The following is a 251,680-nucleotide window of genomic DNA, read 5'->3' as shown; positions in this document are numbered from 1 at the left end:
TGACTGAATGTCACAGTATCATTGAGCTTTAAAACCAATATCGTCATGCGGCATCACCGAAGCGAGTAGTCTTAATTGTGTAGTATCCATGTTTAGACAAAGGAAAGTTAGTCTCAATGGGTGACTTGTTTCTCACCTGTAGATGAGCTATTTAGCCAGTGCAGTACAACCGCTAGCCTGGGGTCTTTAACGTGCACACGCAGTAGAGATACACGACCGCACGCCGGTACGGTGCTCATCCAGATCGGAACGGGCTGGGGTGGACACTGAACTGATTGAACCCAGAACCCTGGTTCTATAGCGCGAGCTTTCCATGCGCTCCGAGGCTACGGAAGCTATCCCGCGGTCATATGTGTCTACAAACTTAAATCAATTCTGAGAACATCCAACGTTTTTGTGTTTCGATTTATACTCAAGGAAAAACAAACACGTTTGAAAGTGAAAAACGACATCTTCGTTTCGCCGAGATTTCGCGGTCGTGGAGCTTTCTACATGGTCGCCTACGGAAGCCATCGCAGAACGGTGCAGACGAGGTAAAACACAACGTTGACAACATGCGATTACTTGCACTAAAAGCTACTCCAAAAAACAGAAATACACATTTAGGTCGCCAGAATCACGGACTGCATGCACCGGGCATGCAAGCAGCTAATGAAGGGGGGGGAGACTCCTAGGCGATTCGTTTTTCAAGCCACTATGCCGGCAGCCGGCCAAATATCAACTAGCATTCTATTATAAACCAACTCATATTTGGATGGATGGATGGATGAATACGGCTGATCCCTTTGGATCGGGCGGTAGCTTACGCCACCTAGCCACATTACAAACAAACCGGAGCGCCCCTAGCGGACGCCACCGGCGCCGCGCATGCGCGGTGGATGGTGGGCAAGAAGCCCGCCGTCGCCCATAAACAAACCATTGAATTGCGTTGTTGTCGGCGTCGGTGGGAGTCCCCGTGCTCTTTTTCGCGTTGGAATTGTTGATTCTACGTCCTCCTAACAATGTCTGACTACTTGAGCGGCTTCAGCAAAACTAACGAGGCAAAACTTTGCGTGAATAATGTGACGTGCGGCGATTCATTTCACGTGGACGCCGCAGAATGGGCGCTAAAGCCTGACTCCCACGATGAGAATCTGCTCGCTCTTTTCAGACGCGACGTTGTTCGGACTGCAAAAGCGTGGACCGTAGCTCAGATGGTGGACGTCGATACTGAAAACCGCAAGTATAATCGGGCATTACAAGTCGGTGATGGCCACTGGTAACAATAATGATCAACATCTTTTGTATCTGTTTACACTTAGCCTACTTACCCCAACCAACCTTCAAAAGTGTTTTGAGGCCTGCACTTAGTTCTTATCGCAATTACCGGGTCAACCTTTGGTTTACGGGCCGCTGTCATTTGAACGAGCTGACGACAAAAAGCAACCAAGTTTGAAAGAGCAGACGACAGTTCGAACGCATGCGTAATGGGGTACGGGCAAGAAGCACCGCGTCCCGCGTCAACAAACCACTCGAATGTCACGTTGTCGGCGTCTGTGTGAGTCTGCATACTCTTTTTCGCATTGGAATTGTAGATTCTACGTCGTCATCGCAATGTCTTACCACTTTAATCGCCTAAGCGAAATTATCAAGGCTCGTTACGCCGCTAAACTTTCCGTAAATAATTTGACGTGTGGCGATTCATTCGCATGAACGCCGCAGAATGGACGCCAAAAACCATGATGAGATTCTTCCAGCTATTTTCGGTAGCGACGTCGCTCGTGTTGCAAAAGTGTAGAAGGTAGCGGCGATGATCGACGTCGATACTGAAAATCGGAAGCGGGAACAGACCAAGCGTAACCAGTCGGTGATGGCCATTGGTACCAATGATCAGCATTTTGTATCTACTGTTTACACCGAGCCTACTTAAGTCTTTTGAGGCCTGCAATTACTTCTTATTGCAATCACCGGGTCAAAGTTCGGTCTACGGGCCGCTTTTGTTTGAACGAACAGACGACAAAAAGCAGACGTTTGAAAGAGCAGACGAAAGTTCGAACGATCAGGCGGCCGTGTGAATTTGAAGACGCAGTGAACCCGTGGGTGGTTCGGACAACTTGGCGGTTTTCTCTCGTTTATGTTGAAACAAAGCAAATACATCTGGCGACCACAAAGTGTTGCCCGCACACGCAATCGTAGTTCGACAGCGTCTGGTTTGCGCTTTTCACGGCTACTATCCACGTTCTTGGACGAACGGAGGGGGCAAAAACACATGAAAACTGATCTTCAAACCTTTCCAGACTCTCTTGGTACAACCCCCGTCGCAGCATTTTGACGAGAAGGCAGGTTTTTTGTCTCGTTTCTTCCAAAGGAACACAAGAATGCATGTCTGGCACGGCGACTTCTGCCCACCACTCCAGACCGGAAGTGCGTCCGGCGCGCCACCACCGCGGCGTGACGTAGGAGAGTTGAGTTCGTGTATAGCCTTTGATACGTGTATAATGGCTAGCGAAATGAGCTGGAATGCGGGAGCGACGCCCGAGCGGTACAGCGCACGCAGTCTAGCGGGTAGCGAGCGAAGCAGCGAAGCGGCAGCGGCGGTCTTTAGATTCGTGGACGCACCCCCCGCGCGCGATATCTCCATCCTCCTCTGCCGCCGCCGCGCGCAAGATAGTGACAATCACTTTTGATGACTATGCACCCGTCCTCGCGGCCGCGGTGCATAGGAGAACGTTACTGCGGCGAGCGCGCATCTGCAGCGCGGCGATGGGGTTGGGGGGGGGGGGGGGGGGGGGGGGGGGGGGGTATATTGCTCGCGAAATGTGCGTCCACAAATAGGAAGACCGCCGCTGTCGCTTCGTTACTTGGCTCGCTGCCCGCTAGACAGCGTGGACTGTCCTAGCTGCTTGGTCGCCGCTCGCGCATTCGAGTATATCTCAAGGTATATCTCGCCAGTGTGCCTGGCTTTCAGCGGCTGTTGAATACGCCAAAAGGCGCTTTTATTGATTGAAAGGCACGTAGCCCAACGCTTAAACCCCCCCCCCCCCCCCCCTCCCCCTTTTCCCATAAACAGTAAACAAACGAAACACGGACAGTGGCGAGCAGAAAGAATACTTGGTTTGGTCGACGAACGAAAAGACACACTACAGGCTTCGTGCGAACATAGCAGGGATAGTTACAAGAAGGCAGCGGGATTCCCACACGACACGAAAATGTGCGCAACGAACTCAGAAGCTTACAGCAACTAGAGATCACGCACCAAACACGAGCCCGTGCACACACACCAATGGCACGTGTGGTCCGCAGCACCACACGTGCCATTGGTGTGTGTGTGCACGGTGTGTGTGGTGTGTGTGTGTGAAACGCTCGAATTTCAGTTCTGCGTGCCTTTGGCTGCACCACACGCACCAAAGGCACGTGTGGTGACGTGTGGTGCAGCCACAGCACCACACGTGCCTTTGGTGCGTGTGGTGCTGCCAAAGGCACGCAGAACTGAAATTCGGGCGTTTCAATGGCATGAGCGATTGTTACTCAGAGTGTAAACCTGGAATCCCAAAGTCAAATAACGTGACAATATAAATTTACCGTGTGAAATATTCCCACAAGCTGTAATATCTGAAAATAACGAATTGTGTGCGATAACAAGGAAATTATATAAAAACTACACGACCTCAACGTTTCGACCGACTTCTCTAACCAAGTCACAAAATGTTACACCAGTTCCAGAAACTGACCAGAGCTACGCTGATCAGCGCCACCATTGGTTTGTTAGTTTGTTTATTTCTGGGGTGGCGGGAAAGGTGGAAGATTTGTGGGCCTCCGTTGATGGGGCGAGTCACTACCTCGTGGATCAGGGAAGGGGATGAAAAGGGGAATAGGAGAGAATAAAAATAATGAGAAAAAGGGATGGTCTTTGAATACTGTGAGTACTATGCAGAGTGGCTCAAGAAAAGACATGAAGTGGCACAGCGCCATCGAGATAACGTCACTGTTCCCGCCACGCCGGGAGCAGACCCCGAACCGACCGCGAGGAAACGCTCCAGTCAGCCGCCGTGAACCACTGCCCGGGAAATTTTGTCCCAGCACGGTAACCACATGACGGTACGGCCCCTGCCCAGCCCCGGCGCTGCGGCAACAGAAACGGCACCGCGGCACCTCTAGCTAAAACTCTCTAGTCACTGTTTCGCCGGGAGCATAATCAATTACCAGCATCTGGCCGACTCCCTAATAGAAGTCAGTCTGTATTCAAGGCCTGTTTCTCAAAGGTATCGAAGTGCACGAGAGGCTCTTTCTGCCCCCCCCCCCCCCCCCCCCACCGGTGATTGTCAGGATTCAAGATGTCTCTGATAGTGGCATTATAATTCCTGCTTGGGCGTAACTCTGAAGAAGCACTCTTCTGGGTTGTTCATTAGCAGGGCACAACAGGAGCGCTTGCTAGGACTCTTCTGGATCCCCGCAGTCTGGACGGTTGGGGTCTTGTTTGTGGCCCATCTTGTGGCACCCCTTTCCCGTATGCACACCAGCCCGAAGTCTATGTAGCAGTGAAGCGTCGGTACGTGGAAGGTTTCGAGGAATCGTTGGAGGGGGCTTGCCACTCGCCGCTCCTGGATGTGGACGAAATTGCTGAAGCTCATCGTGAATTAATCGGTGCGCCTCGTTCACCTGATTGTCACGGGCCCTTGCAGTCAGTATGTCTGCTCGCTCGTTGCCGGTAATTCCAACATGAGACGGGAGCCAGTGCATGGCAAGGGTCCACCTTAAGTCCTCTACCATTTCGGCCTCTAATGCCACTCTAGGCAGTAGTGGCGTACGGATATCAGTTCGTTCGAGCAGTTGGAGTGCACTTTAGAGTCGGTTAAAATGGCAGCCTTGGTGGGCAACGTAATGCTCTTGATAGACTCAAGCGCTCCCGAAATTGCCACCAGCTCTGCCGTTATTGATGACGTCACGAAGTTAAGTCGTCCAGCAAGGTCAATGTTCATGTCAAGAATTGTGATTGCAACCGTTGTTGTATTCTCGGCCCTGTTAATCGACGACTCTGTAAATACCTGAATTCAATCTTCGTAGCCGTCATCTAGGCGCTTTATGGCAGCCGACCTCGCAACAGTTGTGGGCACATTTGCTTTTCGCTGTGGAAGAGGCAGATTCTTGCATATCACCAGTGGTGGACGTGTCGAATGCGGAGGCAAAGAAGGAAGGAACTTTCCAGGGCCTCCAATCTCTTGATCAAATCGCGATATCAAATGCCCCAGGTGAACATTTCGTTTTGCCCGAAAATGAGATTGGATGCTATACTCCAAAAGCACACCAGTCATGCGACTAATGTTGCGCATGACTCTCTCCTCCAGTCTTAGGAAACGCGGCAGTTCCTTGGAAGGCACAAGAGTCCCAACATTTTCCGACAAAGAGCTAGGGGAGTTCCAAGCAGCTGAGAAGAGCATTTCGGTGGAATGTATCATGGTATCTAATTTGGGCTCTTCCAATGGCTAAAAGAGGGACCAAGTACAGGAGCCTGGACATTATGAGACTGATAAAGTTAAGAAGATCACGTCGTGGAGCGCTCCAAGAGCATCCTCCACGTTGTCGTCTAACTCGCAAGAGCCGTCGACATCGACCAAGTGTCCTATGAACTTGTGGTCTCCAAGTCACGCGGTCATTCATGACGACTCCGAGATAGGTGTGCTGTCTAACCCTCCTTAGTGGCATTCCAGCAATTTCCAGCTGCAGTGCGTTTTGTGATGCTCGACCTGCTGGCCGGTATAAAGGGGAAGCTGTTTTTTTTTCATTTCATTTATTTCTCCTTAAGGGCCCTGTGGGGCATTACATAAGGGGGGGGGGGGGGAAGCTTGTGGGGTAATACAAAACATATAAACACAAAAATAGAACAAACAAAAAATTTATGTAAAATCAATAGTCACAGTAATACAGGTTAAAATGGTTAAAATTTATTGGATATGTGCAGTCACTGATTGGCGAAAAGCGGATTGGTCAGTAATAAGGATGATTTTTTCAGGACGAGAGTTCCAGATAGTTATGGCATGAGGAAAGAATGTATTAAATGCTAACATTTTGCCTGTTATGCGTTTGATGCGACGGCTGTGATTGAGGCGTGACGAAATTCTGTCAAGAGGTGATATCAGGGAGTTAGGTAAGTTGGTGCTAGTGTGGTAAAATTTAAGTAAGAGACATAATCGCGAGATTATTCTGCGGTCAGAGAGCAGTGGAAGCTCGAGAGTAAGTTTAAGCTGTGTCACGCTGGTGTCGCGGGAGTATGCTGATGAAATGAATCGGGCTGCACGATTTTGAATTCCTTCCAGACTGTTGCTGAGGTAAGCTTGTGACGGATGCCAAATGGACGAGGCGTACTCGAGTTTGGGGCGGACGAATGAATTTTTCAGCTGAAAGGGCGATTCCCAATTTAGATATCATTGTGACCGTGGCATCAACGGCCACTTGAAGTCGATTGCGAATTGCGATCGCGTTTTTCCAGGGTCCGACGCAACAAATTGCAACATCATCGCCGTGTATGGTCATTCTTGCACTGAGATTGGAGTGTCCTGTTGGTAAGCAACCAGGGAGAATAGCCATCGCAATATTGAAAAGTATGGGGCTCAACACGCTGTATTGAGTAATTCCTCGGTTAGTCGGGTGACAGCTTCAGATAACTTGACGCGCATGGTTCGTCCGGAAAGGAACGTCTTGATAAAGAGAAGAATACGTCCACCGATTCCGAGTTGCTTCAGCCGGTGGATGACGGTGAAGTGAGGGAGAGTGTCGAATGCAGGACTGATGTTTAACTAAAAGGACACCGTCCACCGTCTTCTGTGTAGCTTTTGCTTTTTCGAGGGTTGACGCGATATCTCCAATGACATCGCCGGAGCACCTTTTTTCTCGAAAGTGTGCTAGTTCTGGTGGAAACGCTTTTATCCTATTCAATAGCCACGTCACGTAGAAGGACTATCCGTTCAAGTAGTTTGCCTACACAACTTGTAAGTGAGACAGGTCTGTAAGACGACGGCAGCGCGGCAGGTTTTCCTTGTTTGAGTATTGGGATGATAGTTGACTCCTTCCACGCGTCAGGAATGATGCCAGTTGTCCATACGAGGTTCAATTTTCAAGAACATCAATGTGGTATAGGCGGGATCAACATTTCTGAGCGCTTGGTAGGTTATATTATCCGGTCCTGGAGCACTTTTTTTTTACACTTGTGAAGGCTTCAGTGAGCTCCGCAAGAGTGAAATCGCATTGGCTCGCCAACATTACATTGTTATTTTGACCTTCAATGAGTGGAACTTCAGGTAGTCGTCATAACTGTTCCCGGTACTGTAACGGAGTGGATCACTGCTGAGAAAAATGGTCCGCTAATATCTTCGCCACCACTGTCATGGCCCAACCGGACTCAATTGCAAGACCTACAATGGGATGACGCGGTACTTTATCGCCGGCGAAGGCTCGAGCTAGTCTCCAAGCGCGAATACCACCACCACCACCGCCGAAAAATGCGCATCGTTGTCTCCATTGCCACCTTTGAAGTTTTTTCGGGTGTCTTCTAAATTTTGCATCGATCCGGTTGTAGCGCGTCCTGTCCCATGCGGCGTCAGTGCTAAGTGCCCTTCGCTGTGCCTGTCTTCGGGCTGTTCGGAGATTTAGCCATTCCAAGTCAGGAGCAGGACATGTAACAGACACCGTGACGGAGCGTGTGGCAAGTCGCAGGAACTGCGCAATTCAAGATGTCAGGTCTTCATATTTGCCACCCTCCATGGCGGAAGCAACAGGCTGACGAAATAAATCCCAGTTCATCACCTTACAGGTGTTTAGGTTTCTGGGGTTTGTAGTTGGGGCGTGTCAAACTAATAGGGACGTGATCACTTCCCTCTGTGTCAGGTCGAGCCGTCCATAACCCAAAATATTTTTGATGATACCAATGTCAGGTCGATGGTAGTGGGGCTAAGCTTTTGCCTACGAAATGTGGAGGATCCATCGTTTTGAGCTCGGAGTTGAATCTCGGCCATGGTACCCTTTAGCTGTCGTCCTCCGGCATCCCTTATTCTACCGCCCCAAGCCTCGTTGTGCACATTAAAATCTCTGCAGATGATGAACTGACCCCGACTTCTCTTTTTAATATTTTCCAGCACTTTCGTTTTCCAGACTTTGTGTTGGGTAATGTAGGCTGAGGCAATCATTGATTCGCATCCTCTTAATCTACCAATCACGCCGGAATACTCCTCCATGGCCGAATTCAAATCCGTAAGGTCTAGAGAGTTATTATATACACCATAACGAACAAGTATCGCCACTCGTGACCTATTATTTCAATTTATGGTGGCACTGTGGTAGAATGTAGAACACATATGGAGACAAGCGCTCTTCTCCAGGTGCGACATCCTTTTGTTGAAGAGCCGGGACATCAACACGCTCAGTTTTCAGATTCACTCATCTCTAGTAGGCGCGTGCGCAGCCCATTTACGTTCCACTAAAAATGGAAGGAACACTGAACGGCGCCTTTTCCGACGAGTTCTATTCTCTTGGCGAGATGTTCGAGCTGTTTGTCTGATCAACGTCTTCTGTCCACGGCGTCACGTATTTGGGTTACTTGGTTCCACTAGCATGCCCCCAGAGGGGGGAGCATTGCCTGCAAGATTGTAGGAATTGCTCGAGCCAGCGAGGCTTCAAATTTAGATAATATTGCCAGGAATATGTTTTGAACCATCCTGATTACAGAAGCCGCCAGGTGGATGCCGTTGCGATGGATAAGCCTGAAGTCTCGTCGCTTTCTTTCCTTTCAGTGCTTCGTTTTGTTGTCTGATGCCTTGAAAGCGCCTGCGAGGAGGGCTGCCGTGTCGACGACATTGGCCTTTCGTCGCTTGGGACATAATTTGGTGGCATTTTGTTGATAACGACTTTCTTCTGACGGTCCTCAGCGACTACTAAGACGTAGCTATTGGCGACTGCATTAGAAATTGTTGGCTCTGATTCGTCTTGCATTATGTCCTCAGCGGTGCTAGACCTTTGCTTCTTTTGGGGATCCAAGGCTGACTTTGCTTCACGGAATCCCACTGAATTCTTCTTAGAGTAGACTATAGAGTCCTGCTCTTTAATTCATTTTTAACAGTCACATGATGTAGCTTGATGCTTTCCACTGCAGTAGGCGGATTTTACTGCTGTGGACTGACATTCAGCACACGTCCCGTCATGGTGTTGCCTACAACGGCCGCAGGCTTTGGACGTTGGCAGGCGACTTTCTTGTAGCCAAATCCATTACAATTGTGACATTGTAACGGTCTGTCTGTGAACGATGAGACTGGATAACGGACGTGCTCTAGAAGCAAGTAGCTTGGCAGCGTAGCACTGGTAAAAGCGATCTTCCCGACGCGAGACCGTCCAAGTCTCTGAACGTTGGCAATCTCGCAGCATGTGTCTTCAGCGCAAAGATTTTTTGCAATCTCGTCTTCGGTAATTTAAGCATCGACGCCTTTGATGATACCATACAAAATGCGGCCTGACAGTGGTGAGTAGGTTCTGACTAAAACAGCGCAGAGCATTGTAGTGCTCTGTAGAGTTTTCGCTGCCTGCCCGTTGCGAACATCAACAGCTATCAGGTTCAGTCGGCCGTTGGGGCGCATTTGGATGTTGCACTCTTGGCAGAGCTTCTCAAGGGCTTCGGAAACTTTGAGGCTGTTCACCGCTGTAAGCCTGCGTCTCCTCTTTTAGAGGATCGAAGATGTCGGTGGGGCTAGTGTTATCTTGCTTCTTTGGTTGCTGCGGAACGTTCGAAGACGAGTCACTGTTCTTTGGACGACAGCATTTCCTAACAGATCTGCGCCATTCGCCTCCCGAATCTTCACTCTCCATGTTGGCGACCTCTGACCAGACAGATCGACTGCAATCCTGGGATTCATCGAGTGTCCTGCTGGCCTGGAGGGCTATGTTCGACAAATGTTTCGTTTCTCCTAGAAAAAAACGGAAGTGACGGAAATGACGATATCGCATCTGATTGACTAGAGGCTCAAATGACGAAAGAGGGAACTTTTGTCATTTGAGCCTCTAACCAATCAGATGCAATATCGTCTCTTTCGTCACTTCCGTTTCTTTTTAGGAGAAACGAAACATTTGTCGAACATAGCCCCCCTGGTGTTGTGCTGCCGTGATGGATATGTCGTTTTCGGCAAGAGACATACCCGCATAAATCCCTTCTCGTGCAGTGGAGGGAGCTTCCCTAGCTTCTGTCGTCCAAGTAGACCCCAAAGTTCAAAGGACTGACGAAGCCGCGTAGAATACCAAATTCCAGAGATAGAAGATTTAGCGTTCCGGCTCAGATCAGTGATCATGATGATGATAATGATCTTGCAGCTGTTCGCTTTGTATCAGGCGGTTCCGAACCACGTTTGTACCTAGCCAATATATATATATATATATATATATATATATATATATATATAGTATATATATATATATATATACAACGGGCATGGTGGCGGAGGGGCCGAAGGCGTGGGTACAAAAGACGAAAAGAACCCTTGGTGAAAACAGCAACAACGGACGATTTAATCTTCGACGTTTCGGCCGGAGTCCGGCCGAAACGTCGAAGATTAAATCGTCCGTTGTTGCTGTCTTCACCAAGGGTTCTTTTCGTCTTCTATATATATATATATATATATATATATATATATATATATATATGTATATATATTAAACGAAAAAACACTTATTTCTTTCACTTTCTCCTTTTCCTTCGCGTTCACTTTGCTTTTCTCCTTCGCCAACAGTACTCCAGTCTGTTACTTCCCAGCTCCGTCCAAACGGCTTCGTGGATGCTGCGACGCGCGTTTCAACCTCGCTCTGAGGGATAGCAGCAGCATCTCTGTCTAGAAACGCGTTCAGCACTGACCCCGTCGCAGGTGATTGGAATCCGAGTGCTTTCGCCGGCAATTGAACCAGCAATTAGGCGGGCGAAAGACGACTTCGTCGTCTTTTCCCCGCCACCCTTGATAACTTCGTGAACTTCGTGGGGCTTGCGTTTGAACAGCGAATAAGAGATGGCGCCACTAGACGAATAAAACCGTTTTTGTTTGTTATTTTAATAATTAGCTGCACTCATGGAATGGGGGGGGGGGTAATAATCGGGTCCTAGGATAGTAAGCGTAATCTCACAATAAAAAGATATCCCTAAATTCTTCAAAAAATGGTCGAAATTATCGTCTTTTTCCTATGAATTCAAAGGTTTTACTATATTCAAATTTTTGTAATGGACAACTAAAGCTAAAATAAAAAAGGCTGCGTCACGCAAAACAGAATAGATATTTATCTGCGTGCGTAATATTTCGATCAGCCGTGCGAAACCACTACTGTGATCCCAGTGTACTAGTCTTGTGCAAATAGTGGATTTTGAGTCCGAAGCGAATTCGAAACGAATAGTGGTTTTGGCCAAATATTTTTGATTGGAATATCGAATAGTTTTTCCACGCCTTTCACTACCATTGCATAATTCTTGGACGAAAACCTAGCTAAACCTGTAAAGGTTATTCCACTTTTTTACTCATAAGCTAAGCTTACTCTATCTATATTTATGAACTGTGACCTCAGAAGGTCTGGTGTCTTGGGATGGCAAGTAAACGACAAATTTGACATGAAATGAATCCTATAGAGATGGCCAACTACACCAATTGAGTGAATTTACAAATCTTGATATATAAAATATTCTTTCTTTAATCTCAAGATAAAAAAGAATGAGTCGCACATGATGAACACAGGTTGTAAAAGCATCTCTGCCTAACATAGTATACTCTTCCATAAAAGTTTAATTTTGGAACTTTTACTACAATGTAGATATAGGCATTCACAATGTTTCCATTTATTTTCAAATACAGTCGGCACAGGTGCACCATCCCGCTTTGTATGTATGCTTTTCTTGAGCACGCAATTACGATATTGTTTATCGCGGCGGGTTACCTTGTTAAGTGCGCTTCTTAGCGAGCACCGATGTAATGCGGAGAAGCAACACCCACAAAGCTCACTTCCGCGGGTTTTGCTTCTCCGCAGCGCACCGGTGCTTGGTAAGAAGCGCACTCAACGGGGCTAACCCGCCATAATTGACACTTCGAAAAACGCGAATAGTGCAGTTATTTTTGAAGCGAATATCAAATAGTGTATTATTCGGAACTACTATTCGAAATTTTGAATATTCGCACAACCCTACAATGTACTACAAATCAATGTTTTCCAAAATGTTTCCAAAAAATTTGAACGTAAGCGTTCAGAAGAAAGTAGAAATCAAATTCTGCTCAAATTTAGCGCAGCTCTTTAGACACCAAGTACAAAAAGCTGTAAAAAGTTGGAAATGAAATGTCGAAAATAAATTTCTAGGAAATTTCGAGTGAATGTACTTTCGCGAAGTCAGTTATTGTAAGTCAAATATCTGACATAATAAAAATAAAATCGGAAAAAGGGCCTCGTCACTTCCAAGACACACTCTTCTTCTACAATAATGTACAATTTGTAACATATTTCTCCAATAGTAGACTCTTCCCCGATGCACCACGAAACCATGTTCTGCCGAAAACGTCCATATTCACAGGTATTCACCAAGTTAGCTTCAAGGATTAGAGAAAAGTATCTTACATCGAAAGGAAAAGAAGCTCCTACTGTACAAGATAATATATCTCCCACAAAAGTTTAGGGAGTGCGAACGCGCCACAGTCGCTTTTCAGAGGTGTACAAAAAGCGTCATATTTCATAGCCCCCCTGGTACCGCATCTTTAAGCTCGATCACCGATGCCACACCAAAGCGAGCTTGAAGAGCAAGTTCATGTATGGTAAGGTCACTTGATCCTGGGAAAGTAGCGACGTTCCATTCCCTGCCGTCTAGTCGGACACAAACAGATACTAACATACACGTGACCAATCCTCGAAAGGTGATTGACTGATTGATTTTAGTTGCCATGTCAATCGCCATTTAGGCTCATTCCAATCTTCAAAGTTTCGAAAGGGTCGTCCTGAACCAGTCGCACCGCGATCGCTATGGAGCACCATCGTACAGAAATCGTTCCTCGCCAATATACTTACCTTTGCAACAGTCCGTGCAATTAACTTACCATATACATAGATATGTTTTTTCTTGCGTATCTCAATATAGGGCAAAATGCCATCAAGCACCCACGCCGAATGTGGCGGCGATGTGAAAATTTGCGCTTGTTTCGCCGGTGTGTCAATAACAAAATCGCAATAATCAAGAAATGTCTTTATAAAACAACCTGTCCCTGGGAATTATGATCGGCTCACCATGAATGGAGAGGTCATAGAGAAACCGCTGATTCCCTTAACCAAAATAGTGACCACAAACCGAATTGTTTTATGAAGCTCTTGAGAAGTCTTACCTCCGTTGAAGTGTCAATTTCTTGTCTAGGGCTTCGCTGTACGTTCAGTTTTCAGAATTTTTTTTTACGAGGTTCTACTGCATCCACACTTTGTACGAACTTCAGTATAGTTGGGTGGCCTGAATACTCCATTTATTAAATGATAGACATTTTATACATACAAATTACAAGGTAAATTGGTGTGTGTATGTTTATACAGCCGGTACTTAGTCTGCCTCAGCGGGCGACATGTCTCTCAGGTGTAGATGAGCAATTGAGCCAGTGCGGTACAACCGCTAGCCTGGGATCTTTAAAGGTGCCATGAAATAGATTTAGAGCAGGGAAAAATTATTTTAGATTGAGATTTTACAAATCGCATATCGCTCAATGGGCCAAAAGAAGGATAGTAGAAAGTCAAAAGCCTGTTTTTTGCTACGAAAACTTAAAACTATAGCGCACTATTTCCCACCTCCTTTTTTTTCGATAGCTTTCCGCGTTTTCACTGTGATACATCCGCGGTGCCCAAAGCCCCACAGCACGTCAGCCGGCCTCCGCTCACGCAATGGACACGAGCGACACGTCACGCGGACCTATGCGCTCGTCAATCAATCCGTCGACGAGCATTAGGATACGCGTTCGTCGCCAATGAGTGCCGTGACGGCACTTATCATAACCTGCGAATGACAACTTCCATGGTGTTCTTGAAAAGCACGGTGGAAACTTGTGGAACACAAGCATGTCACGACCATGTGATTTCTCATTTCGCTTTTGAGTTGAGGATGAAAGCTAAGAAGAAAGAAGATGAAGAAGCCTTTCATGGCCCGTTAAACGTGCACCACGCAGTAGCGATACACGACCGCACGCCGGTACTATGCTCCTCCAGATCGAAACGGGCAGAGGTGGGAATTGAGCCAAGCCCAGGATACCCGGGGTCCCTGAGTTCTGCAGCGCAAGCTTTCGCTCCACGTGCACCGAGATTGTGTGTGCTATACTCCGTTTCACTTTATGTTGTACCGCAGAGAAGGCTAGAAGAGCGAGCTCATAGCGTTGACAGCTGCTCTTAACCCTTTAACCCGCAGATAAACAATATTGTAGACCTAAGTAAAAAGGACACTAAAATAAGGCGGAATTCAAATACAAACACACGCCGCTAAATTTAGCGTTTCTGAGACACATTTTCTCATTACAGTTGATAAAACTATTAACAAAGGGCGCATGCTGCTGCATCAATGGCCAAAAGCGCGGGTTTTGTCGTTATCTGGCGTTTATGTTTTGGCCGCATTCTGACCGCTGTGCGAAGCGTTTATCTCAAGTGAGCGAATTCATATTTTACACCTTCGAAAGAGCAAACATCAGGAGCACGGTATAGAAATATTGTTATGTTTAGGTGCTTGAAAGACTCGCAGGCGGTCCGCGATCATAGTCGACTAAATTGTTGAGCTGCCAGTTCAGGGCAAAGAGGTGCACCTCACGCTGGTACAGCGAAAGTGTTGCAGGCACGCGGCTACGGCTTTGGTATTGAAATTATTTATTGACAATAGCGCTCGTATTAAAACTAAAGTGGTGGGTAACATTTAGGTGTACATTTTATGTCCTAAGCACAAAAAGGAAAACACTTACAAAGCGCTCTGTAAGTGCTTCTTTTGCGTGTGTGTTTGCTTGCGACTTTAGAGTATCTGTTTCTCTAGTGCGCTGTTGCTTTATGTCCTTGTTCCCGCGTGGTTTCTTAGAGATGATTTTGTGCAGCAGGTAACATTTATTCATTTAGAAATAAGACTTTGCTCATTGATCTGGTTGCAATTCAGGAGTAAACTTTTTTTTTTTGTAGCCATAGACAAGGCTACGTTCTACGGGAAACCCAGAGCAGAGCGAGGTGTAGCACTTGTTTCGCTGCACCCGAGTGACTTTGGGTTTGACTCAAGCGATGACGACGTACCTCGTGAAACAGAAGGTGAGGACACACCAGAAAGGTCACCAAGCAAAGACGAATGCGCGACCACAATCTTTGATTCCAATGCGGGAACCGGTTCAGCGTGTCGTAAACGCTCGCTCACAGCTGCTAACACCTGCCCTCCAAAAAAAGAAAAAGAGCCGTAGCCCTGCGCTCGTTCCCATTCCCGTTCCTGTCGACGAGGAGGATGAGCTACCACAGAGATCGAGTAAGGTACGTGCCACATCAGGAAAATAGAACAGAGCTGACATCCCCAACCTGCAAGTTCCAGAAAGGTCCATGAACCACCTCATGAGGTGGTGACATTGTACGCCTACTTCACGTCCATGTTCACAGCCGAGTAGATTGACCTGAGAACCTTCCAGACAAACATATACAGCACATAACAGCAAGGAACTTCTATAGCAAGAACGCCCGAGGAAATCCGAAGCTTGTTGGGTATACTCGTGCTTATGGGCGTCTACAATTTTCCTTCACTGGAAGACTGCTGATTACGGGAAAGACGATTTCCCCCAGTCGCTGACAACATGCCGTTGAAAAGGTTTCAGGAACTGAGATGTTACGTGCACTTAGCAGATAATCTTGCTCAACCTGCGAGTGGTGAGCGGTTCTTCAAGGTGCGGCCTTTGTTTGAAAACCTGAGAACACAATTTTTGAGAATTCCAGCAAAAAGCAAACACAGCATTGACGAGGTGATGGTAGCCTACAAGGGAACACGTGCAGAAAACCTGGGAAAGTATGTCCGAAACAAGCCACAGAAATGGGGTTTCAAAATATGTTGCAGACCCAGCTCCACAGGAATCATTCATGACTTCCTCCTGCACCAAAGATGCATTCTTCAACATACCCCTTTTGCCTAATAATGAAGGTCTCCTGGTTGGCGCAAAGGTCATCCAGCGGTAAAATTGTTTGTGACTGCCACTGGGAGGCCCAGGTTTTATGTTAACATCACTGCACTCCCGCTGATTTCGATCCGTATCTTTACCACTAACTGGCAGATCAACAAAATTGTCGACCTTTTGTATCTCGAATAGTATTCGATGAAACAGTTTCATATTTATTCTGGTATCTATTAGCGTGTTGCAGAGAGGAAATAAAGGTCCGAAAAAATTCTAGTCTCACTCTTTCTTATCTTGCCAGTTAAGGGGTTAATTCATGAGAGCCTATGCCGCCGAGATCTGCCCCTGAGCAACGAGCTCGCGCTTGTAGCCTTTCCTGCGGTACATCTTAAGGTGAAACAGAGTATAGACCACTCGGCTACCGATCCCCCCTTTTATGCATAGAAAGCGAACGGTTTATGTCAGGTCGTGTTGGTCTAACATGCATAAAACGCGAACGTAAACATTAAGGCACGGGCAAATGCAATCAGGCATTGACAAAATCTCTGCATACTGTAAGCGACTTATTTTTTGCGGGCTCAATATTTTGCGATTTAGGCGAAAGCTGAAGCTTTGGAATAATTCGCGGATTGTAATTTTTGCGACGCGGTGGGGTCTTAAGATAGATCCTAATGTGTTTCCAGTTTTCCGGGATTGTTCGGGCGGGACCCATTTTTCGCAAATTGTAGCCGATTCGCGAAAAATTAAGTCGTTTACAGTATATATTAGCTCTGTCATGTTTTTTTTTTTTTTTTTTTTTTTTTGTCGACACCCGCTTCTAACATCGTTCCTATAAATAAGCACTTTTAGAGCGCAGCTCTTAGGCGCTCGTTTCCGGCTTGAGCGGCGTCGCCGTCGGCATAACCGCGCGCGTTGCATTATGGCAATAATGAAAGCGTGCGTAACCGCGCGTTCAGTATGGGAAAATTTCCCCCTAAAATTAGCGGAAAATTTCCCCGCTGAATTTAGCAGAAATATTTCCCCGCTAAATTTAGCGGAAAAATTCACCCGCAAAATTTAGCAGGGAAGTGTTATCACTAAATTTAGCGAGAAATTTCCCCGCTTAATCTAATGGAAAAATATCCCCCGCGTCGGCGTCGGCGTAACCGAGCGCGTGGCATTATGGGAATAATGAAAGCGGGCATAACCGCGCGTTCAATTTGGGAAAATTTCCCCGCAATATTTAGCGGAAAAATTTCCCCGCTAAATTTAGCAGGGAAATGTTACCACTAAATCTAGCGGTAAATTTCCCCGCTAAATTTAGTGGAAAAAAATCCCGGCTAAATTTAGCCATAAATTTTCCCGCTAAAATTATCGGATAAAATTTTCCGCTAAATTTAGCGGGAAAATTTCGCCGCTAAATTTAGTGGAGAAATTCCCTGCTACATTTAGCGGAAAAATTTATCCGCTAAGTTTAGCAGGGAAACGTTACCGCTAAATTTAGCGGCAACGTTTCCCGCTAAATTTAGCAGAAGAAATTCCTTGCTAAATTTAATGAAAAAATTTCCCCGGTAAATTTAGCAGAAAAATTTTTGCTAAATTTAGCGGGAAATTCAGCGGAAATGCTGGAGTGGAGCAGGAGAGGCCGAGGGGAGGGTTCCGAGGAGGAGGGGGCAGACTAACGCGAGCTATCACTCTAAATTCAACTCCAATTGAGATTCTGAGTCATTTCAGGGCACTGGGCGTAATTTTTTCTGAAAATATGTCCTGGGAGAATCACATTAATTTTATAATCCCTATACTGTCACTAATACCTGGATTGATATACCGCAATCCATAAATTTTGTCAAAGAATGTGAAGTTACGAATCTATAATTGACTGTTTTATTCCCACTTAAATTAGTGCCATATCGTCTGGGGCTCAGCTACATTATTTTATCTCGAGAAAATACTTTTATTACAAAAACTTTAGAAAAGGGTTTTGAGGTCTATCGGTGGTGTCCCGTTTGACTCTCATACAGCTGGTCTGTTTACGGCTCTCTGCGTTATTAATATATAGTTTATACAATTATTTATACTTATAAAATACTTATATAATATATACTTTATACAATTATTAATAATACTTCATACAACTATGGACTTAGCAATACTTTCAAATTGGAAAGCTACAGAAACACGCGTTTTCTTACGAATTTGGGACATCTACCTGTAAAGGAACAGGTTTATCCCACTCGTCACGCAGAACAATGGGAAATGGTAGCGCGGACGACGAATTGCGGTTCTCAGATGATTAGATATACGCTGCCTAAATTGCTCAACCAGTTTGATGCTAGTAAGTTGGATCTGATTAGGATGTCATTTAAGCAACTTAGATGATATTTTGTAAACCTAGACAGGTAAAATACCAATGATATGGCTGGTTGTTTAATATTTCCGGGATTATGCAATATTGTTTTAGTTGTTTGTTGTGTGCGTATATTATCCACCCATTTTGTACTTTCGCATAAAGTATCATTTTCTTTCCTGTACTTCTGCTGTTGTGCCTATGTAAGGGGTCGAGGGCCTTGTCAAGCTGTATTTCACAGCTTTATCCCTCGAGCTCCACCATCAATGTAGATGGAAATAAACAAATTATTAACCCTCCCCTCCGTACTCTTCCCTCCTCCCCAAGAGCTGCGCTTAAATTCGGCATTACAGAGAATCGTAAGTCTAATTTTTTTAATAAGTAACATTACAGACCTGTAGAACCAACAGAGGGCCAGAAGCAGAGAAGAAACAACGAAGAGGTGTAGCATGGCGGTGGGAGTTTTGGCCAATCTCGCGCACAGAGCAGCTGCAAAGTGAATTTCTGAACCTATTCTCTCCAGCTCCAGTTCGCTTAAAAAAAGTGACGCAGTTTTTATTACTTTGTTAGTTTATGGATCCATTTATGTTTTCAACTATATCCTCGAAAATAAATCCCGTTTCGTAGAAAATGCTAACCTGTCGAATGAAAAAAAAAAATTGTGCGCTTGTTAATACAACCGGATATCAGTCAGGCTCCATAAGCGTCTGGTATCTCAACTGTAAATAAGAAAGGTAAGAAATACCAAAAAAAAAAACAGGAAACATAAAAATTGCCGAATAAGCAACAAGTGGAGGAGGCAACTATAGCAGCTGCATGCTCCACGTGTGGGCCAGTTTATCCAGGTTCATTTGATAAAGTGCAACATAATCTGCCATTTGTTTGTATTCGCTGATTCATTTTGTTATTTATTTTTCTTTAACGTGCCTATTAGCAGCTGGTCAGATGTTCGTGTACTTAAAAAAAGCTGCACCATAAAAAAGGTAAATAAAGAAAAAGGATATACAACGCACGTGACGCGACGTAGACTACATGAAACATGGACAAAAATACGGCAGGAAGATGGTCGAGTTGGTTCATCATCTCACAAAATAAAACAGAGCAAAAAAAAAAACTAAAAAAGGCACACAAGAAACGAGGAAAACACAGACACAATAGAGCTGACTTTCAACCAAAGGTTTATTCTAGCGAACTATAAAAAACACTAATGTTTTTTTTATCTTTCGTATTTTTTCCTCCTTTGTGTTCCTTTCTAGTTCGCTAGAGTAAACCTTCAGTTTAAAGGGGTAATGCAACGATATTCGATTGGAATGTTTTTCACTTTGCACGAGCTTACTGGCGCTAGTGGGACTCAAGGCATAGCTTCCTCTATTGCCGACGTGCGCGATCAAAAGCGTCGCGGTGGTCGGTCTTCCACAATTGACGGAATGCTGACTATGACGTCAGCAAAGGATTTCTCATGGACGGAAATAAGAGGAACGTGAGGAGTTCAATTTTGACGGTGTTGACTGTGTTGGTTCAAGAACGCTATGATTTTAAGCTTCCGCCATGCTCACTCAAACACCATCGAACTTGTTGTTCGCAAGGTAATGACGTCACAAAAGGTAACCATACGATGGCGCCACCGAAACATCTCGCCACTAATACTGACAAAGACTGGCAGATCGCCACGAGATGTGGTCGTCGAACGTGAAAATTACAGTGTTCTAGAGAGTTCTAGTGGCAAGAGTGGTGGCCACCGCGTAAAGATTTTGCGCGTAGACGACACCGTAGCGCTGCTGTTCTGAGCCCTAGGAACTGTGGCAAGAGGCTTGAATAAAGAAGAACGAAGCGCCGGCGACACACGCACTTAGCCCAGCGGACATGGCCTCGTTACAGTGTACTAGCCTCGTCTCGTCTTTCCTATACTTCGTTTCAGCTTCGGTCCAGACGCAGCCAAAGCTACAAGCGCGAGCTCAGGGCTTTCAGCATCCCTGCCAAGCACGCGCTCTCGTGCAGTGCAACCACTGGTCTGGGCCACATGCTCGCGCTTGTAGCATCGGCTGCGTTTAGACCGAAGCTGAAACGAAGTATAGATATTGCTACGGGAACGTGCCCCCGTCAGCCTCGTCGTCGGCGCTGCTCGGTGTGTACTACTGTAGTTTGACTGGAGCTTTTCGCGACGCAGAACAAGTGCTAATGTGACGAATTGTAGGTTTTCTTTTGCACTAATGCCTCTAGAGTGTGTGCTATCCTCTACTTTTATTATTCGCGTGTTTTTGATGGATATAATTTGATTAATATCGACCCCCCCCCCCCTTCCAAGTACTGACAGGTCGTACAGCAACGCTATCACTTGGGCTGCACGCTTAATAGCTGCGAAAGAAACCACGCGATACTGATAGACAAGGAAAAATAGACAAATAAATCTCAATAAATCTCTCACTTTTTTAATGGTGAGAGGAACAATAAACTCGTGTGTTGTTTTTTGTCATCGTGTTGCTGATGTGGGGACCAGCGTTGTGTAAGGTGCAAGCCGGAGCGTGTTTGGGAACGGCCAAGGTGCCACTGCAACTGGCGAACATATAACAAATTGTTTTTTTGTGGAAGGCAGTCTATTAAGAAAAAAATACCTCGATTGGGAGTACATAAAGCATTAAAATACAATATGAGCACAAACTTCTACAACCCCAAATATGGAGAAAAAAAATTATTCTCAACGCACGTGTTTTATGACTTCTGAAAAGTGGTAATACACTTCACCGACATGCACAGCAAGCACATGACAGATATCCAGCAACATAGTACGCAAAAAGACTACAAACTAGTCATAATATATTGCGGCGTAGAATCCTAAGCACATAGTACCGAAGGATAAGGTGCGGTTCAAAATGTCTCTCGCACAGCGCTGATGTCTCGGCGAGGCGTTTATCTTCTCAATTAAGATTTTTTTTTCCTGTAGTCTGCGCGACTCCTCCTCTGGCGCACGAAACAGCGACGGCTTACGATCGCTGGTGGCTGCCCTTGTTGACCGGGTAGCCCGACTTGCATCCCGGCGCGAAGCAGTGTGTGCGTCCGTCTTTTTCCTTGCATTTATGACCGAGACGGCAACGGAACGGGGAAGACTCCCCACCACTACACCACAAAGAAAAGTGCTACGGTGCTACGTTCGCAAGAACGTAGCACCGTAGAAAAACAATACTCGACTTTACCTCCAGCACTTCTGTTGCAACTTAAGAACAGGAGGAGACGGACCCCTTCTGCGTGGAGGAACTTTAAATGATAAATAATTCGTACACTCTCGTGAAATGTAAGCAGGCCCAATCTATCTATTGCCGTGGTCTGCATCATCATTTCATAGGCCGCTCATGAAGTCGGTCAGCTTCTCTAGACGAAAGTGTAGTAGCCAGCACAATTTTCGCACAGTGCATATTACAGCTTAAAGTGCATCCTCAAGAGCTTGTGCACATATCCAGCTGATTTTTCGTTTCCGTCCGTGACCGTCTTTGCATGGTTAAACAGAAGTATTCGGAGGAACTTGTTGCAAATTAAACCAGTCAAGCGCTTTGAGTGACTGTTGCCAATGCCCTCTGGGTAACTTAGGATTGGCGCGTCTTCAAGATAGGGTGCAATGAGTAGTTCCAGAACCTCGTGCACATTTGTACGCAGAAAAAAAAAAAAAACAACAATGTTGTTTAGAAGTATGAGGAACCACTCGAAGGGACACTCCGAGTGGGGTGAGGTGGTTGCACCCCCTTGCGGCAAGCAAGTGAACTTCTGACGTAGAAAGAATGCCATTGACTCCCGGGCGATTGCAAAGGCCGTAAGAAGAGAAAGAGAGCGCGCGCTTCCAGTCCGGCCGTGGTTGGAAAACCATGTTTTGGGTCCTCGCCGCTGCAAAAACTGTGCGCTGAATACCAGACCCCCAAAAATGCACTGTGCTACCAGATCCTCGCACTCCAAATCTGCGATCGGGGACTCTATGGCTCCGTCATCGGACTGTCAGGCTTTGTGAGTATAGAGGGTGCTATGCTCAAGGCTACTCGCACGCAACGCCACTGGCCAATAAACTCCTTTGTTGCTGTGTAATTTCAAGGACAAAAGCGATCGTTTTTGTCCTTGAAACTTCGCAAAACTTGAAGATAGCTGGGCGGTCGCACTACCGCCCAGTGACGATATTGAATGCGGCTCATAGATTGGACCCGAGCATTGCGTGGGCACTCGATTGGGGCTCGTGATAATCGATAGCTTCGGAAGCATCCGGGTAGTGGCCCGTGTCCAATCGCTGCAATGACGACAATAACCGAGCCATAAGAATGTCTGGGACTCAGCGCGTGTCCTGTGGCTTGCCAACCCCAGCGCGTGGCTATGATCAACATTGGCGGCATATAATCGGCTCCAGATCACGTGGCCGCTTGTTCCGGCTGCGAGTTGAGGAGTGAACGCTGCTCGTATTTCTTTAATTTTTTGCTGCGACTTCGATTGCGTCTGGTGAAGAACGACCGGATGTTTCACTGGTCATTAACGTCAGGAATCCGTTCTAAGCGGTTTTTGCGCAAAGTACTAAAATCGTTGCATCCATTTTATAGCCGATTCATACCACGGACCGAATCGCGATTTTTGGCCGCGGACCGTGTACCACGTGACCGGCACGTCACCGATTCCTGCGATCCGCTCTATAAAGTCCGCGCGTCCGCGGACTTTATCAGTCCGGGGACGCGCGGACTGATAAAGTCGAGCGCCTTTTTCACACGCGGATTTTTGGCGGGAGATTGATTTGAAAAGCGTTTAGTCTGGCAACAGTAGATGGTTTTCTTGGTTTTTGTTTCTCGACGATTAAAAAGAAGCGGCGCATCGTTGTGTTTTGTGCCTTCGCTGGTTCATTTTGTCGCGGTATTTTTGGTTCCATGCGTGAAAGAAACTACAGAAACTTTGTCACGACGTAGGTTCCGGTACTCCTCCGGGTCCGTGTCAAGAAGCTCCCGTCCAATCTCGTCTAGCACACCGCGATAATTCTTGCACGTCCAATCAAGATTTCACCAATCAAGACCTATCTTGTGGCTGTGGTGTACTTGAGTGTTGTGCACGAGCGCGGAGTGCGTAAAGGCATCTCCAAACGACCCTCCGCGAGCCGAGAACTTCGTCGTTTCTACGCCGAACCCCTCTCGTGCAGGACCATGCCCGTGTCACTGTCATGCTTCGGGTTAGTAAAACTAGTGGCGCTTCGCGCGAAGCCTATCACGGTGTTCTGTCTCAATCTATACATAATAGCGGCGTACGATTCTTTATCGCGGTAGCGAACGTCGATTTCTCTCTACGAGAACGGTGCCACGGTACGATGTTGGAGTTTCGCGGCACTGTGGGGTGGCGAACAGGTTCAGTCCGCCCTCGTTGGCGACTGCTCGTCGTCTCCCTCGTGTGGATGCGCTTGGGAGATGGACGAACCGCGGACATGTTGTCACGTGGTCAATCCGTCCGCGGATTGATCACGTGAACCGGCCTTTAAGCGCTCTGCCTGTGGCTTCCTCGTTTCTTGTGTCTCGTTTTTTTTGTTTCGGCTGTTTTACTTTGTAAAGTAATAAACACGTTTATTTGCACAACTCCTGTGACTCCGCCATCGAAACATGTGATAAGGCGAAAAAAGAGAGTGGCTTAGAGCAACCATTTTCTGATAAACCTGTAGTGCTGAATTTTTAGCGTCGCCTAAAGAAGGCTAACGTCTTGCGCTGGTTAAACACGAGTGCCGAGTCAGCGTTTGACCGGGGATTGTGTTCAATCACGAAATAAAACGACACACCCCGCCGTTCTCAATCCGTTAGTAACTAGCGCGTTACCTTGGATGCCTTGATGACCGTGGTTCCTCTTGATGGCGACGGTCCGGCTTGCCTGGCGAAAGGACATGGCCAGCTCCCTAATTTTCTTGAATGTGACACTTCTGGAGCTGACTGACAGACACCCCTGGACTACGGGTCAAAAGAAATATCACTGCAGGAGGAGTTTATCAAGTTTCATATAAAGGGATTGTGAAATCAGAAATGAGCAACCGCTGACCTTGCGTGGGACTGTGCAGAAGTGTATGCACTTGGGCGAGTGGATGGCGCATGGTAGATAATTAAGAGCGCTAAAAACACAGAGGACTAGAAGAAAGACGTACAATGAGGGAACTAAAAGCTCCCTCGTGTACGTCCTCCTACTAGTCTTTCGTGTTTTTGGCGCTTTTAATTTTGTACGGTGGGATTGCGCAATTTATGGGCCGTTGTACACTAGGTAACTTGTTTACGTCCGCACCAGATAGAGGACACTGTCCCATTTTTCAATCCACGTGATTTATTTTCTTAAAAAGTCGCATTCAGAGTTTATGGTTGAAATACAAGTAGCCAATAGTAGTAATTCAACCTATTAATACGGCAAAACACAATCCCAACAATACCCCCCCCCCCATTTAGTTACTAGATTATTCAAATTTTACTTACGTGGGATTTGATCATCAGAGTCAGCAATGCTAGTAACTAGAACCAAATATTTGCACTCTACTAACCTCTGGTGTATATAAATGCCGAAAAAAAATGATTAAGTGGGGTATAGTAGATTACGGGAATAGTGTACGAGGCAAAGCCCGAAAAGTAATGACCCCACAATGTTTTAATGCAAAGGCATTCTGCCCCGTTACGCGAAAATCCGGTATCGTTGGCGGCGTGACCGAGCGATTGTACCAAAAATGGCCGACGCCGCAAAGATTAAAACCACGTCAAAGATGCTCGGATTAACGAGATTTCTCAGGGAGGTTCCTGTAAACAAGGCAAAATAATGGCTTTGAAAAGGAAAATTCGTACACTTCGGTCTGGGTTAGAATCGAACCCGCGCCTCCAAGGTGCGAGACGATCACACTTCCCCGACACTACAGCGGCTTTTTTTTTTCTTCTTTATTGACACCACAGCGGCTTCACGTTTCTGGCTCATTAAAAGTGTGACTACTGCGTGCGTCATTGCACACGTAACGTTGCAGCCATCTGACAGACTAAATGTATGGCCTAGTGCGTGCGTCATTGGGCATGTGACGGTGCAGCCAAAGGGTTTAGGTGGCGCCACGTCAAAAGGACTAAATCATTTTTCGGATTCCCACAGGTAATCAGTCGTGAAGGGATGCTGAACCGAAATTTGGAGCTCACAAAACAAGGCTGGAGCTATTGGCCTCGAGATCGACCTAGAGGTGGCGCTACGGTCGCGCTATCATCATCATCAAAGCGGGGATAGGAGAACGGCCGCCCCATAGGATCTCCACGGTCGCGCGCGAGACGGCGTAGATTCTTGCGTTTATTTTGTCGCATACTATCGGTGGAAAAACAATTCTAGCGGAAAAGGATGCAGTACTGTTCGGTGCTTCAGTGAAGATCGAATCGTGTTACCAGCGTGCGGCCCAAATTTATATAATCGCTTCTCTTGGTGCGTCGTCTGCTCTAGGCAGATGTTGGAAAGCATGGATCACATCGACTGATGCCTGTTGAACTGGAATATTTATGTTAAATATTTGTTTCTTTTAAAATGAATGTATCGGTTCATCAACGTAGAAATTTAAAAAAAATCCAACCCAGATAACATAATACTGGTACTGTGGGCTGTGAAATCGCAGTTTTTTATGCTTTTTTGAACGTCTAGCTTTTTCAGTAATATAAATATTGAGAATGAAGATAAGTTAGCGCTGTATTGGAAATTACCATGCTATTGAGTTCCTCTGCCCTTTTACTGTGCCGTAGTGTTGGTAACATTCCTGGAGTCTGAACAAATCTACTGCGTTGCGATGAGGAGAGAGTGTCTCTTCTTGGTAAAATCTGCAAACTGCACGGTCGGCAGGACAACTGAAACAAGTGAAACAAACTGTTCTAATATATCTGCCGTGACCGTAATAAACGAGTGTAACCAAGCAACGCAGTAGATTATTAAATGCTTTTATTATCCTATTATTCCTATTATTAAATGCTTTTCTCGCTAGTGTGGGTTCACCCGCTTCAATTTTCTTGGTGAGGGCCGCGGATGTCAAGAGGCTATAACACTATAAATTTCCGGCTAAATAATATTTTATTCAAACACAGTAGACTTTGCAACCCAAACAAACGACGCGCACCACGACACAGGCAGCATCGGCCGCAGTGATACTCATTTACTGATGAGGGCTAGCGACCTTCACGAGACTTTCCGATCACCCTACACCCTCACCTAACGTATGCACGAACTCATCTCTGTTACGTCACGGCGCGGTGGTGGCGCGTCGGTCGCACTTCCGGTCTGGAGCTGTGGGCAGAAGTCCCCATGCCAGAAATGTATTCCTGCGTTGTTTTGAAGGGAACGAGACAAAAACTTGCCTTCTCGTCAAAACGCTGCGACTGGGGCCGTACCAAAAGTGTCGAAAAAGGTTTGAAGGTCAGTTTTCACGCGCTCGGTTCGTCCGAGAATATGGATATGTGCCGTGAAAAGAGAAAAGCAGACGCCGTCGGACAACGATTGCTTGGGCGGGAAGCACTTTGGGTTGAATTCACGGATACTTGTGGTCATCAGATTTATTTGTTTTGTTCCAACATGAACGCCACAAAGCCGTCAAGGGTTGCGGACCACCTGCGGACTACGTTCAGTGCGTCTTCAAGTTCAAACGGCCACATGGTCGTTCGAATTGTCGTCTGCTCTTTCAAACGAGACGACGCCGGCCCGCAGATCAAATCTTGGCCCGGTACTTGCGATAAGAAGTAAGTGCACGCCTCAAAAGGCTTAAATTTGAAGGTTGGTAAGCAGGCTCGATGTAAACAGCAGATACAAGATGTTGATCATTGTTACCAGTGACCATCACCGACTTGCTAGGCCTGATTCGCATGGTCCGATTCTGCTATAGCTTTTCAATATCGACGTCGACCATCTCAGCTACGGTTCACGCTTTTGCAGCCCGAGCGACGCTGCGACTGAAAATTGCGAGCGAAATCTCATCATGCGAATCAGGCTTTAGCGTGCATTCTGCGGCGCCCACGCGGAATGAATCGCCACATGTCACATTATTTACGCAAAGTTTTGCGGTGTAACGAGCCTCGTTAATTTCGCTGAGGCCGCTCAAGTAGTCAGACATTGCCAGGAAGACGTAGAATCAACAATTCGAACGCGAAAAAGGGCAGCGAGACTCACACCGACGCCGACAACATCGCATTTCAATGGTTTGTTTATGGGCGACGGCGAACTTCTTGCCCACACCCCCATCGCGCATGCGCGGCGCCGGTGACGTCCGCTAGGGGCGCTCCGGTTTGTTTGTAAACATGAGTTGGTCTATATCGGGACTGGGCGTTCATCGATTAACTTTCAGATTATTTAAGTAATGCTTTAATTGAAAAAATGTTTTGCCGGTTAATTGGAGTCTTGTGCTGGAGAAAGTCAGCAAGAAGTAAAATATGCCTGCTTTAATATTTTTGACGTCTTTACTTCTTTTGTGACACCGGCTTGCACGGTTAACCACTTCAGCGTGGTTTACCATTTATCATTTCGATAAGGGTGATTATACTGTTTAAATGATAACTTAAAAAATACTTCATTGTAAAAGGCTTTTAAAACACTTTTAAAAGGTGTTCATATTTATGAAGAACTCACAACGTGAAGTTTATAATGGGAATGCAATATGCCATTTATGGCATAGTAAAACCAGTAAAAAAATGTGTAGTTTTAACGTCTTTCACGCAATATGACCGGGGAAAAATCAACATACGGATTTATTGATTGAATAGTCTATTGAAGGATAGCCATCAGTCGGGTTAATTTTCTAATAAAACCACAGACCCACTAAACATTCAATGCTTTATGAAAGCCGCGGTTTGTGCGAATACGTGGGACCTGCGATTGTATAAAAAACAACACACAAAGATTATGGAAGCCTCCGACTTAATATTAATCGCTTTGCTGGCATGGAAAACGCTACAACAAAACCTTTAGTAAGAAGAAACGGCAAGAAAAACATAAAACATTTCATAAGGAATGTCAAGCTCAGCCTGAAACGGGCTTGCGTCGTCGAGATCCATGCTTCTGAGCGTGCGCCCGTAGCGTGCGCCCGTAGCGCGAAAGCGGTGTCCCCGCTTTCGCGCGTTTCCAATTTCGGCCGCACGGTGGCGGCACGGTTCGATCTCGAGGCGAATACGCGGGACGCTGAAAAACATCACCCGTACAGCTGTATTTCTGTAACAAAGTAGAGAGCTCGGCTAGTTAGTGGAAGTTTAACATGGTGCAGATGTAGCAGAGCGTAACAACGAAGACTAAGGGCAGGAACACACAACACAGGAAGGGCGCTGACTCGCAACTAAATGTTTAATATAGAAAACAGAAACAAGAAAAACATAAAAAGCACATCCAGCCACGCATGCCCCACCCAAACTGTTTCGTTTTCTAAAAAACGTGGAAAATCGTAAAATTTTCCACGTGTTCACGACGGCAAGTCTCAACGATACGCAGAGTCTTAAAAAACTTTTTCGGCGAATATGACGACGAACGAGAAGAAGACGTGTTTACAGCACGCTGGAAAACCGCAGCAAAACGCTGGCAAAACCGCAAATCGTATCCCAGCAAGGTTGCGTCCGGTGGCTTCACTTGCGGGAGCGGGAAGCGCGATCCAGCAATTGTCATTCAAATAAGTGCATACACCTGTATTCGCAAAAGGGTAATTTCAAAAATTGGCTATATTGCGAGGTTTTCTTTTTTTTTTTTTTTTTTTTTGTCCTATAAATGCTAAGGGCAGCCAGGCCGAGGTGTTTGGGAGATGAAGGTGCAACAGAAAGTGGTGGTGGAGATTAGGGAGGGGGGAGAAAGGATAGACGTGCCCCTATTAGGAAAAGTATCCTGCCCCTACCCCTCGGCAATTTTAAACACCGCCAAGTTTGGCATTTTTTTAACTTCTTTTTTTTTTTTGAGGGGGAGAGGAAAGGGTGAGGAGGTTTTAGTTAGTACCCTTGAATCGGGCAGCGTATTTATGTTGATATCAGTTTGCATGTAACATGATTTCTTTTTCTTCTCGTTTTCTCTGTATTTCTCTTGTGTTCAAAACCATAAGACGAAATCTGCAAGTGGCAGGCAAGCCACCATCTATTTTTTTTTTGTTTCTCTTTGTGTCTCTCTCTACTGGTATTACGACCTGTACACTGTGATGTTACTACTTTTATTTTTGAATGATAAGAAAATGCGGGGTATTACTTCCTGCGCGGCAATCGTATCCAAACACACATAGCAATACGAGATATGGTTTATAGCTACTAAATCCCCCCCCCCCCCCTTGCTAAACGTAATCACTAGTGGATCCACGCGTCTGCCGTTTTCCGGCGTATAGGCCCGTAGTCCTCAAGTTTTGAGCAGCGCACCTCGCGAGCAAAATCGAATATTTTTAGGTCGCGTTTCGATTGCGCGTTCTTACGCTCCCTCACGTTGCCGAAAGTCGCTACATGAAAGAAAACATGAACAAACCAGCTGAAAGGACTGTATTCGTGGCATTTCGATAGGACGCTAATGCAAGAAGCTGTCAATGTATTGCTGATATTTTTTTTTTTGTGAGTGTGTTATCAACAGACGTTGACAAACACTAGCGTGAGAACGTGGATCGTGCATAATCGAAAGCTGCAACGCTGCCTTTATTGCCACGTCTTGCAGACGCCGATGCTAACATTACATGGTCGCTATTTGTGCTGGTATTGGGGATGCGCTTTCGACCCCTAGCAGAGTGCAACAGGCCTATATTCTTGTCGAGCTTCGTCGCGTTTACCGCTTGAAAGCGGTTCCAGGATTTACTAACGATGACGTAATGCTCAAACTTTGTCTTCTAGAAAAAAGAAAAAACGACTTGCTCATTATGCACGTGCTGCACGAAGGACAGTACTTACAATATTAGGTTGGCGAATAAAGAAAGTGTGCTTCCGGCGTGTCAAACGTGTACGTCTATGATAGAATAAGATACAAGCTAATATAAAATTCCCCCTCGTATATCCTAATTCACCGTATAAAGGAGTAAATCAGTATTGCTCCGCGAGATGCCGGACTTTTTTTTTTTTACTACGGTTCTTCAGGTGGAAGGTTATGCGGCGAGCAAGTCGTCTGCTTCTTGCGCAAGTGTTGCGGCGATGTCAAAACGGCGCAGAGCTTTGATTGGCTTTGATTGGAAGGATAGTGGGTATACCTCAATGCTAGATGCCTTGAGGTGTACCCACTATTTTTTTTTTTCAATCAGCCAATAAGAGCTTGACGTCCTGAGATCGTCGCAACCCCTCTGCAAGAAGCAGACGAACTGGCTCTCCGCATAAGTGCACAGCCTTGCTTGCGTATACCCAGACGTCACCTGGGCAACCGTTGCCCAACTGCCTAAAGCCGCGATCACGTTGAACGTACATCATTCAGAAGACAGTCAGCAGACACTGTCTTGAGGCGTGTTGCTTCCTTGTATGGACGCAAAGTTGAATTGGTCATACAAAACCTGTTGCTCACTCTCAGAAAAAAAGGTGTATTATTACACCCCATGTCCCATATAATACACCCCAAAACTTCAATTCGACGTACAGCGCCCCATAATCGAACAGGCGTCCTCAAAGTTTACGAGGGGCTTGATAGCCGTGTGGTACAACTTATTAAGATAGCTGATGTACGTATTATTGACTACAAAAAAGATTATCGGAGTTTTCTTGGCCGTACTGCAAAAGCTTTGTGTTTTCTTTCTTTGGGCTTTGATACGTACTTTAGCAATTTATTAAGTTATATCGCACCGTTATCAAGCCCCTGGTAAAATTTCGTGCCGTCTGTTCGACTATAGGGCGCTGTACGTCGAAATGAAGTTTTGGGGTGTATTATATGGGACAAAAGGGTGTATGGTGATACCCTTTTTTTTTAGAGTGTGGACATGTTTCAGAGGGTACATATGTTTGAAGCAAGCATGCTTCGGCCATGATTAAAGTGTGTCCACAGGTAGTTTAGTTATCATGTGTGTAGCGAACAAAGTGTCTTTTGTATGCTGTATAATCAGTGGGACTGCGGTGTTACGCTTGCCATAAAACGATGAAAGTCCGTTACACAATAAAGACGGCGAAATCATGCATGGAGTCCCATCCTTTTTGTTTGTAGCCTGATTTAGATCAGCAAATTGCTTGAAATTCATTTATTCAAATACACGCTCAAAACCTCATTTTAACATAACTGTAATTGCTATAACGTTTTCCTCTTCCTAAATTATAATGAAATTGTTGCTATAGCTGGAAACGTCTCATTCTCAATGCTTGGTGCTGATGCATCAGTACCGCCATTTCCGACTCTGACAGGCGCAGGTATTCGCAAGTATTGCCGTCCATCAGCCGACCTTGTACTTTAGGCACCTTATAGCTGCTACATGCCTCCATGATGACGTGTCTTGCTTGTTCGAGATGTTCCCAGTCACTCTTCAACTGAGCGCTTCCCACCTCTTCGAGGCGGGCGTCGAGAACACGGGAAAAATGACTGTAAAGCGACTCGTCGAAACCGTTGAGGGAAGTCAAATTCGACGCCGCTTCTGGGGACAATGGCAGAGTCGGCGAGACAGTCGGCTCGTCGACATGAAACGCCGCGATGTCCGCCACATCCCAACAAAGAAGGCGCTTCAGGAGCAGCAGAGATGAGTCCAGTTTCTCCGCGGTCATCACAAGGTGAAAGTCCGTTTCAAGGCCCTTGAGGGTTTCTTGAACATTCGACATCTTGGAGCTGAAACCAGGATTTAACCCTAGATTAAAACTCATCTGGTTGAAGCCAACTCGACCTGCAAGTACACGTCTGTTGATCAACGAAGACGTCGACTGTGTGTCTTGAAGGAACTGCTCGAGAGGCATCTTGAACACCTCTTGAAGCCGGCACCGTCGATACATGCTTTCGAAGAGAACCGATGGTTTTCTGAGGATTGTGACGTAGATGGTATCGTTGGGCATGTGCTTGGCGATCTCTTTTCGATCGTAGATGACGTGGTGGACTAGCATGTTGTACACTAGGTCGGGACGTGCCAGAGGCTGCACCATGGTCCAGCGGAAGGGCATTGGATTCCCAATGTGGAGGCTTGGTTCTCCAGTGGGAAGGACGAAGTTGAGGCCGTGCGTCAGGCCAAACCGCTGGAACATTATTGTAACCGACGAGTTGAGACATTCGTGCGTGTTGATGAACACTACGTTGCTCTTGGACGAGCAACCAGACGGTGAACTCGTCCTTACGCTTGAAGAACTTGAGGAACTATCCAAGTTGGGTTTCCTGTAGGGCGTTGAATACCGTGGTGTTAAAGACATTAATGTCCCTCCCCTACCTCCGCCATCTCATTTTAGAACGCAGCTCTTAGGCGCCCGTTCCCGGCTTGAGCGGCGTCGCCGTCGCCGTCGCCGTCGGCGTCGGCGTAACCGCGAGTAACCCTCGTAACCCTCGTGAGGGTTACGAGGGTTACAAGGGTTACTCTCACGAGGGTTACCCTCGTAGCCCTCGTAACCCTCACGAGGGTTACGAGGATTAGTTACCCTAAAAAGGGTTACCCTCACGAGGGTCACGAGAGTAATGAGAGTTACCCTCACGAGGCTTATGAGAGTTACCCTCACGAGGGTCACGAGAGTTACCCTCACGAGGGTTACTAGGGTTACCCTCACGAGAGTCACGATGGTTACCCAGGTCACGTGACTCCCCTCCCAAGGTCACGTGACCCCCGAGGTCACGTGACCCCCCTTGACGTCATCGCCACTGATGACGTCATCAGTGACGTCACGGATGACGTCACTGGCATCCGCATCGTCATCGTCATCATCACTGATGACGTCATTAGTGACGTCACCGGCATCCGCATCGTCATCGTCATCATCACTGATGACGTCACCAGTGACGTCATCAGTGACGTCACTGATGGCGTCATCAGCATTGTCACGTGACCCCCCAAGGTCACGTGACAATGCCCCCCACCCGAGGTCACTTGACGTCCCTCCGCCACCCGCCACCCGAGGTCACTTGACCCACCCCCCTAGTGCCCTTCCCTCCTCCTCAAGAGCTGCGCTCTAATTCTGCGTTACAGGGAGTTGTAAACGGCTTTCATTTTTTCTTTTAGATTTAGGAGGTTGAAAGGGCCCATGCAATTATAATATGTTAGAATGTTTTCCGCTTTACACAGGCTTACTGACACCAATGTGACCGAGGTATGCTCACACGCAACACAATTATTAAAGAGGCGTCTTTGTCGGGGCGTAGTTCCAGGATAAGAGACAACTTTTGCCTTCAGTTTCAGCGTCGCGAAATACGATGGTGTAGTAACTGAGGTTGCATTACTGTTGTAATCACGCGGATTGCCCTATGTCATTTCATTTATTTTTCCGCCAAGGCCCGGGGGCGTTACAGAAGAGAAGAACCAGAGTAAAAAATTTAGACAACACAAAAATTACAATAGAAGGGTATGCACTGGGCTAGTTGATGATCCATATTTTTTAGGGTAAAATCGCTAAAAATAGCGGACAAGTAAAAGAAACGAACAACACAGAGCGCTAAGCACATGCCCAACGCGTTCTGTGTTGTTCGTTTCTTTCACTTGTCCGTAGTTTTTAGAGCTTTTACCCTCAAAAATTACAAATTAGACTTAATATAAACAGGCGATATTCAAATGTAGCTCATAATCTGGACACGAGCACTGCGTGAACTTGAGTTCTTGACAACCAATGCCTCGACGAGCGCCTCCAGGTAGTGTCGTGTCAAATTGCTGCAGTGACGGGAACAGCCGAATCCTAACAATGCCTGGAGCTCAACACCTGTCATAGGTTTTACCAACCCAAAAGCGTGGATACGGTGACCGTTTGCGGCAGATAATCGGCAACTGATCGCGTGGCTGCTAATTCTATCCGCGAGCTGAGGAGGTGAATGATGCTCAGTCGTTTTTTTTTTTTATTCTTTATAAACTACCATTGCGTAGAGAGATAAGCTGGCCTACATTTCTTGGTTTGTGAACGTCAAGGATCAATGTTTATGCAGTGTTTGATAAAAGTACGAAATATTGTTGCACTTTGGAGATTGTTCACTTTCATGCTCATATTGTCACGTCCCGCGACTTTTTTTTTAATGCACATTTCGTACAGTATAACTTCTGTGGTGATTGAAATGGCGGGCTTCCGTTGATGAGAATGTCCATGCATTATTACCTTCTGGAGATTGGCTCGAGTGTCCACTTGTTCGCGTTGTACAGTAGCACGTTCAGGGAACATAGGAGCAACGCCACAGCGATGAGTGTGCTCTTGCGTTTCTTCAGCATTCTCATACCGAAGAACGGTTGGCGTCTGGAGACGATGCAGCTCTCTTCCGCTGAAAACATAACGACCATAGGTAATTCGGGTTAACTGAAATCAGTTGCTAGTTGTACCGCATTAAAAGTCGCTATGGTCATTGACAGGACAAGAATGGCAGGGCGTCTCTTTGGGACAGCCGACCTCCATGCACGCGCTCTTTGCCTTCCGCCGTGCTTTGAGTGCGCGTGCATTCTCGAGGCTCACGAGACGCCAAAGCATCATCGAAGGTGGGCAGCCCGCGCTGGTGCGGGACAACAGAAAGGCCTTCCTGCCGTTCTCATCCTTTCATTGGCTATAGTTTTCCTTTTGGGGCAGAACACGCCGACGCGGATGTTGGACGAAGTGTCCCCTCCACTACCTCTACGTCAAGCCATACGTCACTCACATGGCACCCAAGTTTCGTAGTTGCGTTCGTCGCTTATGCACAATGGAGGCTAAAAAAATGATAATTAAAAAGCGATAAATAAATGTGTCTGCGTAACAAAAAATAATAATTGGCAGCGAGATTCAGTTTTCATGTCTTATAATGCATGAAATGCAGTATTTGAGGAGCGATCGTTAAGAAACTACTTAGAACACATTAAACCGTCGTTTAGGAGAGTGAATAACATTTATTTTTATCGGATTCACGTGAGTGCAAACTTCCGGCTTAATTTAGCGGAGAAAGTGCATTGGTGTATAGGTCACGTGACATCAATTTTCTCGCTAAATTTAGCGGGAAAACTGAGTTGGTCTATACGTGACGTCAGGTCACGCGACATCACTTTTTCCGCTATGTTTAGCGGGGAAATTGAGCTGGTGTTCAGGTCACGGCACTTCAGGTTACGTGACGTCGATTTCCCCGCTCATTTAGCGAGAAAACTGGGTTGGTGTTTAGGCATCAATTTTCCCGCAAAATTTAGTGGGGAACCAAAATAGGAGTCTAGGCGACGTGACGTCCGGTCACGTGACCACCTCAATCTTCCCGCTAAATTTAGCGGAAAAAACTGAATTTGTGTCACGTGAGATAGCGTGACATCAACCGACGTCGTGTGAACTAAACACCAATTCAGTTTCCCCGCTAAATTTAGCGGGAAACCCACGAACGAACGGAACGGCGAAAGTTTGAGATTGGGCGCATACGTTAAAAAGCATCTCACGCTTTATAACAGTGGTATCCAAACTTTTTGGCGAAGGGGCCGGAGTAGGGATCTGTCACAGTTTCGAGAGCCGGAAAGAAGAGGAGTAATTAAAAACGACAGAAAAACTAAATAAATGAACATAAATAAGCATTTAAACAAACAATATTAATGTCAGAGCAAAGCCCGGTTCACACAGCACCATCTGCTCACGTTACCTTATGTCACGGGAGCTTAGGTCTGCTTATGTCGAGAGTCATTGGAGCATCTGTGCTTTTGAAGGAAACGTGGCAATCAGCTCAAAGAGTTAACTTGCATGTGACAAGGGCACGGATGTTACGATGACTTATAAAGTAAGAAAACGCTCCTGTATGAATGGCCATTCAGTACTAATTAAGGTGGATGAATGCATATGCTTCTATTTGAAATTTAATATCTGTCTAATTATGACATTTCCCAACAGTTGCGACTAGAGCCACTAAATAAGCTGCGCTTAGAGTATCGGCACTCCGTTCCCCGACATTGTTGTGGGCGCCGCCATTTTGGCTCGCATGCATAACAGACGCAACGTCCGATCGTCATGAGTCAAAAGTGCGACTTCCTCAGCATTAGATTCGGTGTTAGGAAGGTAATGTAATATTGCTTTGCTCTGTCGCGAACGGTTTAAACATTTGTGGAGGGCGGAAAAGCATTTCCTGTGATTTCAGATAAAGCTTCAGATAACTGGCAACCATGATTTTAAGCCACAATATGGCCAAGTGTCGTTACTCTGAAGCGTAGCTTATTTAGTGGCACTAGTTGCGACCAGCAAAACTCACCAGGCCTAAATCAAAGGGCATGAGAACTTTGCCACATTCGCACAGCGAAAAAGAAAATGATAAAACTCATGCTAACAATAGGCAATAGTTGTAACGGAGTACACTAAGCAGTAAGCACAATGTTTATCAGAACGCAAAAGAAAAATATTAACATATAGTTAAACAAACATAACACTAAGGGACTAAGAATGGCGGCTGGTGATGACAAAACTTCAATGAAGAGTATGGCGAGAGGACCCGTGTTATGATGCAGTTTTTCCTCATTCTCCAAAGACTTCCGCAGGCCGAATCTGGTCCACAGGCCGTGGTTTGGAGTCTTCTACTTCAAAGCAACATACCCATCTCACCAAGGATACAATGGCCGCTGATGTGACGTCAATGTAAGTTGTCTCTAGTTCCTCTCACTTTGTTTCCGAGCGTAGCTGAAACTGCAACCACGAGCACGTTTCCCCTGAATGAAGATTGCATTGCACGAGCATGCGTGCTTGGCAGGGACGCCGAAAGCACGGAGCTCGCTCTTACAGCTTCTCCTACTCGCACTCAAAGCTCTAGATAGTGTTTAGCACCATCGTTCCTGGAACGCGTCTCTGACTGGTGTGTTTAATTAGCTTCCTATTCCGCCAATTCGTCGAAAGTGGTCTCGAAGAAGCAACGTACAACGCCACAAAAGCTGCAGTGTCATGGTGTCCGATGTCGCTATCCTGGTTGGCCGTAAAAGTTCCGGAAAAAAGCGCCAGAAAACACGAGTACAGTCACTGTCGTCGCAGCGTCCCAACTCCTAAGCTTCGGTGGACCGTCAAGCTGGAGACAAACCTGCAGCAGCGCGGCTGTCTGTCACATTCAGCATCGCTGCTTTGACGCCGCCAGGGTTGCGGCCGCGGCGACAGCATAACACTTCCATGACGCGCCTTCAGGCGGTAATCGAGAGACCGTTTTATTGGAACGCGCCGTGAACACACCAATCGGAGGCTCCAGACGCCGTACCAGTACTAATTACTACAATCACGTGCAGCTGAAAATCTCCAAGGATAACCGACGAGGCGCCGTCACTGCACGTTTTTGTGTCGATAATTACAGTCGCCGACAGGTTAAGAGTTCAGGGGGAGCTCCTCCCAGCTCTTTCCACTTTAGCAGAGCGAACGCTGGAGAGCATGCGATTTTCTCTCCAGGGTTCGTTCTGCTAAACTGCCCCCCCCCGCCCCCCCCCCCCCCCTGGCCTACGCCACTAATGGCGTAGGCCAGGGGGGGGGGGGGCAGTTTTAACTGTGGAGAGTGGGAAAACAAAGCAGAACATGTGTCTAAAAAAAGACAAAAAAAAAAAAAGGCTGCTGTGATTGAGGATAAGTTGGGAAAGCCACAGACCAGGATGCTTCATCCGTACCATAGCATTCTACATGTATGAGTTACACCGTGAATCGCAATCTTTTCTGCTGCCGGATTGTTCTTTTTTATAACCTTTATCTGCGCAGGTTAGAATACGGTGCCGCTGTAAATTGCGAACTGGTCCCGAGCTTCACGTTGACGGTGATGCTACAGGGCCACACCAAGGAGTCTTCTACAAAGCAGATAGTTGACTTCACCGCACAACAGGTTTGCCGAACGCTACTTGCTGAACAAAAGACCTTCGAAGTGTTTGGGTTTGTTTTACGAGTAGCGTCAAATAAGCCAATACACAAGGTCTGTCACCTGTGCGGCACTTCGAAGCAAATGGTGGCGAAACAGTAAAATGAACAACCCACGGAACGACCCTTGGAAGCAAATGGCGGCTCCCCACCCGCTGGTGACATGTGCATTCCGCGCACAGAAGAAACACGAAGCGTAAATTCAATTAAGGGGCTTTATGCTAAACGCTAAGTTGGTTTCACAACACGGACACCACACGCACTATTGGCCCTCCCCCTGTTCATCGTAGATACACGAGCCGACGGACATCGTGCAACCATAATGGAGGCGTTGTCAGTACATCCTTTGTTTACCTTCACATGAAAAGCCTGGAGAAAAGCCCGTTTCTTCACTGGTGCTCTCGGTGCTGTAACTATTTCGTATTCCAGAAAGGATATTGAGCAGTGATCAGAAGGACTGCGCAAGAACCCAACTTACCCTCGTCTTCCACGTCTTCTTCTATTGCCGTGCGAGCCACGATCGGGCTGAACACGCGCGTGCTTGACTGAGAAAAATTCCACCTGTTTAGAAATCATGGTTCCAAAGTTTATGGTATGACACGGCCGGACTGGAAGCGCGCGCTCTCTTTCTCTTCTTACGGCCTTTGCAATCGCCGGGAGTCAACGGCATTTTTTCTCCGTATGTAGTTCACTTGCTTGCCGCCAGGGGCGCAACCACGGCTGCAGTGGTTGCAGTGGTTGCAGTGGTTGCACGGCTGCAGAAGAAAGTGAACGTGCCTATCTCGGTTGCACTGTGGTCGCGAAAGACTGATTTGCGGGCATTTTAAACGCAGTAAGCGGTTGAGATAGACAAACTCTTGTGAGCGGACATCTGGTGGCGGGGACTATCAAACCTGCGACACCGGAAGGGGCTCAGAGAAACAAGGATCGCATGCGGTACGAGAGTAGGCTTAGCAAAGGCTTAGTAAGCTAAGGGTGAGCCAGCCTGATCTTTCCTCACAACTGACGTTGCTCCCTTTGTGCTCTCCTGATCACCTTTCCGCTCGATGGCAGCGATGAAGGTGCAAGACCTGAAAAAGGAGCTGAAATCGAGGGGCCTTTCTACCACCGGAAATAAGAGCGAGCTTATGGAACGGCTGCAAGCCATCTCGGAAGCTCCCAGCAATTTACTGACAGGTGTACAGGATGATATTGCTGTAGTGGAGCACCAGGGCGACAACGCGGTGGTGAATGAAGACCAGGTGTTCTGCGCGAGCAATGTGACGAGCCTGGCGGCTTGGAAGGACGACACGAAAGAGTTAATGAATTGCGCTGATGTGCACTTCACCTTACGACTTCCGTCTTCGTCCCGAGTTCTCCAGGACCATGGAGCTGTGACCGACCACATGCTGTCCGCACAGACTCAGAGTAGGCCGGAACACCAGGCCACTGGGCTTTTGTTGGAAACCACCCCTCTCCTGAACGCTACACAGCAGGACAAGACAAAGTCGACCATGCGCCAGGACAGCGGCTCGAATGAAGTTTGTTTGGCCACATCCAAAACATCTGTTAGGGATCTGCCCGTGAATGAAGTGACCCAGGATAATAACAATCGCAACATGTCGTTTCCAGCCAGCACGCCAGGGGAGGTGCCGCATGCGAACATGGTTGAGCTGGAGGAGAGCGCTGGCTGTAACTGTCCCATATGTTCCTCAGTAGACTGTGCGCAAAGATCCCAACAAAATTTTATTCAAGAGTTGGAAAATCAAATAAGCACACTCACAGAACGACTGCACCAAGTTGACATAGATAGGAAACATATTGCCAAATTATCAAGGAGACTAGACAGGTTTGAAACGAAGGAGCGAGAGAGGTTGGAAGGTCAGGAAGCCCTGCTGGGTCTGATGGCCCGCTGTGAAGGCCTAGAGACGAGACTTAACAGGCTCCTGGATATGCAGTTCACGAACTTGCGCGTGCCGCCCCCGGAAACTTCCCAAGGTCACCAGGAGGCTTTATCTCGAGTACCGTGCGAGGAGCCCATACCTCTTGAGAATTTATTGGAGGAAAAGGGCATGACAATTGCAGAGCCATTAGAGCATGTGAAAAAACCGGACATGGGAAAAAGATGTCAAGAAAATAGGTCTGCTTCCAAAAATCGCCCTCACACACTGCCCAAGAGAACGCCGAGCCAGGTCGCCTCAGCCAGGAAGGCGTCCGCTGAAACCCAAACAGATGAAGAGAACGAAGCTGGGCTTAATCACTCTCCTCAGTCGGCTGAAAGTTTAACGTGTCGCATGACACAGACTTCGAGTAGCGTTACAGAGCAGGGTATCCCAGACGAATCATTTCGACCTCCAACGAGGGTGCACCGAGAAGTTATTGTTGCCGGAGACAGCAATGTGGCCCTTTTTGCGCGAGCTTTCTCTGAGGAAGTCGGTGATCGAAAGAGCCTGGAGATAGTATTGAACAAAAAAGCCACAGTAGAACAGATTCACGACCTGATTGACACATACGAGGAGAGAGCAAGACCGGTTCCACGAATGTATATTATTCATGTTGGTGTGAACAATATTTTACAGGGTGATGAACCGGATGCTATAGTAGAATGCTTACGGATGAGGTGGGCGAAGCGAAAGGCCGCCTTAGCCATCTGCTCAGTTCCGGAGATTCGAAGCAGAGGAAAAGCGCTTCAGGCTCTGACCTTGATGCTAAATGCCAAACTAAAGAACCTCTGCAAGAACACCAAAGCACGCTTTCTAGACTTTACCCGAGACTTCGAAGACACGAGTGCATTCGAGAAGGATGGTCTTCACTATTCTTCACAAGCGGTGCATGTAGTGAAAAACCGGCTGGGGATTGTGGCAAATCGTTTTTTTAGGGTTCCGGCTACAAAGGAACCAACAAATAAGACCGTCAGTGAACAGCAGGCAACACAGAAGGCAAGCACCAGCCCATCGCGCGCAATATGTGAAACAAGACAGCCCAGGCCTGGTTTCTGGGGCACCCCGCGTCCCTTGGCACACCATGAGACCACATACGCAGCCCGGGGACCCTGGCCACAAGCAAGCACCGCATTTGTTCGGCCCAGGATCGGCATCAGAGTACCAGAGGGAATACCCACCATTGGCGGGACTCGAAATGCGGAGTTCTCCTGCGTGCACGGTATGCCCTGGACATCCGCAAAGACAAGCCTCTGCAATGACGCCAATCAGGGACACTCATTATTGGGACAGACCACCCCCTGTGTCGGAAAGCTCGCCGAACAGTTTGTTCCGCGGAGACTTCCACCGCCTCCTAGCTCCTCCGTCCTTCCCAGCTCCGAGTGCAACTGCTCAGATCAACAGACCTTCGACAGTGCCGGGTCTCCGGCCAAGCTTCTCAATCAACGAGAACTTTCTTCGACCCCCTCCTGCTCCCCCATCACTGGAGTTGCTACACTTCGTGCAACAAGTGGTCCAGCAGCAGGTCGAAGCTATGCAAAATCAGAATTGATAGAAAGGTCGCGAGCGGGAGCACAAGACGCAGTTGATCCTGCTTACGTTCCGAAAAGAAGATCAACAACCAAGAAGCGAAAACAAGGAAGTGTTGTGGTAGGTTTTTTGAATATGAATGGTGCGCGCCGTCAACGAAAGTGGCCTGAATTGTACACGACTCTCCTTACGAAGTCCGTTTCTATATTCGGTGTAGCGGAAACCCACTTGAGGGACATGGAAGAACCACCTATAGATCCAGCCTGGTGCTGGACTGGGTGCAATCGAGTTGAAGGAGAGAGGCGAGGGGGAGGCGTAGGACTGCTTTGGTCAAGTCACGGACCAGCGTGGATTCGGACATGTGAGAACTGCAGGGAGCACCTATGGGTACACGGAAAGATAGGTAACGTGCTGACAGCCGTCTGCATCATTTATCTTTCCGTGGAAAACAACCGCCAAGAAGAGAATAACAATATCATCGAGTGTGTTCGTCGAGATATACACAACCTGCCCACAGGTCTCTCTGTGCTGATAATGGGAGATTTTAATGGCCACCTGGTCGAATTGGATGGACGGGAAGATAATAACGGAACCATGATGAGACACTTGGCGGAGGACGTCGAACTGGAGATCTTGAACTTAAGAGAAGATTGTGAGGGACAGCACACTTGGATGGTGCGAGACCGCCGGACGTGCATAGACTATGCGCTCGCGCCAAAAAGACTTGGGAGCAATCTTAAAAAGGTGGTTGTAGACGAAGAAGGTGCGTGGAGCGTCAGCAGCGATCACAACAGCATTTTCCTGCACTTCGGCACTGTTCGAGGAACTCCGAGCCGCTCACAGCGCAAAGCTGTAACTCACCTACGCGAAGACAACATATCCACTGTCGTCCAAACTTTTGACGAGAGCACCCGACGTATGCACGCACTAAGCTACGACGACTTTGCAATAGAGCTCAGGACCATCATCGCTAATCACTCCACCGTCAAGAGCGCACGAGGAAAACGAAAACTTGTCCCATGGTGGGATGTCGAAATTAAGAGGTCCATCCAAGTACGACAAGAAGCTAATTGGCGACATAGGCAAGCACTGAGGACTTTTGGAAAACATCCCGTGACCTTGCAACTATGGGAGGAATACCGCAAGTGCAAGATACAAACGCAGGACACTGTGGAAGCAAAAATACAAGCCCATGACTGCAAGGTGATGGCGGACATCAAAGATGCAGGAAAAAAGGCCGTCGAAAAGTTCTGGAGATATTTGGGATCTTTGGCTGGCAAAGACAGTACTCCAGAACTGCTAGATTACGAAAGTGGGTATCCAGTTCAGAATATCGGACAACTTCTTGAGACACAGCTCTACACTCTGTTCGGAGTTGCGGATGTAGAAATTTCCTCAGAAAACTGGAAAACTCAAAGCCGAATCATAGAGGACGTTCCATTGTCAGCATCTAATGATGAATTTGTATCACTAGTGGGGCGAGTGCATGTAGACCGTGCACTCGCGCGGTTGAATTGCCACACTTCTCAGGGCTTAGACGGAATCTCGGCTAAGGTGCTGAAGAATTTGAGACCCGATTCCCGCACCCAAATGGCGCACCTGTTTAGCCGTATAGTTTGCGGCGATGAACCCATCCCAAGGGACTGGAAGCGTGGCCGAGTCACATTCATCCCTAAGAAAGGCGGCAACAAACAACATCTGCGTGACTACCGCCCACTCACTGTAACAGCTGTAGCCTACAGGGTGTTTGCAACCATCCTTAATTGGCGCATCTCATATTGGGCCGAGTGTGCTGGTGCTCTCACCGAGCTACAAAATGGATTCCGCAGAGATCGTCGACTGGATGACAACTTGTTTACCCTGACCCAATGCATTGAGATCGCTCGGTTGGAAAAGCGGAACCTTATCTGTTGCTTTTTGGACGTTGCTAAGGCTTACGACAGTGTTCCCCATTCCTTGCTGATCAAGCGGCTCCAGCAGCTCGACATGCCGGAACCTTGGGTGGAGCTAATAAAGCGGCTTTATGATGGAAATCAAGTTATGGCAACGTTCAACGGAGCCTTTTCTGGTGACGTTCCGGTGCGTAGGGGACTGCGTCAGGGTTGTCCGTTATCCCCCGTTCTGTACATGCTCTATACATCCGGCATGGAGAAGGAGCTAGAACACACAGGTATTGGTTTTACTTTGCGACACATGCAACACGGAGACATGGTTGAATGGCGGCTCCCCGGGCTCGCTTTCGCGGATGATCTAGTACTGATGGCCGACAACGTCTCAGATATGAAGAAACTGCTGATCGCCTGCGAAGCGGAAGCGGCTCGGCTTCGACTGCAATTCAATGCCAAACAAGTCGGCCGTGGTGCTTTTCTCCGGGCAGGGCGAGGGCCTTGAATGATGAATCTCTCACCATCCAGAACACTGCGCTTCCTGTTAGTAGCCGCTACAGATACCTTGGAGTGACCCTGACCAGTGCAGAAGACTACCCAGCAGAGCACCATAAAATTCTCAAGGCGTCAGCGCTGAGGAAGCGAAATGTGCTACGTCGAAAGAGCCTTGGGTGCTGCGATCGGTATGTATTAACCCGCGAACTTTGGAAAGCTGTCGCTGTGCCAGGCTTGACTTTCGCCAATGCCGTTACATGTGCCCCCAGCGAGATCCGAGAATACCTTGAGCGGCGCCAAAGGGAAATCGGACGTCAGGCACTCGGATGCCATGGAAGAGTCGCAAACGAACTGGTCCAAGGAGACCTTGGTTGGTCCTCCTTTGAGGCACGGGAGGCCAGCAGCAAGTTGGAATACTACGCCCGATTCCGACACATAAATGTAGATCGCTGGGCACGGCGGATTTTCGTGTACATTCACCTAAGAGGCACGCACACAACATGGAGACGCCGTACCATCCGACTGGGCACGAAATACGGGGCTTTCTCAATGCCCGACGAGCCTCCGACAAAGAAAGAGTGGGTTGCCAAGGTGAGAGAGAAAATTAAGACCGTCGAGGCGAACCGGTGGAGAGCAGACATGCAAGAACACTCAAGTATGCACCTTTACGCGTCTTTCAAGACCACCATTGCTCCAATCCTCTGGTGTGGTAATACGCTGGGCAGCAGGCTCCTCGCTGAGGCCCGAGGGTGCGCCTTGCGTACACGCCTCTACCGACGAAAATACGACAGTAACGTGAACGACACCCTATGCAGTGCTTGTGGGGAAGTGGAAGAAACTATACACCACTTGGTACTTGAGTGTCCGGCACTCGCACCGGCAGCAGACGTCAGCGCTCACATCGAGCAAGCCCTCGGGTTTACCGAGGAGAACACGTATGTGCAGTGCTCGAAGCGGAGACTCGAGGCATAATGGGCAGTACATTGTTGAAACCAGTGGATACACTCCGCTTTCTAACCTTTTTTTTACTTTTTTATTAATTTTTTGGCGTGTCTATTTAGTAGACGCCCGATTCAAAGGGAATCGCCACATAAATACAATACAATACAATGGCATTTTTTTTTGGCTAGGTACGAACGTTGTTCGGGACCGCCCGATACAAAGGGAACAGCTGCAAGATCATCATCATCATCATCATCATCATCATCATCATCATCATCATCATCATGGCACTGCAGCCCAGCTGGAAGTGCAGCGACGCAGTCGAGAGGACTAAAAGGAGGCTGGAGGACTGGTGGCGAAGAATGCAACAGTAGTGCAATTTTTTTTCTCTCCGTTTTTATTCGGCTAGGTCTGATTTCTATTCAAACCGCCCGCTTCAAAGGGAACAGCCATAAAATCATCATCATCATCATCATCAACTTCACCCTGCTCGGAGAGTCCCTTCGAGCTGCTTTGCGCTGGTGTTCGAGCTTCGTAGATTGTTGTTTTGGCGACTTTGGTCTGGTGTACGTCGGTGGCTATCTGTTCAAACTCATTAGTGAGTTTGGGAGCGACGCCTGTGTTATGCTGTTGACTACAAGACGAGTTGATCCTCTGTTCGTCTTATTGCAAGGCCAGGATAAAAGCGGACTTGATAATTCCAATCATAGGTTCTTTTCACTTCCGGACAACAGTGTTGCTTTTTCTTTTCTTTTAAATCTGTTAAGCACCTTCCGCGTACAAATGTGCACGAAGTTCTGCCAACTCATTGCACCCTATTTTGAAGACGCACCAATCCCAAGTTGCCCAGTGGGAATTTACAACAGTCACTCAAAGCGCTTGGCTGGTTTAATTTGCAACAAGTTCCTCAGAATACTTCTGATTAACCATGCAAAGACGGTCACGGTCAGAAACGAAAAATCAGCTGGATATGTGTACCAGCCCTCGAGGAAGCACTTTAGGCTGTATTATGCGCTGTGCGAAAATTCTACACACTACTACACCCTCGTCTATATAGATCAGCTGACCGATTTCATGTGCGACCTATGAAATGATGATGCAGACCATGGCAATAGATAGATCGGGCCTGCTTACATTTCACGAAAGTGTACGAATTATTTATCATTTAAGGATTCTCCACGTAGAAGGGGTCCGTCTCCTCCTGTTCTTGAGTTGCAAAAGAAGTCCTGGAGGTAAAGACGAGTATAGTTTTTTCCGCAATCGCATTCGCTGTCTCTATTTACTACTTTTTACTCCCGAATCTCTCGGAGATGTGCATCAAATATTTACCGCTTTGGGCTCATCAGAAGCGCATTAGATAGTGGCTCAGGGTCTAAACATAAGGATCAGGTGTCAAAGGCTATAAAAATCTCGGCCGCAAGTTGCGACAGCGCTGAAATACACTGTCTGACGCGTTCTGTGCAAACGGCAAAGGGTATCCCAGGGGTTAACAAGGGGTGAGATGACAGCGCCCCCCCCCCCCCCCGAATTGCAGTGGGAGGTGGCGATTGCCCCTATTGCCCCAATTGCAAAGGCCGTAAAAAGAGAAAGAGAGCGCGCGCTTCCAGTCCGGCCGCGGGTATGAAAACACATGTTCGCGTTCAACCATGGCATGCTTTCAAGCGAGATCTCGAGAGAGCGCTCGCAGTGTGCACTCTGCAATCTCGAACCAGTGATTTCCTAAGAAGGTGGATTAAAGGATTTTAGCGAAGGACTGGGTGCTGAACATCAACAAGGTAATGCATTTCGGTCGCGCACCGGTCACCTAGCTGCGTTTGGAGATTTGTGTTTGTCCTTTGTCCCTCTTGTTCCGCTGTCTGATTTCTCCCATCAGCTCGTGGCGTCGCCTGCGTCTGAACGTATTGTGAAATGAAGTATAGTTTGCTAAAGAGTATGGTAGTTCGACTACGTAATACCTGTAAGTTATAAGGAGATTAAAGCATCGTGTGCTGCATGCGAAGTTCGTCCTTGGAATAAACCGATCTCACTATGGCCACCACATAATGCGGTTTGCCTGACATGTCGCGCCATCTAGCGGCGAGCTTTCGAAACCATGGCCAGTCCGTTCCGTTGAGGTTCCGCCGCAGCTCAGCAATCCCTGCCTCGAGGTGGACAGGTACCCGACACCACGTATTGATGATCTGTTGGCGGCCTTAGCTGATGGACAAGAATTCTCAAAGACCGACCTCAGCAGGGCTTACCAACAGGTGGTTATGGCGGAACACTCAAAGTTGCTAGCGCTGAACACGCACAAAGGGCTGTACGGAATAAACCACCTTGGTTTTGGAAACTCATCAATACCAGGTATCTTCCAGAAAATAATGGACAATATGCTGAAGGGCCTGAAGGGTGTCAGCTGCTATCTTGATGACATGCTGATCACAGGAAAGTCGAAGCAAGAGCACCACAGCAATTTTGAGGCTGTCTTGTCGAGATTACAAGAACATGGTGTGCGAATGCGGCGTGACAAGTGCTCGTTTTTTCAGCACGAACTACGTTATCTAGGCCACGTCGTCAACGCCGAAGGTGTTTGCGTATCCTCTGAGAAAGTGTCTGCACTACTGAATGCTCCTGCTCCGAAAAACAAGCAGCAACTGCAGTCGTTTCTTGGGATGGTGAACTACTACGGAAAGTTCGTTCCGCAACTTTCCTCGCTGGCACACCCCTTGCACATGCTGCTAAGACAAGGAGAAGAATGGACGTGGGACGAAGTTCGCAGTCCGCATTTCAGAAAATCAAAGCTGCGATGACTACCCACCAATCTTAATCCATTACAACCCAAAGAGGCCCCTGCAACTCGCCTGCGACGCATCGCAATACGGCATAGGCGCCGTTTTTTCTCAAGTTTCTCCGGACGGAAAGGTTCAACCTGTGGCTTACGCGTCTCGTACTTTATCGGAGTCTGAAAAAAACTACAGTCAAATCGAGAAAGAAGCGCTGGCCCTGGTCTTTGGAGTTAAAAAGTTCCACGTGAATATTTAAGGCCGTTTTTTCACCTTGATTACAGACCATAAGCCTTTGCAAACCATATTCGGTCAGAAAACAGGCATTCCGGCTATGGCTGCTGCACGGATGCAGCTCTGGGCAGTGATGCCGTCTACGTACAGCTACTCGGTCCAGTTCAAGAAATCAAGTGACAACGCTGAAGCAGACTGCTTGTCAAGATTGCCACTTGACGTTGTGGAAGATGAATCTACCAAAGTAAACGAAGCTTTCTATTCACTGCGTCTAGATACACTACGTGTCACCAGCTGTGGCATTGCTCGTGCCACACGCCACGGCCCTTTGTTGAGCAAAGTACTCGACTTGACAAGCGTGGGCTGGCTATCGTCCATAAATGACAAGAAAATGAACCCTTCCCTTTGACACACCTCTGGAGCTCACTGTGCATCAAGGGTGTCTGATGTATGGTATCAGGGTAGTCGTACCACAAAAACTGCGTACTATCTTGCTTGAGGAGATACATCATGGTCATCCAGGTATTGTCAAAAGCAAAGAACTAACCAGGAGCTATATCTGGTGGCCATCAATTAACAATGACCAGGATGAGCAAGTGAAGACATGTCAAGAATGCTATCAACAGGGGAACGAGCCAGTCCCCGGACCCCTCCACACTTGGGCGTGGCCGACATCGCCCTGGCAAAGGGTGCACTTGGATTTTGCGGGTCCAATCAAGGGGAAGATGTCTTTGGTCGCCGTAGAAGCACACTCAAAGTGGCCCGAGGTCTATGTGATGGACAAGACGACATCACAACATACGATCCTACGTCTTCAAAACTTGTTTCGCCGTTTTGGCGTGCCTGAGACCATTGTTAGAGACAACGGTCCCCAGTTCGTCTCCACAGTATTGAAGACTTTTATCAAGAATCTAGGAGGTCGTCACATCTTGAGCGCGGCCTATCATCCAAGTACTAATGGCCTCGCGGAGAGGTTTGTCCAGGCATTGAAGTATGCTCTCCGAAAGGGACGACCACAGGACTCGCTAGATTTGACAGTACAAACGTTTCTTCTGAACTACTGCAATATCCCTCACACGAGAAAAGAAACACCCGCCAGTTTCTTCTTAGACAGTCGAATTCGCACACGACTCGATGCCATCAAGCCTTCCGTTAGGGGAAGAGTAGGACATCAACAGTCAGTTCGTCCAGACCTCGCGGTGAAAGGCACGAACAAGGATTTGTAGTGTGAACGACGATGTTCTCGTGAGGAACTATGGAGGCTCCGAAAAATGGGCTCCCGGAACTATTCTGAAGCAATTTGGGCCAGTGTCGTTCCAAGTTCGAGTCACAACGGCTCGGGGCACATATATCTGGCGCCATCACCATGACCAGATGCTTCACCATCGCGATGCAAGGCACAACAGACAAATTCCTGCCCGACCTGAGGGATCCAGAAAACTGCGTTGACGAGCCTGGGGTCAGTGAGTTTGCAACCACCCCACAGACGGCAACCGACAATAACGCTGCGCAACAGCGCTACCCCACAATACATCGTCGTCCTCCAGACAGATACGACGCACAACGTTTCGACAGTGTGATCAGGGCTGTTTTGCCTTTGGTTTCTTTAATTACGCCAGAAGAAATGTTATTTGTGTTGCAGTAGCTCGTGCCATGATGTGCAGCGTGCGCGCGAGACTGTCGCGTGGAGTGCTTGACCCGAGCGATAGCATGCAGCCGTGTTCCAGCCGGGCTGATTTCTGTAACCCGTTTTTCTTGTAAAAACACCCCAAAATCCATGTTTCGGGTCCTCGCCACCGCAAAAGCTGTGCGCTGACGTCCAGGTTCCCCGAGAAATACTTTGTGCTACCAGATCTTCGCGCTCCAAATCTGCGACCGGGCACTCTATGGCTCCGTCGTCGCACTGCCAGGTTTTGCGAGTATAAAGGAGGCTATACTCCGCGACAACTTTTCTTGGTAATGCAGTGGAAGGTACAGGCCCGCGTTCCTTCTCCCATTTTGAGTGTACGCAGGCTCTCCTCCTCTCCCCATTTCCAGGGAAAGGAGGAGAGCCCGCGCACACTCAAAATGGGAGAGGGGACGCGGGCCTGTACCTTCCACTGCATTGCCAAGAAAATATGTCGCGGAGTATAGGGTGCCTCAATGTCCTTCTGTTTAGGGTGATGCCATCCTTTGTAGCACCCGATGTCGACAGCAGGCACTCACGGAAAAAATACAAACAAATCGGCGAAAACAAAATGTCGCCATAGCACAGTTAGCGCCACAAACACGTGCAGGGACACGCTCTCTCACGTGCATCTGAACAAAAAAATAAAAACAAGCGTGTGGGACAAAATGGCAAGATGCCACCACCCTAAGCAAGGCGCACATGAAGGCACGCTAAAGGAGGCTATGGTTTGGTTCACAGGAGGCAGGCAGGTGTGCTTGTGCCGTCTCGTGCCCTGCACGCGCAAAGCTGCAGCGAGGTTGTCGCACGTGCAGAAAGACGAAAGTTTCCTCGATGCATGTGTCATTTGTGGCGTTTCTAAACTGACTAGTGAAAGTTCTTACTGAGATCGGCACGCGCCGTCTTGTGCACTGCACGCCCACGGTGCTGCCGCCTGCCTCCTGTGAACCAAAGTTTTGACGGCGTCACGCCTGCGCCGAACCCGTGGTCAGATTAGGTGTATTGCGTTGTCCATTCATTTAGCCAACGGAAAGTAATACCCGTGCCACACGGGCAACTCGAATGCCATTTACAACGGATGACATTTGAGCGGACGGCCAATCAGCGCGCGACACTCCGGGCGTGGCGGACTCTACGCGCGACAGATTGCGAGCTGATTCGCCGATCACACAAATGTCATTCATTGTGAATGGCATTCGAGTTTTAGTCCCCCGTTCTGCAATGGTGTTTTAGCAAAAATAAATAGCATATCAATAAAAAAAAACGGTCTTCCACAAGATGAAACTTCCATTTGCCGAGGAATTTTATGCGAAAGTGCTACGTACACGTTCGCCAAAGGCACTTTATTTTGGGAGAGACAATAGAACGAAGGTTAATTTACAGCATCGTCCCCGGCAACGTGGGCCTGACCAAAATGAATAGTACACAACCACCTAAAACCGTCTAGTCAAATCGGCATTTCATACTGTTGTAGACTGTGCAGGATCTCAGCACATATTGCAGTCATGTGCGAAAAGTGCTTTCACTAGTGTTGCACCATGCTTAAACGAAAACCCAGTTTAACTCAAGAAGTTTATTCCTAAGCTCCCACTTGTCCATTTGTTAACTAATGGTAATCTAACTATACTCATTTACCGTGGCCACAGAAAGTATGATGGCTTCGGAGATGGGAAAAAAGCGACGAATTTAATATAAAATTATACCTATAGAGATGCCCAGCTATATTTACATGAGTGAATCTACAAATCTTGCTATATGCTTAAATACTTTCTTACATATAAAATTAAAAAAAAAAAAAAATCCCGAATGATGAAGGCAGGTTGTCAAGGCACCTCAGCCTTATACCCTTGCAGAACAGCTTGTTTCATTTTAGAAATTTTACTCCAATGTAGATATCAACATTCACAAAGTTTTCGTTAATTTTTAAATACACCAGGGGCCCTAAACTCGTCAAACACAAAGTTGGGGCCGAAGTTTGCGGTGCGCCCCGCTTGGTCTCGCGTGACGATGACACAGCGCTCTCTTTCGCCGGTGGTTGTTGTGCCACAGAGACGACGAAGAGGTCGGCAAGCGCAAGCGCTGAGCTCGAGACACGCGCGACAGATGTTTTTCGAGACCCTAACGGAACGGCTCGGTGGCGGCATCGGGCGATGAGAACTCCAGTCTCTTTCCGCTTGTAAATACTTGTAAATATATTTATGTGTGAAACCTTAGTTCTGGTTCCCACACGCCCAAGTCCAATCGGCGTGCTTCGCGAACTATCGCCTCCAAATCTGTTTGACGACCTTAGGGTTCCAGGTGCACGCGGAAACCATCCTGCTTGGGTGTGGTTTTCTCACAAGCACTATATTTCAATATTCAATCCTTTTGAAGTGTTGATCTATCATCACCATCGCAAAACTTGCTCTCGAAACCCTTCATGACCTTCAAGCCCACCAAGGGCGGTTGTGCTCACTGATTCCAGAGCGGCAATGCAAATTCTCAGCAATCTGAAAGACGCACCTCACATCATCGCTTTCAAAGTCGAATCCTTAGAGAATAAAGGCTGGATTGTAGCATTCCAGTGCCTGCCATCTTTTTGTGGAATCGACGGCAATGAAAAAGCTGACCGAATAGCAGCTCAGGCACATGAACTCACCAACAGCACTCTCCACGTGCCGAAGATCAATGAGGCCAGGCTTCTCATTGTACACGAGACGCAAAAAAAAGACACCCGCACCAAGGCGTAGCCGGAGGAACCCCACCACCACCGGTTCTCACCAATCTCGGTCGCCCAGAAGCAGCCCTTCTTCGCCGACTCAGGACCTGCTCAGCTTTTAAAGCCTCTTGGCTTTACGGCATCATATGCATGGACAGCCCACACTCTCAGATATGCAAAGTTCCCGACGATATAGAACATTTGTGACTGCCCTACTTTAGACGCTCAGCGTTCTAGACTCCACCTTGAACTTCGTCAAATAGGCGCAGCAAGACAGAGTCTTTCACACCTGCTTTTCCCGCCAGGTCTCAGGGGCATTGCTACAAAAATATTAGCGCTGCTCCTGACATTCCTAGAAGACACCGATCTGGCTGGTGGCTTACCTTCGTAGTACACGATTTTCCTAAAAGTTTGCTGAACACTCAAACAAACATCACTGAAATAGGAACCCAAATATTGGGCCAAAATGAATTTTTTTGTGAAGTTTTTGAATTTTCAACTTTTTTCTCACCGTGTTTTTTTTTTTTTTTTTTTTTAAGTGAAACTCTCTACGGCAACAATAAAAAAGGGAAGGCAGAGTTTACTCTTTAGAGTGTAGACGTCGCTCCTAACTGATTACAAGCAGTTTAACGGTTAGAGATATTATAGTAAGGGTACAGGCGAGCTGGTGAATGTTAGCCATGTTGAATAAACCTGAGACTGGGGCAGAAATGAAGACATAAGTCGAAGGGACAGAAGAGGGCAGGATGACGTCTCAAACTCAGCTACCAGGTTGAACGCTATGAAAACTCGCTCCAGCACCTGCGTAGCAGCGCGAAACAAATGCTCGGCGTAGCCCATTTTAAACTGCTCACTCGACCTGCTAGCCTGCTTTCCCTTGACGTCAAAGCACTAAAAAGAGCGGGTATATTCGAATGTTGGTTTTGTCATCATTTTCACTTGCCTATTTTACAATCAATATTTTTAATTTCGCGATACTAAATACTATGCCGGAAAGAGTAAAGGCCAGTGATTCCGAAAATGTAGTTAGTGGGGGTAGCTCAGAAAATCGGCAGAGTACCCTTCTAATGCTTGATATTCTTTCCAGTTTCCAGTACGGCGTGCGCAACTTGGCGCAAAGACTGTGACAGGTAGCATGGCTTGCTGCCATTGAGGCAGCAGACATGACAGTGCTGGACTAGGTGTCGCTGACTATCTTTTTGATTTGTAGATCTCTTAATTGATCAAACCTTTTCCTCTTCCTTTTTTTTTCATTTTGCTTAGATTAAAACTGGCACGCCCCCATTAGAACGAGTGGCCACAGTGTTCCGGTTTTCATTCTCTTCCTTTTTTCCTTGGTTTTAAATGTATTTTAACGCTTACAATACGATACAATACCAAGTGTTTATTGCTGCGGGTTACCCCGTTAAGTGAGCTTTTAACCCAGCACCGATGCACTGCGGAAAAGCAACACCAGCAGATCCCGCGTCTCCGGCTGTTGCTTCTTTGCAGTGCACCTGTGTTCGGAAAGAAGCGCCCTCAACGGGACCTAACTTGCCGCGGTCAAAACTTTGACAAACATGAATATCACATTTCTTCTTGAAGCGAATATCTAAAAGTGTATTATTTGATGGTATTCGAAATTTTGAATATTCGCGCAACACTAACATTCCGTAACGACGTGGTGATGCACCACAAAAAGCAGATCATTCAGAAAATGATTTTCTTTTTTCATCATTTGAAAATACCAGGTCCAGTATTGAACGTGCTGAGATAGAGTTGTAAATTGCTCTAAAATAGTGACGTAGTTCCGTCACTGGCGTTTTAACACAACCAGCACTCAATCTTGCTATCTATGGTGTGCCCGAAGCCGGAACCTTCAACAATAGTTCGTTTACCTATACAAATACATTCGCCTTTTCTTTTTTGTAAGACTCTGGGTGCAGTTGTGAGCAGGATACAGAAACTGAACTAAATATAAAAACTAAAAACTGCTTCTAAATTAACTGTACACACATTCGCTCCTCCATTCACTTTGCCCCCGTCCTTGGGCTTAATAACTTAAAGAGTGGTCCTTTCGCTGTGGTACTCTCGACGAGCTGGCACTTCAACAGTTTTCTGAAAGTCCCTACCGAGATATTCGGGAATGTAGAACCTGACTAATTCTAGCATTCTGTTTCTCTTTCACCAGCTCATGGAAGTCGAGTTCACTCATGGTTAGGTGAAGACATTCCTCACTCTTGTTTTTCAACTTGAACGCTATAACATCTTTCCGCTTGAGCTGAGCCGACATGGCTTCCATGGAACCTTCCGCCTCGACGCATTTGGCGTAGTACGCCTTCCGCGCCAGCTGCAGCTCTTGCACCTCCGTGGCCATCCGATCCACACCGAACTCCCGCACTTTTCGTTCAAACACATTCTCAAAATGACGATAGAGCAACAGGTCGGCGTGGTTCAGCTCCTTCAGCTTCTGTTTGACCTCTGGCGAAAGGGCCTCCTTGTATTCGGCGTACCGAGCGTTGATCTTGAAAGCCACGACGTCCGACGTGTTCCAACAGAGCAGATGCTTCAGGAGGATGAGTGACTCGTCCAGCCGTTCAGTCATCATCACCAGATCAAACGCTTTATCGATTGTGTTGACAAAGTTTACTATTAGTTTAGGATTGGACTTCAACAGGCCGGTATAGCCGAGATCGAAACACATCTGGTTGAAGCCCACACGTCCCTCTACAGCTCGCTTTCTCGTAAGGGCACGCGTTAGCTTCTTGTCCTCCACAAACGCGCTGAGATTTTTCTTGTACAAGTTCGCCAGGTGGCAGTAAGAGTACAGGGACTCGAAGAGGCTGTCGGGTCTCCTGAGGATCGTCACGTACACGGTGTCGCGCGGCATGACTTTCCGCATTTCGTTGCCGTCGTAACGAGTATGGTGCGTGAGTATGTTGAAAGACATGTTGTACTTGGTGATGTCATCGATGAAGGATCGACGAAAAGGGGTTGGATGCCCGATGTAGTGAGTGAAGGTGCTCTTGGGCAAGACGAAGTTGAGGTCGTGCTTCATGCCGTAACGGAGAAAGATGTTCATCAGCGTGGAGCTGGCGCACTTGTGGGTCTTGAGGAACACGATGTCTGTCTTTGGTCTGCATGCCGCCAGAGATTCAGGATGTTGTAAACTGGAACCCTGCATAGGATACCTGTAGAAATAGAAAACGTAGAGAACAATTCTGATTACTCGCTAGGGTAACAAAATGCAATAGATATTTGTAGTGTTGCGTATGGGAGCAAACGCAAGCGCTGTTCGCTTGCGTTAGCGTTGCGCGCGCCGCGCTGCGCATGCGTACGTGCTGTGAGGAACAAAGAACGCTAACGGAAACGGCTTCACAGGCTGACATGGTATTATGACTTGGCTGCCTGAGGCTCTAGACTCGTCGAACACAAAGTTGGGGCCAAAGTTAAGTGGGGCGCCGACTGCACTCTCGCGCACGACGCCGGCGCACTTTTGATGCCGAAGTATACAATCGGCGCGCTCCGGGAGCCTGTGGCTCCAACTTTGTGTTTGATCGCGTGTCTAGAGCTTCTGCAGTCCTACCCGTTTAAACGCGTACAAGAATGCTATACTCAGGATGATTTTGCAGACTTGCTAACTGCAGTATAGTGCTTTGGAATCAAGCTCATTCACCTCACTTTTACTTTCCCCACAGTCATGGACAAAGTAAGCTGAAACGACTGAGCGACGGCCGAATGATACCGGTGGCACCTCCTCGACCCCGGACGCAATCGCTCGCGATGTGATGTCACACGTCCGACGGCGCCCTCTGGCTGTGCCCTCTGGTTTTTGCGCTGTATCGTTAATAATGTGCGCGTCGGGATCTTTGCTCCCGTTTTAATAGGAAAATTGAACGCATAAATAGTCTAATCTTGTGTTTTTTATGTATGCTTAGAGGCTGTAGATTAAAATAAGTTAGGACGATACATAGACGATCTCAGAAACCACTTTTAGTGTCCCTTTTCTATAAGTTATGCAGCTCTGCCTCGCAGGTTCTGTGTTCGTTCACCTGTAACGGTAGGCGACTCCCATCATGGAAATGAAGAGGAACGCAACGATGGTGGCCAGCACCCTGTGGAGATCGCGCAGCATGGCTGTCCCGCGCACCTGCAAGATTGAAAAAGGAGAAAAAAAAGGAAGAAAGACATTTATATCAGAAGTATGTTATACGCGTAATTCGAGAAGTGGTGAGTTTCTTTATAATATAAACTCTCGCTGATGCGCATCAAAGGAAGAAAGTTATCTACTAGCCGGACTCACAGAAACACGTTAGTTTCTGTGAGTCCGGGCGACACTATACCTGGACGAGGCGTGCAACATAGAAAACGCAAGTCGTTGCTTATTTTTGACCACGCTTCGGCTTGGAATGTTTAATATCACGCTTATATCTACAAACAGAATAACGTCATCTGAAAATTTCCGGGATACATATGAGGCAATCGTGAGGCAGCTATAAATCATAATCATAGTGTATTTAAGGTGTGCCCATAAGCAACCAGTACATGTCTGTACTGTGGCATATTAAAAAGTAATACATATAAAAAACATGCTCGAATACAAGTGACGAATATACTAGAGACAGTGCACTTATATGCGGCAAGAAGTAAAAATGCACAACTAAAGGTAAAGAACCATATCGTGCAAGCTTCTTTTCAAACTCACGGATTTGTCAGAAATGTCTCGGACCCCATGACTAAAACTATTCACAGTTGTCTGCATTATTGATCGTGAAGGTAAAAAGTAAGAGCAGTCCTATTAGAACGAGCGGGTACTTTTGAATTCACAGTGCACACAAGCTTAGAGTCAATGTCGCTGCGAAGTATTTTGTGCAAAAATAATGTGTCGCGATACAGCCTTCTGGCCGACAGACCTTGCAGACCGAATTTAGCAAAAAGAACTTCATAACTATAGAAAAGCCTTCTGCCCAAGTATCTGTCCCAAAATATACGGACAAGGCGCCGCTGACCATATTCGAGTTTCGCTGAATCGCATGCACTAAGTGAATTCGAAACAATTGAGCCAAACTCTAATCTTGAGCTGATAAAAGAGAAAAAAAACGAAGTAAGCAAGCATGACTCGCTAAATTTCTAGTTAAACGATTAATCATTCCTGACATTCGAACTGCAGAATCGACCATATCAGTGACATGAGAACTAAACGAAAAAGAACTATCAAAGCACACTTTGAGTTCACAGAGCATTGAACCTCGTGCAATGCACTTGCCATCAAGATAATATGTATAAGGTGTAAGCGGGCCGCCAGTCGGGTGATGAATAATGTTTATTGTTACGAAGTGCGCCTTTATCAAGGCGAGGAACGGTGTGACGTAGGACGTTCTACGGTACATGATTGGGTGAGCTCTTTCACTAGCATGACACAGCTTGTGCCCTGCTACATCTCCCCTCTTTAAAGGAAGCAGCGGTGCCCAGTCGAGATGTCGAAACCGTCAACGCCGCCGATGCCCCTATTGCCGTCAACGCTGCTGCCGCCACCGAAGCCCCTGGACACCTCAGGCGACGCATGGCTCGGATGGAAAAATTGGAAACGTGAGTTCGCCTTGTTTCCCACCGCTGCCACCATGTAAGCGGGCCGCCAGTCGGGTGATGAATAATGTTTATTGTTACGAAGTGCGCCTTTATCAAGGCGAGGAACGGTGTGACGTAGGACGTTCTACGGTACATGATTGGGTGAGCTCTTTCACTAGCATGACACAGCTTGTGCCCTGCTACATAAGGCACAATTTCGCGTTTTTAACTGAAAGACAAGACCTTCGTTTTACAAGGATAAATCACCAAGCAATTTTCCGAGCACCAGGTTAGAATACGTAAGGCATCGCTTTGTAGAAGTTAGCAATTATCAATAGAGCTGTTACTGATAAAGCGCTTGATATGATCAGCGGATAACAACCCCCTTGAATTGACGGCACAAGTGGCTGTATCATCGACAAAACCCAAAAAGAGTTGTGGCTCCAGATTAGAGCCTTGTGGTACTCCTGACCACGGAAAAAAAGACCAGATGTCGAGTGTAAAATACGCACCATACGGCGACGATCGGTCAAGTAGCTTTCAAACCACCTTAAGAAAATATGGGAAATCCGTATTTGTGACAACTTAATCAATAGCAAGGTATAATTCACCTTATCGAACGCTTTCGAAAGGTCAAGATAAAGAGCATCAACTTGACCTGGATTGCAAACATAAGGTACCAAATAGTCAAGAAAGTTACAAAGATTGGTCTCAGCTGAACGTCCCTTAATAACCCAAGCTGACCGACAGTAATCCATTGTTCTAAGTAAAAATAAGCACGTTTATGCACAAGTATTAAAAAAAACGTTAGAGAAACAAGGATACGGGGCGGTAGTTACCAACGTTTCAAGCATCTCCCGCCTTATAAATAGAAACAAAAACGGACTCTTTCCACATCGATGAAAATATACCCTTAGATAATGAAATATCATATATATACTCAAGGATGGGTGCGAATACATTTGAGCAACCCTTGACGATAAAGTGAAGAACAACATGTTTCCCGATGTCGATTTCAGCTTTAACTTATTTAGAGCCTCCCTGATTTCGCTAACAGTGACTCTTGTGGGGACCCTCTCCCTGGCTCCTCCGCGCTCCGTGACCTCGCCGGTCCCTGCCGCCGTGCTGCCGGGCGCTCCTTCGTTCCCCGTGACCTTCCCGTTTTCCGTCGCCGTCCTGTCGCGGAACGTCCGAGCTCTCCGGGAGGAATGGGGCAAGCGCCCTCTCACCCAGCGCTGACGTCGGAGGGTCGGTCGCAGCAAGGTTCCCGATTGGACGGTCGGCGGGACAAGGACTTGGGAAGGTCTTAAAAGGAGAACGGAGACAAAGGAAGGGGTCTTGGGCTGCCGACTTCGAAAGGGACCGGTCAGGGAGGTCATTGGGACGACAGCGACGAGCGGCTCGCAGACGACGTGAGTTTGAGTAAACTCTTTTGAACACGCACTGCGTGGGTGACTTCTTGGGGAGTGAGCGAGGCACGTCCCGATCGGGCGTCGATCAGGTAGCGACCCACACTCTATATAATGTAAAGATGTCAGGTGCGACAGAATCATCACCAAATTTAATATATTTAGGCGTGGCTGAAGAATAACAGCCACGAAAGTGGCCTCTGAAGACAAGTTTGCCACATCCTTCCGGTTAGAAAAATATTCCGAGTCATTTCTTAAGCAGATACCCGGTACACTATCTCTTTTGTGCAGTCCAGCTAATTTCCAAAATTTATCTGGTTATTACAAGGTACCGTCCACTGCTTCTTAATGTACACGCTCATCATGTTTAAACAACGTTTTCACAAGAGCAGGATAGATATATACTTAGCGTACCCGAATTGCGATCCCATTCGTTTATACAGTTTGTGACAGTGCGCTTTTTTGTGCATATAGTAAATCATATCTTTAGAATACCATGAAGGATACTTTCCGGCTTTCTTATCCTCGCTTTTGAATAATTCTGTAGGTTCCTTGTTTTACTACTGCAGTAAACGATTTCGCCGCTCTATCTACAGACGAATCCATTAAAATGGGCGATTGGTAATAATCTTGATCAAACTTAGAGGCCGAAATAATCACCGTTGCTAAAGGAGAAATAGATATGCATATGACAAGCTGTAGCTTTCAACAAACCGCATAAAGTAACGATAAAAGGTGGATGATAAACATCAGCCGTTATCATGGAGACTTTAAGCGGGGAACTGCATAAGGGAATGGACCATTTGAAGAAATGCAATATATCGTTATAAAGATCACAAACACTGAAATAATCAACAAAAAAAAACGCAAAGTTGAATATTCCTACAAGTATCATCGCGCTGCCTTAAAATTACGGGGAACGGCATAAAACGTCTGTCGCGATCAGCATGCTTAGAATTTAGCAAAGTTCTGTGTCTTGCACACACAGGGACACACACACATATATATATATATATACGGGATATTTTTTCTTTCAGATTTGTTTAAAAATTTATACAATCTCTTTAATTAAAACGTTCAGCCCATAGAGTTATTATAATAAACGCTAGAGGCTCAGCTGGCGCTAGTGTCTACAGGACTTCCGATTGCAAATTGAAGCAGACAGCATGCAGTCTACTTTTCCAGTCTTCCGGTGTATTCCTATGGGAAAACGCGCGTGAATATTGTCTTGTCGCCGGAAAATAACATGAATAACTTTTGTTATTTCGGTTGTACCGGGTAGTATGTACCTTTATTAATATTGTGAAAGTGTAATTTCTTTAGTTACAGCATTTTCCCTTTACCACTGAACGATGTTAAACTTCGCTATATTTCAGGCCCAAACCTCCGTTTGATGGCAGGTATGTAGAAACGAGCGACGATTCCAAGCAAAATAACAATCGAAAGGAATGTAGAGTGTGTTCAAAGTTCGCCAGCATTCCGTTGGTGCTTACATATTGCTAATATGCCTGTCCTCTCACTATATGAAAAATGCCCCCGTCGTGCGTCTTTACGAGTGGTTAAAAAAAACTTTGGAAACGTAAAGAATAAAGTACGTGGGCTACGAAAGGGGCATTTTCTGATTATTTCCTATGTTGGGTAGTTTTTATCGCGCACCTGTTCTCTGGCTTCCCCCTATTTACAAAGATTTGGAGCGTGCAGGTGATGATTTGAACACAGCTAACATGAGCAGAAAGAATAAAGTAGTACTTATTTATTGCAAATCGGAGTATATTACGCGACTTTCAATTTATTTTGATCGTCTGCAAGCACAAGGAGTTACTGATCCAGTGTTATACTGCGTAGTTCTTGCCGTCTCTCTTGGTTTTCCACATGTCCTTCGCTCGTTTGGCACGTATACCCCCATGCTGGAAAGCGCCGACGCCGTGTTCGCGCTAACAGTGTCCGATAGTGCACATAAATACACGTACGAAGCGGTTTTAGCACTGTTTTTCATGCCACGAATTTGAAATAAAAACGCCGTAACTGACCAATTATTTCATCTGCGTGTCTGGGAAATGCTCCAATGTGCCTAGTAGGTACGAATAATTCGTGATATTTGCTCTTATAACCGAGCGCAGGGAGGAAATGCACTCGCTTTTTTTCGTAGAAATGCATTACCGGAAGTCAATTTTGGACTGCTTGCTGTCTGCTTTAATTTGCAACAGCACACTAGCGCCAGTTGAACTTCTAGCGTACATTATAATAACTCTATGGTTCAGCCTTTCCACTCTCGTGAAGAAGGAAGACCAGCGGAGCTGTGCTCGATACACTGTGTGCTTCTTCGTCGTCGTCTGTTTTTCGCGCTGTTTCCTACGATGAATTCCCACCAACGCGCCGAACTATCCATTTTTCTATTATAGCTGGAAAGATTGCCGCCATCTACGAGCGACGGCGGAAACTATACTGGTTGTGTGCTTGCCGCCGTCGCTCATAGGTGGCGGTAGCTGTCCACGTTAGATTTGTGTCGACATACCGGACACAATCCTGGGGAACCTAGCCGTTAACAGCTCCGCTGTAAAAAAGCCTTAAAAGCTACACTTACGCGGTTTGCGCAGGTGAGTTATACGGCCAGGGGGACATAGTATAGGGAGATAGTCGTATCTATCAGTCAGCTAATTAAGTAAAATTTGTTAATGGACTTTTTAATTAGTTCAAAGAGATATATGCATGATGTCACAAAAAAATGTACAGGATTTTTTTGTTTTACCGCAAAATTAAACTGGGCATCGCTGAACCCTCATTCTCCGCCCAAAGGTAGCGCTAGAGGTCCCAACCAGGTACCAAAGTCTCAGCCTGATCCGATACCTTATTCAAAAGTTATAATTGATTTTCTGAAAATGTCAATGGGAAAATGGAGCCATTTTTGCCCGTTTTCGGTTTCTGGTGCCATAGAGCCCCACCTATTTGAAAACTCCGTCGGCCGCCATTTTCCCATTGAAATTTCCAGAAAATCATAACTTTTGAATAAGATATCTGATCGGGCTGAAACTTTGGCATCGGGTTGTGACCTCTAGCGCTACCTTTGGGCGGAGAATGAGCGTTCGGCGAGCCTAGTTTATTCTTTACGCTAAAAAAAGAAAAAAAATATTTTTTTTTTGTGACACCCTGTAGTACCAGTTAGAAACTTGCTGAGCATCATTGAAAACTACTACATCAACTATTTTTAGAAGGTTATAACGCCAAGGCAGCATTTTAGGGCGTTCTGTAAAAACACTCCATTTGGATGCGTTTCTAGATTTCGGTTTCTTATGGGAGTGCATCTCTGCCCCCGCTGTCCTGCTCCACAGTGACTGAGACGCGCAACCCACGTGCGGCCTACTTCCCTCCATTCCACGGGGGAGGCGAGGAGGTGACTTCGCGCCGCGACCACCGGGGAGCAGGACGGCGGGCGCAAAGATGCGTTCCGATAAAAAACCGAATTCTAGAAACGCGTCCAAATGAAGAGGTTTTACAGAACGCCGTAAGATGCAGCCCCGGCGTTATATCCTTCTAAAAAGAGTTCATTTAGTGGTTTTCGATGATGCTCAGCAAGTTTTTAATTGGAACTATACGTCTATTTGTACTACTTAAAAAGTTAATTAACAAATTTTACTTAATTAGTGGACCGATAGTTGCGACTATCTTCCTATACTATGTTCCCCTGGCCGTATAACTCACCTGCACAAACCACATAACTGCAACTTTCATGGTTTTTTTAAACAAATCTGAAAGAATAAAAAAAACCTGTATGTATGTATGTATGTATGTATGTATATATATATATATACACACATATATATATATATATATATATATAGAGAGAGAGAGAGAGAGAGAGATATGTAGATATATATATATACATTTATTTATTTATATATTTATTTTTTAATATTGGACTATTTTGAGAGGGCGCGACACCTAGTAGCTGCTTCACCAACCAATGATCTGAGCCCGCCATTACTTGGGCACGCACTCCGAGCATGCATTGGACAGGTTCGAGAAATGCCGACTGCCAATGTTGCTCGATGGGACTACGTGTTCTTTTTTTCTTCCGACGTTTCACGCACGGAAAGACTATGTATTCGTATTACAAGCAGATTCGTCATCAAGTAATAGCCCTTTTTCCGGCGCAAAACGAGCCGCGCTCTGACCTCGCGCAAAAGTACTCGACACTCTTGATATGCCATCCCCGTTGCTTATACCTGATGCGTCCAGTGATTGCCGTTGGCTAAAGGGCAAGAGTCGGTTACCCACTGGCACAGTATACAGTATATACACTATCCAAACTCAATGCATCTTATTTCTTTTTCTGGCTGAGTGAGACGCATGGAATCTTGTCGCAGTCACGCTACCCAACCCCCCCCCCCCCCCCCCCCCATTAAAAAAAAAAAGTGTTAGCTGCAGACACGATGACAGAACTATTTGCGAACAGGTATCAAGTGTTGAAGCATGTCTGCTTCACAAAGACGTCTGCTTCGAACATGTCTGCCAACAGTGTTTGTGTGGCCAATGTGACAAGACCGTCAAACAGAAGAAACCACGCCCGAGACAGTGTCTACAGAGTGTCTTTTGTACGCTGTATCAGCGGTTTGACCGCGACTATACGGAGAGCAAGTCGTCTGCTTCCTGCGCAGGAGTTCCGGTGACGTCAGAACGACGAGCTCTCATTGGCTGATTGAAAAAGAAAGAGTGGGTAGACTTCGAGGCATCTATCATTGAGGTCTACCCACCATCTTTTCAATCAAAGCCAATCAGAGCTCGGCATCGTTCTGACGTCAATTCAACTCCTGCGCAAGAAGCAGACGACTTGCTCTCTGTATAGTTTTAAACGAATTCTTGCGGGTGTGTTGCCAACGATAAGTTGAAAACATCGTATCATGCAGCGTCCGCAGAAACACCAAGAACGATGATGTCGCTGAACGGAGAAAGCCGCGATATTAACCGACGTTTCTTTCTGCAGTGTGCACCGCACGTAATCTGGGAAAGGACGTCCCTTTCGCGAGTCAAGCGTTACAGTCACGGTAGCGTAGCCGCATACCGAGCAGTTGCAACAGCTATTAGAATCCTGCCAGATGTATCTTCTTTTTTTTTTGTATTTCCATTCTCTTATTATTATTGTTCGCACGTTGCTTGGCGACAGGACAAAGTCGACGCAACCTTTTCGGTGAAAACAAAGTCGGACTGTAAAAATGCTTCTTGTGCAATCTACACGGTCCATGCATCCTCTATTGTTCATTTTTATCCCGTTTCGATGTACATAAGCATTGTACCAGAGTGCGGGATCGTGTATCACTACTGCGTGATGCACGTAAATTCGCGGTCACGCTGTCAATATATCGGTAAAAATAAGAGTCTGTGAACACTGAGGTGTTTTTCTGTCTGCCCACAAGTTCAACACATGTTCACGTTCATGTGCAACTGTCTGCACACAGTTGAAAGTATACATGCCCCACGACGACACCACGGATGTGCAAAGGCGTCAGCAGAGTATCGGGTATCGTTATCAGAATCCTCGGAACGATCTACTAAAACTCACCGATAACGGCCGTCACGATAAAAGAACGGAACCACTATTTCCGCCAATTCCAGGCCTCTTTTTTTTTTTTTTTTTATTTTAGTTTCTATTCATTCAAAATGTGGACGCATGTCGATATCTTCGCGTTACGCATTCTGAAGTTTAACTATAATTATTCCATGATTGAGCATTCTAGTTTTAACAAAGTGAACTTGAACAAAATAAATTGTGCATTGCAAATATGTCCACGGCTGTCCGTATGCTTCTGTAAACTAAATTGCACTATTGGTAATTAGATTACCGTATTTTCCGGGCTCTAGTCCGCGGACTATATACATGTTTAAAAGTGGAAATTTTTGGCTCTGCGGACTATCTACGCGGGCGGACTATATGGGAATTTTGTTTTTCAAGATCCTTCATCGTGACGAGAAGTGACGGAATTTGTGAATGAAAGAGTATGTTAATGATGCTTTATGTATAACAGAAGCTTCTTTGTGTACTAAGAAAGCAGACATGTGTCAGGGTGTGCCGTGTGTGAGAAGGTGTTCCTGTCGACTCCCCGGTGCATTCTCAGGAGCGGACTATCGAAGCAATAACTTTTGTTTTCGACCTGGATTGGCCCCTGCGGACTTTACACCCGGTGCGGACTATAGCCCGGAAAATACGGTACTTCGATCACGGATGCCTGAGGTAGGGGCTTAAAATATGTCAGAGAAGTTAAACGTCATTAGAAAGTTTTAATGAACCGTTTTTGCACCCCCGATACGGTACGATAGGCAATCCGATACGAACTGCCCATGCGCAACCGCAGGAGGCTCTCCCATGGGCAGTTTGTACCGTATCGGATGAGCAAAAACGGTTCCCTGAAACTTCCTATTATCTAAAAAAAAACGGTCGTTCAAGTTGACATTTTCCAGTGTCGCTATGGGGAAGGTAACAATGGCGGTCTTATATTCCTCCAAAAGCAACGCTTTCCAGGTAGTGATACGTACAACCATAGTCTCCTGTATACTCACAAGGCCTGGCAGTTCGACGACGGAGCCATAGAGTGCCCGGTCGCAGATTTGGAGCGCGGGGATCTGGTACCAGAGAGCATTTCTCGGGGAACCAGGTATTCAGCGCACAGGCTTTGCAGTGGCGAGGACCCGAAACATGGTTGTCAAACCCGACGAGAAAAGAAGCGGTAGTGCGAGAAACGCGAGGAACCATGAGCGGACATTCCATCGCTCGGAAGAAGTGTGTTTCAGCGTCTCGCCGCAGCGGGGCGCCCATTACATGGCTCTCCTCTCATCTGTTGTCTGCCGCTCTACCATTTCACTTTCGGCGGCCGCGTCTCGTGGCGATCTGCCAGGCTTTGTCAGTATAAAGGAGGCTATGGTACAACACTGACCCATAGAGTAACACAGTAAACGAAAAGAGGGGACACTCGAGCCGATTCGCGGCCCACGAGCTAGGGACTACGACGACCGTTCAGTGGCACTGCAGTCACACACCTAATTTAGACATTTATCATATTTTCACCCTTGATAAATAACTCCACTCTATAACCTAACATTTCAAAATTAATAGCAGTTCCAAATACTTTTAAAAACAATTTGGACAGCTGCGGCTTTGGCTGCGGCTCAGTGGATGGCTTTGGGGCCGTCGGCTCGGCGGACGGTAGCTTTCCGGTCACGTCGCTCGAAAGGTCGGTTGGGCTGCACTTGAGTGGCTCGTGCGGGCTTCTCGACATTCTTTCGTTGTTAGAAAGGTGAGTCGTTTTACTGACACCGTATTTTGCTTGCTTTTGGCTATAGTTGGATGCACGGGCTAAAGCGCGAGCTAATTGCTCTGGATGAAGCCTCGGCAGTTGCACGTGCACGAGTGCGCTCGTGCAGCGAGAGCGCCAGTTAAGGCACTCAAGGCATACTCAATTTCATACCTCATGTGCATCGCTGTCAATGCTGGTAACGCGAGCTCGTGGCTTTTGCGCCAGCAGCTATGACAGCGTTGTACCTGGCGCCATGTATGAAGCAGGGTAGGTACCGCAGGGGGTACAGGTAGCCTTCATGCGCGCTTTGCTTAGGTTGAGGCCATCCTAGGCAAAGCGCGCTCACGAGGAAAATACAAAGAAATGGAAGGTGACAATACCGTGAAGGCTTTTCTTTATCACCACTCTTTGTTGTCGCTTTAACAATTTTGGTTCCCGAATTGCTATGAAATGAAGGCACCAAATTCGCGTAATCTCAAATTGACTTGTGCTATTTTCGTTTCCCAGCTGATGCCGCCAGGATGTTTGGCTACGGCAGCTACTGTTGCGTAGCCTGGTGCGGAAACAATGGGAGAACGCGCAAGAAGCCAGGAACAAAGTTCTTCCGAGTTCCACGAGACGACAGGTTGTCCTTTGTTTTAACAACGTACTGGACGCATAGTTCTAATGAAAACCGGAGAGAAAGCTGAATGTTTAATTAAAACTTACTTAATCAAAACTTTACTTCTGTTAGTACTAAATTTAGTTTAAAAAACATTCCGTTCCATGATAACCGGATTGTGGTGGACTAGCTTCCCAGCTCTGCAAGGCAGACTGCATTACAAATTCGTTGCTACGTGCTGAATTAACATGACATGCAAGGAAAGCACAACTCGTTTTTTTTTATTTGTTTTTTATTGAGATTAACTTTTTTAATGTTTCTATAAATGAGCAAGGCACTAAAACTAGCTGATGCCCATTGTCAGCACTGGTATAAAACTACCAAACTCCCAAAAAAGTTGCACTTCTTTTTATAGCAAATAGCATTGCGCACCTTTTAACCAGTCAGCAAAATTGTGTATCTGTGCAGTCAATAAATAACTACAACCTTCTGAAGCACTATTAGTTTGCTTATGACCTCCATGTGAAACCACAATATCTAAACCATTAAGCGCCGTTCACACTCTTGCAACCGAGTACGACCGAGAGAGACAAGACCGGTTTTTAATCCTCTTACGACTTCTTAGGACCAGCTCCGCAGCAGCGCGCCTGGTACTAAGAAGTTTCTCTCGGTCGTACTCGGTTGCAAGAGTGTGAACGGGCCTTTATGGTCAAATATTTTATTTTTAACAAAACTAAAGAATAATGAAGTTCACTACATCTTCCAGGTCAAAGGCATGGCTGAGGTATGCCAAAAGAGACGACCTTCTGCAAAAATCGTCCAGTGAGCTGCATGCGAAGTATTTCGTCTGCAGCAGTCACTTCACAGCGCGTGACTTCATGGACCCTGGGCGAACAAAGCTAATGAAAACCGCTGTGCCTTCAGTTCGCCCATCGACATATTCAGATGCTGAGAGAGCTAAAGGTAAAGATTTATTTAACTATCCATATGCGAAAAGTATATTACTTGTGTAAAACTTTATTTAAACACAATATTGCTTCTACGGCTTTACAACCTAACTTCTAATAGACGAAACTCTTCCAGACTTTATGGAAGCGACAACCCCACCGTGCGGCGCAGACCCCATGGAGGCTACAGCCTCCAGCTTCCGGCCCGAAGAACCCTCAACCGCTGCCCATGGTGAGGAAGGACTTGTGTTGGAAACAACAGCCTGGGTCTAATAGACAAATTTTTCCAGACTCCATGGAAGCGACACCCCCACCGTGCGGCGTAGACCCCATAGAGGCTTCAGCCCCATCATGCGGTGCAGCCTCCAGCTTCCGGCCCAAAGAACCCTCAACCGCTGCCCATGGTGAGGAAGGACTTGTTTTGGAAACAACAGCCTGCCTCTAATAGGCAAATATTTCCAGACTCCATGGGACCGACAACCCCACCGTGCGGCGCAGACCCCATGGAGGCTACAGCCTCCAGCTTCCGGCCCGAAGAACCTTCAACCGCTGCCCATGGTGAGGAAGGACTTGTGTTGGAAACAACAGCCTGGGTCTAATAGACACATTTTTCCAGACTCCATGGAAGCGACAGCCTCACCGTGCGGCGCGGACTCCACGGAGGCTACAGCCCCATCATGCAGCTGGCCCTTGGATTTCCGACCGGTGACACCGTCCACATGGTCCTCCTCTGAACCAGTTGGAGCTTGTAAGTGTCCCATTTCTTTTGTTCACCTGTGCCCATATGCTACTACTCATATAACTAAAATTCATGCATGTTAAGGTGGGTATTAGTTTGTCTACTTTTCCGGTGATGGGCTTTTCATGCAAAACCTGTAATATACCTTACGTACTGTATTGTCAAGGCATACAGTGGAAATATGTAAATTTAGCAAACATAGCTTCAAAAGCCCAGTTTCCCACGATTTCTAATTGTCTGTAGTTTAGGGGCATATTATCTACTTGCAGATTATGTCACTGTAAGGTAATGTTGGCTATGCTGGTTATAAGGAGAACTGCTTACCTGCTCTGATTTCGTTATTTTTATTTTTTACCCGTTTCAGGTACTTCTACGCCTCCTCTGCGCAGTTCTGCGCCGAGACCTAAGGACATCATAAGGCGTCTCCAGGCCAAGGTTTCAAAGTACCGGAAGACCATCGCAAGGCTGCGCAAGCAAGAGAAGAATATGCCTCGATCGGCTGCGGAAGCTCTCAACATCATTCGCCCTCACGTGACAGACGAGGTATTTCACCTACTGTCAAGCCATGTTAAATTGAAATCCAAGGGCAAGGGAAAACGATTCCCGTTATGGTTGAAAAAGTTTTCTCTTCATCTCAACTTCCGTGGGCCGCGGGTATACCGTTTTTTGTCTCGTTATCTCACTCTTCCTACTCAGCGCACACTAAGAAGATGGCTGTCGGATGTCAAAATGGCACCTGGAATTATACCAGGCATTATGTCATCCATTTTTACAAAAACACAATCATGGAGTAAGCGCGATCGCGTCTGCACTCTCATCTTCGATGAGATAGTGTTAAAAAAAAACTTGTCATATGACGTGTCACAAGATGTTGTTCATGGATTTACGGATGATGGCTACGAACGAACCTCAACGATTGCCGACAGAGCCCTGGTTATCCTCCTTTCCGGAGTTTCCCGGAGATGGGTTCAACCAGTCGCTTATACAATTGGGCACACGTCTACGCCATCTACCGTAATCCGGAACTTGTTGATCTCGCTCACTGAGCAGTTGCATGACATTGGAATTACAGTTAAAGCTGTAATTTGTGACCAAGGGGCTTCCAATGTAAGCTTAGCAAACCAGCTTGGTGTCTCTGTGGCGCAGCCCTTTTTTTTCGTAAAACGTGAACGCGTTTACTTCATTTACGACGTTCCCCATTTAGTGAAAACAACTCGGAACAACCAGCAGGCCCACAGGCTTCATATCGAAAATGAGATTGTAGACTGGGCAGATATTGTGAAACTGTACCACTCCACACATGAGATGCGACTGCGGTTGGCGCCAAAGTTGACTGAAAGACATATCTACCAGAAACCTTTCAGTAATATGAAGGTTAAGCGGGCGACCCAGGTATTGAGTGCTTCAGTGTGCGTCGCGCTTTTAGCTCTTGTCGATGCGAAACAGCTGCCTGAAGCAGCCATGTCAACTGCTTATTTTTGTGACCGCATGGACAAGCTGTTTGATTGCTTGAATAGCTACAGTCCAAAGAAAACGGAGCAAAAGTTGCGCCATGCTATTCGAAAAGGGCAGCCGGATTTAGTTGAATTTCTCGGAAAACAGCTTCCAGGATTGCGTCTTGGAAGTTCGAAGGCAAACGTCAGCCACACACTATCATCGGGTGGCAAATTACGATCAAAGCCGTCTTGCTGCTGTGGGAAGATGTTTCCCAGAATTACGACTTTGAGTTTCTCCTCACGCGTCAACTTCAACAAGACCCACTTGAACAGATGTTTGGACACATAAGACAAAAGCAGGGATGCAACTCGAATCCCAATGTGCCTCAGTTCATATCTGGCCTGAAACACATTGAGATTCAGAAGCTCCTCACACTGTCACCGAAGGGAAATGTCGAGGAGGATGAGACGGACCTCCTCCAGGAGTTGTCTCCATTTTCACTTAGTAGCGAGTCACTCGTGGATGTTGTGCAGCATGTCCCACAGGACGACTTTCCATCTTTGGAAAACATCACCGAGTTGGCAGCCCATGAGGAGTCCCATGTTATTGACAACTCTGCTACTTATTATGTTGCTGGCTTCATTGCTAAAATGTTTACTGAGAAGGCTGCAGAAGGTTGTTGTTGTCCTGACTTGCTTAGAGATGAGCACAGTAACCTTGATGAGCCACATCAGTTTTTTATGATGCTGAAAGCGTACCACGTCCCAGGCAAGCTCTTCGGCAACTTGACTGTGCCATCAAGCGCAGCTTTCACACTTGTTCAGCAGCTCGACTCAATCTTTCTTTCTGTTATCGAAAGTGTAGCGCACCTCCGAAGTGTTTGTGAAACATTGTACAGAACTCTCTCGCGTGTTGGTGATTTTAATTTTTGCACTCCAGAGTGTCGTGCACGGTTTTTAAAAATGTTTTGCCGAATTCGATTGTGCTGGCATGTCCGTTTTGTAAATAGAAACTTGGATAAAGTTCGCTTCCATTCTCGCGTCTCTGGTGTACAGCCTGAAAAGTTCAGTGGGTAGAAGATGATGTTTCAGCCCTTATGTTGCATCTCATAAGATATCTGCAACAGTAAAATTAATTTTATTGGGATTTTACTGGGCCGTGCAGACTGCACACTAGCCATTTGTTGAGATTATTTGCAGTCAGTAGGTTGCACTCTACTGGTCTATTGTAATGACTGCTTTTTTAGATGGTCATGTCTGTTTTTTTCCTATTGTGGTCATGTGGAATGTGTAAGTTCCCATATTGATCTTTGTTAATACTCTCTTAGGTCACTCATCTCGGATGCAACTTTCTTTTCTTTTGGACACTGTTTCTGCTTTACACATATGTGGAGCGTGAAGGAGATTGAGATCAGGGGTGTCCACCAACCTGGCAAGCCTGAAATGCTCAGGGAATTTTGGATCACCTGGAAAAGTCATGGAATTATCAGGGAAACTGTCAAAAGGTTGGCTAAATCAGGGAAAGTGACGAGTAAAAGTGGCACGGTGGTGCGGAACGAAGCCCGGCGATCAGGTGTCGTCACGGTTCTGCTGAATAACATTGCCCGAAATGTCATCCTTCGAAGGAAGGAACAGCCAGGAAATTTTATCAAAATAGTCAAGGGAAACCTGGAAAAATCATGGACTTTGGAAAAGTCATTGGGTAGACACCTTGTAAGATGTACCTAATTAGGCAGTGCAGATTGCATGCCAAGCCTTGGTGGAATCATTTGTGATGAGTGGGTCGCAGGTACACCGGGCACCAGTCTGATTTAGCAGTCTTTTGTCAGCCATTTCATGTGCGCTTGTTATGGTAGTGGTCATGGTAAACCTTACATGTTAAATGTGACATCTTAAACGTGACATGAACGTAAAACCTGTATTAGACCGTCGGTTGGCTTTCAGTTCTTGTTATTTTGGTCATTATTGTTACTTAAATCAGCAGGTGCAAGGTATTTTTAATTCTGTAGTTCAGGCTGTGTTAGGGTTATTTAATGACTATGTCACAGACTAAGAAGGTCTATACTAGTGGCAATCTTGTTTAGGCATTTACTTGTCTGTTTTTCTCATTGTGGTCATCGTGTATTTCAGATTTCTTCTGCTGAGCGTTTTATTTGCATACAAATTGCATTGGATCAACGAGCTTTGATACTGCATGGCCAGTTTTTTTTTAGTATGTGTTGCTGATGCTGCATGTGTTATGTGTGTGGTGCACCTTCCATGGAACATGCTTGAGAACACAAAACAGGCTTGCAATCCAATTGTAGTTGTAACATTGTAATTCCAGTTGTTTGATAAGATTTTCATGCATGCCATAATATGCTTGTCATTTTTTTGTAGGATGTATTGTTTGTGAATCCTTGATGCACGGTGCTTATGTTTTGTAGTTTTGGTAATTATATACGAGGCACAAACTGCCCACCATATTTTTGTTGCGAAAATAAACTGTGTTGATTACTCCCTGGTGGTGTTCTTCTGGACAGCACAAACCTACATGGGTTTCCTGGCTTGTAAAGTCAGTGTTAACTGTATATAGTATTGTCCATTAGTTGTCCGCATTAGGAATCGTACATACGTGTGAAGTAATTACAGCTGAAATTTACCATGCGGGAATAGTAGGAAAAACATAACTCGCGGCAAACCAGATGGCGCAGGCTACCGCCCAATACACTACGCCAAACTATATATCTATCCATCCGGTAAGTATTTTTATTGTGACTCCATTCATTCAGTTGGGGACTACGACGGCCGCTGGGTGCGCTCCCTGCCAGCTAAATGGGCCGCTGGGGCCTATGGGAGTGTCCGCTCTTTACCTGTAGATTACTCTATGACTGACCTGGGATTCCGCTGATCCCTTCAAACTCCTTCGGTCGTGATTCCGAGTGACATTCTTATACAATAGACCCTTTCCGAAATGGTGAAATCATGGGTGGATTATGCGCAGCCGCCATTATAGTTGGTCTCATCGCTTCCGGCGTGAAGCCCGTGATTGGTTCCGAGTTCGCGCCGAACACTGACGTAGCACTCGTGTGAAATGAGTTTCGACCCGACTAGACTTCGAATGCTGCCAAAGCGCTCGTGTCCAATGTGGGCTCACAGTGCATGACTAAATAATGGCGGCCACACATAATTTATGCCTTCCAAATTTCGAAAACGGTCTACTGTGATGAACGAAATGTCAGTGCAACCTTCACTTTTAAGATATTTTTGTTCTTTCCGAATTCTCCGATCTGCCACCTCTGACGTTGTCACCTTTGGCGGTTCGTCGGCTTTTCTTGAAGAACGTTTCCAGACCCGGCTACAATCTTTTTTTTTTCTTCTTTTTTCCTTTAGGAAATCAATGGCTTCCGACACACGCGGCTCCCTCCGCATAGAGGTTTTGAGTCTCCGTCAAAATCGCACGTCCCACTGCCGTCACGTCTCGTTAAAGAGCTCTCTTTCAAGATGTCGGGGTGACCGAACAATAAACAAGTTTCTCGCATACTGGACTTGTACCATGCCGCTTGCGACGATAGAACACACAAGAGCCACGACATAGTCGGAGGGCACGCACACACACGCCGACGGTCAAAATAACGAGGCGCTTAGCGTATACCTGGACAGAGCAGCAACTCACGCTTGCTCCCGGATTAGTGTGCCTAGACTTGAGAGTGTTTTCAACTGCTTGACCGGGGTCACGGACCATGGTTCTGCAGCGCGAACTTTCGCTCCACTTGCTTCGAGATGGTGTGCGCTAGATCACTCGGCCACCGATCCCCGAGAAAGGGTGCAACTTAAAGGGACCCTGCAATCATATTTAAGCGTCTACCTTTCTTGGTTCGGGCAAGCCAACGGGCACGGAAAGAGTAACTAAATATCAATGCGTCATGTTTTAACCGGACGACGCGGAAACCTCCTCCACCTATGGGGGCGACCCGCGGTGCCGAAAGCACGCGATATGTGAAGCCTTTGGTCATGGGCTTACTACTGGTCAGAACCGCTAATAGCTTTTGTTTAGTCGAAATACAAAATATATATGGCGCGAACCGTTTCAATTTTTTATGAAAGTGTTTGTTCAGTATTTTAGGTCAGAAAAAAAACAAAAAAACAAAAAACAAATGCAGTTTATAAAGTACGGAAACAAGAAATGGCCAGTCGACATACCCGCCACCAAGCGGTGGAAAAGGCGCCGCATACCAGGAAGAGGTTGTGGGATCAGGCACCGACGAGCGGCGATAGTAGAAAGGTCCCGGATGCACACGGCAGAGGTGCGGTCGTATTGCGGACGAGGACAGACCGTAACACCCCAAGCGGTTAACTTTAGAACTACATGGATGGGGACAACAAATACAATGACTCAACGCTCGTCCGACATAACCGAACGCGGCGTCAGTGTTCGGCTTGAGTTCGTGTTCTCCGGTGAGGGGGAGGAGGGTCTCTTTTGTTACCACTCTAGCCTGCATGAACAATGAAAGCATGCACGGTGCCCGGCTCAGCAAAAAGCCGAAGTGGGTCAAGCTCGCATTCTCTGACGACTGCTTCCGGGATAGGTCCGGCACATAACGTCACTTCGTTGATTGTTAGTATTTTTTTACATTACACTGTGCCCCTTGTTCTATTGTAGAACATGACATGGACATGCCACAAGGCCTGTAGGCATGTGCACAGCCCTTGTGTTGAGTAAACACCGAGGTGTGGGGACAACAAACGGGTCAGAGCGCCCCCTATATTTCGATCTCCTGCCCAATACGGGCTCGAGGATCCGAGCGTTCCGTAGGCCTTCGGCGAACAGGTTTGGCTTGCGGTTTGGCCGTTTGGCGGTATGGCAGCGCGAAGTGGCTCCCGTTCTGAACTGATTTTTACCCCGTGATTGCTGTCATTTGTGGCCAATCAAGTGTCATGCCGAATTAGTACTTAATCGCGCAAAAAAAAATGCAATGCGCGCCGCCCTGGCTGCCCGCTTTATGCAACCTATCCAGAACATGCTTTAGTGGCGCCCTCTCGAGCCGTCGACACGGAGTGCGGCAGCCGTGAGCGCTCGCTGAGCTCACTACCCTTCCTCTAGTTCATGGCCACTCAAGCGAAGAAGGACGTCATGAAGGAGGTTATTTTTTGCTTGCTTTTGTAATTTTAATTTGCCTATAACTTTTAAAATAAAGCGAAATTCGAGAAAAACAAGTTTCAATAAGTTACTACGTTCAGTGCGCTCAGGTTCGGTGCAAATTAAAAACCAGTAAAAAAAAGTCCTTTAAACCATGAAGTGCGTTTTCTATTTTTTTTTTCTTTTTACATTACATCATGTTTGCGGCACCAAGACAAAAGACCGGGAAGTCTGACGAGGTCTCGGTGCCGCTTAGTAAATTGCCTAAAACAATATTTTATTTAAACTCTATCGACAGGCCAGCCGAACAACATACATATAAAAATGCTTCAACCACAAAGCAAAACTAATATCTAAACATGTAAGAATAATCACAGCAATAGCGTCAAGCACTGTTAAGAGCAATAATACAAAATTTTCTATTTCAGCGTTTATCCGTAGCTCCCATGAGTTTTTTTCTTCAATATTAACTTGTTATTAACGAGATTCCTGATGTAATGAGTGTATGGAGATGACTGTATGTATTAATAAAGCTTGGAACTTGATTTCTAGTGTTTGTGAACCCATTTTAGTCCTAATTTTTTTAAGCACATACTTTGTATTACGAGTGTTATAATGGTAATCGAGTCTAGTACAGAGTGATGGATAAGTTGGCTCTTGAAGTCTATGGTCCTGGAAAATGTAGAGTCCAAGTCTATAAATGTATTGTTTATCGAATTTCAATATTCAATGCTTTGCGAAAAGCGGAGTGGTGTGTGTGTCACATTCAGAGTTATCTATTAGGCAAACAGCTTTTTTTTTTTTTTTTTTTTTTTTGCAGAATATATTTTGTTAAGTACACTCTAAAAAAACGTATGTGCGTCTACTTTCCCGCACAACACTCGGAGAGCCAATCACCGCAACTTAGTGAGGCAGCTTAGAGAATGACGATGCCGAAACATATGTTTAGACCAAAAAACGCAGTCTGAGTTGTGACATTAAGCAATGCAAAACGTCACACTTGTATTGCTTAATGTCACAACTCAGTCTGCGTTTTTTGGTCTAAACCGATGTTTCGGCATCGTCATTCGCTGAGCTGCCAACGTAAGTTGCGCTGATTGGTTCTCCGAGTGTTGTGCGTGAAAGTAAACGCACAGACTTTTTTTTAGAATGTATTAATCCATAATAGAGCTGGTACTTGAGCCCTTCCGGTAGAAGATATTTCGCGGAGGAAATCAAGTCAACTAATTTTGAGATTTCTTTTATTTCGTGTATGTGCTTAGTCCAATTCAAATGTTTGTTAAACCAGACTGCAATAAATTTCTGATCATCTACGCGTTCAATTTCAGTATTTTTGAATTGCAGTTTAATATTTTTTTCGAGGGCCCGGTTAACCGAGAAAAGGTTATATATTTTGTCTTTTTTTTGTATTTGGCAATAAACCATTTGCAATTAGCCAGGATGAAAGTTCAAACTAATATTTGTTGACTGTAAACTTTAGCTCGCTAAGATTGGCTCCAGAAAAAAAAATTCATTTCTATTATATGCGTATATTATTAAGTCTTCGGTAAGTGGCACATTAGGTATATCATTATTATAAATCAGACACAGCAAGGGCCCCAATATCTAGCCTTGTGGCACGTCATATTTGATTAATCCTAGAGGTGATTTTGCGTTATTATCAACCGCATACTGTGTAAGAGATTTAAGGTAATTGGCGATAAGTTTTTGCGCTGTTTCTCGTAAACTATTTTTCTCAAGCTTTGAAAGAAGAATATTCTGTTTTATAGAGTCAAAATCTTTATGGAAATTGATAAATAAACCAAATGTGAAGAGTTGAGTTTCTTTATTATGTATTATTTTATCTTTTCTGTGCAAAAGTGCTCATTCTGTTGTTTTACCCTTCTGAAAGCCATATTGTTGTTTAATTATGACTTCGTATTTGCAAAAACATTTCTGAAACCGGTCGTTAATGCTTTTTTTTTCCAATTATTTTCGAGAAAAGAGGCGACACTCATATGGGCCTGTAGTTACCCAAGTCATGATTGAAGCCGCCCTTACTGATTGTTGAAACTTTCGCTATTTTTACTTTTTCAGGAAATATACCACTTTCAAGGATACAATTGCATATATGGGTAAAGCGGAGTGAAAAGAAATTACAAAAGGACACTCGCGACTGCTTACGTAGGAAGGCGAAAGCATTATAGTCCCGTGTGAGAAATGTTTTCGAGTAATGTTTCTACGCTTATTAAAGTTTAGGACGACGTCCTAGAGATTGACACCAAGTACGGCGTCTAGGACGACCTCTAGAATGACGTTTACGACGACGTGAAGAACAGCGTGTAGGACGTCATCGAGGATGACGTCCTAGAGAACGTCTTAGAGGTCTACGTGAAGAACAATGTCTAGGACAACTTCTCGGTCGACCTCTAGGGCGACCTTTAGGACGACCTCAAGGGCGACGTCAAGGGCGACGTCGAGAACGACGCCTAGAGGACGACACTTAGGGAGTCTGTGGCGTTTTTGAGTGGGCGGCCACGTTGCCTGCGGAAGCCGCCGTAGATTTAGACGCTGCTGCCGATGTCGAGACCGTAGATGTAGACGCGGTCACCTCACAGTCCGTCGCACGAAGCAAATAGCGAGCACGAATGAAGTCCGAAGTGCACCTTTTGCACACGGCACTCCGCCGGTGACATCGCGGTCCCGCACTGGAGCGTGAGCGGCGCTTGCTTGATTACGTGATGATTAAAAAGCGCGACAGGACAACGGACACAGGAGGAGACAAGACACAGCGCTACTTACAACTGAACTTTATTTCCGCTGCAGCTCGGTATATATTACCGGCAACAACACTTATGAACCAAGGGGAAACAAGCCAATCCTGCCATTCGCGTCGGCGCACTCAAAGCTCGTGAAAAGGGGGATAATCAATCTCTGCTTCGGTAGCGCTCTAAAGTAGTCGTGCACTCACAAGATCAGCGAAAGTGTTAAAAATTAGGTGTCAAGACTCAAGATCGGGGGGTATCCAGTCTCCCTTAGATCAGCAGAGTACACTCTCAAGACGTTAAAGAATAAAAATAGGCAGGGAACGGAAGTACAAAAAAAGAAAAAAGAGAAACCAGTGGTCATACCATACCTACATAAAGTGTCCCATAACCTGAAAAAAGTGGGCTTGCACGCAGGGGTTAACGTTGTTTTTTCAGCAGCTGTCAAGTTGGAAAGCAGACCCGGCTGCACGAAAAAGCAAAAAAACTTGCTTTGTTGAGTGTACAGAAGAGATTCTGTACTCCGTGCCATTATCGTGCGGGCGTCATTATGTGGGGCAGACTGGTCACTGCCTCAATGAAAGATTGAGAGAAACCCGGTGCAACGTTGATACCGTCATATTAGGACACCTCGGTGTGCATTGCCGGGATTGTGGTTGTACTTCGATTTTCGCGGGTTGTAGAGTACTAAACAAAAACAGAAGCAAACCCACAAGGGAAACACTCGAGGCTCGAGAAATTGCTAGATGAGGGCTGCAATGTGTCAGCGCACCCTCTTTATCTTTATCCGAAAAAGAATTGCAGTTTCACGACCAAGGATGACTAGTTTTGGGAGGGTGCCGATGAGTGATGCACTTTTAGCCTTTTTTATTTTTTTTTAATGATTTTTACAATGTGTATCTTATATCTTCTTAACTTGTTTGTGTTGTTGCCGGTAATATATACCGAACTGCAGCGGAAATAAAGTTCAGTTGTAAGTAGCGCTGTGTCTTGTCTCCTCCTGTGTCCGTTTCCTGTCGCGCTTTTTAATCATTAGGAATCACCAACTTGCCCAACTTTCTACCCTAGTTGATTACGTGATTTACAGCCCTCTTTCGGGCACAACGACGCCGCTTTTTCGCCTAATAGGACAAGTAAGATCGTCCTACACTCTAAGAAAAAATGGAGGAAAAAAGTAGCAACGGCGCGCCTTCCTCCCTTCTACCGACGCGCCCCCAAGCGGACACGAGAAAAGGGGAGGAACGAAATGTTTTTCTCCTTCTCCAGCCAGACGGGAGAAAGCTTTCGCCCTCCCGACTCACCTTCTTTCGGTTTCGTTTTTCGAGCAGGTCGCGCGCGTTGTTTAATAAATAGCTGTTGAGTTGATTGAGCTCCAGCAGCAGCGAAGGCCGCCTGTAATTCCATCTTCTAGTTTAAACGTCCAGAACATTTCGGTTGCATTGACGTTTTTATCACTAATTTTATCAAACGAGCAAGCGAAGCCGCTAGAAACAGCGAAGTTCGGAGCAGTGCCAGCAGCGCCACGTACACTGGGGGATGGCCGCCTCCGGATTGCGTGACTCGCGCGGCACGGAACGACGGAACTACAGCCACTGCAGGCTGCAGCACTACAGACTACAGTAGCGAAAGCACGCGGAACTGTGTCGACGTTTTCGACGTTATGGAAACTGCAGGAACTGCGTCCAAGACAGGCAGGCTTTGCTGCCGGCTGCCTGGGTGCCTTCCCCCCTGAGTTCGGTTCTGTTTTCCGATGCCGAGTGCAACCGGCGTTCAACGTGGTTCTGTATTTGTGCGTGTCAGCAACATAGCTGCAACATCGTGATGACAGTGTTGGGTTGTGAACAGAAGACTGGAATTATCGCCGATGTGACCATGTGTTCGTGTATCAGTGGTGTAACAAGAAGATGAGATCGTAAACTGTTGGGCATTGATGCCGCTGGTCGGGTTGTGATCGGAGGGGGCGGGGTGTCGCAGGTTGACATTCCGCTTTACATTAAAATTTTAATACCACTTGAGGGATTACGTGCAATCGATCAACGTGCGGATAGTCATGTTGGAACGCTGGTCTGAACAGTAGAAGCTCTTATCGTACAGTGGCTATTGTGACTGTCGGAATTGTCTCGTCCCCGACAGCGATTGCGCTCAGGGGCAAGGACTGAACAGTACGAAATCGTGACGTAAAGTGCGTATATTTACAGTATGGAATTTCGGCATTAAAAACAATAGTAGGTAAAATCGAAAAAAAGCTACCCTTTATTTTGCTCTTAATTATACTACGGTTGCTGGAGAAACTGCCCTCCGTGGCGCGCTGGGATGAGCGCTAGAAGTTTTCGGGCTCGCCACGGCGTAGTTCCGTACACTTAACACCTGCCGCAAGTCGCGGCTTTGACTGCATTCAAGTTGATCGAAAAGCAATTTCTCAGTCCGTAAAGCATCACTTCCAGCTGACTGAATATCCGCTCTTCAGAAATTATTTCAAACGGCAATTGCAGCTTCGCGCGAACAGCACAAATAGAAAAACAAATAGAAATACAAGCTACGACTTGCCGTGTGGGGAAACAAACTCGTGGCTTCGAACAGCATTGGAGCGGCTTGATTTATTGGCTTTCAAATAATTATGGCATGATTGAGCGTTTACTTTTTAATAAGAGATTCAACCCCTTAGCCATTCAAAATACTCTCAGAGGTATGACATTGCAGGGAAAAAATCAGAATGCTGGGAATATTTTTTATTGCTTAGGGAGTCACCGAAAAGTTCCGCACGTTCAAAACGACCAGTATAAAAGACGGAAACGCAGAGCACGGGTGTAGTGTTCGGGTTAGTGTGGTGTTCCGTTGTATTGATATTTGTGTGTGCAGTGCATGTGCTTAATGTATGTTCACCTGATGCTTGTAATAAGTGTATGGGTGTCGTGTGTATAGTAGGTGATCCTCAAGCACAGTAGTGGCCTGAGAGAAGAAAATTATTTTTTGTGGAACATGAATTGGGCGGTACCTAGCGCCACCTAGCCTAGCTACTTGCAATTACTCTGCTTGACCCCGCCATCTGGTGGCTAGCGATTTAACCTTCTATCACGCTACGCTATAAACAGCGGCTTCGAGTTCGTTCTTTCGAGAGCGGCTTTTGGTTTCGCGGAGTGAGTTTGCCCTTCCCCGTGATGTGCGGTTGACAAAGGAATTGTGACTCGGGGAACACCAAAGGTAAGACGCAAAGTGCGCGAAGTAACTAGGTATCGGTTGTCTCCGTTTAACATCGCAGTGCTGTCGACGAGAAGACTGAGTAACTGCTTTCGAAACGCAGGTTTCTGTACCTGTGGGGGGAGTCTGGCTTCGGAAATAAACACAGTTTGCGGAAAGCTCGTGTTACGCTTTCATTTGCTGCTGCTCTCGTCTCGTACAAGAGACGTAGCGTCCTCGTTAAGCCTTATTGGGCTCGATTTGCTCGATTCGGGGCCGCCATATTGAGATGCAAGCGACGGTGGAACTTTGCTCCCCTGCTTCAGGGACGAAGGTTTCTCCCTTTCTAAAGGAACATAGGTTACAAGACCGTTCCTCCCGTAAGGGAGGACTATCCGTACCCTTTTTTCTAAGAGTGTAGAGGCCGACTTTACGAAAATACGATAGAGCGGCGCGTGCCGCTCAATCGTATCTTTATGGCCATATACTTCTCTTTTTCGCTCAATGGTACAAGTAAGGCTTTCGCACTAATAATGCAAGATAAAAATTTAATGGGTACTACTTTAAAGTCATCGACACCACAGGCTGTATTATTTTTAGAGAGACTATAACCATTATTATTTCCTGTTCAGTTCCAAGACACAGAACAACCGAACTTGAAAGGGTATTTATTTTTATATTTTCCATGATCACCAGGTTGACTTGAAGACGGGAATTCATCAGCCGCAAGAAAATATGAATTAAATATTGTCGTTAGTTGAGGACCTGATGAAGTTTCACCATCCATGGGAGGTTGTTATGCCAAAGTACACAGCAGATAATCAGGGAGGTTGTTATGCCGAGGCTTAACTGTAGTAATTCCGTTAACCAACTAACATATCATTTTTGGGTGATTCTGTACGTCTGTAAACTTCCGCTGAAGAAACCTCTCTTAATTTTCGATAATATGAGCTCACGCAATTTCTATATTTTATAAGTTCCAATAAAATTGTGGTGTCTCAATTTCAAACAAATCGAGAATAATAATTTTTTTTAGCTTTCCTATGGAAAATTTTTTGCGTGATCCACGGCTTTGTAATTTTTTTGTTTACTCTCTTCAATCGCAGGGAAATGAAGCCTCACAATAGATTTTAGGGTTTCGTAAAATACGTTATGCGTATTTTACGAAACCCTAAATACGTTTCTTTTTCCGTTTTGTGTTGTTGCGTGATAATAAACCGTTCTGGTAACCCAGATTTGCGCAGATGTATATCTGTCGCTGTCACTGACGTCGATACAAACTACGAAATGCGGAAGTATCTTCAAAAGTAATTGAATTATATTTCTATGTGTTTGTACCCTACTCAAGATACTTTGCAGTGAAAGTGACTTGAGTATTTTAAATACTTTATGAAGCAGGTATTTAGTAATTTAACTTAAAAAACTTTTATCGAGTATTTTGTCCAACACTGCACCAGATACAGTATAACGTCCAACTGTTTGTTACGCATGTATTTAATAAAGTGGATGAAGTGGATGTTACACAAGTGGGAGTATGAACTCTATTGTAGCATATAAAAAAACTGGATAAGAGTTAGAAACTCTATCTTTTGTGTATTTTCTACGAGTAGGTTAGTGTATGTCCACAAGAAAGATAATGTTTAGTTTAAGGGTGTTGCATATTATAAAATAGAGCCAACTAATTTTAAAAATGTGCATCTAATTCCATACCAGAAAGGCGACATGAAGCAACAACAAGAATTTCTGAAGAGTTTTATAGTGATGCATTCATAATCAGGAATTGATACAGATAACTTTGTGATCAAATAAAAATCAATATCTTGTATTATAATGTAACACCATCACCAGTTTTCTCAGTTCGATTAACGCATTCACAGCGACACCCATCCAAATAAACATCGCTGTTACGAAACCAAGTTACGGTAAATGCTAAACCATAAAATTTCATTTCTAAGGTATTAACAAAACACTCAACTTCATTAGCCATCTGTTGCGCAAACTTCTAGCATTCAAATGGAGAATGGTAAATTCGTTAGTCATTTTGCGACTAAACGTATTAAACACTGCTACATCGAATAACTGGGACACATCAGCCATCCCTCCCCCTCCTGCACCATCATCACCTATTACAGCTTGGCTTATCTTTGAGATATCTTGTTTGCAGGAAATAAACGAAACCTCCGATTCATCCGTCTGCCTTGCGAATACCTCGTCAATCTTTGTCAAAGCGTGCTTCGAGCTTTTTTTTTTTTTTCGCGATAACTGCGTTCAGCAGTTGTTTTTCCGCTTGCGATAAGCACTCCTTTACGTAGATCGGCCTGATTTCAGGGTTTGATAGCCTAATCGTACTGGTAGTTGACTTTGTCTTGCGGGAAGCCGCATGACAAGGCGTAATAATGGCAAGCGCCTCCTGCGCCATTAATATGCAAACTGCTGTACATGGCTTGAGTTGCACCCTCTCTTAAATCTAGGCTCTCAACGTCGGACATATGGTTTTGCGCGCCTCCAGATGACCCGCGTCGGAAACTGCTGTGGTCCCGTATTTCTGTCGTCTGGCTGAGGTGTTTATGGTAGCCGTTCTTGCTTGGCGAAATTTCTTTGAGGTGCTAGTGTGAGCTCCCAACTGTTCACGAAGTCCATAAGTTCGGGGGAGGGCTGTCCGCGGTTCCAGAGAAGTTATGACCAGCATGTTCGCGTCCGCGAAATCTGCAAGTGTTTGCAACGCGCACCTGCATCGGACGGTCGAAATGCGTTACGGGCAGCGTACTTACCGGTTCTGAATCTGCTTTTATCCGCCTTCGTGGAACAGACGTTCCTATCAATCTTTGCTGCTGTTTGGGGAACACACACTCAATGACCGCAATACCTTTCCGTATGGAAAGCCCGCACACACATCACTTGAGCACGTGTTAAGGCCTGACCACACTGGCGTGGGCTGCGGTGCCGCCCGGCGTCCAAACTTGTGATGCAAAACTATCGATAAATTGACTATCGATAGTGTCTCAGAACTATCGATAGTCGACTATCGATAGTCGACTATCGATAGTTTTTTTTATATCCGACTACATATATCGATAGTACTATCGATAGTTTTTCGATAGTTTTTTTATAGTCGACTATAGATAGTACTATCAATAGTTTTTCGATAGTTAACTATTGATAGTTTTTTTTTATAGTTTTCCGATAGTCGACTATCGACAGTTTTTTTACTATCGATAGTCAGATTTCTGGCGACTATGGATACTGTCAATAGTGTTATCGATATAAAGAAGGTAGGGCGAGGGTAAGACGGGCCGGGGAGGAGGAAGCAGACGGAACGCTAAAGAGAGAAGGAGGTTTCCCCATCTCTTCTCCAGCATTCCGTCTGCCTCCACCTCCCCTGCCCGTCTTAAGGCCGGTTCAGACACTTGCGTTTGAGTGCGTTTGACTGCGTTGCGTCGAGTGCGGAAAGCTAGGCACCGGCACATCTGTGCTTCGTATGAAGCGTGGAATCCAATCCAAGGAATCATCTTGGCACGTGATATAAGCAGCAGGGATGTCCTGGTTTCTCGCTGCCGCAACGCAGTCAAACGCAGTCAAACGCAACTGTCTGAACCAGGCTTTACCCTTGCCCTATACATTCTTGAGTTGCAACGGACTATAGACCTTTTCTGCTTACTATACTTCGTTTCACCTTATGTTGTACCGCAGCGAAGGCTAGAAGCGCGAGCTCATAGAGTTGGCAGCTGCCCTTGGTGCACGAGAGCTTGCGCCGCCGAGATCTGCCCTAGAGCAAGGAGCTCGCGCTTGTAGCCTTTCCTGCGGTACAACACAAGGTGAAACAGAGTATAGCTCTCGTTCCCAGCCACCTGGTAAGCATATCCGGTATGGGCGACGAAAAAATAATAAAACCTTTCATTCTGCAAATAGTAAAAAAATAGAGGGAAGACAAAATGAGAATGAGTGATGGTTACGCTCGTATCCTAAATGCCTTCTGTTGGCGTGGCGACGGAAAAGCAACGTTTTCGCCCATACTGGAGTGATGCTATTTCAAGATGGCGGCGCCCTTGTGAAGAAGGTCTATAGCGAACACAGTTGCCGCACCGCCGCTCGCCTACCCTCTCTTCTCTTTTCGCCCAAACTCCCGTCTTCGTCATTACTGAAAGTTGAACCAAAATTGGGATGGTAAGTGCCTGCGCTAGTTGGTGTCCCATTTGAAAAAATAAAGCAAGAAAAGAAGAGGGAGCGACGCAAACTACTAGTCTCGAAAAACTGTCGATAGGAAATCGTCGACAGTACCATCGATATGTGTACAATAGTCGACTATCGATAGTTTTTCGATAGTCGATTAACGATAGTTTTTCGATAGTCGACTGTCGATAGTACTATCCATAGCTTTTCGACAGTCGACGATCGATAGTACTACTGATAGTTTTTGATAGTCGACTATTGATAGTACTATCGAAAGTTTTTCGATAGTCGACTATCGATAGTACTATCGGTAGTTTTTCGATAGTCGACGCGTTACTTTTTCGCCAGAACTGGAGATTGATAACGAAAGCACGCTGAGATTTCATTTCCCATGTATTTTGTCAATAAAGACAACGTGGGCGTTATTTTGTTTACATGCCACTACTACAAGCTCGTTACATGGCACGTAAGCATCGTCTCGGTAAGGATCATGGCCTGGGCCCGGGAAGGCTCTGCCCCCTCCCCCCCCCCCCCTCCCCTCCCCCCCCCCCTCCCCTCCCCTCCCCTCCCCCTCCCCCCCCCCCCCCCCCAAAAGTCTACGCCTCTGATCTGAAAAGAAGGAGGCGCAGGTTTCGGGTCCGGCCGATTGGTTCTACCGAAACACCAAAGGACAGGTCAGCGCTTTGCTGCCCCGGCGGCGCGCCAGAGATGAAGGCGACTTTCGAAAGTGCCACCAAGTCAACACGACATCCGTCACAACACAGACGACATGTAACAAGTGCCACGGAGAAAGTCACTTGTAATTCCGAATTCCTCTCCTATAATTTCCCAGCGGTTGTTCTTAGCGTCATTATCTATGTAGTCTGGCTGGGTCTTGTTATATAAAAAGGGAAACAGTCGCACAGTTTCAAGAAACCGCTCCGTTGCGGAAGGTATCGGGGGGGAAATAGGGATAGCAGACGACACGAAGCACATCCTTCGGAACTTGAAAGACGCGCGGAGGACCGGTTTTAACGTTGCCATGGCATCGCGACGTCACTGTCTACGCCACCTCCCATTGGGCGCGTTCAGTAGCGCGTCCCTTGCCTCCGAACGGAGTGACTCGAGTCAGAGCTCTTTGGATTTTTTCGCCGGAAATCGTCACCATTCAGGAAATGACGTCATCTTTATTTCCTTTGACTCTACGTGCACCGCCTCCGGACTCGGTGCTTCGAAACTTGACTCCGAAAGGCTTAGCTCCTATGTAAAACGCAGCGGAGCCACCTTCAAACCATAGCGCACTCAGGTTTGAAGACCGGTTGCTGCGCTGCGTTCTCCATAGAAGCTAAGCCTTTTTCTTTTTTAGAGCGCAGCTCTTAGGGGCCCGTTCCCGGCATGAGCGGCGTCGCCGTCGGCGTAACCAAGGTCATCCCAAGGTCACGTGACCCCCAAGGTCACGTGACCCCTCCAGGTCACGTGACCCCTCCCAAGGTCATCTCAGGGTCACGTGACCCCACGTCTCCCAAGGTCACGTGACCCCTCGAGGTCACGTGACCCCTCCCAAGGTCATCTCAAGGTCACGTGACCCCAAGACCCCACGTGACCCTTTGAAGGTCACGTGACCCCCAAGTCACGTGACCCCTCTGAGGTCACGTGACCCCCGAGGTCACGTGGTCTCCTCCCCAAGGTCACGTGACCCCTCCCAAGGTCATCTCAAGGTCACGTGACCCCAAGGTGACCCCCACGTGACCCCCAGGTCACGTGACCCCTCTGAGGTCACGTGACCCCCCGAGGTCACGTGACCCCCCCTCCCCGAAGTCACGTGACACCCCCCCCCCCCCCCGAGGTCACGTGACCGCCCCCCCGGAGCATATTAAAGAATGAGGGGAGGAGGAGGGGTCTACCCTCCCCTCAGTACCCTTCACTCCTCCTCCTCAAGAGCTGCGCTCCAATTCGGCGTTACAGGGATTTGTAAACGGCTTTCACTTTTTTACTTTTTCCTCAGGTAAACTCGCTCTTTGCGAATTTAATAAAAAAAAATGCACCACCTGTGGCCAACGCTGTACAAAATCTGAACGCGGCAGGTTAAGAAACCGAATTTAGCAGTCGATTTAAAGAGCCTGGCCGCTCCTTGATACACCCAGTAGGACAACGTAAGGAGGTAACTGAATTCACCTTCAGCGTTTCTTTTGTATGCAAACTTTTACCATAATGCCCAGCTTTCTCTGGCGAGAATTATCGTGCTGTATGTAAGTCCAAACCGCAGAAAACTTGATAGTTAACCTTAACCACTTCGGGAAGTTTTCTTTCCAACATCATACACAGACGCGTGCTATAAAATCAACATGAAGGAGTTCGTGGTGGTGGCTGTCGTCAGGTCATTCACTGGCTGTTGAGCTATCAGCGACTTTCGGGAATGGTTATCGAACGATTTATTTTCTAATTTTCCTCATCCTATCTGTAGAACACAAACAGATCACTGCTTATAAGCCTCATTGAGGAGTAGCCTGGACAGAAACGGCACACATAATTAGAGGGGTGTAAATGACCATCATAAAAGAACAGTGGTGTTAAACAAGCAGACGAAAACCCAGACTCTTATGCAAACGACGACTAGACGATAAAACACAAAAAGGAGATGTATTGTGTGAAGTGAAACCTAAGACGCTGATACGACTCTTTGCATGTAGGTGGTCTTTTAGGAAGAGGTAATGCAACAGTTACATTGATCAACCAACTTATTCGGAACACGGGAACGGCGTCTTATCCCATGGGAGCGCTATCCTGGTCGCAGCCGAAGAACTGCTTCATGGCGTAGCGCTCAATAAAATAGTCCAAGGAGGGGAGGGCCGCTCACTCAAGGCAGTAATCGCTGCTGGACCAGAGAAAATACACACGCTGCAATTTTGCTTGCGGGGCCGATCTACGCATTTTACCTTATTTAGTAGAAACATCAAATGCTTACTGATTGGGGCATCCAATCACTGACCGTTGCAACAGACACCTACCCACCTTCGTGCAAAAAGACGGCGATGAGTATAGATCGGCCGACCGGTGTAAAATTGCTGAGAAGTCCACGGTCCAGTGAGCGGCCTCCCCTCATGGTTCAGCTCAGCTCTTCGGCTGTCAACAGGGTAGGGCTCCCATGAGACCTGACACCGTTCACGTGTTCTGGGTAAGTTTGGTGACCGCTCTACTCGTAAAGTCCTTCGCTCTGTCGAAAGGATGCGTGTCACTGGCCCGTTACGTCGATGAAGGGTTTAAACACCCATGGACAGACATCACATGGTCGTTATACAGCCTTCGATCTGCAAGCCAAAACTAACATTATATAGACCGTCCAAAAACCCCTCAAGCAAAATTTGCGGTCGCCATGTTTCGGGCATCGCTTGCAATGCAAAGCGAGTGGTTGGACCCCAGTCCACGCGCAACACTGTCGCTGCCGCCCTTGTGTCCAAAAACATCGTTCAGTGTGCACGCACCAAAATGTGGCGATCTCGGATAACTGGCGCAGCGGTTATTGGATGGCGCGTGCTGTCGACTCGGAATGAAGCGCCAATGCCAGAAGGCGTCGCCCTCGATACATAATGCGCTACCTGGACGCTTGGTGACAAAGTCGGCGAGGAATTATGCGGCCGTGATTGGCCGGCGCCAAGCTCAATCGCGCGGCGCCGGCCAATCACGTAAGCCGAATTTCCCGCCGATGTTTTCACAAAGTGTTCGGATTAAAGCCCCCGAGGGCTGATGGAGAGGAGAGAGAGAGGAACTGAGACGGTGTGCACATCGGAGTGTGCCAATAAGAATGCACAATCTTGCAGCGCCCGCTCCACTTCGCAGTTTTATGAGCCTCCAGGGAGCGCAGCAGGTATCGAAGGCCACGGGTTCCGGCGCACCCGTTTCCTTCCATGCCGATAGTACACGTTTTGTAAAGGGTCTATTGTTCCGCCGTAGTGGGAAGCACACGTCAACGATTGAACTCATGTTTGACAAGTGTTCTATTGGGACACGTCATGCGGAAGATGTGACCATGGTCAAATGCAACGAAGCGTGTTACCGCGAGCGACATTCGCGCAGACAGCGCCGAGATGTTTCGGTGACGCCCTCTTTCGGTTTTCGTTCGTGACGTCACGACCCGAATTTGCCTCGCCTTGACGTCATGAGTTGTATAATCTTCAACACGTTTCGTCACTTGCAAACTGCAAGTTCGACGGTGTGTGCAAAAATAACAATGAAAGTTTGAAGGAATCGCATTCTTAAACCAACATCGGCACGGTTGGCACCCTGACATTGCGCTTATTTCCATCGATGAAAGAAAAAAAAAGTAACACAAACATCTCACAGTGAGCGTTTGGCCTATCGCAAGTTTCGACCACAGCGACGCTTTTGGTCGCGCACTTTGTTGAAAGGATTAAAACGGCAAGAAGGCAGTCGTTCTCATTCTGTGTGTGACTATGGCGGCCATCACAATACGGTTGCTTGACCTTCGCAATCTGCCAAGGATAGGGCGTCTTTCTGGATATTATCCGAGGGCGGATGCGCGATGACAGTTTTACCAGCTAAGCTTTCATCATGTTTCTCCGTTTAAACGATGTTTAGTTTTGCCATAGCTATTCCGCAGGTTTATGCACAAGGTGATACGCAATTTAAATGTGTCATTTCTATCAAGGACGAGTAGGTCAAGCAATAGGACGTCCGAGACCGGAAAGACCACCGCTGTGAGCCTGTGATGTAGAAGTCAAATGATTGTTGCGAAACATTCTTCCGACACCATGGATGGATGGATGGATGAATGAATACGGCTGAGCCCTTTGGATCGGGCGGTAGCTTACGCCACCTAGCCATTTTGTTTTACCATTTAAGAGCGTACGAATCTGCCTTCTGGAACATACAGCCGGGAATCTCGTTCCAAAATCTACATTATCGTGCCTTTGCGTTTGTTAGAGTTGCGTCGAAAATGTCTGCTTACTTTGCCTTCACAGTTAAAAATCTTGTCTTGAGGTAGTTTTTATTAGCTAAAATTTTTAAGTCGGATCGCCATTGGTACACTATGGTCATACACTTCTTTGATCTATTTAATCAATTTTGACATTACGATGCCCTTTTGACCACGAAATCCTGTCAGCGCGACTCTGGAAACGTACAGTTTGCGAAGTTTTATTGTTTTCTAAATGAGAACTGATAAATCAGTCTTTTAGGTTCGTCAGAAAAGAAAAAAAAAAAAAAAACAATGAGTGTGATTCAGTTAGCCATCAGGTCTGCAACTAATGAAACAGAGGACAACATAACAAATTAAATTAGAGACCAAATTTTAGTGGCATAAGAATGGGTCAACGTGTTCACTCACTTGCAATTAAATTCACGCTGTTTACTTCGGCACGAAGAAAACCACGTGGAAAAAGCACATATGTGCCGGCGTACCGATCGCTACAACGCCGATCTACTGAAGCATGCTCTTCAACCTTAGCCAAGTCACCCGAGTGACCCGTATAACGTTGGTTTAGGGTGCCCTGTAGTTTTGCCAAACTAACCACCCAACGGAAGAGCCAAAAGAAAAGACCAAACCCAGGAAACTTCGTAAGAAACCATACCGGTTATCTGTCGCACCAAGTCGAAGACCCTCTCGGCGGCTTGTAATCCAAGGGAAGTCGCGGAAATATCCGGTGAGTGGGCCAAACCGCGACACATCCGCAGCTTGCTCGGGGGACTCGAAATCCGACTCTACTTAGCTCAACAAAGGAGCAGTGGTCGAAGCACAAACGAAGTAACGAACGAAACAGAGCGACACCAAAAATCAAAAACTTAAGACTGGGAAACACTGCACAGCTCGTATAGGAGACAGACACACGGTTGTGGGACTCTAAAATTAGAGCCGAGTCCCCAGGGCGGCCGGGGCTCGGGCTGAGAAGGGGTTGGGTTTGTCTGACGCGGCTATCGTGGCCGCGGCAGCTTCCGGCGAAGCGCCGAAAAGCAGAAATTGAAGCGTGACGGCGCAAGCACCAGGCCCCGTCAAAACGCCCGCCGCCGGTTGTCTCTCGCCAAGGCGCCTTATCTCGTCAGTCAAGGTGATTACAGGCAGGCGCCTTCGTCGGCGCACTTCCTTTTCGCAGAGAGATTACAACGCGTTTTTCGGTCGCGGTTGTCGTAAAGACAGATTTGGGCTGTAAAAATAAAACAAAAGAAAGGTAGCAAAAACTATAATAAAAGGCCGCAAAAAAAAAAAAAAGTCTCTTATCTCTCCACATGCGAACATCTGTCGAGCGGTTTGGATTGTGCTTGTTGTAAATTATAGAATGAGGACGATTCGTCACATGCGCACTCGTCACAGGACGATTCGTCACATAGGAACATTCGTCACAGATGACTCGTCATGCGGGCAACTGGTCACATCAATCGGTCTGGACCGATAGTAAATTGTAAATTTCAACTGCCCACATTCCCCGATGAGGAGTTTGTATTGTAAGATTAGTTTTTCTAACCATTGGTTTATGTCACAGTGGGAAGTCGTGAAGACTTCCCACTGTGACATAAACCAATGGTTAGAAAAACTAATCTTACAATACTCATCCGCTTTTCCTCTTATCATATTACGACTCTTCAGCAGGTTGATCTAAGTTGCTGGCTTGAACAAGCAATAATCCGACTGGCAGCCAAATCAGTTTTTACTTTGCCTTGCATACACCTCTTCGAGAAAACCCATAAGTTTCGGAATTCTTTCTGCTGCATGTGTACGAGTACCCCTCGTGCAGCTGCATGGCTACACCTCTCTCTGTTGCGATCACCTCCATCCTTTTGAATGTAGTCCGAGTTCAAAATTAGTCGCTTTTATATGGCCGCCGCATTCACCGTTCGGGACGGACCCAGAAGCTAAAACGTCTGTTACAAATTATTCTACCTTGACAAGCGAAAGATATGCTAAGATAAGAGGTGACCCACTTTGTCAGGCCGAACCCACATTCAATGTTCGGGACCGAACCAGAAGCTAAAACGTTTGTTACAAATTCTTCGCCTTTCAGAAGCCAAAGACATGCTAAGATATGAGGTGAGCCACTTTGTCCGGCCGAACCACATTGAACAATATATTTTTGGAGGGACGAACTATTATAGGACCGGTTGGCCGCGTGACGAGTCATCCTATGACGAATGTTCATGTGTGACGAAACGCCCTGTGATTAATCGTCCTGGGACGAGTGCGCATGTGACGAATGGCCCTTATCCCGTAAATTATTACGGCCCGTCATGAAATCGCCTGGTCGTGCAGGTTTCGTTATAACATAGCGACCTCTACACTCATAAAGCCTGACAGTTCGACGACGGAGCAGTAGAGTGCCCGGTCGCAGGTTTGGAGCGCGAGGATCTGGTAGCACAGAGCATCAAAGAGCCATTTCTCGGGGAGCCTGGACGTCAGCGCACAGTTTTTGCAGCGGCGAAGACCCGAAACACACTTGTTCGCTCGGGAGAAGTGTGTTTCGGCGTCTCGCCGCAGCGGGGCGCCAGTCACGTGGCTGTCTTTTAAAGGCTGGTACAGACATGTACAACGAGCGCGATGTGTCTGTTGCTACCAGAGCGACCGGAACGACCGCTCTGCGCCGTGCGTGCACACACCTGCAACCGCTGCAACAAGCGCAGCGGGTCGGCAGCACGGCGACCGCTTCTACGCCGCCGTCAACTGTTTCAGCGGTCCGCCTAAAAAGGGGGCGCACTGCCACTCAATACCGTAACAGAATATAGATAGACAGATTTCTATAGCCTAAAGCTTTATTAATATTTTTTTTTTCGTAATAGACTTGCAGGGTACGGTGGATAAAAAAAAAGAAAAAGATGCAGTACGCCGTCTTAGACGATCACGACTCTAATACACGGCTTCGCCAATAGACAAATCTCGCCGCACGCCTTTTCTACGATTATAAAAGACGATGTAACCTTATGAGCGATATAGCAAGGTAGAAATATGATTTCGTGATCAGATAGACATTGCGAGCGTTCAGGATAGCTAACACTAATCACCTTTCTCCGGTGATGAAAACGCGTAAAAAGTCGCATCCTTTATACGTTACGCGCCAGTAATACCTTGAACGTGAGCACACGCATGAAATGCGCCAAATAAGAAATTCGGGCGATGTTCGAAGACACAAATGCTTAGAAAGCACTACTGTAGTCGAAGTAAACATACACGACGGCACGGGCGTTTCTGCTGTCTTGAGAGTGCCGCCACGACATCGCCGCACGAGTAGGTGGATCTTCCCTTCTAGTACGTGCTGGATTATCATAGCGACACAAGACGAAAATTCACAGTCAAGGATAGCGCCATTACGCGGAACGATGAGCTTTCACTACGCCGTCCACGTCGACGATCACCACCGACGCCATGTTCGCAGACAGAAGGAGCCGGCCCGCGACCGGCATGCAACGCGCGCGACCCATTCTCCTCGACATGATTGTTCTGTCGTTGCGGTTGTTTCGGTTGTTTCGAACGCAGCGGGGGAAAGTTGGGCTCGCTCCAACTGTTTGCGTCGGGAACGACACGCGCGTGCGTCCCTCCGTCGCTATGGCAACTGACGGTTGCAGACCCTTGCAACGGTCGTTTCGGTTGTTTCGGTTGTTCCGGTCGTTCCGGTCGTTACGGACGCATGTGTGTGAACGGGCCTTAATTCGTTTGTCTGCCGCTCTATTTTTTCAATTCGGCGGTTGCTTCTCGTGGCGATCGGCCAGGCTTTTCAGTATATAGGAGACCATGATTATAGTACACCGTAACTTCTAAAAAAAAAAAAAGAAAAAGATTGCAACATAGAATGAAGGAGAGAAAGTTGGGCTTATTGTATGTGTTCAACAGACGCTTTGATTCGATAGAGCCAATCAAAAAGTGTCGAAAATGAACTGTCACGGCGCCCATTGTTTTTGTCCGTTTTCTATCATATCAGCTAAACCAAGCACGCACAGACAAAAAAAAAACGCGCAGGATCACGGAGCATTTCTTGAGCGTGATTTGTTTTAGCCAGGGATAGTAAGCATACGAGGACGACGCAGGCACCGTAAAAAGGCTAAACTTTTTTTCTCTTTTTTTTACGTTTAAGGTTTGTTGACACACTTGCGTTCAGACCGATCGCTACGGCTAACTAGAAACGAACGCAACCGGTTTGGAACGAAGCGTGGCCGTGGCAACGAAGCGCCAAACGGCCTAATCGTTTCCAACGCGGACCACTCACAGGTCGAGGAGAGCTCGGCCGCGCGCGTTGCATGCCGGTCGTGGTAAATTAGGAAAATCGGCCCCTAGTTATGAAATATATTCTCTACAGTTGGGGCCCTATAACTCATCAAACATAGAGTTGGGGCTGAAGTTGACGGAGCGCACCAATCAGACAATCACGACGATGACTTCGCGTTTTTGTCGCCGATGTTCAATCGGCGCGCTTCACGAACTTTTGGCTCCAACTTTGTGTTCGACCAGTTTCTGTCCCCTGGACAACGAAACAAGAGTTGTGATTTATTCCGGTTAATACGACAGCATCCTGCATTAACACTTCAGCACACACATCGTGCGCGGCAACAGGTCCGAGTTGGTAGCCATAAAGCTCGCCTGAAAAATGCCCGAAACGGGACAATAAAAAGAAAAAAAAAAGTCGAATACTTAGCTTCTGGATCGAAATTGCGCACAGATTCTTTCAATAAAATTACCGAAAGCTTCGCGGCAAATATTTTTTATAAAGTGTTTGATAATTCTGAAAACCGACCAAATCTGAAATTTAAACGACATCAGACGTTTTATTTGTCGTCATATAGAAGTGTGGAACTAACTGAACGTCACCTAGACAGCACGAGAATAGATATATGAGTTCCGCCTGAAGCCGTATTTACCGTATCGATAAATATGTTTAGGAACAAACATTACCAACCTACAAAGTCAATCTGAATTCATAGCATTTTATTCTTAAAGATTTAGCATTTGTCTGTTTATTTTGTCATTTAGTTAGATCAAAATAACAATTATTAATGAACGCGAGATAAATAATCCCCCGATGGACCGAAATAGAGAGAGAAAGCTAAGCAGTTTAACCATTTTTCCCGAAATGAAACATATATTCCACGTTTGGCTACTTCTGATAGCCAACAATGACCCAACAATCCCTCGTTATGGTATTGGCGCCTCATTATTATATCTTGCAGTGGGCTTGCATACATATGTGTTAGGATATAAACTTTGCCTTCATTGAATGCATGTCGAATTGGTGTTTGGTTTCGTCGAAGTAGGCTCCTATATTGAAATATTATGAACTGTACCGGCGTTTTAAAATAAAAGCCGTAAAACATAAAAGCCGTAAAACATTGCCGTTTTTTTAAGTTCCTTTACATGCGCAGTGACGTAGACAGTGATTACAGAAAATAAAAGCACATTCGAGTCAATGAGGCGTTAACTAGTGTCAGTCGTTCCATAAAACACAGCCAAGCCAAAGCGAAATGAACGAACGCTAAAAAATGGTCAGTAGAAAAAAAAAAAACAAAAAAAAAAACGGTTTCTGCAGTTTATTGTTCCGAGAGCATCTTGGCACGATTGTTTCCTTCATAGTTAGCTGATTCCGCGGAACTGGCATGAACCTCGCCGGACCAGAAAAAAGTGACAGTTGAACGGGTTTAAAATTCCGATAACCGTGGTATGACAGGTTCGCGGACCTCTTTCATGAGGTGTGCTCACGTGATACAGAACATTCCAGATAGAACCCGTTCGGGGACAAGTCCGCGAACACGTTCTTCGCGTTTCTTTGTTTTTTCGCCTGGAACATGGCGGATTTCAAACCGCAGTATATACAGAGTTTTTTTTTTTTTTTTAAGCTTTACAAATTTGTTTTTAAAAGTTCCGTGGAAGTTACACTTATGCGGTTTGTGCAGGTGAGTCGTACGGCCAGGGGTGACGTTATGCGGGTGTAAAATGTTTGCGATAAGTCGGCTAATTAGTTAAAATTCGTTTAATTTTTTTTTCTATCGAATCGAATATTTCTGGCTCTATCGAATCAAATAATTTACAGTAACCTCGTCAACATCTGGGTATAAACAACTTCCTCAATCCTAATCAGCATAAATTCAGAGGTTGGTTCGTCTGCGATACTCAGCTAGCTGAATTTTACCCTGACATAGCGTATTGTTTTGATTAAAAAGAGCAGTTGAACTGTATCTTTTTAGATTCCCAAAAAGCATTCAACATGGTCCCAAATAAGTTATTGCTCCAAAAAGTAAAGTCTCTGAACGTTCCTGATAGTCTTTCTAGCTGGATTACAGACTATTTAAAAGATAGAAAACAGCCAGTTCTGGTCAACGGTAAAACTTCAACTAACGTAGACGTAACGTCGGGTGTCTCCCAGAGGCCTGTGCTGGTGTCTCTTCTGTTCTAAATATTTGTAAATGATATTTCTGTTGGAATTACATCAAGGATTCACCTCTACGCGGATGACTGTGTATTAGGCAATGGTATGAGGACTGAATCGGAGTGCCTGGCTTTGCAAGAGGGCATTGATAGGTTTTCACGGTGGCGCGAAAAGTGGGGAACGAAGCTTAGCATTCATAAATGCTCTCAGGTGACGTTCACTAGAGAAAGCGCCAGCCAGTATCTTTTCCGTACTCGATCAGCGGTGTCAAATTGAAGAAGAAGGAAGTAGTAAAGTATCTAGGTGTTCAATTCGGTCATAATCTGTCATGGAGCGCCCACATTGACTTCATCATGGCCAAAGCCAACCGCATGTTAAACTTTTAAAGCAAAGCTGTTATTTGCTATGGGATCTGAAATGAAATGCGTCCATGAATGTTAACAAAAAAAAAATCCCGTTTAATCGGCGCTCCTTCTTTCCGAATGGTCGTGGCAATTATAAATAAAAAGAGGGGGCAACCCGCGTGAGTCAGCCTTCCTTGGCATTATTAGATTGCGAGGTCCTGTTCCCTTGTTATCATCTACGATAACCGACTTATCTCAGCTAAGAGTGCGCTGTGACGAGGCTGAGAGCAGAACGCGTCGATCTAACCTTCTTCTTTTTTTTTTCGCTTCCGCGATGCTGATAAGGGGTATTCACACGAGGGAGAAATCCCTGGGATTTCTCCCCGGCACGCGCGCATCACGAGATGAAAACGCGAGGCTTCTGCACATCGCAAAGCCTGTCGTTTTCGTCGTGGGATGCGCGTGCCGGGGAGAAATCCCTGGGATTTCTCCCTCGTGTGAATACCCCTTAGGAGTATTCCCACGAGGGAGAAATCCCAGAGATTTCTCCACGGCGCGCGCATCACGAGACGAAAACGCCAGGCTTTTGCACATCGCTGGATGCGCGCGCCGTGCACAAATCCCCGGAATTTCTCCCTCGTGCGAGCTTGGGCTCAATCGGAAAAAAACTCTCCTCGAGATGTGCCCCGAAAAATTGAGTTTAGAACTTCCCATAAGTGACCATAAGTCAATGATCACTTTAGTCACTAAGAAATAAATAAATAAAACTAAACAACGAAGTCGTGTACGTGTCTTCATTGCAATCACATGTAAATCGTATAGATGCCGTATCGTTGCCGTAAAGTTGTCGTAAAGTTGTCGTAAAGTTGTCGTAGAGTTGCTGTAAAGATAACAGCTTCGCTGGCCCGCTTCGCCCACCCACTTCGCAGCTTCGCAGCGTGAAGTGAATAGGCTTTACAATGTTTTAACAAAATTTCAGGGACTGTCCTTATACTGCGAAAGCGACCCTGTTTAAGACTAAAGGCCCGTTCACACTCTTGCGACCTCTTAAATCTTTGTGCCTTCTGTTGGGTAGCAGTGTAAACTTGGCCGGTCCGGCATATTTTCTATTTCTCTCGCGCATTATCCTCTCTTCCTTGGCTCGAAAAATCTTTGTAAAGGTTATAAACGAGCCTTTCTTATATGTATTACGCACATTTGACCACGGAAATCCCGCAAAACCTTCGCTCTTGTAAAATGGAGTTCCAGGGTCACCGCATAAATGGCGCCAGCGTGCCAGCGTGTCGTCTCTCTCGGTCGTACTCGGTTGCAAAAGTGTGAACGGGCCTTAACATTAAGGCCCGTTCACACTCTTGCGACCGACTACGACCGAGAGAGACCAGACCGGTTTTTAAGCCTTTTGCGACTTCTTAGGACCGGATGCGGTGCAGCGGAGCTGGTCCTAAGAGATCGCAAGAGGCTTAAAAACCGGTCTGGTCTCTCTCGGTCGTAGTCGGTCGCAAGAGTGTGAACGGGCCTTTAGGCCGAGACTGGAAGTACGCCGGTGTTTTGTGGGACCCAAAAGAGAGCTATTCGGGGAGAAAAAAAAATAGAGCAAGTACAGAGTAGGGTTGCGAGGTTTGTCAGAAGAAACTACAATTATAGTGAAAGTGCTACCGCTCCTACACTCTCAGAAAAAAAAAAGGTGTAATATTACACCCTTTGTCCCATATAACACACCCCAAAACTTCAGTTGGACGTACAGTGCACTGACGTCGATCTGATGGTACTAACTTTCACGAGAGGCTTGATAGCCGTGTGGTATAACTTATTAAAAGAGCTAATGTACGTTTTACTAACTAAAAAAAATAATAATAATAATAATCGGGGTCTGTTTGGTTCTACTGAAAAACCTCATTGTTTTCTTTCTGTTGTCTTTGATACGTGCTTTAGCTCTTTGATAAGTTGTATCACACCGTTATTGAGCCTCTCGTAAAAATTGGGGCCGTCTGTTCGACTATACAGTGCGCTCCACGTCGAACTGAAATTTCGGGGTGCATTATATAGGACAAAGGCTGTAAGAATACACCATTTTTTTAGAGTGTAAAAAGCAATTAGACCGAGCCACTTTCCCCCAGAAGAAGACATCTTCGCTTGAAGTTTCTATGTGCAATTTGCCATGGGTCAAACCGAGATTAGTAAAGCAAAGTTTATTCAAAAACCCAACTTTGCATCTACGAGATTAGACCACTCAGAAAAAAATTAGTGAATCGAAGCCCCGAACCAACGTTCCAAAATATTATATTTTTACAAACACTATTAAAGAGTAGAATGACCTGCAAAATGACACCGTTTCTGTCTTGTCAAATTCACTTTTCTTTGGGAGACTGTCATGTGACAGCTGGGCAGACTGACATGAATAGGAAAATGTTTTGATCCTTGAGATGAGAATTCGAGTGATTACTGGGCGCGATGCTGCTGTATGTTTAATTGTTCCTACTTTGATTATTTTATTACTCTTTTAACGTTTGTGATAGAACTACATCTGTGTTTTTTCCCTCATGTGTCACGCGGCAAGCGAGAGTAGATTGTTTTTGCGGTTAGCGCATGTTTTGCTTATCTGATGTAATCATCTGGCAGGTACCTGGAGTGCGAGCAAACAATGCAGCTTTTATCATATTCCGGGCTCGCTTTTGTTTATGCGTGTGTTTTCCTGTGTGTTCGCGTTTCCTTGCTTTTTCCGTACATATGCACGAGTATATTTCTACATTCATGACTATGTACCCCTCCCCCCCCCCCCCCCTACACACACACCCTGCAATAATGCCTATGGGCGCTGCGGGCTAACCCGAGATAACCATATATATATATATATATATATATATATACCATTTTCGGGACAACCGGGAAAAATATATGCATTTTTGTCTCGTTATTACGGACAACTCACATTAGGAAGTTTTAGTAGACCGTGTTTCCCCCTCCGCTGACCCTCCGCTACGAAGAAACCGCCACTGCGCCTGCGCGCCGATGGCCTTGGCTGTAGAGTTCCGGGTAGCGGAGGGGCTTAGCGGAGGGGGAATCATGGTCTACTAAAACTTGCTGTTGTGGACGATTTTTTTACGGGAACGGAGGTGTCCATATTAACGAGACATCACAGTATATATATAGCCTCCCAAATGTTACAAGCGTGCGGTTCACGCAACAAGGTAGGGGGGCTTAAAGCGATGAACCGGGGTTCCGTTCCGCACACGGAAGTGACCCCCCCTTCCCCCCCCACGCGCCCCAAGGCCGCTGTCATTGTACGCAAATGTGACTACTTGTTACGTTACTAAACCAAATACGTTACGTCTCAGGGAGCATGGCAGCGCCCGGATAGCGGCTTGCCCAAGCTGGGCCGGAGCATTGGCTGAAGCTTGTCGGACGCGTTGTTCGTTGTTGATCGTCTCGGCGAGTTGATTTCAGACGCGGAAGCCGTCATATGAGGTTGTATGAGGCCGGTCGAAAGCGACTTCAGAGTTCAGCGTGGTATCTCACCTAGGTATAACGCGGAAATATGGAGCAACGGTGGTCATTTGGCTGGCAATCGACGGGGATGTTGCCACGAAAAAGACAATCGGTCCTGCGTTGCTCGGACCTCGGATTGACTCGGATATCGCTAGGATAGATTTAATGCGACGTTTATGTGTTCTCGTTCGCCATCGGAATCTTTGAGGTCTGCAGTGAGGCGTATGCAATACATTTTGATACGCAGATTAGCTGCGGAAATGGCGTGAGTCGTGCTCGGCCATAGGCGATCCTGGTGCCGCTTCGTTGAAATGACCGAAAGCTCACTTTGGTTGCGCGGCGCACCGAAGGGCTGCCTTGAAGCTGGTAGTTCCCGTGTGGTGCTAGACGATGCTGGGCTACTTCCTAAATCGTTCTGGCGTAGACGTGCACCTTCACGGAGCAGGAGTGTGCGGCGCAACGAAGCTGGTATATAGTTCCCGAGCCGTGCCAGATGATGCTCTGCTGCTTCCTAAATTGTTCTGGTGTAGACGTACACTTTCACTGAGCACAGGTGTTGCAGCTGGTTTCAATCCGCTGGTCTGCCGTCCTTTTTATCGACACAGACAGTTCATTAACACTCGGTACGGGAATCGCAAGCTGTATGGCCATTTCACTGAGCCTGTATCACTGGGGTGCGTGTTACCTACCCAGCCCACACGTTCATGCCGCATTGCGGCGACAGTCTGCGGCAGCTTATTACCAGAAAAGTGGTCCCACATCCATTTCAGCTCCGTTCGTCCACGGCAGTCGTCAAAATACCGAAGGAGAGGACTGATTGTGACCGCCACTAAAGCATTTTCTTTACTGGTCAGGATAAACTCTCTTCTGTCAGTTTTATTATATTGTCACGGATGCTTGATCCAGTCCTTTCTTTTATCAATCTTTACTAAACTGGAAAGTTCCAGGCCGTGCTCCGCTGTTATCGTATGTTCTAGTGGAGGTGCTGGGCACTTTACACTTAGCCCTTCACTCTGTGTGCACCCTGGCAGCTCCTCAGCCGAGTTGGCTGACAACGGGACACGGGTGATGGACTGTCCCGCGCCTTACCCCACTGGGCAGCCATGGACCAAGTCCAATCCCGAACACGGCAGGAAAAACCAGAAGACGAGCGAGTTCCACAAAAACGAACCCGGCGGATACACCAATCCAGAACACGGCAAGTCCAATCCCGAACACGGCAGAAAAACCATAAGACGAGCGAGTTCCACAAAAACGAACCCGGCGGATACACCAATCCAGAACACGGCAAGTCCAATCCCGAACACGGGAGAAAAACCAGAAGACGAGCGAGTTCCACAAAAACGAACCCGGCGGATACACCAATCCAGAACACGGCAAGTCCAATCCCGAACACGGCAGAAAAACCAGAAGACGAGCGAGTTCCACAAAAACGAACCCGGCGGATACACCAATCCAGAACACGGCAAGTCCAATCCCGAACACGGCAGAAAAACCAGAAGACGAGCGAGTTCCACAAAAACGAACCCGGCGGATACACCAATCCAGAACACGGCAAGTCCAATCCCGAACACGGCAGAAAAACCAGAAGACGAGCGAGTTCCACAAAAACGAACCCGGCGGATACACCAATCCAGAACACGGCAAGTCCAATCCCGAACACGGCAGAAAAACCAGAAGACGAGCGAGTTCCACAAAAACGAACCCGGCGGATACACCAATCCAGAACACGGCAAGTCCAATCCCGAACACGGCAGAAAAACCAGAAGACGAGCGAGTTCCACAAAAACGAACCCGGCGGATACACCAATCCAGAACACGGCAAGTCCAATCCCGAACACGGCAGAAAAACCAGAAGACGAGCGAGTTCCACAAAAACGAACCCGGCGGATACACCAATCCAGAACACGGCAAGTCCAATCCCGAACACGGCAGAAAAACCAGAAGACGAGCGAGTTCCACAAAAACGAACCCGGCGGATACACCAATCCAGAACACGGCAAGTCCAATCCCGAACACGGCAGAAAAACCAGAAGACGAGCGAGTTCCACAAAAACGAACCCGGCGGATACACCAATCCAGAACACGGCAAGTCCAATCCCGAACACGGCAGAAAAACCAGAAGACGAGCGAGTTCCACAAAAACGAACCCGGCGGATACACCAATCCAGAACACGGCAAGTCCAATCCCGAACACGGCAGAAAAACCAGAAGACGAGCGAGTTCCACAAAAACGAACCCGGCGGATACACCAATCCAGAACACGGCAAGTCCAATCCCGAACACGGCAGAAAAACCAGAAGACGAGCGAGTTCCACAAAAACGAACCCGGCGGATACACCAATCCAGAACACGGCAAGTCCAATCCCGAACACGGCAGAAAAACCAGAAGACGAGCGAGTTCCACAAAAACGAACCCGGCGGATACACCAATCCAGAACACGGCAAGTCCAATCCCGAACACGGCAGAAAAACCAGAAGACGAGCGAGTTCCACAAAAACGAACCCGGCGGATACACCAATCCAGAACACGGCAAGTCCAATCCCGAACACGGCAGAAAAACCAGAAGACGAGCGAGTTCCACAAAAACGAACCCGGCGGATACACCAATCCAGAACACGGCAAGTCCAATCCCGAACACGGCAGAAAAACCAGAAGACGAGCGAGTTCCACAAAAACGAACCCGGCGGATACACCAATCCAGAACACGGCAATTCCAATCCCGAACACGGCAGAAAAACCAGAAGACGAGCGAGTTCCACAAAAACGAACCCGGCGGATACACCAATCCAGAACACGGCAAGTCCAATCCCGAACACGGCAGAAAAACCAGAAGACGAGCGAGTTCCACAAAAACGAACCCGGCGGATACACCAATCCAGAACACGGCAAGTCCAATCCCGAACACGGCAGAAAAACCAGAAGACGAGCGAGTTCCACAAAAACGAACCCGGCGGATACACCAATCCAGAACACGGCAAGTCCAATCCCGAACACGGCAGAAAAACCAGAAGACGAGCGAGTTCCACAAAAACGAACCCGGCGGATACACCAATCCAGAACACGGCAAGTCCAATCCCGAACACGGCAGAAAAACCAGAAGACGAGCGAGTTCCACAAAAACGAACCCGGCGGATACACCAATCCAGAACACGGCAAGTCCAATCCCGAACACGGCAGAAAAACCAGAAGACGAGCGAGTTCCACAAAAACGAACCCGGCGGATACACCAATCCAGAACACGGCAAGTCCAATCCCGAACACGGCAGAAAAACCAGAAGACGAGCGAGTTCCACAAAAACGAACCCGGCGGATACACCAATCCAGAACACGGCAAGTCCAATCCCGAACACGGCAGAAAAACCAGAAGACGAGCGAGTTCCACAAAAACGAACCCGGCGGATACACCAATCCAGAACACGGCAAGTCCAATCCCGAACACGGCAGAAAAACCAGAAGACGAGCGAGTTCCACAAAAACGAACCCGGCGGATACACCAATCCAGAACACGGCAAGTCCAATCCCGAACACGGCAGAAAAACCAGAAGACGAGCGAGTTCCACAAAAACGAACCCGGCGGATACACCAATCCAGAACACGGCAAGTCCAATCCCGAACACGGCAGAAAAACCAGAAGACGAGCGAGTTCCACAAAAACGAACCCGGCGGATACACCAATCCAGAACACGGCAAGTCCAATCCCGAACACGGCAGAAAAACCAGAAGACGAGCGAGTTCCACAAAAACGAACCCGGCGGATACACCAATCCAGAACACGGCAAGTCCAATCCCGAACGCGGCAGAAAAACCAGAAGACGAGCGAGTTCCACAAAAACGAACCCGGCGGATACACCATGAAGAACCTGAAATCCGAGCCAATCGCTACTACCAGGAAGAACCACCGAAATTCGATCTCCTGTCAGAAAATACCGAAGCGGACTAAGCCAGCAATAACAAACCCGTAGCAGCAGACCGCGTCCGCACCCACCGTTGTTTGCATGCTTGTCGCACTTCGCCCTTTGATGCCCTTTCACGGCGAGGTGTATGAAGACGTCGGAGACTAGCTTGACAAACATGACCGTGTCGCCCACCACAACCGGTTGCAGGCGACCAGCACCTCAGGATCCTATACTTGTCGTGGAAGAAACTGCGAGGCACCGGTTTGAGAACCACGAATCTTTCTTGACGTCGTGGAAAGTTTGCATCATCGAGCTGAAGGATAGTGGGTAGACCTCAAGGATGCTTGCCCTTGAGGTTTCCACTAGTCTTCAATCAGAACCAATCAGTGCTCGGCGTTCTGACGTCACCACAACCTCTGCAAGAGAAGCAGACAGTGAAACACGCATAGCGCGTGTTTCACTCAGGTGTGTTTATTCGTGCCTCGATCGGGCCCACTTCCTCGCTCTCTCTCTCTCTCTCTCTCTCTATTTCCGGTAAACCAGGCGAGACGCAGAGAAGAGACTCTCATAGCGAAAACATGCAGCAGGGTTGTAACGCGCATGAAAACTTCTCAACGGTGTATACCCACAAACGTTTTCGAATACGCTGGCCGCCCAAGTCCACAACTGACTCGCTGGCTGGCTCGGCTTAGCCGCGTCAACCGATGGGAAACTGTCAAACAAGCCGACGTTGTAATGATTGTCCCGAATTAGGTGCACACTCTGAAAAAAAGGGGAGCGGTGTTTAGTCCCTCCGGGGACCAAATGCTCTGTCACCAACATTAGTTCCTCGAAGATGAACCCCCAGGACTAATCTCTGCATCCTTGCATTTAGGCTACTAGGACTAAATGCTGAGCCTTTACATTTTGACCCCTGGGACTAAATATTGTGTCCTCCTGGACTAAAAGTTGTATCCCACAGATCGCGCCCCACGGAAGAAATGTGCCTCGCACAGATATACTGGATGTCCAATGTGCTTCAATCTCAAAAACTAGACATTGCAGTTCAAATAAAATGTACACTCTTAAAAAAAATGTTAGCATTATTAACATAGGTAAGGGCTAGTAACCGCTTGTTACGTATGTTACTCGGCTCCTAGTAACCGCAGGTACTAACGGTGCATAACCAACCTAGAATTTTCACTGCCTTTAGATAGGAACTCGCATCAACTCTCACAAGACCCAGGTGGCGCTATAGTCAACGTCAAATTCAAGCTTGGCAAAAAAATATTATCGCTGGGATACACTTTTTTCCGTCGATCAAATACCCATTTTCACATCCCTTATTTCACATTTGCACACGTATTATATATACATTTGACATAGACAAGGAATTAGAACGCAGATGACACACGCACAACAAACACGCGACGACACGCTAATCAAACGCCGCGCCCAAAGGCCTTTTACACTGATCATTTGTGAGAAGTTGTTTGGTCAGTGACCACCTTCGTGAACGATGCTACAAATAAGGTGCTGCTTTCGTATCACTATTGTTGCTGAACATTCCAAGGAATGTTTATCTTACTAAGAAGTAACGGTACACACAGTAATTATTTGTGACAGTCTATAAAAGCAGCGTCCCAATAGGCTCCCAGCTGCCATGCTTTCGGTTTCCCGGATAGATTGCTCCACGTTGTGCATGCGCGTCTCTGTGGCAAAGGCATCGTCTTAGACTGGTGGCAACTGATAAAACCCGTTTGCTCATCTGGCGCCTAACTCCTAGTTAGCTCAGTTGGTAGAGTTGGTTTGAGCGCTCTACTAGAAATAGAGAGGTCCATGGTTCGATACCAGGACCAGGCGGATTTTTTCGGTCGCGCACCAGTCAGCTAGCTATGTTTGGAGATTTGTGTTTGTCCTTTGCCTCCATGTTCCCCTTCTCTAGAGATTATTTTAGTAATTCTTGTCCAGCTCGCTTTCACCTTTAGCTGTAATTGCATTATCATCAGAAACATCTATTTAAAGAATGCAAAAATAAAAAAAAATGAACCTTTCTCGTCTTTGAAAACGTTTTTAGCTCGTGTTACTTGGTTATTTTTATCCCAGTTAAAAACAAAAATATAACGCTTCCAAAGGATGCAACGGGAAGGACGTCAGGACAGCGGTCAAAATCCGCATGGCCAGTGCATCAACGATGGCTGCGCTGGCGTCAGCGCTGGCTTTCACGACGTGCTGGGACAGAGGCTGCGATCGTTTTAAAGTCAGCCCCAACCCCCCTTTCTGCAATATTTGGATACCTACCCCCGCGTTCCGAAACGGTAAGTGGGTCCCGCTCGTTTTTCTGGCAAACGTCGTGAGATGCCCAACATGACAAGGGGCTCGAGGAACTGTCCTCGTTCATTCACGCACATGCATCCAAGGACGTGCGACGCGCGACCACGCTTACGCAAAGGCCCCTAAACTGACAGTGCACGCCTTCCAGGAGACGCGCGAATTCGAGCGAAATTTTGGCCCCCTTTCCGGCCTTGTTCGGGCTCCTCTCACTGCTTGCGTCATGGTTAGGATCACGACCCCTAGCTCTACCAATAAAATAACTTGCGCGTCTAATTTGAAAAGCTATAATTTTCTAGAGGAGTATATGCTTCGGGCGAGTTCTCTGAGAAGGCTCTTATACGAACGTATTTGCTGCAAAGGTTTTTCGGGTCGCCAATAGTCTAAATGGCGAGAAGAGAAGTTTTGCGCAGCTCTGTTTTCTTCAGAACTAGTAGTCTAGCAGGCATTTGTTTCGGACAGCTTCCAAGGGTTTACACTCCCTGTTTACGAGAATTCCTGAAGATATATCTGGTGCACGACTGCATATCGCGTTTGCGTCAAACCAAGTCACACGCCAATACTTTAAAAATCAGTGTTTCACAAACTGTGGGTCGCGATCTCAAGGGGATTCGCGACAGATTCAGTGGGGAATCACAAAGCGGCTCGGGAACTTGAAAAAAAAAAACAAAAAAAAACATTAATCAGAATTTGTCTTTTTTGCGGTGGCGTCCATGAAAACAAAATATAAGTCGTAGCTCAACATGCGAGTCTGGGCTAAGAGTTGCGGTGTCAAACTAAGTCCTCGTTTCTAGACACTGTGCTGTAACGAACGAGCTCTTTTTAGTATGTTAGTGATTAAAAACAGCCATTGCTACCTTCATGCTTTTTTTTTTCCTTTTCTTTCTTTTGCAGTAATTTCCAGCTTAGTTGATTCAGTTTTACTATTTGACCTAACCAATAAAATGTATGCGTTAATTTCGCGTATTCCTGTTCATGTACTGATATTGTCAAGCTTGTGACATCGAGAAAGATCCGGGAAATCGCAACGCGATATCTCGTAATTTTGGTGTGTCGCAGGGTATTTGGAAGGCACAGCTTTAAGTTGTACTCCTGGAATGGCGGCGTCCTTCGAATGCAAGGGATACCTGACTTTCAAAGGTCAACAGTGTCCATATTGACTGCAACGTAAATGAAGTCCTTTCGAAGTTCTCCTCATCGTCGACTCTACATTTGAATATAAAGAGACGCGACGCCTTCTCCCTTTTGTTTTCTACTCACTAAGGTATGAGAAGAATGGTCAAGACACTGACAAGGACACGGATAAGAGTTTCGTATTGCGGTTTACTGCCTCGGCTTAACAGACACCAACATTATTAGGCTAGCCTTCACCAACTGGCTACAGCATCTTTGCTGCAATCCATTCTGTTCGCTATTTATATTATGAGACAAACATACAATGCCAGATAGCAGCTGAAGTCTGTACACAACGTGTCCTCGTAAAAAAAAAAAATCGTGTTTTTGTTTTACCGCAAAAAAAAAAAAATTACACTTTGCCAAACGTTCAGTCTCTGCCGGAAGGTAGCGCTAGCTGTGCGAGTCAGATGCCAAAGTCTGAGAGCTAACCGTTTTCTTATTAAAAAGTAATGCGTTTTTTTTTTTCCTTTCACTGAAAAGACAAGGCCCGTTTAAGGTAGTTTTCGCCATGCAGCCCATGTATTCATGGACTCCGTCGGCCAGCATTTTTCCACGGAAAATTTCCGAAAATCGTTTATAACTTCTGAGCAACATAACGGTTCGTTCTGAAACTTTGATATTCGGTCCGGACCGCTGGCGCTATAGATTTGGGGTGAGACTGGGCGTACGACGATAAGTAGCTTGTTTTGGAGATTAAAAAAAACAAAAAAACACTAGAATTATTTTTTCTGGACACCCTATACTACCGGCGCAAAGACAGCTCAATATTGCCTCTCTGTGAACTGTTTAAGTACACGCAAAAAAGCAGCCCTTGCCCGGCAACTCAACTGCGGTGTACATGTGTAAAAATTCGCAAGGCCGTACTAGTAGGTTTTTCAGATATGAGTTTGTCTGCGAACGACTACCTCTCGTATGCGGTTAAGACGAGAAAACAAGCTGACGCCACCTATAGGGTAGCTTTGGTACACTTCCGATGTGCTATATTTCCTAATTTTTTACGCACCATTCTATAACCCCGGGCTTTAAAGGGGTTAGGACACGCAAAGAAACAAAAATATGAGATAACTATACTGATATAGGACCTATTGTATGTTTGTTTCCATATTCCTACTAACTTTGTTTTGAAAATGGTGCGACAGTTTCGCGGATAAATTGATTTGTATGCGGGAAGCTCGGATTCAGCCCAATCAGGAAGGCCGCCATGTTTGTTGTGCAGGTGACGTCATTAGCCCAACGTGCGGCGTCCCCTTGCACGCACTCGCAGCCTTATCTCTCTTGGCGTCTAGGGCTTCTGCTTTCTCGTTTACCTTCCGCGTTTCGAGCATGCGGTTAGCAACGATTACGTCTACGGCATCGCTCGCTTCGCCCGAATCTTCAACACTGATCGCAGCAGCGATGAGAGTGATTGTTGTCAATAAATATTGGAAGCTGGTCATTTTGACTGCGACCCGCTGGCGACCGGCTCAAGCAACGGTTCCCGGACATTTTACCGAACGCTGTTTCGTCCCACGCCGTTTATCGAAAAAATGGACGTTTCATCGAACGCCGTTTCATCGAATCACTGACGGCCGTTTCATCGAATGTCTTTTATATGAAAAGTGTGAAAGATGCTCTTTTATGCATAGGTTGAGTGCATTTTCGTGTCATTCACCCATTTCATCGTCAGGTTCTTTAATGTCGAAACTTCTAGCTGTTACAATTTATTTTGATGCAAGTAACCCATGAGGATGTTTGTACCGATTTTTATGTTTGTTTCGCATATTGGGCTTATCTGTTCACCCCCGTCTGTATTATCCGATGGGTCTTGAGGGTATTGTAAGAAATATATAAAAAGTCGCACTCCCGGTAAGAGCGCACTCCAAGTCATGAAGGCCAGAAGGCGACTTAGGTTTTGCGCAGGCGTAACAACTTTAGCCATGTGAGCCTCCTAGTCTCTCATGTCTTTCTATTGTTTCTTTTTTACTGTCCGAAGCTTGCAGTAGCTAAAGCTGAGGTGTATTTATGAAACTACAACGAAACATTGTTTTTTTTTTTGTTTTCTTTTAGTTATAAGACTTAATGAAGTCATAAGTAAGTACGTCACTTCACATTTTGTTTAAATTTTTGGGGGGTTCGTGTGTTCGTGCGGCAGCCATTCACCGTTTCAAATAATGCGCAATTGTCTCAAAAAGTCTCTCACAGCCATGCTCCATCGGTTCTCATAAAAAATGGCAAACCTTCTCATTTCTTGCCGCTATGGCCTTCTTCCGGCCAGGAGGCTCTTGGGAACTCAGCATCGCTTCCAGCTTGTCTTCCGTCAGCTCATGTTCTGCGGCAATGCAAGTCAAAAATTTCCAGAACCCGGGATGGGCACCTCCGACCAGCTTCATGAAGCGGGAATTCCACCCTTGCGTTCGATAAGACGGCGTTCGATAAAACGGCGTTCGATGAAACGGCTTCGATAAAACGGTTTTCGATGAAACGGCGTTCGATGAAACGGCATTCGATGAAACGGCGTTCGACGAAACGGCTTTCGATGAAATGTCCGGTCCTATCAAGCAACAACGTCACGGACGAACTCGCCGTGGTCCCCGTCGTTCACGACGATCTCTCACGTGCATACAGGGTGCAAGGTCCTAAGTCATGTTATAAGAGCTGATTTCTCATAGGGTGTGCGTTGATTCAATCTTGCAAATACCGCAAAAACATTCCGTCTGTAGTTCAGAACCGGAACCGTTCACGTGCTACGTGTACACTGGCGCCACCTGGTTCGAGCTTCGAGCAACGCGTCGCGGTGAATCGCAAGGAGCCGTAGTACGGTCGGTCGCAGTCAAACGCGAATTAGTGTGAATCGGCCTTCACGATATATCGCGGAGGAAGTATACCAGTCAACGAAGCCAATAGACCCTCTGTAAAAGTGCGCGCCATTGCCTGTCCGCACCTCTGTTTGATGAGCGGATACTCTGAGCCAGACTTGTGCGTAATCCGTTACAAGTAACTAAATTACTTGTAATCCCTTACATTACATATTTTCTAGAGTAATTTCAAAGTAATTCCTACACAGTTTTCACGTAACGGATTTTTTGTAATCCGTTACATTTTTTTTTTTCAAGACCAACCCCCCCCCCCCCCCCCCTTTCTAAAGAAAGGTTGGTTTTTATTTCGGTAAAGTCGAGCGCAGTGACGCTGTCACGCGAATTGACCAGCGCAAAGGGAGGCTTGGCACTCTTTAGTTCCGCAAAGCCTTTTTCTTGCAATACCAAGCCCCCGAAAAGTTTTTTTTTTTTTCTTAGACCCTAACAACAATGTCAAAAAAGCATTTCTACAAAAAACAAAAAGGGGGGGGAAAGACCCCCCCCCCCCCCCCCCCCCCCTTTTAGTCCCTTTGTTTTTTCTTTGCGATCGAAGACGGGGAGAGGAGGGCACCAAGTGATTGTGTGCCTCTTCGAGAAGCTCGAGGCGTCAAGTGCGCAGACAAGAATTAACAATGTGCTTCTCAGTTTACAGTGACTACGACCAATTTCATGTCACAACACGAGACAATATTAGCCCCGAGAGCGAACACAAGCGTCGCTGCGGTCGCCGCGCCCTGATTGGGTGAGGTGTATCATGACGTCAGGGAGGGGACTCCGCTCCGCGATCTCGCATCGGCTCGCTTCCCAGCACCGGTTTCCTGGTTTGGCGTTGTGTGCCGCAAGCTCTTCGAGGAGCTGGACTTCGTTTACCCGGTGTACAAGACGTTGAGTTAGGCCGATATTGACGTGCTTCCGTACATTTTGTCCCCTTTACCTTTAAAATTGGGTTACAAATCCCAAAAGCTATCGGCGGAGGCAATTTCGCCGATGAACCTCCCCGTCCGTTTACACGACAAAAGGCAATTTTGCGAGGGATCGGTGAAGCGGTGGCGCAAGTGTTTCAGACGCTGGAATTCGGTTTTTTGCATGTTCATGATTTAGGACGATATTACATCCCGCTTCCAAGGAATTTGAAGTGGCATTTATATCATGAACCTTTGGGTGGTCGGCAAGTGAGCTCGCGACCCCGACTTTGCGCTGCCGCTTTGCATGAGCTGGTTTGCAGATGTTTTAAAGGCTCTATGTTTGATTATTTTTGAAGTGCTCGTGGAACAGGGTTGTTTTACATAAATGTAGCTTCTTCGTGAATTAATTCTATAGTTTATATACGTATGCAGGCATATTTCTTAGAATATGCACAATTACTGGAAATTAGTTTGTATGGTAGCAGCAAAGACGGCCGAATTGCCCCCTGTTGCCTGTATGATATGTATTGAACTGCCCAAAATATGCACAGCAATAGTGCCGTCTTGGAATGTTTATAATTTTTACTGACATTGTTATTCCAGCCTTGGGTATTCGGAAAATACACCGTTTAGTCTGAATTGTCATTTCCAATTAAAAGAGACACTGCCGCAGGTCCCCAAAAGCTTCCTCAGCCTCCAAACTCCCTACAGCTGAACTCTCTGACATCACAGGAAAACAGGAGTAAAAGCAAGCATTCGAACGTCTGTCCAGAGGTAGATGCAGCACTAGTAGCAGAAAATGTGGAACCTGTGAAGGGCGACAGTCTGCGTGAGAAATGCTTCTGGTATTTTAGCTTCAGGACAATTCGATTTAAGTAAAATCGCAATTTTAGGCCTTAAGGGACCAATAACGAGTTGGACACCTTCGCTTACGTTTGTTATACATTACTTGAGGGTTGATACCACAGATACCAGCCGTGTAGTCCATTGAAATACTATTTGAATCCAGCAAAGGTCAAATGCGAGCAATGTATATATTAAATCATGGATGAAGAAAGAATAAACAATTAAAACAGGGACAACACAACTACATCTTTCATGTACAACTACATGAAAGATGTAGTTGTGTTGTCCCTGCTTTAATTGTTTATTCCTTCATCCATGACTTAAACCAACACGCTCTTCTACTAAGCATATATTAAATGTTCCTTGTTTTTTTTTTTACTTTGCCCCTGCACTTGGGCTGTCTTACTTGTGATTTTCTCCCCATGGACCAGACTGTATTTAGCATGCTGCTCGAGCAGCACGCAGCTTTTCTGTTTCGGCGATCTTGTTTAAAAACAGATACAAAAAAAAAGTATACATAACCTGCCAATTCATTCAGACCATCAGCAGCATTTATTGTGCGAGATGTAAATCTATGGTGATGCTCCTGCAATTGTGGCCATATTTCTTTATTTTCATATACCAGCTCCGATTCATGCGTTGCCTGCCCTGTCAACCATGCTTAAAATGTTGGTTGAAGTTTCGCCTGTAGCTACAGGCCATACCTAAATAAAGACACATGTAAAAATTTACACTTCCTACGAAAAACGCGCCAAAAAAATATTGAATAGAAACGAGCGCGCCGACAGCTAGCGTCGTCACGGCCTTTACAGGGCGAGTGGGGCGAGTCGGGGAAAAATTCTCTCCTCGCCGTGACGTCACTCCGGTTTGCCGTAAGGGGGTGCCACGCGAACTTCTCGGGGCTAATACCAGGGGTGGCCAAACCGCGGCTCGCGAGGCTCTTTGCTGGTCCAAGTGCGGCTCGCGGATCCCTCGTAAGGGGACCCCCCCCCCCCCCCCCCCCCTTCCCCGCCCCTTTCTGCGTTTCCCCAGGAAAAAAAGAAAGGATTTCAGAATAAAGCACGGCTCGCGGTTTGGCAGCCTTGTACCCCCATACGTACAGTCGTGCAGCCTGTGCCCCCATACGTACAGTGAGACTCTGAACAAAGTTTAAGTTTGACCCCCCCCCCCCTCTTTTCTGCGGCTCTTAGAAGTTTCGTGATTTCGTTTGCGGTTCTTAGGTCGGGTCAGCCTGGCCACCCCTGGTTTATACCCTAAAATCCACCAAAAAGATATGTGATTATATGTGAAGGTGTTATTGCACAAGCATCCTCGTTCGTTGCTGCACACTTATCATCTCTTAGAAAACAGGATGTTATTTTTTTTTCTGTTTCTTTCACTTATTCGAAACTGTTTTAAAAGCTACTTGCTTTTTTGTAGTCCAACTTCTAGGGTTGGCCCACTTTATTTATAAATTCGAGCCAGGTAATCTGCCTCTGTCACCTCTTTTGTGAGTCAGCTTTTTGCGAGCACTTCGAAAATGGTAATAGTGTTCCTTTTTGTTATTCGTGTTTTTACCCCAGCAGGACGCTCTCAAGCAGATAGTTTTACAAATAAAACATAATGGTGGCTGACATAAGCTTGATATTCTGGGCTTGAGGAGAGAGTGAAACGGCTTAGCTCTCTGCCGTTCGCTGCCCGTAGCATCAGCAGACGTCTATCTGGAGAACACTGGAGTAAAACTGCAGTCGGTTCGTGCTCCGTGCGTTTTTGAACGGCACCAAGAAAAGTACACACGGCAAACGTGTTTTTAAATTTTCTTGTTTTAACCGATGTTGTAATTATTGTTGTTATGCGTGTCCTGTTTTTCTTTTCTTTTCTTTTCTTTGTCTTTTTTTTATTATTTATATTTATAAAAAAAATTAAAGCTTCCTTTTATTCACCAACGTCTCACCCGAGGCTCGACCTGTTCAGAACCAAAATAAGAAGGATATCGAGCCAAACCTTATAATTATTATCTAATTATCACATTACTGTTACAACTGTTCTGCTATTGTCTGGCAATATGTGCTGGTATAGTAAGATGGACATAAATTAATAATTATTCTAGTTTTGGCTAGATGTAGGATGACTTCTACAGCTTCGTGATTTCGACAATGGAGAATTTTAGTAGGATCGTTCCGATGAATCCGATAACGATATCCGATACTCCGCCGCCGCCTTTGGGCATGCATCGTATTATTAGAGAGTTTTAGTAGATCGTTCCGATACCTCCGATATCCCCGATAACGATACTATGCATGCGCAAGGGAGGCGGTGGCGGAGTATCGGGTATCGTTATCGGAGTCATGGGAACGATCTACTAAAACTCTCAATTATTCAGGGGTATCGGAGGTATCGGAACGATCTACTAAAAATCTCGAATATCAGGCAGCGGCTGCAACGAGGAAGCTTTGTTCTATCTTGGAGGTAAATAGTACTTGCACTGTTTCGCTGAAGAGGCTCAAAGCAGAGTATAAAACATTCGTGAGGAACAATAGGGCACACCCATCCAGTGCCTCAGTTCAAAACGTGCTCAGCGTAGCAGTCGACATCTTCAGTAAAAAATAACGCAAACTGTCTGACGAGACTTTGGAGAGTCAGCTGTTGCTCAAAATACTCAAGGTCATTAAATGGAACAGGTTGCAACAATAAGAACTTGAATAGCCCTCTTCCCTTTGCTTCTTAATTGAAGACAATATAATTATTGAAAGTAACGCCACGAAAGTAACTGATTACTCTTCGGGGTAACGGTCACTTACCTTTATGGGAGGGTAATTGTAATTGTAATAAATTACAATATAGCCTTGAGTAATTGTAAATGTAATTCCTTACTATTTTTCAGTAACGTGTACAAGTGTGCTCTGAGCACGCATTGGACGCGAGGGCTCCGTCAACCTTCGGCGTGAACCCGGCTCAGCTCGTATGGAAAACGAGTGTGACGTCAGCGTTCGATGACGACTCGGATCCAATCGCACACTTCGTGTCCCAAAAATGGCGACCGCCAACGTTGCCCGATGCGACTTTTGAAAAAGGTCTATTCGACGCTTCGTGAGTGGCGCAGCTACGGGCGGGCCATTCAGTCACGGGATTTGTTCCTGAATCGACTGGAACGGTTCATTGTAAGATTAAACGGGGTGTCAAGGCCCTGCTTACCACCGAGCGCGTCACGATCGCTCGTGATATCTTACGGCGAGATAACTCGCGATTCCTAGAGTTCCTGTATATAGCTGATATGCTCCCCCTTCGAGGAACTCTAGCGATTCCTTACGACCGGCACCATCTATGAGCTGGCCCTGGAATTGCATTTCACAGAACGATTTCACCAGATCGAATGTACGTAACATTAACAAGAAATGGTTGTTTATAGTATTGCTAAAAAGTAAAATAATAATCTGGTGCGCAAAACAAAAGAACGAAAAAAAGAAGTGATAGTACGCGTAAATCGCAAGTGTTTCATGGCTACCCTACTGAAAACAATTATATGAATCGATATAAGAACTGATAAGAAATATCCGAAAACAGATATGCGACATATGAAACTGATATGAAATATCCAGAAACTGATATACAATATTTGAAACTGATATGAAATACCCAGAAACTGATATGCGACATAAAAGAACTGATATGCAACATATGCCAACTGATATAAATGCGTCCAATAAACATATCAGAAATAAATTCATGTAATTTTTTTTTTTTTTTCAGTATACGACGTGCCGCGCGCGAAAGCAAACACGTGGCTTGGAACCGCAGTGGAGCGGCTTGATTTGCTGGCTTTCAAATAATTACTGCATGAGCGTTTACTTTTTATTAAAAGATTCATCCCCTGCAGCCGTTCAATATACTCTCAGAGGTATGACGTTATTGAATAATAATCCAACATGCTGATAATATTAATTACTGCTTAGGTGGTCACCGAAAAACTCCGTACTTACAAAACCACCTGTATGAAAGGGGGAATTAAGCGCAGAGCTTAGAAGTAGTTATTGGGTGTGCTGAATTGTATTCATGTTTGTTGTGCTGTGTATGTCTATGCGCTCAATGTATATGTTCAGCTGATGCTAGTGGTATGCGTAATATAGTAATGTATCTACATGTGGCGTGAGTAAATAAAATATTTTTGTAGCACATTGGGGGGGGGGGGGGGGGGGGGGAATTTGGTGGTACCTAGCGCCACCTAGACGAGTGAAACTGATATGCGGCATATGAAACTGAAATGAAAAAATAAGCTCTGATATGAAAAAGGTGTCCAATAAAAATATCAGAAATAAATTCATATAATTTTTTTCACTAGGGTAGCCGATAGATGGCACCAGTATGTTCTCCCGTCGTAGGAGACCACAAGACAATATTTACGACTCCTACGGAATAATTAGTGAGTAATCCTCCCCCCTTTACAAACACACACACACACAAGAACTACAACAAAGAAAGCTAATCATGGACTCGCTCCTTGACTACGTCAGGTCAGCGAACTTGACAGAACGCATACAATCTCCATGTCACCACCCGATCCAACCTCCCATCTCCCATCCCCGCCAGATAAGGTGACTCCAGTCAGGCTATCTTGTTTTTTCTTTAGAAAACGCAGTCTACTACTACTATACTACACAAGAGGTCGCAAAGCATGCAGTCGTACGCAGTCGCAAGTGTGTGAACGAGCCTCAATGCTGGTGCAAGCGCGTCACTTACCTTCCTCCGTGAACGTCGAATGTGGAGGTTTTTCCCCAAGCTGCGCGAATGGCAACCCTACGGGATATAGTACACGCCCACTTTCCAGCTTGTGTTTAATATTTAAAAAGGCTAGCGCGTGATACCACCTGTATTGATTGCAATTTCTGAAACTAACGGGGCGTCGATTGAACGGGACGCGATGATGAAAGTCGATACGCGGACCCTGGTTATTAATTTAGCCCAGTCCTGACTTCGTAAAACTTAAAAATAATTCATTAAATAAATAAGTAAATAAAAGATTTCAAAAGGATTTTGAGTATTGGCGTTAAACGTTTTTGGGAAAGTTCGAACGCCGCCACGAAGGTAGCGGAAGCTAGTAGACAATAGTGATAAAGCATTATTTATTTACATCGCGAGTCCGAACGGCGCCAATATTATAAAAAAAAAAAACAGTTACGGCGCAGGCGAGCTGCGGGTTGAGGATGTATAAAAGGAGGGAGAACTGAACAAAGTGGTTAGCTGTGTTTGAGACGTCGTCGTGTTTCTTCCACCCAGTCTCAGGTGGTCTAAAAATGGTGGCCAATATTATGTTACCTTAGCTCAGCGTCGGCTGACTTTTCAAGGAGATTTTAGGGTTCGATTAATTTTCGTGTAGGAATAATGTTTGCAAACAGCTGAATCTGTCTAAAGGGGTCATAAAATGAATTTTAGGACTGGGATAAAAAAGTTTTAGAATCATTGTCTTACTGTTCGCATATAGTCTGGTGGGACACAAGAAAGGGGGCAGAAAGTCTTTTTGGTGCAAAATTCCTTCCTTTCCTTCGAAAGCTTTCCGCCTTTTCACGGTGATACATCCGCGGTACCCAAAGCACGTCAGCCTATTCCAAATCACGCATTGGACACGAACACTACGTCACTCGGACGCACGCGCACGTCACCAATCGATCCGTCGACGAATATTTGGACTCGCGTTCGTGGCCAATGAGTGGTGTGACGGCCCTTATCGTCACTTGCAAATGACAAGTTCCATGGTGCGCTAAACACGGACGGTGAAAGCTTGGAGTCATCGTACCGGAGTCCAAGAAAGTCATGCCGCGTGATTTCTCATTTCGCTTTTGAGTTGAGGAGGATAGGTAAGGACGAAGAAGTTGAAAAATCATTTCATGGTGCCTTTAAAGATCTGTCACATCGTTTACCAAACGTTTTTTTTTTTTCAGCAAGCTTTTTTTTTTTACGTACAATAAACTCATTTTGAAGCGCGAAATACACACTTCGCATCATGTGCATAACTGTCGATTCACACATACAGTGCTGCGCTAAGGTAGCACCAAAAGCAGCGCTTATGCGAAACTGACTTGAGCCTAACGTAGCACTGATGCAGCGCCATATAAGCACCGTACCAAAATTATGCTGTAAAGTCAGCGCTATTTCCAGCGCTGGCTAATAGCGCTGATGTCTCCACTGCACGTTTCACGTTCACCGCGTGCTCTTGCCCGCGTCACGCAGTGCCAGTAAAGTCCCTCGATCAAATTCGCGCTGTCATGTACCGCCAACTATTGGGGTCCCTATCAAAACGCCGAAATCCAAGAGGTCGAATTATGAAAAGGCCGAACGTCAGTACGCCGAAAAATTTAAATGTCGAAAAATTTAAATACCGAAAAATCAAAATGCCGAATAATCAAAATGCCAAAAAGATATAACGCCGAAAACCACGTGAAAAAGAAATGACGCGCTTTATGACTGCTACTTGTTTGTTTTCCGCCAGATCATTTTCCACTGACACGAGACTGTTTAACTCGTTCTGCAAAGATTAAACTGATGTAAAATTTTGTATTTTTTTATCTGTCTTAAAGCTAGGCACATCAGTCGGACAAAACAGCTCTTATTGGTCAGCAGAAAAAAAAAATGCGCTGCCCAGTGTTCAGATAACAAGAGCAGCAGCAATGAGCGACAGTAGGCAGTAAACATTTAATTGATTCGTAGGGAAATGGACGAAGAAGCGGTTGTGTTGTGCTCCCAGAAGGGAAAAGCAAAACTCAGCTGTAAATGTGGTTATGTTTACATGCTTGACAAGAAAGTAGGTTCTAGACACTATTGGAGGTGCGAGAAGCGAGACAAGTGCAACGGGAGAGTGACTCCGACCTTTCTGTAGAAGGTTTCACAGGATCATGTCGAAGACAGTGACCCACGCAAGCCATGCTCCGGATATCTGCAGAGTTACAGCTCTTCGTACTCAACAACGGATCAAATTCTCTGGCGGCGGCCTCGGGCGAGGCACCCGTGAAGATTGTGCAGCAGGTCACGGCAGGTGTAGCAGGGTATTCAAGGCAGCGCCTTCCAAGCAATGAAGCGTTGCGTTAGATTGTGAGAAGGAAGGTCACAAAGCAAGAAGCAAATGTTGCGCAAAAATTGTTTGGCAGCTGTTGTGGGCAACCGGGACAATGTCGACGTTCTAAGCTTTCTTCGAGAAATTGCACACAACTTATCTGTCTGAAATGCAAGAAACAAAGAACCACCCTGCTATGCGACGAGATATGCAGAAATATATTTTTCCCCTTTTGAAGGCGTGAACCATGCGAAGGGAAGCTTTACTCGGGGACGTCCTGTCATGGCTATTAGAAAAGAGGTCGAAAGCCCATGCACATCGGCCGTCGGAACCTCTCCCCTAACTTTGATTACATGGCCAAGAAAATATATATCTTGCCGAGAAACTTTATCTTCCACGATAACTAGGTGACGTTTCGGCATTTTGATGTTTCAATGTTTTGACTTTTCAGCATTTTGAATTTTTGGCTTTTTGTGTTTTCGGCTTTTTGAATTTTCGGTGTTTTAAATTTCGGCATTCATATACTTCGGCATTTTGATTTTCGGCGTTTTGAATGCCACCCTAACCACTGTTGTGGAAACGCGCAAGACACGTGCCGCGAGCGGGTGCTCCGCCGCCATTCGCTTCCAAGGGCCGCTCATATCAGTGCTGGATTGCCATTTGCTTCCAACTTCCAAGGGCTCCTCGAAACACGGGCCTCGTGCACTGCTGCATTCGACGCTACTTGCAAGACAAACGCAAACACATCGAGCGGCTTTAGGTGCCAGCGCTGCCCAGTTTATTCGGCTGCAAAGGAAGACAAGATAGCCCAGTCAGCTCACCTATCGGAGAATGCCAAGCCGGGTGAAATTTATTCTCTGATATGGGTTTCTGATCCGCGGTGCTATAATTTCTACGTGCTTTTGCCCAAGACATCACAAAGTGAGAAGAAATCTTGCGGCTTTAAATTTTAATATTTCATGAATTAAAAAAAAATGTTATTGCTCAGTATAAACGTTCAGCAGTTGTCCTTTCTTTCAAGACTCAGTTTGACAAGGACGTCTGCTAGGAAGGTAGCGGCGCTTGGCGATTGATTTATCCTATCATTACGACGACAACTGAAAAGTGACAGGATGTTACAGACTACTGTTTCAACGAACAAAAAGTTAGGGCTCGAAATAGATGGTGACGGTTGAACATATTTTAAGACAAAACACCGAGACTGGAAAACGTGCTGTGTCGTCCTTCGTTTTTTTTTTTTTTTTTTTTTTTTTTTTTCCAGTACCGTTGTTTTGTCTTAAAATACTCTTTCGCAGGAAGGCGGTACATACTGGTTAAATCAATGTGTTTAGACAAAACTGTGCCTACAACGCTATTTCTTAAGGTGCCGAACAAGTTAGGTCGTTTGAGTAGATCGTTGTGATAACTTCAATAACAATACTCGATACTTCGCCGCACCGTCGCGCATGCGTAACATACTAAAATCATGGTGTAATAAGTACTTTGGTATTTTCACTACAATCTTGCACGGTTTTAGGATTGATATGGCGAAACGTTTATATGTTTTTCTTTTTTATTATTATTATTCAAGCGGCCGAGGCCAGAACCGACGTGTCTCCCACCTAGAGGGGATCGCACGTTTGACCGCTCGCTATGTTTTCACTTCTGAAGCAATTGCAATATGATCCTGGCACTATAATAAATACTTTAAAATAAAACTTTTTTTTTTTAGCAAGCCGGCTTTTTGAAGTATGGGTGGTTCTGCCGTTTTCACCGATTCGTTTATTTTTCGCATTTGGGAACCCGCTCCTCGCCGGGAAACCTTTTGAGGACTACTCAGTTTCCAACGGAAGGCGGATTATAAATGCAAAGCCCGGGAGCACGCCATTATGGCAAGTACTTCAAAATGAGTCCTTTTTTGTTGAGAAAACCAGTCTCGCTGGAGATGGTTTGGCCGTTTTTACGCACTCGTTTATCTTTTAAAATTTGGTCACCCGCGCCTCATCCAGAACCTTTCTGAGACCGGCCAAGTTCGTAAATGGTGACAAAATACAAGCTTAGGGCCCTCGACTGCAGGCCGCTGCTATGGCAAATCCTCTAAAACGAGCCATCTTTGAAAAAAGTTGTCTCGAAGTGAACACGGTTCGATTGTTTTCAGGAATTCATTCATCGTTTCAAACTTCGGCACCCGCGCCTTGTCAAGTGATGTCTCAAGATTGACCGAGTTTAACTGGAGACGAAATATAAAATCTGACGCAGCCGACTACAATCCGGTGCTATTGAAAAATCTTGAACTGCAGCCCTCTTCGACATATGATCACGTCGGGTATTTCAATGCGCTCTTCTCCCGATTTTTTTTCTTCTGTTTCTGTGCAGGGCAATCGGAATGATTAATTTAATGTAATTAGTACTCGCCTAAATGGTAATTTGGCCATCTGAAAGTTAAGTTCACAAGCTTTAGGCATTTTAGGCAGCGGGAATTTCAACTTCCTCAAAAGGCACCTGGCGTCTCCGACGGCGGCGAGAAATAGAGCACACCGGATACGATGCTCATGCAGATCGAAATAGGCGGCGACGAGGTTCGAGTGATGATTCCTGGGTTCTGCGGCGCAAGTTTTTCCTCCGCGTTATTCTCCTGATGTGTTTAGGTTTAAAGTCAAGTGTGGTAATGAACAAGTGCTTGCCTCGTTCAACACTCGGAACAACATGGCCTAGGCGCGTTCTCTTACGGCCTTCGCATTCTTCCCTGCGGCCTCAGCTCGAAGGGGTCGCTGCAACCCCACCCTTCCTACGAAGGTTTAATTCCACCTGATAGGCACCACCGCCTCGCCGTGTGGACCTCTTTGCTCCGAGGTTGAGTTGCAAAAAGTGCCCAGAGTAATTAGACCCACAGGTCATAAGGCCGCCTGCCTCCAGGGGTTTACGCGGAACAGCTGTTCCTTAAGAACCTTAACGATCGACAGTCTGGCCGGACCCCCAGGCTACCATTGGACGGCGGACATCATATGACTCCGAAGGATTTTAAAGTAATTGACTGACATCTCTCCGAGGGCAAGGAGATCAGAGCCCTCAGAAGCCCGAGCGAAAGTGAGAGGTACGAAATGTCGTCTGCGATCTTGCCCGCGTAACGGGTCGCTCAATTTCCCCTACTTTTTACATCGTGTGTGCACCTTCCTTGCGGCAAACGTTTCCGTGTATCATAGTGTAAATAAACAGTTTAAACTGTGGTGTCACGAAGCCTCCGTCGCACTCCTACCACTCAGGGCCCAAGAAAAGCATCATCGACCATCGATCCGCACAACACCCCGGGCCTGAGAAACACTATCCGCTTTAACAACCTTTACTCGCCCGCATCGTCACTCGTTACGCGGTGGGAGCTTGACCTTGACGACAAAGGTCGACAGCAAGGAATTTACTACGTCCTCGCGCATAAGCGGGAAGCACACATCGTTAGCGGCACTCTGCCGCGTTAGCTCGAATCTTCCGTCACATCCGGCCACAGGAAACGCGGAGAGGAAAAAATATGAAAGTGTGAGTCAAGTGTAAAAGCAAACCGCCGGATGAAAGCGCGACGAAATAAAAAAAAGCTCGTCGGCCTCTTCCAAAAACAGGCTTCGCCTCTTGACATCCGGCAAGCAGGGACGAGAGCAATTCTGTGCCTTCGATATCACAGGCTCAACCAATCACGTACGTTGAATGCGGCGTGATCCTGATGCTGTATCTCTGCGTGATTGGTTTAGCTGGTAATGGAAAGGGCACAAAGACAACGAGCGCCATGACGATGCACTTTCGGTGCTGATTGGGCGGCGACCGGATGACATAGACCTTTTCCAAAAATCGACTTCTGCGCGCTGCCATCTTTGTCTGCTGGTCTGCAGAACGTCTTCTGAGCATGCGCTGTAGCTTTGTTGTGCGCTATATCAGACGTTGCGCATGCGTTCACAGGTCAGTGACTCAGCATTTTTCGCCCGGGTGATAAGCGCTGGAAAGGTTTATAACGCGAAGTGTACAAACTTATGACACGCGCCCCTAAGTCCTACTTCCGTTCAGCATAAGTCTAGACGCAGACGACGCTACGAGCTAATGTTACCAATCGAGCATCGTGAAAAGCTCAAGCCACTAGGTATTTTCTGCTTACGATTTATTCAGCGATGATGGAACATACAAACAAACATGACGCTGTCTATTTGTTCCCTTCAGCTCGTAGAGTCGGTTGCGCCTGGACTTAGTCCTTTCAAACGCTATGTGGACCAACTTGTACATCTAAGACCCTCACCTTTTTTCGGGATTATATTGTATATTGAGTCGTTTAAACAATTTTAGCAGAATTCTATACTCTGTCTGGCAACCAAAGGTGGTGAAGGAAATTTTTGTAAAATTTTTACACGATAAATCGTGAGTGGGGTTTGGAAGGGTTAAAGTGAAACGAATTCGTATAGAAAATTTTTTTAACACCCCCCCCCCCCCCTTTCTCCTCATCAGGTTGACGATCCATGATAAACCTGCGTGGCCAAAATTCGTGCTTTATTGTTTTGCAACTTATATACTACACACAATAAGTAAAGGGCTACAATCAACAAGAGAGTGCTCACGTATAGGAGCAAATTAAAGGGTGGACTAAATGTTAAAGTGGTGCATGTTTTGGTAGCAGAAACTCGCAGAAACACCTATAGGGAACGTAAAAAATTAGAGATAGTGCGGGAGGACACAGCAAAAAACTTCACACTCACCAACCATACCCCCCCCCCCCCCCACACCCACCCTCAAGAAAACAGTATTTAAAAAGGGTATTTTTCATTACTGCCATGGCATTCCTTTACATGCTCTCTATTTTCCATCGTTGCACATTTTGTTTTTGTTTCTTGTAAATAACGTGACAGTTCCAGGCTTTCTGGCCTACATAGTCCATAGTCGCCCCTGAAGAAGAAGCCGAACCGGCTTCGAAACGTTGGGCCCCTGATTTAGGGATTGGTTGGTCGTCGTATTTTAATAATCATTCCCCAACCAGACAGACTTCTGTCTAATGTTTACTTTTAAATACATTTCAGAGTACGCCTGTGATCACCTGTTAGCTTAATACATCTATAACTATTTCTAAGGCACCTCTTTTATCACGAATGAAAGAAGCCGTAAAAAAGATAATCATCCGTTTATGAATATCTTAATTCAAGTATTTCGGGCTTCAAATAGAGTGACAGATGCATGAATAGACTTTTTGCTAAATTACTAAGCTCAGGGAGCGTGAGCGGGTGTAGTTACACGAGCTGTACGTACTGCCTTCTGCAACAGTCACTGTTCTAAATTAAAAGCACAATACAAATGACACGCTGCACGCGCATTTATCAACGTCTTAATTTTGACTGTTTACTTTATTTATTCATTTATTTATTTCAAATACCCTCAAGGTAATACATTGAAGATGGGTGTGGACATGAAAAGAATAATTACAATCTGCACCATGCTAGTTGGAACCCTTTAAAACAAAACAATGTAAGTAATGTTAGCTATTGAGGCGGGAAGGTTGTTCCAATCCAATGATGTTTGGGGAATAAAAGAATATTGAAACAACGAAGTTTTAAAATTTGGCATACTGACTTTATGACTATGATCAATGCGAGCAGAGATGTCGAATTGTGGGATTATTAGTTTACGACGAAGGTCGGCATTTTGATGAAATATTTTATGGAAAAGATACAAACGGAAAGATTTTACGGCGATGCGTTTGTGATGGCAGGCCTAAAATGTTTTCATGGTAGAAACGCTGGCAGTGCGGTGATAGTTCGACATGATAAAACGGACTGAACGGTTTTGGACAGATTCAATAAGGGTAATTAGTGAAGAGTGTGAGAGGTCCCACACAGCGGCAGCATATTCAAATTTCGGGCGTATTAGAGCTTTGTACATGGTTAGTTTTCAGGAAGGACGGAGCGCGAAAGAAATTTCTTTTAAGGTATCCTAACATAGATTAGCATTGTTAATCACGTATTCGACATGAAGTTTCCAAGAATGGTTAGACGTTATATGAACACCAAGGTAGTTGTAACTTGACACTTATGCGAGGCTTACTGTTAAGGTGATAAGTGTGAGACAGAGATGAATCACATGATATTCTCATATATTTACACTTGTCAGTATTTAGTCTCATTAGCCACTGGTCACGCCATAATGATATCTGGTTAAGGTCTGATTGTAGAAGTAATGTGTCAGATATGTCAGTTATTTTTCTATATATTACGCAATCGTCAGCAAACAGGCAGATGGAAGAAGAGATGTTCAGTATCAGGTCATTAATGTAAATAAGAAACAGTAGCGGCCAAGCACGGAGCCCTGTGGAACACATGAATTGACCGGAACAGTGCGAGAATTGGTATTATTAGCAGTGACGAATTGTAGGCGGTTAGTTAAAAAGGCGTGGATCATGTTAAGTATGTGTGAGTCGATGTTAAGTGATTGCAATTTATGAAGTAGTAGCTTCTGGGAAACCTTACCAAATGCTTTTGCAAAATCTAAAAAAACACAATCAGTTTCAGAATGGTCATTAAGTGAGTGATGAAGATCATATGTGAAGGATATTAGTTGCGTCTCACATGTGGCATTTTTTCTAAAGCCATGTCGTGAAGTAGTAAAAAAAGTCATGGGATTCCAGAAAGTTAACCAACTGCGAGTAGATGACGTGTTCAAAAAATTTTCAAGGCACACTGGTTAAAGTAATCGGGCGATAATTGAGTGGACGATATTTAATGCAGATAAGGCAAACCCGTGCAGCGCTTGTACATACGTTCCCAGCATTCTTTTTTTATGCTTGGGTAATTTAGCATAAAACATATTGTCAAATCATACGACTATAATAAAAATAAGTTATATCCGGTTCGGGGTCTGTGAGCTCTTTGCTCTCCTCCCAAGTTTAGGCAGCCGGATGTTAGTCGGCTTCAATAAGCGCCTGGTGTCTCAGCAGTAGATGAGAAATGTATCCACTGCAGTGCCACAACTAGCCTGGGGTTTTTAACGTGCATCACGCACGAGTGAAGGTCGACCACACGCCGGTGTACGATGCTCATTCAGATCGAGATGGGTAGTATAGGAGAGAACCCAAGATCCCTGAATTCTGCAGCACGGGCTTTCGTTCTACGTGCTCCGAGTTGCGAGCCGCTAACGCACTCGGTCACCGATCCCCCCTTTTAGATATAAGAACACAAGAGAGTGTTGGCCTAGGAAAGAATGAAAATACTTCGCTCTACTATAGAGGACATTCTTCGATTGGGCTTGTAAATTTGAAGAGCTGGATATACTGAGGATAATCACTTTAGGAGAAGCGCACGAGTGACACTGTATAGTAGATAAAACTATTCGCGATTTCAGGCTCGCCTATCGCCCTCTCGCGGTCGAAAGAAGAGCTAGAGGAGGGGTGAGGGCGGCAGGGGCTGTCAGGTTGGAGGCTGCCGTTACCCCATCCGTCTTGCTGGCCTGTTCGTGCATGATGGGGTTGGAACAGAAAACGCCGGTACATCAAAATGAAAATTGTTGCGTTCCGTTCCGCGACAGCGTTGCACAAAAGGACCGGGACGGCTAATTTTATAGGGGACATTCTGTGTATCGTAAAGCCGGGGTCACACTGCTCATGCATCCCATCATACAAAATACAATCTGCAAACACGACTCACCGCAAGGTCCGTGGTTCGAATGCCGCGTGCCAAGTTTTGTCCCCGAACTCATTGCCATGCAGCATTCGAAGCACGAATCTCGCGGCGACTGGTTTTCGAATCTGTATGCAGACTGTCCTTTGGTAAGATGTCTAACCAGTGTGAACCGGGCTTTAAGGCCACGGTCCCACTGAATGTGGCAGTTTAGGTACTTTTTGGCAGGTCATTACTCATCTCCTTTTAAATACTGTTTTGTGGGATTGATGTCATTCGAAAGGCAATGCAATCCTCTTTTATTTGATATTATGTGTGTGTTGGTGTTTACTGTTCATGCGCGTTTGTAGCGTTGCGAATATGATGACGCGGACCCTCACTTGCTCCGCTAGTTCATGTTTTATGAACGATCCATTGAAGATAGCACGGTTCCAATATAGCAGTTTTGTTAAGATGATGTCGGAGCAGAATGTAACGATACACTTTTTTGGTATTTGCACTACTTTGTTTTTTTCATCCCTCCAAATATTGCCCTAAAATTGACATTTTTCAGCAGAAATATTTTTTTAATGACCAGAGCTAGGACAATGAAATTAACTACAGATGTAGTGCTTGTAATTGGTAATATGCAGAAAAACATTTAATGTTGTATAAAATTTTTTTGTTTAGATATTTTATATCAAACGTAGCACTTTTTTGTGCTTCGAGTCATGGTACTTCAAATGCCGCTGAGGAAATAATTGAACTATGATAAAATCTTTTATCACATTTAGAGCTACAATGGTTGCCCAAGAGGTGGACGATGGCTTTTTTCATTTTCGAAGTCATAACACTCCAGGAGCCCTTCAAACTTACCTGTTTTTGACGCATATCTTTTTTGGACATCAAACAGATTTATTGGTATCTAATAACATTTATTGTTTGGAATAGATATACATTGCGATGTATTAGATTCTCAGAATGATAATGCTTTGGTTTTTTAATAGGTGTAGTGCTTAGCTAATTTTTAAAACAATTAATAACTGTTTGGGCGTTTTGTTGCGCTACCTGGCGGATGGCAGACAAACTGCTGATTTCTAATGTTCAAAAAATTTCCGAGGGCGGCGTTGGCGTCTGTATCATCATCAATCTCCGTGTCTTTTTACCTTCACATTTAAAAAATATATTCGAAGATTTACTATCGATAAATGAATGGTTTAAGTAGTGGGTCAGGTTAATAAATCTAAGACAAATAATTACACAAGCCTAGCGTGATATAATGTGTTCATTATTCCATATGATTTAAATCAATAAACAATAAAGACGAAGAGGAAAAGAATACACCCGAGATCACTTCATGCCTAGAGTCACTAAATGAGCTCTAAGGTGTCGGCACTCCGTTCCCCGAAATTGTTTTGGGCGCCGCCATTTTGGGTCTTGTTCAGAGCAAACGCTACTGCCGATCGTCATGATCCAAAAGTACGACTTCCTCAGCGTTAGATGCGGTGCAAGGAAGCTGATGCAATATGCAATGCTCTGTCGCGGGTTGTCTAAACATTTGTGGGGGACGAAAAGCGTTTCCTGTGATTTTAGATAAAGCTTCAGATAACTGGCAACCATGATTTTAGGCCACAATATGGCCAAGTGTCGTTACTCTGAACCGTAGCTAATTTACTGGCACAAGCGGGAACAATGAGGAAGAGGCAGGTGTCAAAAGGTAGTGGCTTGTAGAATCCGCGGGGCTTACGTCACAGCCCCTCCAGGCAGTGGCGTACCAACTTGTTTTTGAGTGGGGGGGCAAACCAGACCCTCTCTCTCTCCCCCCCCCCCTCCCCCAATCGAAAATTCGGCGCAACTTTTGTCGAACTTTTCTAAAGATTTGGCAATGATTCGGCAAAATTACAACGTTACCAGACTAAACATTGATATTTTGTTTTCTCTCACAAAAAACGTTTTGCTTCTTCTTGAAATAAATACAACTTGTAGTGCCTATTGAAACAGTCATGACTAAATAAGGTGATATTCTAGAAGATAATTGTATCGATGTCGCTTTTGTGTGTTTACTGGCAATTTTAGTGTTTGCTTGCAGAAAGTGGCGTGACAACGAGGTTGGGTAGTAGCCGGCACAGTCACGAATCACTCTACGAGAGCTTTGATTTTGAGGCTTCATCAGCGCACGCCTGCAAGTGTGTTTACATTGTTAAAATAAAGGCAATCACTTGCGTTCTTACTTTCTCTGGGAGTCACCGTTTCGTGCGCGAAAACGGATGCAACGGTTGCTGAGCCTTAACCAGAAGAGATAACAATATTGTAGATATGCATGTTCTTCGATTTGAGTCACTTGACGTCAGCTTTGCATGAAAGTGCGCGTTCCATATTTGCAACGTGCCGTTTTTAACCTTTAAAATTCCGGTTTCTGGTGTTAGGACACACACGGACGTTTGGAAAATGGGGAGAGTTAGGAATGTCGGGTGTGCAACGTCGAGCATTATAGCTCTGTGTTTAACGAATACTTTTCATCAGTGTTTACTAACGAGTGCTTGGACTCCGTCCCCACTCCCCTGGAGAGCTTTACGAGCGCATGCATCTTATTAACGTTAACTCCGCCGGTATTAAAACATTGATTGATAAACTAAAACTTACTTCGTCCGCTGGAACGCCACTGTTATTTCTAGTGAGTATTTGAAACTCGTCTTTATTCAGTCCTTATCTCAAAGCTGCCTTCCATCTGACCAAAAGGTGGGGAGGGTAATTCCTAGTCTTTAAACAGGGCAGCCGCTCTTCCGCATCTAATTATCTCCCTATTTCTTTGACTTCAATTTCTTGCAAACTACTTGAGCATATCCTCTACTCCAATATCATGAGGCACCTATCATCCCATTTCATTTCTTTAAACAGCAGCACGGTTTTCAAAAGGTACTTTCCCGCGGAACACAGCTCTGCGACTTCATCCATGACTTGCACACTAACCTTGAATGTCACGTCCAGACTGACAAAGATTTTTTTTTTCTTCCAAAGCGTTCGGCCGTGTCCTTCATCAACGCCTCATTTCTAAGCTATCATCTGTTTGTCTCGACCAATAACCGTTTGCATGGATTCGTGACTTTCTTTTTTCCCGTGTACAGGTCACGTCCATAATGATCATGAATCTTCCTTAATAAATGTATCTTCTGGTGTTCCCCAGGGGTTCGTACTTGGGCCCTTACTCTTTTTAATATTTATTAATGACATTCCTATTGGGCTTTCTTCAAAAATACGCTTTTTCGCCGACGACTGCGTCATCCCTAACAAAGCAACTTGTGTGCAAAATAATAACCAGCTTCAGGAAGATCTAGATAAAATTAACAATTGGTGCAAAGAGTGGATTATGTCATTAAACAAGTCTAAAGGCAAACTAATCCACTTCACCAAGAAAAAAAACACTCTGCCATTTAATTACTTCTTGGACTCCGATCTGATTGAGACCGCTACTGTGTATAAATACCTTGGTGTAAGACTAACATCTGACCTTCCCTGGAATAACCACATTGAAGTCATTACTGCCGATTCATCTGGAACTCTTGGACTAAGCAGACGTAACTTAAAAAACGCTCCAACCTTTGTCCGTAAGCTAACCTTTGACACGTACGTCAGGCAAAAATAGAATATGCTTCAACCATCTGGAATACCCATCGACTGTACCTCATCAATACCCTATAGAGGCACTTCAGAACAGAGCTGCTCGCTTCATTTCATCCACTTATAACTTTTTTTTTTCAGTGTCTCAGCGCTAAAAACTGAACTAACCATGTCCTCTTTGCAGCTTCGCAGAAAAGTCTCTCAGCTGTGCTTTATTCACAAAATCTACTACCACATTCCCGACCTCAAAACCACTTTGTTATTACCCCCCGACCGAACATCTTCTCGCCTCAACAACGTCTGCACCATCAAGCACATTTCTGACTCTACTAACGCTTTCAATTGGTCATTCCTTTCTCAAGCCATCAGCCACTGGAACAGTCCCCCATCCTCCATTGTCACCATCTTGGACCCTGCTGATTTCTCCTCTGCAGTAAAACTACACCTTTCTTGGCCCATTTGATGGTGTGCGGGGCTAGGCAGATAGGTGAAAACCCTTACGCAGAGCGCCTGCCGGGCCAGACTTGTACGTAGTTCAACTACTTTACTCAAGTTACTGTAGTTTAACTACTTTTCTGGGTAGTTTAGTAACTTTTAATTACATTTATATTCTAGTAATTCGTAGTTTACGTTAACTACTTTTCCGAGTGACTTCCACTCAAATTACAAATTACTTTCTAATTTTAGTGGTTGTTTGGCCAATCAACACAGAAAAGATGTCGGAAGGTCAGCTGATATTTGCAGAGGGGGAAGCATGCGGAGTAGAAAAGGGGTGTATGGGAAGGAAGAAAGTGATTTAGATAGTCCAAAAAAACCCAAAATTTTAAAGAGCCCCCCCACTGCAACAACACTGCTACGAGGCGCGGGGAGCGAACAGACACGACGCAAGAGAGGTCGAGTAACTGTGGGATTAGCTCCGAATAGTGGCGTTTCTTTGTATTCCGAAGCTCAAGGAGACTTGACGCATTTGAAGAAAGGGCTTGTCCCCGCTTCTCTCCAATGTAGGAATTCTTGCCCACTACAGGAGGTGCACACACTGCTCCTTTTACGGTGCAGGCGATAGAACCCCTAACAACGACGCTCACGCCGCATGGGCTGCTCGTGTATCACTCGAAGCGCGTTAACCCACCCCCGCGCCTGCGTTCACGCCGCTTTGCGGTGGCGGTGTGCGGCTGCTAATTACAAATCTATTAACCCACCTAGCCCCCCCACCCCCCGTACACGCCGCTTTGCGGCGTCCGGTCGGCAACCCAAGCCCCGCTGCCCCCCATGCACTTCCGTAAATAGAGTCGATACGATTTAGTTTAGCGATGTTTCGTCAACAACATTCGTTTTTTTAGTGTTAATGGTAAAAAAGAAATGTAAATATCGCCAAATGCCTCGACAAAACAAAATGTTCGAGAAAAAAAATAAAAAGAAGTAAGCCGGCCCACACCATAAATAGAACCCGGGTCTGACACGTATGAGGCAGACATCTCACCACTAAGTTACGCTACCTCTTCGGAAACTCGCATTGCATCCGCTGCCTATGTTGACGGCGGCAGCGCCTATCTCGAAGCAAGCAAGCAAAACTTTATTTTGTGTAAGGGCCTACGTCCTGGTCTGGACGGCCCGTCCGGCCCATGTCTCGCGGATGGATTCCGTTAGGTTACCGTGTAGCCTTGTTCGTGGGGCAAGGCTCCACAAACCAGCCAATCCGGCGTGCGTGAGCACCGTTGCTAGGGTTTGTATCGCCTGCGCGTTAAAAATATGCCCGCGCGGGTCGGGGGGCAGTGCCCTTGGTATTCCTTGGGCGCCGCCGGCCTGTGTCTGCTCTGCCCAGTGGCGGCCGTTTCAGGGGGGGCAAAACGCACGCCTTGCCCCCCCACTATGAGAACTGGGGGGGCAAGTGCCCCCCTTGCCCCCCCGGTTGGTACGCCCATGCCTCCAGGTATTACAAGCCTCTTGAACAAGATCATGAATAGTGTCATTAAATAAGCTACGCTTCAGAGTAGCGATACTTGGCCATATTGTGGCTTAAAATCATTGTTGCCAGTTATTTGAAGCTTTATCTGAAATCACAAGAAACGCTTTTCCGTCCTCCACTTTAAACAGTTTGCGACAAAGCAAAGCAACATTACATGAGCTTCCTAACACCGAATATAATACTGAGGATGTCGCACTTTTGAATCATGACGATCGGCAGTTGTGCCTGCTCTGCTCAAGCACGAAAATGGCGGCGTTCACAACACTGTCGGGGAAGAGACTGCCGATACTCTAAGCGCAGCTCATTCATTGGCTCTTCTTCCCTCAAATCTCCTTTCCCCTGACTGAAACTGAAACTAAATATGAATAATACACTAATATTATACCTTATGTAGTTATAACCAACTACACATAATGAGAGGAGGAAGCGGCCGGGTAGGAAAAACACGGGTTTTATGTGCAACCGCTCTTGCCGTCTCAAAAGAAAGAACGCGCGAGCTTGCGCTGGTTTAAAAAAATACGATCCAAAGAAAAGAGGCGGCATGCTGTGTTCTTTGTGATTGTGCGTCGAATTGCAAATTGTTGCGGGTATGTTTATACAGCTGGAAGTTAGTCTGCCTTAGTGGGCGTCTGGTGTCTCAGCTGTAGATGAACAATTTAGCCAGTGCGGTACAACCGCAAACCTGGGGTCTTTAACGTGCACCACGCAGTAGTGATACACGACCGCACGCCGGTACGATGCTCTTCCAGATCAAAACGGGCAGGGGCGGGGTGGGTTCTGCAGTGCGAGCTTTCGCTTCACGTGCTCCGAGCTGGCGTGCGCTATACTCCGTTTCACTTTATGTTGTACCTCAGAGAAGGCTAGAAGTGCGAGCTCATAGCGTTGGTAGCTGCTCTACGAGAGCTTGTGTCGCAGAGATGTGCCCTAGAGCAAGGAGCTCGCGCTTGTACCTTTTACTGCGGTACATCATAAAGTGAAACAGAGTAGAGACCATGCACTCGGCCACCGATCCCCCCCCCCCCCCCCCCACCCCCTTTGTGCGTCTAATTTATATACAGGTAGAAGTATTCGAAGATCGACGATGGGCGTCGATCGTCTCGAGGTAGTGTAACGTAATAACATTACATAAACGATAAACATATTGAATACTGAACGACTCAATTTTGTAATTCTTGGATTGTAATAAAGCGGTAGCCTATTGTACTTACTGTTGATGAAGAGCAATATGAGGTGACGAGGTAATGATTAAATGATGAGGCTCTATAAGGACAATGACATTAGTGGGTGTCGAACCACAACGTACATTGCTAGACTTGTTTCAGGTATCGTGTACCCAAACACCTTTCTTCACCCGCAATAGAAATGGTAGAATCAATGACGATGCTGCTTTACAACTGTATCTAGAACAGGAAAACTGCACTGTGTAAAAGTGTGCCTTATTGGTTAATATGAGAGACGGATTTCTAGCAGCACTCCCTGATTGACTGCTTGGAACAAATGGCTTCGTTGACGTAAAGTGTCCCCGTTCCAAAATATTCTTGAAGCCTGCTGAAACCGCAAAGGAGTATGAGGCGAAAAATAAGAAAAATGAGCCTGGTGTGAAAGGTCCAAATCACCACTATAGCTTTTACTACCAAATACAAGGCAGTTACACAATACACAAAGACAGTTTTGTGATTTCTTTATATTTACACTGAAGGGGATTGATATCCAACGTATTCAGAGGAATGACACCTTCTGGTCAACCAACAAAGAGCCTTTTCCACTCAGCCTACTTCCGCTGAAATTCCTCAGGTAGACGAGTTGTCCGACCGAATAAACTGCCATTACTCCCGATGTGGGAATCTCTCGATCTTCGTTCGTAGGCCATAGTATCATGAGATCGAGGGGTGTGGCTCTTCGTCCGCCGAACATTGCTTCGGCGGGTGTTTTTACCGTGTAAGATGAGACCGTCGCGTGTTGCTGGAACAAAAACCTGGCGATTCTTCACTGAACTGCTTCTTCCGTAAGCTTTATTGAGGGCTTTCTTCGTTTCGCACACCATCTGTTCTGCTTGCGCGTTAGTTGGATGATAGTATGGTGCACTAAAGGTGATGCCTGATGCCGGTTTTCTTTTTTTTTCAAAAACTTGTTTCTTTTATTTGAAGCAAGATTTGGAGCGTTATCAGAAAAAAGTATTTTCGGTAGGATAAAAGTAGGAAAAGCAGAGCGTAGAACGTCAATGACGCGTTTGGACGTCGTGGCGGGCATCGTGTAAAGGTACGTTTATACTTCAGCGTAACGTCGACGGGCGCAGCGTAGCGCAGAGTAGCGCAGCGTAGGGCAGCGTAGCGCTGAGTAGCGCAGCGCACACTGATACTCATTGGTCGCAGATATCAAGTTCCTGGTCGCCGGCCTATGAAAGGCGCGCGTTCTGCGCTACGCTGCGTTCACTGCGCTCAACGTCGGAGTATAAACAGGGATACTTCAACGAAATTTGAAATATTCCCGTCGTGTTCAAAAATAGGTTGGATATGATCCACAATATCCGTAAACGACAATCGCACGTTTGTATTTTGAGTCTGGTGGCTTTATTTCTTGTTATAAACGGCCCCCTCTAGCAAGCGTTCGGAGAAGGCCCAGTGGAGACCACGTGACATCCAACGCAATCGTGACGTAGGTCGTCTCAGGACGAGCAAAGCTACGGCGAGGCTGACGTCGAGAGGATGGCCTAGTCGTTCCAGCCACCGAAGCAGCTGCTTTTGTACGAATTTTGAGTGCTACACACAAAAGGCCTTCTCGGGAAGAGGGGAGTTCCTCCTGCCCCTCTTCTCTCGTCGTGGCCGGAGGCGAGACAACCTCCGTCACTAGCTGTCAAGGTTCCTAGACGGGCATTACAAGCGAGGCGTTAGCGACATCCACCAGGTGCTTTTTGCTAATCGTTTAATTCGTTTTAAAATTCCTTTTTGTGACTTTTTTAACAAAATATTGGTATGTTCCATGTGATACTGCTCTTTTGAACACATATAGACCAAGAAATGAGCGCCGAAATTTCGTTGTAGTATCCCTTTAAACTTCCAACCACTTAGAGTACGCATCGACAATGACTCCGCAGTTGCGGATACGTTTCGCCACCCACTGACCGAATAATGGATCGTTTTCAATTACTGTTTATGATGGCGCTGGACTCGAGGAAGACTTCGAGTCTTTCCACAAAGTTAGTCCAGGTGCAAGCACTTTTGTTAAAAGCTGTAAGTGTTCGAAAAGTCGAAAACGTCGGTAGCCAAGTGCTGTGCTTGATACTGGACGCTTACCATTCGCTGAGAAGAAACTTGCTTGTTCGTCTGCCACGAGTCGTCCGATATCAGGTCATCACCGCTACTCCATCTCCCGACAAAACAGGTCTTCATTGTCCGCATGTCCATAGTTAGCAATCACGTGAGCTGATAAATTCCCGAACGCTCATAACTTGCCGTCGCTAATAGCCGATTCACACGACGGACCAAATCGCGATTTTCGTCCGCGGACCGTGTACCACGTGACCGGCACGTCACCGATTCCTGCGATCCGCGCCTCCTCCGCGGAGGCGCGGACTGATAAAGTCGAGCGCCTTTTTCACTCGCGGACGTTTGGCGGCAGACTGACTTGGAAAGCATTTAGTCTGGCAACGGTACATGGTTTTCTTGGTATTTTGCTTCTGTGTGTTCAAAACAAAAATGGCGCGTCGTTGCGTTTTGTGCTTTTGTTGGTTCATTTACGTTTGTACGATTCTTGGTTCCACGCGTGAGAGAAACTCCAGAAACTTTGTCTGGCTGACGCGACGCAGGTTCCGGTGCTCCTCCGGGTCCGTGTCAAGAAGCTCCCGTCAAAACTAGTCTAGCACGCCGCGATAATTCTTGCACGTCCAATCAAGATTTCACCGAGCAAGCCCTCTCTTGTGGATGTGGTGTGCTTGAGTGTTGTGCACGAGCGCGGAGTGCGTGAAGGCATCTCCAAACGCCCCTCCGCGAGCCCAGAAGTTCGTCGCGTCTACGCCGAAGCTTCCTCGGGCAGGATCATGCCTGTGTCACTGTCATGCTTTGGGTTAGTAAAGTTAGTGGCGCTTCGCGCGAAGCCTGTCCCGGTGTTTTGTTCTCGATCTGTACGTAGCAGCGGCGTACCATTCTTTATCGCAGTAGCAACCGCCGATTTCTCTCTTCGACAACGGTGCTACGGTGCGATGTTGGAGTTTCGCGGCACTGTGGGGTGCGAACAGGTTCGGTCCGTCCTCACTGGCGTCTGCTCGTCGTCTCCCTCGTGTGGATGCGCTTGGGAGACGACGAACCGCGGATATGTCGTCACGTGATCAATCCGTCCGCGGATCAGTCCGTCGTGTGAATCGGCTATAATAGCCGATTAACACGACGGACCGAATCGCGATTTTCGTCCGCGGACCGTGTACCACGTGACCGGCACGTCACCGATTCCTGCGATCCGCTCCTCCTCCGCGGAGGCGCGGACTGTTAAAGTCGAGCGCCTTTTTCACTCGCGGACGTTTGGCGGCAGATTGACTTGGAAAGCATTTAGTCTGGCAACGGTACACTGTTTTCTTGGTTTTTTGCTTCTGGGCGTTCAAAACAAAATGGCGCATCGTTGTGTTTTGTGCGTTGTTGGTTCATTTTGACGCGCGATTCTTGGTTCCACGAGTGAAAGAAACTCCAGAAACTTGTCTGGCTGACGCGACGCAGGTTTCGGTACTCTTCCGGGTCCGTGTCAAGAAGCTCCCGTCAAAATTTGTCTAGCACGCCGCGGTAATTCTTGCACGTCCGATCAGGATTTCACCGAGCAAGACCTCTCTTGTAAGTTGTTAATGTGGTGTGCTTGAGTGTTGTGCACGAGCGCGGAGTGCGTGAAGGCATCTCCAAACGCCCCTCCGCGAGCCCAGAACTTCGTCGCGTCTACGCCGAGGCTTTCTCGAGCAGGACCATGCCTGTCACTGTCATGCTTTGGGTTAGTAAAGTTAGTGGCGCTTGGTGCGAAGCCTGCCCCGGTGTTTTGTCTCGATCTGTGCGTAACAGTAGCGTACGATTCTCAATCGCGGTAGCAAACGTCGATTTCTCTCTTGGGCAACGGTGCCACGGTGCGATGTTGGAGTTTCGCGGCACTGTGCGGTGGCGAGCTGGATCGGTCCGTCCTCGCTGGCGTCTGCTCGTCGTCTCCCTCGTGTGGATGCGCTTGGGAGACGGGTGAACCGCGGATATGTCATCACGCGACCAATCCGTCCGCGGATCAGTCCGTCGTGTGAATCGGCTATAAACGCCGTTCATTCATAGCCTCTTCATTGCAAATAAACGTCTTCCTATTTATTCTGACGGTTTTCCTCATATTTCTCCTAAGCTGTACTTACAACATTATGTGTCTCGGTACTTCCGAAAATATTGGAACGGCGTTTGTTTTCTGGGAACTATAATGTAACAACCTTTACAACATCTTACGGATCCCGTGAAACACAATATTTTGTGACGTCACTTTTCAGTCGTCATTATAATGGTGAGGTAACTACTGTAAATCGCGAAGCAGTTTACTTAACGTCCGCTTCCACTGGTATATTGGAAGGATTGAGTCTACTGAGCGTGGATTCCTGCAGAAGAAGTTTTCAATGATATAATATTGATACGTCAATCAACAAGTGATTCCTTCTTGGTAAGATTTATTGCGAAAACCAGTGACAACCGCCGAACCGCATTTATACCCAGCCTGACATTCTCGCATACATCCGTTTGCTGGGCCACGCTACTTGAGCTAGCTGAGCACAGCTGGCAGCGGCGCGAGCAAGGCCACGAGGGGAACGTGATGGTGCTCGAGCCATTTCACTGTGAACCAATCTTTCGGCCACCCCACGGGTGCGTGTCGCCATCTATTGGTTGAACTAACGCCTTGTTCAAGATGGCTGCCGTGGGACCGCAGCCTTAAGTACGAATTGCGAGTGCGAGCTCAATCTGTGCTTATCGTGAACGCCGGCGTTTGCCGTTTGGTTTTCGAAATATATAGAGTTATTTTAATGTGCGCTAAAGGGTCAGCTGACACTATTGTGCCGTTGCAAATTAAAGCAGACAGCAACCAGTTTAAAATTAACTTCCGTTAATAAATTTCTACGCGGAAAAGCGGGTGCATTTTGTCCCTGCGCATTATAAAAGCAAATAATACAGATAATTAAAACTCAGTAAATAGTTTGGAACATTTCTCAATAACGTAAACGAAAATATTGGTGAGTTACAGTTTTCTTTTTTTGTCAAATTTATGTCATTAAACACAGGGCTAAAACAGCTTGATAGAGGCATTTATGTGCACTGTCGGGCACTATTAGCGCGAACACGGCGTCGGCGCTCTTCTGCGTGGGTGATTTACGCCCCAACCGAACGAAGGACATGTGGAAAACTAAGAGAGGCGGCAAGAACTACGCAGTAACAATGCATCAGTAATTCCCTGTGCATGTAGACGATCAGAATAAAATGAAGGCCAAGTCCCCCCCCCCCCCCCCCCCCCCCATATAGTCTTATCTGCAATAAATACGAGGGGGCACCCGATAGTAATCAGAATGGATTTCTGGAGAGCGGGCCGATCGTAGTACCAGCTTCCGCCGCTAGCTGCGCTTAGCGGCACCCCTTCCTAAGCCCCTTCCGAGTCAGTTCGCCGACCGGGGTCGTCTGCTCAAGTTCTTGCCAAGCGGGCTAGCCCACACCAGCTCGGAGCACGTGGAGCGAAAGCTCGCGCAGCAGAACCCAGGAATCCTGGGTTTAATTCCCAGCCCTGCCCGTTTCGATCTAGATGAGCATCGTACCGGCGTGCGGTCCTATATCACTACTGCGTGGTGCACGTTAAAGACCCTAGACTAGTGGTTGTACTGCACTGGCCAAATTTCTCATCTACAGCTGCGAGACTCGTCGCCCATTGAGGCAGACCAAGTTCTAGGCTCTCTAATCATACACAGAACCCAATTTCGTAATCACGAAAGCAAAAATAAATGCTCGCTGCGTTTTTAAGTGCGTCTGCGTTACCGAGTCATTCGTAAAAAGTCCTTAATACAAGCATTTCTTCTTAGGCGGATAGCGACGCCGCGAATAACACGACTCACAGATGTAATATACTCGCGCGAAAAGTCAACCAATCCAAGCTAAAAACACGCCAATGGCGTTATTAGTAACTATGACGCAGATGGCTCACTTGCTGCAATGCAGCAAAACCGCGAGCCTCTGACACAGAAATCAAAACTGAGAACGTTGCTCTTCGTGAGCTTGGCAGTCACCCCATGCGGTTCACCCTCTAGAGCACTGGCGACGAGGCACAGCGTAAACGCCACGATTCACGTTTAATGCCTTCTAAACATCTTTTTTTTTTTTTTTTTTTGCCACGCGCATTGAATCGGTTGGTGCCCAATATACGCTTGCTCTCCACAAGGCTTCAGAAGTCCTGTAAAGTTTCCACCACCTAACAAAACAAGGCGGAAATCTACATGCTCGCCTTCCGAACACATGTCAACATCTGCGTCGCGACTGTGAACTGTACACTGTAATTGATCCCTAGCCGCTTCATTTTTCAAGCTAAATTAATGCGCGTCCGTTTGCAGACCAAAGTCCGCGAACGGGAGCAAAGAGAATCCATCCCCGTCTCACCCGCCAACTTTGATCTATCGCCCGCAATCTATATGGCGTTGAAGTTATTGGCGCGGCGAATATCCCGTGCAAATAGTATTGAGCGACAAAAAAAAACATTTTTTTATCGAACATCTTTCGGAGAAGAGTATAGCGTATTACGACACAAAAGGCGGATTTCCGCGGCCCTGTCTCGGCGCGATATCGGCAAATCGTCTGTTGAATTTCCTGCTTCACATCGGGTATCGCTCAAATAAAGGAACCAAAAAAAAAAAAAAAAAGATGACGAAATCGTTGCTGTCGCTATACTGATTCTCGATGTAATGGCTGTAAGGCTGCAGAGGCCTTGTCAAGTCAAACTTTTGACTTTTTGCCCCTGCAGCCTACATCAGTTTCTGATGTGAAATAAAGGATTGATTGATTGATTGATTCGTTATAATTTAGCGCAGGAGTTCCGACTCAGCGAAGGATGGAAGTTCCAACATCGCAGCGGTTCGCATACTGTTGTGATCGGACAGCCAGTCTGACGCCATTCAGACCACTATAGTAGAGATCAGTGGAACCGATTTGCCCAATTATTCATTCTGTTGAGCAGTCTGTTGTCGCGTCTAGGGATCCAAGTCAGATCTTCTGGTGGAGGTACAGACAGTGCGAGAAGTTCGCCTGCTCCTTGAAATGACGCCTGGTCATTTTAAGCAAGTCAACAGGAACTTTTCCTAGTGTACCACGACAGCTAAACTGTCGCGCTGCACTGGAAATAAAACACTGACACACACAAAAAAACTTTTTTTAGGCTATTGGATGTGGTGTTTAGAGACAATCAATATTTCGCTGCAAAATCGCCTTAATTCTAAAAAAAAAAGATCAACTGCTTTAAAACTGAAACATGAGCACAGAGACTCATGGCCGACTAGTCCACCGAGGAGGAGGGGGAATGTGGAGGAGGAGAGAGTTGGCCATAAGCCACGTGGTATCGCTCCCTGCCCGACCACAAATTCGTCTTTGCTTTCGTCGGAATCATTGGCCTGGCACTCGGGGTCGTGTTTGCATTTTTTGGAAGCCGCAAAAAATGGGGTTCATGTGTTTTCCTCTTTCTAATTTTGAATGTGTGCCTTAGATGACCCACGACTTCGAATATATATGGTACGCTAGATCGAACTGCATGTAACCATAAAACAGAGAGTGAGCGCACCTCATACAGGCCAATTCTCAGCCGGTGGTTTTCGGTCAAAAAGAAAAGAAACGAACAACAACAACAAACAAGCAACAAGTTTCGAGCCGCCAATTGTGTTCTGGGTACTAGGATTCTCATAAGCCATGTTCAAATAAAAACCTCGCCGAACATAAATACCCTGTCAGTGCCCCTTTAATACCATGCAGTAGCGATTAAATAACCGCACGCCGCGGTACCCCATGGTTTTAGGGAAAGTATATATTTCCTTTGATATCATCACGAAACTAATTCACCATCTAACGGCATATCTTTCTCGTAAATTGTGCAATACACTGCACACAAAGTGAGGTATCGGAGGGCGATTCTCCACTTTGTGTTAACGCACCGCAGCAAATGTAGCACTTGAAGCGGAAGTTAGCGTTGCAAAACCCAGGAATCCGGACGGCGATCCCCACCAAAATTTCGATTGTGTACGAGCAACGTAGTGTATCACTACTGCGTGGTGCACATACGTTACACTGGCTTAATGTTTCGTCTACACTCTCAGAAAAAAAGGTGTATTCTTACACCCTTTGTCCCATATAAGACACCCCAAAACTTCAGTTAGGCGTACAGCGCACTGACGTCTAACTGACGGTACCAACTTTTACATAAGACTTGGTAGCCGTGTGGTACAACTTATTAAAATAGCTAATGTCTAACTGAAGTTTTGAGGTGCATTATATGGGACAAAAAGGCTGTAAGGCGACACCTTTTTTTTTTTTAGAGTGTATATAGAAGACACCAGACGTGCGTTATGGCTGGCCAGTTGCCGGCCGTCTAAACATTCACGCGATAGTGTTTTCCGCATAAAGCGAGTTCGATCATTTGGACCCAGAGTTTGTAATGTCTTTCCTTCGTTATTAATGAAACAAAAAATAGGTAGGCATAGATGCCAAATGCGTAAACGAATTCCGTAGGTGCCAAAAGTAATTGTACGCATGCAGTGAGCTTCGCTCTTCCTCGGAAGATAATCGCAAGCTGTGCAAAGGATAACTGCGGTGAATTCCAATGCGCGCAATATCTGAGGCGACGAAACAAAATGCTTTCAGAAAGTTTTGTTAAAAATTTGGGCTACTTAAAAACGTCGACATATTAATGTGAACTATAATCATACATGTTCTAAACTCAACCGGAAAATCACTAAACACAAAACTCCTACCATGTAATAAAAAAAAAACAAAAAAAAACACAAACACTTCTAAATATTATGTGTGTGTGTGCGTATGTGCGCGTGAGCGCGTATGCGAGTATGTGTATTTGTGTGTCTGTGTGTACGAACAACAAACGGAATACTCTGAATGAACTGTTTTGAATCTTTTTTTTTTTTAAGTTGATGTAACCTTTCCCCCTGCTTGGACGGTTAAAGGCCATCTGCAGTATTTCTTATTATAAAATAAAATAAGCGGGTGTAATAAGAAAATTGAATCCATGTAGCTATTCATTGATACCGATAAAGAGGTGCCCCCCCCCCCCCCCCCCCCAAAAAAAAAAAAAGGAAATACAAACGAAACTCCTGGAGTTTTTCACGCATCTATGTTCGATACTTATTACGGGTAGTCAGATTAATTGTATTTAATTACTTTTTGAAATGATGTTGTAATCATTTTATTACGAAGTAACCAAAAGAGCGATTTAATTACTTTTGCGGGTGAGGCAATTACTTATAATTATTATTAGGGGCGAAACTTTTTAGGGTCTAGCCTTGTCCGTGCATCCGTCCGTCCGGTCGGCCGTCCGTCCGTCCGGCGTCCGTGCTCACATAAAAAGAAAAAGATGTTTGCGCAGTCGGCAGGATTCGAACCTGTGCGGGGAGACCTTAATGGATTTCTAGTCCATCGCCTTAACCACTCGGCCACGACTGCGGGACGAGTAGGGGGCTCTGAGATGTGGAAGTAACTCAAGGGCTGGGGTTTCTGTCATGGATGAAACGTTGCGTGTAGCCGCTCAACGTCTATGCAGGAGAGGGCGCTGCGGTCAAATTCGTATATAATCGCCTTAAACTTTGCATGCATTAGCACAACGTTTATAGACGAGAGGGCGCTGCGGTCAAATGCTCAAATGCGTATATAACCACGTTTCATACCACACATTCTCTTTCTGACATGGACCGTTGACTTAAGCGGTGGAGAATTCCCACGGCTTCTAGCGGATTTAAGCTGATCCGCTAGAAGGGCCACTGGCTCTGCATTTCACCGACTATAAAGCAGTAATAATGAAGTCTAAACGCAACCCGGAACTCAGCACTACCTTTGAGCAATAAAAAAAATCTGCACCATCAGCACTACCTATGAACAATAAAATCAGTATCATCAGCATCACCATGAGCTTCGCCCCAATCAACATCATTCACCACGTGGAGATGCGGTCATTCTTATTTAATCCCCCCCCCACACACACACACACACACACCCACACAATCTCTCTTTTCTGCCTTACATATCCTGGTTCACGACTTCTTGGGCAGCACATTTCGAGCTGAAAAAGCTGCGATGTATCCACTTGATTTTTTTTTTAAATGTCACGAACCACAAAACATGAAACGATTGTTACCAACCAATACGGATGAATGTCAGTCAGTCTTTTTGTCAGAACTGTTTGTATAGTGGATTGTTGTTTATCGAGCTGGGGCTGCGAAGATCGAGTTCTCTTCAAAAGCATTTCATTGCGAAGTTTGATGACGTAATGCCTGCGTTAACCGTTCAAGCAATGAACCTGTCTCCTTTAAAAAAAAAAAAAAAAATAAATCTAAATCCGGTGTAAAGCGGATTTAGATTTGAACCACAAGAATTGACAAGGCGAGTAGCTTATTTGCAACAAGTTTCACGGCCTAAAAAGGTCGCGCCGGCGCCCATTAAAATGGCTGTCATGTGAGTGATCTACGTGGAACAGCAGAAAGCGGCGAGGTTCGGGATGCCCAAGTGATCTAAACTTTGTCAGATATGAGCGTCATTAAACCTTAGCAATATTATTTCATCTAAGAGAAACGTTTGCGACAATCTTTATGCTAAAGTCTCACCCCATAACACAGGGAACGTGACTGCCACACCATGGTACCACCATAGCTGGAGCTTGCGAAGAGTCAGGTGATTCTAATCCACAAATGGATAACACAAAAAAAAATTTTTTTTTTCAAACCGTCAGAAAAAAATTGTGAATAACACTTTGCTTCCATTGATGCAACCTTTGTTTAAGCTTTGTTTATCAATTAAGCGATAACGACACGGCCGCCTTCGAGTAATCGGAAAAGTAACGGCATACTTTTCTTACAAGTGACGTTCAATCACTTTTAATTTAAGTAATAAAGTGATTCAATTTAACACCATTAATAAAGAGTAATTTAAGAGAGTAAGAGCTGCAATAAATTACTCTTTTGAGTAAAGTGTACAACGCTCCCGTGTCTTGACGACCGTACAACGAAAGGCGAACTCAACCTGTTGTAATTTTAACGTCGTCCGTGTCTGTTGTGCTCTGTGCAGTGTTGTGCCAAACGATCCAACAAGTGTATCTGAGATAAAATACTAAATACCCATTTTAAAACGTATTCAGAGTAGTATTCAAGTTATTTTTCGTACTAACTATCTTGAGTAGAGTACAATACTTTGTTAAAGTAATTGTAGTACATTTGAAGACACTTGGCAAGTTTAGTTGCAAGCTGGTAATATAAGAATAAAAAAGTCAAAAAGGGGTGCTCTACTTGTGATAGCTTCGCTGGAAATCACACTTTGCTGTGATGTTCATAACTTTCATGAAGCGCTTTAGCTGCTGCAATCGAAGTTTACTTAGAAATAATTTAATCTATGCAGCATAAAGGGTGCTAACATAATATAGGAAAAAACGGGACTCACGCACTGTGGACATGGTACATTCCGTGCTTTCGTTTGCAGGCAGGCTCGGCTCATGAAACCTTCCGCAATAACTTCGTAATACGCCTTGCCGCGATTCAGGGGACTTCACATATAGCCCGGCATTGCGTATCCCTAACAACCGAACTAGAAGTTAATCAGGCAGCCAGACTTGTTGATGAGTACGAGTGTGAACGAAAACGTGCACGCTCAGGAGGAACATTGACTCGAGTAAAGCAGCCTCTGTCGCTGATCAACAACCAGAAGCCGGTACTTCGTACGTTCCCGCCCCCCCCCCCCCCCCCCTGCCCCAATCAGTCAAAAGCGAGAAGGAGCACCTGTACCTTCAAATTATATAAAAAAATATATCAAGAGGGAAACCCCTTCTGCATTATAGCTCGAACCATTCTTGACGCATTGAGATCAAGCTTATCAAGGTGGTCAAGATTCCAGAATCAAAATCCACCTGTTTAGAAATACCTGACTTCCCTGGCGGAAAACTGGTATTGAGGATTCAGAGGATGAAACAATGAGCGCATTCGGAAGGATATGAAAGAAACGCTTTTGAACGAGCCTGGGAGCAGACGTGAAGTCACAAATGGCACCCAAAGAGCTTTGATTGAAGGAGTTCACTCTAGGTCACTGCAGCTCAATAAATCCAGCAGGATCCAGCTTCTTTGGCCGAGAGAGTGTCTCTGCTCACGTGAAAACGCGTTCGAGCATTTCCACGCCAGAACCTCCTGAACAGGCAATTTTATAAAATGGTCCATTGTAATCGTACCGAGCGTTGGCATAACAATCCTCCGCTGACGGAACCACTCTAGCTTCAAACAGAAGATGTGGTCTGAGTGCAAAATCCGGATGACGTCACCAGCCCTTTGCTAGCTCCAAGCGTAACGTGTCATTTAAAGACAACTTGAAAAGAAAAGAAAAAGCGGACAAGCGGACAAGAGGAGTCATAGAGGCTGGCGTACTTAGGGCTATCCTTTTGGTCTTTTATTGCCATCTGGAAGGGAGATCGGTGGCCGTGTGGGCTCGCATCTCAGCCCTGAGCGTGGAGCCAAAGCTTGCGCTGCAGAACCTCCTGGATTCGATTACCAACCCCTGCCCGTTTCATCGGGATGAGCTTCCTACCGGCACCCGTTCGTGTAATCACTACTGCATGGTGCAAGTTAAAGACACCTGGGCCCGTTTGCTCGAAGCGCAAACCGCGGCTAAAGTTAGCCGCAGTACCTAGGAGAGGGATTTTTAAGTCACGTGACTGGCTCGGTAGGGATGCGGGGAAACATGGCGGTGCCCCGGTGAGTGAGCGCCGCTCGCTTTGGAACTAATATGTCGTTGTAGCTGCAATATCGGGCGCGTTCGTCAGCAACGAATGGTGCAGGAGGCTTTCGCTTTGCCTTGCCTCCCTTAAATTGCAAAGCATGAGCAATGACCTCGCCGAATTTTTTAGATAGTCTTTCGATTCTGGTCATTCCTAAGCCTAAATGAACGGGATAATTGTCGGCATGGCAACGTCTTTGGAAAGCGGATTGCCTTAACTCAATCGGCCGGGTATTGATAGCACACAAAAGCAGACAGCGTCTCAATAAACCTTTTTCTAAATTACCCAAGCATCGAAGAGAACGCTGGAAGTGTATTTCTACGGTTCGCGGGCGCTGGCCTTCCTCTTATAAAAAATTTGAAGTGAATAATCATAATAAGGCTTTGACGAACGCGCGAGCAAGGCAAATTTTGTTTTAGACGTTTTGCATTAGAACAGTGCAGACGCCAGCACGTGCGACGCGTGTAACTACATTCGGTACGTGCACCTCGGTGCTTGGGAAATTGAGAAGAAGGTCTATTTGGGGACGCTGTCTGCTTTTGTGTGCCATCAATACCTGGCCGATCGAGTCAAGGCAATCCACATTCCAAACACGTTGCCATGCCGACAATTATCGCGCTCATTTAGGCTTAGGAATGGCCAGAATCGAAAGGCTATCTAAAAAAATGCGGCAAAGTCATTACTCATGCTTTGCAATTTAAGTGAGGTACGGCAAAGCGAAAGCCTCCTGCACCATTCATGGCTGACTAACGCGCTCGGTATTGCAGCTACAACGACATAACTATTAGTTCGAAAGCGAGCGGCGCTCACTCACCGGGGCACCGCCATGTTTCCCCGCAGCCTTACCGAGCCCCCAGTCATGTAATTTAAAAATCCCTCTCCTAGGTACTGCGGCTAACTTCAGCCGCGGTTAGCGCTTCGAGCAAACGGGCCCAGGTTAGCGGTTGTACTGTATGCACTGACTAAATGTCTCATCTACTGCTGAGAGACAGGTCCCTCGTTGAGGCGTACCAACTTCAAAACTGTCTAAATATACAACTAAAAAAAATGATTTCGGAAACTGCGTTTTGTTTGTGCCTTGTCTCCTGTTCTGTGTTCGGTCGCTTTGCTCCAAGTTTGCAATCGGTTCAGCTTTGCCCCGGTGTCTGACGATCCCTAGTTCCATAGATTGTTCCGGCGACACAATTTTTCCAAGGTTGAAAAATGCGTTTTAAATAATGAGCAGTTTGCAATCGGTTCAGCTTTGCCCCGGTGTCTGACGATCCCTAGTTCCATAGATTGTTCCGGCGACACAATTTTTCCAAGGTTGAAAAATGCGTTTTAAATAATGAGCAGTGAGAAATTTACTTAATATAAAGAAGCAAATACTCTAGACAAAATGTAGTCGCAAAATACCAAAATGCTACTAAAAGTATTTCAAATACAGTACATTGAGTAGAGTAATTAAGATAGGCACACGTCTGGGCTCTATGTTTGCCTCCGTCGGTGTACACTGGCGTTCCCAACCTCCACACAGACGTTAAAACCAAACACGCTCTCCTGCTTCGTTTTATAAACGATCTAGAGATCTAGAGAAAGGACATGTGTCTTTTTTTTTTCCGATGCCTAGCCTTATAGCACGTGCTCCTCGCCTTCTGCCGTGCTTCGGCTGCGCGCGCACGCCTAAGGCTTCGAAGCATTATCGAAGGCAGGAAGCTCGCCCTGGAGGTGGCACCACCGAAAGTCCTCCGTTCCGTTCTCATCCCTCTAATGAGACCGCATGACAAAACGGTAACCCGGACGTAAAAAACAATTACTTACGGCATCTGAGACGACCAACTTCTCATTCAACAGTCGTCGCGCGCTCCTCCGGGTCAATCGCAATCCCTTTCATTTATGAAATTCGTGGCGATAATTTTGACGACCGTTGCACGGACGTTAATCCCACAGCGCGGTTCAGGACGTGCACGACGTTCGCGCACAAAGTCCGTGTATCCCGACGTCTCGATCTTCAGGCCCCCGAATGGACGGGGAGAAAAAGTTCAGCCGGGGTTGCGAGCGAGCCGCTCGCATGGCTGGGACGACGGAGTACTTTCATGTTCGCTCTGTCTACACGCCTCGACAAGCTCCACTCACGCACGCACATACATCCAGGGGCTGACGTCGGGTTTCCTCCTCTCTTTCCTTCCTTTCCGTCGAACCACCCTTTCCACGCGGACTGTTGCGCCTTTCTGTGGCACTCCGCTTATAGTGAAGGCGGCCGCCTCCGCGTGCGCCCGCGTGATCGACTGCCTCCGTCCCCGGTGATTCCGTCTTGGCGGTGACGTTACTTTTACAACGGGCTGTCGTTTGTTGTCGAGGTCTCGGTTTGTCCGAGTCGCTCGTCGTGTACTCTCAAATGTATTACGTAAGGATCTCGACTGGGCTTAGCTTGTCTCGCTCAGTTCGTCTGGTTTGACAGGACTCCCAAACACGAGTCCTCTTGGCACAAAGCCTCTGGTAACGGCCTGCTATGTACGCACGGTTTATGGCGACAGCCGCTATTGTAGAGAGGTTTCGCAGACTATCTCGAACTGTGTTTGTGTGTGTAGACCTTCTAATTGCACCAGGAAAATGTAACGGAAATGTTTCCGTGGACTGTCAGCTTCGGTAGTCAGTAGTTCGCAAAGACGACATCGACACTCGAGTTCGCTCGTGATACTCGCAGCTTCCCGTTTGCATTTCTGCGACCAACCGCCAGGTTTGCGGCATGCAACAGCATGAGACACCGGCTGCTGTGACGTCATTTGTAGCCACTTCTTCGAGTCCACTTTTGATGTGTGGACGGGATGGGACGCTAAACACACCATTTGGAGACGCGTTTCAGGAGCCTTAGTCACAGTGCCACCTGACGGCGCAGTGTCAATACCCCAATCCTGGAGAAAAGCTCACCGAAAAAAAGCTTACCGCAAAACGGGCGGATGCGGAAAAAAACTCATCAATCTTTTTCTTTTTCTTTTTTTGTAATGAAGTTGTTGGATGACGCGTAACATACATAAATTTATTATCATAAAAATTCACCAGATTCTTAAAAAATAAAATGTCCTTTTTTATAATATTTTTGCAGCTTATTGGGTACACAGCTCCCAAGAGAATAATGGCGGGCGAGTACGTTTTTTGTGGCTTACTCTTTGGGCAACGAAAGCCTAACTGAAAACTTAAGCTTGAAAAACAGGAAAAAGTTCTAAAACTTAATAATGTCTGCCTAAAACCTAAAAAGCAAAACTGTAAATGCCGAAAATCCGAAGGTGCACGCGCAACAACAACGCGGTGGCTGAAATTCTCTTCGAGATCCTTTAAAAAGAGGATAGAACGGTCAGTAGGATATTGCGATCTCTTCCTTCCATGGACATTCACGTTTTCCAGCCGTTCGTGCTGGTTTTTCCACACGTTGTCTTCGTGTGATACTGCCCCTCTACGGCGAACCACCCCCGACCTTCAGAGCTGCATATTGTCACCGTTGTTACTTGTGACCCATATAAGAACTAGTCTTCAGTAAGGTAGCGAATTGGGCGAGTTGATACACGGTGAAAACAGCTCAAACGTCAAAGACGGAGTGAAGACAACAAACACGACAGGACGAAGCTGTTCTCAACGTTACTCTATCAACTCAGCTGGCAAACTCCCACGGAGAGCGTGATCCCTTCTCGTACCCCTCAGCATGGGCTAACGCTGTTCAAAGCGACAACTTTCACGCTCGCTGCGGCGCGTCTAAACACGGTTGCAGCGGGCAAGAAGGATGACGCTTCAAACAGCATTTTCGAATCTAGGGGTTATCAGCGGGAACTGACGTGTGTCAGCGCGTGTGTTAGATGGGATCACGCTCTCCGTGGGAGTTTTTCAACTGAGGTGATCGAGTAACTTTGGCTGTTCTCGAATCTAAAGTTTTATTATCGAAAAAGAAAAGAAAGCAGCGTAGTTTGCACTGATTACACCAACAAGCGCCTACTCATCTATCAGGCACGACACAATCTTTGGAGCTGAAACGGTTCACACACCTCTATTCATAATTAGCTACAAAAAAAAAAAAAAGAAGTCTTTATCTCAAAGGGATACCGACAACGCACTGTGGAGCTGTCAATAAATCGTTGTCTTTTTTTACGGGTGTCCGATGTTCTGAATTTTTACTTGCTGCGCCATTAATATACAGAACGTGTGATTACTAGTTTCTGAGTAATTAGTAAATACGCCCAATGAACTTCAGGAGTATTACAAACAGTACGACAATTATTTTTAAAAAAGTGACGAATTCTAATTGCGTTATATTGCCACGTGTGACCCACAATTTGTTAAGCTAAGAAAAAAGAAAAATTTCTGTGAAGTTATTATTATTATTATTATTTTTCTTTTCTTGCATCCGCTTAAGGGCCGGTGAACTTTCCTCCGCATCTGCCGATTTCACGGTGAGCTATTCTCCGGCCAGCTTTTCTCCGCCACCCCAACACCCATCTGCGACGTAAGTCCGCAAAACTTAGGCATGCAGCGTAAGAGTGTGCTGCAGACTTCTATCATCATCATCGCTGTTCATTTGCAGAGCACGTCAAGGAACCTCCAATTTTTTCATCCATTTTGTCTGAAGTTTTTGCAAGTTTCTCCAAACTCAGCATAAAGCTTTTTGTTGTTGTTGCTGTTATTGTTGTTGCTTTTGTCTTTTTTTTGTTGTTGTTGTTTCGTCTGCATGACTGAGAAATGTTCCAATGTGCCTAGTGCGTACGAATTATTCGTGATATTTGCTCTTATAATCGAACGCAGAGAGAAAATGCATTCGCTTTTTCCCATAGAAATGCATTACCGGAAGTCAATTTCGGACTGGTTGCTGTCTGCCTCAATTTGCATCAGCACACTAGCGCCAGTTGAACGTCTAGCGTACATTATAATAACTCTATGAGGGGTGCATCCGTATTCCTCACCGCTCCCGAAGAGCCCCTCCCTGCTTCGCTCTGTTTCCCTCTCACACACGCCCACGCGCACATCGAAGACTGACTGTGAGGCGCATCTCACAGTTTCGGAGAGAATTCGCATTGTTCATTAGACGGGGAACGTCACATGGATATCATCCACATACATACTGCATATGTATTATTTAAGTTCATACCTCGGAATCGCTAACGGGATCCAAACATATTGAATTTAAGTTTCTATATTTAATATACACGCAAGCCACATGATCGTAAGCTCGAGAAACTAGATTTACGAAGTTATCATTAAATACATTAGCTAAAGCAGTATCTTTAACTTCTCCGTTAATATGCAATCTATTTATGCTGCGATGGTTCACATTTTGTCTAATCGAATTAACTTTTTTTTTTCAAACAACATCAATACGTTCAGCTGAAGATCTAAAACTGTTGCGATAATACCGTTCCCTAGCAGTTCTCAGTTTCTTCCTTAACTGGCTGCGATAAGATTTAAACTTTGTCAGATCATCTTGATTTCGTGATTTCTTAAATCTTTAAAATAACTTGTCTTTTCATTGATTTTTGATAAAAAGATTCAGGGTAATCCACGATTTTCAAATCTTACATGATTTTTTTTTTGTATCGGAAATTTTTTATATACAGGTGTTCAAAATTTTCTAGGAACGCATCGTAAGCTACATCAGGGTCTGTTGCGGCAAGAACACTGTTCCAGTGGGCATTTTCAATATCATTGCGAAATATATGTCTAGAATTCTAGATTATATAGGGTGATATGCTGAAAGTGTCTAAATGACGGCATTTTTTTGTGACAAAGAGCATCTTTTACGCCTAGGAATATAGGAACACGGTCTCTGATATGGGTATACCCCTTTTAGACATGTGTGATTAATGTTTGTAATAAAAACAAAATCTATAAGAGTTTCCGTGAGGACTGTTTTCTTGCTGGTCCAGTAATTATTTTTTGGTTTCCATACGTTGTAACCAATATTTCAAATTCAGTTCTAGGCGTATTATCAAGTAGCATATTGATATTAAAATCTCCTCCAATGATTACGTTCAAGTTATTATCACTACCAAATTTCAAAAGCCCCTCAAAGTATGCAAGGAAATTGTTAATATTGCCATCCGGTTGGGCGGTAAACCACTGATCTAAGCATTTTTTGCCACCAGAGATTAATATTCATAACCATTTGTCATAGTACAAAAGGTAGATAAAAAGACTGTCGCATGAAGTGCTTGACTGGCTGCCTACCCGAGCGATAGCATGCAGCCGTGTTCTAGCTGGGCTGATTTATGTAACTCGTTTTGCTTGTAAAAAAAGGGAAGCCGTTAACAACTCCCTGTAACACCGAATTAGAGCGCAGCTCTTGAGGAGGAGGAGGGAAGGGTACTGGGGGGGTGAAGTGACCTTGGGAGGTCACGTGACCTTGGGGGGTCACGTGACGATGCCGATGATGTCATCAGTGACGATGACGACCGATGACGTCATCAGCGATGATAACGATGACAATGCGGATGTCGGTGACGTCATCAGTGACGTCACTGACGACGTCATCCGTGACGATGACGATGACGATCCCGTGACGTCATCAGTGACATCACTGATGACGTCATCAGTGATGACGATGACGATGCGGATGCCGGTGAGGTCATCAGTGACGTCACTGATGGCGTCATCAGTGATGATGACGATGCGAATGCCGGTGACGTCATCAGCGGTGATGACGTCATCGGGGAGGTCACGTGACCCTGGGGGTGGTCACGTGACCTCGGGGTGTGTCACGTGACTTCGGGGGGGGGGTCACGTGACCCTGGGGGAGGGGTCACGTGACCTCTGGGGGTCACGTGACCTTGGGGTGACCTTGGGAGGACCTTGGGGGGTCGCGTGACCTTGGGGTGACCTTGGTTACGCCGACGCTGACGCCGCTTAAACCGGGAACGGGCCCCTAAGAGCTGCGCTCTAAAATACCACAAACTCCATGTTTCGGGTCCTCGCCGCTGCAAAAACTGTGCGCTGACGTCCAGGTTCTCCGAGAAATTCTTTGTGCTACCAGATCTTCGCTCTCCAAATCTTCGACCGGGCACTCTATGGCTCCGTCGTCGCACTGCCCGGTTTTGTGAGTATAGAGGAGGTTAGGGTGCCTCAATATCCTTCTGTTTAGGGTGATGTCACCCTTTGTAGCACCCGATGTCGACAGCACGCGCTCATGGATGAAATACAAAGAAATCGACGAAAACAGACTGTCGCCATCGCACAGTTAGCGCCACAAACGCGAGCAGGGACACGCTGTTGCACGCGCTTCTGAACAAAAAATAAATAACAAAAGTGTGGGACAAAATAGCGAGATGCCACCACCCTAAGCAAAGCGCATATGAAGGCACCCTAGAGGTTCACAGGAGGCAGGCAGCAGTGCTCTTGCCGTCCCGTGCCCTGCACGAGCAAAGCTGCAGCGAGGTTGTCGCACGCCCAGAGAGACAAAAGTTTCCTCGATGCACGTGTCAACGGTGGCGTGTCTAAACTGACTGGTGACAGCTCTTAGTGAGATCGGCACGTGCCGTCTTGTGCACTACACGGCCACGGTGCAGCCGCCTGCCTCCTGTGAACCAAAGTTTTGATGGCGTCACGCCTGCGCCGAACCCGTGGTGAGATTAGGTGTATTGCGTTGTCTGCTCATTTAGCCAACGGGAAGTAATACCCGTGCCACACGGGCAACTCGAATGCCATTTACAACGAATGACATTTGAGCGGACGGCCAATCAGCGCGCGACACTCCGGGCGTGGCGCATTCCACGCGCGAATGATTGCGAGCTGATTGGCCGGTCACAGAATTTGGAAGAGACAATAGAACGAGGGTTAATTTACAGCATAAAGCGAATATCTAAAAGTGTATCATTTGACGCTATTCGAAATTTCGAATATTCACGCAACACTAACATTCCGTAACGACGTGGTGATGCACTACAAAAAGGAGATCGTTCAGAAAATGATTGTCTTTGTTCATCAATTGAAAATACCTGGTGCAGTATTTAACGTGCTGAGAAAGAGTTGTAAATAGCTTTAGAATACTGACTTATTTCCGTCATTGGCTGTTTTAACACAACCAACACTCAATCTTGCTATGCCCGAAGCCGGAACCCTTCAACAACAGTTCGTTTACCTATACAAATACATTCGCCTTTTCTTTTTTGTAAGACTCTGGGTGCAGTCGTGAGCAAGATAAAGAAACTGAACTAAAAATAAAGGCTGAAAACTGCTTCTAAATTAACTGTACACAGATTCGCTCTTCCATACACTTTGCCCCAGTTGGTCCTTGACTTGGTCCTTTCGCTGTGTACTCTCGACGAGCTTTCACTTCTACACTTTTCTGAGGTTCCCTACCGAGATATTCGGGAATGTAGAACCTGACTAATTCTAGCATTCTGTTTCTCTTTCACCAGCTCATGGAAGTCGAGTTCACTCATGGTGAGGTGAAGACATTCCTCACTCTTGTTTTTCAACTTGAACGCTATAACATCTTTGCGCTTTAGCTGAGCCGACACGGCTTTCATGGAAACTTCCGTCTCGACGCACTTGGCGTAGTACGTCTTCCGCGCCAGCTGCAGCTCTTGCACCTCTGTGGCCATCCGATCCACACCGAACTCTCGCACTTTTCGTTCAAACACATTCTCAAAATGACGATAGAGCAACAGGTCGGCGTGGTTCAGCTCCTTCAGCTTCTGTTTGACCTCTGGCGAAATGGCCTCCTTGTATTCGGCGTACCGAGCGTTGATCTTGAAAGCCACGACGTCCGACGTGTTCCAACAGAGCAGATGCTTCAGGAGGATGAGTGACTCGTCCAGCCGTTCCGTCATCATCACCAGATCAAACGCTTTATCGATTCTGTTGACAAAGTTTACTATTAGTTTAGGATTGGACTTCAACAGGCCGGTATAGCCGAGATCGAAACACATCTGGTTGAAGCCCACACGTCCCTCTACAGCTCGCTTTCTCGTAAGGGCACGCGTTAGCTTCTTGTCCTCCACAAACGCGCTGAGATTTTTCTTGTAGGAGTTCGCTAGGCGCCAGTAAGAGTACAGGGACTCGAAGAGGCTGTCTGGTCTCCTGAGGATAGTCACGTACATGGTGTCGCGCGGCATGACTTTGCGCATTTCGTTGCCGTCGTAACGACTATGGTGCGTGAGCATGTTGAAAGACATGTTGTACTTGGTGATGTCATCGATGAAGGATCGACGAAAAGGGGTTGGATGCCCGATGTAGTGGGTGAAGGTGCTCTTGGGCAGGACGAAGTTGAGGTCGTGCTTCATGCCGTAGCGGAGGAAGATGTTCATCAGCGTGGAGCTGGCGCACTTGTGGGTCTTGAGGAACACGATGTTTGTTTTTGGTCTGCATGCCGCCAGAGATTCAGAATGCTGTAAACTGGAAGCCTGCATAGGATACCTGTAGAAATAGAAAATGTTGAGAACAATTCCGATTTCTCGCTAGGGTAACTAAATGCAATAGATATTTGTAGTGTTACGTATGGAAGCAAACGCAAGCGCTGTTCGCTTGCGTTAGCGTTGCGCGCGCCGCGCTGCGCATACGTACGCTCTGTGAGGAACCAAGAACGCTAACGGAAACCCCAAAGTTAAGGGGGGCGTCGACTGCACTGTCGCGCTCGACGCCGGCGTACTTTTGACGCCGAAGTACAATCCGCGCGCTCCGGGAGCTCCAACCCGTTTAAGCGTGCACAAGAATGCTTTACTCAGGATGATTTTTCAGACTTGCTAACTGCAGTATTTCGCTCTCGAATCAAGCTCATTCACATTACTTATACTTTGTCAACAACTCCGGTCTTTTTTTTTTTTTTTCTTTTTCACAGTCATGGACGCTGTAAGCTGAAACGATTGAGCGACGGCCGGAAGATACCGGTGGCACTCCCTCGACCCCGAATGCGCTCGCTCGCGATTGGATGTCACACGTCCGACGGCGCCCCCTGGCTGTGCCCTCTGGTTTTCGCGCTCTATCGTTAAAAATGTCCGCGTCGCGATCTTCGCTTCCGTTTTAATAGGAAAATTGAACGCATTAATAGTTTAATCTTGTGTTTTTATGTATGCTTACAGGCTGTAGGTTAAAATAAGTTAGGACGATACATAGACGATCTCAGAAACCACTTTTAGTGTCCCTTTTCTGTAAGAATGCAGCTCTGCCTCGCAGGTTCTGCCTTCGCTCACCTGTAACGGTAGGCGACTCCCATCATGGAAATGAAGAGGAACGCAACGATGATGGCCAGCACCCTGTGGAGATTGCGCAGCATGGCTCTCCCGTGCCCCTGCAAGATTGAAAAAGAAGGAAAAAGAAAAAAGTGAAAGCCGTTTACAACTCCCTGTAACGCCGAATTGGAGCGCAGCTCTTGAGGAGGAGGAGGGAAGGGTACTGAAGGGAGGGTAAACCCCTCCTCCCCCCCTCATTCTTTAATATGCTCCGGGGGGGTCACCTGACCTCGGGGGGAGGGGGTCACGTGACCTCGGGGGGCGGGGGTGTCGCGTGAGTTCGGGGGGAGAGGGGTCACGTGACCTCGGGGAGGGGGGCCACGTGATCTCAAGGGGTCACGTGACCTTGAATGACCTTGGAAGGGGTCACGATACCTGGGGGTCACGGGACATTGGGAGGGTTCATGTGACCTGGGGGCCACGTGACCTTGGGGTGACCTGGGGGTCACGTGACCTTAGGGTGACCTTGGGAGGGGTCACGTGACCTTGGGGGTCTCGTGGGGGCAACCTTGGGGTCACAGACCTTGAGGTGACCTTGGAAGGGGTCACGTGACCTTCGGGGTTATCTGACCTTGGGAGGGGTCACGTGACCTTGGATGACCTTGGGAGCGGACACGGGACCTTGGGGTGACCTTGGGGGTCAGGTGACCTAGGGGTGACCTTGGTTACGCCAACGGCGACGGCGACGCCGCTCAAGCCGGAAACGGGCGCCTAAAGCGGGAGACACATGTACGACGAAAACCTTCCGATCCGACGTGCGGACTGCCGGAATGACCTTGGGGGGAAAGGGTGTTCATAGCATCGGAGAGCGTTGAAAACCCTCGCCTCCGACCGTCGTATTGCGCGGTCGGACGTCGGATCGGACGGTTTCGTCGTACATGTGTTTCGCGCTTAAGAGCTGCGCTCTAAAAAGCAAGAAAGACACTTATATCAGAAAGATGTTATATGCGTAATTCGAGAAGTGGTGCGTTTCTTTATAATATAAACTCTCGCTGATGCACATCGAGGGAAGAAGGTTATCGACTAGCCGGACTCACAGAAAAACGTTATTTTCTGTGAGTTCGGGCGACACTATACGGTCGCTGACATTAAGACGGCGAGTTGGGCTAGTTGTTTGTTCCTCCTTAAAGTTGATGCCAAAAAGAGCCAGGACAAGCGAAGAGATTCAGACTGGACGATTAACGAATTTTAACTAATTAGCAAACTAATCGTTACGATTAGCTCCCTATACTATGTCCCCCTGGCCGTGTAACTCACCTGCGCAGACCGCATTAACCTAGCGTTCATGTTTCTCTTATTCTTTTTCTTTATTTTTTAAGGTTTAAAAGCACCATCTCTCTCTCTCTCTATATATATATATATATATATATAGAAAACCCAAGTCGTTGCTTATTTTTGTCCAGGCTTCATGCTTGGAATGTTTAATACCACGCTTATATGTATACAAACAGAATAACGTTATCTGAATATTTCCGGGATACATATCAGGCAATTGTGAGGCAGCTATAATCTTAATCGTAGTGTATTTATTCTGTGCCCATAAACAACCCGTAGAGATCTGTATTGAGGCGTAATAAAATGTAATACATATAAAAAACATGCTTGAATACAATTGACGAATATACTAGAGACACTGAACTTATATGCGGCAAGAAATGAAAATGCACAACTAAAGGTGAAGAATCATATTGTGCAGGCTTCTTTTGGAATTCACGGCGTTGTCAAAAGTGTCTCCGACCCCATGACTAAAACTATTCACAGTTGTCTGCATTATTGATCGTGAAGGTAAAAAGTAAGAGCAGTCCTGTTAGAACGAGCGGGTACTTTTAAATTCACAGTGCACACAAGTTGAGAGTCAATGTCGCTGCGAAGTATTTTGTGCAAAAATAATATGTCGGGATACAGCCTTCTGGCGGACAGACCTTGCGGACCGAATTTAGCAAAAAGAAGTTCATAACTGCAGAAATGCACCACGGTGACGTTTCGGCATCTTGCCGAAACGTCGCCGTGGCGCTTTAGGGGATGTTTCACCATAATGCACCGCGCGGTGCATTATGGTAAACGTCCCATAATGCACCGCGGTGACGCGGGCGTTGCTTTATGGGACGTTTCCCATAACGCACCGCGCGGGAAGGAGGAGTGGGGAAAGGAGGATGGATGGGGGAGGAGTGATGAGGAGGGAGAGGGGGAGGGACGAGGAGGAAGAGGGGGAGGACGCGAGGAGCAGAAAGGTGTAGATGAGGAGGGGGGAGGGGAGGGTACGTACGAAAAGGAGGGGCATACCGTCCCTTCCGTACCCTCCCCTCCACCTCTTCAAGAGCTGCGCTGTAAGTCGGCATAACAGGGAGTTTAAACGACTTTAATTTTTTTCAGTTGTTTAATTTCTTCCATCTGATTTTGACACTTTTTAACACTTTGTCATATTTTGTCGACATTATGCGAATGGATGCTTCGATGCCACCAATAGCTTCTTTGAGATCTAAGAGTTCGTCTATTTGCTGTTCATGGACGCTAACATGGTCGATACGTCGACATTCAATTTTGGTTTGTTGGTCGCGCCCTCCATAATATTTGAGGTTCGACAAGTGGGGCATTTCCACGCGTTACGGTAGGTCTCGCCCTTTGTTTTTAATGTTGCTTCAGGGACTCCCGAACAACGACCGCAATGATACGAATAGCCGCATTCACTACACGTAACGAACTACACGTCATCGAGGATTTCTTTTTGGCATTTCAAGCACAACGTATCGGTATCCTTTGATAGTGTACATAGACCAAATAACGGGCACAGCATGCATCAGCAGCGACAAGGATATAATTGCCTAGGAATGATAGTAAAAGCAACCAACTTGGAATGACGTACGAGATTATCGCTTGTGCAGTCGCTCGTCGCTGCTGCCGCCTTGCAAACGTGTGTAGACAATAATTTCAGCCCTTGCAGCATGACTGCAAGCCTGCAACCCTTAACTTGCAACGCGCAGCTGTCAGGTACACGACCGCACAAAGACCTGTATGACGTTCATACCGATAAGAAAGGGCAGGGGTAGGGATTGAACTATACGACGCACGAGTTGACAATGCACTACATAACAACGGTTAGTCGTGCGGGTAAATGTTGCGGATTAAATACGTCAGCGTAAAGAAGAAGCGCTCTCAAATACACCTACATGCATATAGGTTGTTTTTGCAGTTATTTCGACACCCTGTGCCACGTCGAAGCTGAAAGTCTTTTTTGAACCTTTCATGAGCTTCAATGCTGAGGCCTTGAAGCTCATAGAGGACGGAAAAGCGTTTCTCGTGATTCAAAATAAAACTTCAGATAACTGGCAACTATAATTTTAAGCCCAAAGATGGATAAGTGTAGTTACTCTGAAGCCCAGCTTATTTATTGACACTAGCTCAGCCCAGTCAGCTCATCAATCGGAGAGAGAGAGAGAGAGAGAGAGAGAGATTTAGTAAAGCTCTTTAGAGAACTTTTAAGTTCAAAGAACTTTCAAGTTCAAAGACAACTGTGTCAGCGCGCTTTCGAGAGATCTTTATGATTGTGAGTTGGCATTTTGAGGGGCTTTAACTTGTGAAGATCATGTGACGGTCATGGGTCATGATGGAATTTTCGTTCGGTGTGATCACGCCGTTGGGCGTTTCTTCAAAAATAAACAGTTGACAGTCGCGGCGCTCCGTCTGTGTACATCTTCCCTGTCCTGTGTCGTTGTTCGCGCTGTTTTACCCGTAAACATGCTTCACCGACTAGCCCAAATTTCAACAGTATGGAGAGGAAAGCCGAAGTTTGTTCTCTGGCTGGCTATTCTGTAGGGAAGGTTAGAAGGGAATACAGATGTTTAAAGTCAGAGTAATGTCACGCATACGCAAGCACATCATGCGCACACACAAACACTCAGATGAACTTAAAGGTGATCTGGAAGGATCTTCGACATATTTTTAGAGCTCTTTAAAAACAGTACGTTGTTGCCGCTAATTGTTCCATGGGCCCAGGTTTTTTGACACAGTACATGGTCGTTGGTCCAGCTGTTGAAGCGTATTTTTTATGTCTTCTCGTTGAGTTTCGTATCTAATGCAATCGCATGACAAATGCTCAATATCTTTCTTGCAATTGCATATATCGCAGTTTGTGTTATCAGTGCGGCCAAGAAGGAAATTGTAACTTCTCGTTAGGATACCCCTAGTCGCAGTCTATGGTACGAGGTTTCTAGCTTTCTGGGTATGTCATCTGGTAAATGCGTAGCTAATTTTGTATGTACTATATATTTTTTGCTATTTCGATGTCTACGTGGTGGAACCTCCATTGCCATAGTTTTTACTACTTCTTTTATGATGCATTTTATGTCATTTTTGGTAAACGGAACCTTTGTGGGCTTTCGCAGCTTATATTGCCGCGCGCGCAGCTGCCAAGTAGGCAGCGCGGCCGTGGCCTAACAGTTATCGTGTTTGCTTCCCACGAGACGCGATGAGCCAGGGTTCGATTCCTGGGAGGAAAGTGTCTTTTATTTATTCTTTCTACTTGTCATTCTCGCAAGTTCAAGAACTTTCTCGCTTCACCCAGTTAAGAATGTTCTACGCCCCGAACGTTCTAGGCCGGATTTTCCAGAAACCCACGCCGGTACAAAAGGCGCTCCGCGTGGCGAGCCGGGATCAGTTTCGCTCCAGCGCTCGACTCCGCTGTCTCACCGACTTCGACGCTCGCGACGCTTTGTTATTATTTTCTATTCCCTTTTTGTTTTGGGCACAAGTTCGCCACATTAAACGTTTATTTCTTTCTGTTTATTTATTGTTATTCTGGTCACCACCCGTGACATTCTGGTGGAGGTGCGGGGTACCGCATGTCCGTGCAGCGCACCCCTCCGAGTTCCCGCAGCACGAGTCCGAACCCAAGCTCCCGAAGACCCAACGAAGACACCACCGAGACCCGAGTAAGTCGCCGCATCCAGGGCCTAGACCCAGATTACAGACTGCTGCCAACCAAGACCAAGGAAACAAGGAGGAGGACGACGATGCCCAACCAGTCGGAGACCCCGGCCGCTCCTGCCGTCGTTTACCTGCCTGTCGTACCACGGACGACTGTTCCATTCCACGGCGAGCAGTACGAAGACGTCCAAGACTGGATTGACCAGTATGAACGCGTTGCCCACCACAATTGCTGGACCGACGAGCAGCGCCTGCACAATGTCTATTTTTCGCTTGAGTCGACCGCCAAGCACTGGTACGAGAATCATGAGTCCTCCCTGACGTCATGGGACATTTTCAACACCGATCTCAAGGCTACATTCATCAACCACCAGGGCCCCAACGAGAGTGTCACCGGCTTCGTAGAGGACGTCCTGCGCCTGAGCGCCCGCGCCGACCCTCGAGCTACAGAAGAGAAGAAACTACGAATCCTCATGAGAAAACATCTTTGGTGGCCTTGACCGCAGCCCTCCGACAACTGTCGAAGATTTTGTCGCCGAGGCAATGAACATCGAGCGTGCCCTGCAAGCCCGAGCCAGCCACTATAACTGACTCGCCGACATGCCTATTGCTTCGACGCTGGCATCTTCCCGAATCGACGAGGGCCGCATCCGCGCTGACAACCTTCGTGAAATTGTCCGGGATATCGTCCGGGAAGAGCTCCAGAAAATTCTACCCGAAACTGATCGCCCCGCCTCGATCTCCATCGCCGAGGTCGTGCGGAAAGAAGTGCAGAGAGCCACCCAACCAGAGGCTCCCATCGGCGTGGCAGTCCCCGAAGAACCCACGCTAATTTACGCCGCAGTGGCCCGACGGCCACCGCCTCGTACTCGCGCCTATGTCGCGCCGCCCCGACGTCAGTCTCCTGCGCCGCAGCACGACCGACGCCACGACGACCAAGTCCAGTACGCCTGCACGGAGCCCCGCGTACCCCGGAAGACCGAAGTGTGGCGAACAACGACCGACGTCCTCTGTGCTTCCACTGCGGGGAAGCAGACCACACCTACCGCCGATGCCCATACCGACGACTCGGGCTGCGCGGGTTCCACCCGAACGACCCGCGCCCTCGTTATTGTGAACGACCTCGGGAGATCGACGAGTACCTGCGACGACCTCAGTCCCCCGAGCCCGCCTCCCGCCGAGAGTTCCGGTCGCCGTCGCCACGACGTCCAGCTTCGCCGATCCACCGACCCCGACGTGAAAGCCTGTCAGCCCTCGCTCCTCGCCGGAAAAACTAGGCGCGGCGACCCCTGGAGGTGGAGTTGCCGAAGACGACCGACGCCAAGATCCTCAACGAACGTCGGAGGGCCCCCACTCGAGCGCTACCAGAGACCAAAACGACGCCCCTGCAACGGTGTCCAATAACCTAAACGTCGTCATCGACGGCCACGACGCATCAGCACTCGTGGACACCGGAGCAGACTACTCAATCTTGAGTGGGAGGCTCTCCCGCCGCCTTCGCAAAGTCATGACGCCGTGGGATGGACCCGAAATACGAACCGCAGGAGGACATCTCATAACGCCCGTCGGAAGGTGCACTGCTCGCGTTGAGATTCACGGCAAGACGTGTCCGGTAAAGTTCGTCGTTCTACAAGACTGCGGTAAAGTTCGTCGTTTTCAAGATTCCTCAGCGATGTCATTCTTGGCATGGACTTTCTGTGTGAATACGGCGCCGTCATCGACCTGGGTGAGAACAGACTGACGGTGCGGAAGCCCGTTCCGCCTTCAAGGGGCACTGACACCCCCAAGGTCGTATTTATTTTTATTGTCTAAAACGATGCAAGTTGCAGTCATAGACACGCAAAAAAACCGCATCACGAAAAAAAATTTTCCCGCGCGCGCGCGCGCCTTTTTATTTTTGGCGTTTGATTTTCCCGCCTCTCGCCTCCTCGCTTCTTTTGATCGGTGACGTCAAAAATCAGGAAATTTAGAAGCTTTGTAGGCGACATCTCTATAACATTTAATAACGGCAATCGTAAAACATGTTTTTTAACGCAATTGCGAACGCACTACGGCCCTTCTTTTTGAAATACCAAAAATCGGGAGTTCGTTGTGGTGCCGTCTCCTGGATTTGTATCCTCCAACGGAAAACAGGCGACACCGCTCAAAACCGGTCCGCCGAAACGCCGCCGCTCACTCCTTTCCTCCTCGCTTTGGGTCGCCATGGCAACAGCAGGGAGTGGTGAAAGATAGTCGACTCTCAGGTCTCCTCGATTTTTGACGTCAAGGCACCGGCGCCGATCGCGCGGGAACTTCGAATTCGGCATTTGGAAATTGTTTTTTTACTTCACAAATACTGAATTCCCAAATTTCAAATTTTGAGGGTAATGTCCCGGCATCGTTTTCAATCGTTTCGGATAATAAAAAAAAAATATGATTTTGATGTGTCAGACAAACCTCAAACAGCATCAGCCGCCGTTCGAGTCGCCACAGACCACGTGAACCTGCCGCCGCGATCAAGTGTTGTCGTACCCGTCGTACCCGATGCAGCTACCTGCGGCGAAGTTGTTCTAGAAGGCAACCTTTAATTGCTCCTGGGAAGAGGAATAGGCATCGCAAGAGGAGTAGCTGAACTTCAGGATGGGCGGACTGTGATCCTTGTGACGAACTTCCGAAATGAAACGCAACACCTCACGAAAAATGCAGCCGTGGGCCACGTCGAGAAACTTCGAAACGCCGCCGAAATCGCGACGATTACTGACGAAACCTCGCCACCTCAGCAAGACAGTACGTCGCCAGCGCAGCTCGACATTGAACCTAAGCTTCGGAGCCCGAAACGGCGGCAGCTGCTTAACCTTCTCGCCGAATACCGTGACTGCTTTACGACGTCGTCGAAGGTACGCCAAACCGCCGTTGCGAAGCACCGCATCGTTACCGAAGACGATGCGCGCCCTGTGCATCGATCGCCGTACAGAGTCTCCGTTAAAGAAAGGGAGGTAATCTAGGAGCAAGTTCAAGAGATGCTGAGAGACGACATAATCCAACCTTCAAATAGTCCGTGGGCCTCTCCCGTCGTGCTGGTTAAGAAGAAGGACGGAACGCTTAGGTTCTGCGTGGACTACCGGCAGCTGAACGCCGTGACGAAAAAAGACGTCTACCCGCTTCCCCGCATCGACGACACTCTAGACCGGTTGCGCCACTCTCGATATTTCTCATCAATGGACCTGAAGAGCGGCTACTGGCAGATCGAAGTCGACGAACGGGACCGAGAACAGACAGCCTTCGTCACGCCGGACGGGCTGTACGAGTTCAAAGTGATGCCCTTCGGACTATGCACGGCGCCAGCAACGTTCTAGCGTGTCATGGACATCGTACTGGCAGGGCTGAAGTGGCAGAGCTGTCTCGTCTACCTTGACGCCGTCGTAGTGTTTTCAACTGACTTCGACGAGCATTTGCGACGACTCCGAGCTGTTCTCCAAGCCATACAGACCGCCGGGCTCACCCTCAAGGCGTCAATGTGCCGGTTCATCTACGACGAACTGAAGTTTCTAGGCCACGTGGTTAGTAACAAAGGCGTCCGCCCAGACCCTGAGAAGACTCGCGCCGTCTCGGTATTCCCAGCGACGAAAGACAAGAAGGCCGTGCGAAGATTCCTCGGACTTCGTGCCTACTATCGACGCTTCTTTCGGGATTTCGCAACGATTTCCGCACCGCTCACAAACCTCAGGAAGGACGCCGAGAAGTTCGAATGGGCCGAGGAGCAGCAGCAGGCATTCGACGAGCTGAAGCGAAGACTCCAGACTCCTCCTGTCCTTGGACACTTCGATCAGGATACGGAAACCGAGATTCACACGGACGCTAGTAATGCAGGACTTGGAGCGGTACTGGTCCAAGTACAAGAAGGAACCGAGCAAGTCATCGCCTACGCAAGTCGGACATTGTCCAAGGCGGAGAGAAATTACTCCACGACTGATGAAGAATGCCTGGCGGTCGTCTGGGCAATCACGAAATTTCGTCCATACTTATACGGGAGCCGGTTCCGTGTAGTCACGGACCACCACTCGCTCTGCTGACTTGCGAACCTCAAGGACCCGTCAGGACGCCTCGCTCGATGGAGTCTCCGACTACAAGAGTTCAACTGCAAGAGGTCTACAAATCAGGCCGCGAGCACAGCGACGCCGACTGCCTGTCCAGAGCTCCCATCGAAACACCTTCCGGCAGCAGCGACGACGATGACGACGAGTGTTTCCTGGGCGCAATGAACACCGACGACATGGCCCGACGTCAACGAGGCGATCCTGAGCTGCGTGCACTAATAGAGCACCTGGAATGGCGCGGAAGTGCCATACCACGTGTTTTTTCATGCGCCCTACCGACCTTTGCCATTCGACAAGGTGTGCTCTACAAAGAGAACTTCAGGAACAACAACTCGTTGTGGCTGCTGGTAATCCCGACCGACCTTCGGGAGGAGATCTTCGAAGCCTGCCACGACGACCCAACGACCCGACAACTTCGTTACAGCCGGACACTGGCCCGTATCCGCGAAACGTATTACTGGCCCAAGCTCCCCAAGACCGTCCACCTATATGCACGATCATGCCGCGAGTGCCAGCGACGCAAGAAACTTCCGATGAGGCCGGCCGGACTCCTGCAGCCAATTCCTCCGCCAGCACCACCTTTCCAGCTGATCGGAATGGATGTACTTGGCCCTTTTCCGCCGTCGACGTCGGGAAATCGCTGGATCATCGTCGCCACAGATTATCTCACGCGGTACGCCGAAACGAAAGCCCTTCCTTCCGGAACTGCTGTGGAAGTTGCCAAGTTTTTCATTAAATCCATCGTCCTCCGGCACGGCGCTCCCGAAGTCCTGATCTCAGACCGTGGATCCTCGTTCATGGCCCAGCTGACACAAGAAGTCCTTCGTCTCAGCCACACCAGCCATCGCCGCACCACGGCGTACCACCCGCAGACCAACGGGCTGACGGAAAGACTCAACAAGACCATCGCCGACATGATCTCCATGTACGTCGACGTGGAGCACAAGACATGGGACGAGGTGTTGCCGTACGTCACTTTTGTTTACAACCCGGCCATGCAAGAGACCACCGGGGTTACCCTTTCAACTGGTTCATGGTCGCAAAGTGACGACAATGCTGGACGTGACGTTACCCCACGTACCGGCTGTCGACGGAAGCGACGACGCCCAGGTGGTTGCCCAACGGGCAGAAGAAGTCCGTCAGCTCGCCAGACTTCGGATTCAACCCGACAACGCGTCACTGGCCGTTACAACCTTCGTCGTCGGGACGTTCACTTCCAGCCCGGAGACAGGGTGTGGGTGTGGACACCGATCCGCCGCCGTGGTCTCAACGAGAAACTCTTGAAGCGCTACTTTGTCGACTCGGGGATCTGAACTACGAGGTGATGCCCGACGATACACGGACTTCATCACGCCGCCCACCGCGACCTGAAGTCGTCCACGTCTTGCGCCTGAAGCCGTACTACGCTCGATAGGACTGCGGACCTTATGTGTTCCGAATGACGCTTTAGTTTGCCGTTCTTCTTAGCTGCTTTGTTTAGTATTGTGTTGCATGGGGGCGATGTACTTTTTTGAAGTTGGGGTAATGCCGCGCGCGAAGCTGCCAAGAAGGCAGCGCGGCCGTGGCCTAACGGTTATCATGTTTGCTTCCCACGCGATGAGCCAGGGTTCGATTCCTGGGAGGGAAGCATCTTTTATTTATTCTTTCTACTTGTCATTCTCGCAAGTTCGAGAACTTTCTCGCTCCACCCAGTTAAGAATGTTCTCCGCCCCGAACATTCTAGGCAGGATGTTCCAGAAACCCACGCCGGTACAAACGGCGTTCCGCGTGGCGAGCCGGGATCAGTTTCACCCCAGCGCTCGACTCCGCTGTCTCGCCGACTTCGACGCTCGCGACGCTTTGTTATTATTTTCTATTCCCTTTTTGTTTTCGGCACAAGTTCGCCACATTAAACGTTTATTTCTTCCTGTTTATTTATTGTTATTCTGGTCACTACCCGTGACAATCTGTACAGCCTCAGATGCCTTGTCAGCTTGTTCATTTCCGCTGATGCCGCTGTGGTTCCGAGTCTATTGTAAAAATTTTTGGTGTCTTATGTCAATGACTTTACGGTATGCTTCTCCTATTTTCAACTGAACTTTATTATTTCTGCACGGTTTCCTAAATATAATTAAGTATTTGAGAACCGTAGTAGTATCAGCTGAAGTTACCCATTTTAGTTTAGTCGTCTGTGTGATATAGCTCAATGCTAATAAAATACCGTAAGTTCCACTGTTGCATACGCTGTTCGGTGAGACAGGTGTGCCATTCCAAGTATATTATACTGGGAAATTACAAAGGCGGAGAATGATAAAGTTTCAGTTGATGAGCCATCAGTGTAAGCAAAAGCATGGTTGTTGCATACATTACACAGGTGGTGCTGAGTACGTTGAAATCGAACGGCTGTCGCGGTGTCCTTGATTATCTCCATACCAGGTATTTTTTTTTGCATTTATCTGAATAAAGGACATGATTCAAAAAGAAGGAAATGACTCACAACTATGCCTGGTCACTAAAAAAATTTGTTTGTGCAATTGTTTTTCCAGGTTGAATTTTGAACTTGGTCTAATCTTTGCAGTGCTTCGTATGTGGTATTCTTTTATGCTGAGTGATATGGGGAGGTGTATTTGCAAAGATTCCTGCGTTCTTAATATATTAACAGAACAGCACCAGTCTCAGCCAGCGTACCGTGGCTAGATGTTCCTTTCGGAAGATTGAAGCACACTTTTAGTGCGACTGCTTGTGCACTTTGTAGTTTTTCATGGTAGTGTCACTAGCACATGTGAAGTATCGGTGCACTATATCTGAGGATTCCTTCTACGAGAGAGCGCTCTTAGGTAAGCGTTGAGGAGCAGAAGCATCCACATGCAGTGCCAGTGCAGGCGTCCCAATACCCCGATGACAGCGCCAAATCTTTTCCTTCTACGGTTTGTCTCGGATGCCCAAGTAAGGTTCCGATCAATTATGACCCTAAGATACTTGCAGGAATTTACGTATAATAGAGGATACCCTACTAACGGAATGGCATAGGTTCGCATTGTGTTTCTTCTAAATGCCATGGATGTTGTATTTTTCTGCTGGTCAAGTGAGTCCCAGTCACAATAATCGTTGCCTAACCAAGTGTAGAGCTTGTTCAAGCCTACGGGGAGGTCGGGGACACTGCTGGTTCGCAAGCAGATGTCGTCAGCATAAATTATTGTCGCTACATTTGCCAGAATTACATTTACTACCGATATCAGTGCAATGTTGAAAAGAGTTGGATTTAGTACCCACCTTGGGGAACTCCTCTTGATATCGTGTATTTGTTTACGCACTTATCATTTGTTTTGATAAAAAAAACTGTCCTCTTTCTCAGGTAGCTGTGTATCCAATGAAGCATTTTTCCTCCGATTCTTACATTGTCTTGAAGCGGTAAGTATAGCTTCGAGTTCAAGAAAGTCGAACGCTTGTTTGATGTCAAGGAAGATGGCAACTGTAACTCTGTTTTCTGCATGGTTCTCTTTGACAGAACTGACAAGGTGAAGCATGTTATCACTTGTAGATCTTGCTGAGCGAAATCTAGCCATTATTTCTGGGAGTATAGTTTTTGTTTCAAGGTACTAGTTCAACCTATTTTTAATTTTTTTCTAACGTTTTTTTATGCAACTTGTAAGTGCAATTGGGCGAAAAGAGCTATACGCAGTTGGGAGATTTCCTCGCTTTAGAATAGGTATAATTTCGGCTTCGTTTCATGTATTTGGAAAGTTGCCGGTCTCCCATGTTAATCAGTTCAAAATCTCTAAACGATTTTACAGTTTTTTCAACGTGGTCGCGAGTCAGGTGATTGAGTTTCATGCGCAGCAGGTTATGCCCAAAAGCTATCTTGGGGTAAATTCGTCATTACCCACTTTAGTGACTGGGCGTGTCGGTAGTAACAAAAAGCCAGCGACACTCTAGAAATTTTCCTGAATAAGTAGTTCTTTAATGTTGGTTTCAACTCAACAGATGGCGCAAGCAGCAATAGAAATCCCTGAAGAACCTGGTATTAGGTGTATAGCTTACTTGAGTCAAAAGCTAAGAAGCGTTAACTAAAGTCAAGAGCTGGTAATTTGAATATGCGATAGTAATCTTTCTTGATGATATTAACACTATACAGGTTTTTTTTTTAAAGCTTATAGATTTGTTTCAAAAAAGCCGTGAAAGTTACACTTATGCAGTTTGTGAAGGTGAGTTAAACGGCCAGTGGGACATTGTCTGGGTGGCTAATCTTTCCGATTAGTCAGGTAATTAATTAAAAGTCATTAAATAATGTTTTAATTAGTGAAAATATACATATGGTTCCAATTAGAAACTTACGGAGCGTCATCGAAAACCACTAAACAATTTTATTTTTGAACGACTTCAAGGCGTGGTGAACTCGGGGGCGCGCCAAAATTACCACTTGTGAAACAGGTGCAAAGCTAGCAGCGGCGGAACGCGGAGGATTAGATTATAATCGCGTTTAGGCATCATCATATCAACTTTCGTTATCATAAAGGTATAGTCTGAGCTTGTTTTCTACGACCTATATCTACAAAAATTACCTGGGCAAACAAATTTATCAAACGTCATATTTTAAAAGAGTGGTTGTTTGGGCCAGTTGGGTTGACATCTTGTGCAATCTTTTGCGCAGCAAAGACGAGGACAAAAGGGAGAATAGGACATAACAAGGCGCAACTCTCGACTGAATTTTATTGAATACGTGTTCCGGTATTTACAGTCTGAACCATCGTCACAAAAACAACAAACAAAACAACAAAAGGAAAGAAACAACCATCACAGAGCATGATTGGGAAAAACACTACCTCGTTCTCAGGAAAACCAGTTTCTTCTCCGATAACACAATCGACGGCACAGCAACACACGAGTCTCCAAGATAATCAATATGTTCGGCTTCTACAATTTCGCGTGTTAACGTTCACTTGCATTTCCCAATTTTTACGCATCCATCCCACAATAGAGAACAACCGCAAGTCCTGCAATGCAAGTCAAGAAAGCCGCCGTTCTGTTTTCGCAAGTTGTTATTGTGCTCGCAAAGCCGATCATTTAGGCAGCGTCCCGTCTGTCCTCGTCCTTGCTGCGCACAAGATTGCATAGAATATATTCTGCAATAATTAAATAGCCTTAGGTCGTAATCAGTTATGAGAGGGTGGTGTACGTTCTGGGCAATCACGTAGTTTGTTTATTTACTGACTTATGGACTCCTTTTTAACCCCGACAAAGGCGTGATAATTAATCAATGTGATGCCTAAACCTGAGATTAATGCTTTTGTTCAGGAAAGTCACAAAAAAAAAGAGAAAAAGAAACAAACAAGAACTGCGAGAAACAAATAATAATTGAGTATTGAGTGATCTCTGAATGATTTCATCACTGCGTCTAAAGAAATCGTAGCTTTAGTGAAAACACTTTGAGTTCGTGGGGCCATTATGTTTCTGGATCTGAGCCTTCAACTTGGTCATGGCCATGTGTGCTGGATATATGAACCGAGGGCTAAGGAACCCATCTTACCTTTTTCCTCAGCGCATTCCAAACTAGTAAAAAGGCGAGTTGTTGACCTCTGTTTTAGAAATGCCCTGTTCAAGTCGTGCCCCCACAGAGTGAAAGAGAGCTTCGACACATAAGCATCAAGGCTCAAATATGCGGGATATCCGTCTTACCTGTTGACGACAGTTGCTGAGAGCCTGCTTAAAAAAGCACGTGAAGAAACGACCCAGCGGGCTCATAGGGTTAACAAAAAAGTAACCGTTTTACCATACCTGCACAACATCTCGCACAACCTTAAGAAAGTTGGGCGAAGGGTTGGTGTTGATGTGTTTTTTTTTTTTTCGGTTCCGGAAAAGCTGTCTGGGCTGTGCAGAAAAATGAACTCCTGTTCTAAAGAGAAGCAGGGTTGCACCACAAAACACCACGACCGATTCGTGAGCTGTGTGGAGGGAGTGGGGTACTCTATTACCCTCTCGTGCGGCAGGAGATACGACGGGTAAACGGGGCGCTGCCTCAATGATCGCTCGCGAGAACATAAGTAGAATGTCTTTAGAGCTGTGTCAGGTCACCTTGGCCTGCATTGCCGTGACTGCTGATGCACTCCCGTCTTCGACAAGTGTGAAGTGATTAGGAAAAAATAAAGACAAACTCCTTCGAGAAATCATTGAGGCGCGGGAAATTGGAAAATTGAAGGAAAACTGTGGCAGCACTCTTTCAATATGTTTATCCGAAAAGGAATGTGGCTTTCTTGACACACAGTGAGAGCGCATAACGGTGGCTAAGGAGCACGTGGCGTCCATTACATGTATTTTATCTTTATTTGTGTGTCATGACGTTATAATATTTATACTTCATGTTAGCACGAATAAACTTTAGTTGTAAGTCAGCGTCTTGTTCGTCTACCTTTTTGTTTTTGTCCGTGTCCCTGCGCTGTTTTAATTTTTAATCATGAAATACCAACTAACCCAAACTTCTGCGTTAGGATATTGCGGCCTCTCCCTTCCACGGACATTCACGTTTTCCAGCCGTTCGTGCTGGTTTTTCCACACGTTGTCTTTGTGTGATAGTACCCTTTTACGGCGAACCACCCACGACCTTCAGAGCTGCACACTGTCACCGTTGTTACTCGTGACCAGACTTGTGCCCGTTACTCCAAAAAAGTAGTTAATTACAATTACAATTACTTGGCCTAAAAATTAGAGGATCACCGTTACATATTACTCCCCATAAAAAGTAACTGATTAATTACTTCGTTACTTTACTCAATTACTTTTGCGTTACTTTAAAGAAACACGCGAAATACCTGCAATGTCTACTCCGTGTTTGTGAGGGGAATTTCGGGCCCCATCAAAATTAAAACAGATTCAGTACTATATCTACCGATTATTGTAGGATAATAATTTTACGACGATGGATCTATAAAGCTCTAAAGGACTGGAACAGGTGTTCGATATAAACGAATCTGGCGCTGTCCACCCGGGACAGAACTGAATCCCATGGACATGCGACGGATGCACATGCGTGGCGGAGGCACGCACACCATTCGAAATATGGCAACGGCAAACTTTAGAGCACGACTCTCCTGAAGATGTGGTTTTTCTACGGTTGCTATATATTGCCTAAATAGGGGCTGGTTTAGCCACTAAAACCAACTGGCTGTAAGACGTACATGCGGTACTTGCGTTTGGGCAGATTTCAGAGTACCGCTTGTTGAAGGTTGTTATCCGGCCTTGAGCCACTTGATCTTTTTTCTTGGTCATCAAACTAATTAAAACTGAAACTTAACACGAAACATTCATCCACAATCTTTCAGCTAAGCAGATTTTTCTGTGTAGAAAATATTAAAAAAGCACAATTTTCAGTGAACAGCAGGCTTCAATGTATCTCAGGCGTTTACAGCCGCCTTGCGCTGCCTTAACTCCTGTGGAGGCACCCTACTGTGTCCAAGTCAGCCACTGTTTATTTTCAGAAAACTCGGGCTGGTGTTCCCTTTCCCTAAAATGTAGGAGTAAGTTCCCGTAGGCACAATCCGCTGACGACAACCCCAGCATTTTCGTTTCTAGGAATGTGGGTTCGGCTTCGAAGTCCCCAAGCCATTTTGGCTGTGCTCCCCGGCCTCCTTATCGCCTGCTGTCTAAAGTTATTGTTTGAACTGACAGTAGTGTTAATGCTACATTTTTTTTCTGTTCCAATGAGCTGCTGCCATCGCTTCCCTTATGTTTGTGCCTTACGCATCCGCTAGTGCGAAGTCAAGTGTCAGAAACCTCAAAGCTGGTTGGTCCAGCCAGTATTTAGCTTTCACAGCGCTGTCAAAGATGAACAGGGTCAGGATCTCGTTACAATTTTTTTTTTGTCTGCGGGGTAGGTGTGTGTAGGCAGAACATCGGCAAGCAAAGGACGGTCTCGTGTTACAAAAAAAAAATGCTGATTGGTTTTTGGGGGACAACACGCGGGGGGTGGGCGGAAAGGAGGGAGGAGGGGAGAAGAGGGCGAGCGGACATCTGCACCAAGGTCACATTGTCCACGTTCGTACTCTTCACGATTCCCACTCGATGGTTTTATGAGCCATTAGTTTTCTGCTCTTTTGTGAGCTCGAAGCAGTCCGTTCGTTTTCCAAGTCGAAGCTTGTTGCCTTCATGTAGACAGACAAATCCTTCCAGCCTGACTGACCGTACGAACAAGTCCAGAAACGGGCTCTGGCTGGGCTGTCGCGGTTTCCGTGAATTCCTTTCCTTCGCGAGCGAACCCCCGTCTTGTGTTACCACGCTAACAGCGCGAAGGCCGTTGCATCGCCCTTCTTCCTCTCTATTTTTCCCTTTGACGGGGCGGAAGAATTGTACCGAGTAATTAAAGTAATGCGTTACTGAAAAAGTCATGAAATTAGATTACAAATTACATTTTCACAAAAGTAACGGATTAATTACAAAATTACTAGAAAAGTAATTAATTACAAGTAATCCCGTTACTTGTATCGTATTACTTCCAAGTCTGTTCGTGACCTAGATAAGAACTAGTCTTCTGTAAGGCAGCGAATTGGGCGAGTTGGTACACAGTGAAAACAGCTCAAACGTCAAAGACGGAGTGAAGACAACAAACACGACAGGACGAATCTGTTCTCAACGTTACTCTATCAACTCAACTGGCAAACCCCCACGGAGAGTGTGATCCCTTCTCCTACCCCTCAGCTGGGCTAACGCTGTTCAAAGAGACAACCTTCTTGCTCGCTGCGGCGAGTCTTGCAAAATCATTTCAATACACGGCCGCAGCGGGCAAGAAGGATGACGCTTCATACAGCAGTTTCGAATCTAGGGGTTATCAGAGGGAACTGACGTGTGTCAGCGTGTGTGTTAGAAGGGATCACGCTCGCCGTGGAAGTTTTCCAACTGAGGAGATCGAGTAACATTGGCTATTTACGAATCTAAAGTTTTATCAGCGAAAAAAAAAAAAGAAAGCAGCGTAGTCTGCACTGATTACACCAACAAGCGCCTACTCATCTATCAGGCACGACACAATCTTCGGAGCTGAAATGGTTCACACACCTCTGCTCATAATTAGCTTTCAAAATATATATATATATATTTATCTCAAAGGGATACTGACGGCGTACTGTCGAGCTGTCAATAAATCGTTGTCTTTTTTTACGGGTTTCCGATGTTCTGAATTTATACTTGCTGCGCCATTAATATACAGAATGGGTAATTACTAATTTCTGAGGAATTATTAGATACGCCCAATAAACTTCACAAAAAGTACGACAATTATTTTTAATGAAGTGGCGAATTCTAATTGCGTTATATTGCCACGTGTGACCCACAACTTGTTAAGCTAAGAAAGAAGAAAAATTTCGGTGAAGTTATTATTATTATTATTATTATTATTCTTTTCTTGCATCCGCTTAAGGGCTGGTGAACTTTCCTCCGCATCTGCCGGTTTCACGGTGAGCTATTCTCCGGCCAGCTTTTCTCCGCCACCCCAACACCCATCTGCGAATTAAGTCCGCAAAACTTGGACATGCAGAGTAAGAGTGTGTGCTGCAGACTTGTATCATCATCATCGCTGTTCATTTGCAGAGCACGTCAAGGAACCTCCAATTTTTTCCTCCATTTTGTCCGAAGTTTTTGCAAGTTTCTCCAAACTCAACATAAAGTTATTGTTTTTTTTGTTTGTTTTTTTGCTTTTGTCTTTTTTTGTTGTTGTTTCGTCTGCATGACTGAGAAATGTTCCAATGTGCCTAGTGCGTACGAATTATTCGTGATATTTGCTCTTATAATCGAGCGCAGAGAGAAAATGCATTCGCTTTTTCCCATAGAAATGCCTTACCGGAAGTCAATTTCGGACTGCTTGCTGTCTGCTTCAATTTGCAACAGCACACTAGCGCCAGTTGAACGTCTAGCGTACATTATAATAACTCTATAAGGGGTGCATCCGTATTCCTCACCGCTCCCGAAGAGCCCCTCCCTGCTTCGCTCTGCTTCCCTCTCACACACGCACACACGCCCCCGCGCACATCGAAGACTGACTGTGAGGCGCATCTCACAGTTTCGGAGAGAATCCGCATTGTTCATTAGACGGGAACGTCACATGGATATCATCCACATGCATACTGCATATGTACTATTTAAGTTCATACCTCGGAATCGCTAACGGGATCCAAACATATTGAATTTAAGTTTCCATATTTAATATACCCGCAAGCCACATGATCGTAAGCTTGAGGAACTAGATTTACAAAGTTCTCATTAAATGCATTAGCTAAAGCAGTATCTTTAACTTCTCCGTTAATATGCAATCTATTTATGCTGCTATGGTTCGCATTTTGTCTAATCGAATTATTTTTTTTTTCAAACAGCATCAATACGTTTAGCTGAAGATCTAAAACTGTTGTGATAATACCGTTCCCAAGCAGTTCTTAGTTTCTTCGTTAACTGGCTGCGATAAGATTTTAACTTTGTCAAATCATCGTGATTTCGTGATTTCTTAAATCTTTGAAATAACTTGTCTTTTCATTGATTTTTGATAAAAAGATTCAGGGTAATCCACGATTTTCAAATTCTACGTGATTTTTTTTGTATGGGAAATTTTTTATATAGAGGTGTTCAAAATTTTCTAGGAACGCATCGTAAGCTACATCAGGGTTTGTTGCGGCAAGAACACTGTTCCAGTGGGCATTTTCAATATCATTGCGAAATATATGTCTAGAATTCTAGATTATATGGGGTGATATGCCTGAAAGTGTATAAATGACGGCATTTCTTTTTGTGACAAAGAGCATCTTTTACGCATAGGAATATAGGAACACGGTCTTTGATATGGGTGGTACGTATACCCCTTTAAGACATGTGTGATTAATGTTTGTAATAAAAAAAATCAATAAGAGCTTCCGTGTGCACTGTTTTCTTGCTGGTCCAGTAATTATTTTTCTGTTTCCATACGTTGTAACCAATATTTCAAATTCAGTTCTAGGCGTATTGTCAAGTAGCATATTGATATTAAAATCTCCTCCAATGATTACGTTCAAGTTATTATCCCTACCAAATTTCAAAAGCCCCTCAAAGTATGCAAGGAAATTGTTAATATTGCCATCCGGCAGTGATGCCAACCTATTTTTCAAAAATACCCCACGACAGCGTCCAGAAAACCCTACATTACCCTACGAATGTTTCTTATTACCCTACGTTTTACCCTACGAGGCAAACCTTTGTTTAAATAATACTGTTGCATGGATTATGATGATACAGGGTAATATTAATACAGTACAAAGCGACAGGGCACGCATGCACGCGCATACCTGCGTTATTCTAGAACACCATGCTTGCATCTTGCATGTGCGCTGTGTAGCATCAGCACAACAGTGATGTAGCGAGCGCACAGACATCCCCAACCAACATGTTTAGTCGATTTGTCGTGAAATAAAAAAATGGGCTACGCGGAACCAGCACTCGCGGCGCCAGACAAGGCGGCTCATTACAAAAGGAAGCTAATCCGAACGGTATATTAGCTTCTTTTGGTGTACCGCCTAGGGATTCGTCAAACTAAGGTACTATTTCGACAAACCAGGCTTTTACACCAGGGGAGGATAGGAAACCGGCGGCTCCTCCGTATTCGCTAAAATGTCATTCGATGAAACTTCATTGTTTCGGCTTCGTTCGCTAAAACGTCGTTCGCTCAAGTGAACGCCTCCAGTCCCCGGGATGCACTCACTTGATTAGATGACGCTTTAGCGAACGCCCACGTTTCACCGAATGACACTTTAGCGAATCGTCGGACGCCGCGAAGCGGCGTTTTCGGGTGGGCCAAATGGGTTCACATTTTTGTAATGAGCCGCCGCAGACTATCGTCGAGAAACGGCGTAAGCGCAGCGCGGCCCCCGTTATTCGCTACAACGTCGATTCACTCAAATGTCGCTGTTCGCTAAAACATCATTCGCTCAAGCGATATGGACCCGTCCTGGTGGGCTCGGGATGGCTCCGCCTGCGGTGCCACGTGTTTCGCAGGTGTAACAAGGACCGCCGGATGGACCAGTCATCAAGAGAAAATCGGCGGGACCATTTCCACTGGGAAGATACCTCTTCTGGCTCGAAACTTCCTAAGCGCAACTCCACCTCCTCCCACCTCTCCCACTTGCTCTAGCTCTCCAATACATGCCTTGCACCTACGTCACATGATGACGTCAAACACCGGTATCTACCATGCTGGTGGTTGACTCGACGGCCCTTCGCAGCGAGAGCAATGGTAAACCGCGCCGCGTTCGGCTGTAGCAATTACCTCGTATCCCGATGATCGTCCGATCGTTTCGTCGGCATGACCCGCGAGACAGAGTAGCCCTCAAGTTATAGAAAGTACGAGCGGCAGGAAAGGGATGCAGCCGTGTATTATCGAATTTGCGGGACGCATTTCATAGCGGCGAACGACGGCACTTTTCTACCGTTGTTTACGTTCGCGCATGCCTTTGCATCGGCTTTTGCTCGTTCGTGGTGTGAATGGCCTTTGACCTTCGTTGCATAACGCCGTTTTCACGCTTCGAGCGCACCTTCAGGGCTCCCGCCGGAATCCGGGCGAGTGTCGCGCCGCGAGCCCGGCCCGAGGGCGATCGGTTGGCGGCGGCCCCTGTGTGCAAGCTCGCCGAGCCGCCGCCGCCGGGTCATCGGTTTGTGCCATCCGCGAGACGGTAACCTTTGCAAGGAGCGAAAGTATGCAGAGGAGCCGGTTAGGAAACATCATAATATAAGCCCTGAGACAATGAGAGTTTCTTGTCCGTTATTTGATTTACCCTTTTCTCAGGGTTAAGGTTATGACGGTAACATTGCGTTGTTTACCTATATTTCGCAAAATCGTAACAATTTTTCTACAAGCGACTCCTAGAGCCGGTCGTCAAATAATGAAGCGCGCAGTTAAGCTGTGTTCTTTTCTTGGCGACACGGCAGCCCTTCGCGTCAAAACTTCGTCGGCGGCATTTCGAAACTTTCTGCTCGTAGCGCAATCGCACCAATGCCGAAAAATTCCGCACGTACTGGATAAACGTCATCATCGTAAGCTCAGCACGTTTTTCTAAGTTCACGGTACCTCTGTTGAAAATGTGGTGCATGTTAGCGCATGTCCGGGCCGATAGCGGCATCCTACGCCTTGGTAAGCGCATCCGCGCGGTGTGAAGTCAACCACCAGTATGGTGCGGGGTCCCGTCCTTCCCTAGATGCTCCCTAGCGCGACGTCACTTGCAAGGCATGTATACTCTCCAACTTAGGGAGTCTACATACTCCAACTTGGATTCTTTCGTTTTGCATGATGTTGTGGTGTCGCAGCACACGGGTTGTAAAGCTATGCAAAACTTGCGCGGCAACTTTTTTTTTTTTTTTTCTTGCCGTTGAAGAAGCAACGTTTGAAAATACCCTACTTTTGGCGGGGAAATGGCCGGACCGCCCTACAGCCCTACAATATACCATAAATGCCTAAAATACCCTACAAGTAGGGTAATTACCCTACGGTTGGCAACACTGCCTATGACAAAGGGTTAGGAATTGTAATCTCTGGTGGCAGAAAATGCTTAGATCAGTGGTTTACCGCCCAACCGGATGGCAGAAAATGCTTAGATCAGTGGTTTACCGCCCAACCGGATGGCATCCGGTTGGGCGGTAAACCACTGATCTAAGCATTTTCTGCCACCAGAGATTACAATTCCTAACCCTTTGTCATAGTACAAAAGGTAGATAGAAAGACTGTCGCATGAAGTGCTTGACTGACTGCCTACCCGAGCGATAGCATGCAGCCGTGTTCCAGCCGGGCTGATTTATGTAACTCGTTTTTCTTGTAAAAAAGGGGAAGCCGTTTACAACTCATTGTAACACCGAATTAGAGCGCAGCTCTTGAGGAGGAGGAGGGAAGGGTACTGGGGGGGGGGGGTGAAGTGACCTTATGGGGTCACGTGACGATGCTGATGATGTCATCAGTGGCGATGACGATGCGGACTCCGATGACGTCATCAGCGATGATAACGATGCGGATGTCGGTGACGTCATCAGTGACGTCACTGACGACGTTATCCGTGATGATGACGATGACGATCCGGTGACGTCATCAATGACGTCACTGATGACGTCATCAGTGATGATGACGATGACGATGCGGATGCCGGTGAGGTCATCACTGACGTCACTGATGACGTTATCAGTGATGATGACGATGTGAATGCCGGTGACGTCATCAGTGATGATGACGTCATCGGGGAGGTCACGTGACCTCGGCGGGGGGTCACGTGACCCTGGGGGTGGTCACGTGACCTCGGGGGTGTCACGTGACTTCGGGGGGGGTCACGTGACCTCGGGGGGTCACGTGTCTTTGGGTGTCACGTGACCTAGGGGGTCACGTGACCCTGGGGAGGGGTCGCGTGACCTCTGGGGGTCACGTGACCTTGGGAGGACCTTGGGGGTCGCGTGACCTTGGGGTGACCTTGGTTACGCCGACGCCGCTCAAGCCGGGAACGGGCCCCTAAGAGCTGCGCTCTAAAATACCACAAACTCCATGTTTCGGGTCCTTGCCGCTGCAAAAGCTGTGCGCTGACGTCCAGGTTCTCCGAGAAATTCTTTGTGCTACCACATCTTCGCTCTCCAAATCTTCGACCGGGCACTTTATGGCTCCGTCGTCGCACTGCCAGGTTTTGTGAGTATAGGGAGTATTCACTGGACGCCATATTTGTGGGTGCTGTTTAGAGCGCATGCTCAGAACGAGCTCAAATCAATAGGCTGCTAAGACCGGCACTCTTGATGGTGCGGAATGCATGTTGCAAAATAGCTGTGGAAGCTCGCCATCAGCACGCGCTCAGTATTTGCGCACACAGCCATGGCCACCAGTGAATACTCCCTATAGAGGAGGTTAGGGTGCCTTAATATCCTTCTGTTTAGGGTGATGTTACCCTTTGTAGAACCCGATGTCGACAGCACGCGCTCATGGATGAAATACAAAGAAATCGACGAAAACAGAATGTCGCCATAGCACAGTTAGCGCCACAAACTCGAGCAGGGACACGCTGTTGCACGCGCTTCTGAACAAAAAATAAATAACAAACGTGTGGGACAAAATGGCGAGATGCCACCACTCTAAGCAAAGCGCATATGAAGGCACCCTAGAGGTTCACAGGAGGCAGGCAGCAGTGCTCTTGCCGTCCCGTGCCCTGCACGAGCAAAGCTGCAGCGAGGTTGTCGCACGCCCAGAGAGACGAAAGTTTCCTCGATGCATGTGTCAGCGGTGGTGTGTCTAAACTGACTGGTGAGAGCTCTTAGTGAGATCGGCACGTGCCGTCTTGTGCACTACACGCCCACGGTGCTGCCGTCTGCCTCCTGTGAACCAAAGTTTTGATGGCGTCACACCTGCGCCGAACCCGTGGTGAGATTAGGTGTATTGCGTTGTCTGCTCATTTAGCCAACGGGAAGTAACCCCCTGCCACACGGGCAACTCGAATGCCATTTACAACGAATGACATTTGAGCGGACGGCCAATCAGCGCGCGACACTCCGGGCGTGGCGCATTCCACGCGCGACAGATTGCGAGCTGATTGGCCGGTCACAGAATTTGGAAGAGACAATAGAACGAGGGTTAATTTACAACATCGTCCCCGGCAACGTGGGCCCGACCAAAATGAATCGTACACAGCCACCTAAAACGGCCTCGTCAAATCGGTATTTCATACTGTTGTAGACTGTGCAGGATCTCAGCACATTTTGCAGTCATGTGCGAATAGTGGATTTGGAGTTCGAAGCGAATGGTGGCCTTGACCAAATATTTTTTAATCATATATCAAATAGTTTCTCCAAGCCTTTCGCTAGTATTTCACCATGCTTAAACGAAAACCCAGCTGAACTCATGAAGTTTATTCCTAAGCTCCCACTTGTCCCTTTGTAAGCTAATGGTAATATAACTATACTCATGGACCGTGGCCTCAAAAAGTATGATGGCTTGGGAGATGGCAAGTAAGCGACGAAATTGACATAAAATTAAACCTATAGAGATGCCCAGCTATAGAATCTACAAATCTTGCTATATGCTAAAATACTTTCTTAAATTTGGAATAAAAAAAAATCACGAATGATGAAGGCAGGTTCTCAAGGCACCTCAGCCTAATATATACCCTTGCATAACAGCTAGTTTCATTATACAAATTTTACTGAAATGTAGATGTCAGCATTCACAAAGTTTGCGTTAATCTTTAAATACACCAGGAGTCCTAAACTTGTCAAACACAAACTTGAGGCCGAAGTTTGCGGTGCGTGCCGCTTGTTCTCGCGTGACGATGACACAGCGCTTTCTTTCGCCCAAGTCCAATCGGCTCGCTCCGCGAACTATCGCCTCCAACTCTGTATTTTACGAGCTTAGGGTTCCAGGTGAGCGCGAGAACCATCCTGCTTGGGTGTGGTTTTCTCACAATCACGATATTGCGATATTCATTCCATCATCCACCATCGCGGATGGTGGATGATAGATCAACTTCAAGGCCACAAAGGGCGGTTGGTCTCAACGATTCTAGGGCGGCAATACAAATACTCAGCAATCTGAAAGACCCACCTCCTATCGCCCACATTATCGCTTTCAAAGTCGAATCCTTAGAAAATAAAGGCTGGAGTGTAGCATTCCAGTGCCTGCCATCTTTTTGCGGAATCGACGGCAATGAAAGGGCGGACCGAATCGCAGCTCAGGCACATGAGCTCATCAACAGCCCTCTCCACGTGCCGAAGATCAATGAGGTCAGGCTTCTCATTGCACATGAGACGCAAAAAAAAAAACACCCTCACCCAGGCGTAGCCGGAGGAACCCCACCACCACCGGTTCTCACCAATCTCGGTCACCCAGAAGCAACCCTTCTTCACCAACTCAGAACTTGCTCAGCTTTTAAGGCCTTTTAGCTTTACCGCATTATATCCGTGGACAGCCCACACTCAGATATGCCAAGTTCCCGAGGATATAGAACATCTCATTTGTGACTGCCCCATCTTCGACGCTCAGCTTTCTTGACTCCTCCTTGAACATCGTCAAATAGGCGCAGCAAGACAGTTTTCGCACCTGCTTTTCCCGCCAGGTCTCAGGGGCATTGCAACGAAAACATTCGCGCTGCTCCTGACATTCCTGGAAGACACCGGTCTGGCTGACCTTCGTAGTCTACGATTGGCCTCAACATTTGCTGAACACACAAACAAACATCACTGAAATAGTAACCCAAATATTGGGCCAAAATGAATTTTTTGTGAAGTTTTTGAATTCTCAATTTTGGTTCTCACCGTGTTTTTTTTTTTTTTTTTTTAAGTGAAACTCCCTACGGGAAACAATGAAAAAGGGACGTCAGGGGAACGCAAGGTTTACTCCTTAGACTGTAGACGTCGCTCCCAACTGATTACAAGCAGTTTTATGGTTCGACAAAATATAGTAAGGGTGCAGGCGAGCTGGTGAATGTTACCTATGTTGAATAAACCTGATACTGGGGCAAAAATGAACATATAAGTCGAAGGGACAGAAGAGGACAGGACGACGTCTTAAACTCAGCTACCAGGTTGAACGCTATGGAAACTCGCTGCAGCACTCGCGTAGCAGCGCGAAACAAATGCTCGGCGTAGCCAATTTTAAACGGCCCGCTCGACCTGCTAGCCTGCCTTCCCTTGACGTCACAGCACTGAAAAGAGCGGGCCAATACCCGAATGCATGTCGAGGCATCGATTGTCACGAGCCCAGATCAAATGCGTACGCAGTCTTCGCGTCCACTGTGTGAGCAGCATTTAAATATTGTCACCGCAAAGCTCGATGACGCATTCCCGGAGATCGTACTGTTGCCATTGTCCCCACAGCTCCGTCATCAAATTTCGCGAAGGAGCAAAAGGCGACCTTAGAAGGAGAGCCTAAAAGAAAAGCTCCGCTTTCATCCTTTGAATTCCGCGGCGACGAAGACGCTTCTTGGTCAGTGGTGTTGCGTTCGAGTATTCTTGGGTCCCACTAAGGCCAGGAAGTTGGTGTAAACTAAGAAATATTTCTACCCAATGTCGTTGCACAGCCCCTTTAAGTAACCTTTTAACCGAGCACTGGTGCATTGCGGAGAAGCAACACCTGCGGATCCCGCGTCTCCGGGTGTTGCCTCTTTGGAGTGCACCTGTGTTCGAAAAGAAGCACCCTCACCGGGGCCTAACCCGCCGCGATCAAAACTTTGACAAACATGAATATCGCGTTTCTTTTTGATGCGAATATCTAAAAGTGTATGATTTGATGCTATTCGAAATTTCGAATATTCACGCAACACTAACATTCCGTAACGACGTGGTGATGCACTACAAAAAGGAGATCATTCAGAAAATGGTTTTCTTCGTTCATCAATTGAAAATACTAGGTCCAGTATTGAACGTGCTGAGATAGTTGTAAATTGCTTTATAATAGTGACTTATTTTCGTCATTGGCTGTTTTAACACAACCAACACTCAATTTTGCTATCTATGGTGTGCCCGAAGCCGGAACCTTCAACAACAGTTTGTTCACCTATACAAATGCATTTGCCCTTTATTTTTTGTAAGACTGTGGGTGCAGTTGTGAGCAAGATACAGAAACTGAACTAAAAATAAAAACTATAAACTGCTTCTAAATTAACTGTACACACATTTGCTCTTCCATACACTTTGCCCCAGTCCTTGGGCTTGGTCCTTTCGCTGTGTACTCTCGACGAGCTGGCACTTCGACAGTTTTCTGAGGTTCCCTACCGAGATATTCGGGAATGTAGAACCTGACTAATTCTAGCATTCTGTTTCTCTTTCACCAGCTCATGGAAGTCGAGTTCACTCATGGTGAGGTGAAGACATTCCTTACTCTTGTTTTTCAACTTGAACGCTATAACATCTTTCCGCTTGAGCTGAACCGACACGGCTTCCATGGAAACTTCTGCCTTGACGCACTTGGCGTAGTACGCCTTCCGCGCCAGCTGCAGCTCTTGCACCTCCGTGGCCATCCGATGCACACCGAACTCCCGCACTTTTCGTTCAAACACATTCTCAAAATGGCGATAGAGCAACACGTCGGCGTGGTTCAGCTCTGTCAGCTTCTGCTTGACCTCTGGCGAGAGGGCCTCCTTGTATTCGGCGTACCGAGCGTTGATCTTGAAAGCCACGACGTCCGACGTGTTCCAACAGAGCAGATGCTTCAGGAGGATGGGTGACTCGTCCAGCCGTTCAGTCATCATCACCAAATCAAACGCTTTATCGATTGAGTTGACAAAGTTTACTATTAGTTTAGGATTGGACTTCAATGGGCCGGTATAGCCAAGATCGAAGGACATCTGGTTGAATCCTAAACGTTCGTCTACAACTCGCTTTCTCGTAAGGGCACGCGTTAGGTTCTTGTCCTCCACAAACGCGCTGAGATTTTTCTTGTAGGAGTTCGCTAGGCGGCAGTAAGAGTACAGGGACTCGAAGAGGCTGTCTGGTCTCCTGAGGATCGTCACGTACATGGTGTCGCGCGGCATGACTTTGCGCATTTCGTTGCCGTCGTAACGACTATGGTGCGTGAGTATGTTGAAAGACATGTTGTACTTGGTGATGTCATCGATGAAGGATTGACGAAAAGGGGTTGGATGCCCGATGTAGTGGGTGAGGGGGCTCTTGGGCAGGACGAAGTTGAGGTCGTGCTTCATGCCGTAGCGGAGGAAGATGTTCATCAGCGTGGAGCTGGCGCACTTGTGGGTCTTGAGGAACACGATGTCTGTTTTTGGTCTGCATGCCGCCAGAGATTCAGAATGTTGTAAACTGGAACCATGCATAGGATACCTGTAGAAATAGAAAACGTTGAGAACAATTCTGATTTCTCGCTAGGGTAACTAAATGCAATAGATATTTGTAGTGTTACGTATGGAAGCAAACGCAAGCGCTGTTCGCTTGCGTTAGCGTTGCGCGTGCCGCGCTGCGCATGCGTACGCTCTGTGAGGAACCAAGAACGCTAATGGAAAAGCCAAAGTGAAGGGGGGCGCCGACTGCACTCTCGCGCACGACGCCGGCGCACTTTTGACGCCGGCTCCAACTTTGTGTTTGATCGGGTGTTCAGAACTCCTGCACTCCTACCCGTTTAAACGCGTACAAGAATGCTATACTCAGGATGATTTTGCAGACTTGCTAACTGCAGTATTTCGCTCTCGAATCAAGCTCATTCACATCACTTATACTTCGTCAACAACTTCGGTCTTTTTTTTTTTTTTTTTCACAGTCATGGACGCAGCAAGCTGAAACGATTGAGCGACGGCCGAAAGATACCGGTGGCACTCCCCCGACCCCGGACGCGCTCGCTCGCGATTGGATGTCACACGTCCGACGGCGCCCTCTGGCTGTGCCCTCTGGTTTTTGCGCGGTATCGTTAAAAATGTGCGCGTCGCGATCTTCGCTCCCGTTTTAATAGGAAAATTGAACGCATAATAGTCTAATCTTGTGTTTTTATGTATGCTTACAGGCTGTAGATTAAAATAAGTTAGGACGATACATATACGATCTCAGAAACCAATTTCAGTGTCCCTTTTTTGTAAGAATGCAGCTCTGCCTCGCAGGTTCTGCCTTCGCTCACCTGTAACGGTAGGCGACTTCCATCATGGAAATGAAGAGGAACGCAACGATGGTTGCCAGCACCCTGTGGAGATTGCGCAGCATGGCTCTCCCGTGCCCCTGCAAGATTGAAAAAGAAGGAAAAAGGAAAAAAGGAAGAAAGACACTTATATCAAAAGGATGTTATAAGCGTAATTCGAGAAGTGGTGCGTTTCTTTATAATATAAACTCTCGCTGATGCACATCGAGGGAAGAAAGTTATCGACTAGCCGGACTCACAGAAACACGTTATTTTCTGTGAGTTCGGGCGACACTATACGGTCACTGACATTCAGACGGCGAGTTGGGCTAGTTGGTTGTTCCTTCTTAAAGTTGATGCCAAAAAGAGCCAGGACAAGCGAAGAGATTCAGACTGGACGATAAACGAATTTTAACTAATTAGCAAACTAATCGTTACGATTACCTCCCTATACTATGTCCCCCTGGCCGTGTAACTCACCTGCGCAGACCGCATTAATCTAGCTTTCATGTTTCTCTTGTTCTTTTTCTTTATTTTTTAAGGTTTAAAAGCACCACCTCTCTCTCTATATATATATAGAGAGAGAGAAAACGAAGTCGTTGCTTATTTTTGACCACGCTTCATGCTTGGAATGTTTAATACCACGCTTATATGTATACAAACAGAATAACGTTATCTGAAAATTTCCGGGATACATATCAGGCAATTGTGAGGCTGCTATAATCTTAACCATAGTGTATTTATTCTGTGCCCATAAACAACCCGTAGAAATCTGTATTGTGGCATAATAAAATGTAATACATATAAAAAACATGCTTGAATACAATTGACGAATATATTAGAGTCACTGAGCTTATATGCGGCAAGAAATGAAAATGCACAACTAAAGGTGAAGAATCATATTGTGCAGGCTTCTTTTGGAATTCACGGCGTTGTCAAAAATGTCTCGGACCCCGTGACTAAAACTATTCACAGTTGTCTGCATTATTGATCGTGAAGGTAAAAAGTAAGAGCAGTCCTCTTAGAACGAGCAGGTACTTTAAATTCACAGTGCACACAAGTTGAGAGTCAATGTCGCTGCGAAGTATTCTGTGCAAAAATAATATGTCGCGATACAGCCTTCTGGCGGACAGACCTTGCAGACCGAATTTAGCAAAAAGAAGTTCATAACTACAGAAAAGCAGAAATGCACCACGGTGACGTTTCAGCATCTTGCCGAAACGTCACCGTGGTGCTTTAGATGTTTCACCTTAATGCACCGCGCGGTGCATTATGGTAAACGTCCCATAATGCACCGCGGTGACGCGGGCGTTGCATTATGGGACCTTTCCCATAACGCACCGCGCGGGAGGGCGGAGTGGGGAAAGGAGGATGGATGGAGGGGGAGGGATGAGGAGGGAGAGGGGGAGGGACAAGGAGGAAGAGGGGGAGGACGGGAGGAGCAGAAAGGTGTAGATGAGGAGGGAGGAGGGGAGGGTACGTATGAAAAGGAGGGGCATACCGTCCCCTTCCGTACCCTCCCCTCCCCTCTTCAAGAGCTGCTCTCTAATTCGGCATAACAGGGAGTTTAAACGTCTTTAATTTTTTTCAGTTGTTTAATTTCTTCCATCTGTTCTTTGACACTTTTTAATACTTCGTCATATTTTGTCGACATTATGCAAATGGCTGCTTCGATGCCACCAATAGCTTCTTTGAGATCTAAGAGTTCGTCTATTTGCTGTTCATGGACGCTAACATGGTCGATACGTCGACATTCAATGTTGGTTTGTTGGTTGCGCCATCCTTATTATTTGAGGTTTGACAAGTGGGGCAAGTTTAGATCTGACAAGTGGGACAAGTTTAGATCTGACCTTGGTCAGATCTAAACTTGAATTTGCTTCATCCATATGGTCACCATGGCAATCATATCTAACTAACAACCTTGAATCCGTTCAAAACAGAGGTCTTCGTTTTATTTACTCTGACTACTCCCCATACACTAGCATATCAGGATTACGCAAATCAGCTAACCTTGACTTACTTTCTTTACGTCGAAGGGTGTCACGTCTCACTCTTCTTCACAAAATCTTTTACCACAACAATCATCTAAAAGATTCTCTACTATCACCTCCCTACCGTATTTTCCCTCGTTTTGACCACTCATGTAAACTGCGCTCAATTACTTCGTCATCTGTCTCCTATAAAATGTCGACTTTACCATCTGCTATTGACGATTGGAACTCATTACCTGACCTCATTGTAAACATGACTGATACTAACAAGTTTGCTGCAGCCGTTAACCTCTTTCTTTCTGAAATACAAGTATAGATTACAGCGTGTTTTTATTAACTATTTTTGTTGATGTTTTTAGTGTGTTCACTCCCTTGTATAATGCCCCCTGGGGCCCTCAAGGAAAATAAATGATGATGATGATGATGATTTCCACGCGTTACGGTAGGTCTCGCCCTTTGTTTTTAATGTTGCTTCAGGGACTCCCGCACAACGACCGCAATGATACGAAACAGCCGAATTCACTACACGTAACGAACTACACGTCATCGAGGATTTCTTTTTGGCATTTCAAGCACAACGTATCGGTATCCTTTGATAGTGTACATAGACCAAACAACGGGCACAGCATGCATCAGCAGCGACAAGGATATAATTGCCTAGGAATGATAGTAAAAGCAACCTACTTGGAATGACGTACGAGATTATCGCTTGTGCAGTCGCTCGTCGCTGCTGCCGCCTTGCAAACGTGTGTAGACAATAATTTCAGCCCTTGCAGCATGGCTGCAAGCCTGCAACCCTTAACTTGCAACGCGCAGCTGTCAGGTACACGACCGCACAAAGACCTGTATGACGTTCATTCCGATAAGAAAGGGCAGGGGTAGGGATTGAACTATACGACGCACGAGTTGACAATGCACTACATAACAACGGTTAGTCGTGCGGGTAAATGTTGCGGATTAAATACGTCAGTGTAAAGAAGAAGCGCTCTCAAATACACCTACATGCATATAGGTTGTTTTTGCAGTTATTTCGACACCCTGTGCCACGTCGAAGCTGAAAGTCTTTTTTGAACCTTTCATCTGCTTCAAGGCTGAGGCCTTGAAGCTCATAGAGGACGGAAAAGCGTTTTTCGTGATTCCAAATAAAACTTCAGATAACTGGCAACTATAATTTTAAGCCCAAAGATGGATAAGTGTAGTTATTCTGAAGCGCAGCTTATTTATTGGCACTAGCTCAGCTCAGTCAGCTCATCAATCGGAGAGAGAGAGAGAGAGATTTTTAATAAAGTTTTTTTAGAGAACTTTTAAGTTTAAAGAACTTTCAAGTTCAAAGACAACTGTGTCAGCACGCCTTTGAGATCTTTATAATTGTGAGTTGGCATTTTGAGGGGCTTTAACTTGTGACGATCATGTGAACGGTCATGGGTCATGATGTAATTTTTGCTCGGTGTGACCACGCCGTTGGGCGTTTCTTCAAAAATAAACAGTTGACAGTCAGCGCTCCGTCTGCGTACATCTTGCCTGTCCTGTGTCGCTGTTCGCGCTGTTTTACCCGTAAACATGCTTCACCAACTAGCCCAAATTTCAACAGTATGGAGAGGAAAGCCGAAGTTTGTTCTCTGGCTGGCTATTCTGTAGGGAAAGGTAGAAGGGAGTACAGATGTTTAAAGTCAGAGTAATGTTACGCATACGCAAGCACATCACACGCACACACAAACACTCAGATGAACTTAAAGTTGATCTTGAAGGTCAGTATCTTCGACATATTTTTAGAGGTCTTTAAAGACAGTACGTTGTTGCCGCTAATTGTTCCACGGGCCCAGCATTTTTGCCACAGTAAATGGTCCTTGGTCCAGCTGTTGAAGCGTCTTTTTTATGTCTTCTCGTTGAGTTTCGTATCTTATGCAATCGCATGAGTCATGACAAATGCTCAATATCTTCCTTGCAGTTGCATATATCGCAGTTTGGGTTATCAGTGCTGCCAAGAAGGAAATTGTAACTTCTCGTGTAGGATACCCAAGTCGCAGTCTATGGTACGAGGTTCCTAGCTTTCTGGGTATGTTATCTGGTAAATGCGTAGCTAATTTTGTATGTACTATATATTTTTTGCTATTTCGATGTGTACGTGGTTGAAACTCCATTACCATAGTTTTTACTACTTCTTTTATGAAGCATTTTATGTCATTTTTGGTAAACGGAACCTTTGTGGGCTTTCGCAGATTCTATGTCCAGCCTCAGATGCCTTTTGTTTATTTCCGCTGATTCCGCTGTGGCCCGGAATCTATTGTAAAAATTTTTTGGTGTCTTATGTCAATGACTTTCCGTATGCTTCTCCTATTTTCAACTGAACTTTATTATTTCTGTATGGTTTCCTAAATATCATTAAGTATTTGAGAACGTAGAAGAATCAGTTGAAGTTACCCATTTTAGTTTAGTCGTTGTCTCTGCGATATAGCTCAATGCTAATAAAATACCGTAAGTTCCACTGTTGCATTCGCTGTTCGGTGAGACAGGTGTGCCATCCCAAGTATATTATACTGGGGAATTACAAAGGCGGAGAATGATAAAGTTTCAGTTGATGAGCCATCAGTGTAAGCAAAGGCACGGTTGTTGCATACATTAGACAGGTGGTGCTGAGTACGTTGAAATCGAACGGCTGTCGCGGTGTCCTTGATTATTCCCATGCCAGGTATTTTTTTTTTTTATTTATCTGGATAAAGGACATGATTCAAAAAGGAGGAAATGTCTCACAAATTCTGCCTGATTACTAAAGAAGTTTGTTTGTGCAATTTGTTTTCAAGGTTGAATTTTGAACTTGGTCTAATCTTTGCAGTGCTTCGTATGTGGTATTATTTTATGCTTAGTGATATGGGAAGGTGTATTTGGAAAGATTCCTGCGTTCTTAAAATATTAACAGACACAGTAGCTGTCTCAGCAAGCGAACCGCGGGTAGACGTTCCCTTCGGGAGATTGAAGCACACTTTTAGTGCAACTGCTTGTGCAGTTTGTAGTTTTTCATGGTAGTGTCACTAGCACATGTGAAGTATCGGTGCACTATATCTGAGGATTCCTTTTACAAGAGGGCGCTCTTAGGTAAGCATTGAGGAGCAGAAGCATCCACATGCAGTGCCAGCGCAGGCGTCCCAATACCCCGATGACAGCGCCAAATCTTTTCCTTCTACGGTTTGTCTCGGATGCCCAAGTAAGGTTTCGATCAATTATGACCCCAATATACTTGCAGGAATTTATGTATAATATAGGATGCCCTACTAACGGAATGATCTAGGTTCGCATTGTTTTTCTTCTAAATGCCATGGATGTTGTATTTTTCTGCTGATCAAGTGAGTCCCTGACAGCTGTGGCGGCAGCACACCGAACTGCAAGACTTATTATGACTGCTATCGTTGCAGGCCTCGACATACAGGGAGCACGGGCCGTTCATCAACACCAAAAAAGTGCAGCGATCGCCTCTGCAAGCGCTCTCGTCGACAGGCTGCGGTTGGTCCACGTCACAAGACTGCGTCACCAGCCTCCGAAGTGAAAAAGAACTGCTTCCCCTTTGTGCGGTTCACAGCAGTGGCGGCAGCACACCGAACTGCAAGACTTATCGTGACTGCTATCGTTGCAGGCCTCGACATACAGGGAGCACGGGCCGTTCATCAACACCAAAAAAGTGCAGCGATCGCCTCTGCAAGCGCTCTCGTCAACAGGCTGCGGTTGGTCCACGTCACAAGACTGCGTCACCAGCCTCCGAAGTGAAAAAGAACTGCTTCCCCTTTGTGCGGTTCACAGCAGTGGCGGCAGCGCACCGAACTGCAAGACTTATCGTGACTGCTATCGTTGCAGGCCTCGATATACAGGGAGCACGGGCCGTTCATCAACACCAAAAAAGTGCAGCGATCGCCTCTGCAAGCGCTCTCGTCGACAGGCTGCGGTTGGTCCACGTCACAAGACTGCGTCACCAGCCTCCGAAGTGAAAAAGAACTGCTTCCCCTTTGTGCGGTTCACAGCAGTGGCGGCAGCACACCGAACTCCAAGACTTATCGTGACTGCTATCGTTGCAGGCCTCGACATACAGGGAGCACGGGCCGTTCATCAACACCAAAAAAGTGCAGCGATCGCCTCTGCAAGCGCTCTCGTCGACAGGCTGCGGTTGGTCCACGTCACAAGACTGCGTCACCAGCCTCCGAAGTGAAAAAGAACTGCTTCCCCTTTGTGCGGTTCACAGCAGTGGCGGCAGCACACCGAACTCCAAGACTTATCGTGACTGCTATCGTTGCAGGCCTCGACATACAGGGAGCACGGGCCGTTCATCAACACCAAAAAAGTGCAGCGATCGCCTCTGCAAGCGCTCTCGTCGACAGGCTGCGGTTGGTCCACGTCACAAGACTGCGTCACCAGCCTCCGAAGTGAAAAAGAACTGCTTCCCCTTTGTGCGGTTCACAGCAGTGGCGGCAGCACACCGAATTGCAAGACTTATCGTGACTGCTATCGTTGCAGGCCTCGACATACAGGGAGCACGGGCCGTTCATCAACACCAAAAAAGTGCAGCGATCGCCTCTGCAAGCGCTCTCGTCGACAGGCTGCGGTTGGTCCACGTCACAAGACTGCGTCACCAGCCTCCGAAGTGAAAAAGAACTGCTTCCCCTTTGTGCGGTTCACAGCAGTGGCGGCAGCGCACCGAACTGCAAGACTTATCGTGACTGCTATCGTTGTAGGCCTCGACATACAGGGAGCACGGGCCGTTCATCAACACCAAAAAAGTGCAGCGATCGCCTCTGCAAGCGCTCTCGTCGACAGGCTGCGGTTGGTCCACGTCACAAGACTGCGTCACCAGCCTCCGAAGTGAAAAAGAACTGCTTCCCCTTTGTGCGGTTCACAGCAGTGGCGGCAGCGCACCGAACTGCAAGACTTATCGTGACTGCTATCGTTGCAGGTTGGTTAAAATTTTTTACTACGTTCATACCTTGTTGGTGCATGCCGCTGCCGACACCGTCTACTTTCAATAGCTGAAGTTTGGCTGATGTTTGTCCAAAGTGTAATAGAGAAGTGTCGAATATTGATTCAGGGTTAACATGCTTGGAGTGCGGATACGCTTATCACCTAAGTCCCTGTTCCGGCATCTCCGAAACGACTTTTCGGACAAAAGGCAGTGCCTTACATAAGTTATGGCGGTGCCCAACGTGCAAAGTTGTAAAATCCCGAGGTGAAAGCCAGGGTGCCAAGGAGGAAAGTGAACTTAACTTAGCTGTCATGTTGGCCTCCATCAATGGAAAACTAGATAGCTTAATGTGCCTAAAGGAAACTGTCAGTGGCATAAAAAAATCGATGCAGGTAATGCCGGACAAGTACGACGAAGTGCTCAAGCTGTGCTGAGCAGAAAAGGGAGACAAAACATTTGAAGAAACTAGTAGAAACTCTGGAACAAACAGACTCCGGCGGGGAAATAAAAAGGCTTAGGCAGGAACTGAAAGAACTGGAACGGCGAAGCCGAAAACAAAATCTAGAAATTCACGGAATTCATAGGACTGACAACGAGGATGTGCTTGCCAAAATGAATGATGTTGCAAAAAAACTTGAAGTGGCAGACTTAGATCTCAACGAAGTGGCCGCTATCTATCGCTTATCATCCCGAGCAGATAAAATACCAGGCATCATTGAACGCTTCGCTCATCAGACAATCAGAGATGAATGGCTCAGTAAACGGCAGATTCTAAGGAAGTCAAAAGGCGATGCTTACATTCAAGAAAATCTAACCGAACAAGACCGAGCCCTTCTTTGGGAGACAAAAGAATGGGCCAAAACAACGAATTATCGGTACGTATGGTACAAAAACGGCCACGTCCTTGTGCGCAAGAAGGATCGCGAGCAAGTGCACGTGATCAGGTCTGTGGATGAATTGGAGAAGCTGGTGTGATGCCTCATGTGACACGCACTCAGTTTTAAAATGTTAGTATTTTTTTCTTTTAAATGGATGGCACGGATAGTTTATTGAATAAACGGAACTTTATGTCCAGTGACTATTTTGTTCCTTCGAATGTGAAATCTTTTTTAGAAAACGAGTATATCGATGCTCTTAAGTGCTTTCATCTGAACGCTCGATCAGAGCGAAATAAAACAGGCGAGCTTGAATTATTTTTTGATCAGTTCGAATTTTCGTTTGATATAATTATGCTTTCAGAGACGTGGTTTACGGATAATACAAACGTTTTAAATTTACCAACGTACAACAGTTACTTTTTAAACCGCACAGAATGTCGTGGCGGGGGCGTTGGCCTGGTAGTAAAGGCTGACATTTCCTGTGAGATGCTATCTGATTATTGCTGCGTTCACAAAGACTACGAGATGCTGTCTTTACTGATGGGAGAGAGCATTATAGCTGTCTGTTATCGCCCTCCAAGCGGGAACTTGTCTTCCTTTTTTGCTTACTTGGAGTCTTTTCTTGAGTTGGCGAATGAAAATAAATACAACGTAATCTTGGGAGGCGATTTTAATGTTAATATGCTATTTGACACGACATGTAAGTTACAATTCGATGCGTTAATTAAATCAAACGAATGTGAAAATATGATAAATACTGCTACAAGAATTACAACGGAATCATCCACTTTATTAGATCTATTTATTACAAGCTGCCATACATCATATATCAAATCTGGCGTAGTGATAGCTGATATAAGCGATCACTTGGGTATATTTTTGTGTATAAAGAAAAATCAAACTATAAACATAAAATATAATGATCAGTTAGCTATACAGTTTCAGAATGTAACGCCTGATAACATGAACGAATTCAGACAAAAACTATCTTGTATGAATTGGGACTATGTCCTTCATGAAACGAACGCAGATAAAGCATATGACTTGTTCTTGAAGAAATTCAAACAACTATATGAAAGATGCTTTCCGTATAAAAAATTAAGCACTCGTAGAAAAAGTCGTAAACCGTGGATTACAAAACAATTGCTCACAAAAATTTGTACTAAAAATGCGTTATACCAAAAAATTTGTAAAAACAAAATCACTCCAAAACTAACAGTATTTAAACGTTATCGAAACCAATTAAACAAAGAACTCCAAAATGCTAAGAAAATTTATTTTTATGACTTTTTTCTTTCTTGTAATAACAGAGTCGACGTTGTTTGGGAAAAACTAAACTCTGTATTGGGTCGTTCGTGCGGAACAAAATGAGTTTTAAAGATAAGCCACAATGATCAAGAACTGTCAGGACAAGCATTGTCATATGCGTTCAATGACTATTATGTAAGTCTAGTTAAAGAACGTCCAGAGTCAGATGCTTGCAAATACATAAATGCTCGAAATAATGAATTCATGTTTCTTATGCCTGTTACGGCTTCAGGGGTAATATCTGTCTTTAATGTACTAAAAAATAGCCAAAGTTGCGACTCCGATGGATTGCAGATCAAACCAGTTAAATACGTAATTGATCTTATTTCTCTTCCCTTAGCACACATATTCAATCTCTGTTTCATAAACGGTGTGTTTCCTTGTCAAATGCAGCTAGCGAAGGAAATAAAGGAAAAGGAAATAAAGACGAACTGTGCAATTATCGACCCGTTTCAATTCTTCCTGTTTTCTCTAAGGGTTTAGAAAAAGTTATACTACTTCGAATGACAACATTTGCTGGTAATAATGACTTGATTAGCTCGTCGCAGTTTGGTTTTCGAAAACATCGATCCACAGAACTGGCTCTCCTTGCGCAAAAAGAACATATACTTAGAATTTTTGAAAAAAAGAAACTCACTCTCGGCTTATTTGTAGACTTTACTAAAGCGTTCGACTATCTAGATCATAATTTGCTACTAAAGAAGTTAGATATGTATGGATTTCGTGGTCATGTATCAAAACTACAACGTTCATATTTATCTTCCCGCAGACAGTATGTTCATATAAATGGCCACTCATCTGAAATAAACCCAATTGAATCAGGGGTTCCCCAGGGAAGCATTCTCGGGCCATTCTTATTCAATGTATGTATAAATGATATCGTAAATATTAGTCACCCAACTCATTTTTTTATTTATGCAGATGATGCAGACTTATTGGTTGATGGTGATGATGCGTCGGAGCTTATTGAGTACGCGAACAAAACACTAGAAAAGCTTAGTAGATGGAGTAGACATAATGCATTAAAAATAAACGCCGTTAAGACAAAAGCAGTTGTATTCCGACCTAAGAATAAACATATTAATATTACCAAGGATATTTTTATAAATTCTTCTCGGATAGAAATTGTTTCCGCGTTTAAAACTTTGGGCGTTGTTTTTCAAGAAAACTTGTCATGGGACGACCATATTAATCATATCTTATCAAAATTATCTAGCATCGTCGGTATTCTCTGTCGTCATAAACACACTCTAACACTTAGAACAAAGTTAATATTATATAATTCAAAATTTTATTCACATTTAAATAACGGTCAACTCATATGGGGCACTACTACCTATACCAACCTCCACAAAATCTTTATGTTACAAAAAAAGATATTAAGAAGTATCTCTAATGTGCCACTAGAACATCCAACCGATGATCTCTTTAGTAAAATTGGTGTGATGAAAATTTTTGATTTATATAAATATCGTTTATGTGCAAGGTATAAAATAGAAACAAATTTATCCCAATATTACATTCAAAACTTAGCGAAGCTAACAAATAAAATTTATAGATACCCAACACGAATTAAGGAACCTTGGGAAGTACCCTTTTTTTAGAACAAACTACGGCCACCAAAGTTTAAAATATACTTTGCCGACTACCCTTAACCAGCTTAGTGGGCAGGGTATTGAGCTAAGCAATATATCGGTGAGCATCTTACGGGAAATGTTTATTTCAAATGTTTATTTCGAGCCACATTGTCCGCAATAAGCGCTAAAAAACTCTTGAATCGATATTTTCTTTTGCGTTTATTTTAGTGATGTCCTAACGTTCTGTGTATGTTTTCACTATTATGTAAATTGTATCAATGTGCTACTTATCTTGTATAGCGTCAGCTCTGTTTTCTTTTTGTGAAGTCTGTCAAACATGTAGTACACATGTCATGTTTTAATTTTGTATAAATCTTTGGCGCCTGCATCGCGACTGCTGGTATAGGTGGCTCGGGGCTCGTCAAGCTGCTTTTACAGCTTTTTTCCCGTGTCACCTTTTCAACATTGTATTTCGTTGGAAAAAATAAAGGTACTATTATTATTAATAATCGTTGTCTAACCAAGTGTAGAGCTTGTTGAAGCCTACGGGGTGGTGTCGGACACTGCTGGTTCGCAAGCAGATGCCGTCAGTATAAATTATTGCCGCTACATTTGCCAGAATTACGTTTACTACCGATATCAGTGAAATGTTGAAAAGAGTTGGATTTAGTACCCCACCTTGGGGAACTCCTCTTGATATTGTGTATTTGTTTGTGCACTTATTATTTGTTTTGATAAAAAAAATTGGCTTCTCTCTCAGGTAGCTGTGTATCCAATGAATCATTTTTCCTCCAATTATTACATTGTTTTGAAGCGGTAAGTATAGCTTCGAGTTTGAGAAAGTCGAACGCTTGTTTGATGTCAAGGAAGATGGCAACTGTAACTCTGTTTTCTGCATGGTTCTCTTCGACAAAACTGACAAGGTGAAGTATGCTATCACTAGTAGATCTTGCTGAGCGAAACCCAGTCATTATTTCTGGGAGTATAGTTTTTTGTTTCAAAGTACTAGTTCAGCCTATTTTTAATTTTTTTTCTAAGATTTTTTAATGCAACTTGTAAGTGCAATTGGGCGAAAAAAGCTATACGCAGTTGAAAGTTTTCCTCGCTTTAGAATAGGTATAATTTCGGCTTCGTTTCATGTATTTTGAAAGTTGCCGGTCTCCCATATTAATCAGTTCAAAATCTCTAAAAGATTTTAGTTTTTACATTGTGGTCGCGAGTCAGGTGATTGAGTTTCATGCACAACTGTTATGCCCAAAAGCTATCTTGGGGTAAATTCGTCATTACCCACTTTAGTGACCGGGCGTCTCGGTTGTAACAAAAAGCCAGCGACACCCTAGGAATTTTCCTGAATAAGTAGTTCTTTAATGTTGGTTTCAACTCAACAGATGGCGCAAGCGGCAATAGAAATCCCTAAAGAACCTGGTATTAGGTGTATAGCTTACTTCAGTCAAAAACTAAGAAACGTTGACTAAAGTCAAGAGCTGCTAATTTGAATATGCGATAATAATCTTGATGATATTAACACCATACAGGTTTTAGAGCGCAGCTCTTAGGGGCCCGTTCCCGGCTTGAGCGGCGTCGGCGTCGGCGTAACCAAGGTCACCCCAAGGTCATCCCAAGGTCACGTGACCCCAGAGGTCACGTGACCCCTCCCCTAGGGTCACGTGACCCCAAGGTCACGTGACACCCAAAGTCACGTGACCCCCGAGGTCACGTGACCCCCCCCCCCCCCCGAGGTCACGTGACCTCCCCGATGACGTCATTGTCACTGATGACGTCACCGACACCCGCATCGTCATCGTCATCATCACTGATCACGTCATCAGTGACGTCACTGACGACTTCACCGGCATCCGCATCGTCATCGTCATGATCACGGATTACGTCATCAGTGACGTCACTGATGACGTCACCGACATCCGCATCGTCGTCGTCATCATCGCTGATGACGTCATCGGAGTCCGCATCGTCATCGTCACTGATGACGTCATAAGTGACGTCAATGACGACCTCACCGGCATCCGCATCGTCATCGTCACTGATGATGTCATCAGTGAAGTCAGTGATGACGTCACCGGCATCCGCATCGTCATCGTCATCATCACGGATGACGTCATCAGTGACGTCACTGATGACATCATCGGCATCGTCACGTGACCCCCAAGGTCACGTGACCCCCCCAGGTCACTTCACCCCCCAGTACCCTTCCCTCCTCCCCCTCAAGAGCTGCGCTCTAAATCGGTGCTACAGGGAGTTGTAAACGGCTTTCACATTTTTTTTTAAGCTTTACAGATTTGTTTTAAAAAAGCCGTGAAAGTTACACTTAGGCGGTTTGTGAAGGTGAGTTGTACGGCCAGTGGGGACATTATCTGGGTGGCTAATCTTTGCGATAAGTCAGGTAATTAATTAAAAGTTGTTAATTAACGTTCTAATTAGTGAAAATATACATATGGTTCCAATTAGAAACTTACGGAGCGTCATCGAAAACCACTAAACAACTTTTTTTTAGAACGACTTCAAGCTCGTGGGAAACTCGAGAGCGCGCCAAAATTACCACTTGTGAAGCAGGCGCAAAGCTAGCAGTGGCGGAACGCGGAGGATTAGATTATCATCGCGTTTAGGCGTCATCATATCAACTAAGGTCAAGCTACCTGAACGCCGAACGCAATTGCAAATAGTATAAAGTTATAAAAAAAGATGGCCATCAGGGTTCATGATTTCATGTTTCTGCACCCTTGACAATCATGGCCTCACAGGAGTCTTAAGGTCAAATCACTTTTGTTATCATAAAGGTATTGTCTGAGCTTGTTTACAACGACTTATATCTACAAAAGTTACCTGGGCAAACAATTTCTCAAACGTTATATTTTGCAAGAAGAGTGGTTGCTTGGGCGAGTTGGTTTGACATCTTGTGCAATCTTGTGAGCAGCAAAGACGAGGACAAAAGGGAGAATAGGACATGACAAGGCGAACTCTCCACTGATTTTTATTGAATACGTGTTCCGGTATTTAAAGTCTGAACCATCGTCACAATGACATCAAACAAAACAACAAAAGCAAAGAAACAACCATACCTCAGCATGATTGGGGAAAACACTATCTCGTTCTCAGGAAAACCAGTTCCTTCTCCGATAACACAATCGACAACAGAGCAAAACACGTGTTAACGTTCACTTGCATTTTCCAATTTTTACACATCCATTCAACAGTGGGGTACAACCGCATGTCCTGCAATGCAAGTCAAGAAAGCCGCCGTTCCATTTTCGCAAATTGTTATTGTGCTCGCGAAGCCGATCATTTAGGCAGCGCCCCGTCTGTCCTCGTCCTTGCTGCGCACAAGATTGCATAGAATATATTCTGCAATAATTAAATAGCCTTAGGTCGTACTAAGTCATGAGAGGGTGGTTTACGTTCTGGGCAATCAAGTAGTTTGATTATTGAGTGACGTATTGACTTCTTTTTATCTCCCAACAACGGCGTGATATTAATCAATGTGATGCCTAGATCTGAGATTAATGCTTTTGTTCAGGAAATTCACAGAAAAAAGAAAAAAAGAAACAAACAAGAACTGCGAGCAACAAACAATAATTAAGTATTGAGTGATCTTTGAATGATTCCATCACAGCGTCTAAAGAAATCGTAGCTTTAGTGAAAACACTTTGAGTTCGTGGCAGCATTTCTTGAAACATTACCGATATTCGAGCAAAGACTGCTAAAGCCGGACTCACATGATGCGATTTTTCTTGCGATTTCAAAACTGCAACGTCAGGGACTTTTTTTCTGCCACACGGGAAACGTCGCAACTGCCAATGTTATTAGAATAGCTCCGTTACGGAACTGCTCATAGACGCCGCATGCACGAGCAGTACCCCCTCACTCACCACGACTCGCCCAGCGACGCTCGACGCGCCGCCAGACGGCTGCTTTGATAACTGAATCAGGATACGTACGTTTCAACGTTACTAGAAACGTAAAAAACCAACGAAAAAATTTATTTTTGTAGTAACTTTTATTGGAGTTTAGTACAAAATAAGGGGCGCGTGATGTTTTCTAAAATCTTTATTTTGCAAGGTTTTGCGGCACATTTAATATTGTTTTCATACAACCATGCCTCAGCGCTGATTTCAGGTAGCGCGTCCCGACCAAGGCTCATCTGAACTTCGGGGCAAATTCGCGGCGCGGCCGCAGGGGAGACGGGGGTGGCATCCTGTAACCCTTTCCACTCTATCTGTTTCGGCTCCGAAGTGGCCGATTGAAGCCAAAATAGATGTTGCGTGCAGTTCCTCAAGTGACCGCTGCAGGATAAATGGCGGCGTTGTGATCGCCATTTGGCGCTTCAGCTGGGCTGGACTTCCTCTCCGGCAGCCGAACGGAGCGGACGTGTTTATCGTGTGCTTCCGCCAGCGCAACATTTTTCAGCGAGGTACCTCGGCGTTAGGCATAAACCTAGGCCTAGTGCTCCGCGCCTTTCGTCAACCATGGAACCGAGCGTGCAGCGACAAGCAGAAGAATGGCGCCATGAAAGCAGGATACACCAGTATCTCGACGAGCTACAAGAGAAGGCACTCAAAGAAGATTTTGTGGAAGACAAACGCTCCTCCCACAAAGAAGGGAAATAGCATGTGGTGGGCCTGAAGAAGCGGCAGAAGAAACTCATGCGGGAGTACAAGGCTACCACTACAAAAGGAGGAAGAAAGACGTACATGGTCGTTATTCGAGTACGAGACACCGACCTGAGAAGAATGACGTACGATTCACTCGCAAACGCGATCTACCGCGCCGCGAAGGTTCAGACATCGATCGCCTGCACCGAAGACGAAATCAGCATCAACGCCAAGAGCACTACCGTCTCAATACACACTGACAGTATGGCGAGGGCAGAGCTGTACAACAAGATTCAGGAACTCAGCTTTCAAGACAAGACAGTGGGGGCCCAGGGACACAGCACAACGCCGGACAATCTCCAGGCGAGTTGTTGTATCCGAACTCATCGCTCCCGAAAGTTAAACCAAAGACGAGAAAATTCTAGAACATTTTATTCACCGTAATCCGCACGCTAAAATTGTGGATGCGAGGAGAATGGGAAGAACAACATCAGTGCTCGTGACACTGGGGTCTTTCGATCCACCCGGATACCTCAAGTTTATGGGGGGCAGACACCGCTTCCACGACTACATGGAGAAGAAGCAAGCGTGCACAAAATGCTGGACGCTAGGACACAGACCGGACACGTGCATCTCATCGATTGAGGGGAGGTACCCCAACTGCGCGGAGTTTCATGAACACCCACCAAGAGACTAGGAGTTCGCACGGAATACACGTGCACTCCAAAGTGCCTAAAATGCGGCAAGCACCACAGGCAGCAGGGACTGCATGGAGAGATTCAAGCCGCTCAGCATTTGGCAGGAATCCAGAACGGAGAAGAGAACCCCTCTCCCCAAAGAAGAGGACTTTGTCAGCCTCACCCCTGGCAAAGTAGACGAACCCAAGTCAGTGCAAGAGAAGAGCTATGTGCAAGCCCTGCAAAAGACACAAGCTCCGCCGCAAGGACAGGACACGAGAACTGGAAACGAGACCCTCGAGAAAGCATTCAAACAACTCCGGGAGGAATTAACACAGCTCCGGGAAGAGCGGCAAAGATGAGCGCGTAGCTTTTCAGAAACAGCTCCGAGCGGAACGAGCCAAGTACGAGAAGGAAATCAACGAGCTCCGAAGAAAACCCAGTAGTGCAGAGGTTGGAGACAAGCGAGATCCCCGCCGGGCCGCTGCCTCGGCGCCAGTGACGTCAATACCGACCGAGGAGATGGCGTATGAAGTAACACTGGAGAACTCGCAAGGAACTACCTCGTTTCGAAAAAGAAGACAAAGGTCGGAATCGGAGGCATCAGAGCTCTCCCTGGCCGACACGGAATCTGTTAAAGTACGGCGCGTATGCAGCCAAGGGGACTGTAATACCAAGCATGCCCTGATAATGCAACAGCAGAAAGAGATGCAAGAAATGCTTCGCGCCTTCATGCATTCAGTTGAAACAAAATTCCAAAGTATGGAATCTCGAATTGGAAATATTGAAGCTCGACTCAAAAACACAATCATGCATCAAAATGGACGAGAAGAATAATTCTGTTCAAGTATGGCAATGGAATGGCTGTGGCCTCAGCACCAAGATAAATGCACTAAAGATGCTCATTCTCAATACAGAGAGACAACCAGATATAATTGGAATACAAGAATCGAGCGAAAACTGCAACATACCCGGCTACGACAGGTACGACGAGAGTAATGCAAGCAGTGGTAAAATTGTGCACACCTTCGACATGAAATCACTCCCCGTGAAACTACACGATATCTCCCTGGACCAAGGAAGCAAAGCAATTATAACAGAAATCATCCCGAAAAAGAAGAATTAGCGGAGTCTATTGGTGTGCCATATATACTCACTTCCAAAAGACATATCGGATTCCATTGCCACTATTTTCCAGAAAGAAGAGACAATACCCGGACACAACCATATTCTTGTTATTGGAGACTTTAATGCCGAAAACTCGTCATGGGGGTACCAACGGGATTCGCGCAAGGGCAAGAAGATCGAAGAACAGGCAGACATGTACAACGCCATCCTAATGAACGACATAACGGTAAAGACAAGAATCAGAAACAGCGTACAACGAGATACCAATCCGGACCTTGGTTTCGGCATCAACATCGAAGATTACTGCTGGACAAACAGCAAAGAAAATCTCGGAAGTGATCATTATCCAATACAAATGGCACTTAAACTGGACGGACACCGCGGCCGAAACGTTCCAAAACAGACATACACCAACTGGGACGCCTGCCGCAACCTCAAAAATGAAGGAAACAGATCAATCCAAGACATCGAAAGATGGGCTGCCAAATTGGTAGAAGATCACCAATCTGTCACCCGTAAAATGGAGAACCCCACACAAGCAAGATCTATGGATGAAAGGCTGAAGAACATGCTCGATGCCTACAAGTCCATCTTCGAAAGATGCCTCCATACTGGCAAAAGATACCCCAAACTACGAAGGTAAGCGGCTAGACTATGTAAGGATATTAAAGTATACGCACAGCAACTCAATCAACAGCTGTGGCAGCAAAACTGCGATGAACTCCAGGGACAGCTACACACGAAAAATCCATGGCCACCCTTAGAAGATTCTTAGGCCCGGAGGAAACAAAGACCGAAAAGAAGAAACTCCTTGCCAAGATTGTAAGAGACCATAAAGGTAGCATGGACAACATTTTCGAGGAACTTAGGGAAATTTACCTCAAGTCCCCATCAAGGAATCCCATCCACTCCAAGCACTACGCTGGGGACAGGAATGTGGATTTGGAGGCTCCCTTTACCAAGCTAGAAACGAGAAAAGCCATAATGGGGCTCAAGACGTCTTCAGCACCTGGCGCAGACAGAGTAACAAACAAGATGCTCAGGAACCTCGATAACGAATCTATTCGACTTTTAACAGAATGCTTTAATCAGATATGGAACGCGAGTAAGCTTCCGAGGAGTTTCAAACATGCAATAGTATGCTTTATACCGAAGCCCGGAAAACCCCTCGAACTTAAAAGTCTCAGGCCGATTTCGCTTACTTCCTGTATTGTAAAACTCCTCGAACGAATCATCGAAACAAGGGTACAAGACTATATGGAAGAGCACAGGCTATTCGTGGACCAGATGTTTGGATTCAGGAGAAACTTATCCTCGCAAGACATCTTTATTCAGCTCAAGGAAGACAGTTGCACCGAAAAGCGGAAGGCCATGGCAGCACGACTTAAGAAAAGCTTTTGATCGCGTCTCACATGAAGCCATACTGGATCAGGTGGAAAGGCTTGGACACGGGGAGAAGGCCTTCCTCTATTTCAAAGACTTCCTCACTGGAAGAACGGCCACGATGCAAGTCGAAGGGGAATCATCTGCCGTATTTGGAATTAACGAAGGAAGCGGTACTCTTCAAGGGTCGGTCCTCTCCCCGCTTCTTTTCAATATCGCCATGATCCCTCAATCCAAGAGACTACAGAAAATAGGAGGCTTATGTCACGCAATATATGCGGATGACATTACACTATGGACATCGCTCCCATCTCCACAGATGGGCAACGTCATCAGCGCTGGCGTTAGTATCGTCAAGGAGGAAGCCAGGAAGATGGGACTGGAATGTGCCGCGGACAAATCGGCTCTGCTTCTAAAAATGCCAAAGAGTCACACACAGGCAAAAGATATAGAATTTGACCTCACACTCCAGAAATTCGACATTCCAAGAGTTAAGCATACGGGGTACTTGGATTGGAAGTCTTCGTAGGTAACAGACAAAACGAAATCTTCCAGAGCATAACAGCCAAAGCGGGCAGCACTGCGCGGCTCATGTATGCTTAGAGGCTGTAGATTAAAATAAGTTTGGACGATACATAGACGATCTCAGAAACCACTTTAGTGTCCCTTTTCTGTAAGTATGCAGCTCTCCCTCGCAGGTTCTGCCCTCGCTCACCTATAACGGTTTGCGACTCCCATCATGGAAATAAAGAGGAACGCAACGATGGTGGCCAGCACCCTGTGGAGATCGCGCAGCATGGCTCTTCCGCGCCCCTGCAAGATTGAGAAGGAAGGGGAAAAAAAAGGAAGAAAGATACTTATATCAAAAGGACGTTTTACGCGTAATTCGAGACGTGGTGCGTTTCTTCATAATATAAACTCTCGCTGATGCACATCGAGGGAAGAAAGTTATTGACTTGCGGGACTCACAGAAACACGTTAGTTTCTGTGAGTCCGGGCGATACTATACCTGTACGAGGCGTCTAGCATAGAAAACGCAAGTCGTTGCTTATTTTGACCACGCTTTATGCTTGGAATGTTTAATATCACGTTTATATCAACAAACAGAATAACGTAATCTGAAAATTTCCGGGATACATATGAGGCAATCGTAAGGCAGCTATAATCATAATCACAGTGTATTTATTCTGTGCCCATAAATAACCAGTACAGGTCTGTATGGTGGCATAATAAAAAGTAATACATACACAAAACATGCTTGAATACAAGTGACGAATATACTAGAGACACTGAACTTATATGCGGCAAGAAGGGAAAATGCACAACTAAAGGTGAAGAATCATATCGTGCAGGCTTTTTTTGAAATTCACGGAGTTGTCAAAAATATCTCGGATCCCATGAGTAAAACTATACACAGTTGTCTGCATTATTGATCGTGAAGGCAAAAAGTAAGAGCAGTCCTATTAGAACGAGCGGGTACTTTTAAATTCACAGTGCACACAAGTTGAGAGTCAATGTCGCTGCGACGTATTTTGTGCAAAAATATTATGTCGCGATACAGGCTTCTGGTGGACAGACCTTGCAGACCGAATTTAGCAAAAGAAGTTCATAACTATAAAAGAGCCTTCTGTCGATGTATCTGTCCTAAACTGCACGGACAATGAGGTGTCGCTGAACATATTCGCGCTTCGCTGAATCGCATGCACTAAGTGAATTCGACACAATAGAGCCAAACTCTAATCTTGATCTGATAAAAGAAAAAAAAGAAAACGAAGTAAGCAAGCATGAGTCGCGAAATTTCTAGTTAAACGATTAATCATTCCTGGCATTCGAACTGCAGAACCGACCATATCCCTGACATGAGAACTAAACGAAAGAGAACTATCAAAGTACACTTTGAGTTCACAAAGCGTTGAACCTCGAGCAATGCTCTTACCATCAAGATAATGTGAATAAGGCACAATTTCGCGTTTTTTACTGAAAGACAAGACCCTCGTTTTATAAGGATAAATCATCAATCAATTTTCCGAGCACCAGGTTAGAATACGTAAGGCATCGCTTTGTAGAAGTTAGCAAGCACCAATTGAGCTGATACTCATAAAACGCTTGATATCATCAGCGGATAACAGCCCTCTTGAATTGATGGCACAAGTGGCTGTATCATCGACAAAACCCAAAAAGAGTTGTGGCTCCAGGTTAGAGTCCTGAGGTACTCTTGACAACAAAAAAAAAGGATCAGATGACGAATTTAAAATACGCACAATACAACGACGATTGGTCAAGTAGCTTTGAAACCACCTTAAGAGAATATGGGAAACCGCTATTTGTGACAACTTAATCAATAGCAAGGTAGGATTCACCTTATCGAACGCTTTCAAAAGGTCAAAATAAAGAGCATCAACATGACCACGATTGCAAACCTAAGGTACCAAATAGTCAAGAAAGTTACAAAGATTGGTCTCAGCTGAACGTCCCTTAATAACCCAAGCTGACCGAGACTAATGCAGTGTTCAAAGTAAAAACAAACACGTTTATGTACAAGTATTTAAAAAAAAACGTTGGACAAACAAGGATACGGGACGGTAGTTACCAACGTTTTCAAGCATTTCCCGCCTTATAAATAGAAACAAAAACGGACACTTTCCACATCGATGAAAATATACCCTTAGACAATGAAATATTGAATATATGCTCAAGGATGGGTGCGAATACATTTGAGCAACCCTTGACATTAAAGTGAAGAACAATATGTTTGCCCGATGTAAATTTCAGCTTTAGCTTTTTTATAGCCTCCCTGATTTCGCTAACAGTGACTCTATATAATGTAAAGGTGTCAGATACGACAGAATCATTACCGAATTTGATATATTCAGGCGTGGCTGAAGAATAACAGCCACGAAAGTGGCTTCTGAAGACAAGTTTGCCACATCCTTCGGGTTAGAAAAATATTCCTAGTCATTTCTTAAGCAGATACCCGGTACATTATATCTTGTGTGCAGTCTAACGAATTTCCGAAATTTATCTGGTGTTTGCAAGCTATCTTCCACTGCTTCTTAATATACATGTTCATCATGATTAAACAACGTTTTGACAAGAGCAGGATAGATATATACTTAGCGTATCCCACTTGCGATCCTATTCGTTTATACAGTTTGTGACAGTGCGCTTTTTGGTGCATAGGGTAAATCATATCTTTAGAATACCATGAAGGATAATTTCCGGCTTTCGATCCTCGCTTTTGAATAATTCTTTAGATTCCTTGTTTTACTACTGCAGTAAACAATTTCGCCGCCCTGTCTACAGAAGCGTCCATTAAAATGGGCGACCGGTAATAATCTTGATAAAACTTAGAGGCCGAAATAATTACCTTTGCTAAAGGAGAAATACATATGCGTATGACAAGCTGTAGTTTTCATCAAACCGCATAAAGTAACGATAAAAGGTGGGTCATAAACATCAGCCGTTATCATATATGAACATCTGTACTCTCCCGTAATGCTTTTTTTGTTTTTTTTTCACGAACCTCGGGAGGCTTTCAGCGAGGAACTGCATAAGAAGTGTACCATTTGAAGAAATGCAATATATCGTTATAAAGATCACAGACACTCAAATAATCAACAAAACATAAAGCAACGCAAACTTTAATATTCCCACAAGTATCATCGCGCTGCCCTAAAATTACGGGGAACGGCATAAAAGGTCTGTCGCGATCAGCATGCTTAAAATTTAGCAAAGTTATGTGTCTTGCATATATATATATATATATATATATATACATGGTGTTTTTTTTTGTTTTTTTTTATTCTTTCAGATTTGTTTAAAAGAGAGCCGTGAAACCTACACTTATGCGGTTTGTGCAGGTGAGTTATACGGCCAGGGGGACATAGTATAGGGAGATAGTCGTAACTATCAGTCAGCTAATTAAGTAAAATTTGTTAATGGGCTTTTTAATTAGTGCGAAAATACATATACAGGGTATCACAAAAAAATTTTACAAGGTTGTTTTTTTTTACCGCACAAATAAACTGGGCATCGCTGAACGCTCATTCTCCGCCCGAAGGTAGAACTAGAGGATACAACCAGATGCCAAACTCTCAGCCAGATCCGATACCTTATTCAAAAGTTATAATTAATTTTCTGAAAATGTCAATGTGAAAATAGAGCCCATTTTTGCCCGTTTTCGATTTCTGGTGCCATAGAGCCTCATGTATTTGAAAACTCCGTCGGCCGCCATTTTCCCATTGAAATTTCCAGAAAATCACTTATAACTTTTGAATAAGGTATCAGATCGGGCTGAAACTTTGGCAGCTGGTTGTGACCTGTAGGGCTACCTTTGCGCGGAAAATGAGCGTTCGGCGATCCCAATTTATTTATTGCGGTAAAAAAAATGAAAGCCGTTTACAATTCCCTGTAACGCCGGTTAGAGCGCAGCTCTTGAGGAGGAAGATGGAAGCGTACTGAGGGATAGGTGACTCCTTGAGGTCACGTGACCTCAAGGGGGTCACGTGACCTCCGGGGGTCACGTGACCTCGGGGGTCACGTGACCTCGGGGGTCACGTGACCTGAAGGGTCACATGACCTTAGGGGGTCACGTGACCTCAAGGCGGTCACGTGACTTCTGGGGGTCACGTGACCTCAAGGGGTCAGGTGGCCTCAGGGGGTCACGTGACCTAAGGGGGTCACGTGACCTCAAGGGGCTCACGCGACTTCAGGGGGTCACGTGACTTCAGGGGGTAACGTGACTTCTGGGGGTCACGTGACCTAAGGGGCTCACGTGACCTCGGGGGTCACGTGACCTAGGGGTGTCACGTGACCTGGGTGGGTCACGTGACCTCGGGGGGGGGGGTCACGTGACCTCGCGGTTACGCCGATGCCGACGGCGACGCCGACGGCGACGGCGACGCCAACGGCGACGCCGACGCCGCTCAAGCCGGAAACGGGCCCCTAAGAGCTGCGCTCTAAAAAGACTTAATTTTTTTTTTGTTACACCCTGTAGTTAGAAACTTCCTGAGCATCATCGAAAACTACTAAATCAACTATTTTTAGAAGGTTATTACTCCGGGGTAGCATTTTAGGGCGTTCTGTAAAAACGCTCCATTTGGACGCGTTTCTAGATTTCGGTTTCTTATCACAGCGCATCTACGCGCCCAAGGTCCTGCACCCCAGTGGCTGAGACGCGCAACACACGTGCGCCCTACTTCCCTCCATTGTACAAGGGCAGTGTTGCCAATTTAGCGGTTTTCCCGCTAAACTTCGCGGTTTGGTTCTGTTTGGCGGGATAAATTATTGTTTTGCGGGAGACGGGACTTTTAGCCGGTTTTATGTAATCTTGACGATTTTTTTAGAAATATACAAGTTTTATATCGATTTACTGTCAACTATGTACCTGTCATATTCATAATCAGCCACAGTCGTCTTTGCTTACTCTCAGTAATGTTTTAGTCAGTGAGAGTAACGCCTGCGACGTTATCAAAACATTAAGACGTTGAATATCGGAACATGCCTTCCTGTTCTGTGCGCGCACGTTTGAACAACATGAATGGGCCAATGTTCCTTTCACGTTTTTGTCACTGCTTCGTGAAATGGTCCGGGCGAAGTACGCTCAAAAGTTCAGAAAAGACTGGCTACAAGAACCCAAACTTAAAGACTGGCTACTGGAGGTTCCCGGTGATAGCAGACGAGCCAGGTGCCGCTATTGCAGAAAGGTAAATTTTTGTATATCTTTTAAGTGATCAATGCTCGGGAAACAAGGGAGAGGTCAGAGTCTGGTAACCTGTTATTTTGTTGTAATTGTAGGTATTTTTGTGGAAGTTCAGTGATGGCTGTAGTCGGCGTTAGATTTCTGGGAGTATGAGGATTCGTGGAAGCAAAGAAAGTAGCCGAGTTTGAAACACCGTTCTTTCTTTGTCTTTTCCTTCAAGTTTTGCTTTTTGTACCGCAGTCCCGGGAACTGAAAAAAAGTATCAATGCCCACTAGCTCCCCTGCACCCGACTGTTACTAAGCGAGAACCGCACAAAATAAACCCTAAGATAAGTAACCAAAATGTTAATGAGATCCAGCTCTTCTTAAAGATATTGTTATTATACTTTTAGAATTTCCCTTTCGAAAATTAAGTAAAAATTACCCCACTAGACGAAAAAAGGAACGCCGTTCCTTTTTCCGTTGCAGTAAAAATGTAACGAGTTCACGTTCCAGTTTCACCGGGGCAGAATGGAACGGCGGCGTTCCATCATTCCTCCTAAAAGGAACGCGTTCCAAGGAACGCATTACTTGAAACGATGTTCCGTACAGCACTGCTAAACTGTCGATCAACGAATTAAAGAAAAAAAGACATTTAAAACAGAGTTAAAAGTGCCTCACGGATCTCATCGTCTTTGTGCGTTTGACGTCTCCGGCCAAACCAATCACGCATAGCGAATGCAACGGATAGATGTTGCATGGATGGATGTTAATGGCTATACTCTTCGAAACGGGCTGTAGCTTGCGCCACCTAGCCAAAGACTAAACATACAACCATATAATTCCTCCCGCCTTTCTAAGCCGATTTTTTCGCCCTAACCACCACCAGCGGCCCTAGTCTGGACACTTGGCGAAAAGGTCGGCGAGAAATCTGGCGGCCGTGATTGGCCGACGCCGCACTTGACCTTGGCGCCGGCCAATCATAGCCGCCGAATTTTTCGCCGTCTTTCTCGCCAAGTTTCCAGATTAGGGCCCCAGGACGTGATCCTGCGCATTTACCTGTCCGTAATTGGTTTGGCCGGTAATGCCGAACCCATAAATACGATAAGTGCCATGACCATGCACTTTTGCCGCTTCGTGATTGGCTCCATGGAACAGTATAGCATTGGCTGCGTTCGGAAATGGGAAAGGATAATAGCGCTCGAGGTGACTCACCTTCATTACTAGCCGCACACTAGCTGCGTTCGATTTACCTACACCTCCTGCACCTGTGCAGAAAAGTGTATGACGGTGTACCTCTCGGTCGTATCTAAATGCACTTACCGGAAGTACACTGCCCAACATATTTCTGCACTGGTTTCAGGAGGTGTAAGAAAAGTCTCCGTATACCTCCCCTCCTGCTCCTCAAGAGCTGCGCTGTAATTCGGCATAAAAGGGAGCTTAAACGTCTTTAATGTTTTCAGTTGTTTAATTTCTTCCATCTGTTCTTTGACCCTTTTTAATACTTCGTCATATTTTGTCGACATTATGCAAATGGATGCTTCGATGCCACCAATAGTTTCTTTAAGATCTAAGAGTTCATCTATTTGCTGTTCATGGACGCTAACATGGTCGATACGTCGACATTCAATTTTGGCTTGCTGGTCGCGCCATCCTTAAAATTTGAGGTTCGACAAGTAGGGCATTTCCACGCGTTACGGTAGGTCTCGCCCTTTGTTTTTAATGTTGCTTCAGGGACTCCCGCACAACGACCGCAAGGATACGAATAGCCGCATTCACTACACGTAACGAACTGCACGTCATCGAGGATTTCCTCTTAGCATTTCAAGCACAACGTATCGGTATCCTTTGATAACATAGACCAAATAACAGGCACAGCATGCATCAGCAGCGACAAGGATATAATTGCCTAGGAATGATAGTAAAAGCAACCAACTTCGAATGACGTACGAGATTATTGCTTGGGCAGTCGCTCGTCGCTGCTGTCGGCAGAATGCTGCCGCTCAAGTTGGTGACGGCTTTTATGGCAGCATTTCTTGCTCAGAGGTCGCTTGGGTGAGGTACCGTGGGCGGCGCTGCACACTTCACTATGTTGAATGAAATCACGATGGTCCGCTTGACTTGAAGTAACACGTCCCAGCCGATCCCAAACTCTAGCTTCCGCTACGGCCAGGCGTTCAGCAGATAACTGGAATTACCTACGAGAACTGGTTATCGCTAGGGTTGTCGCTCGTCACTGCTGCCGCCTTGCAAACGTGCATAGACGATAATTTCAGCCCTTGCAGCACGACTGCAAGCCTGCGACCTTTAACTTGCAACGCGCAGCTGTGATATACACGACCGCACACCGACCTGTAGGACGCTCATCCCGATCAGAAAGGGCAGGGATGGTGATTGAGCTATATGGCGGACGAGTTAACAATGCACTACACAGCAACGGTCAGTCGGGCGGGTAAACGTTGCGGATTAAATGCGTCAGTGTAAAGAAGAAGCGGCCTCAATTACACCTGCATGCATAGGTTGTTGTTGCAGTTATTTTGACACCCTGTGCCACGTCGAAGCTGAAAGTTTTTTTTTTTTTTAACCTTTCATGAGCTTCAAGGCTGAGGCCTTGAAGCTCATAGAGGACGGAAAAGCGTTTTTCGTGATTTCAAATAAAGCGTCAGATAAAGGGCAGCCATAATTTTAAGCCCAAAGATGGGTAAGTGTAGTTACTCTGAAGCGTAGCTTATTTAGTGGCACTAGCTCAGCCCAGTCAACTTGTCAATCGGAGAGAGAGAGAGAGAGATTTCAATCAAGTTCTTTAAGAACTTTTAAGTGTAAAGAACTTTCAAGTTCAAAGAACTTTCAAGTTCGAAAACAACTCTGTCAGCGCGCCTTCGATAGATCTTTATTATTGTGAGTTGGCATCTTGAGGGGCTTTAACTTGTGAAGATCATGTGACGGCCATATGGCATGATGTAATTTTTGTTTGGTATGACCACTACGTTCGGCGTTTCTTCAGAAATAAACAGTTGACAGTCAGCGTTCCGTCTGTGTACATCTTCTCTGTCCTGCGTCGTTGTTCGCGCAGTATTACCCGTAAACATGCTTCACCAACTAGCCCAAATTTCAACAGTATGGAGAGGAAAGCCGAAGTTTGTTCTCTGACTGGCTATTCTGTAGGGAAAGGTAGAAGGAAATACAGATGTTTAAAGTCAGAGTAATGTTACGCATACGCAATCACATCACATGCACACACGAACACTCAGATGAACTTAAAGTTGATCTTGAAGGTCAGTATCTTCGACATATTTTAGAGCTCTTTAAAAACGGTACGTTGTTGCCGCTAATTGTTCCATGGGCCCAGAATTTTTGCCACAGTAAATGTTCCTTGGTCCAGCTGTTGAAGTGTCTTTTTTTATGTCTTCTCGTTGAGTTTCGTATCTAATGCAATCGCATGACAAATGCTGAATATCTTCCTTGCAATTGCATATATCGGAGTTTGGGTTATCAGTCCGGCCAAGAAGGAAATTGTAACTTCTCGTGTAGGATACCCCAAGTCGCAGTCTATGGTACGAGGTTCCTAGCTTTCTGGGTATGTTATCTGGTAAATGCGTAGCTAATTCTGAATGTACTATATACAAGGTGTTTTTTTTGTTTGTTTTTTTCTCGCAGATTTGTTTAAAAAAAGCCATGAAAGCTACACTTATGCGGTTTGTCCGAGTGAGTTATACGCCCAGGGCGAAATTATGGGGATGGCTAGTCATTGCGATAAGTTGGCTAATTAAGTAGTGAAAATAGTCATATGGTTCCAATTAGAAATTGGGTGAGCGTCGTCCAAAACCCCTAAATCAATCATTTTTAAAAATACTTTGAGCGCGTGAGAAGCGTAGTAGAGCGCTGAAGTTACCACTCGTGGAGCAGGTACAAGGCTGGGGCCAGATAACAGACGGAAAAATTGCGCGGGCGCCTTACTTTTGACTAATTAAAAAGTTAATTAGTGAATTTTCATTAATTAGCCGACTTATCGCAAATATCAGCCACCCACATAATGTTTCCCTGGGCGTATAACTCACCCGCACAAACGGCATAGGTGTAACTTTCATGTTTTTTTGTGTGTTTTTTTTTTAATCGGCAAGAATAAAAAAAAAACAGCCAGTATATTTTGCTATTTTGATGTGTACGTGGTGGAAACTGCATTGCCATAGGTTTTACTACTTCTTTTATGGAGCATTTTATGTCATTTTTTTGGTAAACGGAACCTTCGTGAGCTTTCGCAGCTTATGTCCTGCTTTAGATGCCTTGTCAGCTTGTTCATTTCCGCTGATCCCGCTGTGGCCCGTAATCTATTGCAAAAATATTTGGTGTCCCATGTCAATGACTTTACCATATGCTTCTCCTGTTTTCAACTGAACTTTATTATTTCTGTATGGTTTCCCAAATATCATTAAGTATTTGAGAACGTAGTAGAATGAGTTGAAGTTACTCATTTTAGTTTAGTCGTTGTCTCTGCGATATATCTCAATGCTAATAAAATACCGCGGAGTTCCACTGTTGCACACGCTGTTCGATGAGACAGGTGTGCCATCCCAAGTATATTATACTGGGGAATTACAAAGGCGGAGAATGATAAAGTTTCAGTTGATGAGCCATCAGTGTAAGCAAAGGCGCGGTCGTTGCATTAGACAGGTGGTGCTGAGTACGTTGAAATCGAACGGCTGTCGCGGTGTCCTTGATTATTCCCATATCAGGTATTTTTTGTATTTATCTGGATTAAGGACATGATTCAAAAGGGAGGAAATATCTTACAACCGTGCTTGGTCTCTAAAAAAGTTTGTGCATTTTTTTCCGGGTTGAATTTTGAACATGGTCTAATCTTTGCAGTGCTTCGTATGTGGTATTCTGTCAGTCCTGCGTTACGTGTGCCTTCTTTGTTGTCCTTGTCAAGTTTGCGCTATTTTAATCATGTCTAGTAAGAACCAACTAGTCCAAACAAAAGTCGTTTTACAACATATTTCTTTTAGGCTGAGTGATATGGGGAGGTGTATTTGCAAAGATTCCTGCGTTCTTAATATATTAACAGACACAGTAGCTGTCTCAGCAAGCGAATCGCGGGTAGACGTTCCCTTCGGGAGATTGAAGCACACTTTTAGTGCAACTGCGGTGCACTATAGTCTATATCTGAGGATTCCTTTTACAAGAGGGCGCTCTTAGGTAAGCATTGAGGAGCAGAAGCATCCACATGCAGTGCCAGCGCAGGCGTCGCAATACCCCGATGACAGCGCCAAATCGTTTCCTTCTACGGTTTGTCTCGGATGCCCAAGTAAAGTTCCGAACAATTATGACCCCAAGATACTTGCGGGAATTTATGTATAATAGAGGATGCCCTACTAACGGAATGGCATAGGTTCGCATTGTTTTTCTTCTAAATGCCATGGATGTTGTATTTTTGTGCTGATCAAGTGAGTCCCAGTCACAATAATCGTTGTCGAACCAAGTGTAGAGCTTGTTGAAGCCTACGGGGTGGTGTCGGACACTGCTGGTCCGCAAGCAGATGTCGTCAGCATAAATTATTGTCGCTACATTTGCCAGAATTACGTTTACTACCGATATCAGTGCAATGTTGAAAAGAGTTGGATTTATTACCCCACCTTGGGGAACTCCTCTTGATATTGTGCATTTGTTTGTGCACTTATTATTTGCTTTGATAAAAAAAAAATTGGCCTCTCTCTCAGGTAGCTGTGTATCCAATGAAGCATTTTTCCTCCGATTCTTACATCGTTTGGAAGCGGTAAGTATAGCTTCGAGTTCAAGAAAGTCGAACGCTTGTTTGATGTCAAGGAAGATGGCGACTGTAACTCTGTTTTCTGCATGGTTCTCTTCGACAGAACTGACAAGGTGAAGTATGATATCACTAGTAGATTTTCCTGAGCGAAATCCAGCCATTATTTCTGGGAGTATAGTTTTTGTTTCAAGGTACTAGTTCAGCCTATTTTTTTTCTATTTTTTTCTAACGTTTTCTAATGCAACTTGTAAGTGCAATTGGGCGAAAAGAGCTATACGCAGTTGGGAGATTTCCTAGCTTTAGAATAGGTATAATTTCGGCTTCGTTTCATGTATTTGGAAAGTTGCCGGTCTCCCATATTAATCAGTTCAAAATCTCTAAAAGATTTTACAGTTTTTACATCGTGGTCGCGAGTCAGGTGATTGAGTTTCATGCGCAACTGTTATGCCCAAAAGCTGTCTTGGGGTAAATTCGTCATTACCCACTTTAGTGAATGGGCGTCTCGGTTGTAACAAAAAGCCAGCGACACCCTAGAAATTTTCCTGAATAAGTAGTTCTTTAATGTTGGTCTCAACTCAACAGATGGCGCAAGCGGCAATAGAAATCCCTAAAGAACCTGGTATTAGGTGTATAGCTTACTTCAGTCAAAAACTGAGAAACGTTAACTAAAGTCAAGAGCTGCTAATTTGAATATGCGATAATAATCTTTCTTGATGATATTAACACTATACAAGTTTTTTTGTTTTTTTTAAAGCTTTACAGATTTGTTTTAAAAAAGCCATGAAAGTTACATTTATGCGGTTTGTGAAGGATAGTTATACGGCCAGTGGGGCATTATCTGGGTGGCTAATATTTGCGATAAGTTAGGTAATTAATTAAACGTCATTAATTAACGTTTTAATTAGTGAAAATATACATATGGTTCAAATTAGAAGCTTACGGAGCGTGATTGGAAACCAATAAATCAACTTTTTTTAGAACGACTTCAAGGCGTGGGAAACTCGGGTGCGCGCCAAAATTGCCACTTGTGAAGCAGGCGCAAAGCTAGCAGTGGCGGAACGCGGAGGATAAGATTATCATCGCGTTTCGGCATCATCATATCAACTTTTGTTATCATAAAGGTTTAGTCTGAGCTTGTTTCCTACGACTTATATTTACAAAAATTACCTGGGCATACAATTTCTCAAACGTTATGTTTTGCAAGAAGAGTGGTTGTTTGGGCCAGTTGGTTTGACATCTTGTGCATTCTTGTGCGCAGCAAAGACGAGGACAAAAGGGAGAATAGGACATAACAAGTCACAACTCTCGACTGATTTTTATTGAATACGTGTTCCGGTATTTACAGTCTGAACCATCGTCACGAAAACAACAACCAAAACAACAAAAGCAAAAAACAACCATCACAGACCATGATTGGGAAAAACACTACCTCGTTCTCAGGAAAACCAGTTCCTTCTCCGATAACACAATCGACGGCAGAGCAACACACGTTTAACGTTCACTTGCATTTCCCAATTTTTACGCATCCATCCAACAGTGGGAAACAACCGCAAGTCCTGCAATGCAAGTCAAGATAGCCACCGTTCTGTTTTCGCAAGTTGTTATTGTGCGCTCAAGGCCGATCATTTAGGCAGCGCCCCGTCTGTCCTCGTCCTTGCTGCGCACAAGATTGCATAGAATATATTCTGCAATAATTAAATAGCCTTAGGTCGTAATAAGTCATGAGAGGGTGGTTTACGTTCTGGGCAATCACGTAGTTTGATTATTGAGTGACGTATTGACTTCTTTTTATCTCCCAACAACGGCGTGATATTAGTCAATGTGATGACTAGATCTGAGATGAATCCTTTTGTTCAGGAAAGTCACAAAAAAAAGAGAAAAAAAAAACAAACAAGAACTGCGAGCAACAAACAATAATCGACCATTGAGTAATTTTTGAATGATTTTATCACTGCGTTTAAAGAAATTGTAGTTTTAGTGAAAACACTGAATTCGTGGCAGTATTTCTTGGAAGATTAACGATATTCGAGCGCTGACTGCTAAAGCCCGATTCACATGATGCGATTTTGCTTGCGATTTCGAAACTGCAACGTCGGGGACTTTTTTTGCCACACGGGGAACGTCGCAACTGCGAAATCGCAAGTAAAATCTCACCCTGTGAATCGTGCTTAAAACGATTCCAAGGAGCGAAAGTATCCAGGTGAAATGGTTAGGAAACGTCATAATCTAAGCCCTGAGACAGAGAGAAGTAAAATAACGGACAAGACGACACAAAATCTCAAAACAACGGCTGAGTTTTTTCCCAAGGGAACAACAATTCATTACCGTCCACACAGACAGGAAAGAGAAAAGACGAGTCAGAGTAGCTCGTGACGTGCCGACAGCAGCACCATCATCACAGCGGCATAACGTCGTAGCTGTACCTGGCAAAAAAAGAAAAAAAATGACGTTACGTTGTCACGTGACTTCCTCCGACACTTTGATTGGCTCACTGGGGCCCATGTATAGTTTTCGCCGCCGCTTGCTCGTTATGCTGAGAACGAGTATCCGATATTCCCAAAACGGAAACGCGACATGCCGTAGGAACGGAACGACGGCATGAACTCCAGCAATACCAGCGAGAAGACGAGGCTTTTGTATGACGTCTTTTGATAGTGAGTCCCCGACGTATCCTTCCCAAGCGACAAACACGCCAAAGTTCGACGAAAGACGCCGGAAAAGGGCAGACGCGTCCATCTTGGCGTCGCCGCATGTTGTTAGTGTCGCGCTCGTGATTAGACCCTGCGAAAAGCGCTGCCGGCGACGTTGACGCAAGTGAGGCGACGCTGCCTCGATCCCCTAGTGATGATATTCTTGAAAGGGGGGGGGGGGGGGGGGGGGGGGGGGCAGGAGAGACACGGAACTTCGCTTTTAGGTGGTATTGACTACGGCAGTGGGTCGTGGGTCATGCATCCGCCGACGACTAGAGGTCGGGCGGATTATGAAACAGTCACGTGGTGGTGTAAGGCCAGGTCATCGATCACACACGCGACTGTTGTCAGCAACACTACAAGATGGCGGTGGCAACCAAGGTATTTTTTTTTCTACAAAAAACTCTGCATCTCCGCGAGACATTTTAGTAGGGGCTGGGTGTTACAACTCACTCAGCAAAGAGAGAGAGAAAGAGAAGCCTCCTCTCGTAACGTCAATAAGCCTTTCCTGGTTTTTGTTCGGTCCATGCATCTTGTGTATTTCAATAATCACCGGCAGACAAGCTTCAATCATCATCATATATATATATATATTGTGGAGAATGATGAGACGACTAGCGATTCCGACGTTGCTCTATTCAAATTCATCCAGCGCTTCACGGTGGCCTGGATCGACCTGCCCTTGTGCTCCCGCTGCTCACGCACCACAGAGCCACCTTTATTCCTCTTTTTAACTCCCCACAAGATCTCCCCCTCGGGGGTGGGGCCTGTTGGCGCTGCTTTTTGTGTGTTGATGATGTTTCGGGTTTGTGGTCGTCCCGGATGAGAGTTGGCATGCAAGTCATAACGCCAAAAAATGGCCAAACCAAGGTTCTCTGGGGTTTACGGGCACCCATGGCGTCCGCCGGTGGAGTGTTCCGGTTGCTCATAGCACTAATGGTCGTGTTCGGCCGGCTCACACTTGAATCCTGGTGTCAGACAGGTGACGGCCGGCACCTCTTCTCTTTTGCCTGTGACCAGATGATGCGCGTGTGGTGTCACCAAGGCACGGGGTGGTTGGAGCTTTTGGACGGAACACAGGCGATTTTAGAATTCTCCCTAATTTCGTGGTATGTTTGGCCTCTGATCATAGGCTCGAAATGGAATTAAGCCGTTATCGGAGTCAAAAGGGGGGGGGGGGGGGGGGGGGGGGGGGGGGCGCGGGGCGCACTAAACGCCGTCTATACACCGCGACAACTTTTCTTGGCAATGCAGTGGAAGGTACAGGCCCGCGTCCCCTCTCCCATTTTGAGTGTACGCAGGCTCTCCTCCTCCCCCATTTCCGGGAAGAGGAGGAGAGCCTGCGTACACTCATAATGGGAGAGGGGACGCGGGCCTGTACCTTCCACTGCATTGCCAAGAAAAGTTGTCGCGGAGTATAGGTCAATGTCTTGGAGCGAAGTCGATGCTGGGTTTGTCGACCTTACTCTCTCTGGGGCATAATCGCGAAATTACAATCGATCGATCGATCGATCGATCGATCGATAGATAGATAGATAGATAGATAGATATAGATATAGATATAGATATAGATATAGATATAGATATAGATAGATATATATAGATAGATATAGATATAGATAGATAGATATAGATAGATAGATAGATATAGATAGATAGATAGATATAGATAGATAGGGTTTATTTGCGTGCCTGCAAACAGCCCAGTGGCCTGAGCAGCAGTGCACTGTCCTGTACACAGATACATAAAAGTATGAGATAAAAACACAATCAAGCAAAGATTTCTGCTTCACCAAAAAAAGGCATCGTGAGTCTGTTGCAGACGTGCCATTGGGCAAATGGCCCGCACATCAGGATAAAACGTGTCTCTACATTTTGACGTCCTCCCTGACGGTACCCGGAACCTCAACGACATCGGCTGACGCAGAAACAGCGATAAGCGCTGTTTCTGCGTCAGCCGATGTCAGCGGGCAAGTCGCTGCCGACTGCTGGTCACGTTGTCTTTGCAGACGCTCGACGTGGAGGGCCCCTCTAACGTGACCATCCTCTGAGATGATCGGCACCGGTAGAGGGCGCAGAGCCCTGCGCGCTCCTCGTTCGTGTGTGATGATGGCGTGTGTTCGGTGCACCGCTCGTTCAGTGTGCGGCCTTGAAAGGGCGGCGGAGCCGCGGACGCATCCAATCCTTGTGGGACCTGTGGCTGACGGCCCCAGCGCATTCGGAAAGCGAAACCCACGAAGGTGTCGCGCTCCATGACGCACTACGTTGAAGCCTCGCCAGTTCGGGGCGTCGCCGTGGTGGTGGTTCATCGCCAAACCTCCCGAACTGTTGAGCAGCCTGCCCGCGATCGGGGCCGTGGTTGTCGGGAGAGCGTGATCGGTGGAGCAAGGTCCGCCTGGGGGGAGGATGACGTGGCCGTGACCGCTGTCGGCCTGGTGGCATAACTGCAGAGAAATGATAATGTGGGGCATAATTATGTTGGAGAGGGTAGTTTGTTTCTCAGTACTCTTCACGCGCGTCGCGTTCAGTGAAGGGATCTATCGGCTAGCTCAGTCGGTAAAACAGAAGACTCTTAACCTCAGGCTCGTGGGTTCGGGCCCCACATTGGGCGCCAGCTGCGGAGAACGATGAGAAGACTACCGATTCCGACGGTGCCCTAGCTCGATCTGCCCTCGTGCTCCCGCTGTTCACGCGCCCCCAAGCCATCTTTATTGTTCTCTTTTATTCCCCACATCCATATAACCTATCCTCACAACTGGAATATGGCAATAATAAAAAAAAAAACTGCAAAAGGAAAAGAATCATCCATCAAACACAAGCCAAAAACGTTTTTGAAACACAATTTTGAAAATTTCTCAACATACATTTTTAGGCAGCCTATTCCCATCTTGAATAGTTTTCGGGGGAAAACATAATAAGCAAGCATATGAGCATGAAAGGAGAACGGTTGATTTTTTTTTCCTAAACACCAATGTAGTTTTTTTATATACCATCAGCAACTGGAATAACTTGCCTTCAGACAGTGTGCAGACGCTAACCATTTACAGTTTTATTTATTTATTTATTTACTTAGTTATACATATATTACTCTCAGGTGTCTGGGTGGTTAGTTGCGTGGTGAAACTGGGTGTTATGTTATCGGAGATGGTGACAATGTCATCGGGGAAGCCATTCCAGCCCTTGATATAGTTTCGGACAAAAGTGAATGCTCGTGGGTTCTGGACTGGGTTTTGGTTCCGGCAATCTCGCATGATTCTTTTCATATGAACCCCATGCTACCCTCTTCTCGGATTGTAAATGACCATCCGGAACATATTTTTAAGAAAAATAAGCAAATGAAATATCCGACGCCCAGCCTTCTAGAAGATGGCAAGGCTGCAGTTCATGTTGGTGTAGTTTAATTGCAAAAAAAAAGTTATAAAATCAAACATTTCGTGTAATTATTAATGAAGCCCTTAATATGGATCGCCACTTACGCTCCAAACGTAGCTCATATAGTAAACATAATGTTTATACTTGCTAAGTAAGGAAGGATTTTGCTGTAATAAGTAAGATTTGTTCGTAGAAATGTTGATATGCCTATTTTTGTGTCGGCGTTTTTGGGAGGTAGCGTTGGCTCGGCAGCCCCGCCGCAGGGGGTCGCTCGTGGGAGGGCATCATCGGGGGAGTCGTCTTCCACCCCCACGCGCGGGGAGCTTCGAGCAGCGGTACATCCGTTCGCGCTCGTGGCTTTTAAGCGGGTGTGCTTGTGTCCGGAGTATTTCGCCGTTTAGTATCGAAACTTCGCTTATAACCGACGTAATAACTTAACTGTGTGGTGTCAGCCAGGCGCCGAGGAAAGCACGAAGTAACTCGACAAGGAACTTGGTTTGGATCGTTGAGGTGCCGGAAGGGGGTCACGTTGACAGCTCGCTGATCATTGTGTAACAGTGTACCACGTGACATTGGGCAAATTTGAAGCGATTGGTCGGTCTCTGAAGGGAAACGAGACTCCTACGAGTCTATAGAAAAGGGGTGCCGTAAAGATTTTCGGGGGATTCGGCTCTTCAGATTGGGGGAGATTCGTCTCTGGAGACTAAGGACCAAAGTATGGGTTTTCATTTTGGGAGTTTTGTAGTGTAAATCACTGTTAAGTTGTTTTCTTTTGAAATGAACGTGGCCACACTAGCCATCGTAAACCAACCTATGTGGTAATCTGTCCAGAGGGATCGAGCAGCTTTTAGTTGTTGTTTTTATTCGACTTTTCGGGGGCTTTCATCTGGCGAACACCATCATCGGTCGTCACCATCTGGCCGGCCCCCTCCATCGGAAAGTTATAATTGTTATCAAATAGTATATGAGATTACCTCTTATTGTAACCACTCTTAGATTCCCTGGCTATTCACCTCCCCCCATTTTTAGTTTTTTATTATTTTTACAAGAAGGAAACGTTAACAAAGCGATTCTTCCTGTTCTTCTTTTTATTGGATCTCAGTTTGCTTCAATGTGTTTGCCTGGTATTTTATTCCGAGCCCGTAGCTCGACCTGCCAACACCATTCCGAAAAAGAAATGACTCAAAGGAGGCCTCGTTAAGGTTATTTGAACAGGTTTTGCCGCATTGCGTGCCTTGGGACAGCTGTGTTTAGTCGTGGCCTGACACAGATCGCAAGCTCCACGCCGAAAAAGGAAAATGGCCCACAAAATAAATCCCCGACTGTCTGGGCCGTTTTCATTTTCCTCTCCTGAAAGATTCATATGCATAGAACCGCGCATCTGTGAACCATATTGAAGCTAAAAGAAGAATTATTTAAGCGGGTAGAAGTGGACTTATGGGTACCGCATGAATAAAATGAACTAATTATTTTCGTTGTACTGATTTGAAATTATTTAATCTTTATTACGAACAGGTTTGGGTGCCCAAAATGTATATATGCATTGTACAGTGTGTGGTCCGTACCCGGCATGAATTCATCCGAAACAAATTTCGGCAGAAAAAAAAAAGTGTTTCCTTAGACAGTCTTTACCCGGTGCCTCATCTGCACCCGGTACGTAGTTCGCATGTGAAATATTCTCATACAGAGCTCACCCTGAAAAATGCCTGCCTATTATTAATGCACAAAGGAGCTTTCACCGTGCAGAAATCATCATTAACACAATCTCTCATTACCTATTTTTTTTTTCCACGTCTTGTTAGAATGAACGATGTGGAAGAAACAAATCCTTGTATGGTTCCCAGCTGTGGATAGTCGACATCGCGTAATATTTTAACTTTTAAACGTGTATACATCGCGGGCTATGGTCCAAAATATACGGTGTTATGGTTCGTAGCCTACCTGTGATATTTTTTTAATTATTACTAACTCTGTCAAAGGGATCCCGCTGTTTGTTTGGTAGTTCAGGCAGCGAGTAGATAATTATTTCACTCTGTAACACAAAAACATTCATTTTGTGAAAAGCGCGCTTTAAATGGATTCCCATCTCGTCGTGTCGCAATTTTGCAACAACTGTGTGCTTTTAATCTGACGGTTCGTAAACGAGTTTACTCTCACTTCCAAGTTTTTTTTATTTTTTTTATTGTTTAGTTGCGGGAAAACCTCTAAACTCAACAGCTGCTTGTGAGCACGATATGATAATAAAATAAGAAGAATAGACATAAAATGTAGCGTCTGCACAGAAAGTTTTTTTTGTTTTTTTTCGTATTCCGCAATTAGTTTGCCTAACGTTCTAAATACGAGGCTTGTTCAAGAAGAAACCGGCCAATTTATGTAGGGTTTTGCAAGCAGACGACGCAACAGTCTAGAGAAAGGAAGCAACTGGAAGCACATCTTTCTCTCTTTCTCTCTTAAAAATGAGTTAGCATGGAGAGCGTTTGAAATTTAATGCGGACACCCTCTCCAGAGATTGGTTGCCCGTGCGCATGTATTTGTTGCCTCGTGGCAAGGAGGATAGTGGCGGTGAGACGTTTTTTAATAGGGGGACCCAACGTCTCGGGGCGTCGCACTGTAAATGGAGTGTATGTGCCACATCTGTGTTCCACTTGCCGTTGTCGTTGTGGTTCTGTTTTGCATCTCTATTAACCAAGTGCACTTTCATTTAGGCTCGTAGCGGTTGGTGGTTGCTTTCAACAAACATCTCAAATTAGGCCGCACCAGCCCCACAAGGGGCCTCTGTTCCAATAACCGACCAAGTCATCATGGAACACATGACGAGATATGGAAACGACCGGTTTTCTGCTGAGACTGAGTGTGCAAGCGGGCTCGTTGGTGCACGCTTACTCCGTAAAAGCGCCAAAGAAACAAGGACACAGAGTAGGGCTGGACACACGGAGCGACGAAATTGTCAGGAGCGCTCCGTGTCTCCGCTCTTGTACTCTTTGTCCTCGCGTGAACACTGCGACGTTACAGGACACAAGGACGCCACACGATACCGTGACGTCACTCGACGCAGTGACGTCCGGTGACGCCGCCACTTGACGCGACTTTGTGACACACCACGACGTCACACGACACCGTCACGTCACGTGACACCATGCCGTTACGTCACGCCGTTACGTCATGTGACATTCTAACGTCACGCGGCACTCGGGCGTCACGAGCCACGGCGATTCCACATGAAGCACAACCGGGGTGTCTGCTGCAAAGCCTCGCCAATAACGTTGATCGCCGTTGGAAAAAAGTGTTCCACAAAGTGGCCCTCCCTCCCTCTTTTCCCCGGGACACACTTGTAGTGGCGGCGAGGGTGAAGATCGACGCACGCGGTCGATGTCCCGCACCAGACGAGCGTTCCCCGCGTGCGTGTCTCACCTGGTCCGCCCCCGCCGCGGCGGCAGTTGCCCCGATCCATAGAAGCGTACGTTCCTTCCGGGGGACTCATCGACGGACCCGCATTGGCAGTCCGGGGCCTGATTGGACAATCGCGTGGCTGTCTCGCCGTTGAGCCAGCGATCCGTGAGCGATTCATCGCACCCGGCTTTGTCCATTTCGGAATACACGACGGTATTATACCGGGACCTAGGACAATGCATTCATCTTGTGTGGCCAGGGTTGTTTTTTTCTTTCTTTCTTTCTATTTATCGTTGACCGTACGCGTGTTGTCTGTTTCCACGTGTTTCGGATAGTATTTATTCGAGTCGCGATATATAGGTCAGTATATATATTCGATTCGTGTTTTGTTTTGCGCTTGGCAGAAATAGGACCAAAGATTTTGGTTTTGGTTTGTTTTGTGAAGTGGCGAGTTTGGGATGTTTAGAAAGATGGCGGTATTTTGTTTCAAAAAGTTGGTTACAGACGAGTTTTCACTGCACGCTACGAGATTCTATTCTTTAAGTGTATTTGTCTTCTGTGTACGTTACGACGGCGGCCTCAGATTCGTAATAATTTTAATGAACCCAAACTAGCCAACTGGCTATATACGTCCATCTGCTTCTTCAGTAATGTGTATATTCCTTCCTGCTAATAAAACAAATTTATTTAAATTGAAAATGTACTCCTCACCAATGGGCGTCTGGTGTCGCCCCTGTAGATCAGTACACTGCTAGTATAGGGCTGTTTTAACGTGCACCACGCAGTAGCGACCGGACGCCGGTACGACGCTCGTCAATATCGAAACAGGCAGGGCTGGGGATGAAACTGAGAAATTCCTGGGTTGTCTAGTGCGAGCTCTGCCATTCTTCGAGATTTTGACTTGTTTGACACGTTGTCGCTTCATTCAGCTGAGCGCACTTCCCTGCCTTTTATAACGTAGCAGAAAGTAGGGGAAAATTACGCTACTAACGTAACCCTTCAGACGTTACAATCTGGAAATCGTTCGTCTCACTCGAATGAATATTTGCTTATCAACGTCTAAATATTTGCTTATCAACGTCTAAATATTTGCTTATCAACGTCTAAATATTTGCTTATCAACGTAGATGTCTTTTTTTTATTATTATTAATCCTGTAAGACGACCTCTTCCCTCTTCTACGTTGAATATCACAACATAAGGACCTCGCTAAACGTGATTTCCGTAGAACTTTATCGTCCCAGGAGTTTTAACATCAACAGGCTCGGTAAGCCTGCCGAAACAGAGCGACCGGACTTCCCCTATAGTCAAGAGAGGGCTCGTGTTTGTAAATAGTAAAAGGGTCTACGCTGTTTTTCAGCGCTTATCACTAAGGCAAAATAAATTCCGAGTCGCCGACATGTTGACGCGTGAGCGGCGTCTGCAATTCCCCGGAAGAAAGCTACTGCGCATGCTTAGAACACGTTCCACAACCCAGTAAGCAAAGATGGAAGCGCACAGCTAGAAGGAGATCATTGGAGTAAGTCTCTTCTGCGAAATATCAAACATCGCATCAACGTCCATGGAACACTGACTCAGCTTTTTGTTTCGTCTGGATGACGAGCGCTCTAAAGGCTTATAAATTCGCACTAAAAGGAAACAACGAAAAAGCGTCGATGTATATTGTTCTCGCTAACTTTGTCGCGCACTACAGTACATGTTGGTGTACACGGGCTGCTCTACAAGATTTCTCTCGTCGCCAATGAGAAAAAAAAAAAAGCTGAGTTTTTTTTAATATAGGCATGCAAAAAATCGCTGTTTGTCGGATTAGTAGAACTATACTCGTATTCGCCTCAAGAGCCAAAGTGTAGAGAAAGTGCGGCTCCCCACGGAAGGTTACTAACTTCCCCCTTTATGTATAAAACTAAGATATGTGTAGGTGCATTCTTGATTAGCTTTATGTCGTTTTATCAAGACGTACGCGTTTCAAACGCCAAAAGCATCGTCTCTTCCTTTGACAACCATATCTTGTAAAAAAATATGTCGCACGTCGCATGAATCATGCGCAAAACTTCTTATTCTTTGTTGATGTGACAACGAGTGTAGGGCATACAATCAAGACACGTTGCTAACGCGCTTCTGTGTACTCTGGTATAAACACAAAAGCAGACTGTTTGCGATAACTAACGGACGCTCGTTCTAAGCCCAATCCTGTATAGACATCCAACATCAGAGACCGGAAGACGTAACGCCATATTACGTATAAGAAAAGTCCGCAGACATGTTCGAAGTATGCGCACCGCATGAAGCAAACATGCCGCGAGCATGGCCGAGGTGTTTCCGCACATACTTCTGTCATCATATCTGCTGCGAACTTAGCGCCTACAACGAACATCGCGTCTATAGCGAACATCGTGTCTTTTGTATAATGTATGAGCAGTGTAACCCCGGCTTCAGAGTGGCTGACGCGGCTTTGCACAGAGACTTCCTTAGCAATTGTTTGAGACTCCTCCTTTCACATGCTCCCTTCCTGTCCCTATCCCCTTCGCGTTTTGTATACTTAGTTACACAGCCTGGATTGCTATTCACGGTGAGAAGTTCGTGAGGCGCGCTGCCGTTTTCCTCACTGGGAGTAGTGCACGTGCTACGCACGCGGGTATTTTTTTTAATTTTCATGGTGAGTAGAAGCTTGGCATTGCACGTGCTTCCATTAGCAGGGGAAGTATCCTCACTCTGGGGTTGCGAAAGCATTCGACCAGGTGGCGATACCCAAACTTCTCGCCGCGAATACAGTCAGGCCTCGCGAGCGTTCTACGCAGTTACAACAGATTGTTATTTTATATGGCATGACCGTCCGCATCTGCCTGACTCTTTGTGGTTTGACATTAGAATCGGAAGCGATTGTGATTGACAGGCGCTCCATCAGCTGTTCGTTGCGCCATTGTGAAACCATGTTTATTTGTTTTTCGCTCTATTCGTCCTCGCAGAGGCTCCAGTTAGAACAATGATGCGAATAAAACAACGGCAGAGAAAACCTCAAGGTGATTGATGGCCAGCGTTGTCTCTAAAGTCTGCTCACGCGCCAATTGGTCCAGTGGAGTTCGAGACGAAGCAACTCGTTTTAATGAGCCTTCCTTAGTTCGTCTAATTATCTTACTCGTAATGAGCGTCTTGCTGGAAACTAAAAATATAACTTAAAAAGAAAAAAAGGGGAAAATATGGCCGATGTTTTACTATTTTTTTTTTTTTTTTTTGCTTCGTGAAGGATGTGAAACATACTTGAATTAAAACTTCAGTTGTGATTTTAATCTGGGCTGTGTATCCGTTAAGGTGCGTATTGTGATTCCTTTACTTAACGTTACTTAAAACAAAAAAAGAAATGCCAAGTATAGTATGAAAGCTATTGCAGACAACTGGTTAAGGTACGAACTTATTTCTAAAAAATGCGCATGTTTTTAGAGGAGTGGCAGGCTGATGGGCCCGATAGAAAAATAGCTTGAAAATAAAATAGCTACAAACACTTGCGTTGTTGTTGTTGTTTTCTTAAATATATTTTTATGCTTCCTATGAACTAAACAGTTGAACATCATAGAACATGGTGACACTACTGTGGGCAAGGCTTGAACTATACGTTGTACTTAAGCTGGAGTCATTTAAAAAAATACGTCGAGGAATTAAAAAAAAAAAACATTTGTAATTATTTTGTTGCCGCAATCTCGGAGAAATGCTTCTGTAATTTAAGACGCACGCCAATGGTGCTACAACATGAGCAAAGTTTCCACGAAGTGCAAGGTTAATTTTTATGCCCTTAAGGCCAAAATCTCCGAGGCAAAACTTTTTTTCTAGAAAATAAATATTTTTTTTTTTTCTTTTTTCCTTTCTCTTTGGCTCGTCTAGAAAGAAGATGTAATACGGGCTAATCAGTTGTTATAGACAGTAGGCTACCTCTGGAGAGCCATGCATGTATAAACCAAACCATCAGATAGGCCGAATCTCAATTGCGTTTCTCGACACTTTTTGTAGTCGATTGCAAACCGTTGGAGAGTAATAGAAACTCTCACCTCTCTAATAATTGTGATCTATCTAACCTTGTTTCACCGCGGTCGCGTACGGCCTCCGACCTTGCACTGAAGATGGCATTACCGCATGCCCGTCCTTGCAGGAATAAATTCGTTCTTGTTTGTACATTTTGAAGGAACGCAGGGCGTGGGTTATTATGTTCACACTACTCGCTTCATGATTGGTTCCTTGGCGTTCTTGTCGGCTAATGCCGCAGTATCATCGGCTACTAATCGATATTATGTTCAGGAATCGTCACGCCCTAAGCTTCTTAGGGTATCAGTTAATATGCTCCGTTTCACTTTAAAGAGAAACTGACAACACCCCCCCCCCCCCCCCCCCCACACACACACACAAAGACGCGATTTTTTTTTGTGAGGTGATTTAGTACGGGGTCAGGAGACTACCCAATTAGTATCTTGCTACAGAGTGACGTATATCTTAATAACCCCTACAAAAAAAAAAAAAAAAAAACTTTACGGTTTGAAATTGAAGTTGAAAAAGGAGCGCGGAAGCTCATGGCCGTAAGTCAAGTAATTACACCCGACCGCGTTTTCCTTTTTTTTTTTTACTATGTTTTTTGTTTGTTTGTTTTTTGGTGCGTGGAGCAGACAACGAAGTTGCGCACATCGTTTGACGTGCGATTGTTTCGCACTTGTATCCCTTCCGCTCGATGTTATGTGCTTGAAGATCGACTGGCCGGTATACCACGAACGACATTTCGGAAATAGCGGTCCCACCTCCGTCACAACGTTTATACGTCGTGCTCCGCCATCGCGAAGTCCAGCTTCCGGTATGCCCGCGCGGAACGTGGCCACCTTGAGAGTGACGTTTACGTGTACTTCCCGTGATCTGTGCAACATTTTCTTTTTTCTTTTTTTTTTTTCGATCAACGTATTTTCAGTTTCTTGGGGGCCACAAAAATGGAGTTCGTATTCTTTTCTATTTTTAATATTGAATGTGTTCCTTAGCTGACCCTCGCTTTGAATATATTTGATACACGCATAGTTTGAACGCCACGTGACCATGGACACGAAAGAGAGAGAGAGAGCGACCGAAACCAGTCATTTCTCGACCAGCTGTTTTCAGTGGGAAAGAAAACGAATTTCGCGACGCAAACTGTGTTCTGGGTAGTTCGCCTCTCATAGGTTATGTTCAAATAAAAACCTCGGCGAGCATAAATACCCTAAATGTCCTGTCCCTTTAAGTCTGGCCGCAGCTGTCGCTTTCTTCTGATCGGGCCAATCATGGAGCACCAAAAGTGCATCGTCACGGCGCTGATCGCCTCTGTGCGTGCGCTACACTCTAAAAAAAGTCTGCGCGTCTGCTTTCACGCAAACCACTCGGAGAGCCAATCAGTACAACTTACGGAAGCATAAGTTGCGCTGATTGGTTCTCCGAGTGTTGTGCGTGAAAGTAGACGTACAGACTTTTTTTAGAGTGCATCACTAGAGCCCTGCATATCCGCGGATATCCGTAGTAAACCGGCGCGCGCGGATAAAAATGAGTCAGATTTGGCGGATATTGCGGATGCCAGGGACTGCGGATCGGATGAGGATATCCGCAAATCCTAATAACCTTCATTTTTTTTTCTTTCTTTTTTGAGGGGGGGGGGGGGCGGTTCATAAGGGTGCTTAAGTGAGCGATATTACGAAGTGCATCACCGAATGTATTGCGGGAGCAAATTACTCTCTTAGATAAAAGGTGCCGTTCGGGGAGAAATTAGTTCTTTACGTCGAGAGAGATTTGATTCTCACCGTAGATCGCTGTAAAGAAGGTTTTATCTCGCCAAAAATGCTGTCCTTAGAAGAAAAAAAAATTAAGAATGCTTGAGTATCAGTAGTCCCGGGAAAGCGTGTTCTTGTTTGGGAAAGAAAAAGCGGAGAACGTTCTTTGGGCAGAGACAACACAAAACGTAAAGGCCACAACGACAACAACAATAAAAATAGAAGAAGCCTACAAGTGGCTTCTACGGATACAATTAGATTGAGGAGACTGAATTCGATCCTCGATCGAATTCAGTCTCCTCGAGTGGTGGAACTTGCGCCAGCACGAGTTTCCGCACCACATTATTGTAGCGCAGTTCGTGCACGCCAACACAACATCAAATGCACCAACGGAAAAAAAAAAAAAAAAAGATTTCGCATTAGCGGGTATTAATTTAAGAGAGGCGAACGAGCCTGAATCCGTTCATTTTGACGATATTTTGTTTCTTCTACGCAGCAACATCAACAAGGAAAACGTTGCGTGTGTGTGCGTTTTTTTTTTTTTTTTTTTTTTTTTTTACAGTTGCACTATGTTGTTTTTTAGGTATGTGGTTCCGAGTATGCAGTTGAGGATTCGTGTTCAAAACTGAAAAAGATAGGAGGTGTTGCCATTATTAAATACTGTGATTTTTTTTTTTTTTTTTTTTTGCCAGTGGTGTACTTCTGGTGGTGTACTCGCACCTTGCCCCATATACACAAAAAAAAAAAAAACGATTGCTGCGGGAAGTGAGCGCCTTTCCTCTCCCTTTTTTGTTTTTTATTGTTTGACCTCAATGTGGATTTTACTAAGCCAAAAGGAAGATAAATACTAACATTTCCTTACTTTTGAGGGCATCTTTTGGACAGAGCGTCAGTGTCACAAACTCCCAAGACGATCTCACAACTGCGATCGTCTTTCCAGTGATGAGTGTCTCTGAAAGGATGACCGCTTATTTTATAAATATGATAAAACAGAATACGATAAAATAACTTTCATCGTATTCTAACACAAAGAGTTCTTTGTACAAAGGTAACTAGACGACCTATGGGATACCATAGAGATGCTTTCTTATATTTTTATTTACGTTTGATTTCATGATGTAAAATGAATGCGCGGATTGAGGGTCGGATGCGGTTTCGAATATTCTGGATACGGTTCGGATGCGGATACAAAGTCTGCGGATACGCATCGGATGTGGATACGAAGTTTGCAGATACGGATTGGATATGGATGATGAAACTGTTATCTTAGCAGAGCTCTATGGCTATCACAGACCTAAAATCACTCACAGTGAGCACACCCGCTATCCTGTTCGCGATTGGTTTAGCCGGCGGTGGCAAACGTACAAAGACGACCATCGTCGTGACGATGCACTTTTTGGTGCTGCTTAATAGGCTCCTTCGGATTGCTTGGGCTGCCGTCAGGCCTATAGTGTGAAATGGTATATAAGACCATTCTTTCAAGTAGAGAAAAAATTCATTCAACTGTCGATTCTTGGACGACGGTTAGGATTTTGTTTTTTATTCGATCCTCGTGCTTCTTTACCATCAACCCTTCGTCGGTGCTTCACAGTACAGACCTTTGCATCGCTAGTCACCCGGGCGAAAAATGCTGAGTCACTGAGCTGCGGACGCATGCGCAGCTCAGTTCGATATGCCGCACAACAGTTCAACAGCGCGTGCTCAGGAGGCATTCCACAGTCCATCAGACGAAGATGGCATCGCGCAGAAGTCGATTATTGCAAAGGTCCCTAAACTGATGCGGTTTATATATAGTAAATTCAAATTCAGTTTTCACGCTCAGTTTCGCTCGGAAATTGATGTCACGTGACCTGACGCTCCAAGACGTGTACATCTATTCCGTTTGCCCTCTAGTCGCCACGCCCGAGTAGGTGGTGATGATGATGATGTTGGTGCAGTTGGAACAGGCGTCCCTGCCACCAGTCACTACATTTCATTTTTTTTTTATCCAACCGCACAGTTTTTGGGGGGGACGTCACCGCTCTGCAGAACACGACATGTCGCCAGACATAGTAGTCAGTGTGATACAAACCACGAGTTTCCCCCGCCCCTCCTCCTCCAATTCCTCAAGGTCCGTTCCAGCCTGCTGCGTTCGTTTGCAGCAGAACTAAGCCGCTTCTCTCGTATTTATTTTTAACTTTCGTTTCCCTGTCGTCATATCTCGGCGCTCTTTCGTCGATGAGGCCGTCACCAGCCTAGCGAGACGACGCGTTCCACTGAGCGCCCAGCTTCGGCGCTTCATCTGACGTCTGCGGAGGATTCCCGCGAACGTAATCGAGGCGCATACTAAAGCGGATGTTTCCATCTGGCCTTGGAACTGCCTGGCGCTTTCCCTTCTGTTTCCTACTGTACCCCTCGCCCTATGTCTCCTCCTCCCCCGCATAGACAACGGAAGCGAGCGCGGTGCTGGAAGTTTCGAGCGCAGAGAGTCCCGCCATCTTCGATGTTCCCTGCCAGTGAAGAGAGCAGGTGAAAGGAAGCGTCGGCAATCCCACCTGGATAGTAAGGCCGTACAGTTCACCGTAATAATTAACCGAAGAGCTCTAAAATAGGAGAACCCGAAGTGTTGGGACCCCTTACTCTAAAACTCTCTATTGTGTTACCTGCATGTTTGGGCCGCAAGAAGTGAGTCATTCCAATGGGCGTCTGCTGTTTCAGTTATAGACGCTTTACAGCAGCTGTGCATGGGCGCCGCCATAACTGACCTTCAGTTTTTGTTCCCTCTTATTCCGTTCGCTTCACTTCATCATTACCCCAGCAGGACAGGTTATTGCCATTTTAGATGCTACTGTGTTCTTGTGCCCAGCATAGGCCCTTGTGAAGACACGTCAACGCCCGCTTCAGTGGCTCGGCATCTCGGTAAGACAAGAGAAGGGCGGCTATGGCGGCTCAATCTGGCGCGTGTGTAAAGCGTCTATAGATGTGAAATTTAGCCAAAGCAGTACCACTGCTGGCCTGCAGGGTCTTCTATCGCGCAGTAGTGATCCACGTCCGCACACTGGTATACGGTGCTCATCTAGAGTGAAACGTGCAGGTATGAGGATCAAGCCTAAGATCCCCGCAGGTTCTGCAAAGCGAGCTTTCGCTCCACGCGCTCCGAGCTCCGTTGCGCCAATTCGCACTGCGCTTCCCCGCGGATTTGCCCCACAAGGTGCGGCCGTAAGGACCGGCACATTTGGCACGCCTCGCGATACTCTAATTCCAAACGTACACACCTGAAACTGGGCATGCGTACGTCGGTTCGTAAAAAAATTGTTGTCTTTTTTTTTTTTTTAAGCTACGTTTAGAGTTGGTGAATTATTCGAGATAAGCAAAAATGGCTGCCGTGCATCTGTTATGTCCTATGCGGAGTGCGAGTGCGTCCGCTTTTTGCACACGGGTTGCGATGATGTCGGAACGTCAAACTCTTACTGGCTGATTGAAAAAAAAAAAAAAATAGTGGATAGACCTCAAGGCATCTAGCACCGAAATCTTCCCAGTATCCTTTCAATCAAAGCTCGCCATTGTTTTGACGTCACCGTAACTCCTGCGCAAGAAGCAGACGACTTGCTCTCCCCATACCAGCCGCTTCGCGTCGTCTGCTCGCTGGTTGGCGAGCTCGCTCCTGGGTGACTTGCCGAACGCAAAAACGTTGAGGACACCTAGACGCTGGACACGAGCAGGATAATCGCGATAACTAACAATTTTACCAAAATATATGAACGACTGCCACCTGGTGGCAAGTTCGCAAACCAGTGCGCACACGACAAGCATTCGGTCCAGGACACTGGAAATGTACGGCCGCCGTGTCTGCACCATTTCAATATTTCACTAGCTCCGAGTAGAGCTCTAGAGAAAGAGACAAACCTTTTTCGTGGAACGACGTTCGTGTGGCGAGAAGGCGACGATGGCGCTGCGTCAGTCTTTGAGAAAGGTGTTTGTTTTTTTGTTTGTTTTTTACGATATTTTTGTTTGTAGTAACACACATGTACGAAAAATCGTACAACAAATTTCAACGACTCAAAACAACATCGCTGCATCAGCAAAAAAATGGAGTTTCAAGGGTAGTTTTTACTCTGACGTGGCATCAGCGACAGCGTACATTTCCTTTGACTCTTTACCGCGTTGACCTTCGTGCGTGCGTTTCAATGCAAGGCTGACACAGTCCAGGGTCGCTGTAGGTTTACTCGTGCTTCGTTTCGCCTATATTGCGTCCATCGCGTTCGGCTGGAGTTCCGAGGGATTCTGAGAAAAATACAAGGTTTCAGTATCCGGAAAAAAAAATCATGTTAACGGGAAGCCACCAAGTTTACAGGTGGCCGAGACATATGCGTACTTGCAACGGAACTCTCACCATAGACGTGAGAGTTCCAGTTGCAAGTACGCATATATGTCTGGATGAGAAGCATTGACCAGCTGGCGTCGGAGCAGCTGTTTCTCGAGGTTGCCACTTATGACGCGCGTTAATAAAATGAATTTATGGTGTGATTATGAAAACTAAGTGATGGTTTGATTATCCAAATTTCTGGAAACCATGTCAGAGTCTTGGCGCCATTCATGTATGCATAAAAGGACAAGCGAAACTTTATTGCGCGCAACGCCAAACAAGTGTACAGTGTTGCGCAAGGGAACGACTGCACAACTTCAGTGTGTTCGTTCTTCTGTGACGCTTGAGGCACTGAAAGTAATAGATAGTAATAAATGAGGAAGCCTAACTTAGAAGAAAAGAAAAAAAAAACACGAATACACAGGATACGCAGAAGACGCTGAGCGTTGCGTTTTGCGCGTGTGTGTTGACTTTTCTCGACTTTATTTAAAATCACGTGCCCTGCCTCTGGCGTAGCTTTACTTTATTAGTTGCTTGGCTTGTGGGCAGCATGTGAAATATAAAGGTACTCACTGTGGTAACTCGCAGACTGGAAGCCAAACGATGAACAACCTTTATTCGAGGGAAACACGCCTTTATATAGTAGCTGCTATCCGGTCTCTGCAGACCACGCGGCATGGCATTGCAGATTCGAGGCAAGATTATCATATTCCTCCTCTACAATTCCCAACCCATCACTTCCTGAAATTGCCCGACACAAAACGCTGGGGTGGCCGACGTGAACGTTCGCTCCTTCGCACAACAATGTCCGTTGGTGCCTCTGTCTGGATGCTCGGTGTTGTCGAATGCCACGCGGCTTCTGCAGTCGGTGGGGTTCCGGTTGGGGTGTTGCCCTCATTGTCACTAGGCTTGTCTTGGGGTGAAACTGCCACCATCACCGGCACCTGAGATGTCTCCATTGCATTGTTCTCGGCCGGTCTTGCACAGTCAAGCACTGCACTTTCAGGGTTCGTGATACAATCAGAACGAGCACGAATGTGGTCGGCATGCGTAAACCTGGCCAACGTCACTGGGCTAATATCTTACACAACAACTCCGTCATTCCAAGACACTTCTTCCCCTCTCACCGTTCTGACAAAAACCACGTCATAAATTGTAAAAAAAAAGGTGTGCCGCACGGGAAATATCTCGTTCTTTTACCCTGACCTGTTTCTTTCGCATGTCAGCAACAAAGTTAGGTTTTAGTAGGATTAGGTTTACACCTGACTGCCGCTTCAAAACAATTCAGCCTGTGCTTTTCCCGTGTAACTGTTAGGTGCGTTTCGGTAACTTAGCAAGTAGCTATCTTGGCCTCCTTGGAGCGGAATCTTCACTCCCGTTAGTTGCTGTTCTAACACTTGTTTTAGAAGTGCCTTCTTGGTTGTCTGTACCAGCCGTTCGGCAGCTCCATTCGAGGCCGGATGGTACGGCGTCCTTGTGTGTTTAACCTTGTTAACAGCCATGAACTCAGCAAACTGTCGTGAAACGAATTGCGGCCCGTTATCGGTTACTAGTTCCTCTGGCAAATCGTACGCAGCAAATGCGCTACTTTTCTTTTCGATTGGCTTGGCCGCTGTAGCTCTACCCATTTCGAAAACTAGTCCACGAGTGCCATGAAAGAGTTCGATCCTTTCGATGCGAAATTGACATGAACTCTTTGTCAACACCCCGGTGGGCACGTCCGAAGATGCAGCACTACAGGTTGTATTGCGGGTCGTACTGCCTGGCAAATAGCACACTGTTGGACGTACTTTTCTACGTTTTGTCCATGCCCGGCCACCAGACGTAGCTCTTTGGCAGTATTTTCATCGGCTCGTGCCTGGGTGATCCTCGTGGAGCTGTGCCAAGACAGATTTCTGTAGCCTTCATGGCACAACGGCTCTTGTTCCCCAGGTTAAACAGCCCTGTTCTAAGGAAAGCTCATTTCGACGGACCAAATATGGCGGTAACTCAGGACCAGAAACCTGGCCTGGCCACCCATTTAGCGTGAACTCCACCGCTTTAGTCAAGTTTGTTGCTTTTGCTACGTCTGCGGCCGTAAGGGGTGTATACGAAAATACTGAAAGACACTCGGGTGACTCTTCGGCCCCAGACACAGTTCTTGAAAGCCTTGACAGCGCGTCAGCCACTGCCACGTTTTGACCCTTACGGTATTTCAGCTTATAACGGTACGCTGCAAGAATTAACGCCCACCTCCTCATGGCCCAAGATTCCCAGAGGTGGTTGGGGATCTGTGTACAGTACGAAATTCCGTCCATACAAAAATCTAAACATTTTCAGCCCCCAAATGAGAGCTAACGCTTCCCGCTCACACTGAGCGTAGTTCTTTTCAGCACTCGAAAGCGTTCGCGATGCGAATGCGACAGATCGTTCGTCACCCTCAGGTGTCACGTGAAAGATGACTGCCCCCAACCCGTAGGCTGACGCGTCGCACAAGAGGCCTATCGGTTTACGTACATCATAGTATGTCAATACACTGCTGCTCGTGAGCTGATTTTTGTCGCAAGAAACGCTCTACTGCACTCTGGTGTCCAGGACCATTTTCGACCCTTCTTTAACAGGTTATACAGTCACTCTGCCACAGTGCACGCGTTTAATTTTTAGGAATTTTGTATAGAAATTTAACATTCCTAAATAGGCCTTCAGTTTGGTGACACCTTTGGGTGCGGGGGACTTTTTTTACTGCCTTTACCTTAGACTCTGTGAGGTAAGTCCCGTGACCACAAACTTTGTCACCTAGATATGTCACGGTGTCATTGCAGAATTTGCATTGTTCTTCTTTTAGCGTCACGTTAGCTTCACTAAATCGCTTTTAAACCAACTCCCGCGTCTGGCGGCAATCATCAATGTCCATTCCTGCAATAATGACGTCGTCTATGTAACACCCGATGTTTGGTATGCCCTTGAGTAATTCATCCATGAAAGATTGGAAAATGGCTGGGCTACTAGCCACACCAAATGGAAGCCTCTAGATCTCGTAAAGCCCCATGTGAGTGTTTACCGTCAAGAATGGCCTGGACTCTGGGCTCAGTGACACATGTTGGTACGCTGATGACAAGTCTAGTACACAAAAAGCTTTACCGCCACCAACTGTCCTTTTTGTGACCAATCACCAACGGCATTGCCCAGTCGCTTTGTAATGCCCTCTTAACACACTGTTTCCTTCTAGCTGGTTTAATTGCGTTTCGACAGCACTTCGCAGAGCGAACAGTACAAAACGCGCTTTAGAAAAAACTAAAGTGTTGCTTTCTTTCAGCAAGATTTATGACAAAGTCATATATATATACTTTTCGAAACCACTCCGAAGATCACTCTTAACAGTGTTGACCGTCTGCATCGTCTTGGTAGTCATGTTCCCGAAAAAACAGGGCCAGTCATGCTGCACTTTCAAGACCACAGTGAAAAAAAGTCGTTCTTAAGAATTGTCATTTACTAAAGGGAAGTAAGGTTTCTGTCCGGCATGATTTGTCGCAAGAAACAATTTGAACGCGAAAGTTGCTCTGGGCATCTGCGCAGCCAAATAAACAAAACCTTTTTTTTTTTCTTCTTTTTCCTACCTTTTTTAAGGGATACACGCATTTATATGGTAGCTGTTATCAGCTCCCTGCAGACCACGTGGCATGACATTGCAGATTTGAGGCCACGTTATCACACTCACATTTTGATGTTACATTTTGTTTTCGCTAAGAGTTCGTCCGAGAGATGGCGCTTCACGTTGCGGAGACGTACGGACACGCGAAGGCTGTAGAAGACTGATCACGGAAGCAGTGATCGCTTGTCCCGGTAGCTCCCTTAAAAAGCCCCTGAAAAGAAAAAAAACTTGTTTTTTAACAGTCTGGTTGGGGCGCGCATGTCGAAAAATAAATTTTACGCGAAAAAAATAATTTTTAGAGCAATATTGATGGCGAGAGATTTATTCGAAATTCTGCGCGCAAAGTCAATGACATCACGGAATGGTCATTCACTAAACAAGATCATCATTTGGTCTTTCCACCTCAACGTGAAGGCCAAGCCGATCCACCTCTCCTCCACGCGCCCGAAATGCCGAGAGCGAAAACAAGGGGAAAGGAAATGACTATACCGACTAAATCGCGTCTCGCGAATTAAAATGGTGCTCTAAAATATTATTTCGCGTAAAATTATTTTTTTTACACCCGTGTCCCAACCAAACTGTTTAAAAAAAACGTTTTCTTTTTTTCTTTTCAGGTTTTTTTAAGGAGAAGCTGGAAATGGGGGGGGGGGGGGGGGGGTCTTAAAAAAAAAACGAGTTAGGGGTGCATTCCATAATGTTTTTATCCCGTGAATCTGAATATCACGTCCGTGTTTCCCCGAAGAGGTATACTAAACGCGAGAAAACGCGGGAAACCTCCTACAGTCGTTACGTCATAAAAGGATCCTTCATCCGCCAAGCGCATGTCACTCGTGTGGGCAGCGCGTGCTCGCCAGGCATATTTTTCCGCACTGACACCAGTCGTGACGTCTTTTTGACCTTCTTGAAAATAGCAGGAGCGCGTGTGCATAATTTTGACAGGAGCTGAAGATGCGCGAGAGCGGGGATTCCGAAAACTCCTAATATGACATCACGCCCCGGGAACTTTAAAAATTAATTTCTGCAGCCTCCGTGCATCGAATTGAAAAAAAAAAAAGTCTCGATAATTGTGATTCTGGAGATAATTATATGCGATTTAACTGTTGTTACTCAAATACGAAACCGCTTCAGTTTCCCTTTCATGACGTAAAATTTTTTTTGTTTTGGATTTGATTTTTTTAGAACTTACCTCAAATCTATTAACAAACATATGGTGAATTTCTGCCCTTTCTGATTGACGACGGGCCTGCAATGTGACGAAGGCGCGGAGAAGGCTCAGTCTAATTAATATTTAAGTTGCATTTTCAAACGATCGTCGAAATTGATCCCAGTCCTCCACTCGAGCATGCCAGATCATGCCCGCGCATTACGTCATCGTTATTAAATCCCCGACCCGTCCCTAGCGGCACACACGCTGAAGCTCCGCGAGAGCCGCCGCAAAGAGGCAGATATGCGTCCGTCTTGGCGTCCCAGAATTACTACTTGGCTTCTTATCCGTCTCATAAGCCCGCTAACAGTTAGTTTCGGAACACACTACCATACTCTGGAACGGGTCACCGACTGGTGTGTTTAGCGTCCTGTCCCACCCATACATCCAAAAGTGGTCTGGAAGTGCCAATAAATGAAGTCAGAAAAGTCGGAGTATCATGCTCTCGGATAGCGCGATCCTAGCGGTTGGCGCTAGAAGTCCCGGCAGAAATGCATGAGCGAACGCAGGTGTTGCTGTCGTCGTCACGGCGTCTCAACACCTGGTTGCCGAAACTTCCGTGGACTGTCAAACTGGAGAGCGACCTGCAACAGAACAGGAGCGTCTGCCACAACCAGCACCGCTGCTGTTACGCCGCCAGGATCGCGGTCGGCGACAGCGTGACATTTCTATGACGTCATCAGGCGGAAATCGAGGGACCACATTTTTGGACGCAGTAAACACATCCGTCGGAGTCGCGTCCCAGGCACCATTATAGGGAGTATTCACTGGACGCCATATTTGTGGGTGCTGTTTAGAGCGCATGCTCAGAACGAGCACCCATCAATAGGCTGCTAAGACCGGCTCTCTTGATGGTGCGGAATGCACGTTGCAAAAGAACTGTGGAAGCTCGCCGTCAGCACGCGCTCAGCATTCGCGCACACAGCTATGGCCGCCAGTGAGTAGTCCCTATACTACACTTTCTAGTTTTCATATAAGCGTTCCAAATATATAGAGCGCCGTCGGACCATCACCATCACCAAACAAAAGTAGGCCGAAATAATTGAGGCTGGTTCACACAGAAGAAGCGTCCACACCAATTTTCTTACCGTTACGAAAAGTCACCGAGAAATTTGTGCCTCGTATTAAGCGTGGCTACCAATTCAAGGAGATAGCCTGACACACGACATTTGAGACACGAATAACTCGGTGACTTACACGTAACGTAAGAAAACGGTGCTGTGCGAAAAGTTGAACCGAGCTCAACTCCTTACGTTGCGTTGCGACGAGTCTTTTGTCCTTAACTGCCACGGTAACTCACCGTCCTTGCTCGTCGTCACCGAAACATTTGTGTTTAAAATGTCGCGTGCCAGGCTATCGCCTTGAATCGGTAGCCACGCTTAATACGAAGCACAGATTTCCCGGTGACTTTTCGTAACGTAACGTAAGAAAACGGGTCTGTGTGAACCAGCCTTTATACATATGGCTTGCAGGAGAGGTAATCGCATCCTGCATGGTCATTCCCACTTGCCCACTTGTGTTCACTTCGCAGAGAAACAAATTCTATGGTGCGAAATGTATACTGCACAGGGTTTTCACCCAAGAAAAGCCGAGCATCTACTTTCTTGCAAAGCACCTAAGAGAGTCAACCGCTGCCATATCTATACTCTGTTTCACCTTATGATGTACCGCAGGAAAGGCTACAAGCGCGAGCTCCTTGCTCTTGGGTACATCTCGGCGGCACAAGCTCTCGTGCGTTAAGAGTAGCTCCCAACGCTATGAGCTCGCGCTTCTAGCCTTGTCTGCGGTACAACATAAAGTGAAACGGAGTATAGGGAGGGAGCTCGGTGAATGATGAGGCTGATGACATTCAGTGTTAAAAAAAAAAAAAAAAAGAACTCTCTACGTTGTGACACTAAGCATGGCGTTTTACCATGCCCGATGAGTCACAGCGCAGACCGTTTCTTTTTAAGGCCTAAACATATTATCAGCCTCGTCATCGGCTAAGCTCCCGTCCCTATAGATCTCAGTGATTGGCTCTCCAAGGTAGAGTGCCTTCATACACACTCGCGCTTTTGCTTGAGTGGTGACATCTCAGCCATTTTTCCGCCTAGTCGTTTTTTTTTTTATGCATCTTGAAGTGCACGCAATCCGGTGTTGCTCCGCTCGAGCGCGTAGCTTTGGCTAATGCACAGACGCCATTTTACCGCCCAAGTCACGCACCGAGTGCTCGAGAGCGTCACGCGCTGGGACATTCAGGGCAACAATGGATGTCTTCACCCTCAGAAAAACAGACATGTAGGCACCCTACTCCAAGGTACTCCTAGGGGCATTAGAAAACATGATTGCGCTCTAGGACAAGGGCAGTGGAAGAACAGACAACACAGAGCGCTGTGTTGTCTGTTCTTGTCCTATAAAGCGCAATCACGTTTTCTAATGCACAATACCAACTCCCCCACCAGTCAGCACTCTATAGGTGCTTCGCGGGACAGTATATAAGACGCACTAGACCTCCTAGAGTGTGCGCGCTCAGCAACGAGGTCACCGCAATGGCTGCTGATAAGGACGTCGATGCGAGTCATGTATGGTGCTGCAGACCAAGCGCTACCGGTCGCAGCCGAAATAGCCCGAACCTCGTAAACATCCACAAAAGAGGCGAAAGGACGCGGTCAAAATGGCCGTTTTCATTCAGGCTCGCAGCATACGATTAGCGTTGCTATCTCCTCTAAACGACACTCGCCGCCAGACCGATTCGGGATTGGATGATTCACGCGGTCACAGTACACGTCCCGCTCCCGTATGCGGAAGGCGAGCAGAGTTTTAATTTGGCCCCATCCCGCGAAGGTCTGTGTATGCACGCTCCGTTTGACCTTATATATACGATGGACCGCATCGGGAGCTTCGAGCCGTCGGAGCCAATCCAATTGCTGCCTGTGTGTCACGTGATCTTCGGAATAACTCATCACGTGATCTTCGGAAGTCACGTGACACGTTCGCAGCTCTGGATTCGCTGGGATTCCTCCTAACGTACGCGACGGCCCATTGTAAGGTAAGGCTGAGTGTAGCAGCAGTATTACCAAGGCTAGAGATAGAGAGTCCAAACTTCCGAAGGTAAGCAACTCAAAACATGGAGGGAGTTTGCAATTTACTGGCGGAAGGCTCTTGCGCGGAATGGTCGCCAGCGCGCATGCGTTGCTTTGTCGCGTTTCGACGAGGAAAGCGGACGAAGGGGCAGCTAGGCGCTTGCAGACGATCGACGGTTTCGACACCGCCTCTCTGCTGGTATCGCCAAAGGCAGCCCATAAACCACGTGACCCCCATCGCGCAGTTGGGAACAGTATGTAGTCTAGGCACACACTAACCAAGCCACCCTTAATTGGTCGTGTGGCCGACGCGTGGCGTATAGGGCATGATGTGGCTTCCCACGCTCACCGTATACGAATGCGCTAAGCCTATCCGTGCAATCGATGTCGCTATGGCGACCTCCATTTCCACTCGAATGGTTTGCATCGCGTGCGTGGATACAATAGTATATACGTCTCGCGCGCAGTTATTTCCCGTATCTGCGTGGTCTCGCGGACGAGGGCTTTTCTTTGTGCCCGTGGAGGGGTTTCTGTTGGCCTTGTTGGTTGTCGCTCTGTTTGGGTCTGGGGGCCGCGACACGCGGGAAGTGGGACCATCAGTCTGGCGACTAATGGATTCTGCCCGCTTTATAATGTTTACCTGACGAGGTTGTTTGAGGCCCGGCGATTGTATCTCTGTTTGAGCGTTCGATTGGAAGGGCTTTCATGGAAGCTTTCTTGATGGTTGGCTTCCGGTCGAAGCGGTGTTCTGGACGATGACAGAAATGGCGAGTTTTCGTTGTCGATTGCTCGATGGTTATGACCTGGTCCTACTAGACAAACAAGGAACCAACACCTCTCGTCATCGTTCCAAAAAAAAGAAAGAAAAAAAAGTTATATTTTTGAGCTTGCGTTCGACTGTATTTTCGGTGAGAAGCTCGCGAGCGGCGCTGCTGTTTTCCTCACTATGCACTCTAAGAAATGTATGCGCATCTACTTACCCGCAAAACACTCAAAGAGCCAATCATTGCGATCTAGGAAATCGGCTCAACGAATGATGAGGCGGAATTGTAAGCTCTATATAGCGGCGCAGATTCATAAATTTGATGTTGGATATAAGATACCATGACACATGATGGGGGGGTGCCTGGTAAGAGTTTGAGCAGTGCGTGTTGTTTGTCGCCTTTGTGTGAATGAGGCCGTGTCCCATTAACGCGCCAGACACCAACATTTTATTGGCTAACAGAAAAAAGAAAAGTCAGCTTTTAGGTGAATTTTCGAAATATGCGCACTCGAAATCAAAAAGACCATACAATCACCAGAAGCTGCATACTCGTGTAAATTACTTCGTAAATGTAATTTAATGACAATTAGAACTACTTTGTTTCAGAAGTACTTAGTTGCAATTAGAATTACTAGTGTGCGAACGATCATTTTTTTATAATTATGTAATGAATTGTGAAGTTCACAAATCATTGTGTCCGAGTCCCACTCTATTCAGTTTACCCGTAAGTTGAGCCAGTAGCCAATCCGACAAGTACAAGGGCTCGAGGTCGCTGTTTTGAAATGTTCTTCCGCAGAACGAAAGAGCGCGGGTTAGCTCGCGCTCCTATAACTAATTGGCTGCAATCTCAGCTTAAGTGGCGGCCTCTTTTGGTTCGTATTCCTGACGTCACGACCGGGATTCTTAGTAGCGAGTGACAAATTGGATGGCGCGTAAAAAAAGCACGGTGGAAGCCTAGTCGTTTCCAAATCAACCCGTCAAGGTTGAAACTCTGACTTTCCTCTTATTTCCAGTGATGAAAGCAGAAAGAATCCTACTCAAGACGTCGGCTTTTGGCCAATCGTGGAAGGCCGATCACAGCGGCGCTCTTGGTTGCGCAAGTCGCCAATAGACCGATCTCACCGAGCGTTCGGCGCCATGAGTGACGCCGCCATAACTTCAGTTCACAGAAAGCAGGCGGCAGTGCACGCAACGGCTCGTGCCGTCTCATTCTTTACACGCGCAGAGCTCTCAACGAAGTCGTTACACGAGCGAGAAGACTGAAGTGCCTTGGATGCATCGTGGTAGCGGTGGTGTAGCCAAATTTTAGCTGGTGAGGTAGGCCTAAGGCTGACTTGCAGTGTGAGCTCGGTGCTCGTGAAGTAAGCACAAGTGATCGCAAGCCTGCAAAATAGAGACGAATGTAAACAAGGTACCTGGCCGTAGCCATGTTCTCGCTCGTGTGAGCAGGTATACGTGCGAGTGCAAGCCTGCCAAACCTACCTTCACGCGCATGCGCCGGTGTCGGTTGTTTCTGTTTGTCGCTCTAATGGGACTTGAACAACTACTTCGCAATTACTCTCTTTTGATAGACACCCAACCCATGACATATTTCTCGTATTGAACTTTTCGAGACAGGGTACTTCCGCGGTAGCATCTCGGTCGCACCATGAGTTCACTGTTTTCAGTGACCTTACTCGACCTTTGTTCATATACGGAACTGTAACTTTTTCGTTTGATGGTCGTCGAATACCGAATCTATTCGTAATTTCTAGATCTTAGTGTTCGTCATGAAGCCCGAGGTTGAATGACATAAATATGCCTTTCTGGGACAACGAAGGAACATACCGAAACAGAATTTGATTAGAAAAGATATGAAATTTCATGTCATCAAAAAGTGACACCACAATACATTGTTTTTATCGATTGCTCATAAATGCCGCTACACGTAAAAAAAAAAAAAAAAAAAAAAAAAAGGATAATCATTTACAGCTTAGATGTGAAGGACAGAGGGCAAACCAAAACTGAAATCACACTCAAATGGTGCAAGCCGTAGCTTCAGTAAACTGAAAGAGGCAGGACTTTTCGAAGCCGGTGCACACTTATTCAGCAGTCTCAATATAGACGCTTTACAGACGCGCCCGATTACAGCTGCCATTGCTGACCTTCTCTTGTCTTACCGAGCTACCAAGCCACCGAAAAGGATAACTGACGAGACTCCAGAAAGGTCAATGCTGTGGAAGAGGACACAGTATAGTCTAAATTGGCAATAACCTGGTCTGCTATGGTAATGATGAAGTGAAGTAAATGGAATAAGAGTAAACAAAAATAAAAGGAGGGCCATGGCGGCGCACATGCACAGCTGCTGCAAAGCGTCTATATTAAAACTACTTTGCCTTGCTTTTTACAGCGGAGCTGTTAAGGGCTAGGTTCCCATAGATCGTGTCCGTGTATATCGACACAAACCTACCTGGACAGCTACCGCCATCTACAAGCGACGGCGGCAAGCACACAACCAGTATGGTTTCCGCCGTCGCTCGCAGATGGCGGCAACCTTTCCAGCTATCATCGAAGAATGGATAGTTGGGAGCGTTGGTGGAAATTCATCGTAGGAAACAGCACGAAAAACAGACGACGACGAAGAATAAGCACACAGTGTATCGAGCACAGCTCCGCTGGTCTTTCTTCGCGAGATTGGAAAGGCTGAACGATTTAGAGTATAAATGAGCAGAGGGATTGTGCGTGCTTCCAAGGAGAGTCAACTAATACAGTAAATATTTGAAATCTCTTAGGTGACGAAGGGTGATTACACACATGCTGCGAAGAGCGAAGGATGCTACGCCGTAATTTCACTTGCCACTGTTTGTCGCCACGCGTACTTCTCCGCAGTCCACGGCTGCGCTATGGCGAATCGAACTCAACGGCGCGGAAGACAGCATATGTGGCCTACCACCACCGTGCCCTCCACATGGCCTCCCGAGATTTTTATCGCGCTGGCTGCGCACTTCAGGCTATTGCATTCGCGCTGTAGAGACTGGTATTGCGGGGCGCTTGGTGGCGCTCGTAACCATACCTAACAACACAAAGAAATAGCTGCGAATTATCATCATCACCATTATCGTCGGTCTACGGAACTTACGGGCAGCGTGAAATGTGCTCCCCGCCTCTCGCAACAAGACACAGATCCTTGGCAAGGGAAAAGTCGATCGATATGTGAAGGCTCATCTTTTCGAAGCGCGAAAGATGTAAAACAAATGCCCACGATGGTGTTTTCAAACAAACGGCGCGTCTAATCATTTCAGTAAAAATTACAGACGTTTACACTTCTCTGTAATTCGAAATTAGAGCGCAGCTTTTAAGGTATGTTGATTTTGTGATATACCGTGGTAGAGAATTTGAGAGAGATTAAAAAATATAAACATCGTGCAAAAAATGAATCAGTATGAACGGACAATTGAGCAGCATAACTATTGCAAGTTGGACAAAATAGAAAACATTGTGAGGAGAAGAATAACCGAAAAGAAAACACGATTTTCTGTATGACCGGTCACTAGAACTACTAGAAAAACGTGCAAGGCATACACAAATATACCAAAAACAAAAATCAAGAAGACAACGCCGAGTAAGCTCTGCCCCTTTCCACGACCTTCCATCGTCTTTTTCTTGTCTTTGGCAGAAGAAATCTCTTCGCGTTTATTTTTGTCTTTTACACCGTTCTAACCCTTTCCACCTTCTTCGACGTCTCCCGCCACCTGCACAAACATTAAACTCGGGTCCGCTGGCCCTCGATTCGCGGGTCACAGCTCGCGTAACCGACGAGGTACCATATCCCACGAGGCAATCAAGCTTACTTCTCTTTGTCTTAGATGTGCGCTAATTAGGGTGACCACCTTCCTGCTAGCGAAATGCGGGACACGCAAAGGGGGGGGGGGGGGGGGGGGGGGGGGGGGGAGAGGGGGGGGGGGGTTAAAGGAAATTTATTAACACACGCACCGCGAACCCAGGCTCTGTTAACACATTTAATATCCTGTGCTGTTAATACACCTGCTAATTGTATGGCGGCAATTAAGCTAAATTAATTTTCACTCCCAGTGATCTATCTTTTATGCCAAATGTGTTATTAATGTGTCGAAGTTGAAAATATAAAAATTGACTGTAGCAGAACTCAATGCATCAAATGGAAATAAGAAACAGTAAATCTTTTTCTGGTTATTTTATCCTTTTTTTTTCACTTTTATCAACATGGTCCTACACAAATTTTTAACATTATATTCTTTTTCGACCGTTGCGAGTTGTAGGCTTTTTGCCTTGTATGGCTGCCTTCCCTAAAAGAAAAATCCACAGCACCCCTTTCGCATTGACGCAGCGATTTCAAAATAATTACAATATTTTATATTTAAACTTTTGGAGGGCAACTTTTCTTACATTTAAACTTTTCTCCGTTGTGCCTCTCCCCTTGCCACCAAGGGGAGAGGCACAACGGAGCAAGCCCGTCGGTTCTCCTGCAAGAACGACGGTTAATTGCTTCCCACAATGCTTGGATAGAAAATGGTGTACCATTGCGATTTACACGATTACCAGCGACCTCCGCGCTTCCCCGTGCCCCTTTGTTCGGCAGCGCCATGAGTTGCTAAGTGAATTTTACGACAGTAAGAAATGCGGGACATTTTGAAGATATTTGAATTTCTTACGGGACGCAGGACACGAGCCCTCAATGTGGGACAGTCCCGCGAGTCGCGGGACGGGTGGTCACCCTAGCGCTAATGTATTCTAGTCTGCTATGGAGGCACGGCTAAAAAGCGCTCGGCACTTTCGTAAATCGGTTCCTTACCTCCGAATTTCCCAGCGGAGGTAGACGCTGCTACTGAGCACACGCACCGCTAGCTTTGTCTGTCGAATTCCATAGTCATTTCCGGTGTGGTTGCAGCTTTCGCTGCCTTGTCAGCTTATAGGTGAACGAGTGCAACTACATTCTTTCTCTTAAATCAATATTTTATTTTCATAAGGACTGCCAAAATGCGGGCGTATGAGAAACGGAAAGTAGTGTTGCAGGACATTTTAGAAACCGTCAAATTTGTTTCTATTGTTTTCTTGATAAGTGTACGGAAAAAGTCACGTGAATGTAGCTCGTAACGCAACGAGTAAAGTATTCCGTTACTTTTCAGCAAAACTAATTTGTGACGGTAAATCATTGCATTTGAAGCTCGGTAATTTGTCATTGTAATCCACTGCATTTGTTCGTAACGGGCATGAGTCTGCTCGACAGGCATTTGGGTCGTGGCTCGTGTCCAGTAGTGTTCCCAGAGCTGAACTATAACGATGCCGCTCAGCGCGTGTTCTGTGCTTTGCCACCCCAGCGCGTAGCTACGATCAACATTGGCGGCAGATCGGCTCCAGATCGCTTAGCCGCTTGTTCTGGCTGCAAGTTGAGGAGGTTAGTCTAGAGGAGGTGAACGCTGCTCGTTTTTCTTGCATATTTTATGCGACCTCTAATGTGTGGGGTAAAAAACGAGCACGTGTTTCATAGGTCGCAAACCAGCGTCCCTCGGCGTCTGTCCACGGGCACTATCAGGGCGTTTGGAAACACACAACGCGACTCGCAGGAGAAACGCGCGACCGAAATATGTATAAACGTATGTGCATATCCGATATCGCTCGCCATGGGCACCACTCAAAACTGAAGAGATACAGGTCTGTAATTAGTTCGGGAGCATATAACGCATGCGTATGGCGAAAATTGAGGGCAAACACACATCACGTGGCTGACCAGTGGAGGCTCCTCCCACCTCTTTCCACTTTAGCGAAGCGAACGCTGGAGAGGAGTTCACCTTCTCTCCAGCGCAATGTAACGCAAAATTGAGGCTCCATCCTTTCACCTAAAACGTGTCAAAAAAAAAAAAAAAGTTTACTGTTTTTATTGCAAAAATGAACTATAGTATTGCCGAACGCTCGTTCTCCGCCCAAGTGTATGCGAGCGAGCAGCCCACTCCTTCAGAACTAATCGTTATCTCCTTGAAAAGTTATAAGCGATTTTCTGAAAATTTCGATAGAAAAATTGGGCCTGTTTTTCGCCCCTTTGCGGTAACCTCGGTCGCCATTTTCTCATATAAAATTTGAGAAAACCGCCCGTAACTTTTAAATGACATAACGTTTGGTTCAAAAGGCTTTGGCATCTGCAGTGGTTCGAACCTCTAGCGCTACATTCGGACGATGAATCAGCGTTTTTCAATGCGTAGGCTTTTTTTTTTTTTTTCTTGCGGTAAAAAAAAACGCTGTTTGTTTTGGGGGGACACCCTGTGTACTTGGCAAATCGAGCGATAACCGAGATCGTGGGGACCACAGGTGTAGCAAAAGAACCAAGTCGAGTTGAAAATTGTGCATATGCATGAGAATAAAATTTGGCACATCATATTGTAGTTTATTATACCTATAAAACAATAAATAAACAATGTCGCGACGTACTGGGACGTAGCTAAAAGAAAGAACACGTCAAAGAGAACACCACAAAACCCGCAGTCCTAAACCAACTTTGCCCACCCGTTTCCCAGACGAGGCAAACAAAGAGTGCAACCACCGCTAGACCGCCACGGCCCGCCCACGCAGACGCTGTAGACGTCCCGCCGGTGCCCCAGCTGACGAAGTAGAAGGCCGAGATGTCCACCATCTGGCGCTGTCGAATCATGCTGGTGAACTGGAGTTCGTTGGCCAGGAGCAATCTGCAGAGCCCGTGGTCTTTGGCGGTGCCGTTCTTGAGGCGGTAGCCGACCACGTCCTTCCTGTAGACGAACTCGGCCGGAAAGACCTTGTCCGCGGGCTCCTCGGTCTCGACGCAGTCGCCGTACAACTCCATCCGGCGCCGTCGCAGTTCGGCCACTTCGTTCTGCATC

The 251,680-nt window shown here is 46.2% G+C and overlaps 5 protein-coding genes across 6 annotated transcripts; 1 reads left to right on the top strand and 4 right to left on the bottom strand.

The window, feature by feature from the left end:
* Positions 1-31,545: 31,545 nt before the first annotated feature.
* On the bottom strand, positions 31,546-34,972 carry LOC8025382 (galactose-3-O-sulfotransferase 2). Its single transcript, XM_029988852.4, has 2 exons — positions 34,593-34,972; positions 31,546-32,682 (listed from the first exon to the last, which is right to left on the bottom strand). Exons 1-2 carry the CDS (start codon positions 34,769-34,771, stop codon positions 31,662-31,664), a joined length of 1,200 nt encoding a protein of 399 aa, XP_029844712.3. The 5' UTR covers positions 34,772-34,972; the 3' UTR covers positions 31,546-31,661.
* Positions 34,973-54,114: 19,142 nt separating this feature from the next.
* LOC115328225 (galactosylceramide sulfotransferase) lies at positions 54,115-149,047 on the bottom strand. 2 transcript variants are annotated; one of them, XM_040222069.3, is made up of 3 exons: positions 148,728-149,047; positions 56,458-56,555; positions 54,115-55,596 (listed from the first exon to the last, which is right to left on the bottom strand). In XM_040222069.3, the coding sequence occupies exons 2-3, from the start codon at positions 56,538-56,540 to the stop codon at positions 54,534-54,536; spliced, it is 1,146 nt and encodes a 381-aa protein (XP_040078003.2). In that variant the 5' UTR covers positions 56,541-56,555; positions 148,728-149,047; the 3' UTR covers positions 54,115-54,533. The 2 variants fall into 2 exon arrangements, with proteins under 2 accessions (XP_040078003.2, XP_042142579.1); XM_042286645.1 differs by lacking the exon at positions 148,728-149,047 and adding an exon at positions 91,169-91,699.
* Positions 66,922-69,749, top strand: LOC115321961. Its single transcript, XM_042287019.1, has 7 exons — positions 66,922-66,935; positions 68,036-68,232; positions 68,353-68,448; positions 68,507-68,620; positions 68,833-68,964; positions 69,320-69,605; positions 69,707-69,749. The coding sequence occupies exons 1-7, from the start codon at positions 66,922-66,924 to the stop codon at positions 69,747-69,749; spliced, it is 882 nt and encodes a 293-aa protein (XP_042142953.1).
* A 6,192-nt stretch (positions 149,048-155,239) lies between the features above and the next one.
* Positions 155,240-157,158, bottom strand: LOC120849823 (galactosylceramide sulfotransferase-like). The gene is made up of 2 exons (XM_042286789.1): positions 157,076-157,158; positions 155,240-156,302 (listed from the first exon to the last, which is right to left on the bottom strand). Exons 1-2 carry the CDS (start codon positions 157,156-157,158, stop codon positions 155,240-155,242), a joined length of 1,146 nt encoding a protein of 381 aa, XP_042142723.1.
* Positions 157,159-184,643: 27,485 nt separating this feature from the next.
* Positions 184,644-186,741, bottom strand: LOC115327318 (galactosylceramide sulfotransferase-like). Its single transcript, XM_029988307.3, has 2 exons — positions 186,659-186,741; positions 184,644-185,874 (listed from the first exon to the last, which is right to left on the bottom strand). Exons 1-2 carry the CDS (start codon positions 186,739-186,741, stop codon positions 184,812-184,814), a joined length of 1,146 nt encoding a protein of 381 aa, XP_029844167.3. The 3' UTR covers positions 184,644-184,811.
* Positions 186,742-251,680: the final 64,939 nt, after the last annotated feature.

Source organism: Ixodes scapularis, unplaced genomic scaffold (assembly GCF_016920785.2).
Source record: "Ixodes scapularis isolate PalLabHiFi unplaced genomic scaffold, ASM1692078v2 PGA_scaffold8__174_contigs__length_109621045, whole genome shotgun sequence".
NCBI classification, from domain to species: domain Eukaryota; kingdom Metazoa; phylum Arthropoda; class Arachnida; order Ixodida; family Ixodidae; genus Ixodes; species Ixodes scapularis.
This window is presented reverse-complemented; position numbering and strand designations above follow the sequence as displayed.

What these genes read in the sequence shown, in the direction of transcription:
- LOC115327318 (XM_029988307.3), bottom strand. Translation starts at nt 186,741, where the DNA reads ATGCTGCGCAATCTCCACAGGGTGCTGGCAACCATCGTTGCGTTCCTC. An exon ending in GAAGTCGCCTACCGTTACAG is followed by an intron (nt 185,875 to 186,658) that starts GTGAGCGAAGGC and finishes CTATTTCTACAG; the next exon opens with GTATCCTATGCATGGTTCCA.
- LOC8025382 (XM_029988852.4), bottom strand. Translation starts at nt 34,771, where the DNA reads ATGGTCGTTATGTTTTCAGCGGAAGAGAGCTGCATCGTCTCCAGACGC. An exon ending in CTCGAGCCAATCTCCAGAAG is followed by an intron (nt 32,683 to 34,592) that starts GTAATAATGCAT and finishes AACGCCCTACAG; the next exon opens with GAAACCCAACTTGGATAGTT.
- LOC120849823 (XM_042286789.1), bottom strand. Translation starts at nt 157,158, where the DNA reads ATGCTGCGCAATCTCCACAGGGTGCTGGCCATCATCGTTGCGTTCCTC. An exon ending in GGAGTCGCCTACCGTTACAG is followed by an intron (nt 156,303 to 157,075) that starts GTGAGCGAAGGC and finishes CTATTTCTACAG; the next exon opens with GTATCCTATGCAGGCTTCCA.
- LOC115321961 (XM_042287019.1), top strand. An exon ending in AGATGCTGAGAGAGCTAAAG is followed by an intron (nt 68,233 to 68,352) that starts GTAAAGATTTAT and finishes AAACTCTTCCAG; the next exon opens with ACTTTATGGAAGCGACAACC. An exon ending in ACCCTCAACCGCTGCCCATG is followed by an intron (nt 68,449 to 68,506) that starts GTGAGGAAGGAC and finishes AAATTTTTCCAG; the next exon opens with ACTCCATGGAAGCGACACCC.
- LOC115328225 (XM_040222069.3), bottom strand. Translation starts at nt 56,540, where the DNA reads ATGCTGCGCGATCTCCACAGGGTGCTGGCCACCATCGTTGCGTTCCTC. An exon ending in GGAGTCGCCTACCGTTACAG is followed by an intron (nt 55,597 to 56,457) that starts GTGAACGAACAC and finishes CTATTTCTACAG; the next exon opens with GTATCCTATGCAGGGTTCCA.